This window comes from Strix aluco, chromosome 19, assembly GCF_031877795.1.
Source record: "Strix aluco isolate bStrAlu1 chromosome 19, bStrAlu1.hap1, whole genome shotgun sequence".
Taxonomy (NCBI): domain Eukaryota; kingdom Metazoa; phylum Chordata; class Aves; order Strigiformes; family Strigidae; genus Strix; species Strix aluco.
In genome coordinates this window covers 9,861,763-10,076,617 of record NC_133949.1, presented here as the reverse complement: position 1 = coordinate 10,076,617, position 214,855 = coordinate 9,861,763, and the positions used below count along the sequence as shown (strand labels likewise).

General features: G+C 44.2%; 15 protein-coding genes, 1 long non-coding RNA gene and 3 other non-coding genes across 34 annotated transcripts; 8 read left to right on the top strand and 11 right to left on the bottom strand.

Annotated features, from left to right (window-relative positions):
- Window positions 1–18,661: 18,661 nt before the first annotated feature.
- CRCP (CGRP receptor component) lies at window positions 18,662–52,282 on the bottom strand. 4 transcript variants are annotated; one of them, XM_074845236.1, is made up of 7 exons: window positions 52,115–52,279; window positions 51,093–51,325; window positions 48,097–48,129; window positions 44,645–44,743; window positions 41,285–41,379; window positions 28,352–28,409; window positions 18,662–19,967 (listed from the first exon to the last, which is right to left on the bottom strand). In XM_074845236.1, exons 4-7 carry the CDS (start codon window positions 44,651–44,653, stop codon window positions 19,830–19,832), a joined length of 300 nt encoding a protein of 99 aa, XP_074701337.1. In that variant the 5' UTR covers window positions 44,654–44,743; window positions 48,097–48,129; window positions 51,093–51,325; window positions 52,115–52,279; the 3' UTR covers window positions 18,662–19,829. The 4 variants fall into 4 exon arrangements, with proteins under 4 accessions (XP_074701337.1, XP_074701334.1, XP_074701338.1 ...); XM_074845233.1 differs by lacking the exon at window positions 51,093–51,325 and having other exon boundaries at window positions 48,097–48,133; window positions 52,115–52,282; XM_074845237.1 differs by lacking the exons at window positions 51,093–51,325; window positions 52,115–52,279 and adding an exon at window positions 49,239–49,520 and having other exon boundaries at window positions 48,097–48,133.
- A 92-nt stretch (window positions 52,283–52,374) lies between these two features.
- TRNAG-GCC (transfer RNA glycine (anticodon GCC)) lies at window positions 52,375–52,445 on the bottom strand. Its single transcript has one exon. It is a non-coding gene; the product is annotated as a tRNA-Gly (tRNA).
- Window positions 52,446–56,843: 4,398 nt separating this feature from the next.
- Window positions 56,844–64,834, top strand: LOC141931995 (argininosuccinate lyase). The gene is made up of 17 exons (XM_074844888.1): window positions 56,844–56,872; window positions 57,031–57,094; window positions 58,439–58,633; window positions 59,348–59,431; window positions 59,756–59,812; window positions 60,084–60,181; window positions 60,666–60,743; window positions 61,189–61,266; window positions 61,411–61,463; window positions 61,831–61,893; window positions 62,085–62,199; window positions 62,669–62,753; window positions 62,928–62,987; window positions 63,261–63,344; window positions 63,544–63,624; window positions 63,996–64,102; window positions 64,592–64,834. Exons 2-17 carry the CDS (start codon window positions 57,083–57,085, stop codon window positions 64,740–64,742), a joined length of 1,401 nt encoding a protein of 466 aa, XP_074700989.1. The 5' UTR covers window positions 56,844–56,872; window positions 57,031–57,082; the 3' UTR covers window positions 64,743–64,834.
- A 4,379-nt stretch (window positions 64,835–69,213) lies between these two features.
- Window positions 69,214–78,948, top strand: LOC141931978 (argininosuccinate lyase-like). The gene is made up of 17 exons (XM_074844851.1): window positions 69,214–69,269; window positions 69,402–69,464; window positions 71,499–71,693; window positions 72,660–72,743; window positions 73,068–73,124; window positions 73,698–73,795; window positions 74,447–74,524; window positions 74,970–75,047; window positions 75,480–75,532; window positions 75,965–76,027; window positions 76,243–76,357; window positions 76,838–76,922; window positions 77,097–77,156; window positions 77,430–77,513; window positions 77,782–77,862; window positions 78,109–78,215; window positions 78,705–78,948. The coding sequence occupies exons 2-17, from the start codon at window positions 69,441–69,443 to the stop codon at window positions 78,853–78,855; spliced, it is 1,413 nt and encodes a 470-aa protein (XP_074700952.1). The 5' UTR covers window positions 69,214–69,269; window positions 69,402–69,440; the 3' UTR covers window positions 78,856–78,948.
- A 1,604-nt stretch (window positions 78,949–80,552) lies between these two features.
- Window positions 80,553–92,452, top strand: GUSB (glucuronidase beta). Of its 2 annotated transcripts, XM_074845700.1 has the most exons (12): window positions 80,553–80,765; window positions 82,451–82,639; window positions 83,088–83,269; window positions 83,795–83,937; window positions 84,453–84,640; window positions 85,567–85,719; window positions 86,536–86,714; window positions 87,113–87,259; window positions 88,442–88,526; window positions 90,097–90,273; window positions 90,850–90,985; window positions 92,232–92,452. In XM_074845700.1, exons 1-12 carry the CDS (start codon window positions 80,553–80,555, stop codon window positions 92,387–92,389), a joined length of 1,950 nt encoding a protein of 649 aa, XP_074701801.1. In that variant the 3' UTR covers window positions 92,390–92,452. The 2 variants fall into 2 exon arrangements, with proteins under 2 accessions (XP_074701801.1, XP_074701802.1); XM_074845701.1 differs by lacking the exons at window positions 80,553–80,765; window positions 82,451–82,639; window positions 83,795–83,937 and having other exon boundaries at window positions 83,123–83,269.
- Window positions 92,453–94,720: 2,268 nt separating this feature from the next.
- Window positions 94,721–115,114, bottom strand: VKORC1L1 (vitamin K epoxide reductase complex subunit 1 like 1). The gene is made up of 3 exons (XM_074845702.1): window positions 114,896–115,114; window positions 101,168–101,277; window positions 94,721–100,463 (listed from the first exon to the last, which is right to left on the bottom strand). The coding sequence occupies exons 1-3, from the start codon at window positions 115,087–115,089 to the stop codon at window positions 100,237–100,239; spliced, it is 531 nt and encodes a 176-aa protein (XP_074701803.1). The 5' UTR covers window positions 115,090–115,114; the 3' UTR covers window positions 94,721–100,236.
- Window positions 115,115–118,597: 3,483 nt separating this feature from the next.
- On the top strand, window positions 118,598–121,096 carry CHCHD2 (coiled-coil-helix-coiled-coil-helix domain containing 2). The gene is made up of 4 exons (XM_074845584.1): window positions 118,598–118,786; window positions 119,321–119,567; window positions 120,149–120,305; window positions 120,779–121,096. Exons 1-4 carry the CDS (start codon window positions 118,737–118,739, stop codon window positions 120,787–120,789), a joined length of 465 nt encoding a protein of 154 aa, XP_074701685.1. The 5' UTR covers window positions 118,598–118,736; the 3' UTR covers window positions 120,790–121,096.
- A 1,330-nt stretch (window positions 121,097–122,426) lies between these two features.
- PHKG1 (phosphorylase kinase catalytic subunit gamma 1) lies at window positions 122,427–134,094 on the top strand. 5 transcript variants are annotated; one of them, XM_074845577.1, is made up of 11 exons: window positions 122,427–122,848; window positions 125,296–125,429; window positions 125,719–125,894; window positions 126,216–126,270; window positions 126,879–126,944; window positions 127,173–127,336; window positions 127,930–128,020; window positions 128,924–129,077; window positions 129,175–129,300; window positions 129,920–130,210; window positions 132,078–134,094. In XM_074845577.1, exons 2-10 carry the CDS (start codon window positions 125,347–125,349, stop codon window positions 130,169–130,171), a joined length of 1,167 nt encoding a protein of 388 aa, XP_074701678.1. In that variant the 5' UTR covers window positions 122,427–122,848; window positions 125,296–125,346; the 3' UTR covers window positions 130,172–130,210; window positions 132,078–134,094. The 5 variants fall into 5 exon arrangements, with proteins under 5 accessions (XP_074701678.1, XP_074701682.1, XP_074701681.1 ...); XM_074845581.1 differs by having other exon boundaries at window positions 132,075–134,094; XM_074845580.1 differs by lacking the exon at window positions 132,078–134,094 and adding an exon at window positions 130,659–130,872.
- On the bottom strand, window positions 131,008–136,792 carry SUMF2 (sulfatase modifying factor 2). Of its 2 annotated transcripts, none has more exons than XM_074845582.1 (9): window positions 136,181–136,792; window positions 135,650–135,806; window positions 134,438–134,552; window positions 133,787–133,831; window positions 133,425–133,575; window positions 132,817–132,872; window positions 132,295–132,379; window positions 131,599–131,764; window positions 131,008–131,231 (listed from the first exon to the last, which is right to left on the bottom strand). In XM_074845582.1, exons 1-9 carry the CDS (start codon window positions 136,236–136,238, stop codon window positions 131,126–131,128), a joined length of 939 nt encoding a protein of 312 aa, XP_074701683.1. In that variant the 5' UTR covers window positions 136,239–136,792; the 3' UTR covers window positions 131,008–131,125. The 2 variants fall into 2 exon arrangements, with proteins under 2 accessions (XP_074701683.1, XP_074701684.1); XM_074845583.1 differs by lacking the exon at window positions 136,181–136,792 and adding an exon at window positions 135,901–136,160.
- Window positions 136,793–137,611: 819 nt separating this feature from the next.
- CCT6A (chaperonin containing TCP1 subunit 6A) lies at window positions 137,612–144,806 on the bottom strand. The gene is made up of 14 exons (XM_074845165.1): window positions 144,609–144,806; window positions 144,240–144,303; window positions 142,620–142,754; window positions 141,826–141,999; window positions 141,568–141,671; window positions 140,945–141,055; window positions 140,454–140,613; window positions 140,108–140,190; window positions 139,599–139,695; window positions 139,034–139,181; window positions 138,581–138,714; window positions 138,364–138,466; window positions 138,140–138,212; window positions 137,612–137,968 (listed from the first exon to the last, which is right to left on the bottom strand). The coding sequence occupies exons 1-14, from the start codon at window positions 144,740–144,742 to the stop codon at window positions 137,896–137,898; spliced, it is 1,593 nt and encodes a 530-aa protein (XP_074701266.1). The 5' UTR covers window positions 144,743–144,806; the 3' UTR covers window positions 137,612–137,895.
- LOC141932357 (small nucleolar RNA SNORA15) lies at window positions 141,200–141,335 on the bottom strand. Its single transcript, XR_012625807.1, has one exon. It is a non-coding gene; the product is annotated as a small nucleolar RNA SNORA15 (small nucleolar RNA).
- LOC141932358 (small nucleolar RNA SNORA22) lies at window positions 142,132–142,263 on the bottom strand. The gene has a single exon (XR_012625808.1). It is a non-coding gene; the product is annotated as a small nucleolar RNA SNORA22 (small nucleolar RNA).
- A 10,219-nt stretch (window positions 144,807–155,025) lies between the features above and the next one.
- Window positions 155,026–160,114, top strand: PSPH (phosphoserine phosphatase). Its single transcript, XM_074845396.1, has 5 exons — window positions 155,026–155,185; window positions 155,867–156,001; window positions 157,528–157,673; window positions 158,451–158,599; window positions 159,928–160,114. Exons 1-5 carry the CDS (start codon window positions 155,046–155,048, stop codon window positions 160,036–160,038), a joined length of 681 nt encoding a protein of 226 aa, XP_074701497.1. The 5' UTR covers window positions 155,026–155,045; the 3' UTR covers window positions 160,039–160,114.
- A 3,696-nt stretch (window positions 160,115–163,810) lies between these two features.
- Window positions 163,811–179,166, bottom strand: NIPSNAP2 (nipsnap homolog 2). Its single transcript, XM_074845395.1, has 10 exons — window positions 179,038–179,166; window positions 174,544–174,683; window positions 174,420–174,465; window positions 171,524–171,618; window positions 169,485–169,555; window positions 168,942–169,082; window positions 168,486–168,517; window positions 167,128–167,222; window positions 166,203–166,286; window positions 163,811–165,404 (listed from the first exon to the last, which is right to left on the bottom strand). The coding sequence occupies exons 1-10, from the start codon at window positions 179,121–179,123 to the stop codon at window positions 165,340–165,342; spliced, it is 855 nt and encodes a 284-aa protein (XP_074701496.1). The 5' UTR covers window positions 179,124–179,166; the 3' UTR covers window positions 163,811–165,339.
- LOC141932212 (uncharacterized) lies at window positions 166,300–175,642 on the top strand. The gene is made up of 2 exons (XR_012625767.1): window positions 166,300–166,496; window positions 175,503–175,642. It is a non-coding gene; the product is annotated as an uncharacterized LOC141932212 (long non-coding RNA).
- A 165-nt stretch (window positions 179,167–179,331) lies between the features above and the next one.
- Window positions 179,332–184,872, bottom strand: MRPS17 (mitochondrial ribosomal protein S17). The gene is made up of 3 exons (XM_074845397.1): window positions 184,811–184,872; window positions 183,354–183,500; window positions 179,332–182,094 (listed from the first exon to the last, which is right to left on the bottom strand). Exons 2-3 carry the CDS (start codon window positions 183,474–183,476, stop codon window positions 181,804–181,806), a joined length of 414 nt encoding a protein of 137 aa, XP_074701498.1. The 5' UTR covers window positions 183,477–183,500; window positions 184,811–184,872; the 3' UTR covers window positions 179,332–181,803.
- Window positions 184,873–185,002: 130 nt separating this feature from the next.
- Window positions 185,003–209,795, top strand: LOC141931976 (merlin-like). Of its 7 annotated transcripts, none has more exons than XM_074844842.1 (20): window positions 185,003–185,339; window positions 186,290–186,397; window positions 189,433–189,636; window positions 191,138–191,255; window positions 192,941–193,066; window positions 193,394–193,516; window positions 197,196–197,279; window positions 198,080–198,148; window positions 198,360–198,442; window positions 199,654–199,729; window positions 200,167–200,304; window positions 202,031–202,105; window positions 202,888–203,001; window positions 203,448–203,570; window positions 204,138–204,361; window positions 205,259–205,361; window positions 206,086–206,213; window positions 206,813–206,963; window positions 207,655–207,864; window positions 208,878–209,795. In XM_074844842.1, the coding sequence occupies exons 3-20, from the start codon at window positions 189,629–189,631 to the stop codon at window positions 208,911–208,913; spliced, it is 1,989 nt and encodes a 662-aa protein (XP_074700943.1). In that variant the 5' UTR covers window positions 185,003–185,339; window positions 186,290–186,397; window positions 189,433–189,628; the 3' UTR covers window positions 208,914–209,795. The 7 variants fall into 7 exon arrangements, with proteins under 7 accessions (XP_074700943.1, XP_074700945.1, XP_074700941.1 ...); XM_074844844.1 differs by having other exon boundaries at window positions 189,391–189,636; window positions 204,138–204,355; XM_074844840.1 differs by having other exon boundaries at window positions 189,391–189,636.
- A 1,390-nt stretch (window positions 209,796–211,185) lies between these two features.
- LOC141932222 (C-C motif chemokine 13-like) lies at window positions 211,186–212,581 on the bottom strand. Its single transcript, XM_074845420.1, has 3 exons — window positions 212,464–212,581; window positions 211,852–211,969; window positions 211,186–211,449 (listed from the first exon to the last, which is right to left on the bottom strand). Exons 1-3 carry the CDS (start codon window positions 212,534–212,536, stop codon window positions 211,350–211,352), a joined length of 291 nt encoding a protein of 96 aa, XP_074701521.1. The 5' UTR covers window positions 212,537–212,581; the 3' UTR covers window positions 211,186–211,349.
- An 828-nt stretch (window positions 212,582–213,409) lies between these two features.
- LOC141932096 (C-C motif chemokine 4-like) lies at window positions 213,410–214,517 on the bottom strand. The gene is made up of 3 exons (XM_074845138.1): window positions 214,401–214,517; window positions 214,104–214,218; window positions 213,410–213,932 (listed from the first exon to the last, which is right to left on the bottom strand). Exons 1-3 carry the CDS (start codon window positions 214,477–214,479, stop codon window positions 213,827–213,829), a joined length of 300 nt encoding a protein of 99 aa, XP_074701239.1. The 5' UTR covers window positions 214,480–214,517; the 3' UTR covers window positions 213,410–213,826.
- Window positions 214,518–214,855: the final 338 nt, after the last annotated feature.

The following is a 214,855-nucleotide window of genomic DNA, read 5'->3' as shown; positions in this document are numbered from 1 at the left end:
AATGTGAGCCACAACATGAACCAAAGCTTTTCTCTGAATCACTGCTATGGCAGAGACCAGCTGGACATCATCGCCTGGAGGGACTGAGCCTGGTGGCTGCATCTGCCCTCCCTTCCTGCCAGCTCCAGCAGCAGTGACAGATTGTGCTGCCTTACACTCATACCAACGTCCACCCGGTGAGCAGCATCTTTCCTACCACATCATACAAGTTGCTGGGCCAGTGCATGAGTGAGCGAAGTCCCCAGCAGCACTGCCCTGACCTCTGCTAACTGGAGGCCTGGCACATTCAGAGACAAAACCACCCCTGAACTTTTAATGCAACGCTTTTCCTGACACCAACTCCACTCCAAAAGTAGTGCTGAATACAATTTGAGTGTCATGTTTAAAAGCAAGAGACAGTTTGCTAGTCCAGATATCCTGGCCCTCATCCAGGAGTATTTTACCTTAATTCCACCTTCTGAATCCTAAGAATGCAAAGAATTTCCCTCTGGCTCTGCCCAGCTCATTCCCCGGTCCAGAGCAAAGAGAGCTGAACTTGCTGGCTTAGACATGTTCTTGCCAGAACTGTTAAATATTATTCGTTTTCCTCGAATGCCTCAGCAGCAATTGCACAACCCGGCTTTTCGCTGGCTGTCTTGCACGGGGAGGATCTCTCCTTTGCTGAGAGGCAGATGGAGGAGCTTTGGTGCTTGTGGCTTTCATCCCCATGCTCGCTAAAGGCGGTTTTGAAAGCCAGGGGGGTGAGAGGCTCAGCTGTTGCTTCTGCCTCAAAAAAACCCAAATCTCCGTGTTACCTCTGTTATAGAAGGATATATATGGATAGATCCATTACAGAAGGAACTGAGGAAACAGAGGAATTTGGAGGAGGATCCTGATGCGATAAAGCACAAAGAAACTCGGTTGGATTTCAGCTTGTGCTATGCGTCTGGGAAATTCATTTGGCCTTTAGGTAGAAGTAATCCAGAAATCCCAAGCCCCACGTGTGCCTGTGCTGTCTCGAAGCCCAGAGCACAGCTGGGCATCCTTCCTCCCCCAAGCAACCTCGCTTAAGTGCTTAGTTGGCTCTGAGTCAAAGATGTGCTTAAGTCAATCCTGTTATCTCTGCCTTTATGAATATGAACAAACTGCCCTCTAACTAGAGGAAAAAGGATGGACTTAACACTTTACTGACAAAGTAAACTGCTGGCAGTTAAACCAGCACAGACTTCAAGCCCTCGGTGGGTGCCATGGCCAGGGGAGGACCATGGGGCAGCATCTCTCTCCACATCCTGGCCTCTGTAATGACCTAAATTTATCTTGGGCCGAGGGTTATTCTAGACCCCAGGAGCAAGGGCAGGGGACAGGAATACCCCGCTCCTGGCTGCACATCACAACAGGATGGGGAGCAACGGGGGCAGCTGGTCCCCAGGACCGCAGATGGATCCCAGCGGTGTCTGTAAGTGCAGACTGAGCCAAAAAAAACCCAGCCTGGATGTTCAGGGAAGACTTACAGTCCCCAGAGGAGGAGAACTTCCAAGGACTATGTTCACAAGCCTCTGAGTTTAGGGAAAACAGGCCCCACAAGACATGAAGCTGATGACATCCCTCTGCATCCCCTCACAGGAGAATGAGATGTTTCTGCTGAATAGATGTTTCTGCCCCCAGAATCACACCTTGCACTTAACGCAGTCTGTCTTACGAGCAGAGCAAACCTGTCAGCTGAGAACCCAGCGAGGATGCTGTTTAACTTGGAAGGACGTTAATGTCTCTCTCTACGTTTCCCAGAGGCATGCTCATTTTTATTGCTTTTCTCTGCTACCGATATTATTTTTCTGGCCCTGCTGCCTTGTGTATCGATCATGTTGCCAGTGCAAAGTTTGCCCTTGGCAGTGCAAAGTTGGCCCCAGGGGATGCTGGAGCAGATGTGGTGCGTGCACCGAGGGGCTGGGGCACCGCTGGGCATTTTCAGTAGCCATACAATTTGTGTTTCACAGCCAAAGCCAGCAAAACCAAGCCATGAGAATCACTGTGGGATCAGAAAGGTGCCATTCTCGGTGTTTACCTGCAAAAAGCCTCAGCTGCCAGCACAGGGATCTGCTTAACCTGCATACACAGCATCATCCTTGTGCATAACCTGAAAGCATCACTCCTCTACCTCCAGCTTTGCCCCAGGCTCACAGGCAGTGATCCCCAGCGGTCTTGCAGGGCACGGGCTCATCCTGCTCCTCAAACCCACTCTCACCCATCCCATGTTGCAGCTGCATCTACCTGCCAGGAAAGGTATCAGCCTGAAAAAATAAAAGCTCAGCTCGCTCCCCGCTGCCTGGTGTCCCATGAGAAGGCAAAGCGTGACACGTCGGATCTGGTTACACATCAAACACACTTTGCACTGGCTCAGACCACTGCTGGAGGTCCAGGCCAGGGGCCTGGGCACGTTTGCTGAGCCAGACCCTCCTGGTTCAAACCACGCAGTGCTGCAGCCCCAAGAAACCCACCTCCCTGCCAGCTCCAGCCCCAGCTTTAACCCCTTATTTCCCCAATCCCAGCAGAGCCACGCTCTATCACTAAGCAGAGATGGCTTTTCTGCTGCAAACACCATTTCAGGAGGATTTAAGCTGTGATTATTGAAGTCAGGAGAACATGGACTTTTCTTTAGGTAGCTGCAACCTGACCTTAACGCGTCTGCAGCTCAGAGAGGAACAAGGCGGTTTCTGCTCCGACCCCGTAAAGCAGCTCTTTGTGATAAATAGCTCTATATTCCCCCATCTCTGTCTGATCTCACGTCTGCTGCTTTATAAATGTGACAGCTGAGAATTGATCTTTCCACATGCCTGGAGAAATAATTATGGGGCTAGGAATATCTCTGTGAAGTCCTCATCCCTGTTCTCACAGGCAAGGCGTTTTAGGCATCAGATGTATTTATTTCATGGGGAGATTTTTTCCCCAGCTGTAGGAGCCTCTGGAGGTGCAGAGTCCTCGGGTTTTTCCAGCCGGTAGGCAGTCCTAGCCATCCAATAAATATAAAAGTAGCTGTTTTTCCATTCACAGTGCAGGAGTGAATACTCTCCTCTTTTACATTTATAGGCATCTTCCCATATTCTTGGCTTGCAGACAGCTGCCTATGTGGCACGATGGACGTGTGCAGGCGGAGCGCTCGTCTCCGGCACGGGAACAACTGAGAACAAACCATTGCCTAATTCCTTCCCCTTCTTTAGGTTTTCTTAAAAAAAGAATAAATTTAAAAATCCAGTATCACAGAGATTGCCTAAGCTGGAGCTCTTATAAAGTCTCGTATGACCACTACCACACTGCTGAAGGTATTTGCTTCGAGTAACGTGTGATGCTCTTGGCTGCTTTTGTCGAGCTGCCCTTCATGGCTGGTCATGGAGGCAGGGAGCAAAGCGCTGGACTTTCATCCACCAGCGAGGAGCGATGCTCCTCAGAGCCCCGTTGCACCCTCACAGCCTGTCCTCAGCACATTTGTTCCTCACATCTGTGGGTGTCTGTCTGGGAAAGCACTGGTAGCAGCACGCCAACCCTTAACAGAAGAGGAATAAGCTATTTCTTGCAGGACTTGTCCCATGAAGTTGAAATGGCTGAAAATGCCCAGTGGTTTGCAGGATTAAGTCCTAAGTTTGTAAAGTAGTAGCACATGTAGTGGCCACTTAATGAGCTAAATAGCCATAAGCTTATTTATAATGCCGGTGATGCAAGAAATTATCTCATCTGTGTCTAGAAAACAGCGCAAGGAGGTGAAAGAGCCGCTCACAAGCCCCAGCATCTAAAAAAACCCCAAACCCAAAAAACCCACTGCCAAAGACACAGACCTCTGCTTGCATCGGATCAAAGGCTTTCAAACCCTCTGGCTGGGATGGTGTCACTGAAATCACCTTGGCTGCACACACCGTGCCCGGGCAGTTGGCTACGGTCCGTGCAACGAGTTTCTCTGGAGCAGGATGGCCAGCTTGGCTGGTCTTGCAGGACTTGGCTCTTGCAACCACAGCAGTTCTGAAAACAAAAATATCCTGTCATCTAAACACGTTGGCATCTCTATCACGCACAAGGTGCAGGCATTTTGAAAGCAGTGACTGTACACCGAGTGCCCAGTGAGTCCGTCACTCGTCCCTTCGTTAGCTGGCCAGCTTGCAATAGAAGTGTAAACAATTTTAAAATTACATAAAGCTCTAAAGGAACACCATTAGCGCTGCTAATGAAATCATATATGGTGCAGCCCTTTTCTCTGAGTTTCTTACAAGGGGTGTTAAAATTCAAACTATTAAAGATGAGACAAGACAGAATTTAAATCCCACCCCCACCATGGTTTCTTGTTCCAGACTTACAGTATTTTCATCACCCCATACTTCCTTTATGGCTGAGCTTGATTTGACAGCTAAAAGAAACTGAATTAAACCCTAATTCTCCCTCCATGGGGGCTGCTGGGTGGCCCCGCTGCTCTCAGGCTCATCACCACCAAGCATCATTTCAGCAATTGGAGCTTGGCACCTTCCCCGGGGGGAGATGAGGAGGGTAATGTGAAGCCCTAAAAAAAATACTTAATAAAATCCCATTGCTTTTGGGGACAGGCTCATCTGCTGGATCCAGCACCCTACCCTGGCAGTGTTCCCTGTTTGCAGTGGCTGAACAGCTCAGCCCAGGATGTTGCTTGAAAAACCCTGGTTTAGACCCATTTTTTATTCCCAAGGCTGTATCTTCAGGTCTTGAGCGAGGCACGTTACGAAATGGGTGAAGCCAGAGCCCCCGGGCCAAAGTCTGGGAGAAGAGTCAATAGGGGAGGGAGGAGCGGTACCTTCTGCAGAGCTCCCTCCTTCTTGTTTGGTTTCCATCAATCATTTATTTTTATGGTGGCCTTTCAAAATGGGAATGTGGCATTTAATGTTTCTCAGGCAGCTGCTGGGTTTGCTACAGGGAGAGAAATAGCCCTAATTGAAAATAGAGGAGGCTCCTTCGTTAGAGAGGTGATGGGAGCGGTGAGACCCAAGCAGAGAACCTGAGGGTGTGAAGATGTTGGAAATCTGCACCCACCAAAAAAATGGCCTATATGAAACTATAAATCCATGTTAGACAAGCTACAAAATCCAGACCTCCTTTCTCCCCATCCCCAGCTCTATCCACCGGATAATATCCCCCTCAACTATAAAACAGATGTTAAATTAAAAAAGCAGTACAGAGAAGAATAAAATGCACCAAAGAAATCATCTACCAAAACTCTGCCCATTTATGCAAAAAACCTGAGGCACAAAAAGAAACAATCTCTTTCTTTTTCCTTAAGAAAACCAAAATTGCACCAGCAGAGGCAAATAATGAACCCATCTTCCTGCAATAGCACTTTTAAGTCAACAAAAGAGAGCAACCATCAATACGCCAGTTTTCCAGACTGTGATGGAGGGAGGGAGCAGAAATAGCAAAATCAGGACTCACTCAGCCCATCCTGCATCCAATCCCCCCCACATGGCTTCTCCGTTATTTCCAAACACACACACATAAATAGAACATTTACAGTGAATGCTAAATGCCATGTGACCTATTGCTGTAGGAACCTGCTGAATTCTGTCGGTGTATTCCCTAATATTAACTTCTGCACGTTCTCTCACATTCAATTCTGGAGGAATATTCTATTTCTTGTTTTCCTGAGGAAAAAACGAGACTTTCTCTGCCAGAAATGGAGCAGAAAGGGCCGAACTCCTCAGCCAACATGCTGCAGACGCTTATAAAACGAAATAAGAAACTTTCTTCACTCGTGTGGCCGGCGAGAAGGTTTTGCCCTTAGATCACGGCTTTCGATTCCAAATACTTTGGGTTCCTTAGGGCAGAAATCCCTGCCTTGCTCTGCTGACAGCCTCTGACTGACCCGAGATGGAGGGAAAGCAGTTGATTTTGTGTTTTTTATTTTTTTTTCCTGTGGACACCTTCACAGCTCATTGCACAGACTTGCTGAAAGACAGCAAGGATGACAGTAGCAAACCATCCAGGACCCAGATCTGCAACGTGCCACCTCAAATCAGCCGTGCCCGTATGAACAACCCCCCCGTGCCGGCCTCGGGTGCAAGGCAGCTCTCTCCTCCTTGCTGCCCGCGGCATGGCCGTCCCGGCAAAGCGCTGACCTGCAGCCGCCGGCAGCAGCAACACACAACCCCATTTATCTGCACGGAGTCCCAACGGCATCGGCATACCCTGTGCAAGGACGTGAGAAACTCATCCTGCTTTGCCTAAAACACATTTGTTTATATATATATAATGCACATACATACACTGGAATACTCCCAAGGGAAGTGGTGACAGCACCAAGCCTGTCAGAGCTCAAGGAGCATCTGAATGATGCTTTTTGTTGTATGTCTTAGTTTTAGGTAGTCCTGTGAGGAGCAGGGAGTTGGACTCAATGATCCTTACAGGTCCCTTCCAACTTGAGATATTCTATACACACACACACACAGAGATATATGAATTTCTGCCCCAGTCCGTAGTTTTGGTGGGGTGGCCAGGCACCCACGCAGCCGCTCTCTCGCTTCCCTCCTCAACACGATGGGGAAGAATACAAGCTTTTAAAAAGAAGCTCATGGGTCAAAATAAAGACAGGAGAAGCCTCACGGCCACCAAACCACCGTTCCGGCAGCTGGAGGAGCACCCAGCCACGGCACAGGGTGACACAGCCTCTCTGCCACCTGCATTGTCCCACAATTTGAATTTTCAAAATTGTCCAACAAGTGCCTTTTACCAGCACAGCATCGATGCAAACCAGCCAGGACACAAGCGAGGCAGCGCCGCTATTTCTCCTCCAGTGACTAAGAAAATGTGACTATGCGATCAACCCTCATGAATGCATTTGGGGAAGCCTGCCAGTGCCTGCATTTGATTTCTTGCCTAAACTCCAGCCAGCTTAACGCAACATCAGCTTGGAAGCCATAAAACACGAGACAAACAATGTAAATCAGCGCAACCAGCAAAATTTAACAGGAAACAGGCTGTGCTCTTTATTTTCTGGATCGGAGAGCAGCTGGCCAGCGCAGCCACGATTACCTCTGAAAGTCCTTACACCCATTTGCTTATTTGCAAGCAGGGAAAAGAGAGCTGAAAGCTGATTTCATGTAATGTGGAGTTTGGTATAAATCAGATGTATATGACTTAAAATTGGACGAAAGACAGAAAAATCACAAAAAGAGACAGATACACTATTAAACTAAAAGACTGGAGAAAAAGCAAGTAGCAGGATGAAACTAATGTCTGGAGTTGTTGGGATTTACTGCTTATCTAAGGGCTGGCAGCAAGGGCAGCGGTGTGCACTGTACTGTAGAGCTACAAATAACTGCACTTAACACTTCTTTGGGGTTATTTTAAGGCAGGCAACAAGGCTGGCAGAAAGCTCAGTGTCACTTCTCCCTCCAGCAGATACATTCTCACCCCAGTCATGGCCAATGCTAAGCTGGAGGGTCTCAGCTGCGCTCACCAACGGCGCTCAGCGCATTGGTCCCACGAGGCTGCAAATGATACCAGGGATAAGAAACACACTGGTGGGAAGGCTGGGAGCCAAGTGCTGAGCTCACAGGAGGCTGAGACTTGAGACTGCTGTCGGGGTCAGCTCATGAAGCACCCGGATGATATAATCCCTCTCACAGGCTGATCAAAGTCCACTAAAATCCATTTCCATTCATTCGCCCCCTACTCTATTTCCCTTATAGAGCTGCTGCAAAGCCCTGCCAGCGGTGCCTGCTCGGTGCTGCGTGTCCCACAGGATAACGCCGTGATAACGCTGCGAATACCATCACATCTCCAAAACTGCAAGCCCAAATGGGGCTTTCATCAAAACCAGCCACTGCCCCGAGTCCAACCCACCTCTTGGAAGAGCATCCCCCTCACCCCCGACCCAAGCGACGCAACCCCCAGCTCACAGCATTGCTGAATTTCACCTTTTTAGTCTTAAATAGGCGATTCTGGTCCCCATCAGCAGGGCCAAGTAGCAGTGAGTGCTGGCTCCAGGCAGACCCCGTCCGTCCCACCGCAGCCACTGACCGCTGAAAGGATCACCAGTATTTGAAGAAGGGCTCAGCTGGGAGCCGGAGCCTGATTTCAGGCAGATTGGGAGGATCTCCACGTGTCGAGAGGCGTCTCAGGACGCACATCGGGTCTTTGGTGATCTCTTCCCGCCAGCTGCTATTTCTTCCCCACCCGCTTTTATAGGAGCCTGATAGCTCCCATTGGCTTGAGGCACATTTATTATAGTGACTACTATGACCCATTTAAATTGCGTTAAATAATTTCTCAGTTCATTGTCCTACAGAGATTAGTTACATATAAGCATATTTTAATGATTAACTATTGGGCTCTGCTGAGGCCCCAGCAAAAATGCAGAATCCGCAGCCTCCCTCCGTCTCTCCCTCCCCTCCTGCCAGCTCCCTGCTTCACCACCAGTCTCACAATATTTATGGTTTTCCTCAGAGCCTCCGCTCCTGGCCTGATACAACCAGCTCAGCTGGCACTAGAGGGAAGGCTCCAGCTCCCGGAGCTGCAGAAAGGCTGGAAAAAGCTCAAAACCCAGAGTCCGAAGAGGAAGAAGCAACATTTGAAGGTTAAATCATGAAGAAGCAGCGTTTGTAGTGTCAATCACAGATTTTAGAATGAATTGCAGGCTTTCTCAGGGCGTTGGGCACTAGAAATGAGCTGGAGCCTGTGGTCAGACCTCGCTCTGCATTGCCCTGATGAAACACAGCGAAATGCTGCGGACGGTGAAGTTATTTGGGACAGAAGCCGAGGTTCGTGCACAACCGTCAGCGCCAGCCACGGTCCTTGCCCTTGGCGTTTCTTCTCACACACGGCTGCAGGGCCAGGGCTCCCACAGCAGGGCAATTCAGGGCTGGATTCACCTTTTGAGCCACTGCCAACATCCGTGCACAAGGAAAATACGTAAGAAAGCAGCAACTGCTCATCCTTACTTGCACAGACCCCCATCCAAGCAGCCCCTGCTTCTGCACCCACATCTGCAGAGCAAAGCCTCACCTGGGCAAAGCACATCAAGCCTGTGCAACAAGCCCAAACAGGATAAATCACATTTCACCAGAATAACATTGGACACTCGTATGCTGCTTACCCCATCTCATCCCACCAAACCTGGTGGATTCCAAAATGGAGAAGCAACGATCCCACTGCAGGCACCCAGCATGGATGAGACAACCCCAGCACCACACAGGGATGAGTTACACACAGATGCCCTCTACCAGCTTTCTGGAGCACCAGAAGCATTTTAGGGCCATTTCCAGTGCAACACCCACAGCGTTTGAGCCGCCTTCTCCTGTTGCTTCAACCACTGGGGTCTCACCCGAGGCGGTGACACACGGGCAGGGGGTCCTGTCCCACTCGGAGCAGCCCCACAGGTCTGGGAAAGAGGCAGCTTTCTGCTGAGCCCACGCCTGGGGGCAGGACATTGCACAGGAAAAGGGAAAATGTTTAAATTGGCCTGAAGCAGCCCGTTTCCACCCCCAGCCCGCTCACGGATGCTGCGGTGTGGGCAAGTGGGAATAGCAGCATTTGGGGGGTTTTATGGACTTTGTGGGGTGATGAAGGAGCAAACCTGCTGGGAGGAAGCTGGGTTGGATCCTGTTAGGTTTCGAGTGGGTGTTTTCTGCACTTCCTTTTCCCTCCCTCACAGCCACCCTCCTGCTGCTGCACGCTGAGGAAGTCTTCAGCGCTGCCTTGCCACAGCATTTTATAAGGAAGTCAATGAACAATACAAAAAGCAAAAAAACCCCTTTTGCAGATGAATTTGAAGAGTATAAAAAAAAGCAATCGTATCTTGAAATGATATGCAGAGGATTGAAATATCTGACAGTGTTAGGTTAATGGTTGGACTAGATGATCTTCAAGGTCTTTTCCAACCTGGATGATTCTGTGATTCTGTGAAATTTAATGCTGAAGCTGGTGAGGCTGGGAAGGGGCTGGTCCGGAGCCGGCCTGGGATGGGGGCACAGGGCTCAGCGAAGTGCCTGGGAGGCACGTTGTGGAGGCACCAACCACTTCCCCCATAGGACAAGGGCCACCAGGTGCCCAGCGCATCAGGATGGGGACTGGGATGCCATTTGCCGAGGCATCAAGGGGCTTGTCCTGCGCGTTTCCCCCAAACCCCACCTGCTTTCTGCCCACCCGTGACATTTCAGAGCTCACTGTGTATTGCTGTGTATTGCTGTTCCATCCTGGGGCAGTCAGATAACTGAACACATCTCATTAACAAAAAAAGAGCAACATGAATCAGGCAACGAGCCCTCTTGGCCCAGTGCAAGAGCAGATGCTTGAACCACAGCCACCGATAAAAAACCCCTGGGTTCATCTTGGCTGATGCCCTCCCTCCTTGACGGGCAGGCAGCACAGAGAGCAAAAAACTTGAAGGTCCTTTTAGACCTGGCAAAAATATCTCTAGTCCAAGTGAGCACATTTTTAAAGCCTTTAGCATGTCTCCAGGGGTTAACTTTCACTATATATATACACGCATATATAAAGTGCGGGAAGAGCTGGGAGAACACCCCCCCACATGCTCACTGCTGAGCTGGATCATTTCAACAGCTCAGACTTTCTATTTTTGGATGCCTTTTTCTCGACAGTGTCTGGTCTGTAACAAAAGGGATTTGCTCCCTGGAACGACATCCCATGATGGAGGAGCCCCAGGGACCGACGTGGGGTGAGACGCAAGGTCAGGGAGCTGGGCTGGCTCTGCCACCCCGAGGTAGCCACCAGTTTTGATGCAGATGAGTGAAGGGCAAGTGCTTGGGGTGAAGGGGTTCGTTTATCCTGGAGGAGTCTTGAGGGTGGCACAGGGGTTGTGGATGGGCAGAGCTCTCCTTGGCCAGAGCACAGCTCATCACTGGGGCAGCGGGTTTAATCTCAGGCTTAACGTGCCCTTCTCTGCCCCCGATGCCCTGCAGACCCCACAGCCCACCCCTGGGGGATATGTTGGGTTAATAGAGGCATCACCCACTCAGGGTATGGCTGACCCCGTCCAGCACCCTGACCCGTCATGGAAACCTCTGGGCTAGCAAATCTCTGGGGAAAGCAAGCCTTTATCCTTAATTTCACATAAGCAATGCAGGGGTCAGAGACTGAGGCCCAGCGAGAGACTGCTCCTCCCCTGGCTCCTCCACCCTGAGAGCACAGCAGAGCAAATGCTCCAGAGGAGATGCAAAAACACCCCGAGCTCCAGGAGCAGCAGCTGATGTGTATTTTAATTCTGTATCTTTAAAGAGGAAAAAGCCAGCCAGTGCATAAAGAGCAAACCTGGCAGGAAGAATCATCCTGCTGCAGAATCACAAAGATACCAGGTCCCCAATGTGCTGCAGCAACCCAACACCGAGCAAAGCAGTGGTGAAGATGCCCGGCTACTCATTTCCAGCTGGGACTGATGGTTTGAGCTCATACCTGTCCCCCCTGCGCTGATATCCCTGATTAAAGCCCCACTCCACGGCCTCACTGCTGCCCTGACTCATCACCATCCTGTGGCCGCGTGTGGCTGGGGCATCTGTGACTTTCTGTGGTGAGAGGTGGAGGGCTTTTCAAGAAAACAGATGGGTTTGGTGGGGTTTTTTCTTTTTTTTTTTTTTTCTTTAAAATGAACAATGAAGTTTCTGCCTGGCCCCATAAAAGAAAAGGGCCGGGTGATTCCTGCCAGCTTTTCTCTTGCAGCTCGGCAGGGCACCGAGCAGGAGCCTGATGGGGCCAAACACTAATTGCACACAGCGGGTTGGGTGGGGAAGCTGCCTCTTACAAGGCGGACAAGGAGTGGGATTCACAAACAAGGGCTTTAAACCACAGCAGCACAGTGAGCCCTCGCGCTCAGTGCTGAAGCTCATCTGAGGTGACCGAAGGCACCGGTGCCACCACCGCCACCCTCCTGCACCCAGGCACTGCCTCGCCCCGGGCCTCCACCGCTGGCTGGGTGCTCCCCTGAAGCATCACCCATCTGTCTCCAGAGGCTGGATGTGGCAGAGATGCTGCGAGAGCTGTTTGGAGGGTGCTCTTTAGTCCCCCATGTACCAGCCAGCACAGCTGCAACTCCTACCAGGCTATTTGCAGCATCCCCAGGCCCTCCCAGCAGCTCCTTTCCCAGCTTTGCTATTTGCATCAAGTCCTTCCTGATGATTTTTTGGCTTTCCCATCTTTTTTCAGATGTTCTCTCACCCTGTTTGGCTGGTTCTCAGGCTGGCTTTATTTTAATTATCTTTAAAGTTTAACAGCATCTCAGCTACCTTTGATGGTTGTTTTTATAAACATTAAAGTTAATAAAATAAAGATCCTTAATGCAGAGGGAAATTAATTTAAGCAACATGTGCAGGGACACTCTTGCTCGTGGCAAGCAAAGTTCTTGGGGCTTAACAAATGTTTCCTAAGTGCTCGCTGCACTTTAGTTGTGCTTTGGCCACAGCTCTGATTTTTTCAGCACAAGTTTTTGCTCAATAAAAACTTTGCAGCATGCTTTCTTTCTGTGGGAACAGAAAATATTTTCTCTGTCAACGTCTTCAGCAGCTCCAACCTAAACAACACTGCCATCGACTCCCTCCAGGACACTGGCCGGATCCCAAACTGCGCCTCCACAGCAGCCCTTTGGAAAGGGGGCTAACGTGACCTTCCTCTCTCTGGGAAGGTTATAAAATATCATTCATGGTTTTAAAAGGTACTTTGGCCTTCTTTAGAGAATTCTCTGGGCTCGTCTGGGGGTGTGTAAGGGGGGGTTGGATGCATGCAAGCTGCTGTTGAAATATTTTAAAGAGCTTTAATATCCCAAGGACCACCAGTTCCCTGTCTGCCTTGACCCAACCCCTCTCCCCTTTTACAGGATCTCACGGGGAACAGGGATCCCGGTCCCTGATCTCACATCGTGGTGTGGGGAGTGTTGGGTTACCAAGCTAACTAAGGAACCAGTGTCCTTAGGGCAGGATCTCACAGCCCAGATGAAGGTACCACTCTCACAGGCAAGGAAGAGGTACGATGCTCAGTTTGGTACTCACCACTCCTTCATCTCTTGGGGGCTTTCCAGCCGCCTGTTCCCTGCCCTGCTCTTCCATGTCCCTGCCCATATCCCCAACACCAGCTCTAATGTGGCATTCACTTTAAGATACAAATTAGGTCTTCCCTATCAACACCAACACCTCACCGATGCAGTGGCAAAGGCCAGTTTTGGTGTCCCCAAGTCACCCTTTGCAAATTCTCTTGCTGGGATAACTCCAAGCGCTGCCCTCTCCACGTTGTCCTTCAGTCACGGGGTGCTCCGACACGCGTTGCTGTCACACCACCGAGGTCAGGAGAGCAACGTCCATGTACGCCAGCTCAGGATCTGCTCCCACAATTGCGTTTTAAACACAAGAGGAACCTGTGTAGTTTAGGTTTCCTGCAAAAACATGATCCTCTGATTGCCATTAAATAAATTAAATGATCTGTGTCTCTGAAAAGCATGACTTTCCCCTGCTGAAGGGGACACGGCGTGGCAGCCCACCCACAAGGGAACGCTTTCCTTTGGCTTCATGGCTCAGCCCCATCCTCAGACTTGATCTTGTGCCTAATTCAAGAGCACAGATGTTTCCATTAGAAAGTCATTTCTTCACACAGTTCAGCTCCCCGTTACCTCTGCTACAAGCGACGGGAACAATGTGCAGCGCGTGCAGAACATGCCTTCGTGGTGGGGTAATTCCCAGGGGCGCAAGGCTGTGATACCTGGCAACTCCTTGCTCTATGAAATTCCTAACTCGACTCCCGGTAACGAACGACCTCCAAGCATTCACCGCAGATACAGAAGTACATGGTCCCGTCGGGACTGCGGCAGGAAGGGGACAGCCCCAGCTGGGAGCAGAGCCTGCAGGCACGGCGGGCACCCCTGTGTCCAGGAGGACGGGACCACGGTCACAGGTGGGTGCAGCTGCCCCGGCACCTCGTCATGGACACCCACGCAGTCTCAAAGCGCTGGGAAAGCAGAGGGCTGCAGCCTCTGCAGCTCCTAGATGTTAGTCCAAAAGGCTCCTTTATCTGTCAGGATGCACAAAAATGTTAAACAAACCCTTGGGCAGCACTCCTGGTGACAGCCCTGCCCCTGCCCTGGCTGATCGCTCACCTCAGGGTTCCTAAAATAACAGCCTTTGGCTGAAGAAGAAATCAAGGCAGAGAAAAGAGAAACAACTTCTCCAAGGCCACAGGCTGCTGGCAGAGCTGGGATTTGCTGACTGAGTTGGGCTCCAAAGGCACTATATAACTCTCCTCTCCTTTTGCTGGTTGGGTGGTGTTGGAGACCCAGTGGAGAGTCTCGAGGTGGCCGATGCCGACCCTGCGACACAGTCTGCTCTCCACCTGCACCTCGCTACCCCGTGCTGCTCCACGCACCCATCCACGGGCATCTCCCACTGCCAGGACAGCCACCACCCGTCCTGCCACGCCGGCTCCCCGCTCCACATCTTCCACCCCAGCACTGCTCATCTGCAGGAAAGAAAATAAATCTCTAAGGACAAAGAGCTGACCTCAGGGAACAGCAGGAGCTGAGTATTAGTGCCTGCCTAGTCCCTGTGTCATCCTAAATGGACAATAGTTGTCACTCAGATTTAAACGTAAGGTTTTATTTTTGTGGGTCAGAGCACGAAGAGGCAGCTACTGCTGCCTGCTGGGTGGTTAACTAGCGAGCATCTCCTGCCTGCGCTGGAGAGGAGTCAACTGAGATATTTCCATGAGCCCTTCTCAATTACCAGGGATATTTCATAACCACAGATGTTTTTATCAGTGAGGCAAAGCTCATGGGGCGAGACACTATCTGTTATTTAGACCAGCTGGCACAATAGCAAAAAACCAGGCAAGTTTTCAGGCACAAAAGATCTTCTTCATGCTCCTTCTGCAGTACCTCTTTTGAAACAGCCTGGCATCCTCTTTGCTGTGGGAGCTGGTACCAGGAACAGGCTGGAAAAGGGTGGTTATGGCTAGCAGATGGAAAATGAAGAAAGGAAAGTGGGAAAAGCCCCGTCTTGGCCAGGTCGAGGTGTACACAGGCTCCTCCGACTCCCCCCTGCCAAAGCCCAAAGCATTTCAGGAGTCACTTGAACAACAGTAGCTCCCACTTGAGACCAACGCTTTTGAAGCCTGTGTCTAAACTCAGGGAAGCAGATTTCATGCTTAGGAAGCAAACCGAAGCATTTTCTGGGATACAGAACGTGCTGTTCGCACACTGCCATGGCAAAGAGTTGCCACCCCAGGGAGGCAAAGGCAATAAAAAGTTTAGTCATAGAAAATACAATACAGAAGAACTTGTGCATTTCAAAATCGAGATCCAGACACAATAAAAAGTTTAGTCATAGAAAATGCAATACAGAAAAATTTGTGTGTTTCAAAACCAGGATCCAGAATAATCCCCGTTTGGGCTGGGTTAATTCACCCGTGGCTCGACTCGGAGGGGCTGACCACAGCCAGCATGAATGAGTGAATGGTTCTGTATTTCAGGCCAAACTTAAGGCAGTGGAGAGGCACTACAGATTAATTTGTCCCGTGGAGCAACATTAAGCAAAACCCAAGAGAAAACTTAAGTGGTTAAGATCACACTGAAACACCATCTTATCCCAGCAGCATCCTGGGACACATCCTTCATACCAGAGGAGTCTTTTTTGGAACAGACTCAACTCACCATCATAGCTGCAATGGGCAGGACACACTGATAATGCAGAGCAACTCCACGAACTCCAATTTCAGCCCCAAGCAACTGATGAAACTGCAAGCACAACACAAAATCCTGCTGTGATCCTTGCAAGACTGACCCCTTCTCTCTTTAACAGCATCCCAGAAATAAAGTATTTGCACTGTGCCAGAGCCCCAGGCACCCACCTGCAAAGGGGCCACGCTGCACCAGGGATGGATGGAAAGGGGAACAAGGGAGAACCCCCCAATCTGCTGCGTCTCAGCTCTTAATGAGAGCAGCCTTTGCCTCCGTGCTGAGCGAGCAAACAAAAACATCCCAAGTCCATAGCGGGAGGAAGGGAAAGCACACTGACAGAAACACTGAGGTTGGACGGGAGCTCTGGAGATCACCTAGTCCAACCCCCCTGACTCAGGCAGGGTCAACCAGGTCTTTCCCCTTCAACTATCAGTTGGGAGAAACACATATTTCCAATGGGACGAAAAGCAAAGTACAAATTACACAGCCGGCAGCTCACCCCGCTCCCTCCGAGCGCAGCCTCCAAGACAGCTCTGGGACCAGCAGGAATTTGCTCCAGGGCACATCCTGACTTCAGTCTGCAACAACTCTGCTGTGTTCTGGTTAAATTTCTTAACTTTATTTCTTCTAAGGTATGACAGTTTCAAAAATATGTCCAGTATAATTATTCTTCATGTTTCAGAGGGCTGCTAGGATTACAGCAGCTGCAGACATCCACCCCGACACCGTACCTTGATGTGACTGGTTAATTATTTTAGGGCATGACTCTCAAACGGCGTAAATCTGCCCGGTTTGGATGACTGAAAGCAATAGCCTGTCTACAACCAGTAGAGATTTTAGTAAGGAAAAAGTTATGTACAGAACTGTTTATGACAGGACCTTTTTATAAACATTTGTATAAACACTTTTAAACCTCAAGAAACTCTGTAGATGTTATTTAACCCTTCCAGCACACTGATGCATTAGGCTTGAATGCTATTTCCATGTACTACTTCAATGTTGTTTAAAGACATGTTTCGGAAGAAAACCAGAAGTCCAAACTTTTTGGGTTTGCTTTTTCTAATTCAGACTACACACCTTTATCTAGTAAATCCGCCACACAAATACAGACAAACAAAGTGCATTTTGCTCCCTGCAAGAAAAGGAGAGCTTGTCAAATTCTGCATCTCAGTGATGGGCAACAGCCTCATACACAGCCCTGCCACGGCGTGACCACCACTAAAGCTGCTCAGCTCATCGGGAGGGATTTCCTCTATCTTCTACAAAATTCCCTGCAGACGTCTGTTTCCAATGTACTTATTTCCCTTTCCCAGCACCAGAGCACAGCCAGGTAGGAGTCACAGCTCCTTCTCTTCCCATAAAACAAACCTTCTTGCTAATAAAACTTCTCCAGAGAGGACTGCCAAACAATCCTAAAGAGAGCTGTCATTCTTGGGCTTAAATTTATGAAAAGAAAAACCCCAGCACCTCACAAACAGCTTGAAACCTCAGGTAAATTCTGGCAGCTCATTCCCCATTTATCCCAGAGGGATGCTGACAGCACAAGAGCTGCCCTAAGCAGAGCTGTCAATCAGCTAAAGCCCCCCGATACAAAATAAAAGGGAGGAACATGCAAGAAATTAGAAAGCTAAAAAGAAGATGCACTTCTTAAATATTCAGAAAGGGCTGAGTCCTCTGCCCTTTTCTTCTCAAAATTACAGACCATGCTTTTAAATACTCAATATGCACGTGATGCATCAGAGTGCCACTCTCTTCCTGCCATCTTGTCCCCTTCAAAAGAACTAGCAGAGTACATTTATTGTGTTAGATAACCAAGTGGTTACGAAAACAAAAAGCAGCCCTGGGAGACAGGCACATCTTTTATGTAATACACAGGACACCGGAAAAATGGTATCACATAAGCAAGATGACATTTGCTTTCCATAAACCATTTCTGAGTCTCGGGTTTCCAAAGAACACACCCGAGAGTAAACAACACAATGTGAAACCTGCTCTCAGAGCCAGAGTAATTCCTCACCTGTGCTTACACAGCCAGAGCGCAGACAGTAGATTTAAAAGTGATTTCTTGATGTAATGCAGATGTCAAAATCCCAGATCTCTTCAAATGTTACTCAGTATTGCATTTTTAGGGAAATTATAGTTTACGTATCTTAACTGAGACTGAACAAGTTATTCATGCACTTGCACAAGTTTAAGATATGTATCCATCTGGAATCAATTTTGATAAAAAGGTTAAATATAATAGCAATTGAACGAGTTCTTGTACTTTGTACAATATGCATACAACAGAAGACAACATGGATGCTGGCAAAAATCCATTACGATAACAAATCAGCAATTCCCAAGATGGAACACCCAACTTCAGAGTTCTGTTAAAATATTCTTGCTGGCTAAAGACACTTGCGATCTGGTTCCATCTGCTTTTCCTAAGTTTAAAACATGCTTCAATAACTTAATTTTAGAAAGAGACAGATAAAAATGTAAACACTTGCAGCCCAAGGCCACAGCATGTCAAACAACACCCGTGACTGCTAAGAGTAAAAATGCTAATTTTAAAATTAACTGCATGTCATTCCATAATATGATCTACTTATCTCTCTTGTTTTGTTGCACATTTACAGAAAAAAAATATATATTGATGTATCACAAAAACCACCAAGGACTTTCCCCCTCTTAATATTACACTTACCCAGTCAAAACGTACCTTTAGCCTCCAGCCTTGAATGCATTTAGTAAGATAAATTATCTTTGCGAGGTAACAAATATATTTTCCAATCATTTCCTTTTCTCTTCAGACATCAAAGCAGCTTAAAATACCATGACAATGTGTATCGTAAATCCCCCAGACACTGGAACTTATCACTCCCTTTCATATATGGCACAACTAAAGCTTAGAAAGCCTAAATTCTTTGCATAAAAATGCAAAATAAAGCCATGACAGAAACAGGGGAAAAAAAAAAGTCAGATATTCTGATTCAAAGTCTGACACCTTGTCTATAAGCCTCAAAATTCCCAGGATATACTTCAAACTGTATTTCTATTTCCAGCACATTATAATTGTAAAAGAATGGTCTGCAGTCACAGTATAAAACCAGTGCCATGTGTAACTCATGCCTTTACATATATATATGTATATATACACAAATGATTCATTGTAATCATCAATGCTTTCAACATTAAATACTTGATCCTGAAATTTTTAATCAGACAAAAGCTCAGTACACAGAAAATTCTGCTTCAACCAGGACTGATTCTCATTCTTCTAAACCAGATTAGGACTTCACTTCAGTGTTGACTCATTCATTTATTCCACAGTCGACAGCATGTTCACAAGACTGACTTGACGATATATAAATACTGGAACAAACGTTCAACGGGAAAATACTGGAACAAACGTTCAAAGGGAAAATACGCACCTCATGCCTAAATGTTCTTCCATTTCTATTACTAAGAGCCTTAACATTTGAGTCTGGAGCCTCAACTGCTGTAAACTAGTCCAACTCAGCTAATTTCAGTGGCAATATGTTGATTTAGCTGATGATCTGGATCTCTCTTTTATCAAGTACGGACTGTCAGACACCCTTGAGAACACTTACCCTACCAACAGATCCTCTCATTTCCATGATGCCAACAGCCTACTTGAAATCATCTGGCCAGATTCCAAGCAGTTCTTGTACATTACTCTATGTTCTGATCACTGAAAACAGCCCTTTTCACAAACAGCTCCAAAAGTTGGCTTTGTATTGTAGACTGTATTCCGAAAACCAGTTGGGCAATTCAAAAGCATATGAAAGCAATTATAATTATAGTACTGCTGTGATAATTAAAACATTGCCAGCTATATATAAGCCTATTCAAATGTACAGCTGTTACATGGGTAATGGAAAAAATACAAAAGCTTCAGATTCTGTGCCCCATAATTTCTTGGACTGCTGCATTACAAACTCAGTTACTACCATCCCTGTTTATGACAAAATGCTGAAACAATAGTGTCCTTTTCCATGCTTTCTTGTAAACAATTGCTTCCCTCATCACCTCTGAGTAATAAAAATTGTAACATATTTTACAATGATGTCCAATACAAGATTAAACTGGTATCAAGTAAAAAACAGAAAAATATTAGCTGATTTTCTTCTGCTGACGTTGTTGCCAGCTTTGGTCTAGATGCCTCCTACGCTTAGTCACCTTTGTCTTCGGTTGCCATTGCCGAGTCTCTCTGCTGTTCTTCCGGATCCCCTGGAAGAATACTGGTGACTGTCTGGAGAAGTGACTCAATCTGCTCTTCTGTTAGCCTTTCCTCGCTTTCTTCTACCATCTGCAAGTCAAAAAACAATCTATTGTAATCATTAAATCCATACTTCCTTCCTCAGCTCCACACAGAAGGACTCAACTAACTGGGAAATACTATTCTCAGTGGATGCAAGACATAGTCAGCTCATTACAAAAGCATTTTACAAAGTGGAATTCTTGCAATATTTTAAAAAAGAAAGAAGAGCTCCATTGTTATCCACTACAATTGGCACTCCACAATGAGACCCTGCTTTCTTTACAACACACTCAGAACAGGCTTTCCTCCCTGCTTTCTCCTAACGCCTCTCAACCTACACACCAGTATCCTGAGCAAGGCTTTTCATTTAGCTCATGTGCAGACCTACCTTCCCGACCTATATTCCTAAATTCCTGTGCTTTCACGTGAGAACTGAAATGAGATGACCTGAGAGCAGTTACCTGAACCTTGGTATCTTACCCAGCACCTAGACTATAAGTAATCAGGCCATAAAAGAAGCCACCTAATCCTACAGCAGCTATACTTCATTGGAATTTGCTTGGATTGTGAGATTCCTGAATATAAAGGCATATAAAAGCTCTGTGCAACACAAAACATGCTGTCATGAATCAACAATAAAATTCCGTAAGGTTAATTAGGGACCTACTCTCACTGTGGAGCTGTGGGAACTCTTACATCACTGCTACCCCTAAAAACAACTGCCCTAATTTATAGGCAGCTGTTAAAAGGAAAAGCTTGTCAGAGGACTGGAAAAGCAAGCCAAAAGAACTCTTCAAACGCAAATGAAACCAATTAGGATTGCGGGGTTTGAGATTTTCTTTCTTATACAAAGTCCTTTAAAATGTCCTTTGAAGAGCAGTGATTTATATTAATTATGGTTCCAAGTCAACACAGGTTTAATCAGTTCTAGCTATAAATTGTCAGCTATTCAGATGAATCTTGCCTTCTAAAAAGCAGAGTGGTATATTCAATTAACTTTTTTTTCCTTCAATGTCCTATGAGCCCTCTTTGCACAATCTGATCATCTTTCATCAGCCATTATCCACAGACCCTTGACGAGAGGAAAGCGAGCACACTAGAATCCACTCATGTAGCAAAAGGCAGACAGCGAATGGCCATTTGCAAATGACTGTTTCTGGGGACATCCTGATCAAAGGATGCAATTCTCTGTGGAGTGGCTTTCCAAGTACAGTTAGTTCAAGAACTATTGTAGGACCCTGGCTTGAAAAACAGCCCTGGCTCTCATTACTGCCAGCTGCTATACTATACACTATGCATTAAAATATACTAAAAATCCTCCTAACGTTACCCTTCTGTGTAAGCAACTGCTGCAGCTACTGAAGTGGTGATAATAGCCTGCTAGGCTGCATTTCAGAGGAGATCATCTCAGCAGCTTGACTAGCACACCTCGGAGCATCAACATTATACAGTAAGGTATGTTACAGAGCGTACATACACTCTTTGTTGCCAATACTGCCGACAAAGCCATTACTCTACAGATGACCTATGCTATTAAATTTTGTAGCGGATTATCAGGCTGGTTTTTGGACTGGATTACATTGTTATTAATTACTGTTACATTGAATTTTAAAGGTGACAGGCCCATAGCAGCAGGAGCCATACAAAGAAAAAGCCCACATCCTTTGGACAGGCAATATCACTTCTGGCAGAATGATTTATCTCTCAGTGCTCAATGTCTCCCGCATTCATAATCTCACTGCTTTTCGATCAAATGGCACCTTGCCTAGTTTAATTTGATTTATTGAATCACATGAAGTCCATCCTTGTTCCCCATTTAAATTTTAAACCTTCCCTATATATCTCCTTTCCCTTTCCTCTCCAAACATTTTCTCCTTTAGGTGCCTGCTTCAGGTATCCAGAGTTATACACAAGGATTTGATCAGAACTTAAACAGGTAATAGAGAGTGATTTTTGCATCAAGCATCAACTCCTCTCGACTTCTGCATTTAAGGCAGAATATACTTATGTGAGTGACTAATCACTGCTTCTTACGTGCTCCTCAGTGCTGAATGAGGAATGTCCCAGCTCCCAGTACGAACAACCAGGCTGATGCCATTTGCACTGGCTGAACATGGAAGCCTGCAAGACTGACAAACTGCAGATACCACTTGGGACAGTGACAGATGAGCTCTGGTGATTGCTCTGGCAGTTTAAGAAATCACACTTTACCAGAAAGTTGATGAAAGAAAATAGTCTCTCATGTTTCAGATGCTTTGGTGCTGTAACTGATGTCTCATTAAACTGTTAAGAAAAGCATCTTTAAAGAAAGATGCCAGATACTGCACTGAGGAGTGGGTAATGTAGCTCCAAATTCCCTTCTGCTGACAGATCTGTAGTCTCTGCCAGAGGGAAGTGGTAATTCTGTAAACTACTGCAGCAAAACTCATCAAGGGCTCACCTCTCGGTGCCTCCAAGCCACACATCCATTGCCAGCTCCCACACCAGGAACTAGTGATAGACAAAAATCTACATTTGGTAGGATGGACAGGTTATTATTCAAGCTGATGCTTCAGCGCTATTTCACTGTGATACTATTCAAGAGTTCAAAGGATCAAAAGCATAAGCTATAAAAGTCAATTTTTTTCACCTTTCAGGAAAACAGCCTAAGCAGCAACTTATGAAAACATAAGCAATCAGGAAGCAGCAAAGCAGCATGCCAGAAGCAAAAATGCAAAAATGAAGCACAGAGAGCAATGAAACTGTCCTAAAGGAAAACAGATATCAAGGGAAACAGAAGGTCACTCAGAGGCTTATTCTAGATTCAACAGATGTTCACAGTCTTCTGATTTACAACTATGAGACAAAATACCTTTGCTACTGATAGTACTAGGAAATAATGTTATGATGCTCAGAGGAGAAATTATATGTAAGAAAAAGCCTCAGAGGCAAAAAGAAACAACTGTTATTCAAGTACCTACTTTTCCAGCAAGAATTTTACCAATACATGAAAAAAATATCTTATCAAAAAGCCTTGCTAACCTCTAACTCGCATTTGGCTGAAACTGCTCAAGCAAGAGATTCAAACCATAAGCAGTCAGGAATGCAAACTTTATACTAAGGAAAACAAAAACGCGAGTGTTTTTAATAAGTGTATGACATAAGATGTTTATGTTGGCAGTGCCACACACACCAAATGGAAATAGATTATCCTCACAGATGATGCCATGTGCAAAGTGTAGGGTATCATCAACCAAAGCTCTGCTGAACTGTGCATTTTCAATATTCAGGGATTTGTGCAAGTAACAGAATTGGACAATGTTATAGTAACACAATTTATAGATAAAAAGCACCCTGATGTGCAGCAAGACAAGCATGTCTCCTTCTTAGGGCTGAGAGCAAGGTTTTTCGTGAAACGAACACAAGAGAAAGGCAGTAAGCATGTCAGCTATGCTACTTCTTGTAATAAACAATTCCCAAGTTGCTACTGCTTTTCAGCATTCAAGTCTATACCGTCCCAAAATAAACTACAGTGGTTTTGTAGCCAATGTTATAGTGTATCAATGCAATTCCTACATATACACACTACATATTTCCTATGACATGCAACTATGTGGTCAAAATCGACTTAGTCAAGTCAGGCCTCAACAATATCTTCTATCTGACTCAAACCACTAACAGTTTAAAATTCTCATCACAATATATTCATACAGTAAGCAATTTTCACATTTCATTTCCCCCCAGGCTAATGCTCTAAATATAATCTACAAGCTGACCAAAGAAGGAATCAAGGAAGGAAGCAGGAAAACTGTATTTGGTAACTTAATTGGCATAAAATTCTTACAGCTTAAAAAAAAAAAAAAAAAAAAGAGGGAGGCATGTTCCCCCTGCAGCTACTATATATTTTTCAAGCCTGAGTACCTAGAGTTGTTTCTTAGTTTAGTGATAAATGTATTGACAAAAACAGCCAGATCTTCAGAACTGTGGAATATATACAAAATATTCAGAAGGCAGCTGAAGACACAGTACTGCTCACCTTTGAGAGCAATGCTACCTTTATTTACAAGTCTAATAACTAATTTTTCACCTGCTTAAGCACCTTGAACCTATAACTGTTAAGCCACAGCTTATGTTTTGACTTAATTCCAAGTACTCAAGAGGTCCAACTAGCTTAACTAGATTTTAAGCTTAAAATTAGGCAAACATTTACTAAATGGAGAATACATCAAAAAACGGATGCCAGTTCAGTTCTGCCTCTCCAGATACACCTTTGCATTGGCTTTCTAACACAGCAAAATGAAACATGCATCCAACATCCATCACTGAATCTTGCTACAAGAGAATGAAAAAGACAAATCGCTCGCCAACTGCAGAATTAAAACGCTGGCAGATGCCTTGCTCAGTAACATAACTGCTACTGGGAACCAGAGCTGTGCTTATTAAACAAATGTGCATGTGGAATATTTTACTACCATGCAGCCCTTCCCAGCTGCACATTTTAACAGTAGCTTTTTTAAACTGAGCACTACGTATGGATTTCTCAGAGGAACAAAACAACCACAATTACCAAATCAGAACATAATAACAGGATTACATTAAGCCGTAAGTCACATTAAAACCTGCTGATAAATTCTCATGGCAGAAAGTAATTTTCAGAAGCTTTTAAAGATTTTCTTTACCGAGAAGGTAAATCAGAAAATAACAGCTAGCCTGACTATCAAGATAATTTAAAAGATTAAAATGTTTATTCATAAAATAAATGTGCAAACCTGTATGTTCATAGTGCCATGTACACATGTAAGCACAAAATATGAACACAGACACAGGCATACTTGTCTAGATTTTTTTTTTTTTTACTTGGTGAAACAAGGACACAGTTTAGGAATGTGTTTTCCCTAATTATAACCATACCTTATCTTTTCTGCTTACCCAAGTAAAAGCAAAGTATAAGAGACTTCATCACCCTCACTGTCCTTCTTTTAAGCTTTCAGTGCTAATGTTTATTTCATTTAGCCTCCTAAGACACGACAACACACTGCAAATGTTGAAGAATAAATAAATCCACACTGAAGAACCCTAAAAAGTTCTGAAAGAACCGAGAAACTCTCTCAAGACTAAGTAATATTTGATGGGTAACAAACCTCAGCATCACAGAACAGAACAACCTGTGTGTTAAAAGCTGTTGTTTATTTGAATAATAAGCTAAGAATTCTATTTTAAAAATAGCCATTAAACTACATTAAAAAAGGAAATAGGGATTCTGATCACTTCCAAAGCTATCAAGCACATAATTTAACTTCAGTGTAGGAGGTACATATTTTATGAGAAAATGACTGCTATTTCCTCCTTTGAGCAGTAATTTGAAATTGTTCAGCACCAACATGCTAATAGAAAAAAGCACATAAAAAAGAAATAAAGACTGAATGATTGGATTAATGTCCCTCAGAGGTAATTAACCAAGTATGCAGAGTGGGAAGCAACCTATATTGTTGAGAAAATAAAATGTTTAAATCCTCCAACATCTTCCATTTTCCAGAAGAATACTTTACTTTATTATTTTCTATTCAACAACAAAAGAATCTGCCAGGCTGGTTATGCAGAGCACATGTCACGAGGTACGAAGCTGTCAGAGATGGAAATTTAGTTTTCAAAACCACAGAATTAAAATCTACTTTTCCATTCAGAGAGAAGAATGTGGAGCAATTTGTTCATTAGAAAAAAAGATGCTTAATCTTCAAACCCATCATGTTCAGCGTTAAGTAAAGCTGGGCCACTGTCATGGTTAGATCAACATCACTGTCTTTTTTTTCCTCCTTTGTGAATCACTGTGCCAGGAACAACATATGTTAAAGATTAAAACAGGAGGTCAAGATAACTGCAATGTGTACAGTGTTTTACCCTGTGGGATATGAATTAGAATTTCATGCTCCTTTTGTTGCTATTGCTGTTTGAAAATAAATCCTGGCACACAGTTCGGAAAAGACAAATATGAACAATTACAGCAATTTATGCATAAAGACTTAAAAAAGAATTTGAGATCAGAAGATCACAACATAAAATTGCTTTTTAGCTTAAATTTTATCAAAATTATTGTTTGCATACAACTAAAGACAAGGAATTTTATACAGGGAAAGTAAAAAAACAAAAAGCTGGAAAGGCAAAAAAGCAACGAGCAGTAGTAAATATAACTATCCTTTCACATCAGCTGTTAAAAGCCTACCAGGTAAATCTGACTCCACTCCACGGACAGGCAGCACTGAGTAAAAGTTGAGACATCAAAACTATTTGAGAAACCGAGAGACTGAGACATGGCTTGTTTGGCATTTTGTTTAAAGCTTTTTAAAAAATAAAATTGATTTGCCTACATTATATGAAGTGGTCAGAAGTTTTCATCATCATTTATATCTGATTCAATTCCAGGAGTGACCCAAAAGCTTTTGAGGGGCAGGGACAAGTGCAATGAAAGAGAACTGGGGCAATTTTAGACCTAGTATTCACCTCCCTATAGGTTGTCTCTCATCCATCGACTGCAGTGAATTGATCTGCTTGCATAAAATCTGTGTATGGGTAATCTTCTCCCTACCAACATCAACGAAGAAAATGCTGGCAGCCTCTGCTGCTCTGCATTATTTTATACTCAGAGATGCTCAGGGAAGACAGAGGTTTTTTGTGTTCAAAGATGCTGCACTGCTACAGTCTCTTTCCCCTGTCCTCACCAAAACCCAAAATGATTCAAGACAGTAATTGAACAGTAAAATCATTTCCTTGCTATGGCTTCTAGTCTCTGTATTTCACTAACAAAAACGGCCTGCAATTTCCTAGCAGCTACTGAGCTCAAAGACTTGATGTGCTTTGATGAAAGAATAAATGAACTTCAGTTTTAGGGAGGCTTAATTTAACACAGTGTTAACAATCCCGTCAACTTAGATTACTGTAATACTAGTTTTGGAGAAACCCCTCCTTGGAATTACAGGGGTATCACAATGGAACAGAAGTAACTCCATCCCCAATACTTTCATGACAATACAAATTCAGGCTAGTCCCCAAATGTATTATTATGTTTTTCACAAGTTGCTTTTGATCATAAGAGAAGGGTTACATAGCAATAATGGACCGACACTGAACTCAAATCTCGTATCTGTATTCTGTAAGTTTTAGCAATGAGTTTTCTCTAACTTTGACATTACAAACCTTGGAATATCTAAAGTATGACACTCTACAGAAACCTGACTTCTAACATAAAGGTGCAAATTTCTTACACTTGCCTCCTGGACTTCAAATATGACATAGGAGCAAAATTATTTTCAGTATTTTATGGATAGGTAAGATAATGAGGAACTGGGTAGGACAACAAGGGGAGGAGCGAAAAGACAGATAAAACCACACAGTCACCTGAAAGCAGCAGCAGATTACTGCATTTAAAGAAAAAAAGGGAAGAAAAAGACCTTCTGTGGTCTGTAGGGGAATACAGTAAATCTGTGTGTAAGACATGAAGCTAACAAAGATATGAGACAGGCTCTACATCATCGCCTGTGACTAAATTCCTAAGCAAAACTCATAAAGACTTTAATGCTTTTGGTTGGGTTGATGATTGACACTGATCTCTTCAATCACAAAACACAGTATTAATTCAGCTAGAAGCATTCTTTTACGAGACGCCTTCAGCACTGTAATGTCTACTCCTTGGCTACAAAGGAAAAATAGTCCTACTGGTACCTCTTTAACCAGTCTCTTTTTTGCAGCAAAATACAATCCTGTTACTACACAGTTTGGTTTCAGGATACGATTGTAAACAGATGTTCTTAATGTAAGAGATCTTTTTTAAAATAATATCCTTATTATAATAATCTCTATTACCACAGGATTTTGTATTCCTAAGGAGACACTTCAGAGAATATAACCATCTATTTAGTGACAATCCCTCTTTACATCAGAATTATGCTTAACAGATAGACAATGGCTACTTTCCATCAGAAAGTCTGTTTATATCCATTTCTCACTCTGCACCACTGCTCAAAATTCTGTATCAGTCATTACTCATTCCTTTTTAGCGTGTTTGGTTTCACTATAACCTAAAACCCTGCCATCAAAACAACCGTGTCATCACAGCTGTCAAAAAGTGAAGTACTTGATTACAGAGCAGCAGCAAAAAGACTCAGGTTAAATATATTCTTAGATGCAATAGTGTAACTAACCTTTAATGACTGCGTTGGACATTTTCAATATGTGACACTGAAGCAAACAGAGGTGGAGAATCTGTCTGAGAGAAAGATGGGCAAGTCTCTAAGGAGGTCTCAGAGAGGAAGCAGAGCCGATTTCAAACCATGAATGTAAAGATGTGCATAAAGGGATACATTCAATCACTGACCATGAGAAAGCAATTATTCAATTGATCTTCAAGGTTAAAGCTGGTTTCATTTAAGCTTCAAGCAGTCTGGAGTATTGTTACTTACCAGCTGTATTTCAACTGCCGTCACAGGCCTGTGGTTAAGCAACTGAAGCTTTTCTGCCCTGTTTAAAAGCAAAGCGTAAAACAATCCACATTACTATATAATCTGAGGATCACCTCAAATGACTGGTAAGATGCAAATACATTCCTGTTAACTTAGGGATGAAACACCACTGCCAAGAATAATTCTCACTGGGTTTGCAGCGGTGTCTAATCACCATGATAATTTGGGTATTTTAAATACAGTACTTTCTTGTGTGTTTAGACATACTGCTGTTGCCACCTCTACTCTAAGATGGCAAGGTAGAGACCCTTAGATCATTACTGTACAAGCATTAACTAACATGCACTGCTGCTTTGTTAAACGCCGTACAGAAATGCCAAACAACTCAAAGATCACAGACTCCTTTGCTATGAACACACAACCACAAGAATAATTATCATACCTAAGAAGTTACAATCCATCAGCCAAATAGCAATAACTTGTTTATTCTTTTAGTCCATTGCAAACGAGAAGTTAAAAAAAAAAAAAAAAAATCAGCTTGAAACCACTCATCACATGTACTGTCTGCAACCCACATGGTTCAAGCCAGTGCATTTTTTCATACATTATTAGAGTGAGCTGAGGCCATATTTTACACATATATCTTCGGGAAAAGATTCTATCTTCATCTCTGTTCCCATACAAATCTACCTTTCTGTTGTGTTTCTACAACTGTTGGGTACCATGCAGCAAACCAGGTGGGGGACTGAGCTGGGCTGTAAAGATAACCAACCTCTTTTCCTAGATTGTTTTTGACTTGATTCACTGCACAGTTCCACAAAGACTGGCATGACCATGAGCAGCAAGGTAGCAATAAATATAGAAAATGGCCAAAAACCCACCACTGCCCTCAATTTGTGCCTGAGTTGTAAAGGTATGGTCACTTATTGTGGTTTAAAAGACAAGTGGTAATTCATTAATTTGCAGTAATTCAAACACTTCTGATTGTCCACACTTTAAGGTAAGCAGAAAGCAAATCTATGCGTTCAGGTTTGGAGTCCTGTGCCCTCAAGCACAAAAGCACTTCAATCAATATTAGTGTCTCTTGTTTTGATTTTAGATATGAACAATGTCGCATCTGTATTGTTAATAGTTCAAATTCCGTTCTCCTCTGCCTACAAGGAGAAGTCAGTAAAACTTGTCTGATGTTGGTACTTAAACACAGAACACTTCACTATTCTGGGAGACAGTTTAGCACCACTGAAGCCAGTGGCAAAATCCCTGATACATTCAGAACCATCATTAAGCTCACCCAGCATCACTGCTTTGCTGGATTCATTTTAACCAAACACTATGAGCTCTACTTTTTCATCAAGAAATCACAAGATCTCACAAATATCCATTAAAACACTTGGATCATTAGAAAAGAAAGGGTATGAGGGAGAAAATTTCATTGACATTTAAAAATCTTTTTTTTTTTTTTTTGAAGATGTGATCAAACAAGTGTGTTCATTAAATTCAAACCACAACATGTAGGCAATAGCTCTGCAGCCAAAAATTATTAATTTTACACCCTACTTAAATACAAATCATTCTGAAAACAAAGTAAAAACCAGCTGTCATATGCCAGTAATGCATATTTCATTAATTTCAGAAGCTCAAAACATTAAATAGCAGCCTGGCTAATGATCCGAGCCAATCTTTGTGTTTTAGAACAGAAAAGCACAATAATACAACACTCCTAAAGATACAACAGATGTTTAAAAGGGCATATGAAACAGTAACAAATGCACTTTTATAAGAAAAGCATACAATTAAAGTATAACACATACAATGAGTAAAAGGAACTTGAATGTACATTTTTTGGGGAAAAAAAAAATCTTTAATGATTATTACTTGACACAACAGCCTCTCCTAGCAGCCATCTATGTCTATGCAGCACCTCTTATGCACATTAATGCATTGAAGTGACAGTTAACATACATCATCTTCCAGTTTATGATACAGTAGTGAACTACTATTTTGGAAGAACTAAAGCTTGGAATTTATTATTATTTAAAGGGCATCTTTAATGCATATTTAAACTAATTCTGAAGAGTTTCCCCCTGGTTTATTGGGCCTGTGGGTGGCTTTCAGGAGAACACAGATGCTGTAACTCACAGCCCCAGCTCTCCCATGCAGGCATTTCCAACCAACAGGTCAATGTCTGTGTGTCTGGAGATACTTCAGAGATACCGACTCATTTCAAACGGCCTCCCACACTGGCCACCCTTGAAATCTAACACCAGCTAACAGCTTATAACACTGTCAGGCACTTCAATTCTAAATCATTCATGTATGTGCACCGGTACACGGTCAAAGATCAAGGTGCTTATGCTCCTCAGGAGAAGCCTTTCTGGTGTGTACATGCACACACACATATACATGTCAAGAGACTGAATTTACTACTTAATGCAGCAGGCAGCTGACTCCCAAAGAGAATAAGGCTGTTCATTTATCCACCAAACGAGCAGCACTAGCATAAAATTTTCCTGGCTGATGTCTCCTGAAGGAAAAATCCTGTATTACCACAGATTGGATGATATAACAGACCCTCTTCAGCTAAAATGTCCATGATTGCAAGTGACTTAATGATGGGAACAGGACTACAGGAGACTGTGGCTCAGTGAAGACAACAGCTCTGCTGATACCAAACACTGAGCTTCATCATACCAGAGAGTTTTGTGATGTGTATTCACAGCCATAAAGAACAGAAAACAGCTTCAAAGAGATGACGCACTGACTGTTGGTTTTAGACCCAGCCTGCTGGTGACAAAACCAAAATGCAAAAAATGAAAAGTTTTTAATTGTTCCATCTAGACCCTGAGCCATTCTGCCATCATTTTTATACAATGCTGGAAAATAATTCTAATCATGACTTCCAACTTCAAAAGAAAAGCTTACACTTTTTAAATGCAGCATTTGTGAAATATTAACAATTCATAACAGAAAGCTCCAATAAATCCTCCTGTATATTCATTTACCATTAAAAAGCATACACAATTCAACATCTTGCATTTACATTACAAATGTACCCACTTCTTCCCTCTCTAAATTTCAAAATTGGAGAAGAGGATAAGGAACTAAAACTTTATAAAGGAGAAAAAAAGAAGAAAACTCCATTTTAATCAACCACAGAACCGTCTAAAATGTCTGTTTAAAAACCAAGTACAAACATTTTGAGTACCATCCTATCCTTTTAATCTTCTTTTCTACTTCTACAGAACTACATCAGATGATTTTTCTCAGTCTTCAGAAAAAGTTTGCAATAAAGTGACATTTGGCACCTGGATAAATGCCAACAAGTGTGGCAGACTTCACATCTATTTCAGATTTCACAGCTAAAATATTATTTTTACTGAAGAACAGGTAGATGTTCTACCTGCACATCAGCATCTGCCCCTCCAAGCAGGGCCATCAACTTACTCCTTAAAAAAGGTGCCTAAATACGTTCCAAAAGCAAATATTTTAACCATAGTTTCAAAGCATTTTCTAAGAAACACCAATTATCAAAGCACTTCCTTGAGCTTGCCCACACTTATTTGTGTGTCTTGTATGAAGTAGTAAGGATCACTATTCCCATTTTACAGACAGTAAGACTGAAAGGGAACAATTAAGCAGTGACTGCTTTAAAGGCATTGGGTTTTGGAGGTGTAAGAATGGGGAAGAGATGTGGCATGGGAGGAGAAAAGGAAAGGCCCTTGAGAGAGCACACTGCAGCAGATATTGCTATAGTCACTGACGGCTCCACTAAATAATGCTGAAAAGGACTGTGTGGTCATGACCCCTGGCCAGACTGCCTCTTTCCTCTTGGAGATTCTGTAGTGCCCTGAAGAGGATCTGTCCTTGTATTCATGAACTGTGAAGTGCATCCAGGCTGCAAAAATACAGGAGGATGCTGGGGAGAAGGTCCTTTGTATCAATTATAGTATAAAACTATTTAAAGGCAATTCCCACTGTAGTGACTATGTTCTCTCTTCCCTCCTGCAGAATACTGTTTACATTTTTCCTCCCTCTCCTGTTAACAACCCCTTGGCAGCACAGGGTTTGGTCTTAAATTCCAACTATTGTGATTTTACAGATGACACAAAGGCATCAGAATTAGTGTGGTTCCCCAGATTTATTAGATTGCTTTGGTTTTGGAGAATCAAGGATGAAAGCCAAATACGTCTCCGTTGGTTGGAAGCAGTGAATACACTTCCTTTGTTTTCCCATGCTAATCACTTATATCTACTTGTCAGCTTGATGTTTACAACATGAGACTATTAAGAGCATGGCTGAATTTAACACTGAACTGAGAGCACCACTGTTGGCTGCTTTATTGTCAAAAAGATAAGGTATTTATAACTGCTGCCCTTTACTACTGTCGTAAGTCATGAAAGGACAAATATAAAACCTTAATATTGATGGGAGACAAGTACTGAAATCCTTTAGACCAAAATTAAAATTGAGAGCAGTCATTTAAGGAATCAGTGAGAGAAAAAACCCACCCTTGTAAAACTGTAGCGAAAGACATGGCTTCCATGGAAGCAGAAGTCCTAACAGAGCTGGGTAAAGAATACTAAATAACACCGTCAGCATACAAAAATCTGGCCAATTCATCTGAACGTGTACAAAAGATTTAGCAGTTTTTCCTCAAGAGCTAGGAAACTGCCTGGTTCTGTGCCTGAGGCACTTGACCGAGGTGCAGAACCTGGCACTCTGGTCCTGGCTTTCAGTGTTATTTGCTTTACGGTCTCTGGCCAAGCATGTGTCAGTGCCTCAGTTTCCAGACATCTAGAACAGAGATACCATTTTCAGCTCTCACAGGACAGCTATGAGGAGATCTACTTGTAAAACACTTTCCTCTCCTCCCAAAGCCCTACTTACAAAGATAGATTTTACATTCACTGTTTAATGAATTCATACTTTATACAAGGTTCTCAGATCAGAGCCTTTTCCAACAAGCCTTTCTTCACTTTTGCAACAAGACATATCCCAATCCAATCCTACAGCTCTACCACATCTCCAGACAAAACATGTTATTTGACTTTTACAAAAGAATACATAAGCTAAATTTTTCTTACATTCCTGTTTTTCAAAGTAGTATTTTCGCAATTTGTTGCCAACAAAACTTCAGAGCCAAATAAAAAGGATCAAATAGCCAAAGCCATATCATGTCTGTGCTAAAGAATGCAAATCTTATTTATCCAGAGCTATTTTAAAACAGGTAGAGCTCCATCATGTTTATCACAGAAAGATTGCTGGCAGAGCCAGTAAAAACAGAACTAAATTAAAACCAATTACACATCGTGACTAAAACAATCAATTAGTGAAACTGTTCATGTTTCCTGAAGACTAGAAATACAGGACACAATAAAAAGTCACCTCTCAAAAGACTTTTTGCTTACAAGCCATTAACATAACTATACCTCATTAGGAAATAGATCAAAGTTTTACAGTCAGGACAAACAGATCTCAAAAGCATTATTTCAGCAAAGATGGTATCATTCAGAGTAGTTGCAGTTTTTAAAATGTGTACAGAAGAATGAGAGATAATTTGCAAGTAAGTCATTAAAGTGTGTTATCTGAAAAATTTCATGCCTGTTTTTGATCTGCAAAGCTCCCTACTGGAAAAATGACTCAGAACATCAAAAAGGAATTAGCAGCAGGAAACAAAACCCCCAAAAGCTACATAAATGACGTATTTCACCTGAAGGTGCTTGTGTACTGTTACAGCGTTTTAGAAATTATGAACATTAATTAACACTAAAAAATAATAAATCTTTAGACATGTTAACATTATATAATTATGATGATTTAAGCAATGCATTTGTTTTACTTACACTCAGATCGAATTCAAAGACCCAGAGAAATGCCCAACTATTCAGTAACTGTAATCTGAAAACTGGTACCCAGCCAGTTATTTGCTGATCAACCTAAACATCATTCTGGTAATGAAGATGTAGGTTATTTTATTTTGGCAAAATATTGCAAGATGGCAAAGGGATAACTGACTGTAATTGAAGACATTTGGACAAATATGTTAATACTAATGTGGGTACACCGGATACTACTATGGGTAGATATGCTCCTCCTGCAACAGAGAACAGTAACATTTTCTCTTTCTCTTCTGTTTAGTAAATATCCAGCTGCTAAGATTATTTAAGAAATACCAAGCATGCATGTGTTCAAGACATGAAGTTACCTCTGCTTACTCAAGAGGTCCACATTAGCAGCTCTTCCTCCTGTTTGTGCAGAACACAGACATGCACTCCAAAGCACATGATCTGAGATTTTTGATGTTTTGGTCCCCTGCGTGCAATTTCGGACCTTCCTACTCTTAACAAATAGACTGACCAGAAAGTTACTACTCTTGGCATCCCCTTGAAGCAAACACTCACAAAATGGCTCTGAAGTTCAACGTTGCAATAGAAAACTGGATTACTCAGCCCTCAACACTAGCAGTAAGCAGTGTATCACGGCGTGCTCAGTACCCACTGCACTGACTTCTTCTAACACTTGACACCAAAAATTGCCTGTTAGGATCAGAGTCTCCGTGTACCTCGGATTTATGGCCAGCATGTACACAAATTAGAAACTGAATACTCACAATTCCATCAGATATAAGCTTTAAGGAAGGCAAATGCTGCAAGCCTGAACATGCACCAGTATCAGTGCTGACTGCAGTATTCTGCAGGGGCACAGACATAAGCCTGAATTCAGTTCATGCTCCATTACATCAAAAAAATAAAATGAACTTTTTCCAACTCAAATGAACCCATCTTTACACTTTCTACAGCATGCATGTTTATATTCACACTCATTAAATAAAAAGGACAACTGTCCCATTCATCTAAACAGAAGGTGAAGAATATTTTCAGCTTAATTGCCCCAAAAAAGTCCGTCTTAGTATTTTCTCTGGACTGCCTGGATTTTAGTAACACTGTTTGGAACACGAAAGCTGCTTGTTCACGAGAAGAATACATACAAAAGATGAGTGATGGCTGAAAAGCATTTTCTCACATAAAAGCAAGATTCCACTAATCAGAGTTAATCGTCCGTTATGCAGACTCTTAACAGGACCTGCCTAGCGAGAAATCCCAAAATGGCAATTAGTGCTGTTAGGCTGAGCAGTGCCTCCCCACTTCTAGGCCACATCCAGCAGTAGCTGAGACTCAACTAGAGCCAAGATCAGCATTTCCAGCTGAGGGCAAAATGATGTGGAGTGGGCTTTGGAACATATGAAGCTCAGGCTGTGGGAGACAAAAATGTGGGCAGTTATGGGAGAAGGAAGTAGGTCTAAGGTCTGAGTTTGAGGGGAGGGTATATGTTGTAGGAGGCGAGGATGTAGGATTACAATAGTGTAATCCTTCACAATTGAAAAAAAAAAATGTTCTCCTAGAAGACAAAAAAAATCACTTGCCTTTTGTTAAAGACCACACTGCATATCTGGGTAGACAGAACAGACAGCATATTGCTACAGTGCATAATAAATTCACAGATTCTAAAAAATAATAAAAAGTTACATACTATTGTGCAAATTAAGACTAAAAGTATCATATTTTGTCAGCAGCGAGCCAAATATTTGCAGCACTTATATTTTAACCAAAACTTCATTTATGTGTCTTGGTATTGCCCATTTTTTAGCTACTGAACTGCTAGACTGTATCTAAATATACATGCACGCACATTTTGCTTTTCTAGTAAGAGATCTATAGGCATGGGTAAGAAAAAAACCAGTATTAGTGCCAAGATACAGCACACAGAGCTAAAAACCCCTAAAACATCTCTGGCTGTGCAAAGGCAAATTTATCCTCAGGAATGTATGTTTTTCAGTTGCTAAGAAAACCATAAAGTAACTGCAGTATACATTACCATGTACTTTATTACTAGCTGAAAATACTTAAGTGAGTCAAACCCTATGGTCTTGAGTCAACCACGGCAACTCACGTAGAATGTTGTCTGAATCAAGATCACAGGACCTGCCTTACAGATGAGCAGTCCCAGGCCAAGGTCTGTGAAATCACAGTACCAGTCTGCGCACGGTCTGTGCAACATACAGTGCTGTGTTCTCCTCAGGGGTTACCACTGGACTTCCATGTCAGTACATTTGTCCAGGATGAAATCTGAGGGCTGGCTGATAATGGTATCTGAATGCAAAAAAAATGAGCAACACTGCTGCAGATGAAAGGGTTAATGTCCAATCAATTCAGCAGGAAACACAATAGTCTTTTTAAAGACCATTAACTGATGCTGTTCTTAAACTAGCACCATTCTGACATTGGTGTTGAATATTCACTTTGAAAGCTCTGGAGGAGACAAAAATTACAAAGTAAATCATTCAGCCTTTAATATTGTAGAGGTTTACATTTGTTGTAATTTTTGGCAGTAATGAGGGAAAATACTTTCTAAAAGTACTGCTGATTTTCAGCTCAACGCTTCCTCGAATGTGTTGATTTAAAGACAAAAAGGCCAATGTTTATGTCCAATTTTAAAAAATTATAATAATAAGCAGTGATTGGAAATTTGATTATTCCAAAATTAGATCTAAGATAGGCTATCAGTAACAGGAAGAAGTACAAGTAGAGCCAATTTTCATTTAACTGTAATTACAGAGTGCAAGCTGAATAAATATTCTTTTCATGCAATGCCATTCTCACTACCTTACAAAATATGAAGCCATTCCAGGGACTAAAACTGGAAAATTAACTGCTAGTGGCATACTGTATTTCCAAGTACAACATGGCTTACTGTACTGTAGAGTTAGCCAAAGCTTGAGGCCTCAACAAGGTAATAATAAAATTCACTATAACGTCAGTTCAGAGATTTTAATTTAAAAAAAAAAAAAAATCTCAGTTCTACAGTTTCAATTTTACCAAAATAACTGATGACAAGGAAAAAACTGTGCTTTACCATACTTTACTGACCTCAGCAGTGAAATACATATTTAGATGTTTGAATTTTCTCCATTTACCAAGGCAGCTATCTGGAATGACTCTGAAAGGTTTAAGTTGTTTGTACAAGTTAGTATTCATTTTTAAGATATGCCTTTTAGGAAATCTAATATTTTTCTGCCTGTAACACTAATGAGAAAAATCCATCACAAAATAGATGGGTAACAGCAGAAGAGATATGTTGGTCTGTTAATCAGTAGTATTTGAGAAGCAAATATCAGCATGAACAAAGAAAAAACTTGAGGCAATTTTACAAGTACTGCACCATTTGCCAGCTCAATGCTAGCAGCTCTCTAACTGAAGCCAGAACATTTCAGAACATCACGTGTAGCCTGACAAGCAATGCATTCTGCATGGTAAGTACTGTAGGGTTGTGGAAGGAGGGCAGGAAAAATGAGAATTCACTTGACTAAAAGCCCTGTTCTTTAAATGAATATGCCTCAATTCTTGATGGTTCGCTGGATGGTGTCTGGTTTTTCTTCACTACCTTGTGATCTCACATGCACTAGCACAACCTAGTGCTTGAGTGCTGCAATAACATGCTGAGTGGGGAAAGTCAGCTCATCACACTACCTCCCTCCATCAGGTTTTTAGATATAGCTGCAAACCCTTCTTTTATTTAAAGCCCTGAAGTCTTTGTATCAGAAAAGAAGCTGCTGAACCTAATTAACAGCATAAACACACTGCTTAATTGTTTCCTCCTTGATTAAAGGCAGAGTCATAACAAGGAATTTAAACCACAGAGGAAGCAGTCTAAAATGACCAGGTGCTTCTGACCAGTTGTGCTTTTTAACCAGATCCTCTATTCTTTTTGCAACGAGAAAACAGAAAACGCTGCTGTGCCCTCATTGAGCACAGACACCAACTAACACACATCTTAAATCAAACCTTCAGAAAACTCTCACCAGCAGAGACAGCATATGACCAGCTAAGAGATTAAGGGAGAGAGAACATCTTTGAATGCCTTACCCAGAAAGGAAGTAGCAGACAGACTCTGGAGTTCATTACTCTTTGTGGGAGGAAAGGTCATTACAGTGAGATCACATAAGCAAGGTCCTGGAGAGCAAACATTGCAGGTTCTTTCCTCTCAAAGGGGAAGAAAGCTCTCTACCAGATAACTGGAACAAAATCACTAAGTGAAGTCTTTTATACAAATACCACCACCATCCCACAGAATGGAAATGATTAAAGCCTTTAGTTTTTCATTTATTTAACAACAAAGCAGTGCTGAAATGATCTTGGTTATGAACCAAAGGGTAGTACAAAATTTCCTTGGAGGCATTACTATTTTAAGTAGTTTAACATGAAGTGCATTATATAGTAATTGCACACCATATGCTTTCTGTGTTTTGGTGCGAAGAGGCTGACAGATGGGCTCTGATACTTCTAGCTTGAAGTGTCTGAAAGGAAAAGATTAGAAGAAAGAAGAAATGCCAAGATCACACTAAGCAATTCTGTTCCTTATATTGTAAAGTACATGGCAAATACAGAGCTGGCAAGTACTTTACCAGATGACAAAGATATTAACAAAGCAAAAATTGTACAGGATGCTCAAGAAACTAAGGTATCACACAGTCCAATCTGAGTTCTGGTAAGACATAAATGTGGTAAATTTCTAACCTAAACTAGTGGTTGGCTCTCCACTCTCATCCTTCTGCCATTATGCAGAAGGAAATTACTTGGGAATAATTCTCTTGCTTAACTTAGACTGATTCAGAGAAAATGGAGAAAGAGGATGGTACCTAAAACCAAAGGTACCTCCTAGCATCCATAAAAAAAATAAAATAGTCAAAAAGATCATTTGAAACTTGTAACTATTTCAACCTTTGCAGCAGTGCTATGTTCAAGCTCACAGAACAAGCAGGCGTGGGAAGGTGAGCATTTGGGTAGATCCTCTACAGAACAGCTAGGTGCTACGGGAGACTGAGAGATTCTGTAGCTACAATTTTCTGTGTTACGACCCAACGTCGTTTAGTACTTCACTCCTGGAGACCCCATACAGGGGAGCAGATGCAGTCAAGATATCTAACGTGGTAACAGAGCTCCCCAGCAAGTTTGTAAGAGTTAACCCTGAGGTCCTGGTCAAATTCCACCTGAAAGAAATTTAGAAATGACCTTTAAAACAATAAGAACTCTTTGACTTTTAATGGGACTCTTATATCTAACTCATTCAGTTACTTCTGAAAAATCCTATGCTGCCTTTTTAACTGCCGCTGGCTTTTTGTTGTGATACAGCATTCTTCTGGAGCTTCCCTAAACTGTTGCTCTGTACAGACTGAACAAACTTATTTCACTCCAAACAGGATGACTATTTCACATTACCAGAAATGAAGGATGCTCACTACTTAAGAAATAGTTTGCTGACAATTTGAAGATACTCTCCTTCATTTCCATACTGTCAGCTCTTTACAGTAAACAGAGCATCTTCTCCATCCTTCAACACCTCCATGTCAGAAAATAATTATGATACCTTGCCCACTACATAGATTAGTATCCTGCTATATAAAATGAGCTATGGGAGGACTAAACACTGACATACTGACCTGGCAAATTTAGTTCTACAAAAGAAAGCACTACAAGCCAAGTTACAATACCCATGACAAAGCTTCCAAGCACCCCTGTGTCTGCAATGACAGCAATACTGTGATCCGAGCTGCTGATATACTGGATGTGAGCATAATTGTTTGTAGAGAGGGGGCACTGGAAGTCTACAAAATAGCCGACAATCTGCTTTCTACTCAACTTACTATACTTTGGACAGGGTAAAAACTTGCCTTGTAGCACTGCACTCTCCAGATGTTCTCACTTTGCATTTCTTTACGTGACACAACCAAATCATTAGTAAGAGTCTCCTTCCCAGAGCATGAACTTCTTGGGAGTCCTTCCAACAGGGAAGAAAAATGCAGTCGATGCCTATACCACATAAACTACTCCTTCATGGTGAAGGAGTCATTTAGAAGAAACTAAATCTTTGTTCTTTCTGCTTTAAAATTCAGATGACCGATTAGAGCTATCCAAGCAAGTAGATAACTGATTCAATTTCTTTTGGGTCTGACTATTTATGACAGGCTTCACTCACACTCTGTAGAGAGGTTTGAGAGGATTATGCATTTCAAGCACTGAGAACAGGCATTCACATCACTGCCAAAGAGGAAAAATGCCCTTTGAATCTTCCTGTAATCGTGAAGGAAATCTTTTATTTTCTATGCAGGACTTCCCAAAATAAGAAGAATAAACTGTATTTTCAGCTTTACTAGAAACTGCAGGGGACAGGAGAAGGTTGACTGACACAATGCTTAGGTAACTGAAATGCACACCTCAGAAATCCTAGTGGATGTATCAGTGGACAAACAGCACAAAAAGAGAAGATGATCGTCTTAGTTTGCTAAATGCCAACCAGAAAGCATAACCCCGAGAGATTATCTCTAGCAGCTGGGGTTCACAGATTCACATAAAACTTAACTTCAGAATAATATTTGTTCCCATACATCTATACCAGAATCTTATTTACTCACTACCTCCCTGCAATACAGCCACCTTTTTTGCTTCTTAGGAATGAATGTATTTTTGCTTAAGGAAGTTCATAAAAATAAGACTGATAATAAACCGTGGTTGGGTTGGGGGTTTTTTGCAGTTCTCTTACTGTGTTCAAAACCCATTTAAATGTCTTCCTCAGAAGACATTTTATGAACTGTACTTTGCACTTGAGACCACGTGAAACCATGCTAAAAAACAACATACTGACAAGAATCTGTTTGAGAAATACATTGGTAAACACAGGCCCACTTAAGGAAATACTCATCCATGTAGGCGTTAACGAGTGCAGGAAAAGATGTTTGGATGAGTATTTAAATAACGGCAGAAAATAATTAAAACACATCGATCAAATCCAGACAGATTATCATACTGTGTACATGGGGATCAGTTTTTCAGCATTGCCACGAGTTTATGCTTTTATCAAAGGCACATGTCTACTTACTTGGTTAGCTTATGGCCTTTCATCGCTATGAGGAAATCTCTCACAGTCTCAGGACTCTGGTATCTACAAGGTGTTTTTGAAATGTACTTCAGTGTCTGCAACAGATAGAAAGTATACATTATTTCACAGTTACTATTTGCTTTACCAGTTGTGTATGAAACTGATTTTGAAAAGTCTCCTCAGTACTACTCATAAAAACTGGAAAAGTCAATTCAGGTTTTAGAGTTTGGCTTTTTACTTTTTTTTTTTTTTTCTCCTTAGCAGTGGGAAGTGCTGTCACAGATGACAGATCACCCACATTTTTCAGACTTCAGTAGGACTACACTGGTATTTGCTGAGGGAGTAAGAAACAGGCAATATGTAACTACAACTTTATGTGAAGGAAATTACATTAGTACTTATCCAGAAAGCCCCAGTGAATTCATTCTGTGAGGACATGATCCAGCCAGCTCATTACACATCCAGGTGAGAATTACAGCTTTGACTAGTCCCTCTGTGGCTCTGGATGGCCATTTATCTGATCTGTTCAAAGCCCAAAGTCCTATGTTGAAGAGTACAGGAAAGGAGTGAGTTTTAGCTCTATCTGCTAAAAAAGCACCTGATGTTTATGAAAGACATTTGCTTTCTTGATTTGAAATAATCTCAGGTGATGCTAAGACTGTGATCAAGACATACTTACAGCTATGCTGAACAGTAACACTCATTTACTTTTCCTTGTAAAACCAACATACATTTACAGATTGAAAGATAGTTTAAAAAGATAGGTACCAAGATATGAGGGTTGGGGCGGGGTGTGTGTGTGTGTTTAATTTTTGTTGGTTTATTTTTTGTTTTTTAAAAGCAGTAACACTTCAGAAAAGTTGAATACTATTCATCCTTAAAACCATGTTACCTTCTGCCAAGTTTTCATGTGCTCAGTGCCAGGGATACTCTCACTGCCAACCCATAAATAACTCATTAAGCTCTCCAGTCTATGGTTGTTTTCATCCTTTATATGCATATTTGGCAATGCTTTCTTAAAGTTCATAGAAGCAGGTTAGGTGGGTTGTCATGAAAATCTACAACAATACTGTAGTATTAGAAATGTTTTTCTGACTTGAGATAATTTATCTGTACTCCATTTTTTTACATGTAACACCTACTAACCTCAACTAAATATTGCAGGTGTTACATCCGCTTGCTTTTTTTAACATACCACGACACCTAGCAGACAGATAATACATAATGTAACTTGACCTGAGTTTAAAAAAAAATGTGGATAAAAACCCACACAAATTGCTGTCTTTTCACTGGAAGTAGCTTAAAATCTTCCTGAAAGTTGCTTTTTGCTTTGATTAGACCCCAAAATGAAGAGTGGAAATAATGAGCATCAATGGAAAAGTCAAGGAAATCCTTGCATTGTCTGCATTGTGTGCATCAGCAACTGAAGGATTTAAGAGTATTGTCAGTGCTTGTTCTGAATTAAGGAAGAAAATCTTCATCTGTTGATACTGCATAGCTATACATAAAGCTTAAAAGAATCAATACAACTGACTCATGATGCACTAACTGGATTGCAAATACAGAGATGTGTGGTAGGATATCACATGCACAGATTATCTGTAATAATAATAAAATACCATAAAATTCTATATGATACTCTATATTAGTTTCTTTCTAAGAAAATCTTTAAAATCAGAATTTGTATTTGGAAAGTCAGAAACCAAAAAAGCTGAATCAGTATTCACAGAGCAGAAAACAACAGGTACTGGGAAAAAAAGAGCTGCAAGATCAGTATGGCAAATAAAAACATATGCAAATGTATTTCCAGGGTATTTCCATTAAAATCTGTTATCATTTTTAAATGATAGGTAAAGGAAAACAGATTTCAACAACACAGGATAATTCATCCTACTTAACAGATAGAGTGTTGATGAAATATGAATCACTGGTACTCTTAAGCACTAGTTTCATTGGACTACTGAGAAATATACTTAAAAAGCCCAATAAGGTGTTAGATAACCATCCTTTTTGTTAAGCCCTGTCTGATGTTTTCAGATAAAATGAAGTTGTTATTCACCACTAATGACTGAAATGAAATCATCATATTGTCATGTAATAAAATTATTTAATAGGAGTAACTTCTTTTCCAGTTTAGTCTTTTTTCTGGCAATTTTAAATCAATTAAAACACCAGACATACAGCAAAACATAGCTCCAGTTTAGCAAGCTTCACCTAGTTATTTCAGTAGTAACGGATACAAGCCTGCACAGAGCTCATGAAGACATACTCAGCATGATCAAAGACAATCCCATAAGATCAAATTCAGGTTTTCTTTCAAATATAGAGAAAATACACCTAGAGCTTACACCAGCTTCACTCCATGCACAAAAACAAGCATCCTATAGGTATTTAACATATAGCACTATAACAAGAGAATTAAAGCTTTAAGGTGCACTCTGACAAAATATACTTACAGGATCTTTCTCAGCTGTTTCAAAGAGGTACAGGAAGACTGTTAGTCTCCGTGCAGATTTGAATTAGATATTTTGTAAGCCCCTATTTTGTTGAATATGGGGCTTAGGAATTACAACTCTATACCTTTTCAAACAAAGCCAGAACTAAAACAAAAACAAAGCCTAGGCCAAATCTTATTCACATGAGTAGTTCCACTGCTCAACGGGATTACTCATGCAAGCAAGGCAAGCTGCTTTCAACTTGCTGCCAATCGTGGTGCTACTCATGCAGTTCTCCGACACAGACACAACAGGTCATACTGCGAGTCTGTTCTGAAATTGCTAATTTGAGGTATTTCAAATGTTAATATTTGTATTTTACAATTTTAAAAGTTCTTCCTAGCAATAGATTAAACATTTATTACCAATCTGACATCCAACTGATGTTGCTATCTGTACATGTGATTTTGTTCTTTTGACAAAAAAAAAAACCACTCTATTTTAGTTGGAAATTATCAGTTTAATTCTGTTAATAAAAAAATATCATGTGATCCGTGCCTCAGCTTTGAAATCATGATTACATGGTATCATCAATTCATCAGATGATAGCAAGTTCTGCCCTAGGTTTTAAAAGGATAGAATATTTGGAATAAAAAAATCCCCACAAAACAAAACAGTTAGAAACCAGGGGTTTTTTTTTATTCTTTTTGCGACAGATTTTAATAAGAGCAGCTGCACACCTCTCCCCTGACAGCACAGTTAGACTACAACCTGAATAAACTAACAACAGAGAAGTGGCAAATAAAATATTTTACTGTGTTTTTTAATAGGGGAAATTTGATACAAAATTATTAATACACAGATCTAAGGATGCAAATACTCCAGTTTAGGGTAATTTGCAAAGGAATTTCACAGTGCTACTCACTTCATACATGATTGTGTTCAGATTCTGCTGACCCGAGCTCTGCTTGTTTTTTCCACTCTCTTTGCGCTGCTGCTTAAGATCAGTAAGTAACTGGAACACCTGGGGGGGAAAAATAAAGTGTTTGAGACCATATGACAGTATTTTACCTAAAAATATTACAGCAGGAAAACATAAATGAACAATACAAAATCCTAGCAACCAAGCAACAACAACAAAAAAGCGTGGCTTCTTTGGTGACTGCACCAGCAATTGAAATGAAAAATGTTTTGGCACCAGAATGATGAATAGGTATGTAAATTGTTTTTAAAAACTTGTGACTATTTTAAACAGATTTTCAGCACTTGTTAAATGTTATCCAAGAGCCCCAAAGGAGAAGCTGCCAGGATGAATCTATCCTACTTGTATATCTTATCTCATGTCCTGAACAGAGTTGGGTCATACCCTGCTGTACTGGCACGGGGCTCCCACTTAAATATGAGTGATGCTTGAAGCAAGATGTCACAGAAGTTTATGGCCCTACTGGATTTGTTATGACAGATGTACCTATAATATTAAAATGGATATATATTCTGTCTCACAGAAATGCAATTTTACATTATCTGGAAAAAAAAAAGTGAACTCTACACCTGTCACACTGCCATGAACTAAATAAAGGTTTGACCTACAGATGCTCCTAAGATTAGTGATCCTATTGTAAACTCCAGTGAAGTTATTCATAATAGTAAACATTACAGTGACCAGCATGGTGTTATGGTATGTTAAGACAGAAAGATTAAATTAGCTCCCTATTTCATCACAACAGCGTAATACAAGCAGACATTCCTGAAAAGAATGTAATAAAGTTGTCTTCACATTTATGATGTAGTGAATATTAATGTAGGAGAGAGATTCAGAGGGTAAGTCTGAAGGCAAGGAAGACATTTCGATTTTTGCAACTGTGCTTTATCAAATCTGTTGCAACACAACATCTTTATTCATCATAGCTAGATAGGCAGCAAAATGTTAAGACAGCATCACAATTACTCTTTTATTATCATATTAAATTACATTAGATTGAAATTTCTTCAGATGTTTTGCTTCAGGCTTTATAGTATATCCAGAGCCCATAACCACAGCAAAGTAACAGACCACTTCTAACTGTTTATTCCCTGATTTTTAGCTAGCTTCGTTCAAGATCCAGATCCAATGGCATTATAAACTGACCACTCCATAGAAATAAAATACAAACATTTCTAGACAGTGAGAAATAAAAGCATTACCAGCTACAAATCCTGCAATTACTCTACACTGCATCTTCTATGAAAAAGGAACACCTTGGCTATCAACCACCAGTAGTAAATCCTCACCTGAAGCAAAAACAGAAGCTATGAATTTTTAGCTAATAAATATTTGAAGAAAATACAGCCAGTGACAACGAGATACAAAATGACAACTCCAAACTCACAGAATAAATGTAGGCATAGGACATACAACATGTCAGTCCTGAATACTCCTTTCAAACACCACTTTTGGTGCAAAATATTACCTTGAGAAAGAGAATGTTAGCTATGCCAGTCAAATTGCAACTGGAAAGCGGAGCAAATAGAAAGGGATCAGTAGTTTTGGGGGAATCAGTACTTTGAAGGGCAGTGAAAAGCCATGCCCCAGAAGCCTATAGCTGCAGACACTGCAAATCCCTTCCTGCAAAGAATCTAAAAGCTGCATGCGTGACAACCGTGCTGTGAAAGGGAAATGAGAAATAAGCACTCGCATCAGTAACTTCATTTTCCACTTCCTTTTGCTCTTTTTCAACACATTGTTGGTACATTCACCAACAAAAACACTCAGCTGAATAAAGTTCTGACTGAAGAGCATGAAGAATGGATCCTGCAATTCTCCCTACTCTGGACCATACCTTTAGGACACCTACAGATTTTACATAATGTGACTGACACCACTACTTGAACCTAGATTCCAACAAATATCCCAGCAAACGAAGAAGGAAGCAGAGATGATTTTGCAATAACTAATCTCTGAAATACTTGCTATTTTCTGTACTGCAATAGTACACGCTCTTAACAAACAGACACTTAATACTAGTTTGGCTGACACAGTATCATCTATTTCTTAGGCAAGACAGTTCTTTCCAAGTACCTCATTAAAGCTCTGCTAAGAGTCACCAGATGGTTGCTCTGCTGTATGCACAGATGCAGCTCAAGAGAAAATATTTCAAGATTTCAGAATAGGATGAAACAGCTGTGCAACTTTCAAGCTTCAGCAATAAAACAATATAAACAAAGCTCAAAACAAAACATTATTAAGACAGCTAAAAAAGTTACATTCATAAACAAAGCGCTGAAATCTTTCCATTACCTGGCTGAAGTTAAACCAACAAGAACACTACATATCTTTTTACCGCTCTAAAAAAATCCCTTTGCTCAGGACAGAGTAAAATGATTCAGAACTTATCTATACCAGAAAATAAGATTATTTTTTTGTTTGTTATTTGTATGCCAATATTCATCATTTGTTATGACAGGGCACTGCAGCTTCCCCATGACACCAGATCAAGGTATATCACTGGCCTCCAGACTGTTTATCCTGAGTAACACACCTCAGATCAGCAAACTGCCTCATGCTTACTATAACCTAACCTGCTTTGGAAACACCTCGAGATCTTTAAAAAAATACTGTTAAGCATTCACAGGTGGAAGACTGCATTTCCAGCAGCACTGGCTTTAATAAAACCATGCATTAATGAGTTATAGGTTCTCAGATGATACTGCACATCACAAGGTTAAAGTTAAATACGAAACATTGATTCTAGCAGCAGCCATCTGTGAAAAACGTTTTAATTTTTCTGCAAGAATTTTTATTTGCAGTATTAAAGAGACTCCAGGAATCAGTGTGTCACATAACCATAAGATAAGACTTAAAAAAAAGGTATTTTGGACATTGCTGCCCTGTTAGAGGTGTCAACGTTCCTGATTTGGAATTTGATGCACCATACATCACACAAAGCACCAGTAAATCCAGTGCACTTGCCCAAATACACAAGTGTTTAAAGATGTGGAGAATCAAATCCTAAATAACAAACCACCATACACAAGAGGATTCAAGAAACTAACCACACAGCCACAGCGTAAATGTGACAAGGCTGAAGTTAAAGTTACTGACATTCTAAGGATCCACTCCTCATCTATTTGAAAAACATATTTATATCAGTTTTTATAGATTCTGGACCAACCAAATAGTAATACAGTACCCATTACTAGTGAAAACTAAGCATTTTCTAGAAAACTAGCTTTTCTTTAAAAAGCTTTTTTCTTAACAACAAATCAAATGGAAGGGGTGGAAATCACATACAGGTCTTACTGATTGCTGCTGGCAATTTTCAGCTTCCAAAGGAGTATACAAGTGACTGATTACAGCTTTAAACTGCTGGTTTAAAACCAGGAAGCAGATAAACTTACCTCAAAGTTACTCAGCAATGCTGCATTTGCATCCTTTCTAAAATAAAAAATGAAAACAATTAATTTATGCTCCAAATGAAACTGTCTAAAATGTTTCTTTGCAGAGTCACACAGACTCTAAAAGAACAGACACTACTTTCATAAAGTTTAAAAAAAAAAATCATCACAAAATCTATTTTTGGTGATTCTACAACTACCAAGTTGTTGCCGCTTCTGGAAAATATTTTTCCATATTGTTAGTAGAATCATTGCATAAATATACAGTATATTTTACACAATTTGCCCCATAAATCATAATACAGTATACTTTGCACAATTTGCCCCATAAATCATAACACACTTATACAACATAATCTTTTTACTCAGCCACGCTATCTCATTCACTCACCCAATTTTACAAACTGAAACCAAACTGCCTTGCCTCTTCCTTACAAATATGGGCCTCCAGCTTTATTTGAATAAAGACTGGCAGGAAAAATTCAGATTATACACACTATTTATTTATTAGTCAATACTACGGAAAAAGAAAATACAATTACTGGTTTTAGTATAACGTATGTACGTGTGTACAGATACAGCGCTGTATTTACACATACTGTACTGAGTTAAAAAAAAACTTACTGCATTTCCTCTTTATTTATTCTCTGAATCTTTATGTGGCTACTCCTTTATTAGCAGGGCAAGGCTGAGTTTCCCATCTTCCACCAGCAAACACTTCCCCACTAATTCTGTACCAATTAATCAAGAATGGTTATCCACTGCTGGTAGACTAAATGCACTGAGTCGAGTGCATATTTAGACTAATCCTGCCTCTACTACTACCGAATATTGTAATTTTATATTTTTAAGTTTAAAAAGGGGAGAAAAACTGACGCAGAACATCCTATATTCCCCGAACAACACATTCTGCTGAGCAGTCAGTAGCCACAACAACAGAAAGTTTCCATACAAAAGGAAAAAAAAGGCCTTTCTCAGGTCTCTGCAACAGCTTATAAAAAAAAAAAAAAAAAGAAAAAAGGTACAATGTATTGTTGAGCACCATCAACTGTTTGAATAGAACTGTCACGTTCATCACTTTCAAATGATTTAAATGCGTCCACAAACTTCCACAGGTTCTATCATTGTTTTTAAATGAAAAGGACCTTCTAAAATACGCTGAGATGAACTTCAACTTCCATTTCGCTGACTCGAGTGAAACTTCAGCAAGTGAGCTCACACATGCATTAGTTTTCATTCATGTTTTACAAACCATATAGCTTTTGTTGTTAGGTAAATGCAATTCTTCAGAATGTTTGCATTCAAGCTATTGCTACAGAAATCCCTATGGATCAAGGACATTCTTTGTTAGAAATAATAATGCTATAGAAGAATTATACTGGGAATTATTCTGTTAAATAAGTGAAAGGGTCATATAGAGTAAATACATTACTATGTAAATGAGTCTGAGAAACCTATCTGAAGTCACGTTATTTAAGACAATTGCTTCTTTTTTAATTCAAAACCACTCTGCCATTCAGAAAAATATTTTTTTTCTTCTAACAATGGATAGCAAACAAGTCAGTCTCAACTCTTCAACAATTTTTGTTGTGCTGAAACACCAGAAGTATAAACTGATAAACAAGACCAGTTTCAAAAACTGTTGCAGATTTATAAAGCAGAGTACAATTTTCTTCAGTCCTAACTCTCATGAATCAATGATCAATTTTACATTCAGAAAACAAGAAGCTATAAATAATGAATTCTAATATATATTTTTAAATTGTCAACTAAACAGTATGTTTAATTTTTATGAGATTAGGACTTAAACAGAAAAGGAAAAATAGTCACGTTAACACCAATGTATAAACACTTTTTAGAATCTTTAGATAGGTAATATTTGCCCAAATTTTAGACCAGACCAAAATATTATTGAGGTCTTCTGCATCAAAAACTACCTCAGTGTATGGCATCACACCTCTGCAAGTATCACTGACACTTCATGTTTTTAAATCTTCTGCTTAAAATACGTTGCATATTTGAACCACAACGTTTTCTGGAGGGTTCTTTTCTCTAGTAACAGATACTCCTGACGTGGTAAGAACTTATAAGAGATTTTCCTAGTTGCAGAGCTTCCCTCTATGAAGGCCATCAGGCAGGAGGTACAAGATTAGGAAGATTAAATTCCAACAGCAATTCAAGTGCAAAATGGACTAAGTTGTTCCACTCCAATGCAAGGGACATCCATCCGTACCTCAGGACTTCAGCCTCCAGGTCTCTACCTCTGATGCACCTTCCTATTGGTACTACAACAGGTAGCACCAGCAAAAGAAGTTGGGCTACTCAAGGTATTAAAAACCAAGTGGATGTATAAGCAGCATCACAGACTTACTAGTCATGGTATCAAAAGCATCTTTCTCAGCAGGGCAAATCCTATCCTTCCTCACAGTCAACAGCAACTTTGAGCCTGTGTATGTGTTTCACAGCGTTTTTCAGTATATAACAGCAAGAACAGCTCATTTCCCTGCAGGCTGCTACTCATGTTAAGGGTGACGTAACACAAACCCATATTGCAGTGGATGCTTCTTATTTGTTACCTGCTTTTGAATTTTACAAATAGAAGACTTAATGATACTATATACATACAACATTATAGAAGATTTAAGGATAATAAAGCATCCATGGATAACATGGACTGCAGTAGCTCAGCTGACCTGGGTGGGTGCTGACAAATGTCCCTCGGGACTGGCATCCTCCATGCCCCCATGCACTAGAAATCAGCGCCACGTACACATACATAACCACACAACGTAAGGGGCTCCACAGAACTCAGGAGAATGAGTTTCAAAGCTTCAAAACAGGTAAAATCCTACTGGTTTGTGCCCAGGTAATGCTTACAAGACAGAAACACGCATAGCGCCGTCAGTGTAGGAAGGCAACAAAACTTGCTGCCTGGGACAGCAGCCTGGGGACTAGCTCATGTTAACTGCCCCAAATTATCAGCTAGCCAAAATTTTGACTTGCCTCTTGTGTTTGCAATTGCTGGTGCACACCCATTAAGTTTTCTCCTTCTTCAGCATATTCAGGTGCTACAATGAGTCATCTACCTGATGCTCACAGGAATAACTCTCCCAGAAGCCACAGCAGAGGATTCATGTTTCACCTCTCCCAGGGAAGAGGGAAGGGAGCACAAGGAGACAGGAGAGCAGGTGAGATGGGGAGGGAAGCTGGGATTCAAGCTGAGCCACGACACCTTTTGTCCAAACAAACACATGCTTCAGCAAGATTTTTAAAGCACACCAACCCCCCCTCAGTTTCTCATCTGAATGCCTGAACACACTGCTGGTTATAGGGATGTTAAAGGTCCAGTATACCCCCCATACAGATATACCCCCACATGGCAGGCAGGTCCATATATACCCCACACACACACTGCAGGTAGGTCCATAGACATATACCCCCCACACACGTACCACAAGTAGGCCCATACAGATATACCCCCCCCAGACACACACCACAAGTAGGCCCATATAGATATACCCCCCCCACAGACACACACAAGTAGGCCCACACAGATATACCCTCCCCACACACACCACAAGTAGGCCCATACAGATATACCCCCACACACAGACACACACAAGTAGGCCCATATAGATATACCCCCCCACACAGACACACACCACAAGTAGGCCCATATAGATATACCCCCCCAGACACACACCACCAGTAGGCCCACACAGATATACCCCCCCCCAGACACACACCACAAGTAGGCCCATATAGATATACCCCCCCCCCCCCCCCCCCAGACACACACCACAGGTAGGCCCACACAGATATACTCCCCCCACAGACACACACCACAAGTAGGCCCACACAGATGCACCCTACACACACACACACACTGCAGCCAGGCCCATATAGATACACTCCCCACACACCCCCCAGCCCCGGAGCCCCCGCTGCCGCCACAGAAGGGTCGCAGCCGGGGGAGAAGCGGCAGCGGCCCGTTCCCACACCCTCCCTCCCCGCTCCTTACACCTCCATCTTGCTCGCCCTGGGCGCAGCCGCGCGCTGGAGCCGCCCCTGACCGCCGCCTCGCCGAGGAACTGCGCTTTGTAGTCAGGAGGCAGCCCGGCGAGGGGAGTGCGGGCGAGGCCGGGCTTGAGCTGAAGGAGGTTTTGGCGGCCGGGACGGAAGCGGAAAAGGAAGGAGAAATAAATAAATAAATAATTTTTTATAAAAAAGAACAAAAATAATCAACTGCGTTGGCGGGGAAAGAAAGGAAAAAGAACCAGTTGCATTGGCCGGGAATCGAACCCGGGCCTCCCGCGTGGCAGGCGAGAATTCTACCACTGAACCACCAATGCCGGTGATGGAAAGTGCGTGCCGCCCCCCGGGCTGTAACTACTGGGGACAGAGCCCATCTGAGTCACCCGCCTGCCAGCCCTGCTGGGCACGGCAAGGGGGAAACAGCCTCGCAGAGCTCCTTCCCCTCAAACCTCTAGTCCTGTGCAAACGGAACACGGTGAGGCTGAACTACCTGTGTAACACTCCTGGCGCCTTTTAAAGCACCCTGTACGTACAGGCTCATCACCATCACAGGTCTTTTCCTACCATCGCTGTGATTCTTTCCCATTTAATCTATGTGCTATTAAATTTTGCAAGAGCCCTTTTTATTCTCGAGAAAACTTGAAGGCACTTCAGTGAGTGCAAACAGCTGAAAATCCTATTGGCTACAGCAAGGAAAACTGGCTCCGAGACTGAGAGCCAGGAAAACATTAATTATTTTGCCATTATCTCTCGGGAAAAATTTATATGCAAACACAACAATGCTCACTCCCCAAGGAGTCACATACACATACACTTGCTTGTTTGCAGCAGGGCTGTAAGAGCAATCTAGGGAACCAAATGTGTTAGACTTCTTGTGCCCACAATCTCCAGCTCACAATACTAGCACAAAATCCACCAGCCACTCTTCTCTGCAGAAGCAAGCCAGAAGAAAGTCCACTCTCACTTTGGGACATGAATTCTCCTTGGAGTGTTGCAAATCCTCAAACAATTCTGAATAACATGACCAAACTGCAGTGCTTCAGGAGCAGTCTTCAGTGCCAGGACAGTGGGCAACAAACAGCCCCGGCCCTAGGAACTATCACCATCAGATACCCAAATGCTGGGCAAAGTTTAAAAGCCTACTGCAAAGCTTTTTTGGCCCTTTTCAGTTGAAGACCCCTAAAAAAGTTTCAGTGGATTTGTGGACCCCATCACACACAGATTGTACTACAGATAGAAATTAATTTATATGCCAGAATCATTTGTCATTGAGTCCTATGGAAAAAGAGCCAGGGGAAAGGTCTTCAAACTGCGGACTGAAAGCCGCTGGTCTGACTCAGTGACAGGATGTAATGGATGCTGTCCTTTTTCATGTCAGGATTAACTGACCTTGTAAGTTGGCCAAAACCGGCACAGCAAATGCTCTGTAACATCTCTGCCATGTTTCAAACCCTGCACATGAAACTGCCAGTACACCAGTTCCCAGGCAGGCTAAAGGGAAGAAGAGAAGGGAAGGAATGTCAGCTTTCATCTGAAAACATGGTATTTCCAGACTATCAAATTTCAAAGTTTTGTTCCAGAAATCTACTAATTCTTGCCTGCCTCTCATCACTCTCTTTAGATACACGTTCAGAATCTTCAGCATATTCATTTTATTTCTCCTTTGCATCTCCTCTTTATATCTCTCCCCCAGCACCAATTTATCATATTAATTTTCACTGTTTCTCCAGAAGTTTCATTCCAGACCTTTGCTGATATACTTTTTTACAATCCATGATGACGATGCCTGATCCCAGCAGATGGGATGAATGAACATAATACAAATGCCTCTCTCAACAGCTTTTTTTTTCCCAATATTCTTCCTAAATATTTTCCAATGAAGACATATAGCCTGTTAGAGTATGAATACATAAATGGACCAGGTACAGGTCCACTAACATCATGGAAGGGGAAGGGGAATATCTAGGAGAGAACTCTCTACCTTTACATACAACTTTTCAGGAGATGAGGTGATTAGCTCAATTCATTTTGTTTTTAATTGCTGCACTTTAGGTGTTAGACGGTTATGCTACACCATCCATAGGGAATGCAGACATAGGTTTTTCTAAATGTGCTTAGCATGTCAACATTTTAAGCATTGGTTTGTGATTGTTACCACTAAGGCTTGAAGAGAGAGGGGCCTCGGTATTAACTATTGAAAGCAGGGGGCCTAGTAATTGCTATTGAAAGCAGATCTGCAGGGTATTTGTATTCTTTGTCATGAAAGATGTTTACTGTATTCAGCATTTCGCTGATCACCCTATAGTGTCTTTTTTTCTTTTACATTCAAAATTCATTAAACAAAGTTGGGGTTTTTTTTAACAAAAAATGTCAGCACTGCTTCACATCAGTCTAGCTGACAGTGCGTTTGACTAGCACTTTCAGTCCATAAAGCTTTTTTTTTTCTTTTTCTAAACCAAAATGACAGTTAAAAAAGAATGTTTTTAAAGAAGGTGCACGGTAGCAGTTTAGGCCATCCTTTTTCTTCACCGGACTTAGTTATGAAAATCAGTTCTGTTATGAAAAGTGTATTTTTAGAAACCACTAAAGCACTCCTTCAGAGCTCCACTCCCCAAATATTGCACTCTTCCAACAATAAATGCACTCCGAAAGAAATAGTAACGCTGTGACTGATTACAAAAGCAAGTACAGATAAAGTTCAAACCTTTGAGGACATTAAAATATATTTAATTAAACTTTTCCATGCTGCAAAAAGGGGAACTTCCTCACTAGTATTACCTAATTGTACATCAGCTTGGAAAAAGGTGTAGCTGGGAATATTAACATATGAAGTGCCCCATTTGCTGTGCCAGAAGGGAAAATAAGTGGAAGAGCTTTCTCTCAGACCTTCCTTGGTATTTAACTGTGGGGTGGGGATTTGAGGGCTTAATCTTTCTATTTCACTAAGCAAATAAAATACTGAAAGAAGATGATGGGAAGTGGAGAGCCATCCAAACCAGAACAAATAGAGAAGGTAGTAATAAGAATATGTTTGTGTGCATTAGAAAACCTATTTTGCAATTCTATTTCACTCTTTTCTCCTCAAAAAAGTTCAACTCTTGAGCTCCAAGCATCTTTAAGAAATCCTATTTCTTCAATGTCCTTTTTTATGATAATGACTTCTGCTCGGATTTACAGTTTCACTTCCATTTTTTATTATAAAAATATCGCTCTATAGTCTACATTACTTATTATACAGAAAGGATAGTTATTTCCTGTTTCATCTAAAAAATAGGGAAAGAGAGAATTAATAATCTCCTAGATACAAACAGGGACACAATTTAATCAGCATACTACAAGTAAACTAATCCCTATGAAGTTTGCTAAACACACAGTGATACTGCTGACAGATCCAATGTGAAAGCACACGTCCTTGCCACATGTAATATCAGACACAGATTAATAAAATCTTATTGACATAAATTCACTTTGGTTGTAAATTCAGTGCTTACGATTCTCCCAACACATCATCAGCCTCCTCTCAAAGCCCAGAGTAAGGACAAGGACACTCCTAAAGGGTGAACAAGACAAGAAAAGTGGTAAAAATGAGGGATTTCAGAGTAGGGTGGAACATGGTCACAAAATATCAAGGACTGTTTCCTGGTGTAAATGTCCTAGTGTAAAAAAGAAAAGGAGGTGAGGTGAGGAACTGAGAGAACAGTAGAAAAGGACAAGAGGGTTAGTTAAAGGGAAGAAAACAACCCAACAACATGTGGATGACAAAGCTGGAATATGTTTCCTGAGCACTGTGAAAGGTTTGGACCATGCAAATGGGAAAATATTATACTGTAGCAGCACACTCAGTAAGGGAAACCAGCAAGTGTTCAGCTTTCTGTGGAGTGGCTGCAGAAAAGTGCTCAGTGTCTGAGGAGTTCCTGAGAAAGCGGTGCTGAGCTGTAGCTTTGTGAGTTGCTGCTCCCAAAGCTCGCTTGAGTTTTAAATCAGTTCTTTACTTCCATGATGTTTAGGGTTTGATGAGTTTAAGACACAGGCTATTTGCCAAGGCACAGAGCACAGCCTCACACCCTCACGCCCCACAGCCACAGTCTGAGTCTCACAGGAGCCTCCTTGGCAAGAGTGACCCCATGCTACTGGGGACAGCAGGGAAGCCCCAAAGCTGAAGGTGCAGCATCCTTACAGGTGAGGTGGAAAGTCTCATCCACACAGAAACGGGGAAAAACACCTAGCTCCCATCTATTTTATTCTGTGTGTTTGCTGGGGTGGCAATGGGGACAGAGCAGCGATGATGATCCAGCCATCATATATCAATTACATTCATATCAAAGACTACTCATTAGAGGGGTATGACACGGAGTGATGTGATTCCTTCTGTACAAGAATATCCCAGAAAAGGGGCTGCCTGTCCACACACAAGACCCTCTGGCACTGCAGGAGCACCAACACCTTCGCTACCAGGCAACATGAAAGCATCTCTCCCAACCCTCCTCCTTGCAGCGACCCTCCCTCCAAAGAAACTTCTCGCCCTGACTTGCTAATCATGCGCTGGTCGAGCAGGGGCTGGAGGCAGGAGAGGGGTGGGAAGAGCGAAGGGGGCTGAGGTGGGGGCCGGGAGCGGGGCCGGCCCCGGGGACACTCCGCCCCGCCGGGGCGGGACGAGCCGCCAGCCCCGCTCCGAGGCGTGTAAAAGCGGGACGGCGGGGCCGGGGAGCAGCGAGCGACCGGCCGGGGCTGCCCTACGGAGCAGGTGAGCGGGGCCGCGGCTCCCGGAGGGGCCGGGCGGGCAGCGGGGACCCCGGCGGGCAGCGGGGACCCCCGTCCTGCTCCGGGGCCGGCGGTAGAGCCGAGCATCAACTCACCTCCCCTCACCTCCCCTCCCTCACCCCTCCCCTCGCTGTCCCACAGGTTGCACCAGTTGCCGGGATCGCGGCACCAACCAGCAAAAACGTCGTCCGAAATGGCAGCCGAGGTGAGGATGAACTTTTGTTCTCCGGCGTGCTTGGGGTGCTCTGGTAGACACGAGCTTGTCTGCGCGATACCCCCAGCCCTGCAGCCTGCCCTGCTCCTTTGGGTGCTTCTCTCTAATATATTTGTTTTACCGGTGTTTAAATGAAGAAGGGGACAGCAAACCTATTTGCTGCAGTTATTTCTGCCAACCCAACTCTGATTTCGGTGAAAACTCACGGTAGCGGAGATAGATAACTCGAAGTTATACTTTGGTACCTCTTCCCCATCCGAACACTCGGCTCCCAGCACTGGCCTTTCACTCCCCATCCCCTCCACCACTCACCTCAGGGGACTGGTTTCCCAGTGAGAAGCTGCAAAACTTTGCTTTTTTCAACTCCTATTTCCCCGCCGAACTCCCTGCCGCTCCTCCTGACAAACCTGCTTCAAAAAGAGATCTCCAGCACCCACCCCGTGCCTACACCCTGAGCTCCGCAGGCTCTCCCCTGCTCTCCTCTCAGGCACCCTGGGTCACAGAGTCCCTGGGGAAAGGGCTGCTCGGGGCCCCGGCGCTGGCCACCGCCCGCTGTCCATGGTAGCCCGGGGAGTGGCCCGGTAGCCCCGCGCCGCGCTGATCCACAGACCTTCCGCGGGGTGGTTTGGGGTCGTGGGGTTTTCTTTCTTTTCTTTTTCCAGTGAATGTCTGTAATACTGAAAGGTACCCAGCCCTTCCTTTCTGGGGTCTGCACATTAACCAGTTTTATGCTAATTTTATGCCAAAGCTTGCAAGAACATCAGGGACTCCGGAGATGCTTCAAACGGTAAATTCATAGTCACAGGAGTGTTTTAGGGGATGTGGCTTGTGCTGGCTCACAGCTCTTTGTCAACCGAATATTTTCTTATAATCTCCCTAAAAGAATTGATTTTTTAAAAATTATTATTTCGAGTAACAGTAGATAGCTTTCACTATATCCCTGATTCCCTTTTTTTTCCTGTCAGGAGACTAACAAAGGGTCAGTGATCAGCAGCTGCCTTAAAAGACAGATCCATGCTGGTCTTGCACTAGATGCCCTGATATTCGTTTTCATGGACAGGACATAGTCTCTCCAGAGTAAAGTACCTGGAGGATTCCCAAGCCAGACCTGACACCACTAGGGCTAAATTCTAGTGACAATGACACTCCACCTCTTCAGCTACTTGACAAAGGTCTTAAAGTCCAGAGATTTGCTGGTCAATGACACAGCAGTGAATAACCATTATTGAGTGTGTCCTCAGTTTTACTTGGATAAGGAGTGGGATGGACATTAACTGATTTTTAGAGGATTTATTGGTCAGACTTTTGAACATGCCTCAACTTCATTACTTGCAGGGGGATAAAATGATGGGAGGAAGGTTTGTTGGAAGTACGGATCCAGTCATGGAGATGCTCAGCTCTTCCATTACCTATGATCAGAGACTGTCTGAAGTTGATATCCAGGGGAGCATGGCTTATGCCAAAGCCTTAGAGAAAGCCGGTATCCTATCTAAAGCTGAGCTGGAGAAGATCCTGAGTGGCCTGGAAAAGGTATTTATTTTCTTCATATATGTCCTGTGTGCTGGAACAAATATCTACTTTTCTGACAGCATCTGCAGTAGCCTCCCTGAGTTGCCCTTGGAGACATCCTGGGCAGGGGATGGATGCTCAGATTGCATCCCGCTGAAGGCACCAAAGCCCAACAGTAGGATGTGAACCAGCTGACAAGCCCCCAGGGAGACCTGAAGCCCTGATGAGCACACTCTCAATGCTCATTACGGCAGCCCCGGGGCCTCGGCGAGGTGTGCTCGGTGTGACCTGCCTGCCCATCCTCTTCAGGCTGAACATTCACCAGGAATTGTTTCAGTATGAATTAGGAATATTCTTTTTCTGCTGGCACTTGGGATCCTTTTGAGTCTGGCTGCCCGAGTAAGTAGGAAGCAATGCATAGCATTGTATAGGGGTGAAGAGAAGTCAGCAGCTAAGCGCTTTTTTAAAATATCCATTGTTGTTGCTCACCCACCATGGACAATGGTGACTCTATACAATATTTGTATAGGAAGATCTTTGTGGACAATGCTAAAGCAATCACTGACATGTCAGCTCGCTCTTTCATTGCAATGCTTAAATCCTCCTATAGCCATAACTTCACACGTTGATTTCCACTGGGATGGCAGAAGCTGGTATTTGCTGGGGACACTTACAGCCCCCCCGCGCAGCAGGGTAACCGTGGTGGCTGACTCGTGTTTCTGCTGGTGTTTGTAGATCTCTGAGGAATGGTCTAAAGGAATCTTTGTGGTGACCCAAACTGATGAGGACATCCACACTGCCAACGAACGCAGACTAAAGGTCTGGATCCTCTCACCTCTTGTTCCCATTCCAGCTAGATCTGCCTGACGTTAAGTGCATGTGCCTCTGTCCCTCTCTGAAATTCCTCTGGACCTTGTGGCACTGAAACCTCAGGTGCACAAACAAGTGTCTCCAAGACCCCTTTTGTGGAAGAGGCACTGTACAAGCATAGCTCCCAAACTTCTCCTTTTTCCCAGAGGAGATCCCATGGCTACTCACAGATTGCTTGAGCTGAGTCCCTCCCAGGCAGGGGGGAGGTCTGCTCATGTGGAATCTTCTGCTTAGAATATGAGATGCTGACAGAAATCCTCCTCTTGTCCTCAGGAGTTGATTGGAGACATAGCAGGAAAGCTGCACACTGGAAGAAGCAGGAATGATCAGGTATATACAGAGCTTTTTTTTTTTCTCCTTTGTATTCCTCCCCAGCCTCACTTCAGGAGACCTCAGACCAGAATGGCTTTTGGCTCTCTTCCTGGACAGCAAGATATAGTGACATTACCACATCAAAATGACCAAATTATGAGAGGAAGATGTTACTTCCCATCACAAAGATCAAAGAGGGGATAACACTGCCAAGCCTTTCTGGGGAACAGTATTTGGTCACTAAGTATGTCACATTCTGCTTTGTCTGACGGTGGCCAATCTCATACAGGTTGTGACCGACTTGAAGCTGTTCATGAAGAATTCCCTCTCTGTCATCTCCACTCACCTCCTGCAGCTCATTAAGACCCTGGTGGAACGTGCTGCCATGTAAGTCCTTTTCCATATCCATCGCCTTGGCCTTGCAGGGCCAAGAGACTTCTAGGTTTGGTCTTTGACTGGCACCACTCAGGGCAGCAGCAGGGCCTTCTGTGGAGGACACTACAGACAGGGTGTGTGGTAGCACAGGGAAAGGCAACAGTCCCCCTTTCTCCACAGTTCACATCACAGAGGCCTTCCTCTTCCCCCCAGCGTGTCCTAGCAAAGGAGTTGAGATGGGAGGTCCACACAAGACTTCAGAAGGCACCAAATCCATCTGAAGGAGTGGGGAACTTGAACATGTTTCATGTTGTTCTGTAGGAGAAAAGCTGAGCTGTGGTAACTCCCTGTCTAACTCTCCTCCTCACAAACCAGCTTCAGCACAACACAGGCTAAAGATGTTCTCTTTGTGACCTTGGCAGAAAACCCTGGGGTGTGCCTGCCACTGCCTTCTATCCTGACAGCTGCTCACCTCTTTCTCTCCTTTCACATGCAGAGAAATTGATGTTATCTTGCCTGGCTACACCCACCTGCAGAAAGCTCAGCCCATCAGATGGAGCCAGTTCTTGCTCAGGTAACCACCTTTCACACTTGACTGCAGGAAGCCTTCTCCACCCTTGGGGCCCTGCTCAGCTGGAGCCTGGAAGTGCATCATCCTCTGAGGGGGCAGCTGGGGGTGGTGACAAACCAGAGCTAACCCTGCCAACTGGAACAGCAACTCCTCGTGTTCCTGTGGGGCTCTGACCAAGATGGCACCCAAGCACGGAGTGGGCAGTGCAGGCTGACACCCTGTACGCTCCATCCTGTGGGCACAGTTACACCTTAACTAATGGGGTAACATGGAGAATCTTGTATGGCTTCTAGCTGTTCCACTTCAAAGAGCCTTAGTGCCTAGGCTCCATTTCAAGCCTCTTCTGTTTGAGAGGGCATCCCAGGCTCCAGGCATGGCAGCATACTTCCTGAGGAGGAACGTGACATTTTCTGACTTCAGGTATTTCATCTCTCGTGTCCTTTCCTAGCCATGCTGTTGCTCTGACCCGTGATTCTGAGCGCTTGGGAGAGATAAAGAAGAGGATCAATGTCTTACCTTTGGGAAGGTAAGGTCTATTGTTTGTGTAATCATTTGGCCTTGATTTGCTCTGCAAAGTCTTCAGAGGTGCCTTTTCTGCTTCTTAGAGCTCAGTTTTGGTTGGAGTACACAGGATATCATGCATGACTTCTGTTTCTTTCTCCCCTGGCAGCGGTGCTCTGGCTGGCAACCCACTGGAAATTGATAGAGAGCTTCTGCGTAGTGGTAAATGTCTCCCTGTGACTGAGAGGCACAGGACTACTTGTAATACCTTGGAGGGAGGGAAGCATTGATACATGGCTCCAAATGGCACAGTAATGCACTGTCCTGGAGCCAAAGCCTTTCTTTTATAAGGCTTTTTACAGCAATGAGACAGGGAACGTGTATGAGGTTGCAGCAGGAAGAGCCACCTCTGCTGCACATTGGCTGCCTGGGGCTAATAACAAAGACCCCAGTCAGTGTAACACTTAAGCATGGTTGTTTTCCGGGACTACTCAAGGGCTCACAATCACATGCATGCTGGGGTAACCTGCTGCATTCAAGCTCCAGACACGCCAGGCCTGAGCTACTCTGTCCATCACCTTCCTTGCAGAGCTGGACTTCGCCTCCATCAGCCTGAACAGCATGGATGCCGTTAGCGAGAGAGACTTTGTGGGTAAGCACAACCCAATCACATCTTCCCACCGCTATTTTAGAAGCAGACTTCTGAGACCTTCCCAGCTGACCTCCTTTAAGGGGACTGAAATCCCTCACTAGGAAGTAATTCCAAAGCTCCAGTCAGAGCTCCCTGGGTTGTCAAGCAAACAAGCACCTTTTTCACCTCGTGATTTCCTGCCTTCTCTGCAGTGGAATTCCTCTCTGTTGCCACCCTGCTGATGATCCACCTTAGCAAGATGGCTGAAGATCTCATCATCTACAGTACCAGCGAGTTTGGCTTTCTGACACTCTCCGATACCTACTGGTAGGTTTCCGGTCTCTGGGGAATAATTTTCCTCAGCTATTCCCCCCTGAGAGAACGAGCCAGTGGTTGGGGTCTCCCTGCTGCACAAGGCTGTCACAGCATTAAGATTTTGGCAGAAAGGCAGCCTTAGGGTGAATATTCCTCAGTAACAATCACTTATTTCTGATTCTGGTAACTCAACCAAGTCTGCATTCAGCAGACACTCCTCCCCAGCAGCTGCTGGCAGAGAGAACTTCCTCCTCTGCTGGGAATGCCTGCCAAAGCCCGCCCTTGACTAGCCAGGGCTGCAGTCCTGACAGATTTCCTGTCTCTCAGGGAGGCACAGCCACAGCCCCCCCTCTCTGAGGTCACAGCAGCGGTCCAAAAGCAACACATCAGTTTTGGAGGGCTGGCTCAGTCTGCTGCATGACCTGTGTCTGTGTGGACTGGGGTCTTGCTCACCGTTACACTCCACACACCTTTCTTCCAGCACTGGCAGCAGCCTGATGCCTCAGAAGAAGAATCCTGATAGCCTGGAACTGATCCGCAGCAAAGCTGGACGAGTGTTTGGACGGGTGAGCCCGCAAAAGAAAGAAGCGGGATGGGGAAGCTGCTCCTACCGGGGCTGAAGAATGTTCCTCCTTCTTGCCTCTGTGGAAAGCAGCGTGCCCAGCCCAGGCTCTTAACCTCTGCCAGGGCAGTGTGCTTCTCTTCCTGTAACTAACTGCCTCACCTGTTTCTCTCTGCAGCTGGCTGCTATTCTCATGGTTCTCAAGGGACTTCCAAGCACCTACAACAAGGATCTGCAGGTAAAACAGGTCTCAGTTTTCACACCATCCCTCTGAGCAGACACCGCCGTCTTCTGCTCTTGGGCAGTCTTGGAACCACCTTGACCTGCACAGACCCTGCTTGTGTGCAGGATGCAGAGAAGGGGCTGAGGCACAGCGTGCTGCCATTGACACCCCAGCCGAAGCAGGAGCCCCTGGATGATGCCTGCTCTGCTGGCTGGGCTGCTCAAGTCAGTGGCCTTTTGGGATGCATCAGGTTGTCTTACGGCAATTTCCATCCCTGTTCTAATGCAGGAGGACAAGGAGGCCGTCTTTGATGTTGTGGACACCCTGAATGCTGTGCTCCAGGTTGCCACTGGAGTGATTTCTACCCTCCAGGTAAGGCTTCAGCCTCTCACTGTTGAACACGGTTGGGGTGCACGTTCTGTGAGTAACACAGGTAAAAGATCTCTAGACTGGTCCTCAGATGAAGACCCTTCAGTGGCTCACCCATGCTTCTCATTATGGCCCCCAATGTCAGCTAATGTGTCCCCAAGGTGGAGCTGATGATGTCTCCCTCTGACCCTCCTTTCTACAGATCAACAAGGAGAACATGGAGAAGGCACTGAGCCCTGAGATCCTGTCATCTGACCTGGCTCTCTATTTGGTTCATAAAGGAGTAAGTATCAGAAGGGAACTTGGAGCTGTGATTCCTCCAGATGCCAAATACTGCTCAGCGAGGGCCTGAGATGAGGCCTTCTGTTCTGTCCCCAGGTGACGGTCAGTCTGGGTCAAAATACATGAAAGCTGGAAACCCATTCTTTACATGTATCCCAAGTAGTGGAACTGCTAGCGGGTGGACTTGATAGTAATTTACAGGTGGAGTTTTACCTCCTAACGCCTCCCCTCTTCACACCCCAGAAAACCCGGATTCAGATTTCATTGCCCTAAGTGAAAACAAGCCAACCAAAAAGACAGCACATCATTTTTTCCTTTGAAAAACACCCCAGTTGCCTGGTCACTGACTGCGGCCTCTGCTTCTCACTGCAGATGCCATTCAGACAAGCCCACGTTGCCTCTGGGAAGGCCGTCCACCTCGCCGAGTCTAAAGGCGTCACCATCAATAATCTCAGCCTGGAGGACCTGAAGAGCATCAGGTTTGTATCACTATTATTGTGCCATCACTTCCCGCAACAGGCAGGTATCGGCCTCCCTTCGTATGGGGCTCCTTATGGTGCCCTTCCCCAAAATGCCTGGGCCAGACAGCACCCCAAAATCCTCCTGGCCTGAATATCAATGCTGCTACTGCTGGGCCTGAAAGCACTAAAGGGGGACAACATCACTACCATCAGCTCCAGCTCTTGGGAGAGACTGGAAGAAACTCACGCCCTGACCTGGAGGCACCAGCCTTCCAGAGTGAGTTGGGCTCCAAACTTCCTCAAGTTTCCCTTGGAGCTGACTCTTTGGTTGGCCACAAGCAGCTACTGTCAGGCACCAGAAGTGCAGAAGCAGGGCTGCAGGAGGCTTTTCCCCTTGGAAAAAGGCTCCGTCTCCACTCCCTCCCCATCTCTGCAGGCAGTGAGCATGTAAAACCAGCCAACAGCACCCAGCACTCTCACTGACACCTCCTCTCTTTGCCTCCCCAGCCCCCTGATCGGCAGCGACGTCTCCCAGGTCTTCAATGTTGTCAACAGCGTGGAGCAGTACACGGCCATGGGCGGTACCGCCAAGAGCAGCGTGACTGCCCAGATCGAGCAGCTCAGGGAGCTGCTGAAGAAGCTGAAGGAACAAGCCTAGAGTGTGGGGAGATATCCCGTGGATGCAGCGTTTTGTGCCTATCACACTAATCTGAAGTTAATAAACACTGGGGTGTATGTAGTTCACTGAAACTCCTGGTTTGTGTATTTCTTCATAGGGGCAAGATTGAGCTGGGCTTCCTCTGCCCTTGTGAGGCTTGAGGAAATGTTCACTGATGTGTGAAAGAACAGGGTCTTTCTCCTCACTGTCAGTGGAGCTGGGTTATGGGGTGTTCAAGCTCTTGGGGGTTGGTAGGTAGAGAGCAGCATGAGTGTCTTTGTTCAAGAGACCTGAAAAGGTGTCTCTTGGAGGGGAGGGTGTTGGACTAGGAAAGTGATCATCCCTTTGTACTCAGCACTGATGAAACCACAGCTCAAATACTCTGTTCAGTTTTGGGCCCCTCACTACAAGACAGACACTGAGGTGTTGGAGCATGTCCAAAGAAGAACAACGAAGCTGGTGCAGGGTCTGGAGCACATGTCTTGTGAGGAGCAGCTGAGGCAACTGGGGCTGTTTAGTCTGGAGAAAAGGAGGCTCAGGGATGATGTTATCGCTCTCTACAACTACCTGAAAGGAGGTTATAGTGACGTGGGTGCTGGTCTATTCTCCCACATAACAAGTGCTAGGATGAGAGGAAACATCCTCAAATTGTCCCAGGTGAGGTTTAGATTGGATATTAGGAAAAATGTCTTCACCAAAAGGGTTATCAAGCATTGGAACAGGCTGCCCAGGGAAGTGGCTGAGTCACCATCCCTGGAGGCATTTAAAAGATGGGTAGATGTGGCACTTAGGGACATGGTTTAGCGGTGGACTTGGCAGTCTGGGTTAAGGGTTGGACTCAATGATCTTAAGGGTCTTTTCCAACCTAAATGATTCTGTGATTCTATGCAGCACCAGGCTGGATCCAGCAGCACCAGAGCAGACTATGCAATGTGCTGAGGGAGGCTTGTGGGTGTGCACAAAGTGCACCTAGTACTGCATCTGCAACACATGCCACATCTCCAGCTATCACTGCCCTCCTCCTCATAGGAGGACACTTGCCTGCCTGCCTTCTGGCAGAGGGGATTAAGTGGCCAAAAGAAGGCTCCTCACCCTCTGGCACTGGAACTTGCATAGTCTTAGGCAGAATTTGACCAGCAGGTCAACCCACAGGTCATACCAGCCCATCATAGAACCACCTTTGGCTCTGGTTCCCTCCAAAGGACAGGGGCTGTACAGCTGCAGGTCAAGCTTTTTCCTCTGTGTGACCCAGGATAAGCTAGCAGGGCAGAATGCTTGAAAAGAGACTGGCATGGCTGGCTGCCTCTTACAAATCTTATACTGTCTTCCTTCTGTCCTTACAAATATATAATCAGAACAAAGACCAGGAAAAAGCCTTACTTGAGGAATGAGAACGCAGCAACCTTGTGTCTTTCATAGGGTGAAAATACTTAATTAAACAAATACTTGAAACATTATTCCCCACTACTGTTCTGCAGTGATTTCTGGATGGAATGTGCCTGCTACTTGATTCAAAAGGTAGAGAAAGAACAGTTGTCTACAGGGAAGGTAGGGCGATTCTCCTTAAACCAGCTTGAACCTGGAACCCACAGCACAGTAGCGCTGGTTTTGTCATGGACACAATGTCACAGCTTCTAAAGCTGGCGTTTTGCTCAGCACCCTGCCCTCCGCGCTGATGCAGCAACACGTTAGTGACTCGGTACTGCTCGACTTTGTAACGCACATAGGTAATGGCAGTAACACAAGTGTTGCCTCACCGTGTTTAGGTTAAGGGCTGCAGCACAGACAGTACAAACTACCATAAGCTAAATCTCCTGTCATTAAGGAAGTACCCCAGGAGACACAAAGCACTTTCACCCCACCTTTGTAGCATTTGTGCTTTAAGCATGTGGGAGAAGAACCAGCAACAGAAAACTTCCCTTTTTTCAACACTTCCCCCCACCCTCAGCCTGTCCTTATTCTGGCCCTAAACCTGATCTATTCTCCTGGCATTTAAAGAACAGCACGTTTCAACCACCAGTCCATAAATCACCTTTGTGTTTGCTCTGTTATTTGCTGCTGTGGAAATAACAGAAGTTTTGGCACTTGTGACTTGTCTCCAGATAGGTTAGCTGTGGCCAGAAAATCACTTATGCATACTTAGCTGATAGGGGAAAGGAGCAAGAGAGAGCTGACCCCAATACCCAACACCTACAGTCAGAAGAAGGGATACCTCCTCATCTCCACCTCACAGTTCTTTTTCCTCCCATAAACTTTCTTGATCTGTGCCACTCCCCTTTTTTTCCTTATTTGTGTCTTCTAGCTCCTGCTCAGTACCTTCAGAGGCCTCAGCTGAATAGATTTTCTCTCGCTTCCAGCAGCAAATGTCTGGCATTGTTCCTTGTGGCCAATGTTGAGTGACACAGGGCTCTGCCAAACTGAAAGGAAAAGGAAAGTCTTAGGAGATTATCACATCTCAGTCTCCTACTTAAATGAGTACTTCATAATCACTGGCACTTCCCACCCACCCACCCTTTTCTTAAAATTGTGAAATAATTTAGATTGGGAGGGACCTGTGGAGGTCTCTGAAGCTCCACAGACATTACAGGAGTGCATGGTCCACAGTATCTTCAGACTTTCACCATCACCCTACTATGATTCATTGTGATTTGGGTTTTTAAAGCCCTGTCCCTTACCACAGGAAGATCTGTATAGACAGAAGAATCAGTGTCTTGGACACTACTTTGGATTTGGTCTTAAATCCCTGCTCCATTACAGACCGACCACAGGAAGGGACTTAAGCTAAGAATTCATTCAGGCTGATCATGAACTACTGAAACTCTCAGCAGATGGCTATGTAACTCTGATCTGACACCCAAGCTGATAACAAACCTACAAAAGGGCTCTTGAAACATGACAAAAAGTAGCAAACTCTTCTCTGGGTACCCCTAAGGAAAAGACCTCTAACCTGCTTTTACACCCTGGAAAAATCCTGCTGAATATTTTGTCTCCTAAATAAATTGCTGTGCCTGGTCTTTTTATCCCCTAGCTCTCTATTGAAGAAGCTGAGCTAATAACATTTCTCTGCCACCACAAGAGAGTTGTGAGAACAGATGCACTGCATGACAGCAACGTCCCCTGCAGGCACCATGGATGAATTTGAGACAGCAATATCCAAACGTGTCCATCTAGACTGGACTCCTCTTTGCCAGGGGCAACACAAACCAAATTCATTGTGATTCTTCAACCATTTGTACTCCTCACGTTACAGAGAGATGCACATACAGACAAATGGAAAAAATTACAAAAAGGCCTGGAACTAATGGAACAGAAACTGGAGCTTTCACTGGTATATTTAACCATGTAACTGTTTAAATACAGGTAATATTTAGAAATCAAAGCTGTCATGTATTGCACATACATAGGGTTAATGATGTGAAAACACAAATAGCAAAGTAGGTACAGGGCAACTCTGAATGTGCCACAGAGATCCCATCTTCCTTTTTCTAGCCCTGTGGGTCACAACTGGTCTCTGAGGGAGACCAGTCTCTGAATGGTTGTGCATGTTCCACATGGCCAATCTTGAGCCTGTATCACAAACACCATGAGGTAAAGCCTCTCCCTGTATATGATTCATCCTGGATGTAAATCTAGTGCTTACTCTTTTCCCAAATCCTCAGCAACCTCCTGTCAAAGCCCAGAATAAGGACATTCATAAAAGATTAACATGACAAGAGAAGCATTAAAAATGAGGGACTTCAGAAGAGGAAGGAACCCAGCAACAGAATGGTTCAAAGAGTGTAGACAGCATGATGCTCTGTGCATCTGCAAGCCTGGAAGTCTGAAAGGGAACAGAGACATCACCCCAGAAAAAAATTATCATATGGGGAAATGTTTGAGAAGCAGTAAATTAATAGCTGGCTGTGAATCCAGATACCGAGTTTGAGCCTTGTTCTGGGCTGATACTGAAGGCAGCACACTGGAAACTCCAGCTGCAAAAGGTACTTTGCTCTTTCAGGCTGGGTAGCCAGCGGCTGCCTGATGCTAGCCATGTCACTCGGCCGGTGTCCTCTCTGCTACAGAACGCAGCAAGCCCTAATCCTGCGATCCCATTGTGCCCTGGACTTCATCTTCAACTCAGAAAGGGGATGAATAGTAGGACAGAGAAGAATATAGGAAAGACAGCTGGACTAGGTCCCTTCCTACCTGAATTATCCTACGGTCCTGTGACAACAGGGCTGGTTAAAGGGCAGAAAAAGCCGAAAGGGAACAAGAAAACTGGGATGCACTTTCCGCACTCCCTCAAGAGCCTCCGACAGCACACCGAGAAAAACCCACGCCGGAGTAGCACCCTCCCTCCGGCAAAGCAGAAACCCCCAGTGCCGCGGGGCGGGGCGAGGCGGGGGGGCCCGGGAGCGGGGCCGGCCCCGGGGACACTCCGCCCCGCCGGGGCGGGACGAGCCGCCAGCCCCGCTCCGAGGCGTGTAAAAGCGGGACGGCGGGGCCGGGGAGCAGCGAGCGACCGGCCGGGGCTGCCCTACGGAGCAGGTGAGCGGGGTCGCGGCTCCCGGAGGGGCCGGGCGGGCAGCGGGGACCCCGGCGGGCAGCGGGGACCCCCGTCCTGCTCCGGGGCCGGCGGCAGAGCTGAGCATCAACCCTCCTCCCCTCGCTGTCCCACAGGTTGCACCAGTTGCCGGGATCGCGGCACCAACCAGCAAGATGTCGTCCGAAATGGCAGCCGAGGTGAGGATGAACTTTGTTTCTCCGGCGGGTGGTCTCGGGGTGCTCTGGCAGACGCCAGCTCAGCTGAGTTAAACTTTAAGCCCCGGCTGAGCAGCCTGCCGTTGCCTTCAGGTTCTTCCCTCTACCTGGAAGAGACTAATAATCGATGCGGTTCATTCCTCATGACTTGTGTTTAGGCAGGAGACACTTTACAGCAGCTTGTGTAAACACTTCTCCATACAAAAGCTGCATTTTCAGTTTCTGAGGTGAGACGTGACTAGTCATCTTAGTGAGTCACGCTTTCTGCCTTCCAAATGGCTACTACAGCCCTGGCCTCTGCTCTGGGCTACAGACGAGCGTCCATCAGCTGCCAGACTGTACTAGCCACTTCTCCAACCAGAGTCCTGGAGTCAGCTAAAGTTAATCTTTCAGTTTTGATTTCCTGGTTGCAAATGGACGTGTTGCCGTGTTTCTGCTGACCTACTTTGATGGAAACCCATAATACTGAAGTTATACCTAGATATACCTGTTCCCCATTCGAGCGCTTAGCCTCTGGTACTGGCCTCTAATTTAGCATCCCCTATGCCATGCTCCTGTGGGGACCAGATACACGCTGAGGACCTCTAATGCTTTTCTTTTTCAGTTCTGATTCCCACTTCTGCCTTCCCTCAGCTTTCTGACAAAGCTGCCTTAAAGATCTCAAAAAGCACATGCTTATACTCTTACATCTGTAAGCTCCCTCCTGCTGTCCTCTCGGGCACGTTGTTTCAGCAGGGATCGGCAGAGCTGTGGAGACGGTCACTAGGCAAAAAATTTCTAAGGTTACTCAACAGTGTTTTGTGTGACTGATAAAGCCCTGGCACAGATTAGCTGGCAACTGTCCTGTCAGCTTCCTGCTGTCCATGGTAGTTATGGTGTACAGCATCAGAAGAGACTTGATACGGGTGTGTTAAAAAATTAGTAATTATTATCTGCTCTGCAATAGCAGTTGTATTTAGGTTCTTCCTTGAAATGTCCTCAGATTTCTTTTTTGTGCCTGCTAGCACTGGGGAGTTGCTTTTGAAATCTTGGATAAGTTGTAAGGTCTCTGCACAAGTAAAATTCCTACCCATTTCGGTGCAAGTTTGCCAGAGTTAGGGCTTCAGGGGATGTCCTGCCTGTGGTCAAGTGACATACATGGCTCTTAGCAACTTCCTGGATTCACTACCTGAATCACTGGTGAAAAAGGTTTACATGCACCCTGCTGTGAAGCATAGCTGGAATTGTGTACCTGTCTTTGGTCGCCCAGTGAAGTAGTTATGTCCATGACACATTCCAGTGTGTGAGGTCACTATATGAATCTTAGTTTGGGTGGAAAAACAATTTTTGTTTCCATGTGTCTTAAAACCTTTTTGTTGATTTATTTTTCTGAACATTCCTGATGTTGAAAGGTACCCAGACCTCCCTTTCTGCAGACTCTACCTTAACCAGTTTTAGGCTAATTTTATGCTAAAGCTTGCAAGCACATCATGGACTCTGGAGATGCTTCAAACAGTAACTTCAAACACTTCATAATGTGGCTTGTGCTGGCCCACAGCTCTCTGTCAGTCAAAGAAAAATCTCTCTGTTGGCAGCACAAAAAGGACTTAGAGGATACTGGCTTTTGTTATATTCCTCGCTGACTGCTTTACTTTTTTTTTCCCCCTTTAAAAGGCTGTCAAAGGGTTGTTGACCTGCAGCTGCCTCAAAAGAGAAATCCATGCTGGTCTTGCACCATATGCCCTAAAATTAATTTCGAGGACTCCCTGTAGAGGTAAAATATCTTGGAGGATTCCTGAGCCAGACCTCACAGCTCAAGGGCTAAACACAAGTGACAGTGATATGTTCTCCACCTCTTCAGCTACTTGCCAAAGATCTTAAAGCCCAGGGGCTTTTCTGGTTATTGCTACCTCACTGAAGGGACATAGCGAGCATGGCCTCTATACTGGATAAACAGATCATTGGAAGTTACATAGTGCATAGGAACTTAACTGAAGTTATTAGGCCTCTTTTAATTTGCTTCTTCCTCTGTTTCAGGGAGATAAACTTTGGGGAGGAAGATTCAGTGGAAGTACAGATCCAGTTATGGAGATGCTCAATGCTTCCATTACCTATGATCAGAGGCTGTCTGAAGTTGATATCCAGGGGAGCATGGCTTATGCCAAAGCCTTAGAGAAAGCCGGTATCCTATCTAAAGCTGAGCTGGAGAAGATCCTGAGTGGCCTGGAAAAGGTATTTATTTTCTTCACAAACTGTCATGTGTGCTGGAATAAATGGCTCCTTATCAGACAGCATCTGTAGTAGCCTCCCTGAGTTGCTGTTCTAAAACACATCTTTAAATGTGCTTATGTCCTATTCCTTAGAGCTAGGCATGTGCTGAAGTGCTTTCCTGAAACAGAATGCTGTTCTAAGCCATATACATGACAGGCCCGTGCATATTGCCTTCTGTATGCTTGGAGACATCCTGGGCAGGGGATGGATGCTCAGATTGCATCCCGCTGAAGGCACCAAAGCCCAACAGTAGGATGTGAACCAGCTGACAAGCCCCCAGGGAGACCTGAAGCCCTGATGAGCACACTCTCAATGCTCATTACGGCAGCCCCAGGCCCTCGGTGAGGTGTGCTCGGTGTGACCTGCCTGCCCATCCTCTTCAGGCTGAACATTCACCAGGAATTGTTTCAGTATGAATTAGGAATATTCTTTTTCTGCTGGCACTTGGGATCCTTTTGAGTCTGGCTGCCCGAGTAAGTAGGAAGCAATGCATAGCATTGTATAGGGGTGAAGAGAAGTCAGCAGCTAAGCGCTTTTTTAAAATATCCATTGTTGTTGCTCACCCACCATGGACAATGGTGACTCTATACAATATTTGTATAGGAAGATCTTTGTGGACAATGCTAAAGCAATCACTGACATGTCAGCTCGCTCTTTCATTGCAATGCTTAAATCCTCCTATAGCCATACGCTGCGGGATGGTCACGGGTAGAGAGATGAATCCCACCAGGTGCAGTATAGAATATCAGGATATAGCAAGCAGCCAGACTTGGCCTGAAAGAACAGGAATGCCAGAGCTCGCGTGAGACTTCACACTTTGATTTCCACTGGGATGGCAGAAGCTGGTATTTGCTGGGGACACTTACAGCCCCCCCGCGCAGCAGGGTAACCGTGGTGGCTGACTCATGTTTCTGCTGGTGTTTGTAGATCTCTGAGGAATGGTCTAAAGGAATCTTTGTCGTGGCCCAAACTGATGAGGACATCCACACTGCCAACGAACGCAGACTAAAGGTCTGGATCCTCTCACCTCTTGTTCCCATTCCAGCTAGATCTGCCTGACGTTAAGTGCATGTGCCTCTGTCCCTCTCTGAAATTCCTCTGGACCTTGTGGCACTGAAACCCCAGGTGCACAAACAAGTGTCTCCAAGACCCCTTTTGTGGAAGAGGCACTGTACAAGCATAGCTCCCAAACTTCTCCTTTTTCCCGGAGGAGATCCCATGGCTACTCGCAGGTTGCTAGAGCTGAGTCCCTCCCAGGCAGGGTGGAGGTCTGCTCATGTGGAATCTCCTGCTTAGAATATGAGATGCTGACAGAAATCCTCCTCTTGTCTTTAGCAGCTGATTGGAGACCTAGCGGGAAAGCTGCACACTGGAAGAAGCAGGAATGATCAGGTATGTACAGAACTGGTTGTTTTTCTGTCTTCTGTATTCCTTCTCCATCTCAGTTCCTTAATCAAATTTCTTTATGCCATCTTTCACGTACCATGACACTCTCCAGCATGAAGTCCCTAGGGCTTTAAACTAGTGATGCTGCAGTGTCTCATCTGCACAGGGGAATAGGCTCCACAGGACTGGTTCCTGGCGGTAAAAGGCCAAACTTCCATGGACATTGCATTGAAAGTCTACTGAAACCATGACTTTACTGGCTGGGTGCCATGCATCTTTCAGGATCAGTCCTTCTAATGATGATCGACTTGTGTCGGTTGGGAATTTTCTGATCCAAAGTTGACAAAATCTGAGAAGTCCACTGAAAACAATGGGCTTTGGTTCTGTTCATGGAAATCAAGATACAGCAGCTTTCACAAATCAGTGACTAGGGTAAGGGACATCTGGTAAGAGGAAGATGTCCCTACCCATCACAAAGATCAAAGAGGGGATAACACTGCCAAGCCTTTCTGGGGAACAGTATTTGGTCACTAAGTATGTCACATTCTGCTTTGTCTGACGGTGGCCAATCTCATACAGGTTGTGACCGACTTGAAGCTGTTCATGAAGAATTCCCTCTCTGTCATCTCCACTCACCTCCTGCAGCTCATTAAGACCCTGGTGGAACGTGCTGCCATGTAAGTCCTTTTCCATATCCATCGCCTTGGCCTTGCAGGGCCAAGAGACTTCTAGGTTTGGTCTTTGACTGGCACCACTCAGGGCAGCAGCAGGGCCTTCTGTGGAGGACACTACAGACCGGGTGTGTGGTAGCACAGGGAAAGGCAACAGTCCCCCTTTCTCCACAGTTCACATCACAGAGGCCTTCCTCTTCCCCCCAGCGTGTCCTAGCAAAGGAGTTGAGATGGGAGGTCCACACAAGACTTCAGAAGGCACCAAATCCATCTGAAGGAGTGGGGAACTTGAACATGTTTCATGTTGTTCTGTAGGAGAAAAGCTGAGCTGTGGTAACTCCCTGCCTAACTCTCCTCCTCACAAACCACACTCCAAACTGGTGGTGGACTGGGGAATCTGCCTACCACAGAGGGATTACCATGTCAGGCAATTTTCCAGGGCAGCCTAGGGCAGACACACCACACCTGAAGATCAGGAGATGTGAATCCAACTTAGGTTGAAAGGTGAAGAGGTGAGGAAGAGACAGACCAGCTTCAGCACAAACAACACAGGCTAAAGATGTTCTCTTTGTGACCTTGGCAGAAAACCCTGGGGTGTGCCTGCCACTGCCTTCTATCCTGACAGCTGCTCACCTCTTTCTCTCCTTTCACATGCAGAGAAATTGATGTTATCTTGCCTGGCTACACCCACCTGCAGAAAGCTCAGCCCATCAGATGGAGCCAGTTCTTGCTCAGGTAACCACCTTTCACACTTGACTGCAGGAAGCCTTCTCCACCCTTGGGGCCCTGCTCAGCTGGAGCCTGGAAGTGCATCATCCTCTGAGGGGGCAGCTGGGGGTGGTGACAAACCAGAGCTAACCCTGCCAACTGGAACAGCAACTCCTCGTGTTCCTGTGGAGCTCTGACCAAGATGGCACCCAAGCACGGAGTGGGCAGTGCAGGCTGACACCCTGTACGCTCCATCCTGTGGGCACAGTTACACCTTAACTAATGGGGTAACATGGAGAATCTTGTATGGCTTCTAGCTGTTCCACTTCAAAGAGCCTTAGTGCCTAGGCTCCATTTCAAGCCTCTTCTGTTTGAGAGGGCATCCCAGGCTCCAGGCATGGCAGCATACTTCCTGAGGAGGAACGTGACATTTTCTGACTTCAGGTATTTCATCTCTCGTGTCCTTTCCTAGCCATGCTGTTGCTCTGACCCGTGATTCTGAGCGCCTGGGAGAGGTGAAGAGGAGGATCAACGTCTTACCTTTGGGAAGGTAGAGTTTACTTTCTGTGTAATCCTTGGGCTTCACATGGCTCTGCAAAATGGCCAAGACCCAGATCTTTACATCCCCTGAACCACTGGCATTTGTATACCATATGCACTGCAGAGCTGCAAGGGCACAGGACTTGCTTCTCTCACTAAAGAGAAGAGTTCCAAGGAAAGATTCTCACCACAGAGATACTGTTCTCCTCCCTCCTTGAAATGAAGAGCTACATGACTTTCATCAAGCAAATCCTCTTCTTTGGAAGAGCACTGATTTACTCCAGAGTTCGCTTTGCTGAGTCTCAGGCCACACTGTGTGATGCCAAAATGAACTGGGGGAGGGAAATCTTTAGAGAGGTGTCATCACTGCATGCTGGAGCTCAGTTTTGGTTGGAGTACACAGGATATCATGCATGACTTCTGTTTCTTTCTCCCCTGGCAGCGGTGCTCTGGCTGGCAACCCACTGGAAATTGATAGAGAGCTTCTGCGTAGTGGTAAATGTCTCCCTGTGACTGAGAGGCACAGGACTAATCATAACATATGGGAGTTGGGGACACATTGACACATTATCCTGATTTTATTTTGGATGTGTTACTGCAACTTAAATGGGGGTGGAGGGTAATAAATAAATAAATAAAAATATGATCTGATGCTCAGTGACACAGGTGGGGGCAGCTCCTAATGACTCGGTAAGCCAGAAAGCTTTTTGCTGCAGTGAGACAGCAGGTGCCTGTAAGGTGGCAGCACAAACAGAACCACCTTTGCTGCACACTGGCTGCCTCGGCTAATAATAAAGATCCTGCAAAGCATGTTTGTTTTCCTGGGAAAACAAGGGCTCACAATCACGTGCATGCTGGGGTAACCTGCTGCATTCAAGCTCCAGACATGCCAGGCCTGACCTACTCTGTCCATCACCTTCCTTGCAGAGCTGGACTTCGCCTCCATCAGCCTGAACAGCATGGATGCCGTTAGCGAGAGAGACTTTGTGGGTAAGCACAACCCAATCACATCTTCCCACCGCTATTTTAGAAGCAGACTTCTGAGACCTTCCCAGCTGACCTCCTTTAAGGGGACTGAAATCCCTCACTAGGAAGTAATTATATAGAATCTGGTTTTAATCATGTTTAAACTCCAGTCAGAGCTCCCTGGGTTGTCAAGCAAACAAGCACCTTTTTCACCTCGTGATTTCCTGCCTTCTCTGCAGTGGAATTCCTCTCTGTTGCCACCCTGCTGATGATCCACCTTAGCAAGATGGCTGAAGATCTCATCATCTACAGTACCAGCGAGTTTGGCTTTCTGACACTCTCTGATGCTTTTAGGTTGGTGTCTGGGCAGTGAACCCATCCCTCAGCCTCTCCTCCTCAGCTATCCCCTCCTGAGAGAACGAGCCAGTGGTTGGGGTCTCCCTGCTGCACAAGGCTGTCACAGCATTAAGATTTTGGCAGAAAGGCAGCCTTAGGGTGAATATTCCTCAGTAACAATCACTTATTTCTGATTCTGGTAACTCAACCAAGTCTGCATTCAGCAGACACTCCTCCCCAGCAGCTGCTGGCAGAGAGAACTTCCTCCTCTGCTGGGAATGCCTGCCAAAGCCCGCCCTTGACTAGCCAGGGCTGCAGTCCTGACAGATTTCCTGTCTCTCAGGGAGGCACAGCCACAGCCCCCCCCTCTCTGAGGTCACAGCAGCGGTCCAAAAGCAACACATCAGTTTTGGAGGGCTGGCTCAGTCTGCTGCATGACCTGTGTCTGTGTGGACTGGGGTCTTGCTCACCGTTACACTCCACACACCTTTCTTCCAGCACTGGCAGCAGCCTGATGCCTCAGAAGAAGAATCCTGATAGCCTGGAACTGATCCGCAGCAAAGCTGGACGAGTGTTTGGACGGGTGAGCCCGCAAAAGAAAGAAGCGGGATGGGGAAGCTGCTCCTACCGGGGCTGAAGAATGTTCCTCCTTCTTGCCTCTGTGGAAAGCAGCGTGCCCAGCCCAGGCTCTTAACCTCTGCCAGGGCAGTGTGCTTCTCTTCCTGTAACTAACTGCCTCACCTGTTTCTCTCTGCAGCTGGCTGCTATTCTCATGGTTCTCAAGGGACTTCCAAGCACCTACAACAAGGATCTGCAGGTAAAACAGGTCTCAGTTTTCACACCATCCCTCTGAGCAGACACCGCCGTCCTCTGCTCTTGAGCAGTCTTGGAACCACCTTGACCTGCACAGACCCTGCTTGTGTGCAGGATGCAGAGAAGGGGCTGAGGCACAGCGTGCTGCCGTTGACACCCCAGCCGAAGCAGGAGCCCCTGGATGATGCCTGCTCTGCTGGCTGGGCTGCTCAAGTCAGTGGGCTTTTGGGATGCATCAGGTTGTCTTACGGCAATTTCCATCCCTGTTCTAATGCAGGAGGACAAGGAGGCCGTCTTTGATGTTGTGGACACCCTGAATGCTGTGCTCCAGGTTGCCACTGGAGTGATTTCTACCCTCCAGGTAAGGCTTCAGCCTCTCACTGTTGAACATGGTTGGGGTGCACGTTCTGTGAGTAACACAGGTAAAAGTTCTAGACTGGTCCTCAGATGAAGATTCTTCAGTGGCTCACCCATGCTTCTCATTATGGCCCCCAATGTGCGCTGTTCAGGGTGTCAGAGTGTCCTTTTAGAGGCAGTTCCCTTCCAGATGAAGCCCCCTCACTGTGACCACTAACATGTCCCCAAGGAGAAGCTGATGATAACGTCTCCCCCTGACCCTCCTTCTGCAGATCAACAAGGAGAACATGGAGAAGGCACTGAGCCCTGAGATGCTGTCTACTGACCTGGCTCTCTACTTGGTTCGTAAAGGAGTAAGTATCAGAGGGACATTTGGAGCTGTGATTCCTTTGGATGCAGAATACTGCTCAGCGAGGGCCTGAGATGAGGCCTTCTGTTCTGTCCCCAGGTGATGATCAGTCTGGGTCAACAAACCTGGATACACATGACATTGCCCTAAGTGAAAACAAGCCAACCAAAAAGACAGCACATCCATTTTTTCCTTTGAAAAACACCCCAGTTGCCTGGTCACTGACTGCGGCCTCTGCTTCTCACTGCAGATGCCATTCAGACAAGCCCACGTTGCCTCTGGGAAGGCCGTCCACCTCGCCGAGTCTAAAGGCGTCACCATCAATAATCTCAGCCTGGAGGACCTGAAGAGCATCAGGTTTGTATCACTATTATTGTGCCATCACTTCCCGCAACAGGCAGGTATCGGCCTCCCTTCGTATGGGGCTCCTTATGGTGCCCTTCCCCAAAATGCCTGGGCCAGACAGCACCCCAAAATCCTCCTGGCCTGAATATCAATGCTGCTACTGCTGGGCCTGAAAGCACTAAAGGGGGACAACATCACTACCATCAGCTCCAGCTCTTGGGAGAGACTGGAAGAAACTCACGCCCTGACCTGGAGGCACCAGCCTTCCAGAGTGAGTTGGGCTCCAAACTTCCTCAAGTTTCCCTTGGAGCTGACTCTTTGGTTGGCCACAAGCAGCTACTGTCAGGCACCAGAAGTGCAGAAGCAGGGCTGCAGGAGGCTTTTCCCCTTGGAAAAAGGCTCCGTCTCCACTCCCTCCCCGTCTCTGCAGGCAGTGAGCATGTAAAACCAGCCAACAGCACCCAGCACTCTCACTGACACCTCATCTCTTTGCCTCCCCAGCCCCCTGATCGGCAGCGACGTCTCCCAGGTCTTCAATGTTGTCAACAGCGTGGAGCAGTACACGGCCATGGGCGGTACCGCCAAGAGCAGCGTGACTGCCCAGATCGAGCAGCTCAGGGAGCTGCTGAAGAGGCTGAAGGAACAAGCCTAGAAAGGAGGGGGGATAGCCCATGGATGCAACACTGCATGCCTTTCACACTAATCTGAAGTTAATAAACACTGGGGTGTATGTAGTTCACTGAAACTCCTGGTTTGTGTATTTCTTCATAGGGGCAAGATCGAGCTGGGCTTCCTCAGCCCTTGTGATGTGATGTCAAGTGGTAGGGGCCTAGCAGTTAGAGAGCAGCACGTGTGTCAGTGCATGTGCTGATGGAGGCTTGTGTGTGTCCACAGAGAGACACCCCGTGTAACACACACCACATCCCCGCTCCCACTACCCTTCTCCTAGGCCTATGTTTCCCTGCCTGTCCTCTGACAGGAAAAAAAAGTCTCCTCTCCACCTGGCACTGGAAGTTGCATAGCTTTAGGCAGGACTTGGCCTGCAGGTCAACCCACAGGTCATCCCCACCCATCACAAAACCACCTTTGTCTCTGGTTTATGGTGAAGCACAGGGTTGCATGTCCCAGGTCGAGCTCTTTCCTCTGTGTGACAGATGCTCTGATTTGCCTCCAAGCTAGCTGGGACAGAATACTTTAAAAAAAATAATCCCTCTCTTTGTATTGCTGTTGCCTCTTACAAAAATCGTGTACAATCTTCCCTTCTGTCCTTATAGACGTAAAATCAGAACAAAGAGCAAGAAAAATCTTACTTGAGCAATGAAGTATCAGGAACTTCATCTTTCTCTGGTTTAGTACATTTGTCTCAGCTTCCAGCTCAGTTAGCTGGGCAGGGAAATCAATTATGTACGCTTAATTGAGGTGGAGATGTGACAGCAACAGCATGCACCAACAGATGCAGAAGAAAGTATTATCTCCTCCTCCCCAGTTCATGGTTCTTTTTTTCCCTCACATAAGCTTTTTTCCTATTTTCTCATTCCTGTCAGTACCTTCACATGGCTCAGCTGACCAGACTTTCACTGTTCAGCATCTTGGGGCTCAGTGCTGTGTAACGTGGAGGCCTGCTGACTGAAAAGCAGATTGTCACGTCTCAATCTCTCACTGAAATAAATAGTTCATAGTCACTGGGACTCTCCATTTGACCATCGACCTTTCTGATGTGTGTCACCAAGCCTTTCACTGATCTGCAACGAACTAAGCTGTTATTTCTGTAGTTGAATCAGATACAGGAGGACTGACAGCAGCTGATTGTGCATGGAGGTGCATGTTCTCATCCAGGAAACAAACACAGGCTACAAATAAATATACTATAAAATTAAGATCAATCTGATGGCATTTCCTTCCTCCCTTGCCGCTGTGACAGTTTTCTCTGTCCTGCTTTATTCCTAACGAAGTCTGAGGGACGTGGTTTGAATAGGAAATGTTATTATGCTTCACAGAGGAGTCCAGGGGCGGTTTTCTAACGCAGAGATCGTTATCAGCGCTCTTTGCCATTTCCAAAGATTTCTTGCCCTCCCGCTTCAACAAGTGACTCTGAAAATAAATAAAAGTGAGCAAATGGATGAATGAATGAATGAATGAATAAATAAACAAACAAACAAACAAACGCCTCAGCCCCGGAAATCCAGCGGTGCCCGGCACAGCCCAGCTCCTGCCAGTGTTTTCCCGGCTCTGAGCACCCGGACCCATCCCGGGCTCTGCTCGGTCCCTCCCGTCGCGGCGGGACCTGCCCCCGCCCGCCCCCCCCCCCCGGCGGGACCGCCCCGCGGCCGGGCACTGCCCACAACCAAGATGGCGGCGGGAGCGTCGGGCGGCGGCATGGCGGGGGGCTGCCGCCTGCTCCTGCTGCTGGCGGCGGGCGCGGCGGGCGGCATGCTCTACCCCCGGGAGAGCCCCTCCCGGGAGCGGAAGGAGCTCGGCGGCCTCTGGAGCTTCCGCGCCGATTTCTCGCCGGCCAGGGACGCCGGCTTCGTGCAGCGCTGGTACCGCCAGCCGCTCCGGCAGGTACCGCGGGCCGGGAGGGGGCGCGGGCGGGGGCTGCCGCTTCCCCGGGGCAGGGCGGTGCGGCAGCGGGGGGCTCTCCCCCGGGAAGGGCTCTCCTGCCAGCCCGGCCTCCCTCCTGTCCCGGGAGCACCGTTTCCCCCTTCCCCCCCCGCCCCAGGCTTGCGGGGCGGCTGCTCTTTGCCCCCCCGGCCCGCGCGAAGCGGCTTCCCGCGATGCAGAGGTTTTTCTTCGGAGGCTTCTAATTACCGCGCGGTCTCTGATGATGCCGCTTCTGCCCCAAAGCCCGACAGCGTTCGGATGAGCCGCAGCCGCCTTCAGCTGCGGTGGAAACCCCGGTGCGGCAGAAGCCAGGCTGGCTTTGCACAGCCTTTCCCCACGGCCAGCAGCACGGGAGAAACAAAAACGTGCCTGCAAAGGGCGCTCTTCAGTTAGTTATTCCAAAGTAGCTGAGTGCAGTTAAACAAGTTGTAGCGTAACTGAAATCCCTTAGGAAATTAACACCGTTACCTAAAAGGAAGAAGTTATGTATTCTGTGCATAAAATGTTTGTGCTCTTCATCGTTTCTATTTTAGCCCTTTGGCCATTTTTTTGCCAAATTATGGAAGAAGAGCTGCAAGGCACTATGCTGCTAGAAGTTTTGCAAAAAGAGACAGCCAGAGCAGAGGAATCCTGCACTATGCCCCCCGCAAAGGGAGACTTAGATGTGTACGTTCAACCTACTTTAGACAGAGAATCCCTCTGAAGGAGACGCACGTTATGGCCATCCCAGTCAAAGGTTATCCTGTATCAGAAACTAGAAAATCCACTTCACCATCCAAAGATTTTCCTGCTAGGGTTTTCTGATGTCTAATAAGGGTGCTGAGTTTCTCTGCAGTGCGGGTACGGTTCAGTGCTGAGTCAGCCGCGCGCATGATGCTCACCCCTGGGTGACCAGACCTTCCTCGTGCCGCTCTCCGTGGAAAGGCTTCCCTAGGAAAGGGGAAGCTGCTGCAGCACTGGTCTGTGCAACATCACGAGCACAGGAGGTGCTAAAAATGAACAGCTCTGTTTTGCAACATCGTCCGGTTACCTCAGTGTTAAATGAATTACAACGCTGCTGGCCTCTATTCCTTATATTAAAAATAAGCAAGTGAACTGACTCTACTGTAATCCAAAGGAATCTGTGTTGCTTTCAGGGAGTGGGAAAGGCTGGACTCATCCCAGACAGTCTCCACGGACCTGCCCTGGGGGATCTGGCCCAAAATGTCCGTGACTCTTGCCACCCTTCTACTACAGCTCCGACACCACAACACCAAACAGCTAGAGCCGTGCAGGAAAAACTACAGTTTGTGGGAAGTCCCAAGCTGAAACACAACGACCTGGGCATTTAGTTTTTCCCCCCTCACTTTTCTGATTCTGCTATATCAGAGCCATTAATAAAATCAGGAGGGGAAAAAGATATGAGCAGCTTCTTCAGGTAGGAACAGGCAGGTTCCTGGGCCTGGTCTTAAGCAGGACTTGTATAGGACCTGTGACAGACCACACCAGTTTCTAAACAGGTTTTTCCAAGTATTTCCGCTTGGCAAAGGGATTGTAGGACTGTCAGTGGAAGGGGACACCTCCAGCAGTACAGGTTGGACAGCCAAGACGTAAAATTGCTTTTTTTAAATGATCTGTTCCCTCCCTTTCTGTGCAATTCCTGCCAGACCGGTCCTGTGATTGACATGCCAGTGCCTGCCAGCTTCAACGATATCACTCAAGACCCCAGCTTGGAGAACTACATCGGCTGGGTTTGGTATGAGAAGGAGGTGCTGCTTCCTCTCCGCTGGCTTCAGGATGACCTCAACACCAGAGTGGTGCTCCGGTTTGGTAGTGCCCATTACTACTCCATTGTGGTATGTCCATGTCTTTCCAAAATCATGCTGCACTAAAATCTGTCCCGTGACTTCTTCAGCAAACACATCTCTGCCTAGATGTTATATCCGGTTGCTATTTTCTTAACGCTTGGCTGGTTTCCTCCAGTCAAGAACTTGGCCATGCTTCCCAAGCCTCTCTTCTCTGAGCCTCCAGTATCAGGACTAGTAACTAAAACATGTCCTTGCTACAGGATCTGCCCAAAACAATGTCTCTCAGTGACACTTGCTTCTATGTGACCCACACCTAGCTCCCAGCAACAGAAGGGCTGCTAGGTTGATCCCTCAAGGAGTAAGAGCCCAGAAGAAGGTTCAGTATTACTGGGAATCCTGACTGCCCTTTGCTGGGCTCCTTCCCTTCTCCCTGCTCTGCTTGCTACAAAAACCAAGTAACTCTGCTGCTTGGCCTCACGGGTGTCTTCTCTTGCAGTGGGTCAACGGAGTGCAAGTCATGGAGCATGAAGGGGGTCACCTCCCTTTTGAAGCAGATATAAGCAGTGTCATCCAGGGCAGCCCAGGGATCCCCTGCCGCATCACTGTCGCGCTCAACAACACTCTGACACCCCATACTCTGCCTCCGGGGTCAATTCAGTACATGAATGACAAAACAAGGTGAGTTGCTAAAGCGCTGGGCTGCTGAGCTTATCCCAGGGATGAGAGAATGGGAATTTATTCAGCTGCTGGTTCATAAGACCCTCCAAGCAACTTCCAAAAGCATGGGATTGTATTTATGGTGAAACTCATCAGCTGAGCAGGGAGGAGTTCAAGCTTTGGTGTCATGAGGAATCTGCACGGAGTCATTGCGTCTGTTTTATACACAGGACGCTGAGGTTAAGTGATTCGCCAAGTTGAATCAAGGGCAGATTTGAGAAGCTTGAATTCAGCTGGAAACTGCAAGTACCAGCTCTCCTAAAGGACCAAACCTCTTCAGGCACTAGATATTTGTCAAGTGGTAGTCCCCTTCAGTGTGGCAGCAGTAGCACTACTGAAAGATAGATCTGTCCTTTTATAAAGACTATTTTACCAGCTGGCATCTATTATTACATGACTATTTTACATTGCTAGCATCCATATGCTGCCGTTAGTCCTTGTGTAATGAAACATAATGCAGCCATTTCTCCTGTCTTGCTCACTCAGGTATCCCAAGAACTATTTTGTACAGAACATCAGGTTTGATTTCTTTAATTATGCTGGAATCCATCGCCCGGTTGTGCTTTACACCACTCCTTCTGTCTACATAGATGATATTACTGTGACAACTACTTCATCAGAGAGTGTTGGTAGGTCCAGAACAATTACAGCAGCTACCTCAGGCCCCAAATGGAAATGACAAGGGCAGCAGCAAAAATACCCTGCAAAAGTTTGATTGAATTTGTTTCGTAGTGGCTTTCTCTTCAACCTGAGCTGTTCTGTTGCACAGGTCAGCAGCTGCAAGAATATGGTAAAGAGTTCAGAAGCAATAAGAAAAAAAGTGCTTGCAGGAGACTGCTGTTAAGGTGAAAGGATGATCAGGTGTTTCTCAAAGTAGAATTTCTCAGTAAGGGCAATCTTCCTGCCACTTAAAGCAGGATTATCTCTAAGAAACAGAGTTGTGTGATACACAAATCTTTCTGGAAACTTCTGGACCTCAAGACAGACAGGTCGTGCTTCTTACATTCAATTCATGCCACTCTGTTGTTGTTCTACATCTCCCTCAATTTTTAATGCTGCTGTATGTGAAAACCCTTCAACGTTTCTTGCATATATTTTTCCTTTCGCAGCAGTCTCTGATTGTCTTTTGTTTCCTTTGAACCAGCAATGGTGCAATACCAGGTGTCGGTTGTTGGCAGCACACTCTATTCCTTGTCCCTGAGTTTACGTGACCAAGAGGGGAAGGTGGTTGCTACAGGCGATGGGCCAGCTGGAGAGCTAAAAGTCCTGAACCCACATCTTTGGTGGCCTTATCTGATGCACGAGAACCCTGGATACCGCTATTCCTTAGAGGTAACAGTGACATTTCTTCCTTTCTGTGTGCATTCCCTCTGATGGTCTAATAGAGTTAAGGAACTGCCATATGGCCCATCTTCCCTACTCATCTTCTCCCACGGATCCTGTTCAGGCAACCAGAGTGGCATTGCTAATCATGCAGTAATCAAATCAAGCTTTGCCAGCTTCCTGGGTGCTGAACTGAAAGGTCTGTCAGCGAGAAGAAAGGCATGCCTGGAGCACGTGCATGCACACCGAGATGCTTGCCCTTCACATTTAGGGTCAATTCATGCCCTGCAAAAGGACTGTTGAGACAATACAGGGGAGGAGGTATCGTGAAAGCTGAGAGTAGAGTCTCTGAGGATCAGGCTGCTGACCTTCCACATGCTTTGCTACGCAATGAGCTTTCTTCCTACTCTGCAAGACAAGAATTCAGCTTCAATAGCACAAGCCTGGAAGACACTGTGTGAGTTAAGGATGAGTAGTGATGTTTAGGTGCAGAAATTAGAGCAGATGAGCTGCTGTGAGTTTCCAGGGGCTCAGGTTCATATCTCTTGTGAGCAGATGACATTTCAGTCATTGCCTGGTATCAAGGTGCAGGGCAGGAGACGTGTACTACTGTCTTGCCTAGGGGGATGAAATGGCATGAATGAATAATGGGAAAAGACACTGAAGCTCTTAGGGTGAACAAGCCCCAGAAGGGTCATCCAGGGTTCATTTCCCATCCTTCAACCTCCCCAGCTTGGATTTCTATTTTCTGTTAAGTCAGACCTTGCTCCTTTCCTGAGGACCACAAGAGGTGGCTGGAGGAGCGGGCTGTGTGCCGAGGCAGGGCTAGGAAATGGATAGGAGGTCAAGGTAGCCCTTACAGACAAGGGGGAGGGAGGACCGGGCATCCTTGCAAAGCCCATCATGTCACTTGTGTCTCCCCCTTGGAAATTCAGGTGAAAATGCAGACACAGGCAAACGGGGCATTGCTGGAGGATGTGTACACGCTCCCGGTCGGCATCCGCACCGTCCATGTCACCAGCACCCAGTTCCTCATCAACGGCAGGCCCTTCTACTTCCATGGCGTCAACAAGCACGAAGACGCGGATGTAAGTGTGTGGCACCTGCAGTGGGGGCACCTAATGGCACCTTGGTTCATGCTGCTGAGGCAGCACCCACTCTTGACTTCCCTCTCCACTCCACGGGGCCATTTCCTCACACCCTTCTCCCAAGCTGGGAGCTGTTGGGGGGAGCTGGGGTGAACTTCTGTCAGCATTAAAGGGGCACCATGCCCAGCCTTGCCGTTGTCGTAACATCCCTCTCAGGGCTCACAGGCAAGCCCGTGTTTGCTGGCAGAGGATCTAAAATGACCCTCCGGCCATGGCTTCCAGTCAGAAATAGCAGCTCTCAGGTTCCCCACCCTGGAAAATGCCGGGAACAAAGTCTGTGGCGGGGGGGTCTGAGTGGTGGCGGAGCTGCAGGGCTGAGCCGCTCTGTCCCTGCCCACACTGCCTGCCAAGCCACTCACCTCAGGAGCGGCGGGCACGGGCTCTCCTCACGGGCAGAGTCCTGCAGGTCGGGGATCCTCCTTCACCCTGTCCTCCCCAGCCCGCCTCATGGGTAACACCAGAGGGAGGGAGAGGGAAGTACCTCCCCGAAATGTCAGGCAGCAGCAGTGCCGGCAGCTTGACTGCAACCTCCATCCCCTCTGCTTCTCCAGACAGCCAGGGTCTGAGTGTGCCTGTGGCAGTGCCCCTCAGAAAGGCAGACACTGCTCGGGGAGGTGGAGCAGTCAGCTAGGAAGGGTACCTGAGGCTGGAAACGCTCTGGGAGTGAGCAGGGAAGCGGTGGTGCCCTGCTAACGGGTGAGGAGAAGCCTCAGCCTGGCAGTGTGACAGGGTGCCGTGTCTCTCTCTCCCCCCCAGATCCGTGGCAAAGGCTTCGACTGGCCCCTGGTCGTGAAGGACTTCAACCTGCTCCGCTGGCTCGGGGCGAACTCTTTCCGCACCAGCCACTACCCCTACGCTGAGGAGATCATGGACCTGTGCGATGCCTACGGCATCGTGGTGATCGACGAGTGCCCAGGAGTGGGCATTAAAATGTCGTAAGCAATTGCTCGAAGGACCCTTCCCCTTCTCTTTATGTTCATCCCTGCCACACAATCCCCCTCCCGTCCCACAGCGCCTGTTGTCCTGATAATGGAAGTACTTTGCTCTTATTTGGAAATCAGCCTGTTGCGCCACGTGTGCCTGGTGAGGTTGGGCAACCGGAGGGCGTTTTGCCACGTGGCCATCACGTCATTCAGTCTGGCTCAATTAATGAGCCCAAACCACAGCCCTGAACTGTGCAGCAGGCTTTGGGGTAGTAGGGCAGAAGCCATATTCAGTGTCAAGGCTCAGCTGTGGTTATACACCCCAGAGGCTTGAGTTTTCACAGGGAAAGACAAAGGGGATGGATTTTATACCCTCACCTCACCCGGTCTTGCTTCCTTGTGTCTTTAAGCGAGAGCTTTGGGAACAAGTCCTTGCAGCATCATCTTGTTGTGATGGAGGAGCTGATCCGCAGGGATAAGAACAGGCCATCAGTTGTGATGTGGTCAGTAGCCAACGAGCCGGCATCGGAGCTGCCCCCAGCAGGTTACTACTTCAAGTAAGTGCATCTGCTTTTACAGAGAGCTGAGGCTTGAATCTTGACAAATGATGCATCTTCTTCCTTTGGGATGGCACAGAGAAGTAGTGAAGAGAGGGCAAGCATTTTTTTGGGAACCCTGAAACAGTACCCACAGATACAAACTAAAAGTGTAACTGCTGCATGCGTTGAACTGATGCTCAGAACCACACAACACTCTCAACTTGTTTCTGAACCAGTAAGGCTCTGCAAAATTACCATGAGTCCACTTGGTCTGAGCATCTCTTCTTGACCTAAGTAAGGGTCAAGCAAAAGCAGACCTGATGGGAACAGGATATTCCTTGTTACCAGTGGAAGATGAGTGCTAAATTCTTTGAAAATTGCAGCAAAGCTGTAAAATAATTGGCCTTTAATTCTGAAGATGAGGTTCTTCAGTTAGTGCTAGTTATTTGGTTGGCAGGGGATTGTGACACCTCACTTCAAAGCCACTGCTTCGAGTCCCCACAGACTCCTTGGTTTTATTTTTAAGAGATTTAAGCTTTGGATAGCCAAGAGTCATCTCTCTAATGGGGTAGCAGACTGACACTAGCAGCTGTAGGTGCATTAAGATGTAACTGTAAATTTTCATTCTTCAGAATGATCCATCACCCTCCTGCAATGTCAAGGTAGCAGCAGAGCTTGACCTTCCCATTCTCTCTTATCACTCTAATTTGGAGTTTCCTCAAAAGCAGCCAACCTGTGACTGCTCTGCCTGCTGTGGTGCAGGGCTGGGGCCTCATGCTTTTGCAGGAACACAGCTCAAGAGTTATTCAGAAACCTCCCATTACCTTTCTTACTCTTTTGTCTTCAAAGTCCCTGTCCCTTTTCCAACATCTAAGCTGCTGGCACCAGCAGACAAATTAACATGTCCCTGTTTGGAATGCTTCCACTCTGGTCCTTTTTCAGGTGGGATAGCAATCAACTTTGTGGCAGATAGTCTCCTTGACAAGATACTTATACTCCTACAGAACTGGCTAGAATTGCTGGCACTTTATAGCAGATGATCACTAAGCATCCTGCAGTATTTAATTAAAAATGTCTGCTAAATCAAAAGCAGTTCCAACTGTTGGGAGGGGGGGGGGGTGGAAGGACAGAGAGATTGGGGAAATGGGGCTGTGCTTCTCCAGAGTGGTGTTGAACTCTTGCTTTACTGTTTGCAAACAGGACAGTGATAGCTCACACTAAAGCCCTCGATCCCTCCAGACCAGTAACCTTTGTGACAGATGCCAATTACGCTCTTGATCATGGTGTAAGTTTACTTTATTTTCTAGCTTTTTTTAAAATCCATACATCAAATTTCTTCTTGTCATTTGTTTTACAGTCCTTTTCCCCCCGCCTCCCCAAGTTTACTGGAGGTATTTAACAGGGAGAGGCAGAAGAAAACTTACATTTTTGTTTCTAGTATAAAGCACCTTGTCCTGTAGTTGTAGTCCAGCTGAAAAAAAACCACCTGTAAGAGAGAACACTGCTTTGTCTTGCATGAAGTATGCAGGATCAGACCCCTGGATTCCATTAACATTGTCATACTTTGCTATTCCATTGGTTGTGTTTACTGATGCTCAGGATTCTCACTTGCAATTAAACCAAAGCTTAAACCTCTTTAAAAATGCTAATGTCCCTTCTGGAAGTCTAAATGAAGGAAGCTTTGCTTTAATTCCTGCTTTAAACTGCTCTAGATCTTATTTGGCAGATGTCTGTTAACACTGAATAATCTAAAAGCTCTTCCAGCTTCATAATTAAAGTCCTAGAGCTGCATAAATAGCCAACATGCACTTTTCTTGCATGTCTGTGCCTTAAGCTGGCCACAGCATGAACCAAGGATCTTTAACACGCATACATTTGTTTTTGGAGTAGTTCCTATGCAATTTCTAATTTTTTTAAGGTGGCTTTACAAGATTTGTCACTACTGTACAACACTTCTAGCAGGCGAGTGTGTAGGTACATGATACCACCCCATCCCTCTTACAGGTTAATTCTTTGTATTTCTTTCAAGCTGTCCTACCCTTGGCAGAAATGGCCTTCTGTAACTGAGAGGTCTGTTCCTCGCCACCCCAGGAAAATAAAACTGCTGGCCTTAGTTTTGAAGGAGCCCAGCAGGGATCTGCTCTTGGATATCACTGTTTCATCAGGCGCACACACACACACACACACAGACTCTGACATCCCATCCCCACGAGCGTGTTCTGACTAGCTTGAGGAGACACAGGAAAACAAAACCAAAGAACAGATCTCATACGCTGCTGTGATATTAGAACTTTTTTCTTTTATTACAAAACATGTTAAGAGAACATTGAACAAGTTACATACAACATCACTTTATCTTTAGTGGGCTTTGTGCCCTTTTATCATACTGTCCATGTGGTAGAAATGGCATAGAACTTGCAGAATGCTTAGTCTTAGTATTGCACCATCGATGCACAAATTTAGTTGCTAGTCAAAATATTTGACCACTAACTTGGTAATCACATTCCAATACTCAAAAAGTACATCTAAAATGCACCAGCAAGCCAGAGACATCTTGGAAACTCAAAAGCTTCTAATAAACCTGAGGATGAAATGGGTTGATCTTGTCTCTTTGCTGTGACTTCCTAAGTCTGTAAGAAAAACGCCAAATTAATATGCTATTAGCTTATTAAATTTATCCTGCTTTCTTTGTGGGAAAGATGTCATGTTGGGAGGGCCTGACTGATTGGGGGAAAAGACTTTATTCTATGCGTAATAAAACTGGATTCCATGAAGTGAACCAAAAGGAGGATTTAGCTTTATGAGTGAGTTGTCTACTTTGAGCTCTGTGACAAAACACTTTCACCTTTTTGTAGGCTCCTTATGTGGATGTAATTTGTGTAAATAGCTACTTCTCCTGGTATCACGACCCAGGCCACCTGGAGGTTATTCCACTACAACTCACAACACAGTTTGAGAACTGGTATAAAACCTACCAAAAACCCATTATCCAGAGTGAATATGGAGCAGACTCGGTTCCTGGACTTCACAGTGTAAGTGTTATAGATGCCCTAGATGGAAAAAAAGCACTGCTCTTCTTACAGAGTCAGCAAAATTTAACTAGAAAGAGATGGGTACCATTAAGCCTGACTTGTGAGTGGCAAAAGACTCCAGAATTGTAATCCTGCTCCACTGAAATCCACTGAAACCTTTGACTAAAAGCACTGAGCCCTCTAAAATCTGTCCCTTGGCATTTATAGAAAATGCTTAATTGGAAGAGAGGACACTGGAGACTAGACATTCATTTCATGATGCTACCCTGCACAGAAGGGGGTGGCACTCCTGTACCTGTAGTGACAAAACACCACTACCAAGCCAAACCACAGATTCCCCCCCAGGGGTATCTGGCATTGTGTTCGTATTTTATGTGCGTTTCCCCTTGTAATTTCAGTAGTTGCTAATTGTCACTAAATAGCCATTCTTAATGAAGCAGCAATGAAAAGACCCAAGCAACTGTAAAGCTTGTCTTCAGGAAGCAGGTCCCCAGTAAATAGGAAGTTAACATATGGAGCCTTTGCTGAGATTAACTGTCACCTTCATTCAAGGCCACCTCTTCTTTCTGGCTGCAGGATCCACCTCTTATGTTCAGCGAGGAGTATCAGAAAGCTATGCTAAGAGAGTACCATTCTGTTTTTGACAAAAAGAGGAAAGAGTATGTGATTGGGGAGCTTATATGGAATTTTGCTGACTTCATGACTAATCAAGGTAAGCGTATATTCTAAACAACTCTCCATCCTTCTTGCATGGTTTATGACACACAAAGAATACTGTGCTGTAGGGTGGGACAAAAGGGCCCTCTGCTTACCAAGACAGAGCATAGCTGGTTTCTGTGACAAAGTCCAGCATGACCAGAGCCAAGAGGGAATGTCCTGCCTGCACTTAATGCATCCTCTCTCTCCCACTTGAGCTCCTAGATGTCCCACTAGGACATGAGACAATGTGCCAGGGCAGAATGCAAGGGAAGCTTGTGAGCAAACCCAGATTATTTCTATTTCTTGGCCATCCTCAATTCAGTCAGCTGTTAGGGATGTGTCTCACTTGCTTCATATTTCATCTACAACTGCCCTTAGTAACAAAGCACCTTAAATAATGTATTACTAACTTGGTATAGAGGTTTAGCAATAGAGGACCAGATGCCACACTGGTAGACAACAGTCTATGATGACACTCCATCCACAATTAATAAATCAGTGCATTTGCAAAGTATGGGGCATTACTTAATTTACAGTGCAGACAGTCACACAGAAATTAGATGATTACAACTCAGAAGGAGACCTAGTAAGGAACCGGTTATGCATATGCCACCTGCAGTGAGTTAGGGTGGTGAACAGTCAGTGTTCATTTCAGGCAGAGAAACACCATTCAGAATAATCTGGAGAGCACCAATATAAGCATTAGAAAGCTAAGTCATCGCAGAGAAGCAGTCAGAAAAATAATACCGTTTTCAAATAGGAGGATGGAGAAAATGTAGTAGACAAGTTCATATACACGTATGCTGTTCCATGTCTCTGCATGTTGCAATCATCTCTTCTAGTTTCCTACGAAAACTAAAACAGGCAAAAAGGCTGTAGACACCACTAAAGGACAGTACAGTCAAATAGCTAGCAATCAACATTTTCACCATCAAATTTCAAGGTGGAAGTAATGGCAGAAGGAATATCTGCTCTAAATATAATACTGATCAAGTTAACGGGCACACCTGAAACAACTGTCAACTTACCAGTTGTGAATACAATGAATTGCAGCTATATTGCTCAGTTACATCAATTAATCTTGCCAAGATGACACAAGTTACATCTGCCACGTTCCCCACTGTACCTGACTATGTGTAGAAGAAAGTGCATAGGTCTCTTCCTCCTAACCTGATTTAGTACATACATTGTAACAGTTCACAGTAGAGGATATAAGAGCATTTTACATATACTTGCTTTATTTTATAACTTCTCTACAGGGACCACACGTGTTTTGGGGAACAAGAAAGGAATATTTACCCGCCAACGACAGCCTAAATCAGCTGCATTTGTCCTTAGAGAAAGGTACTGGAAGATTGCAAATGAATCAAGCTGTCTTCCTCCTATAATAAAATCACATGCCCTCTTTCTGAAATGAAATCAAGAGGTGTAATGGCTGGGTACTACGCTGAACTTGTTCATTAAATTTGTTTAAATAATATTTATGTCTGACTCAAGTCTTGCAAGTCTAATGCAATTTCTAGTCCACCTGAAGTAGTTACCATGATACAAAGCAGATCAGAAACGCTAGTTTCCTATGCTTAGCCATGTCTGTAGGCTTCCTGTCTCCAGGTAGTAAAATGAATATTCAGAGTTTCAGGGAGCTGAAGTTAGAGATCCTGACTGAGGTATCTTTTTATGGCAAAAAAATAAAAATATTACATGATACAAATCAATGCTGAAGACTTAAAAAATCCAACTTACTCTAAATAAACATCACATCCCTCCAATGCAATTGAGGTTTTCCAGTTATACTCCCCTAACAGTTACACTACTCAGATCACAGCAAATTGTCCACAGGATTACCAAACAGCACAATTTTAATAGCTTCTCACGCTGGAGAAGAATGTATGTGGCTGGCTGAGAAATTCTGAGAGCTCACAGCATTCAGGAGGTCTATGAACCACTGCTTCTGTGAGGATACCCAACATACTCCAGTACAGTATGGAATTCATACTACAGCAGCAAGGTGGAATATGTTAGATAGGTAGGTACTACATCAATTTAACTTTGTTTAAAACTATTTATTTTACTCACAGTACCAGAACTGCCGCTATTACATGCGGTTTTACCTTCCAGGATGGAAGGGCTTCCTTCATATTAAATTGTCACTATGCACTACAGTAATAGTAGTCTAGAGGGTTTGTTCTAAACTTTTTTGATATTGGCCTGAAGCATTCAGGGGTAGGGCAATGTGTAAATTAACGTGCACGCAGTACTTTAGACAGTAATGTAGTGTAGTAACGTCCCTTTCAGGCTGCACACCAGTCTTAAAAGGACACTAAAGGCCAGGCTTTAGCCTGTAATACTCACAGAAGAGTTCAGAACACTTCGTTTGCAAACTTCTTATTGCAACATCCATGGGTTGTCCCAAGAGCAGCGTCACCTGTGGCAGAACCACAAAACTGGAGGCTGCCTACTGAATTTTGGAAGTTGGCACAATTATGTAGCTTCATTATTCGGATTCACAGATACTGTGTGAAACTGTTATGTCTATTTTTTCTGCAACTCACTCTTCTGCTAGTATCTCAAGTGACCAAAACATCTGCCAATAGAAAGAAAATATTTGCTTTTATGTTGTGTGGTGGCCAAATTCTCTTTTCTTTAGATGTGGTTTATTACAAGCCAACAACACCTTCCACACTGCCACATGTAGAATAAGGACATACATGTTTACTGCAGACTTCAAAACAATTTTTGAGTTTTTAAGGGAAAGAAGAAACATACTCTCAACATTCCTTACCCTATGTTAGGTCTACAGATTTTCTATGTAACTAAAACCCCAGAATATGAAAGTCTATCCACAGTGAAAAGACACTTGCTCAAATGTACCATGGTAGAAGAGCAAATACCATATTTAAGCCCACTACCAGTGTTTGAAAGTCATTTCAACTTCTCGATCTAGACATAGTTTTTTAAAAAATAATTTTCTTCCCCATTTCAACAGACATGACATACCAACAGCTGCCACATCAAAATACAGATAAAGATCTGACACTGATAACTCATTAAGAACTGGGCTCAGATCCCTGTGATAACACACAGGGCTTGTGGTTGCAGAAGAGAAAGCCATTGCTTTCATTCAGTCCAACAAAACAGATGCAAAGTTTAATATCCACATGTATGGTAAGCATGCATTTCAGCATCTTAGTTCCTGCTTGTTCTTAACAGCTCAGTGCAATTGGAAACCCAAGCCGCCTATCCAACCCCTCCACAAAAGCTCCCTCCTTTCCCCCCAATCCAGGAAAACATACAGCAGTTTCCAGACACTTTGTCATCTTGTTGGAGTTAAAGCAGACCTACAGAACCAAGGAAAGCAGGAAGTGATAAAAATAACATACTTAACAGGGGGTTTTTGCATGTTGCTTAAAGAACTGTAAACAGTTAAAGCCTCAAGTCAATGCTGCTCAACCTTTACACACCCATGTGCACACAACATTCAGCAAGACACAATGAAGCTGCAGAAACTCTATAAACTGGTATCTCCGAGGACCCAAGTGCTTTAACCCTTCTACTGCTAACACACAATGTCTTTGAAAAAAAAAATAATCACAACTTAATACATTTCTAGAAACAGAATTACAGTACTGACTTTAAAAACAGTTTCTAAGGCTCAGACTGAGTCCAAAAAGGCCTCTGATTGGGTTCATTCAAGCTCTTATGTTTGGACTGCACGAATGCAGCATAAGAATGATTGCAGCAAGACATCCACAGGTAATTTCTACATTTATTTTTTATACCAAAAAGTTATGTGCAACAAATAGAATTCGTACATATTTACATTGTTTTACCTGTTAGCAAAATTGTATCCTAAACCTCCAATAGAGAATCTCTCAACTTATATTGATAAAAGGAACATCTGCCCAGTGACTCCATTTAAATGGATGTTTAATTTGGAGTTTAAAGCACTAGTAATAAATAGTTGATGGAACATACTATACAGAACAAACACCTAATATTTAGGCCATGCTTAATACAGTTTTATGGTAACAGAATACTTCATCTTTTCTGGACCAGTTTTGTCTAGATCACATTTAAACAACATTGGCAGAACCAAAGCTATTAGATCTCTCTTTGACTTTAGCCCATATAAATTAGGAGCATCAAGTGCTGCCTGAAGCACCTCACCCATCATTTTGAACAATCGAGAGACTCTGTACAGCAGAAGACAAACACGTACTACAGTATCGTGTTGGGTTTGTGTGGCGGGGTTTTAGGTAATGGGAGAGGGGCTACAGCAGTGGCCACCTGTGAGAAGCTTCTCAAAGCTTCCTCAGCTCCAAGTCAGACCCACCTCTGGCCAAGGCCGAGCCAATTGGTGATGGTGGCTGCACCTCTGTGATAATGTATTTAAGAAGGGGAACCTGGGAGGAGAGTTTGTGAGGGAAATACCTCTGCAAACACCGAGGTCAGTTGAAGAAAGGGGGTGGTGCGCTGGAGCACAGACTCCCCTCAGCCCATGGGGAGAGGGCAGGCTGTCCCCTGCGCCCATGGAGGTCGCCGGGGGGAGCAGATGCCCTCCTGCAGCCCATGGGGGACCCCACGCCAGAGCAGGGGCTGCGCTGGAGGAAGGCTGGGACTGTGAGGGCAACCTGTGCTGGGGTTGTCTGTTCCTGGGAGGGCTGCACCCCACGGCAGGGACCCGTTCAGGAAGAGCTGCAGCCCATGGGAAGGACCCATGTCACAGAATTTCACGGAGGACTGTCTCCCGTGGGATGGAGCCCACACCAGAGCAGGGGAAGATGGTGAGGAGGGAGCAGCAGAAACAATGGGTGACAAACTTGACTGCAACGCCCATCTGGGGAGGAGGTAGAGCAACTGGGAGCAAAGCTGAGCCTGGGAAGAAGGGAGGGGTGGGAGTAAGATGTTTTCAAAACGTGGTTGTACTTCCCACTGTTCTACTCTGTTTTGATTGATAAATTAGTAGTGGTGGTGGTGTTCAAATTAAATTGATGGATATTTTCCCCATATTGAGTCTGTCTTTTGCCCATGACCATAACTGGCGAGTGATCCCTCCCTGTCCTTGTCTCAACTCCCGAGCCTCTTCTCCTCCCAATCCCACCGGGGCAGAGGAGCAAGCGGCCACATGGCACTTTGTTGCCCGCTGGGCCTAAACCACGACAGTCCTTTTTTACACCCAGCGTTGGGGCCTGAGGAATTTGAGATAGGGACAATAATTGGAAGAGGTAACGGGCAAAACATGGACTGAACAGTGTTAGCAGAATAATCAGTTCTGCAGGTTCCCCTTCTTAAATACTTCATCACAGAGGTGCTACAACCATCACCAATTGGCCTCGGCCAGAGGCGGGGCCGACTTGGAGCCAGGGAGCTTCAAGCAGCTTCTTACAGGAGCCCCCCCTGTAGCCCCTCTCCTGCTATCAAAAGCCTGCCACACAAATCCAACACAGGTATGCACAAATCTCCTAATAAGAGATTTGTTGTCACTTTAGATATCAAAAGTGGTAGGGAATGTTTAATTGGCCTTAGCATTGCAAACACTTTACAGTAAGAAACTTCCAAGAACATTCATTTCCTAAACGAGACTCGAATTCTTCGTTTGGCGTTAAGAGTAGCAAGTACCTTACAGTAAGAGGATTTCAGGAATGTTTAATTCCTAAGCAGATTTTGGATGAGGATCTTTTGCCTTTCCTATTGGCCCCTCCTGCAGAACTTCTGAGAGCCAAAGAGGGGGAAGGAGGAGCTCAAATTCAGAACCACTGTTTGTATATTATGAATTTTTTTCCCCTCCATTCTCATGGGTGTTGAAGCCACAACCAGAATCTGTGTAATGCCCCCCTGTCCCTCTGCCAGGCCAGGTATCATTTACTAGCTTCTTATCCATACTCTTGTATCCTCAGATTTCTCAGAATTTGCCTTCAGATTTGTAAGGGTCAAATTAATGTCAACCACACATTTGCCATGACATTTGTTTTGGCTGGGGGCAGGCAGGGGGGCAGTTGCATGAAGGACTCCTCTGATTTCCATCACATCACTAATTGTAACCTGAGCCATTTTACTGGAAGAAATATGCTGTTTCTATCATTGGGATCAATGAGGAAAGAGTCAAAGAACTGGAAGCAAAAAGGTCCAAATTTCTACTGCTAATATTATTTTGCCCTTTATTCAGGCCAACTGCCTTTCTGAAGCACAAGAGAGAAAGTAGAAGAATTAGGGCCATTTCTAGCAAATCACTTCCAGTAAAAAGTAACCGCAAGAAAAGCACACAAGACAAGAAAGTTCACAATTAAGGATCAGATTTGCAAGTCTGTGCACAAAGTGTAGCTGCAAATTCTTCCAGAGACCAAACTCAATTTCCATTTGATCCCTATGTGCACACAAACAAGGACTGCAGACACAACTGCTGAAAATCTGGCCCTAAACAATTTTACTAAACAAACTGAATTAACAGACTATGCCCACACAGACAAGCACAAGACACAGTGAAGTTAGTCAACACCTATACTTTCAGCTGATGGGGCTTTTTTCCTCTTTTTTTGGTGTGTACTACACCCAAAAATTGGACCAAGTAATCATTGATTATACTTGTCTCCATTGCTGCTTGTTCTGAGATATTAGCACTGCGACTAACCATTTCAGGCAGCACGTGTTCACCTCTTCCTTGGATGAAAAAGATGCCTTAGTGTAGATCACAGGAATGCATCAAAATAAATCTGTACAACATATTAAACAGCGATACTGCTTCAAGGCTTGTAAGAGAACAAAGTAAAGCCTTGAGGGACCAGTTTAACATCATTCACCCCCCTCATATCAAAGTTCAAGGCATTTGAGAGACAGAACTAACCATCAAGACAAGCTTTAACTATACTCTGGTCAATACAAAATGCATTTAATGAATTGTTGTCTAAAACTGTTAGACAAGAGGGACAAGTAATTTAGTGTTACATGCAACAGATGTTACTCATACCACAGAACTCTACATAAAAGCAGTTTCCACCTACATCCTTGATACAAAGCAGAAAATTTTTCAGTAGTAATTTAAATACTATTTTGTGAATTCAATCTAAAAATTCTATTTTCTCTACGGAACACTGCATGTTTCACAGTCAAGTTTATCCTCAGCAACTTAGTGTTTATAATCCACAAGTGTGTCTCTGACATTCATGTTGAAGAAAAAAATCCTAAAATTAGTTAAACTAATTCTTTAAATGGGCAGGGACACCTTCCACTAGGTCAGGTTGCTCAAAGTCCCATCCAACTTGGTCTTGAACACTTCCACAACTTCTCTGGGCAACCTGTCCCAGTCTCTCACAACCCTCACAGTAAAGAATTTCTTCCTTACATCTCATCTAAATCTCTCCTCTTTCAGTTTAAAACTGTTACCCCTTGTCCTTTCCCTACACCCCCTGATAAAGAGTCCCTCCCCTTCTTTCCTGTAGCTCCCTTTATGTACTAGAAGGCCACTCTAAGGTCTCCCTGGAACCTTCTTTTCTCCAGGCTGAACACCCCTAACTCTCTCAGCCTGTCCTCACAGGGGAGGTGCTCCAGTCCCCTGAGCATCTTTGTGGCCTCCTCTGGACCCTCTCGAGCAGGTCCGTGTCCTTCTTATGTTGGGGGCCCCAGAGCATAAGTACCATAAATGAGTACACAGTTGGAATTCTTCACCTTTAGAAGCTGACAAGGGCAAAAAGCAGCACAGCACCAATTACAGGAAGTAGCTGAACCTATACATTTTGGTGTCACAGAGTCTTGAAACACAAGTATTTTACTTTTCCGAATCACATCATCAATCTTCTATTGCATTGATTTAAGTTAACTGAAACAATATTGCTACCACGTCTCAGTCTAAAAACTAAGATAGATCTCTTAATACTCTATCCCCAGCAAGTTTGCTGGGAATTTTGTTTGTTTGTTCATTTTTAAAGCAAGGACACTTCTGCCTGCCAAGTTCAACACAAAGTATTTGGTTTAAGATTTTAAGACAGAAGGCACTTCCAACATTCAGCCTTAGAATACTGAGTGCAGAAACAACAGTTACAATTTTGTTCCTTTGTTTAAATCTGCAGTTTAATTTTTTTTTCCAATTAGTTATTAGAAAGAGCAATGATAGCATTATATCACATTTCATTTTCAGGAGCACATTTACTTACTTATCCCACTAAGCAGATTGCCCTTCCAAGGGATCTTATACATGTCAGGCCTAAAGTTCATTTCCCAATATAGCACAAACCAAAGATCCTGACGAAGATCAATTAAGTAACTGCTTCTTCAGTGCACTACTTGGTTATCCCACTCAGTCAGTGGTTTTCACTGCAAATTGCAATTCTATACTGCAGCATTCATATAACATCAAACATTAGTAACACTGGCTGTCTGACCGCAGTTTAAAAATGAAACAGCTCTGCATGGAAATTAAGTCCTTTCACAGAACACTCTGATACACCAACCCCCAATCTGCATATAACATCCCAGTGGCAGCTTTCTTTTGACCACATTAAGCTATTTTCATTCTGTACAGAAATTAATGAAGTTGTGGTTTAATGAACATATTTCAGGTTTCAGCTTTAATTCCATTTTCATTACTGGAGACAAAAAAAAAATTATATAAAAATGGAACAAAACCCAACCGTCATTCTTGTGAAAGCACTAGCAGTGAGTGCAGCAACACGGTGTTCTCTATAGAGGTCACTTCTTCCATCATGTCAGTCGACTATTAGCTGAACACTCTGACAGCTCTTAGGCTAACAAAACTGATTGCACAGTGAGTTCTCCAGGGATGAAACCAATATTTCTAATTTTATTTACAGTATAAGTCCTAGTCAAATCTAAGTCCATCAGCTAAAAAAAAATACATATACTGTAAACATGGCAACATTAAATATGGTAATGCTAGTCTAGAATATTTAATGTCATGACCACATCTTGTTATACCTGAATTTATATACAGGATATTTTATAGCAAGTGTTACCCACTTCACAAGTGGAGGGGGAAGAGAGAGAGTCTGTTTTGCTGTGGCTAAGACTCCTTCAAAGTAAAGTTAAAGCTTGTCTTTGATTGTATTAGAGCTTTCTTTCATAACCACATTTAAATTGAAGATTAGCACAAAAAAAAAAATTATCTAGGGCCCCTTCAAATTTATAATTTAAAATTCAGTTATGATTCTTGGGGAAAGTGTCTGATATGGAGAATAAAAAATTACTGCAAAATAAACTTAATGGAAGTTTATTTTGGGTCTTCAGACTGTCAGTCAAAAGTTCAAACAGGCATTATTCCTGTTTGGGTTGGAGTTGCTGTTTCCAGGCCTCGTTCAAATAAACTAGTCGTTTGTAGTTGATGATAAAGAGAATGAAGTTCAGCAAATATGTGATGACGCAGACAATGCAAAATTCCTTCAGCACGAAGTACAGAATGTATGCCAAGTACAATGACCCTACTACAGACACTATGGAGGATGTCATGAGGATTAGAGCTGCTACTGCACTTGCTGTCATACCTGCAACAAGAGAGAGAAAGTTACTACCGCTGCTCTTGTTCCCCCCTTCCACACAAAGCAAAAAGTCTAAGCACTCTAATTCAAACTGAAGGCTACTCAGCAAGTTTGTATTACATAAAAGTCTGTTTAAAATACCATGAGTTCAAGATGGCTGACAAATCGCTATTTGGAGGGGAGCTTCTAGGTTCTGTACGACAGTCCTTTGATAAGAAGTATGTGTAGTATTTACCATCTTCCGTATTCCTGAGTTATGGGAAAGTTACAGGTTGGTCAAGTTATGTCTATCAATATTAACAGCTTTATAGCAGACCATATAGTTACAAAGAAATATGCATACATTACAATTCATGCACTTTTTTTGCCTGCTATCTCTATTACTCCTGCAAAACTTGTAAATTCCATTTTTATTTCCTCTTTTCTATTGTGCAATCCAATGCTAAATATATTTAAGTGAAAATACCGGTTCAGCAACTGTCCTTACACTTATACTATTAACAGCATAGCAGGAGAAAATGCAATTCTCTTGTTATCAGCTGGGTTTTAAGCCCTTTGGACAGATGTATCATTAGACTGGTACTAAAAAAAAAGGATAAAAATCACATGTGTTTATCTGATCTCTTGCAGATTACTCTATGTATAATGCACTCCTCTTATCACCACTGATCTGTTATATACTTCAGGCTCTAAACTGAATTAATACTTACCAAGTAGCATTTGTAGTATATAAAACACGAGTCCAAAAACACTGTTTGACTGATTTAGTGCACTGTCCTTTCCAAAGATGGAACCCAACAGACCGAATCCTCGACCCCATCTGTAAAACAGTGAAACTAATTAACTTGTATTTGGGCACCTATTGCTTTACGTCAGTATTTTCAATTCATCACTGTTGGGGGAAAAAAAACCCAAACCCACACATATATTCTGACATGACCAGTGCAGTCCTATATGAAGTTCACGGTTATCTTGGAAAACCAAGCAGCTTGTGACAGCGGGTGCACTAGGTATAACTTTATCCCACACATTGCTGATTAAAGTTATTTGACATACCAGAAACTACGAAGTTCACAGTTGCAACCTCACCAAACACCAAGTCTGCTTCTTAGGGTTGTAGTTTAAAGCTCTTTTGTCAAATAAATACTTCCTTCCTCCAACGATAGCTTTAGCAGTTCTCTCCACCACAGTAAACTGGACACACGCTCGCTATAAAATGGTACAACTTGGTAACTAGTTGGTACCAGCACTGCCAGCACTTACCTCGCTGGCATCAGAGCAATCAAATCAGAACATATGTTTACACTTCAGCTGCTCCTGATCAGTCTAACACCTTCAGAGGAACCCAAATCTGTCAAGCAGACAAGCTGGGGATGGTACCATAATAAGAGTCCCAGACCTCATTGTGACATTTGGAACTAGCACCTCAACCACAAAATGACTTTCAACTTTGTAGTGACAAGGTAGAAAGCAGCACAAGCCCTACAAAACTGCTGCTGCAATAAGGGGGATAAAAGATTAAATTAGCAAATGTAATTGTGCTAGAAACCATTAATTTGATGCCCTAAGGCAGACCATGCCATTATTTGTAACAGCAAAGCAAGGACCATATTTATTAGTGTCACTTGAAAATAGGAAGAGAAGTTAACACTACTTCAACATGTAACTTAATTCACTTACAAGAGAACATTAGAATATCTGCCAGCACATCCTTGGAGCATCAAGTCAAGCACTACATAAATGTAAGGAGAGGTTCACGTTATCAGGTTAACTGTCACATAACTATGTAAAAGCAGCACAAATCCTCGCTGCTGTTGCAGGAAATGCCAGCCTGCTACATTTATGCCAACAGAAGTGCAGTTTCTGAACAGTTTGTTGTGCTAGAGGCAATGGTTCTACTAAACCAACACACAGCATAGGTTTGCTCTTTGCACACTACAGGAACCTTGCTGATAAACTTCATGCATCTGAGAGCAGTGAAAGGCTACCACCACCTTACAAGCAGTTTCCTCACAGAAGAAAGGCACCACAATAAGTACAATTTAATACCATCTCCAAAATACTTCATAATCTCACAGCAATATTTTCAAAACCTATTTGGACTAATCATTTTAATTCGAACTTAGTAACTGTCTGCAATTAACTATTATACCCAAGCCTTGTGCTCTTCTCCCCAGATAGCAGAGAATTAGGTACCAATTCCCAGAAAGCATGTTTACTACATAAACAGTAAAAAAAACATACTTCCAACTAGTTTGGTCTCAAATCTTGTAAGTGACTGAAGTGAAACTTAAGTGCAAATATAAAGCTTCAAACCAGCATAGAAAAGGCTGACACTTGCTTTACCATGGGGACAACGTCTGGCATCCCAGAGCTGTGAAGGGTCAGAAAGACACAAAGTTAATCGCTGGGAGGAGCAGTGCAATACTGCCTGGGTCCCTGCAGGGCAAGTTTGGGGCCATGCAAACTGCGGGGGCCGAGGCTGGTGACACGCTCCCTGCGGCACATGAAGGCAAACAGTCCCTGTGAGCGTACGGCAGCTTGTGGGCTGAGCAGCCTCAAGGATGGGTACCAAAGATCTGGAAAAGCAGCTGTAGAGAGGCGAGTGCAGCACTTCACAGCTAAGGGAGCCACGCTTCCAAGAGGGAGGGATTTTAAAAATCACCAGACACCGTGCATAAGCAAACATTATAAAGTTCCAAAGAATCTCAGTTATGACAAAGTTTTCCTCACACACATTTAACGTTACCTGCATTTTAAGTGAGAACTGTTTATTTTTTAGTCTTACTTTGATAAGATGGCCACAGCACATGTAATAATTGTCTCATGTTGTCCAGCTACCAAATGCAGTATTAAAGAGCCAGAAAAATATATTAAAGGTATCATAATTTTGCATTTAATAGGCTATTTTTATTTTTCTCTGTTACCACATTTATAGATGCTTCAGCTTACTATCCACAGGCACAATTTATTGTTCTAGTCTCCAAGTGAGAATTCTTTGTTGGGTGACACTAAACTTTATTTGAAGACACTCAGGCTTTCCTTACCAAGAAACTAAACAGCATAACTCAAACTCTGCCTAAGTCTGTGTTTCTACATTAGCCTGGCTCAGAGTAACTGTGGGATGCTAATTCCTACCCTCTCCCTGTGCTAGCTGTATGCTCTCACTTGTTCTGATGCTCACAAGATCCTGTTGTGTTTGAGAGGGAACTGAAGCTTAAAACATCAGAAACTTTAGACTACAGAATCTGACCCTACAGTTATTCTGCAAGTGAATAAAATGTTGCTAATGGAAAGGTAACGAGTTCAAGCCCTTCCTGACAGTCAGTGTCCTCAAGTAACTTGTTCATAGCTGCAAGGTCAGAGCACGGTGAAAGCTTTTTCCACATGCAACAGTTCATTAAGTATCTTGTTGGCCTTGTAGCAGCTTTAAGTAAATCAAGTATTAAATTTCAGTCTATGCAGCACAGCTCTAGTCTCACATCTTATCCCACACCCTTCAAGACAGCTAAGAAGCCTGTGATTTAAGACAAAGCACTTTTTCCAGCCTTATAAGGTTTGAAGCATGAGGAAGATTTCTGCATCAAACTGAAAAGCAAATTATTTAGACTTTGTGTATTTCTATTTCCACCTGATTTCTCTGAGGAAGCTAAATCATCTAATTCTAACAAGGAGGTCCCAAAATGCACTAAAATGCACAACAAACCAAGTAGTTTTGTAAGCAACTGGAGGTGTTGTCCCTCAAACAGGGTGTGTTAGAGGGTGTGCAACAGCCAATCTCACACCCAGAGCCGAGACACCAGTTTATACCATAGTTGCACCAAGAAGGGTGCTGAGGGTAATTCCACAAAGCTGGCAGGCTACACAAAAGAACTTCAAAGTATTTATGCACTCCAAACTACACGATTACACATTTGCTATAATGACCATTGGTTAGTTACTTACCACTTCTATCCCTCATTGGTCAGTAACACACTTTGATTTAAAGCTACAGTGGGTTTTTAATTTTCTGAGCAAGCTCAAAAGGTGCATCTTTATTCAGGCAGGGGTCTTTGAAGCAGTGAGTGTGGTTTTTACTACTACAATGAGGGTAGTTCTTCCAAAGGACACTCTAATCTCTAAACTGATTTACATTAAACAATTTTAAGGAGCTTCCATGTTCCAGGATGTTTCTCTTCTTCAAGGACGGTAGCTCCTGATTAGAAGTTCCTTACTAATTATTGTTGATGGTTTGAAGAACAGACTGACCCAGCTGATGTGTCTAATCTATCCTTGTATTTGACAAGAAACGTTTGTACGGACAGTAATATGTACTATATATCCTTGGGTGTGATAAGAACCATTTGTGCTGCCTGCAATGTGCGATGAGAAACAGTTGTGCAGCCTACAGAGGAAGGAGGAAGACTGACTATGATAACCTTCCTTTTCGCACCAAAAGCATCCAAATCACACCTGGGTTATAACAACTTTGAAAGTCTAGAAACATATCGCAAACAAATAGCAGGAAGAAAGATTGTAGTCCTAACAATAGCGTCGAAAGTTAAATTTTTAGAACAATGTAGCAATATTATGCTTCGGTCAAGAAAGATGTTCTTTGTCTATGTTCAAGCCAAAGGCATCCCCAATCAGAACAAGTCGATAGTCACCTTTAAGCAAGGACAGCCTGGAGCAATTAGACCTTGAAGAGGGTTCATCACCAACTTGGCAAGCAAACTCAAGGTCCATGTATCCTTCACTGAATTACCCTCCTTATAATCCTAAAAATCACACCTATAGATCAAGAAGACTCTTGCTCAGGTGGAGACCCTTCCCCTGAGCATGTGTAGTAGTAGAAGTATTGTGTCAACAGTATTATAATTGTATGTAAATTACTAACCAATCATCCTAGAGAAGATGGACTTGGAAAATTGCTACCTCTGCAAGTTTTGTGTATAAATGGAAAGTCCCATTGGTGTGCTTGATTTGTGAGAAACTGCTGAGCACCTAGGCTTGTGCAACCCTAAAATAAATAAGCAATATCTGTCCTGAGTGTGTGATTATTGACCTATTGCGCACCGGGAGGCGAATACGCTTTTCGGACAATAGAATAAATTCCAAGTAATAAAACATCAGTGAAAAGGACTATAAACTGCTCAGAAGTTCTTCACGGAACTTGCCTTTCTTATAAAGAATATAATTTACAAGAACTATTGTTAACTCAGATTAATTTTTTTGATACAGAACACTAAGTAAAATGAACTACATTAAGTAAAGAGTTGTTTGCACAGTGAGATAAAAGCATAATCCAACATCACCAACTTCTTCCTAGCGACTCGTGGCTCCCCATCCATGAAGCAGTCAAATGTTCTGTTGTGAAAATCATGCTGAAATCACCCTGCGTGATTCAGAGCACTATGACAAACACATGTGGCAAGCCCACTTTTGCCACACCCAAGTTTCACTCCTATAAAAAAAAAAAGCAATCTGAACTAACTTCAAGGAAGTTTTAAAATAAATCTTTAAGACATCTTCCTGTATGTTTCAAGTAACTCAAATTCCCTCTGTTCAAGATGACAGCCTGTTTCACTTCTCATTTGCAGGTACAACTTTGAATGTTCTTTGAAAAAGTTTTCAGAATAGTGATTCAAGAAATCCAAGACAAAGTGTTTAGAACTGTTCATGTAGTTTCCTAACATCTAAAAATTAATACTACAGTGGCTTGTAGTCCAGTGTGCACTTCCTTTTATCAAAAGGAGGTCTTGAAAATTATTACCCACCCTCTAAACAGCGTCCCTCTTGGTTTGTGATATTTAACAAAGCTCAGAAGTGTTACATTTTTAGAAATTTAAAGCAGTTTAAAGCATGCACTTGACACTTGTTAACAGGAAGACAAGAAGAACTGAGGTCATTTTGATCCACAAGTGACATATCTCCCATAAAATCTTATACTGTCAAATTATTACCTCTTTTGCACAATTATGAACATCCTCTTATGTTCCAGAAGAGCGTATTATGGGAGTACACTTTAACTCTAAACACTTCACCATCATTTAGCAGAGACAATACCATTGGCAGAAAGGCAACCAAGAGAACCTCATGCAGGACATTTTAAAGGGCAATGTCGTGGTTTGAGCCCAAGAGGGCAACTGAGCACCAGGCAGCCATTCACTCACCCCTTCCCCCCAGTGCTGGGAAGGAAAAAAAAAAAATAATCAAAAGGCTCAGGAATGGAGATAAGGACAGGGAGGGGTCCCTCACTCATTTAACACAGGCAAAAGTCTGGCTTGTTAGGGGAAGAAAATAAGACCATCACTTTAATTCAAACACTAACAAAACCAACGCTTAACAGACAGAACAGGACAGTGAGAAGCTATCTTAAAACACCTCCCCCACTTCTCCCTTCTTCCTGGGCCCAGTTTTGTTCCCGATATCTCTACCTCCTCCCCCAGCAGCACAGGGGCAGGGGATGGTGGTGCAGTCAGTCCACAGCTTCTTCTTCCAAAGAGGCAGGGAGCACTCTTCTGCATTCTTCCCCCTGTTCCATGTGGGGTCCCTCTCACAGGAGACAGTCCTCCCCAAACTCTCTCTGCCGTGAGTCCTCCCCACAGGATGCATTCTTCTCGAGATGCTCCAGTGTGGGTCACCTCCACAGGCTGGAGTCCTCCCAGCCCCAAACTACAACAGTGGGGTCATCTTCTTCCCTCAGGGCCTTGCCCTTCTTTGTGTGCAGCTGCCTGCTCTGGTGTGGGGTCCTTCACAGGCAGGTCTCTGCTCCTCCAGTGACCCCCATGGGTGCAGGGGGGTGGCCCTGCTGTCCCACCATGGGATATAGGGGGGCTCTCTGTTCCAGCACAACTCTCCTCCTTCCTCCCACTGACCTCGGTGTTCACAGAGGTGTCCTCGTAACTTGTGCTCAAAGTGCCCCCCTCCCAGGTTCCCCTTCTTAAATACATTATCGCAGAGGTGCAGCCACCATCGCTAATTGGTTTGGCCTTGGCTAGAGGTGGGTCCGACTTGGGAGTCAGGGGAGTTTCAAGAAGCTTCTCACAGGGGAACACTGCTGTAGCCCCCTCCCATACTACCAAAAACCCCACCACACAAACCCAGCACAGACAAGTAAACAACCTCCATGTTTAACAAGTTAAAAGTTGTAAGAGTTACCAGTATCAGCTCAAAAAGCAATGTAATTCTAAGGCTGCTAAACACAGCAAGTCAAACAAACAAACAAGTAGTATGTATTTAGGCAGGAGTCAGATTATCTCATCCACCCTCTGTAAGAAATGTGACACTTTTCTCTAGCCAAGCACTCCAATTCTGACAGTTACCTGCAGATGTTTTTAAGAGCTTTTACAAAGAGATCATTCCACAAGATGCTCTCCTTGACCTTAATTATCATTAAGAATCAGTTTAAGAAACTTCTGAACTGGGGTATTACCCTCATCAACATGCTCAGTAGCCTACCTCAAAGCCTTCCTGAACGTACCTAGATGCTTTCTGAACACATACTTTTGACCTCCACAACATCCTCTGGCGATGATGAATGCCAGAATCACATCACCTCAACTTCACTTGGCAATCCTTAGGTCTCATGTCAAGAAAAGAACTAGTTACTGTATATTCATTTTAACACAAAGATAACCATACTAGATCAGGTTAAGTTCAGCTAGCTTCAGTCCCATGTCCCTGACATCAGCAAATAGCAGATGCCTTGAACAAAGCACACACACTTCCCAGTTCACATTCTAGTCTCCTAAATGTCTAGTTGAAAGTGCTCTCAACTCCTTCAGGAGACCAGATTATTATTAAATGGCATGTATGATTCAAAATCTGAGAACACTCTGTATTTGTGCAGCAGCAGGTTTTCCAATACATTTCTCTCAACTTTTAGGTTTGCTGCAATAAAAAGGGCAAACAACAATAATAAAACAGATTATATTTTCAGAGAACTGTAAGTAAAGAACTCAGATTTTGTCTTCCAAGTAGTAGTAGATTAAAACCCCTCATTTCAGTATTGTTTTTCATCCCATAAGCATTATTTTGTTATCAACAGCAAGCACCATTTACCACTTTGTAACCCTGAGGAAACAATAAATATAATTTTCTAAGAAAAGCTTACACTTAAGGAGAAGTGCACATCACTTGTCAAGTGTCATCTGACTTCTGAGATAAATTAGGGTAGAGAATGAAAGTTCTCAGGAGGGAAGTACAGCTGGTCTATGCTCACACATCGCCTCCAGTGAAAAGCTCATACAAAGGCCAAAGGATCTGGAGCATTTCGTTGCAACTTCTTTACAGCTTCACTAGAAGAATTTAGATTAAGCTTAGTTCATGGTTACAATGTTGCTTAGGCCACTTAAACAGTTTTAATAAATTAAGTAAAAGCCTTCAGTTAGAAGCCATGAGAAAGACGAGACTAAAAATTTCCATTTGTAAACTTGCTCAAAAATACTGATACATTTAATTTCATGTTTAAATCTATTAGCAGTATTTACCATAAACAAATGAGATTTTGTTCTATATAGCCTTCAGCTCTACCTCAGAAACAGTCCAAAAAAATCTCATTGTCTAGATCAGCAGTCTCAAGCAGACAGTGGTTAATTATTTTATAGCAGCCTTTACAGAAGCACTGATTATCCAAGCCAACAGCATTGTATTCCTTCTACATAATCTACATAATTGTATTCCTTCTACATAATCTCTTCTATTAAACCATCATAAATGAAGCCCAAATTTGAACTACAGGCACTTTGTTAAATTTACTTTGTATCAGGAAAAATAACTCTCAGCCCTACTGCAAATTCCAGTCAAGCTAAAAATTATATATTTATGAAAAGCAAAACCACACATTTGTGTATACACTGTAAGGTTGAAAAAACCAAAAAGACTCATGTAGCTAGGGTACTGCTGTATTTTATGAAAGATGTGCCTCAGCCACTACATATGATATCAGTCTGAAGTATTAAGTCATGAATTTTCTGTTAAAAAGACGAGGAAAAAAAAAAAAAAAAAATCACTTGAACTATCAGCTTCTGCTGCTTTGGGAACAACTTGCTTTAGAACTAATGAAGCTGGTTTTCTACAAATGTTCCCAAAACACCTTCCTTCCCCAGCACATGGAATAACCTCCAGCTCCCTCGCAGCCCACACCCTCTAGCTCTGCACCCTGTCTCTCCAGTCAAGTCCATTATTTATCAGTCCTGTCTGAGTCCTGTTTGCACATGTGCTGCCTGCCTGCCTGGCAGACCAAACGGGACCAATAACCTTAGCTCACACGGCAGGTTTTTTTCCCTTCAGCACAGGTATTACTCTGAGTCACTCTCCCCTCCCATTTGGCACTGAATCTGTTTCTATAAAACTTTAGTAACCTGTATCCTTTGTTAAAATTTGCCATTAAAAAAATTGAAAAATTATATGTTGTTACACACAAAGGCAAAATCTTCTCCAGAAACAAGGCTAAAAAGCAGAATAATACAACTTTTCTTGGCCTCAAGTTGTTTGTGCTTTTTTGGCCCAGTACCCTTAGCTGTAAAACTTGTATCATACTCATCTATCTACAGCTATGTCAGTTCACCATCATCTTGAACCCCCAGCACTCCAAATCCTGCCGAAGCAAAGTGCTTGATGTACTAGATGGATTCTGTCTACACTGATTTCCCCCTGCCCAATCAACCTTCAAACCTTCCCTCAGCAAAAACAATGAACCCTTGCTACAGAATAACCGAAGCAGCACCCTTACATCTGCTATCTAACAATTTGCAGTCCTCAGAAATGAACAACCACTGATTTTAAATTATAGGACAGATTATAGCTGAGTCTCTGGAGGCAACATTTTCATGTAAACTATTTTGGTAGCCTAAGAACCACAAATACAATTCCTGTTGAATGACCACCAGCTGCTCCACATACAGCAGTTTAATCAAACCCTTTCTACCTTTTTCTATACAGAATCAAAGATGCCTAACAAAAACAATTAACTTGCCTCAGGTTAAAGATGTTACTGACTAGAAAAGAGCAGAGACTTGCAAAACTAGTAAAATTTTTAAAAAAGCACATGGGCCTCATTTGTATGCACTGGTTCACAAGAAGAGACTAGACAAGCTTTTCCCACTACCTGCATAAAGCTACTTTTACCATCTCCCACCTCACATCAGTCACTAACAATTGCAGCCATCAACCTCAAACATATCTGAATGCTTGCTTGCAGGTACAGCAATTAAAAAAAATGCTGGGACATCAGGAACTTACCATTAATATGAAAGATAACTGCTATATAATGTTCTTAACCTGGAATCAAGCAAACTTGACAGACATCAAGTTTACAGGAACTGCCCCACAACAGAACTGAATGGGAACCTGCAACATAAACATCAGGTTAGGGAGGAGGTCAGAGAAGTTTTCTTCTATGTCCCATTTCCTTAGATAATGGGGTTGTTCTTGTCAACTTGATCTCTGTTACCGTCTGCACTCTATAAAGATGCACCAGAACAACAGTTCTAGCAAGGTGTGCTTCACTGGAAAACCAGCACTGGTCGAAGTTTCAACTGCAGTATCTTATAGCATAATTGCACGCCCACTCTGCAGAGGAATAAGTTCTACACCAGCGTAATTATACTCACACAACATAGCACTGAAGTACTATGTCACAAGACTAAGCAATTCCAACATCACCTTTACACAGGTTTGAATTCACTGCTTAAAACGATTTATGAAGGTGAGCAGAACAATACAATAATGCTACAGTTGTCACAGGCCACGCTTGGCAAATCCAGTAAAACAACTGCATGTCTGCACAGATCTGCCCACACCACACGCAAAATTTTACAGATGTACATTTTCAAGAACTAGCAGATGATTATTTTGGTGCATCCACTAGAAGGCATAAGGCAGACACGCATATTAGACTTTCTCAGAACAGGCATTTCAGAGTGGCTCAAAGAGAAGATGACAATCCAAGACCTTGCACGTTAGCATAAGGTTCAGAACAGGGAATCCCTAAAATATGTCATCTATCAAATTATATCCAGATGAACACAGATTCTTAAAATCCTATTTTGACTCTAGAACTTCTTCAGTAAGTCAGCTAAAGATGTTAACCTAAATCAATATTGACTATTTCCAAACCTCTTCACTTACGCAGCTGCAAATATTGCTAAAGATATACAGTGACATGTGCCCTTTGGTCGTTCATGACAGCTATCTTAAGTCTGTATTAAAGCTGTTACAGCATTAGCACATGCCAAGCTACAAAACTTTCTTCAAGAAGAGCCATCCAATAATCTGCTCTGCAGGAACCTTAAATTAATCAAGATAGAAAGCAGAAACATATCAGACAACCTGGAATTCTCCCAGAGCACACAAAAGAACAATGTAAAAAGCTCAGGGTCTCTGCATTATTACTCATTTCAAGCCATACCACTATCCATATTACTTGAAACTTGTCTATTAGTTTAATTCCCTCTGTGAAACTATTGTAACAGCAAAAATAAAAGGATTTTTCAGGAACTGCTATTAGCAAGTTTCATTATAAATAAAGCCATTCCTGCCACTTAATTATTCTCAAATATAAGAGAACAATTCACTTAAAACATCTACAGCAATTACCAAATGAAAATGTTAGGCATTTCTCTAATATCTTCCCATATTATACAGGCCTTAGCTGTTTTTCTTTTTCAAATATTTCATGAACTTTCCCCGTGATAAAAGCTTGAAATATGCTGACCATTAATATTTTGAGTAACGGATACTAGGAAGCTATCTTTCCAACATAATCTTCTGGATGAGTCAGTCTCTGATATAAGATTTTCCATGCTCCTCCCTATGCATGCTTTACAACATTTCTCTTCTCACTGCTGTGCTCTAGAAGCCAGTAAAAGCCAGGAAGTACAAGTCTGTCACCCAGTTAACTCTGCTAACCAGCTAATCAAATAATTTGTGATTGCCAGTAGCTTAATGAGAAAAGAAACGTGAAAGTTAAATCTGCATTACATGTGTAAACACTGAAACACAATATTTGAATCCCAGTGAAATCTAAATTGTAGTTAAAAGTTCCTTTTAGAAGCCAATTTTCAGAGAAACTTTGGTAGTAATAGCAAGGAATATTCAATTGGAGAGAGGGAAAGAGAATGACCGATGGATAGGGAGCTGTGGCAACATGGAAAATAAGATTAATTTCTTCCAGTGTTATTCTTTCTTCAAAGTTTAATAGCTTGCCCTCTTGTCTTAGTTCTAATGCAATACTCCTTTTTTGTCTGTGTCCTGTACAGCATTGAAAGCACATTCTTCTCCAAATATGGTTTGACTGAACAGAACTCACACACTCCTTTTCCACAAACTCTTTTTACCACCTGCTCTAATTATCATGAGCTATCCTGACATTTGCAATACTTCAGTCTTTAGGCATGATTCTCCCAGCAACTACTAGTGAGACTTTAGTTCACTTTATCCCTAACTGTTCATATTATTATATAGAATTCCTGCAGAAAAGTATCTACAGGTCTTACCATGGTATACTCAACGTTTCAGCTGCAGCATTACTAACAAACACTACAATTATCAAGCATTAGTCCATAATTAGAAATATCTAAAGACATAATTGGAATTATTTCACTTCAAAACATTCAATAAACATGCATTAAAACTATTACTTCAAATTTCCTGTCTCAATAGCAGCATTTGCAGTTGTAATAAAAAGCTAATGAAGGACCAATTCTATGCAAGAACAGACTACTACAGAGCCTACTTAGGTACTTAAATCGCTGTTATTCTCTTTTTACCTCTAGAGCTGTGGTAAGATTTAGATTACTGACAATACTCACATGGTTTAATCTCAGTAGCCTATGCATAATTTTAATTTATAAATTTAAGTTATCTGGCAAGCTTATTGAAGTCTTCCTGTTCAGACTGAAATTTCTCATTCCAGGACACTTCTCAAATAGAGAAAGTTTATCTGATGACAGACAGAAAAGCAGAGTTAAAGCCCTCATTCAATCACAAGAGCCTCCTTTCAGACATGAGTAGATACACATCTCTTTGTAACATAACACAATCCCACTTCTGTCACTACAGAAGTGGTTTTAAGAATAAGAGTTGCCTGTATGTTTTGCCTAAACAATTTAACCAGCTTCCACCTTGACAGAATATGGGCATATTCTCCCCCACTGACTTGTCATGATAATACAGCAAGTACCTTTATAAAAACTGAGACAGCTTTTATGCAGGTTACACTGAGAGGGAAAAAAAAGTCTCAAGTACTCATTCAGCTGAAGGCACTAACAATAAAAACAAAAATCCCTTTTTTTTTTTTTAAAAGAGGAAGAATTTAATACATACATTTGCTGAAGAACCAAAATCCTCCCCTTCCCAGCTCTTTACTTGTGGATATCTTTGCATATATCTTTATGTGCCTAAATATACACATACACACACATATATATATGCCCAGAGCAGTTTTGAGATTTCTGCACAAATCATCTTATTTCTTTAGTTGAAATATGCTTTTAGGCAAGTTTCTTGGCCAAATTACAGCTGAAAGTATTTCCCGTACCATGTTTATACTGGTACCTATACAGCAGGTTAAGTTAGCACTTGTAACTATGCAGCAGGTTAAGTCTTTTCATTATTGTGATTCGATCAACTAGTTACTCGACAACAAGTCAAGCTAGCAGATTATTAAAATTTATACACTGACTCTCCTAACAGAAATAATAGCCATTGGCCTTTAGAAAACAACTGCTAAAGTAATTACTGACAGGAAGCCTGTAAAATAAATCAGGATTTGGACTGGGCTTTTGCAGCTGAGGCATACAAATCTCTCTTGAATTAAGCACTTCCTCTGTATCACAAAAGCAATCTTCTGTGCTGCCAGGTGACATAATGAAAACGCAATTCAGATACTCCAATTAAAACAAGCTAAAGCCATTCATCTACAATTGTACACATTTATGTTGGCCTCAATCACTAGTCACACCTACAGCATTTTACTCTAACACGCACTTGCCACTAAAACGCCTATCGCTCTAGTTAACTGCCATTGATTACAACACAGAAATTGCGGGTGCCTCACCCTCCAGCCCGCAGCGATCCCAAAAAAAAGCCGTTCCCACACCAGCGCTCCAGCGAAGGGGCTGCCTAAACCGGGAGCCCTGACAGCCCCCTCCTCGGCCTGCGCACCCTGTGGCCCCCAGCACAGGCCCAGCTGCCCGGCCCGCTCTGCGCCCCAGGCAAGCCCTCCCCGAACGAGCCCCGGCCCACAGCCGCAGGCTCCTGCCGCCCGCACGCTCGGCCAAGCCCTCCCACCGCCCCCCTCAGAGAGCCGGCCCGGACCCTCAGCAGCCCCCGCCGCAGCCCCCAAGACACCGGAATCAGCGCTCCGGGACCCGGTCCCGCCGCTCCCCGAGCCCCCGGCCCCTTCTCCCCGCGGCGGCCTGAGGCGGCGGCGGCGGGTCCCATCCCCGCCTCACCTGGAGGTGATGGCGGCGGAGCAGCGGACCCGCTCACTGAGGTCGCAGAGGGCCTGGTAGTGGAGGTCGCGGCCCTTCTCCCGCTCCAGGTGGCAGGCGTAGAGGGAGAGCAGGATGCCGGCCGCGCACACCGCGAAGCGGGCCACCCGCTCCCAGCGCGGCACCGACACTCGCAGCAGGACGGGCGCCGCCATCTTACTCCCTCCCTCCGCCTCAGCCCGCGACGCGCGCCCGGCGCCAACAACGGCGCACGCGCGCCCACACCCCATTGGCTCGCTGCGCGGGCGCGCCCCCCACGCCCCGCCCCACCGACGGCGCCGGACGTGGCGCTCCGCGACGACGTCACCAGGCCGGAGCGGGGGAGGGGGGCGTGGCTCGGCGGGCTGTGATGGCGCCGCCTGGCGGCCATCTGGGCTGAACTGCAGAGCGCCCCGCCCCCGGCCCGAGCTGCCCCACCCGCCCCCCCCCAATTTCAGCAGGAAAATTAGTTTTTCCCCCTTTTTCCTCAGATCTGGGCCGCGAGGGGCGGGATCTGGGCTGCTCCGGGGAGCGCTACGCCACCCGGCACGGCTGACGTGACCCTCAGGGCTGATGTGCCCCTTCACTATGGCTACGGCGATGTGTGTCTCAGGTACTCCGGTGAGTTCTCCAGGTTTTTTCCATGATTTTGCAGAGAACGAGCCAAACTGCCGCAGCCTGCAGACACACAAAGCCTATCTGGTGCCTCCTTGTGCAGAGGGACCTTGCTGAGGGCCTGTTACGTTCCCAAAGTTTACCCTGAGCCTTTCTGGGATGCATACTTTGGACAAGTGATGTAAAAAGCGCTTTAAAAGTTTTGTTTTTTCTAGCTCACACCATAGCCTCGTGCTTCGCCAGTGGACTCCCCCAAGCCTCGCTCAGCCTCATCTTTGGAAGAATACACTTTGCACTTGAGCAACGGGATTTCATCATCTGTTTCCCAGATCTAGGATCACATTCGTATCACACCTCTAAATATAGCTGGCAGACCTGTGAGTCAACAGCGCTAGTCGGAATTAGACGGACACAACCAAAGGCAATCAGGGCTGGATCGTCTTTCTTTCATATGTCTCCAGTTTCTATCAAAAGAAGCATCGATACCTGTCGGGCAATGGTTTAAGGAACCAGCTATGTCTACCAACACAAAAGTCACCTAGCAGCTGAAGGTAAAATAATCTTTGCTTACTGTAAACACCTACCATAACCACCATTAGTGCTTTATTTTGAGGATGGCCACTGGCTACTTTTTGTTCTTCCCTTCCCCATTTCCTTGCACGCACATTATTGCTGGGCATTAGCAGATGGAAGAGTGAGTCAGTACAAAACGAAGCTCTGCAAGTTTTCCCAAGGAAGGCAGGAGGACAAAACACAATGGCAGCATTCATACCGCCAGTTATGCCATCCGTGCCTTCATTGTTCTGCAGAACAAAACAAATTCAAAGAGAGACGTGTTGCAAAATGACTTCAGCAACCAGAAAGAATCCCTCTGCCAGCAAAAAAGGGAAATTGAAAACTATTAATTAAAAAGAGTTGAAAAAAACATTAATTAAGAAATTAGGTTTTTGAACTCTACCTAGCATATAAGCTAAATTAAAAATCTCCTGCTCTCTGCACTGTGCCTTCTGCTATCAGTGGGAACAAGAGAAGAGGGACAATGGGAAAGGAGCGAAAATGCCCAAGATAGAAGGGGCAACTGAAAAAAATAACAGATTTTAATAACAGCTGCAGGAAAAGAAACCACCCTATCTCATATGTTTATAGCTTGGCCCTTAAGTAAGATGAGGTCACGTCAAAGCTTTTCCCTTTTGTCAACCAAATGGATGGACACCATGGGATGTTTGGCCCTGGAAGCATCACCCAGGCTCTGCCCTGCCCTGCCCTGCCTGGCTCTGAGCAGTCCTGTCTTACTCCAGGAGCTATCTGTGGGTATCCTGGGCCAACCACAGGAGAGAAAGCGCCAAATCTGAAGTGAATTACTTACTGTCTGTCTGGAGCGCAAAACTCATAATGCTTTACAGACATTTGACAAAACCCCAAACACAGAGCTGCCGAGGAAGCAGCCAAAATGGAGAGAGGCCAAGAGTAAAAAAAAACAGAGAGAAGATGCATGCAGAGACAAACTCCTACAGTAACACCAGCAGTCTGAACTTACATGGATGCTGCTGTTCTGAATATGATATACTGTTTATCTCCTAATAATTTTGACATTAACAGCAATGGCTTTTCTGACTGAAGTTGTGCTTTTGGATTACCATTTCCACAATATCCACACTTCCTTCATCAGACAATGGTTACATCCCCTTACACACAAGATGTTGAAATGCCTGGTTTTATGCAGTTACCTCCTTAGAACTGAAGAGTTGTAAACAACCAATTTTTTTGTCACAATAATGGCTTTACAATAAAATTATAACGTTGCAGGGCAGCAATCACATTTTGGGGATGAATGTGTGAAGATGTACTCTATAGGATAAGAAGGGAGCTGCTTGCTTATAATGGAAAATGGAGTTGTTTGAAATTTCACTGTGTGTTGAGCCCAATTTGAGAGTTTATTAACTCATTAGGTCTAATCCTATGTATGTTAGTTATCTGGACTCTTTTTCATTATTTCCAATGGGGTTTTAGATCGAGGAAAAAACCAAACAACTCATGTGCTGTATTAACTGAGTAAACAGGGATCAGATTTTAGCAGCACATTTTTACCTCTGGTATATCTGGACTTACGTAGTAAACTCTAGGGACTATATTGTAATTATATTCCAAGTTATATGACAGAACATGCATCTTTCTCCTTATCCTTATTGAATGATTCATTCTTTTGTAAGATTCTGCTAAGGTTAATAACTCATGGCAGGTTCCAGAAATCATTTGTTTTGCCTAAAGAACTCCCTCTGTAAAGTGCAGTAAGGGCACTTTATTATACACTCTGGATTTAGTATCGTAACTGCACAGTAGAAGACCTGACTTTTATTTATTCTCTTTCATTTGCTGCTTTTATTGTGTTCCCCTCCCTAGGCTATGTGATACATCTTTTCAAACTGTCTTTCACACTCTGTCTCCAAACTTCCCAGTCTTTTTTTTTTTTTTTTCCCCCCCAAAAAAGCAGCCACCTTCCAAACCCTGATTCAGGGGTGCAGAACCCTGGGGACAGCTGAGACAGGGTCAAGCCTTGCTGGAGCGACCAGTGACCATGGCACTGTTAATATGTATCCTGTGTTACAACTGCTGTGTATAAAGATAGTAACCTAATTAATACACTAATAAATTAAAAAGCCATTCCTCAAAATACACACAGTGTCTCAAAACAATCCCGATGTGCACATGCCAGTCCGTGCAGATGATCTTGTGCATGGGGCTGAGGGGGCAGGAGGAGCCTTGGCTCCTTTTTGGGGTGGATGGCGGTGAACCCCAGCCTTTTGGGTGAAATTCAGCAATTCCGCGGACAGCTGAAGGGCTTTTGGAGGCTCCCTCACGGTGTCTCGCGCGCCGCCTTTGCGCTCCTCCGGAGAGCGCGATTCCCACGGGGCGGACGCACGTTTAAGCGCGGCTGAGGGGTTGTTTGTCACGGAGGGACCCGCCGCCATCGCGCCCTCACGCCACCATCGCGCCCTCACGCCGCCGTTTCCCGCTCCGGGTCAGCGGCTCGAGGCGGGCGGGGCGGGGCCGCCTCAAGCCCCGCCTCCCCGCGCGGCGTGACGGCAGTGACGCAGGGCGCGCGCAGCGGCTGGTGGGTGACCTTCAGAGGCGGCGGTGGACGGCGCCAGGCCGGGCCTTCTCCCTCCTCACCTCACTTCACCTCAGCAGCGCCTGCCTGCCCGCCGCGATGCCGAGGGGCGGCCGGAGCCGCACGTCCCGCGTGGCGCCCCCCGCCAGGTGAGGGCCGCTGGGCCCCTTCTTCCCTACCGCCGTATAGGCCGCAGGCGGCAGAGGCCTGTCCGCCATTCCGAGGTTGGGTGACGCGCCGGGGTGGGGGTAACGGACATGGCGGGCGGGGGGGTGCCCGGCTCAAAGCCCCGCTGCTTTGAGCTCGGTTAGCTTAGCGGGGTTAGGCGCGTTGCGGGGATGGAAGTGGATCTCCTCAGCGCTCGCTGAGCGGCGGGGCCCGGCCATTCAGTGCCGGAGGGTTAAGGCCCTATTTAATCAGCCCCTTTTAAGTTAGATCTCATTTCCCGCAAAACAGCGCAGTTCTTTGGGGGTGGGGGTGCTGTTAGTCTTTAGCCAAAAAAGCAGCCTGTAAACCTGACCTTGTTGTGCAGAAATCACTCGCCAGTCTATTGAATTTACCATTGTGTCTTTGCCATCAATGTGCAGGATGTAACAATAAATGCTCATCCCCTACAACCAGGTGGCCTCTGCCCAGTGTGAGTTTGGAGTGATGATGAGAGGTTTCTCTTTATGTCCTTGCAGTCGGGCACCACAAATGAGAGCTGCATCACCGGCACCTGCTGCTCGGGCACCTGTCCCAGCAGCGGCACCAGCTTCTGCGGTGGCTGCTCCTGCACCGAAGCAGCCTGGTCTGATGGCACAGATGGCTACAACTGCCGCTGGAGTTGCTGTAGGCTCTGCTGTAGGCCATACCATAGGTCATGCGCTTACAGGAGGGTTTGGTGGAGGAAGCAGCTCTGAAGCTGCGAGGCCTGATATTACTTATCAGGTAAGAGAAAGCATAACTGGATGCCACTTAATGAGGTGTAATTAACCTGGGACATAATTTATATATAGGCTGAGGTAATGGCTGTAGATGTAGAGACCACACAAATCATGCCTGGGAAAGCTGGGGTAACTTAGCGACTCAGTCTCCAAGGTAACTACTACAATCACCATGAGGATCTTAAAAGTAGTTCAGAGAGATGCATGAGTGACACGTGTTTGTGGTAGGGTATTAGTGGTGTTTTCTGCTGTAGTGCCCCTCTGATTCAGACAGGACTTCTGTGTTCCAGGTCTGATGATGGTAAGGTCTATTGCAAGATCTTTCTGCTCAAACATTAAAATAATGCTGTTACCTTGCCAGAGTTACCCAAGTGTTTGTAACTTACAAAACTGTTCAGAATGTGCTGTGCCACTGCTGGAAACTTATTTTTTACTTCAGCCCATTATTTGTTTTCCATTTAAAAAGTAACACAACATTCTGACTAAAACACAGGGAGGAAATACACAGCGAGCAGTCCTGGGGTGGTGTGGCTCCATAGGCTGGAGCTGCGGAAAGGGCACTTAGGGAGGTGTCTGCCGTTTCAGGAGCCCCAGGCAGCTCAGCCTGCCTACCAGCAGCAGTCGCAGTTTGCTCCTTGCCAGTATGAAATGAAGCAATTCCTGGAGTGCGCGCAGAACCAGACTGACCTCAAGCTGTGCGAGGGCTTCAGTGAGGTACTGAAGCAGTGCAGGTTTGCTAATGGTAAGTGGACACTACTAAATGAGCTAAGTGGTAAAATTATCATGGGAATTTCCTGCTTTTTTTCAATCCATCCAGCAAAGAATGGGGATTGATACAGAGCACTTATACTGGAGTCAGTTAAAACAAGTTGCTGTTTTGTTGGGCTTCCTGTTTTGGTCCTGTACTGTAGCTGGAGGTGACGGGGGTGGAGAGAGCATGAATTGCTGCAGCTCTTGTGCTGGTGCATGGGCTGAAGCCAAGTAGGAGAGGGGTGGCAGCGTGCTTGGAGCATCAGCATGGCATTGCTGGCCTGGAGCAAGCGCCTCTTTGGCTCCTGCCCTGGGAGAAAGGGCTGCGGAACACCGGTGTTGGGGCAGACTGCTGGAGTCTGCAGCTCCGCACATCCCGGCAAACCGATGAGGGGAGGAATAGCACCTGCCAGTTAGGGATCCAGACCTTAGTGCAATTAACTGTGATAACTTCTTACCTCACAGGTTTAGCCTAAGCCTGCACAGAGCAAGGTTGCTGAAGACCATCTTACAAGAACTGACCGATGAATGAAAAAAAGCTTCAGTAATAAAGTCTAAATCTGTCTGATGTCTTGTTAGTTCATATATTCACACTCTTGTCCTTGTGGCTTGATTCCTGCCATCGCCGCTACAGATGTGATACAACTTACAGCAGCAAATTCACTTAGCACAAAATGAAAGAATGACCAATAAAGGAGAACGAGCTAATTTGGGTTGACTGGTTTGCTGATTGTTGTGTTGAATGTAAGTGATAATGGTGTATCAATAAACTCTCTAGAAGTACCTTGCTTTAGTGGACTTTGGAGTTAAGCCTGAAGGGCGAGCAGGGGGGTGCTGCTTTTGGCAGGCTGGTGCCTGAAGGGCTGGAGCGGCAGGAGTTCGACAGGAGTTGGGGAGCGCTCGGGGCTCAGTGGTTACCTCCGCTCGCCAGCCATCTCCTGCTGGAGCAGTTGAACCCCACGGGCAACTTCTGCCGGCTCAAGTCCGCCAGGGAAGGCTGGGCCTGGCTCCACGCCATTCTGCGTGCAGCAGGGCTCAGTTCCCCAAGGGCATCCTGTCGTACTTTTGAAAACAAGCTCTATATTTGGATTCAAGAGATTCTGAGAAATTCCTTCCCTCTGCTCAGAGGATCTGCCATTACCTGAACAAACCTACGCACCATCAAGCAGCTGGGTGCTTCTAAGATAATACAATCTATAAGACTTGCAGTTCCTGGTAACACAAGCCAAGACTGTAGGTTTTTTTCTTCCTCCATCTTATGATAGATGTTGTGGACTGAAACAGGAGGAGGTGGCCCGGCTGCCTGTGGGTGGTGTGGCCTTTTCCTCCTCGCACCTGTGTTAGGTGAGTGACAAACCTGCTGCTGCCACACGAATTAAATAAAAAAAACCCCGCCATTTAAAATTTACTGATGCCAAGTGCAAACCTTCCTCTTTTCCATCAGAGGGAGCAGCCAGCTCATGCCCTGCAGAGCGAGCAGCCTCCTGCCTTGTAAACCCGTGCTGCCAAGTGCTTGGGGGTGTCGGGGAGGTGTGTTCACGGGTGGGGGGGTGCTGGGGGATAACCTCACACCCAAACGTGCAATTCCTGTTAAATTTCATAGCATGACCTGGTTTTTCTGAACTGCTTTTGTGCTGTTGGGTATTCTGCCCGTTCCCAATAGCTTTCATCTCTGATCTCCAGTTCCTGGAAGTGAAAAGATAAAATCAGTATTGAAAACGGGGAAGGGTTGCCACAGACGTGGGGGGATGAGGTAACAACTACCTTTCCTGGTGACACGAGAAGCTTTGCTTCTGCTGATCAAGGCTCCAGGGGTTTCACCGTCCTGGAGGAAAAAAAAAAATAAAACCAATTTGGGCCAGAAACAGCCGTTCTGCAGAGTTTGCAGCCGACATGCCCATGAACGCTGAGCAGGGCGATGCGCTGAGGCTTTGGGGGAAGCACAACGCGGCCGGTAAAACAATTTGCAACTCGCAGTGGTTGCAAAGCAACAACCCACGCAGGAAAGCCGGGGGGAGGAGGAGGAGGAGGAGGGACGCGGCCCAGCGGGGGCCCAGGGCCGCCCCCCCCCGCCCCTCCACGGTCAGCATCGCCGCTTCGGACCCGGATCGAACCGAGCCGGCCCCGCGCAGCGCGGGGGGGGGGGATGCGGGGGCGTCCCCGCTCCTCCGCGGCTCTTCCGCTCCCCGCCGCGGCCAGCGCGGCAGCCGCCTTCCCCGAGGGGGGGTGAGGTGTTTGGGGCTCCCCCCCATCACCCACAGCCGCATTACCGCTCCCTTCCAGCCCCGGCCCTACATGCCCGCCCGCCCAGCGGCTCGGCGGGTTATTTTCGGCTCGGGAGCGGCGGGGCCGGGCAGCCCCAGCGAGCGGCCGCTCCCCCGCGCCCAGGCCCGGCCCAGCCCGCCCCGGGCCCCGCCGAGGGTTCGCGGTGCTGCAGCGAGGGGAGGCCGGCGGCCAGCCCGGCCCTGCCGCAACCCGCCGGGGAAGAAACTGCCTTCAGGAGACGGTGCTTTACGGATTTCGGAGCCGGCGGGGGTTTGTAGCGCCGCCGGGAAGCTTGCTTTCAGCATTATTTTAAGCATGATTTTGTTCTGTTTTGTTTATTTCTTATTCGCGAAGCACGCCGGGGCTGCTTCCCCGGGAGCTGCGGTGGCTCCTTCCTCGCTTTTGCTCGCCCAAGCGGGAGGTTTCGGTGCCGGAACACCCTCCCGAGAGGTGGGGGGGGTCTTGCCGGGGGTGCTGCTGCTGCGGGGCTGGCGGCCGGGACCCGGCGGGGGTTTGGGGAGGGCGGCGGGGGGGGGGGGGGGGAAGCACTCCCGTGCTGGCCTAAAAACTGACTTTAGCTTGGGCTTTCCAGTTTTATCTCCATAAATATTTGCATGTTATTGAATATTTAGGAAGGCAAACCTTTAAACCCCTGTTTCCCAGCAGCGGGCCGGGCACACGCGATGTCCAGCGCCGGCTCCGTTTGCTTTCCTCCATCTCTGCCTCAAGACAGAAACTTTCCCCCCCCCAACTCCCCCGACCCCCTTCCCCCTCCCCCGCACCCCCCCGCCGTCCTATGGAGCTCGTACAGCTCTGATAATAAAACCGCTTTATCCTGTTAGTGCTCTGTACCAGCTACTTACATAAAATCAGGATATTTCAAACAAACTCCTGGGCTCTTTCCTCCCAGGAGGCAGCACACAGACCCCGGGCTTCTCCTGGCGGGGCTCTGCAGATGCTCCCCAGCCCTTCCCTACAACACCAACCCCCAGGACTTTGATTTCAGTTTCAAAAAAATCAAGAGTTGTTGGTTCTCCACCACCTTGGGGATATTTTCTTTTCGCTGCTCCCTCTTCTGCCTCTCATTTATAATTTCAGCCCTGACTTGGTTTGGCATTGCTCGCAATATTTCCGACAGCTAAAATTTTATAAATTAAATCAAACTTACAGCTGTTTAGAAATGCTCCAGCCCTCATTAGACATCCCTCCCAGCAGCAGCGACAGACAGACACCTAAAACACAGCATCAGTCCTTATAACCAGGTCAGGACAGATACACTTTGATAATAAGATTTAAATGTACTTAAAGATGCAAACCTGCCTGGGAGCATCCTGGCAGAGTTATTGCCACCTTGGAGAGAAGGGCAAAGGAAAACCCCTGGTACTGGGGCTCTCCTGCCCACCTGCTATCCCTCCCCCAGCAAGAAACTGTTGTCCCAAAGTGACAGTTTTGCTGCCCAAGCTTCCAAGAGCTGCTTTCCACACTGACTGTTTGGTCTCCGTGTACTTTTGTGGACCAGCTGGACCCAAACAATTGGGGTTTCAGCAATGCCAGGTGCAGGAACAAGCTGAGGACATCCAGTTCCCAGGGCTTAAAGGGAAATGCTGGCGAATATTAGGGATCAGGACTACTGATTATTTTTCCCCTCTCTATCACAATATTGTCATACTGCTCCTCCTCCAGCAATGGCAGCACATACCAAAAAGACACCCCAAAACCAAAACACCCAAAAAAAGGAAAAAAGAAATGGGAGAAAAGCCTTTTGGGAGTTCTGGAGGCTGCTGGCAGATGCATGTGTGTGGCCGAGGAAGCTCGCTCACCCTCTGTCCTCAGGCTGGCTTGGCCCTGGCTGACCCCACACAGGGCTGGCTGTCCCCAGACACCCGATTCCAGGCCTGCACCCTGACCCACTGAGCTCCCCACGCCACTTCACCGACCCTTCCCACCCAATTTCCCTTCTTACTCCATTTCCATTCAGTTTAAACAGTTTTTTTCTCTCCTTGTTCTCAGCCAAACCGTTCCGGACAACTTTGTCATCTTAAAAATAATCAGGAAAAAAAAGGAGGAAAAAAAAAAAGGCAAGACAGATTTCAGGGCTTTGCAGGGGTCTTTGGGTGTTGTCAGCATGGGGTGACACTTCTGGAGGCTGCTGTTGCTGCTGGGGACCTTTGTACCTGCTGTGCCAGCACCACCTTGCTACTGCACACTTTTGGTGCTTCCCCTGCCAGCGCTCTCCCTGGGCTCTCCTGCACAGCCTCAGCAGGAGACTCAAAAAAATTAGTTAAATTGCTTTCCCAGGTGGGAGGAACTGGGAGAAGTTTGTGTAGCCTTAGCACGTGGTAGGGGCAGGAGGACGATGCCCTGCGAGCTGGGTGCAGGTGCTCTGCAGGAAGGGATGAAGTTTTGAGGTGCTGCAGCACTTCCCAAACGCTGGGCCCCAGCCAGGCTGCTTCTGCCCCCGGGGACAGCCAGGCTATGGGGGATCCAGAGGGATTTCTCCTGTTGTCAGTGGGATCTCCACTGCATCCCGAGTGCAAAGCTTTGCTTTTCCAACCAGTGAAATACCCTCTTTGGTCTGTGGTCCAGGATCATCCTCCTTTGCCTCCTCCCTTCTCCAGCTCAATGTTTTCCCCTCTGGGGGCGATCGGGGACGGGGCAGGTCCCTGCTCCTGCCCTGGGTGCAGCAAGCACCCATCCTTGCTCTTCTCTCCTTGCAGCCCCTTTCCGCCGGCAGACGAGCCTAAAGTGCAGCCAGACAGGAGCCAGAGATGACCAAGGAAGAAGACCTACCAGACTGGAACTCATCCAAGGAGTTTTATGAAAAATATGAGCCAAAGGAGGTTTTGGGCAGGTAAAGCTTGGTTTTGGCAAACTGCGGTTTCATGGACTCCAGTACTCGATAGCAACAGTGTCCTCTGGGAATCTGATATGAACAGGTCCCATAACAGCATGGGGTTAAAAATAGCATGAAGTAGCACTTTCCATCAGCTCAAAATCTGTCCCACCAAGACAGGGTCACAGAGTGAGACCCGCTCATGTGTGAAAATACCAACCAGCCCAGGTGCCGATGGCACGGCTGCGAAGTCAGGCTGGACGGGGAGTAATGGAAACCCCCATCTTGTCTGTGTTGTCCCTGGCAGGGGGGTGAGCAGCGTCGTCCGTCGGTGCATTCACAAAACCACCCAGCAAGAGTATGCAGTGAAGATTATCGACATCACGGCAGGTAACATATCCCCTAAGGAGGTGCAGGAACTGCGAGAAGCCACCACTAAAGAGATCGACATTCTCCGGAAAGTCTCAGGCCACCCCAACATCAGTAAGTGAGGCTCTGAGCATCAGGGCAAGGGGATTTTGTGCCCCATTTATTCTTCAAGGTGTCCCTGGGGGGGGGGGTTGGGGTGAAAACCCTGGAGGGTCAGACCTCCTAACGCAATGCAGGGCACCTGCTTATAGCATTGTTTTCTCTACGTTGGCACTCGCACCAGCAGTGCCCATGCTGCCCAGGTTGTCTCACAACCAAAACGCTAGTGAAGATCAACTCATTAATTCAGTTAGCAATTAGATAAGCAATTTTTAGTCCATTAATGGACAGGAACATGCTATACGCTGTGCTCACAGCCCCTCTGTTTTATTGCAGTCCAGCTGAAGGACAGCTATGAATCCAGCACCTTCTTCTTCTTGGTGTTTGACCTGTAAGTACCAGCTTGCCTGTCACCATCTCCCCAAGCCCATTCCCGCTCTGCAGGTGGCCACCAGCCAACACTTGCCCCAGCTTTTTATGGTCCAAACAGGGCAAAGCAGGGGGACAACCAGCTCTTGCTTAAGGTAGAAACGAGCCTTGATCGCTGTGAGCGAGCTCATTACAGCCTCACCACCCGCAGTGTTTCCGTCAGCGGCTCAGCACTGCTCAGGTTTCCCCGTAACCTTTGGTGGGAGCCGTCAGGCATCCCTGCGGGTTATTTATATGCCCGGTGGGACCAGGGTGCGCGTGACGCCGCAACTCCTGATGCCCAGGCAGCACGATGGATGTCAGCGGAGGGGGATGGCGTCGGGAGAGCCCTGTCCCATCCAAAACCTGCCCTCTCCAGGGATAGATTTTCCTCCTTCCACCTGATGTTTTGCAGCAAGACAGAGGCATTTTCACCCCTTTTTATTAACAAGCTGGCTTGTCATTTTGTGCAGTGGCTGCCCTGGGCTGTTAAGTGACAGAAACTCCCAAGTGATCCACCGCAGGGGCTCGGGGCCAGTTTGCCATCGCAGCTCAGCCGCTGCCTGCCTCTGTTTTCTGTCCCATGTGCAGGATGAAGAGAGGGGAGCTCTTTGACTACCTCACCGAGAAAGTCACCTTGAGCGAGAAGGAAACCAGGTAAGACCAGCTGCAGATGGCTGAAAATCATGCTGCAAAAGCAGAGCATGGGTTCAGAGGACAACCATGCAGCCAGCACGGCACCCACGGGCAAAACAGCACCCCGGGCTGTGCCCCTGTGCTCAGACGTAGGGGCTGAGCTGCGTGGGCCCCATCCTTGTCCCCATCCCCGGGAGCACGGTGCTGGTGGGTGTTTGGGCTAGGAGAGATGCTGTCACCCATCCCCAGGAAGATCATGCGTGCGCTGCTGGAAGTGATCCAGTACCTCCACTCCATCAACATCGTCCACCGGGACCTGAAGCCAGAGAACATCCTCCTGGATGACAACATGAACATTAAGCTGACAGACTTTGGCTTCTCCTGCCAGCTGCACGAGAATGAGAAGCTCAAAGGTAGGAAGATGCTGAGGTGGGGGCGTTGCCGGGCTGGCCCATGGCCACCCCATTGGTGCAGTGTCCACAGCAAGTCGGTGGAGTCTTTCCAGCCCCGTTGGCTCCTTGGGGCCAGTGTCGCTGCTGTGGGTGCAAACTGGTGCCTGTCGGCTTGGGGTGTCCTCCTGCTTGCACATGAGCCCAGCTCTGCCTGTGCACAGCCTCCACACCGCACTGCTTGCCATGAAGAAGTTGCTGCCCCTTAGGAAAACCATTCTATTCTTTCCACTTCTTTTTTCTTCCAGTTGATCCTCATTACCCCATCCATTTACTGCCCAACATTAAGGTTTTATCCTAACTCCTGCCTTGCAGAGAGCCACATATCCAGCAACAGGCATCCCCATCGCTCTCTCCACTCACTTTTTAGCCACTATAATTCACCAAGAAAAGCCACCAGCAAGATGCATATGAGTTGCAGTTCCTCCCTGTGAGCACCATCCCTTCAAAAATCCCACCTGGGATCCAGGCCCCCTTCACGGACGGCTCAGGGGTGGGTGGGGATGGCACAAACCCTCCTGGGTGGCTCAGGGGGATGCTCTGCCCTGTCTTCGCAGAGATCTGCGGCACGCCTGGCTACCTGGCCCCCGAGATCCTGCAGTGCTCCATGGATGATGAGCACCAAGGCTACGGGAAGGAGGTTGATATGTGAGTGAGACACCCGCCTTCCCGCCTCACCCCTCGGGCTGCTCCCAGAACGCGTGTGGTTTGAGGCACAGTGAGAGTTGTGCAGATGGGGACTTGTTTTGAGTGTTTAGAAAGAATTAAATGGTGCACTGAAAGACAAGCTCTGGGGCTGCAAGGGGCTGTCTGGGTGACCAGGGGGCTCTGGCACAGAGCTGGGGGAGAAGAAGCCTGGGGACGAGCCCATCTCCCTTCTTTGCCCTGTCAGGGAGGAGGGAAAGCAAGACGTGAACCCAAGGCAGCCCCTGAGAGAGCAGCTAGCTCAGGAAAGTCCCCTGCAGGGACTTTGCCACCATCTCTGGTGGCTTCAGGCTCAGATCTGCAGCGGTCAGAGCTGTGACCAACAACTTGAAACACACCAGAGCATTTCAGCACCTTTTCAGTTTAAATATACCTCTGTTAACTCCTGTGCCAGGACACTTTGCATGCCACAGCCTTAGCCGAGACAGCCCAGAGCATCCAGCCTTGCTGGCCCACCGTGTCCCACCATCTCCCTCCCCTAAAGAAACCCAAGAAAAACCAAGAAAGGCAAATATCTCCAACTCACAGCTTCCTCCTGCAGCATCCAGGGGAGCAGCTCCACATCAGCTCAACCCAAAAACCCCAACCCCCCCGCCCCAGCAGCAGCGGGGCAGCCCCTGCTCCTTATTCCCCATCAGGGCTAACAAGCCCCAGCAGCGAGCTCAGTGTCTCCTCATCAGACACCACGCAGGGCAGATTCCTCCTGGTTTTCCAGGGAGGCAAAGCCACATGTAGCCCAGCATTTCCTGGTTGGGGGGAGGCACTGAGCCATCCTTGGGGCGTGGGTCTGGCCGGGTGCCCCCGGGGTGCTGCTGGGGGCTGGAGGGTCTGGCTGGGTGCCTGCAGGTGGAGCACCGGGGTGATCATGTACACCTTGCTGGCCGGCTCGCCTCCCTTCTGGCACCGCAAGCAGATGCTGATGCTGCGGATGATCATGAACGGGGACTACCAGTTCAGCTCCCCAGAGTGGGACGACTGCTCGGACACTGTCAAGGACCTGGTAAGTGCTTGAGGATGGGAAAACCTGGGGTAGGGGGGGCAGGGGTGGGTTTGCAGACATCAAGGATACCCCAGGTCGATCATGTGCCCTCCTGCAGATCTCCCGGTTCCTGGTGGTGGACCCGCAGCAGCGGTACACGGCCGGCGAGGCGCTGGCCCACCCCTTCTTCCAGCAGTACGACGTGGAGGAGGTCCGGCACTTCAGCCCCTTCCGGAAATTCAAGGTGAGGTTGGGTATGGGGGTGACTCAGCGCCCCAACCTGGAGGCCAGGAGCTGCAGGAGCAGTGGGCTGGGCTTCCCAGCTGAGCCAGGAGAAACTGCGAGTTCAAGAAGGCTGGTGGACCTGGGCTTCGGCAGGATGCGGCAGCCTGGGTGGAGACCCTTCTCCCAGCACTATTTTGCTTACTTTCTGGTACTTCCTAAGGGCTTTTCCACAGAAGATGATTCAATAAGAAAAGCCTGCCTTCCCTGCAAAGCATTAAAAAAAAAAAAATCATCACTTCTAAGGGGAGGTCCATGAGCCTGACACCACATGGGCGCATCAAATGATGCGGAAGTTGATAAAACACAGCAAACCTTTCCTTTCCTTATAGCCAGCCATTAGGGCAGCTCAGAGGTACCCGCAGCAGTATTAGGTGACACATTTTAGGCTTGACCTGCAGTTTTGATGTTAGGGGCACTTTGAAAAAGCCTGTACTGTCTACATGGGACTCAATACCTGTGCCAAAAACTGGGCTCTCTCCCGACTCCACACAGCAGCCATGTGGGATGCACTGGGGCCGACCCAGTCCTTTGTAGGACTGGCCATGAATTAATTCCAGCCCGTTTCCCCCGTGCTGCAGGTGATCTGCCTGACCGTCCTGGCATCGGTCCGTATTTACTACCAGTACCGGCTGGTCAAGTCAGTCACCAGGGAGCTGGTGGTGCGGGACCCATACGCCCTGAAGCCCATCCGCAAGCTGATCGACGCCTGCGCCTTCAGGACCTACCGGCACTGGGTGAAGAAGGGGGAGGCACAGAACAGAGCTGCCCTCTTCGAGAACACCTGCAAGGCCATTTTGCTGACCCTGGCAGCCGAGGAAGGGCTGTTTTGATTGCTGCTGCGTAAACCGATGAGCTTGCTCAGAATTAAGGCAAGTAAAATCTTTGAAAACCAACTGGTGATTTTTTTTTTTTGCTTTTTCTCAGAGATACGGGTGGCCTCAGGTCAGGTGCAAATGCAAATCCAGCAGATGGCTATGATTCTTCCCTGGGCTATGTCGTTCTGTAAGGGATGGGTTTGGAGAAGCTGCCTCTGGACAGCTCACCGGACACTGGAGTGGGACCCTTTTGGGGGAGTTGCAGGTGGAAGAGGGTGAGCAGGGCCCAGAGGGGGTGGTGTCACCCACCCATGTGCTCAGGGCTGCTGGTCCCATCCAGTTTGGTGGCAGAGCTTGTGCACAGCTGTTTTGTAGCCTTTATGCTGGTTATAACCTGGGAGAGGTGGGTTACTGGGTTGTGTTATCTATGCACTTAGAAATGAGCACACTCATCATTTTGCCAGTGCTCAAGGGTCAATAAAGGTGCCTTGTTTTACTTCAGAGAAGGCTCAGCAGATGGTACGAAGCTGGGACTTCCCAAGGAGATGGGGACAGACGTGCAAGTCCCCCTTCCAGGAACGTGCCCCATCGCTCCCCACCAGCAGCCGCCCCTCGTGGCAGCCCCATGCCGGTGGTCATGGGGGGGCTGCTGGTGTTTGCTCGCTCTGGCTGGGGCTGGAGGTCAGAGCAGCTCTGGCCTGGTCCCACACACATGCACATCTCTGCTTATTTCAAATGGACACCAGAAGGAGGGCAGGAATACCTACCACACCAAAAGGACATTAAAGACAAACCCCCCTGCCTGCCATTCCCAGTCACTGCTCATGCCCAGACATCTCAGCGCAGAAAGGAGTTTTAGCTGAAAGTATTTAATTTTTAAAACTGTCTGAGTTTAATGAAAGTGACTGCTGGGGGTTACTGTTCATCTCCACAGGAGAAAGTGCCTTCAGGTCTTCCCGAGTGACCTCCTCAGAGCTCAGGTTTAGTCCGGCTCTTCTCAGCCAGGACAGGCAGAACGTCGGCAGCGCAGCGGAAGCTGAGGTTGTCAGAGGCAGAGTCTGGTGTGTTCCCCATTCTCATGCGGGGGGGAAAAAAAAAAAAAAAAGAGACCCAAAATTAGGGATCCTTCCTAATTAACACTTGTATCATTTAATGTGATCCTTTGTAACAGACTAGAAACATCTTCCACTGCCCTTGAGTAACTTCAAGAAAAGCATTTAATTCTAAACACTTGATGGAAAATACACAGGGTTTGAGAAGCAATTAAGAATGTATTTATAGCGGTAAAATTTTTACCAGTATTTGCAATATGTTTTCCTAACTGCTTCTCAGAAAAACTGAGTAGGAAGAGACAAATGTCTTTTACAATAAAACCTGCTCCTTCTACAACCAAGCTAGGAGAAATCGCTGCGAAACAGCGCCTGGGCATTGCCCAGACCTACCTGGTAGTAACACGAGCTTTGTGGTTTGCAGACCCATCTGCAGTGTCGATCCACGAGGCACCTCTCAGGACCTGCATGTTCTGAGCGCGCTGCCTCGATGACAGCCCCGGGGTCCGGTACTCGGACGCGGTCCACTCCCAGGTGTTTCCCAGCAGGTCATAGAGCCCTGACACACGGATGGTTTTGCATCAGGATTAGGAGAGCACATGTGCAAGGACTGCAGAAGCACTTTGGTGTATGGGAGGGGGGTGCAACATTCAAAGCGTCACTGCAAGAGCGTGGTTTAATGGTGAGACTGGGAACCAGGAACTCTTTACTGTATTTCAAACTGGCCCCAGTTTACAACTGGACCTTTAAAGCATCCTGTTGTTTCCCATCTGCATGAGGGCATGGCATCTGCCGCTCTCAAAACCATGTGCTCAGGATTTTCAGGTAAATCACACTGAAGTGCAAAATAACTAACTTCTAATTAAAAGCAGGGGCTGGTTTGATGCATTGAAGAGCACCAGGTGCACATCGGCCAACTTCAGTAACAACCATCAATGCTTTTTGCTGGGCCCAGTTATTCTGTCAAGATGCTGATGTCATCCCACATCATATCTGAAAGTCTGCCACAACTGCCGGATTTTATAATTAGTGTTAATTTAGGAAGCAGATGCCATCCCCAAAACCAGGGTGGGGATGCTCACTCCATACCGTAGTTGTTCTGAGGAGGGAACGCTGCCACTGGCGAGACGCCGTGATAACCATCTTCAGCCGTGTCAACCCTTGGGAAATCGCCCTGTGGGAAGAAAGGTCACTCTGAGCAAAGACCCACCGTGGAGACAACACAAAGTCCTGCTCTTCACAGGACCACGTTACACTTAAATAATGGAAATAACTCCCTCTTGTAAATTTAACTTTACGCAGCATTTCTGGCTGCGAGAGGAGATCAACCATCTAAAGTTCTCCCAAGACAACCTCCTTTTCAGACGAACTTATGTATGACTTTTTGGAAGCACTGAAAGCCCAGTTTCCCAGGGAAGCTAGGCTGAGTCTGCTCCCTCTGAGGATATTTTGGATAACCCACCCGGAGCTGAATTTCATACCCTGCAGGTACATCTGCGTTGCTTCCCAGGACCACCCAGCCTGCTCAGGCAACCACGCACACTCTGCGGTCGAGTCAAACACCACCCTCAGAAGAGCTCCGTGTAGATGGGATGATTTTTAGGATCTTACCTGCCACAGATTTGTACGGTTCGGCTGAAACTTGTTTCCCCAGGGATACACCCTTTCTGCCAGAGAGGAAGAGACACTCATCACCCCTGTGTCAGTCCAGCCTCTCCATTTGCCTATTTTTAACCAAGCTTTTATGATCATCCTTTTCTGCTCAGCTCAGGACACCGAGAGGGGTTATATGAACAGGACTAGTCAGTCTAATCCCTCCAGACTCTGCCAAGGAGGCGAGGAGAGACAGGAATCAGCAACAGCTTCCCATTTACAAACCATCACTTGTGCCAGAGAGTCCCATGGTCCCCCCAGTGATCCCAGTGACTGCTTTATGCCACCATCAATGGGTGAGGGCAGGTGGATCACTCCTTGCCCCAAACCCAAGAAATGGTATTTTTAGCTAGCAGAAGTGCTTTGTTTAGGAAGATACATTGAGACCATAGATAAGCCACTTCTTCCTATGTTGTTATTATTAATTTGGCTCCTAGGCCAAAAAAGGTGGTTCAAGCTCCCCAGATTAACCTCTGAAAACATCCCTGGATGGAGGTTTAGATCTGGTAGAACTAATGTTACTCAGTGCCTTGGTTTGGCAAAAGGTCAGAGCTGGTGGTACATACGCTCCAGTCCTCCCCTGGCAGCAAATTCCCACTCCTCCTCTGCCAGGAGCCTCTTCCCTTTCCAGGCACAGAACGCCCGCGCGTCATTCCAGCTCACGTGCAGCACCGGGTAATCCAGCCTGTCCTTTATGCTGGAGCCAGGACCTGAGGGCTGGGAGGAATTGCATCAAGCAGATTTTAATTGATTTTATAAACTTTTCAATTAAAAAGGGAAAAAAGGACTGAACAGGCCAAGGCAGGGAACGTGCAGCAACCAGAAATGCTATTTTTTTTCCCTATTTTCAGTCAATAAGGTTCAGCCCACACCGACACATGCACGCTCCCAGCACACAGAGGACTCGCCGCACCTGATTTTTACTCACCTGTCGCCAAAAAGCCTTCTCGATGGGCAGCCACCAAGGGGCAGACTGGGAAAAGAAGCGACACCAGATTAAAGCTGAACTGGCGACACCCACCCGACACCATCCTACAGCAGTGTGCATAAAGAAGAGCGCTCGTTAGTCTGGAAATGGTGAAATGCTGTAGTTTGAGCTGGGTTATTGTAGGCATTTTGATAGTGCTTTCCAACAGAGTAGAGGCGTCTGCTTTTAAAAGTGAAAATAGATCAAGAGATCCATGCTGTTCAGTTTTTCTATTTCAAGGTTTGATTAATAAAGTACTTTGAAATGCGCTTTGCTCTCTCCCAGCTCACTGGAGCATTCCATGAGTCCATTCTGATAGTGTCTGGAGAGGATGTAAATCAACCCAGGCTCAACCCTGCTGTTAGTTTCAAAAGCAAAACAACCCCAGACTAAAGAAAAAACACTGAGAATGGCCAGGCTCTATGCTGAGAGGTAACTGCTACTCAGTGGAAAAGCAATATCAGCAAGGATCTCCCCTCCTGTTTTGTTTTTGTTTTTGTTTTTTGTTTTTTTTTTTCTTCACTTAAAACAGAGAGGTCAGACAGGGATGTGATCACAAATACCATCTCCATCATCATCACTGAAACTCATTGCCATGGGATTTAAATTTACCTCCAGTTTTTGGGTGACTTTTTTTTTCAGCTCTTCAGATACGAAATCCTCAAAGACAAAGCTCCAGCCAAATGCTTCTGCTTCTGTTTTGTATTTCTTTTCTCTAACAAACTCCCTGGCATAAATACAACATGCTCAGGCATCTGGTTAAGAGTTCTTCAAGAGTTTCACCACCACATACAGCAATCTGCACACACAACAAGTTCAGAGCAAGGCAAAATGTACACGACCTACAGACACCCTACATCTGCAGAGAGTCCCAGCTCCTCCTTGACACAGCTCCGGTTGGTTTGATATAGATTTAACAGATAAAACAGTCCTGTTTGCATCTGTACAGAGATCTGATAGTTTTTATGTCACCTATGCAGGTAAACTCACCCTGCACTCTGGTCTTCCATAACATGAAAAATTGCACAGATCAAAAATCCCTTAAAAGCCACTAAAACCTATGGCTGCTGTTAGTTAAATGTCCCCAAAATGCAAAAGAATGTCACATACTGCTGAATAATCTCACCCTGCTTCTGTCCCAGTTGTTTTCCAATTACCTAACTTCCCATTACTGGGTGTTTCTCGGCAGTTACTGCTGTGTGGAAGTGTTGGCTCCTTTTAACCTACTAGGGCTCAACCAGGCAAACAAAGGCATTTCCATTTCCCCCAGTGCATTTATTAGCACCTGTACAAGGGCTTCTATAAAATACATGGAGTGGCCTGGGGTTTACAAATGGAAATCCAACCTATAGGAACCTGAAATCTGAAGTAGTACAGCCCTGTTAGTAAGAAAAAGACACACACACACAAAAAAGCCTGTTTGCATGGAAGAGAGAAGAAAAGGAGGGGAGGGGGAAGAAAAGGAGGGGAGGGGGAAGAAAAGGAGGGGAGGGGGAAGAAAAGGAGGGGAGGGGGAAGAAAAGGAGGGGAGGGGGAAAAAAAGGAAGGGAGGGGGAAAAAAAGGAAGGCAGGGGGAAGAAAAGGAGGGGAGGGGGAAGCATGTCTGCAAGCTACACTGGTAAGATGCTTCAACTTGCACCCATAGTGGTGGTTTATTACTGACAGACACATTTTTTTCTAATGAACGTCCTGGGCACATCCAAGCATTGGCTTTCAGACTCAGAACCAGCCCCAAATACCCGGCACCAACACCCCCATCCTCCCTGTGCCTGCCCAAGCTACCGAGACCCCACGGGCCAAGGGGGCCCAAACCTTCGCTCTTACCTGAAATCCCTGTTTGTGACGGGGTATTTGTCGACAGCAAAGGGCTTCACCGTCACCTCCCTGACGGGCCCCTCTTCATTCGTCTTCTCCGGGGAACTGAATCCCATCTGAAACGTCCCACCAGCCAGCTGCACCATACTTTCATCCTTTCCAAATGCTAAAAGTGAAGCAATTCAGTATGAGAACTTTCAGTTTTAAACACGACCGCACAGAACAGCGTGCATTATTTGCCAGAAAGTCATTTTATGTACCGGAGGTAGGGTGCAACATAGTCAGCGACTATGATTAGCATTTGTATAGGTCTGCATGTTTCTGATAACAAGCTTTAAATATTTTAAAAAGTCCCATTTTCAGTGTCTCTCTTGGGAAAAGAAGGGCTCCAGTCAGGTGAAATCAGTAAGGCAGCTCCTTTAAATTAACGGTTTGCTGCAATTAGAAGAAAGGGAACCTATGCAGGGAAAAACCGAGTGATTTTTAAGGCCTCCCTGCAACAAGCCAAGGCAGAAGGACCGGCAAAAAGCAGCAGCTCACCCCGCAGGGCGTGGGTGCTGCCCAGCACCCAGCAGCAGGCCAGGACAGCCAGCGCCATGCTCCGGCAGCAGCAGGGGAAGCACCGGCGGACCCGCAGGGCTTTGACCCAGAAGAGCTGCGGGCTCGGGGAAGTGTTTCCGGGCCCTTCGCCCCACGCCCCGCCCGCCCCCACGCGTGGGTGTTCCAGGATTGCGGAGCTCCCGGGTCGGTATTTAGGGACGGGGATGCTGCCGCCACTACCCGTAAAGGTTGAAAAGCATTTCGCCTCCGCACCTGAGGAGCCTCCTGCTACCGGGGCAAACCCCTCCCTTGAGGCAGTTCAGCGTTTCACATGTAAAAGTGTTTTTTTTGGTTTATTTTGTTGTTTTTTTTTTAAAGCTCCTTGTCATCCAGCAAGCCTCCTGGTGTTGAAGGTTAAAACTTTTAGAACGTTGCAATATTACGCTTAGGTCAAGAAAGATGTTCTTTATGTTCAAGCCAAAGGCATCCCCAATCAGAACAAGTCGATAGTCACCTTTAAGCAAGGACAGCCTGGAGCAATTAGACCTTGAAGAGGGTTCATCACCAACTTGGTAAGCAAACTCAAGGGCCATGTATCCTTCACTGAATTACCCTCCTTATAATCCTAAAAATCACACCTATGGATCAAGGAGACCCTTGCCCAGGTGAAGACCCTTCCCCTGAGCATGCGCAGAAGTATCAGAAGTATTATATGTAAATTACTAACCAATCATCCTAGAGAGGATGGACTTGGAAAATTACTATAAATAAAGCCCCACTGGTGTGTTTGATTGGTGGGAAACCGCCAAGCACCCAGGCTTGAGCAACCCTAAAATAAATAATACCTGTCCTGAGTGTGTGATTATTGACCTATTGCACACCAGGAGGCGAATCCACTCTTTGGACAACACTGGGACTAGGGAAGGACGCTCCTGGCTCTTAACAAAACCCAGCTGGGATTAGGGAACATGATCTAAGACTGCAGGAGTCTGTTCCCCTCCCATAAACCCAACCACCTCTTGGCAGGATGCTTGAGCTAAAGACGCAGTTCTGCCTAAATCTGGTACAGCACCAGTTGTCCATGAATCCTTTAAAACAGCAGGAACAGTGTTAAAAAGCTCCCAGGGGGTTACCAACACGCACCCAGTCTTTCACCACTTCATTCTGCAGTAAGTTAACTCGTTTTATTTGTAAGCAAGTACAAAACGATGAAGCGCTAAGCTTAATCTGGCTTTGTGATGAAGAAATTCCAGGTCTGAGCCCACACCACTCCAGCAGCAGAGCCTGGAGCAGTGTTTTCAGAGCCCTGGCAAGTATTGGAATCGGGAACAAAGTCCAGCAGGCAGAGCTGGGAGCCAGAAAGGGCAACTGGAGGCCTGTCGGCCAGCCCTGGTCCCACAGGAACGGTGTTTTAAATAACTGACACACATAAAGCACAGAACTTAACAGTTTATTGGGTAAAAAGGAAAGCAAATTCAGTTGTACGCATCAGTGAAATTAAAAATAAATAACTGATTTTTAGAGCCAAATATCCGATTAAGCTGCAAATGTTTTGAGTGGCCATGTTTACCGAAGAGGGGCTGCTCGTTACACCAAAGTAACTTGTGTTGCTGGGAAAATCCACCCCAGCTGAGAAAAGAGCACCTGGGGGGATTTCTTCGACATTCCCTGGGGCACTACCAGAGCCAACCACAGTGGACAACAGCAGATCCAACTCAGCCTTTAAGAGAGGACATCCCAGCTCGCATAATTTCATCCACCAAGAGAATGTTGCTAGCGATCACCGTGCTAGAAATGTTAAATAAATATTGTTAGAATATCCATTTTGACATAGGTCATAGATGACTCGGCTTCATTTCTGCCTTTCAAGACAGCTTCTTCTACGTGGGATCCCTCAATTCCACACTATCATCAACAATCAAACACCCATCGCTAAAGTGAAAATAGTGTAACATTTACCATGAATGAAGCAGCTGCTTTTTGACATTGTAATTATCCCAGACTCCAGCTGCTGCAGCTACCATTGGTTCACCTACAAAACAAGTAAAATAGTCTTTAAAGTAACACCTGCCAAGGCATTCTGCATAGCTTTTTATGAAAACAGGTACAGCTTTCTGCATTCAGAGCCGAGCCACAACAGTTTCCTACTAGAGCATCATCCCGTTATTTTAGAAAGCTCTTACCAGTGTTCAGATCAACTCCGGTGAGCTGTCCCGATTCCGCGTGTTCCGCCTGAACCTTCACCAGAGCTTCCTGGGGATCGTAACCAGAGTTCTGAGCCAGAACCTTGGAGAGAACAGAGACATTGTTTCACGTTGATTAATTGAAGAGACCTCCAGCAGAAAAAACCATGGGTCTTAGCATGCTTTAAAGCCACTTTTATTCAGGGTCTCCTTATACCTTAGGTATGATAAGCAGAGCGTCAGCAAAAGCTTGAACTCCAAGTTGGGCTCTTCCTTTTACGTTAGGTTTATGCTTAACAAGCGCATTAGCTACTGCCACTTCTAGTGCACCTGCTCCTGGAACCACACACCCTGCAAGGGAAAACTTGATATTGAGACTTCACAATAAGCACCTATTCCCATTTAAACAGTTAATTTTTAATGTAGTTTCATCTCTTCTCTCATCCTTAAAAAGACAGCTTGTATCTGATCAGGTAAGTACTTACACAGTTACCAACTACTTGTAAAATACAAGGTCTAACAACAGTAACTAAAAGCACTTCACACTCAAATATGCTTAGCTGGGTGCCTGACTGCACTGGATATCAAGGAAGCCAATACAAAATTCACTAATTTTGAGAGGAATTTCACCAGAAGATCCTTAACACCACTAAACAGAGCGGAGACTTACCATCCTCAATAGCGTTTTTAACAGCACGCAGACCATCTCTTACTGCATCCTTGATTTGTGTGAGCGTATGCTTATTGGGTCCCCTGATCAACAGGGTAACAGAGCGGGGGTTGTTGCATTTCTCAATAAAGGTGTATTTCTCTTCACCCTGTAAAGAACAGGGTTATGTATTCGTGTCACACATTTGCTTAATCAATGTATGCACATAATAAAAAAAAAAGAAATTGAAGAGACACTTTCAGATTCAGTTCTGCACCAACAGTGCTTCAAGAAGTGATGATAAGCAGGAGAACCTCATTTCCATTTTCTCAGTTTTACAGATATTAAGAGCACAATATGGAAACAACCGGAAAATACACTATGACAAGAGCAAATATCCAGGTAGCTGTTCACATACATGAGGACACTGGGATGTGAAATGCCACCAGCCTTTATTCATGCTCCAGTATAGCTCTTAAAACACTTAAAAGAAAAATCCCTGCACAGACACATCAAGACAAATGAAAAGCTGGCACCAAGTGAGGCGTATTTAACCTGCCTTCAGCTGGAAGTTGGTTGTACTCACCAGCGTGTACTCGTAGACAAGCCCTGCGTGTCCCAGACAGTCAGGAGTGAGATCCTCCACCGAGTTCATGGCAGTACCACCACATGCAAGGGTCAGTCTGAGAGAGAACACACCCAGCTTAGAACCTGCTTTACAGTAAGTAAAACGTGAAGTCACTAACATAACAACAGTATTTCAGCATGCAGAACACCACACTTCCTAGGCTTGGAACAGTTTGCTTCTGTTCATGAAAGAGCTCTTCATAAAAATAAACCTGTAGAATTAAGTCTCCTCTATAGGTGTCTACATTTGGAGCACACTGACAGATCAAACTCCTGCACCACCCAGTACACTGAACAGACATTTCTATGCTTTGTACAAACTGCCCTAAGTTACCCCAGGAAGAGCTGGATAGGTTGAAATGGACTTTTTAGTGTGCATCCTTAAAGGTGGATTCAAGCCAGACTTGACTCACTATTCGAGTTTGGAAGAGCAAGTTATTTTACCCTCTCCTCTCCCCAGGAACTGACCTTTCCATGTTCCTCCTTTTAGCTCTCCGCAAAGCAACTATTCCCTCTTTTGCAAGCGCATCCAAGGAAAACGGGTCAATTCCCTAGAAACAAAGAAAGTGACCATCAGGATAAAGAAAAGGCTAAAAACACCCTCTCTCAGTCTGACACTAACGAGTAAGTTCTTCCTCTGGGCTCAGAGAAGATCTCAAGTAAGAACTGTATGCATATATTTAAAAGTACATCAGCCTAAATTTAGCTATTTCTGTCTGAAGAACTGTACAAAGTGACTCAAACAGTAGATGGCTTGCCAAGAAAGCCAGCATTTCAAATTAGTTTTTCTAGTTAGTTATCCCCTTCATCTCACCTTCTGGTTGATCACAATAAATCCTTTATCTGAATCGCCACAGACTCTTCTTTTCAAGTCTATGATTTTGTTCACTCTGTCTTCAGTGAACTTTCTTTCTGCTTTCACTAGCTTCTCTCTCTCTTCAGCACTTTTATAGAAGAATCCAGAGCTCACCTCTCTGAAGGAGAGAAATAAATGAAAAAGCAGTAAGACAACTATCCTCTGTGCATAGAAATAAATGGAGGACTTCCAGCCTTCCTTCAATGAAACAACAAAGTAAAAACTACTATGAGAAGCTCTGCCTCTCAAAGACATTTTCTCAGCCCCCAGCTCCCCTTTTCCAAAAAAGGATTGCAGAACGAGCATCACCTCTTCCATTCCACCTTCCACACTACCCACCTCACTCTGGAAGTCTACACAGTCTTCTGGTTCTTATTTAAGGACACCTTAAATAAAAGGCTTTAAGACAGGAGCATTTTCTGCTCCTCACCTTGTTGCTGAGTACTTACGTTTTCTCATATTCTAGAGATACATTGCAAGTAAGAACATAAGCATCTTCCACTCTTTTCTTCATGTCAGGATGACGAGCACCATGATCCAAAACCAGCCCTCTAATCAGCCTGAAAGATGAAAAAGCATTTTGTGTGTGAACGTACACATACAGAAGATACACATTTCACAGAAGTGCAGACTAGTCAAGAGAACTGACAGTGCAACTGGTCCAACACGAACTGCCTGTGCACTTGTGTTGGGAGTAAACAACGATATGTATCCCACTTCCAAGGGCATGCCCGTTCTCACAGAAAGAGCATACCGATCAGCATGAAAAAGGAATTTATTCTGGCATAGTGTCTGACTGCATTAGCTACTGAGGAAAGCTAGTGCAGAATTCATCCATGCCACTGAGGTAAATATAAAGCCTATGGAATATCCAACTACACGACTACAATCCAGTTTCCATTTACCAAATGCCATTCTGCACTTGCTGAAATCTGTACTTCTGCCTTATAACTTTTCTAGTGGTAGCTTTAGGACACCCACCCAAGTTCTTCTAAGAAGAGAAGAAAAACCCACAGACTACGCAAATGTCAGGGCACCATTAAACTGAAGCTCCAGGATACTCATTACTTACATTGTGTCCGTTTCTGATTTGTGCTTCATCTCCATGATCTCTACCATGTGGAGGTCAATAGGCTCATCTGGTTTTCTGACTGTCAGAACAGAATCTACTACAGCCTGGAAGAGAGGGGAGGGGAAAAAAGCCCCAAAACAACCATTAGGCTATCACAGTGCAAGTTTACTTGAGTGAGGGGTGGGTGGAAAGATGTGATCACAGCACTTTAAAACCTGGACCTCTTCACACAAGGACAGAAGAGACACATACGCTTACCTCTGTTAGGATGTCAGCCAGCTCAGTATGAACTTTAGTACGGAGGGATGTTCTGGCAACATCTATAAGGGTCTCCCTGTCCATTTCCTTGGTTACTTTGACCTGCTCCAAAACTTCAAGAGCTTTTTCCTTTGCAATCTCAAATCCTTCTGCTACTATCCTAGGGTGCAAGCCCTAATGCAAGGGAAGAAGAGAAGTCATTACACAATAGCAGACAAAATGGTACTTTGTCACAAATAGAACCTGAGGTTTCAACATTCCATGTAAAGTCAAAACATAGGGAATATGCATCCTACAAAGACAAGAAAATGTACTGTCCTTCTGAATACATATAAAAGGAGTGCAAATCCTTCCAATGCAGAGGAAAAGTACAGATTATTCTAGCACAGAATTGAAACCAAGGGAACTACAAAGCACACTTGGCTGTTCACTGTGCAGTATGAATGCCTCTTCTGTAACTTATCCAAAACACCTATCAGGGAGAATCTCCCTGTTAACATGCAAGTAGGAGCAGCGTTTTAACTCACACAAAACAGGTAGCAGCAGGTATCAGACAAAACCTTATTAAAAGCTAAGGTAGCCACAATAAATGGTTTTGATTTTGAACAAGTCTTAAGTGCTCCTCTCCAGCTTTTCCCCATTCTGCAAGTTCTGTGATGCACTCATGTTAAGCAGAAATATATATTCATGTTCATGTTTGACTTATGAGTATTAAGCATTAAACAAAATGAGTTGAATGGCCTCAGATGAAGCTTTTGACTTGTTCACCTACAAAAGAAATACTGCATACATACCTCAGAAATATAGAGGTCTGCCTGCTTTAGGAGTTCTCCAATGATCAAGACATTTGAAGTGGTACCATCTCCAGTGATGTCATCTTGTGCTGTTGCTACTTTTGCTATCAAGGAGGCTGTGGGGTGTTGTATTTGCTAAACAAAAAGAAGCAGCTGAGCAGTAAGTCTTACTGCACTGGTACAGGAAGCAAGCAATCTAAAATCAGCTAAACAAAGTATTTAAGGACTAGTTGATGTTTTCATGATTCATGTCAATGCTGTTGTTTATTGAAACCTACTGAAATCAACAACAATCACTTTGACAATAATTGAATTAATCCATACACTACTATTCCCCTGCCCCTCAGATTATGCATCTATACACAACAACGTTGAGTGCTAAGAGTCAAACTAGTCCTCTACTTATCATGAGCTTGACAGAGTCCTTTTCTCTTTTAGGCAAAGGATGCACCATCACAACTAGACTGCTGCTGGCACTAAAACCAGCATGTTTAAAGCTAATTTAGGAACCTCTGCATGATCAGTGCTGCACATACCCTAATTGGCTTGCTAGTCCTTTGGCAATTTATTACACTAATTCTTATGAAACTAAAGAACATTAAATCAGTTTGTTTCTTGGCAGTTCCTCTGCTAAGAGCATTTGGTGTTCCAGCTTTGAGCATCAGGCCTGTCTGGCCAAACTTCACAACCACCACACAACCTCAGGTTACTTACAGAAGACAGCCTTTTAATAGAAGGAACACACACATCACTTAGCATCTCCAATGGCTGCCTGAAGAGTATTTTAACATAGGTTGAAGCCTATGAACCTACAGAACAGTATCCACATTTGAAAAGGCTGGTGTTTAGTAACTGTACTAGAGCGAGATGAAATCCAGTGGGACCATTTATACCGTTGTTCAGCTTTTTATGATTATTTTAAGTACTCCTTCTAGTGTGAAAGAACCGATTTAATGATTTTTTTTCCCTGTCTGCCAGATCACTGTGTATATTAACTTCAATACTTGATCTGAATTACAACAGACAGCTAGTGGGGTGTAACACTCCACAAGCACTAACAGGCCATGCTCAGCCCCGGGGATCCCCAAGCACGGGAGAGCCCATGGGGAGAGCAGTGGGACGGCACCACCCCTCGTATAATCTTCACCCCTAAAGTGGGGAAACTGTGATACAACCCCAGACTCGAAGGGAAAGCGATACAAGCTGCATCCATCACCCAGATTTAAACACTTTCCAGGCCGCGCACCCATGTTGAACGCTGCTGTCTTAGGCCTGCTCAAGTACAAAAAAGCACGCTTTCCGTAAACAAAATAGAAGGCGACGGAATGGCCAGTATCATTATTTCAACAGTTCATGTTTCCTTTTAAATAGCAAAGTCAGCACACAAACTTCATTCAGCATCTTCCAAGCTGCGCTTACTTCTTTACCTTCCTCCCAAGGGACATTTTGCCCTGAATGCACAGGGGTAAATACCACAGAAATGCGGGCTGGGGGCAGCAGGGGACGTGGTCCCCCCTCAGCCACAGACACTCAAAGGCAATACCAGCAGGCTCCTGCCTCCCTAAGACCCCCCACGACTCCCCAAGCTTCCCACCGCCGCGAAGCCTAGAACCAGCTCACCATTTCCTGCAGCAGCACGTTGCCATCTTTGGTCAGCTTGATGTCTCCAGCTCCCGACACCAGCCTGCGGGCGACACAAGGCGGGTGAGCAGCTTCCCCCCGGCCCCGCCACACGTGGCCGGCCGAAGGACCGCACCGCTCCCTCTCCATTCATTCAGCCCCACCCGACCGGGCGGCCTCCGCCTTTGTTCCCCGCCGCATGGCGGCAGCGGGAAAGCCGTCCCGGCCTCACAGGAGGTCCCCCCCCCGCCCTTCTCCTCACGCTTTCCCTCAGGCCCTAACGGCCGCCTGCGCGCTAAGGCGCCTGCCTACACCCCCCCCCCCCCGCCTTCCCCCAACCCCGACGGGTGCTGCGGGGGGTTCCCTCACATCTTCATGGTGCCCTTGGGGCCCAGGTTGGTCCTCAGCACCTCCTGGAGCCCGCGGGCCGCGCTGATGTTCACCGCCAGCGCGGCCTGGGCACGGGCCACCTCCGCCTTGGGGTTGAGCGCCTTCACCGCCATGGCCGCCGCTCCGCTCCGCGCTGGGCCCGGCCGCGCGCCGGGGCGGGGACGGGGCAGGCCACGCCTCCCCGCCCGCCCCTTCTAGAACACTCCGGGGTACGCGCGCGCCCATTGGCCCACGGCAGTGCTATCCGCATTTCTATTGGCTGCGGCGCCTGTCGCTCCGCCGGCCCGCTCCCGCCCGCCGCCGAGGCGCCGTAGGGGCGCGCCGCCGCGGGGGTTAAGCGGGAGCGCGGCCGCCTGAGGGGGAGCGGCCGCCTGAGAGGGCCCGGCGGTGCTGTGTGAACGGGGCCTTTGAACGGGCAGGGTCGCTCGGTCGTTAATCCCAGCTACTCATGTGACGGACACCCCCCCGGCAGGTTCGCAGAACCGTGAGAATAAATAATTAAACCCGGTGATTTAACATTAGATCGATAGAATTAATAGTTAAGTGGACCGGATTAATAATCAAAATGATTCTTGGTAAAAATTCAGAGTCGAGGTTAATCAAAACTTGTCTTCTCTTAATACAGAAGCTGCTGCGTGGGCTGCTGGGGCCTGCTTAGCCACCGCAGCACAGCCCTGCACACCCAGGCCTTTCCTGGGCCTGAACCCTTCACAAGGCTTTGAAAGCACAGGGAATTATTTATCCCAAGGCCACACAGAGGTTTCCTGTGAGGCCTGTGGAAGAAAACCAGAAGTATGGTTGAAGTCAAGGCAACCTTGATGGGTGCTGGAAGCGTTTGGCCTACATGGTCTGTAAGGCCCCAGTCCCTGAGGCTGTGAAACATCTGCATCTTACTGGCTTTGGGCTCTGAAATGGAGGACAAGTGACAGTCTCCCTTGAGAGGAGCTTGAGAAGAGAGCTCCTGCCATGGTTTCTTACACACACTGCAGGCGCAGATCGCATCAGGTTTGGCTCCCACGTTGCCCCATCTGGGCTTGTACCCCCAAACACCCATCTGCTACATCTGAGCAACTGTTGGTATCAGGTGTGACACAACTCTTGTTATTTCATGTTATTTCATAAAGGTGCCTGCCCTCAGAATAATCATGGCCTGTGGCTGCAGAGGTGTGCCAGGGAGATCCAGGACAAGCAGTTTTCGGTGTGCCAGCAGCCTGTCTTCTCTGGAGGGTGCTAACCCCAGCAAACAGGGACAACTGGCCCCGAAGCCAGGATTTTGTCAGTATCTGATACAGAGAAGAAAGACAGCCTCCCCCAACGCTCATCCACTGGGTGTGAGGATGGCACAGGGTAAATCTGCCCCATTCCAATCCCACTCTTTGCAGCAGGGAGCCCTGGGTGCAGCGCTGGACACTGGGCTTCAGCAACCCACTGTAGTGGTGCTGAGCAGCACTGCAATGGGCCCTGCATGGCATCACGCCACTTCGTAAAGTCTAAGCCTGCTGTTTGGTACAATTTTGTTGCACAAGCCTTTTGGGGGAGCTTGACTGAAACAGTGAGTGTCAAGTGTCAGGGCAGACTCACCAGCCTCGCCGGTTTTGGCAGTAGGCTATGGCACCTGCTGGGAATCTGCTCTGCTGCTTTGGGTGAGGATCTCAGGTTTCCGGGCAAAACGCCATGCTGTGCAGAAGGACTCCCATGCATGGCCTGTCAGTCTGACTTGGCAGGTCCGGAGAGGACAGCTGCTAATATGCTTGGGTTTCTGTTTTTTTAAATGCTTTAGATGGAGGTGGTGTTTGAACATAATACAACACAAGTTTGGCGCCCCTTTGTTTAGCTGAGCAGTGCATATGTCTTGTGAAATATTATAATGCTGACTCTTTAGTATAGTGGCTGGGCTTTCTGTTCTGTTACTGTAATCATTAGAAATAAACATTAAACATTGCAAAATGCAGGAAATTACACTTGGCATTTCATAATTGGCTCGGAAACTCTCCTGTTAATGTTTAGTCTTCATTTTTGTTGGGATGCTACTGGCCTGCTGAAACCATAACAAAACACACCAACCCTGCCCTGAGAGGCTGCAGTGCTTCCATGCAGTGCCTGGTTAAAATACCTGAATCCCCAGCTCTGCCCTGGATTCTGTAGCCAACGGGTCACACACAAATATTTTTCCATTCTTGCTTCTCAGGTTTGTAATTTTTTTGCCTCAATCCTCTCTCAGGGCTGTTCTCAGCAGAGGGCGGCCTTGTCAAACCCATACGCGTACCAGCGGGCCCATTGTATTTTATGTTTTCCTTGCTGCTGTTCTGTGATCCGTGTGGGTGATGTCCCATGGAAATGCAGGAATTACCTGTCCTAAACACCTGCGACGCGTGGGGCTGGCTGCTGACAGTGATATGGCCATTCCCCAAGCAGGTTCAGGTTTGTGAGGGGAATTATTACTGCAGGAAAACAAAGCGGTCATTCTGGGAAAATTTAGTTTGGAAAAAAAAAAAAAGAAAACCATTTTCAAAGATATTCTAGTCCTTCATGTAGGTGGTCTCTGCTTTTTGTACAAATCAAGAGGGTTTGTAGTCACATACAAGAGTTTGGTGCTGTGCTTGTATCGATAGTTACACACGAGCTGTGCTTTTCACTCCTGAACATCCTCTTAAAGCTTCCAGGCAGACCTCTCTGTGTTTCTTTGCTGGATCACGTGTCTGAGGATAGTTATTTTATAGTATAGTAACATTTCTCATTAGCATTTTCACATTAAATCTCTATTTTGCAGCATTTTTCAGACATCAGGACAAGCTTTTCCTCATTTTTCAGTCTTAGCTGTAGTTGTTGAACTGTTGTGCATATTTGTTTTTAATGCGTAATAAAAATACAGGGCAGATGCTTACTAGGCCTTTGAAATCAATGGATTTACAACAACTTACACCAGATTAGAATCAAAATATTTAACTGAATTAAACCAACATGTCTGTTAAACTAAGCCAAATAAAGGGACTATCATGAAATATTCAGCAGTAATTCTCTTAGTCAAATCATGCACTGCTTATCTTGGCAAAAACACCTCTGAGATTCTCAGTAAAAGCCCTTTTCTTTCATCTTTATCGAGATCTGTTTTCTTTTAACCTTATTCACAGAAATGATTTCTAAATCTGTTTTAAAAACATACTGTCCTGCCACGACAAAACTAACAAACAGGACCAGACTGAATGCTGAACCATGTCACCAGTTTTGCAGCAAAGTGGCTCGGTACCAGCTTTTCCTGACACAAGAAGTTACTAATAGATGCTCATGTTGACAAATGGTCAGGTACTGAGAACTTCTGAAAAAGGAAGAGATGGGAGCGGCATACAAGGCTATTGATTTTAATTAATGCATGTAATTTTGAGGGGTATTACTGCCAGAATGGCAAAAGAGATCATGCACAGAATGTGACTGGTGCATCCAGTGGTGCAGAACAGTCTTTCAAGCTGGGCAGCAGTCATAAGACTCCTATCACAAGTGAATGAAAGAAGCTAAATCAGCTAAATCAGGTTTTCTTGACCTTGAACCAAGCAACCAGCTTCACAGTTCTGGATTGGCAGTCTCCCGTTTCCTAACCAATGTCCACAGTAATGTCCGAGGGAGCCTCTTCTGGGGGATGCCAAAACACAAGTACGGACAGGTTTTGCAATTTTTCTGTTGCTTTTAACAACACTGCATTTGGGGAAACAAAAGAGAGCCTTCTTGTGAGCAGAAGTTTTAATTTTGCCTTCAAAGCTTTTGATGAATGTTGATTTTTTGTGTCTGTAACACTGCACACTCTGATGCACCGAGTAACGGCTTCAGCCAAAATGCACTATTGCCATCTTGACTCACAAACCCCTTCATCTCATCCACAGTGAAAGAAAAGTGTCCCTGCCTCACCTCTGATTTCACGCCAAGAGAAACTCCTGACTGCTGCTTGTCAGAGCCCCTCCTCGGCTCTCGTCCCTCGCCCTCCCACGCTGGCGCTCGGCGTGGAGCAAGGCGAGTTTGCCAAGCCCCGTCTTGCTCTCCACGCCTGTGGCACAGGCTGGCGGACGGGCAAGCGAGCTCCCCATCATCTTGTGCGGGGTCTGCTCCCTGCCAAGCCGTGCCTACCCAAGCTGGGAGCGCCCCAAACTGGGCCCGAGCGGCTCCTCCCCCGACGTAGGCAAGGTTACACCTCTCCTCCCTACGCCTGTCAGCGAACAGCTGGACTTCTCTGGTTACATGTGTGCAACCATTTAAAAAAAACATCCAGGCTGGCTTACTCAGCAGATTATAAAAGAGTGATTTACAAAATGCGGCTTTCTTCCAGATCAGCCCGTGCCGTTGTATTTATGTGACTGAAGGTCTCAGCTGATCCCTTCTTTTCTTGTGCAGCCAAGAGGTTTGCAGCAGCAGCAACAGCCACGGCCAGTACAATACTGTAAGTCACCGGGAATGTTTTTTTCTCTCAGTTTGGAAGGGGTTGGCGTTTGGTGTATCAGATCCGTAACACTTTTTCTAGCATAGAAAATGAAGAGTATCTTCTGCTGGGGCTGTGACTGGGCTGCCCTGTAACATGCAGCAGCATGTGGTGCCTCTTTTATAAGAGCAGCATGAATGAATGATGCAATCATGCAGGGGGGAAGCATCATCATTTTGTCAGGACAGGCAAGAGGGGATTGGAGAGTTGGGAGGTGTGTATGTCAACATTCATCAGGTTCCTTCTACTCCTATACAACTACTTTTTAAAAGGTGCTTAAATTCACTGTTAGGCACTGCTGTTCAGATACTAGTGTATAGCTCCAAACAATTTCTCTCTTGACTTGCATACAGGTTTGTATTACTACCTTTAAAAACTGAACAGAAAACCAGGAAGTGTGAAGAAGCTTAGTAAGGTTAAGGACTGAATCTTTCTATTCTCACACTGAAAACCGTAGTTTTCACAGTTATGTGTGGATGGGTTGAACTTTTCAAGGGTAGTACTTGCACAGATATAAACAACAGTCACAATTTGCTTAAATATAACTAATCTGCCTAAATGTATCCCCTTTCCTCTAAAGCTTTCAAAATATATTGCTAATACTGAGAATTAAACCTCAGCATAGAAAAATGGTATCACTCTATTATTCCCATTTTACAGACATAGGACTAGAAACAATGAGGATTAAGTGTTTGTTTAAACTAATACCCTGAAAACACTCCTGTGAACATTTTTGCAAGCAGGACCACTCCTGTAGTGGGAACAGGTCCTGAGAAAAATTTCAAGAACTACTTTCCCCAAATTCCTTAATCTAATCAGCAGTTTCCTTTCAATGCAACAGAAACAATTTAATGTGGTTGCATTTCTGTTAATCTCAGTCCACGTTTAATGCAATGTTATTCTGCTGTCAGGATGTATCTTGGAGTGTGTCTCAGTGAAGTGCTCACTCTCACCTTGCTAAATGGGAAAGTGAATCCGAGTCAGAAACATCAGAAACTCTTTGCAAGCTAGGAGTGATCCGTTTAAAAAGATATTTTAGGTAATATTTCATTAAGGTTCACTTAATCTTCATTTTTTCACAGCAATAAATGTGAACATAATGCAAAGTAGCAACACGGCAGCACTTCTGAAAGCTGAAATATGATAACAAGTGAAGTCTAGTCACAATGAGGATTTTGACATCTCGTCAAGATCTCATCAAAATCTACCAGCTCCAGAGCACCTGGAGTTCCTAGTACCATTTACTTGTTCCTTTTGCATTATATGTAGCAGACACTGCGGATGTTTCAGTTTTTCACAGTGTGGCAAGTGCCCTTCTTTGAAGGGTCAGCAAACAGAAAAGATTTCAGTTGTTTTCCTTTGACATGTGGTCTTACATAATTCCTGTGCTTGCTTCTGTGACTCCACCCTCTCTGTTACAAAACAGAACTATTTCTTGTGGAAATGCCATTTTTTTCCCAAATTGCCTAATGAAGTACTTCATAGTCTGGAGGCAAGGACATCTCATGGGAATTCAGTTTTCCCTGATTTCCTTTTTCTCCATCTTTATCTCAAGTTTCACCTTACCTCTCTCCCTCTATCACTCTTATGTCTTCACGAGTCACTTCTTTGCCCATTGTTTCTTCTCTTTCCCATTTTCTTCTTTTCAGCATTTCCCCACAACGTTTTATTATCATACCTGTTGAAATGTTTGCTGCTTGGATGCTTTTCCAGCACGTAAATAATAGGATAGGAATAGATTACCTATCTGAAATTCAATGGCAGAAAGATCAGAGATTTTCCACCTGTGTTTTTCATATGGAGACAGAACTCATTATTTGGGAGAATTTCTTTTTTCTTACCATCTAACATTGACGCATTTAAGCAATCAGATGCCCCCTATTTCAGAGTAATTAATCTCTGCCAACTGTAGAGGCCTGTACAACTCTGGAATAAAAAATGGCTGTTCTCTTACTAAAGCTGTTAGAGATTTTCCCATAGAAAGGTTTTTACACAGCTTCAATTCTTTGTGTTCATGTTTCCAAGTACCACCTACCTGTGGACAAACTACTGTGTCTGTCCTTATTTCCTACACCACTTACCCAGAGGTGAATTCCAGGCAGCTTCCTGGTGGATGACATACCAGGATGGCCCAGTGAAAATTCTGAAAATAAGGGAAGGAACAGAACCTCTCCTGCTTGTATTTTCCCCACTGCTGTTGCCCATTACTCAATCACTAATAGCCTTGCCTCACACTCTCATCAACATTTAGTGCTGGGAAAAAAAATTCAAAAGTTACTGAAACTGGCATGTTACCCTTTGGAATGGCATTTGCCAGCCTCTGGAGCTGATGGTGACCCCTGGAGCTCTGCCAACAAGGGCAGAAGAACCTTTTTTCACTTCAAGTGAACCATATTTAACTCCCAAAATTTGCTTTTCCCACCAGCAAGACTCCCTGCAATAGCTGAAGCTTCCTTCATAGGTTCTCCTCTTTGCTCCTGTATGAGCTTCCCTACCTTACAGTTCATCACAAGTTCTCCAACATGTGTGATGATGATACATTAGCCAAAACCAGGTCTGTGTTTTCCAGGACTCAAGTGCCCAGCTACAGCAGAAAGTGGAAAGATTTTAGCAGGTCATAGGCCAGGGGAGATGAGGAACTGCTGATGGTTTCTGCATTTCAAACCACAATTTTTCCCTTCCAACTTGTCATTTTTAGGCACTATAAATCACACCTTGAAACTCTTTTCAGAGTTATTGCATGGAACAGAGGACAGGGTTAATTCCAACCATGGCTCCACATCTGGTATCTGTAATTCTTCCCTAACTTGTCTATTTGTCCATCAAAGTGCAAAGTTCACCACAGCGGTGGCCTCATCTTTGTAAGGAGCATCCAGAAGGGAAAGGAGTATGGGAAATGTGGATACCAGAGAGAAGGAAAAGTTAGTATCTCTTCCTTCTTGCTCCCAATGTGTGTTTCTAGCGATAACATTTTTCTCAGAGAGATTGAAACTTTGAAGACGTGTATCCAGAAATGTATTTCAGGTTCTCACCAAGAAATCACATCACGGTGTGGTGTCCCCACACAGTGACATTGCATCACAATGTGGTAATGTTGCAGCCTCAGGTTAGCATGAGGCAATGGGATGGCTTTGCATAATGAGTCCGTGCTGGAACACCATGACGCAAATGTAACGCCACAGTGATGCAACAAGTTTGTCCAGTAGAGCAAATCTTCAAAATTGGCACCAAATCCACAGCTGAATTTTCGGTGGACTTTATAATTTCCAGTAGGCTGGAAAAAATCAACACCCTGCCATTTAAAAAATGTTAGTGGATGTTTTTTTTTTTTTTTAATTCCACTGCACAAATATATCTAGCCAATGGCTGTCAAAGCCTGCCCTAAAGTCAAAGCCCTCCTGCTCAGAAAATCAAAATCTTCCACTGAAAATACAAACACAGTGCTGTGGAGCCAATGTCAAGTCAAGGCTAATGCAAAGTAAACTTGGAATTCACGTGTCACCTGTCCACCCACTGCTGAGTCTTAACTCAGAACCAGTCTCTGTCAGAGGGAAGTTTTTATGTCTGTGGCCTCTTAAAAGAGAGAGGTTTCTCTCTCAGCTGTGGTGATGGCATCTATTTCTTACATGTACAGTGCAGTCTTTATAGAAAAATATTAAAAAAACATGTGCTGTCTGCAGCCAGTAATTCTTCAGTGAATCTTCTAAGGCTGGAGCAGAGTTTTACAACATGTCCATGCCAGGACAGCTCTGATGTCCCAAGAGCAGAGACCTGCCCAACTATGGTTCAGTCCTTGTTTCTGCCCTTCCCAGCAGTGGAGTTTGTAAAAGCCCTTCTCTGGAATATCTCCTCTTTACTGCGCACCCTCTCACCTTTGCTTTCAGGCACGCTGGGGAGGTTGAGCCCAGGCTCTGTCCTACCTTCCCACACCTAAACCGAATGCGCAGGGGGGACGTATGGGCTGGGTGATACGTGCTCTGAAATTCTCAAGCACCTGTGAGGCAGAAGAGCCCCGAGGAAGCTACTGTGTCACCTTCCTGGCCTTGTGCAAAAGCCATGAACCCACTCTGATTACTGTAGTAGTGTGTTCACACCAAAAAACTGAAGAATAGCTAGAAAGACCTTCTCAAACAGTACTGTTTCGTGGCTGCCTGTGGATAGCTTTGCCTTTAATGTGACTTGCTCTCTCTGTTTCTTGCTATTCCATAGCTACCTGTTTGTTAAACAGAGATCATCTCTTACAAATACAGCTCTTAGCTGTTCACAACAGGTTTCACCACTTAGGTTTGGTGGCTTCATTTATACAGACTTTTACCTTTCAATGAATGACAATTCTCTTTTATTCTATATACATGAACAGATAAAAGATGAGTGTGTGTGTTCTATACATTTTTTCAGTGATTATGGTAATTTTTCATAAAGCCTTTTCTATCCCAATATACACCATATGGTTACTAGTCGTGGGAATAAAACCAAAGGTTCCCTTTTCTGCTTTGACTATTAACTGTTTAGCTGGGATCTCTTGGTGAGCACACAGAAGTCACCTCAGGAAACAGCACTGGCGCTTACCATGTGTGATCCCTGGATCACTCCTGTCTGGCAGTGAGCTACATCGGTACTGATCAGCTCCTGTAGTTTTCCACAGCAAGGTACATAGCGATCATCATCTCCATCTTCACTGGATGCCTTTTGTATCTGGGGGTGCAAAGTTTATCCAAAAAGGGTGAAAAATAAATGTTTTGTGGGCATCTGTGTGTGTAAGACCTCTCACCATCAAAATTCACATGATACATAGGAGAAAAATAAGTTACCTCAGTGAGAGGAAAACAAAAGATGAAGGTATATAACACAATTAATTATATAACATGCTGTTTGACAGTATTTTTTCCTCTATCCCAGAAAAAGAGAGAACCTGCTACCCAGATCAGTTACACAAGACATGTCCTGAGGGACATCTAAGAGATTAGAAGAGACAACCAAACACCTTTACAAAAATCTGGGAAGTGAGATAGATAGAAAGCTGTTATTTCTGTCTAAATGTACAGATTGGTAAATAGTAAAGTCCACACTGAATTCCCTTATGAAAGGGTGAAGCACAAGATGAGTAAGGTAGAGTAAGAAAATACTTGATTGACACCTCGTGCTTCTGATCTGCCTAAGTACTCAACATATTTAGGTGGACAGATATAAAAGGGAAGAAAATAAACACTCGTCAGGCACTGTTACAGAAAAAGTTGTGTCATGACGTGGTATCTTAAGGGGTTGAGTGAAGTTCTCAAAGCCCAAGACTTTAATGAATTTTATACAAGAATAATTCCCAATGCTAACAGCCAAATCTTCTATGCATTATGAGAATATTTAGTTTATACTAATCAGGACACAGGAAAGGATTTAAACCTTCATGATTTAGGGACAACCACTCACTGATAGGTTTAAGATAGTTATGTCTACTGCAATCAAGGAAATCCTTAAGGGCTGGGTGTCTTTTACCATCTCCTGGAGCAACTTAATTTGACACACTAGACTGGGTCTGATGCGAAATCAAGATCCTTTTGAGCAGTGAGGGCAAGACGAGACAGAGAACTGCAAGTCCCACACAGCAGTTGGCAGTCTGATGGTTCAGCAAATGCCAAGTATTACAACCTTGAACCCCATGTGAACATCAATGGGCCGAGCCTGCAGAGAGCAAATCAGCAACTAACCAAAGCTCCACGGCCCACCTGTAACGTAAATTGGACATCAGTAGGCAGCAACGGCAGAGAGCAAATCAGCAGCCGAGCCAGACCTCCACCACCACTCACACTCTTTGATAAAAGCTGGCTACCAGGCTGTGCTCGTCCCTACTTGCAAGAACCAGATCAGCTGCGCCAATGGCTCAAGACGGAGTGCAGTACTGTCACTCAGACAAAGACTTTATCTTGTCTCCTCACAGTAAGAAGGTTCCTAAAAGGATGGCGTCCCTCTTGGAGATGAAAGAAATCTTCCGCAATGCTGATGCAGTATGCTTTGATGTGGACAGTACAGTTATCAGGGAAGAAGGCATCGATGAACTTGCGAAGTTCTGTGGAGTAGGAGATGCCGTGGCAGAGATGTACGTATACTTCATAAGAATAGTAGTAAAATATAAGCATGGATAAGGTTAATCTGTGACAATGAATTTACAATAAGGATTGATTCAACTCTGTCATAGATTACTGCAGTTTAAAAAGGATTTTAGGAATAGTAAGTGGAATTAATGCATAATGAAGTAACTTCTTTTGGAATTGTGAAGCCACTCAGCAAAACTATACTGACAGAAGTTCTCTAATGTTAAGTTTCTTCGATAGACTAAGATCAGACCTCATCATTAAACTTGGCTAAGCACTAGCAAACCTTACTGAGATGGAGGAGAGGGGTCAACTCTCTAACACTTCTCTGAGGCTGATGTTTCCATTGAAGCTTGTAGCAAGTTCTGTTAATTGCAGAGAACGGCACCTGAGCTGCCCTTTAGGAGTACTGGTCCCAGTGGCTCAGATGCACTCACAGAGGGAATGAAGCCATTTTGCTTTGCCTCACTGGTTCTCACAAGAGCTCTGATCTGCGGAGATCTACCAGTGATTGCTACCAATCTTTTCAGTGTACCATTCTTTGCCTTTACCACGTAGATATGGTATAACCTGCAATCTATGGTCTTTTACCTTGGTCCTTGTCATTCTTCTTTAACTAACTCTTTTCGGGAGAAGCCTCAACTTGCTAAGTGTCACTGATTTGCTTTCTTTGGATCACCATTTAGGACGCGCAGAGCTATGGGTGGCACTGTGACATTCAAAGCAGCTTTAACAGCACGACTAGGGCTCATACGTCCATCCTATGAGCAAGTGCAGAAATTAATATCCGACAACCCACCTCAGCTAACACCAGGAATACGGTAAGAATTTCAAATGATCTAACAAAAAATGTCATCCAAAAGCACATGGCATAAATCAACAAAACTCTGTGACATCAGTGAGGCTGTAAGACCATAGAGCTGGTTCCGATTGCCTTCCTACTCCATTTCCATGTTATTTGTGTGCAAAGCTTGTACGAGGATCTTATAATGGCCTGAGTCCACGTCAAGTGGCTAAGCATCCAGATAAAAAGAAAACAGTCTTAGGTATTAACTGGTGTTTTGGCTGGCAAGCTCAAATTCTGGCTCGAGGATTAAAGGGGCATGGAAAATAATCTATTCAAATCACATGTGGTTTTTGACGGGTGTTGGAACTGAGAGGAGATTTAATATGCAGTATAAACTACTGGCTTGATCTATTCTGCAATTATATCACCTCCCTCTTACACTTCTGTGTGCAGTCACACCCCTGGACATACATATGTGTGCATTCATTCATCCTCGGGTTTGGAATAAACATTAAACATTTAAACTGAAAAGATGGGGTTTTTTTCCTATTCAAATTGTTTCAAACAATTGAAAAGAACTTCTACTAAAAACTTTCCACTACAAAATCTGGCCATAGTTCCAAGCCTAAAATATTTTTAGCACATGCAGTAGTTTAAGATGATACTGTGCTTGTATTTTCTTCTCGAAATGAAGCACATGCTCAGCTTTTGCTGTAGAAGGCAAAGCTAGATGTAACTACAAAGAGAACATTGTTTCCTTGTTAGAATCACATGATTTTCCTTTTCATTCCTTCCCTTTCTTCCTCCTTTTCTGTGTAGCCTGCTTTAAGCCTCCACTTTGCTCTTTAGTATTTAGCATTTCTGCTGTTACTGCTACCACTTCTACTGCTCAGCACTGCTGCATGCTGATCTTTCTGCTTCTAAAGCCAAATCCCATAAAACTTTTAGCTGCCTTCAAGCCCTGTTGACAATAACCGGGTCCAAAAACTTCTACTCTTTTTGAATCCTTTTCTGTAGCTAGTCCCCTCTTCTAAAGATGGCAGCGTCTGGGGAACCAACTCCAAGTTAGAAAATGTTTGCACTTTGCACGCTTTTCAGCCTACTTTCACAGTCTGGTGCAGTGGCTTTCTCTCTCCCACATTCCCTACTTTTTTTCTGCATTATAGATTAATTTTCTTGCTGTTGTTTTACTTCATATCAGAAAAAAATCTGAACTGGATCTGCTCTCATTTCTTCAAGGAACTAATGTGAACATTATGGAGTGTAAAGAAAACATTTCTGGGGAGCGCTTAATTTTGAACAACTAAATACCTGTTTGTCTCTAGATGTGATGGTTTTGTTCAGCTCTTTTCAAGCAAGGTGTATGCACAAACTTGCAAGGGAAAGAAGGAAAAGCTTTGGGCAGCAGAGGTGGATGGAGCTGGAAAGCAGCACACGTCCTAACTAAGCTAGAGTAGCACAAAGTATGCGCGACCTTGTTTAGGAAAGATGTATTTTAACTTTCCTGTTATCTTAGATGCTGCCAGACACTCACACTTGGTGACTGCTCTTTCTTCTCAGGGAGCTGGTAAGCAGGCTTCATCAGCGAGGGGTCCAGGTCTTTTTGGTCTCTGGAGGGTTTCAGAGCATCGTGGAGCACGTGGCCTCGCAGCTGAACATTCCAACAGCAAATGTCTTTGCCAACAGGCTGAAGTTTTACTTTAATGGTGAGATTCCCTTAAAGTCTCTTTTCTTTCACAATTTTTGGTTCAAACTGTCAAATGTTGGGCTACTGATACTGTCCAGCCTACAAGACCTCATTACCAATCCAGCTAGCTCCAAGTAGGAAAACTGCAAGACCTTACCAAAAACATGAGTTCAGGTCATTTTCCAGGCATGAGAAATAGAGCTCTAGCTACTTTAATTGCAAGTTGTGCCAAAGGTAAAACATGTTACAGTTGCTGACAGCAGAGTTTCATTTTCTCTTGCTCCTTCAAGTTAAAAGAGTTTATTACACTTACCTGCTTTCAGAGGCAAACTTCACTTTCAGTGACTTTAAGGTATGTATGGAGACCGATGTACTTTAGTAGAGCTGCTCTGGACTTTAAGCTAGTGTAATCAAGCAGAACTGTAGTTAGTGAGGTTGTTTCTTACTCAGTGTTTCATACACTGTCTATGCATCATATTGGATGCTGCTTTTGAACTGTTTACACCAGAATGACTGGCCCAGAGTGACTGGGAATGGATTTATAATGCTACCCATACAGGGTTTCTACTTTTGTCTTAGCATTTCAGCTCTTTGCAAATATCCCCACTGAAGACTGGGGTAAAATTCTAGTTTTTATGCTTACCTTGTAATTACTTTTTTGGGATGCTGATACTGTGAGGCTTACAGGACTGCATGTAATTAGCTGTTTTATGAAGTAAAGATCATAGACATTTATCTCTCTTCATTTACAAGAAAATATGCTGTGTGTCTAACTTGTCCTTCCACGGTGCTCTAGGAGAATACGCAGGATTTGATGAAACACAACCAACAGCTGAATCAGGGGGGAAAGGAAAGGTTATTACTCATCTGAAGGAACAGTTCCACTTTAAGAAAGTAGTTATGATTGGAGATGGAGCTACAGACATGGAAGCCTGTCCCCCTGCTGTAAGTATTAAAGAACTGGAATTCTAAACTCCTTTTGAGCAAATGCTTTGGGAGGAAAAAAAAAAAAAATGTGGTTTGAATTCTTTATAGGACTTCAGGGAAGATCTGTAGCACTTCCCACAGCCTGAAAGAGATCTGTGTATGTGTGTAGGTAGTTTTCCTCTAGAAAGCCTGCATCATGCAATGGTTGATGCCTCTCAGTAAGGATGTCACCTCTAAGCCAGGATGCTGGCTGAGGCTAGCAGGACTGTGTGACAGTCTAGCCGTCTGCCTCAATCAAGCTGCTATTATCACCCCTGCTTTTCCCCTCTATGTCCCCACAGTAAGTGCTTGCTTCTGTGCAGAGGTCTTACCCTGGCCAAGATCCTGGTTCTGAACACTGATTAATGGTGCTCAGCATGAAGGTCTGGCACAGATCTGGTGCACATTTACCCGACACTGACCTAGCAAGAGGGTTCATCTCACTGTACAGTGGTAATACCTTTGAAGAATCAGCCCTGACAGAGTGAAGTAATAAAAAAAATGAATAGACAACTTTTATAAATGGTCATTTCACAGAGGAGAGATCTTAATTCTGTCTCCCCTTTAGCACTTTTCTCTCTATAAAAGTACCCCAATACCCCTTCTTTGCCAATGCAGAGAGACAGATATCCCGGTGCGTGGAACTGCACAGGAACAAACGCCGAGAGCTACTGCTGATGCGAGTTATGACAGCTGGCCCCTTACTGTTAAATATGTGCATGACCACAGCCACTGAGTATCTGCTTAATGCTTTCTACCTAAAGGCAAAAAAGAAGCAGTGGAAATTTTAAACCCTGCACTTTCACTGCAGATGGTTTTCTAGGATGTAGAAATGGTGATTGTTCCCGGTTAATGATTGAAGACATGGTTAATGTTTACTTTTGGTATCTATCAAATGAGGTAAACAGAGTTAAGATAAACAGTATAGGGATAATTGTGAGATGCTGCATGCACGTTCAAACATTAACTCATTCTTGAATAGGAAGGCCTTATGTTACCTCACGTTTACATCAGATTTTCAGTAAAATCTCAGATCTGAACAATCTTGAAGTTACGAGACGCTGAGACACAACTGTCCCAGTGGGAACAAAACTCTGATAACCAAAGTGGTGCAAAATTAAATTAGTGAAGTTCCTGTTAATAAATATGAAAAATGAACACACAAAGTAAAATAGGGGAAGAGGCACGGAGGAATACCGTAATTTTAAAATGCACTCTTAAAAAAAAAAAACCCTTAATTGCTGAGAAGCTCCATTCCTTACATGGGACTGCAAGATTACATGTGCCCATTCTTTCTGTTTTGCCAGGACTGCTTCATTGGATTTGGAGGAAATGTTATCAGAAAGCAAGTGAAGGAGAAAGCTAAATGGTACATTACTCACTTTGACGAACTGCTAAAGGAACTGGAAGAACGATAAATTATACAGTAAAATAATATATTTAACAACTATAAATCCATTATACAATGCAATTAAACATATATTTGTTTGCAAAGTTGTGTTCTGGATTTCTTAATGATTCTGGGTGTTGGGTGCCCTCACCTCTGGCCTGAAACTTGTGTTGCAAATGGCACTATTCCACTCAAATATTTTTTTAATGAAAATGGTAAGATTTTTTAAACATCTTTTCCAAGGTGGAAGAAGTCAGTTGATTATTCACTCACAAGTGAAGACCAAAGGTAGAAAATTATTAATAAGTTAAAAACACCTTAAAGGATTGGTCCCTGGTCAATATTGCATATCTATTGTTTCAGAATCATTAAAGCTAATACCTCTACTTATTTTGGGTGGCAAAAGAAGAAGGGGGCCACAAATGAGAAGTTTGTCTAAATAATAACATAGTCTAAAAGGTAAATAGTATGGTAAGTACTTTCCATCCCAAAGAATCTCAGAACTAGGTTAAACACTGAACAGATAGATAGAAGACATTACTAAGTATCTCTGATTTCATTAAAATATAGTTACAGGAGAACCTAGGATGTCATCTGTTACTCAACATCACTGTTACTCAACCTGTAGTCTGAAAGACATGAGATACGTGCAAATCTGAGATATATGCAATATTCATCAGTGTCCATCCAAGCAGCATATTTTTAAGGTGAGCGATATAGTGGTTCCCATACTTCATTAAAATAAACTCCAAAATGGCAATTTTGTAAAATAGTCACACTGTTTACTTAACTGTTTTATTTATTTAACAATCCACCCCCGTCAACCTATAACTAGATGGAAGCTAATTCATCAACCTTTAAAAAAAATGGTCTACTTATTAAGAAAATACTAAGAAACTTATCTAGCCTCCTCCTCTGCCTCAAGGGTAGATCAACCACCCTTAAACTGTTTGTGCTAGAAATAAGTCTAACCTGTTTTAAGTAAGTACTTCTCTGAGCTTCACCTAACGAATCCTAGTTTCTTAAGGATTTGTCTTTTGTGGCTCCAGTGTCTCATCCAAGAGGGTCCTTATACACAACACACTTAATAAATGCTGCCTTTTTGTCAGCAAGCTCCTGACAGCTCTTCTGAGTATGTCTTTTTAACCAGCTTTGCTGACACATCATGGTACTTTTATTTCCCTGACTTATAAAGAATCTCACATCTGATAATGTGAAAAGCTTTGCTGATGTTAAAATCTATGTCACATCTTCCACTTCCTTCCATCCACATAATACCATCACAAGAGAAAGGTGGGTGGATATGACATTTGTCCTGGAAAAAAATCTCTGCAGGCTTTTATCTTCTGGGTGCTTACAAACACTCCCAGTATTTTTCTGGAAACTGAAGGTTGAGCTGAGTGCACTAATTCTCTTTCATCCCACCACATATTTCCTAGATGGGAAGAGAAACAAGTGATGTGCCTACCTTCCAAAATCTCACACTGTCTCCACAAGATAATCACAGCTTCTCACAACTTGCACTAGATTTCCTTAATTTAATAAGATTAAATCAAGGTGCAGTGAAACAGCTCCTGTCCAATTGTTTAAGCATCACCAACGATTAAAAAAAAATACCGGTTCTGTCCATTCTGTGACATCATCAGAAAGGATACAGGGGAAAGAGGCATTAACAAAGCCCCAGAGTGATGAACAGCATCTCTCAGTGATGCCATCTAATGTTGTCGGCAAAAAAACCTGAGGCAACAATTGCCTGAAGTTACAACAGCATTTAAATACTAGAGATGTAGAAGGGTTGAAAGAAAAAAAATCCAGAAACAAACTTCTGATGGCTTTTTAGAGAAAGGCAGACATATAAAACAGCTATACTGAATATCTGTACACAGAGTTAAAAAAACTTCACAAAAGCCAAGACAGACAACAGTTGGCAGGCTGCTCACCAGAAATCTTCTGAGAGCATTAAAGATGATCTCTTTTAAATTCTTCCTGAGAAAAATCTCAGCCAGCTCCAAGGCCAGCTCATGTACAATCATGCTTTTGTTCAGTCAAGACTGCATGAGTAGAACAAGTATAAACTCCTGCTCTCATTCAGTGTGTTCCCCTGCAATTCTACAGTTATGAAGCAGAAGTGTTTGTTTGCTGGTTTTCTATTAATTAAAAGGCTACTAAAAAAAAGAAAAAAATAACCTAATATCCAGCTAATCAGCTATAGCTACAGGCCCGGATCCTACAAACACTGTGACATGTGTCACTTCAAGTATATGTAATTTCACTAATGCCACAGTCAGAAGGCGGTGCAGGAGGCTCTGTGCCACAGAGATGTTAACATTCACAGCAGTATCTTCTGTCAGTCTGTGCGCTATGGAAACAAGGCGTCGTGCCAATGATTTCACAACAGCTCTTTAGGTCTGACTGGTTTGAAAAAAAATACCACCCCCCTTCCCCTGGGCAAATATTAAGCCTGACCTCTAGTCCAGAAGGTACCAAAAGGGTTATTTAGCTCAGTGAGTGGCTAAGCTCTTCTGTCTGTAAAATACTGCGAAAAAATACGAGGGAAATAAAGCAGCGTGAGGGAAGTTTCAATGTTACAATCAAGCTAACGATTTACCTGAACATATCCCATCGCAGTAGAGCAAGGTCTGGAGAGTAGCACACATCAGGCAAGTAATACCTGGTCTTCAGGTGGGTCTCCTGACTCAGAGGATGGGGAGGCACACCGCTTCACAGAAAGCTTTGTATTTTAATGGGATTATTTAGTGAGGTAGAATTGCTTTAAGTTATATATTCAATTTGCATGAGGGGGCTTCTTTGCAGTTTTTTTTAGGAAGACTACAGGACAACTAAACTTGAGTTTTAATTGTGTCTTCAATACAGTGGAACAAGAGACCCTTCCAGACATTGTTCCCCACTTTCCAACCATTGGAAAGTGACTTCAGTTCTGAACTCTAGAAATTCTGCTCTAAGAAATGTTGAAGTATTGCTAGTCAAAGGAAGAAGGCAGACTTGGCCATGAAATTAAGAGGAAAAAAATCACAACAGTGTTCACAACAAGGCAAAACCAACTTCAGAAAGGGCTCAGGCAAAGGGAAGCAAGAAAAGATTGGCACTGCTTATTTACCTTCTGTGTTATGTTCGGCGAGTTTACATAGTTATCTGTAACTAAAATAACAGGAACCAATCTCTGATGACAGCCAGAGCACGAGTTTGAAGCTTAGAACGACAGGAGGCACATTCATAATACACCACTAGTGGGAATTCATCTTAGGTAGCATTTAAAGACTAAAGAGACTTGTGCCCCACGATGTCACCCTGCAGAACATCCATTTATTCCTTAGATTTCTTCTTCATGCAAAACTTCACGGTCCTTAAACAACGCAACCTCTGCCTGACTGAACTTAATTCCTAGTGATTCTGGCTGGAGGTAAGAAACATGGACTGCATCAGGACCCACAACATCCCATAACTCCAAAAAAGTCTGGCTATGAGGGATAAGTTACAAGGACAATTAAGAACAAGAACTATGGGAGGATACTGGGAGAATTAACAAGGACTGCAAGCTGATATTATGATCCTTTTTTTCCTTTTGCAGCTGAACAGTAGCCCCAAAAGGCTGGAAAAATGACAGCCCCAGATGATAGTACTGCTCGTGACTGATTTACAAGAAGGAACAGCTGAAATTATTTACTTGGTCCACTGAGTAAGCCCACCTGAGAACTTTAAGCTAATATAGTACAGAATTTTCCTCAGTAAATTCCCATAATCAGTTGGCAACAGGGGGAAAATATGAAAACAGACAAGAATCAGATCAAATATTGACTTTGTTCAAGACGAAATTCAAGCAAAGGCAAGAGTGCAGTGTATTTCACATGGGAAGAAAGGAAGAAATCAGACCTGAAAAATCAAGCATAATTTGTGGAGAAAAATCAAAAGGAAAAATATTTTGTATTTATCACAATAGTTATGACCTCTAGAACACTCAGCAAAATGGGATGTAATGGAGATATTGTAAATTCATTTTGGGGAAGGAGAGCAGAATACTGGGGAATGCTGCCCCTGACACAGAGAAGTGATATTGGCTAACTAAGCTGAAATATTCTATGCAATTATTCAAATTTTCCATAATAAACACTTCAAGATGAGAGAAAACACAGGTGGTGCAATACATATAAGGTGCCAGTAAAACGTGAAAATTAAAAGGATTTTACTGACTGGTATGTTCTTCCTGGAACTCGTTGAAATGTACAAACTGGACATTCAGTAACTGATTTGTACACTCAGTATGTTCACACTGATTCTTGTAGCCACTTTAAAGAGAGAATATTATTTTCACATACAGGATGTTCACATAATTGCAGACACCAAAAGTGTTGATACATTCTAGTCTAAGAGTGAAACCAAAATAGAACTGGACATAACAGTACAGCGCTTTCTGCCAATCCTACTGACTCAACATGCACCAGTTTCACACATTGATTTGTAAGCACCTACTGTACAGTTAGTGAAACACCCAACCAAGCATATGTCTGAAGTCATGATTGCTTACTAAATTAAACCCCTTTTCCTAGACTTCCAAGTTGTTTATAGAGATAAATGTATTTAACTGAACTTCATTCCCTGCAGAATGTTCAGACAACCAAGTCTTGTCAGTGTCTCTTCAAAAACTGTATGTCGTACTTCACAGAATTAATTTCAGGTGTAGGTATCTACACAAATGTGTGATTAGTTTCAATGGGCTTCAGAGTCTTTGCAAAACAGAATGCCTTATTCTCCGACTATAAGCTATCACCTGACAAACAGTATTATCCTCAATTAATGACTGCCTATTTGTAAATTAAGAGCTACTTACTGATTTCAGGCCTGCTAGAACAGCTAGGTGTATTTCAGTGCAATCTGAGGGCTTCAGAACTTCTAATTTCAGAACTCCCACATTTGTTTTTAAAAATCTGCAGTCATAATGCTACACAAAGCCCACAGCAACTGTAACGCTCCATTCTGTTGCTGTTACTGAACACTGGGCATTGTCTATGGAGCAGAAGATATTAAATACTGTAGGCCGTACTTAACCTGAGGGGCTGTCTCACAGAGGAACTCATGTGTCTTTGTACTCGTTTTCAATTAACCCACCTTTTATTTACAGCCCTGTATTCCTTTTTTCTCTGGTACAATCCTAAGAGCAAAGGGTCATTAGATTCTGAAGAAAAGAGGTCTCTTTTATAAGCTCAATACAGTACTTTTATATTTCAGACTATGATATACAACGTATACCATATATTAATTTAAGACAAATACTTGTCACTGTATCTATGTAGGCACAAGTAAATAAGTGATTTTACTGAAGCGGAGAAATCTTCAATGGTATCATGATTCTGGACTCCATTTCCTGAATAAGGGGCACTGAAAAAAATGGAGACAGGGTTTAATTTCACTAACAGAGATCATTAGCAGTTCTGCACAGTCAGTTTGAACAGATTATTATTGTCTTCAAATTACTCTCCTAGCTAGTGCACGCCAAGTCATCAGTAACTACCAACATTCCTGTAAGTGAAGCACACTAGTTTTGAGAACAAGTGATTTTTTTAATATAATCTGTCTGCTCCTTTGAAGACAAATATTTCTGTTCCTTTTCACCATAATGAAAGTTATCTTACATTTTTCTGGTATACCTCCTTTGAAATGTACCCTATGGAACCAAAATCTGATGTGCTTTGCATACTTTTGTGAGTTTTGTTATGAAAGCTATCTCTGATCTCAAAGATCTCCCAGCTTCTAGTTCCAAAGTCTAAACTCCCTTTTCAAAGGAATGCATTTAACAAGGCTCCTGTATTTCATGAAATATTAGAGGCAATAATTTTAATATAAATTTCACTATTGGCTCGCTAAATTTTTGGTCACAAACTTAAGCATTTACACAAATCTGTTCTTCTACAGGAGAGATGCTTGTATAAAACTTTACTATTAATATAGCACCTTTTCAGCAATTAAACAACCTTCCCAAGTTTGTACGATCAATTGCAAAATTCACTTTTCAGCTTAGTGAAATGTCCCTCCTTTCCCTTACAGTAGCAAAACTGACATGCAGGCACACACACCAGAGATGCAGAACTTTTTATCATTGTGAAATGTACTGAAGAACAAAAATGATGGCATGCACAAGTGTCTACCTCCAGCATTCCAATGAAGTTAATAGGTTACCTGTGTAATAGACTAGTTCATCCCAGCCAGGTTTATGCCATGCAGCGTTCCTTATATCTTCTCTGGTTTGGAGATCTTTGTAAGCTGGTGAGGGAAAACAACAAGCACAAAGCTTAGAAGTAACTCCTTTTCCTTTTACACATGAATAGCTCCCTTAAAAGTATTCTAGTGTGTAATTAGGAGGCTGAAAACACTGGGAAGGAAAAAAAGTCAGAAGTTCTTCTCCACAAAAAGGAAAAGCTCCCAAACCAACGCAAACAGAAGGAACTGGGGAAGAAAATGTCTTAGACACAGGTAAGACATATAATGCAACAGAGTGCAGTTCTACGTGAGTGGTGTCAGATTTCTAATGCTTGAGTATAATATTCTGAATTGTCGAGATATGAAGATAATGCTGTGTATTTTCTAAAATAAGTATTAGACAATGAGTTTCTTCAAGCTGAAACAATCTTTACATGTGAAAAGCAGCTAAGCATTTGTGGAGTCTAACACACAGAGAAAGCCAAAACACCGTGATGCAATAACATAAATAAATGCTTGACTTTCCTTTTGTAGGTGTGATATATGTGATGCTTGAAACTAATCTGTAAAAACCTGACTTCAGCACGAATGGGGATGGAGAAAAGAGACAGCAGGATATGGCTTGTCATGTTTATGTTATTGAAAGCAAACAAGTAGTCCCTAATAAGAAAGGGCCATGAGAAATTGTTGATGGAAACAGAACAAAACAGGAATGTTCACTGCTGCTTCTTTGAAGAATAAAGTTACCTACACAAAAAATTAAGAAAATCAACACTGCTGATAAAAACAAAAACACCCTTTTAAGACATTCCTTTGCCTTTTGTAAAAACCTTGTCTCCTGGGCAAAGTCAACAGTCTGTTGGGGGCTGATTCAGTGAAAAAAAAGCAGAGAACACAAATTTACCCCAAAGGTGATGAACCATATACAGCTGTCCAATTTGTGAGAAAAATCCTCCAACTGCTTCATTATTATCCTGTCGGAAACGAATTGCACGAGCCCTGCAGAAGAGCAAAGCAGCCATTAAAACCAGCAGATCTGGGTAGGAAATAAGGGATAATTGAAAGGAAAACATAGCTGAAAGGAAGCTGAAATGTTAAACAGTATTTGCATAACACTTCAGCAATTAAGAAAAAAACCTGCAACACACTGATTTTCAGCACTAAGTAATTAAAATATACCTATATATCTTGTTAGAATGAGTTAAAATTGGAGGCCTACAGTTTCACTAGGCTGTGCATTAATCATTCCTCAATGTTAGATTCAGTATAAAGATAATTGCTGGAACAGTGTAAAGTGGCAAGCTATTTTTATAGCAGGGTCTCCTAAAACTCCCTGAGTTTCACTCTTATTGTCTCTGCCACACTCATTTACCACAGATTTTGTGGTAGTACATGTGGAATACAACTTTTTTATTCACACAGAATAACTATGCAGCTGTCCTATGCAATGCTCCATGATTTGTTGTGCAAAGAAGGTCAATATTTCTCTTAACTATAAATCTGTTATGTCTTCTAAAACAGACTGGCTATAGATATGCCTATTTTATAAAAATTCTAAATCCATTTTACTTTATTCAAATTACTGTAATTGAATAAATTATATCAATGACAATGACGTGCCTAAACAACCAAGTCCTCGCCTTTGTCAAAATAATGGAAAAGACTCAAAATTTTTTAACTATCAACCATTACAATCGCAAGGACAGTGAATGTAAATTGAAAGAAACTTACACTGGTTTTAAATAAGACAAAATCAGAAGCATATACTCAACAGAAGACTGTCTCAAATGCTTTTAACCTATATAATAAAACACAGATGTGCTGCTCGATAGCTTTTCAAGAAGCAACTTGACTTTTAAACATTAAAAGAGCCCAAATTTAGCCCATTTGAACTAAAAGTAAGTCAGCTTCTAGTAGCCTTGAGAAAGATCAACATAGTCTCAAGGAGTTAACCACCACCCTTCACTAAGCAATGCTTTCTGCTGAAAAGAAATGGTTTCTGATATATTACAGCAAAATAAAGGGTTATGTGAAGGAAAGCCAAACCAGAGCCTGCCATGTTGTTTGCACACAGAATTCCTCTTTCTTTCCTCAAAGGATAAATTAAGGGTCAAAGAACTATCTTACAACTTGTATAAGTACAGAAGCAGGCCATTAACTGGCTGACTGAAATGCTTTGGTACCATTCTGCCACTTCCACTTCATGATTTTTACACATACATCTCTCAAATAGGAGAACACAAGTGCTAAAGCAACACTTACCAGTAATTTCCCCACTCAATCATTGTTCCAGGCTATGAAAACAAAACAGACTGTTAAAACTGTAGTTTAAAGAAAGTTAGAATACTTGGGACAGTTTTCACAACATTTACATATGGAAAACACTATGTATTAACAAAATCATTTCCTTCAAGTGATAAGCATACAATAATCATCTCTAATTACTGTTTGCTTACTGGATTGCTTCTTAGTCATTTGCCTGAAGTTTCCTTCAAATGAAAACACAAGGTTTTCAGCCCTGCAGGTATTAGTATCTCGTTGGAGCTTGCCTTTACTTTGGACCCCACACTTTGAGAGCAACAATGACTCAGACATCAGCTTTGATAAGAACCAGATTTTTAAGATGAGGCCTGTTTTCCATCTACATTGTATAAACACGCCTTGAACATTTTATGACAGCATAGAGCTTAAAAAATAAAAAGAAAAATTTAAACTTACTCTAAGTTGATAGGATCTCAGTTCATAAATATTAGGCCCCTCTCTGGGAACAGGTTCATTCCAGAAACTAAACTCCAACAGTAACTGGTTCTTGCGTGAGAGAAGCATGTTACCTCTTTCTTTGCGAAACTCTGTGAATTCCTAAAAAACAATGTGATTGCTGTCAAACTGTGTATTATGCTTCAACAACAAAAAGCAGTAAAACATACGGTGGCTTAGATTTTTTTTAATGCTATCTTGGGGTTTTGGGACACTGACATCCTTTAAACTGTAAAGGCATCTGAACTCCCCTGGCATATTTGAAAATTTCAAGTGGCATGTTTACACAGCACTAAGTGTAAGTGTTTCACAAAGTATTCGGGTATTGAAGCCTGGGTTTTCTGAGTATGAGAATAAACCCTTTTCCAAAGAGGTTTCTAAGTTTATACAGAGAGTGATGAGATACTGAAGTAAAAGCAGGTATCCAAATGTGCAGTTTTTTTGTCTATTCTTCGTTCTCTTCTGAGTAAAATAAGCAATTCTAACAAAATCAATGCATTTTACCTTATTTTGACGGAGTTTACTCATGACCTCATTGAGAGCTGGATAGCCTCCCTCATATCTCCACAGATGAACTGAAACAGAAAAAAGGAAGCTTTTTCAGGAATGTCACAGCCCAGTACTAAATCTTACGGAATATCACAGTATAAAATGCCCTTCATACTACAGAATTAGACAAAAATAGAAATCAGATAACAGGTTTAAAAATAGATTTTCATTAAAGAAAGCACTACACATTTGAACATTTTAAGAATAATGGAATCATCTGCTTTCTGAAAAGTGTTCTCAGAAAATTTTGCAATCTACTCTGAAGATAACAGGGACATTTCTGAAAGGACTTTTTGTTGCCATGCTAGTAAGAGATGATGACTTTACATGACTGTAGTTGAAATTGAGATTCAATTTCAGAGGATGACTTAACTCCAAAAATGTGTTTTATACCAATTTCATCTAAGAACAATAGAGGTGTAGGCTTTTTAGTTCAGTAAATTATTCAAGCACAAAGAGCAACACAATTTCTGCAGGATATGAAAAATGATGCAAATGTTATTTTTGATGTAAACATTACATTAAAAAAACCAGAAGATATCTGAACATGCTACAGTTGTTACATTTGCTAGGATTTTCCCCATAAAAACAATTTCAGAACAGGTATCTACATTTGATTTTTTTCAAAGCACTCTCTCTTTAATAAATCATAATAAATCCCTTCAATAAATCATAACAAGATTTATTTACAGGCACTTAATATAGCAAGGCAACAATATTTCACCTCAGAGTCACAAAAGCTACTTTCTCTCCTCTAAAGCAGTCCTGTGCCTTTTCCAGGAGAGCGAAGTGGAGACTAACGTAAAGCACTTCACTATGATAGCAGATTCATCCAGTGCGCCTGCTTCTGCTGTCTTATCCCCAGGGCAAATTTGATATATCCACCTAATATTAACACAGCCTGGGCACAAGTACTGAACAAGTCAAAACCCCCATAATCTGCTTTATTGCACTGACAGAACTGTTGCAATAACATTTTCAAGGCAGGCTATGGATGCAATTACAGATACGGTCTGTGTTAATACTTTACAAAAGCAATGAATGAGACTTGGCTAAGATGTGGTCACTTCAATTGTCTTCATTCCCCAATTTCCCTTCAACTTTCAGAATTGTTTCTCAGACATTGTTTAGTTTATCTACTGTTATTTCTTCGCATTTGTTCAGTGCCAATATTGCAATATGCTGTGAATGCAGGAAAACTTGTGTTTGCATTTTTCAGTAACAAAGCAATGACACCGCTACTAGCACAGCTGTAACAATGGAGCTGCGTCACAAACTACATAACAAATATCAGTACACCACTCTGTATTCGTGGCTTCCCATTCCTTCAATTTCCCAGGGCCTAGGAAATGTTCCAGGTTTTCTCTCTACACTACACTCTTTGTAGTTACCTCTCTAGCAGCTCTTCAGTAATTTCTAGTTCCAATATATTTTCAATCTGCATAGTTAGGTAGTATCCTTACATGAACAGAAATATTTTTACTTTCCTCCAGTAAAGGCCTAGCTTACTGTTGAGTTTACAATGCATCATTTTTTCAGATGGCGTGAATGATTTACATTTCATTATCATACAGCAATTACAGTATGAAAGTCTGAATAAAGCTTTTATACGGGCCAATGCAAGACAAATTCTGTCTTTGTAAGTCTTTGCCTTTACCCTAAATATTCAGGAACATGATCTGTGCCCGCAAAGTATTACAGGACCACATTTTACAAGCATTTCCTAAAACTGTTAATCTACCACCTGGAAAACATGAAACTGTATTAACAATATGACAGATTTTAGGAATGAATGCTTTACTGTCAAACTCAACAAGACAAAGAGCAAGCACTGTAAATGTTAATATGGCTACTGATAATTTTATGCACACACACCCTCACTGTATACATTGCTAAAGGTTTACTGTCAACAGAGATGATTTAAAGAGAAGAAACCTGCCAAGCACACGTTTCACTTGTATGGTTTTACATTCTGTTGTACTTCTATCTCCTACCAGCCTGATCTTGCTCTCCGTACCACGTGTTCCAAGTCCCCACCAGTGCACATGGGTAGTGTTTTTCTTCATGAATCTTTGGCAGCACCTCTTGACTTGAAAACAAGGAATACAGACACTATTTTGCATTTCCTTCAGGGAGGCTACAGTTGATATGTATAACAAATCACCACACGTTTATCATTATGGTATGAAAATTCACAAGCTCTACTTTTCAGAAGAGAAAGCTGAAATACAAAGATCTCCTACACAGGGGAAAGATAGCTACAACACTGAAAAATTAAGATAAGTGTTACCATTTCTTAGACTGTATGACAAATACACAGCATGGTAGAATTCTTTTGATGGAATACATTATGTCTATCACCCAGAAGGTTACCCAACACATTAGGAAAATAAGTATCAGGATGCCTCACTTACAGAAAATGCAGCCTAACTACATGGGTGATTTGCTTTAGGAAAAGCTTTTCTTTATCAAGGGAGGTATAATACACAAAAAATAGGAAAGGACAGTCTTCTGTACCAATTATAATGCTATTAATTCTGTTGAGCTGAATGAATAAAACCAAGTATTTTCGTAGTATGCGGCAATACTGCTTTCTACAATTTCAGAAAGTGGTCTTAGTTTGAGGCAACTTACCCATTAAAGCACACAGTTAAACTGCCTTAAAAAAACCTCCACCACAAAGTTTCTGTTGACTATTTCCAGTATTTCTAACATTTTTTCATACTTTGAAGTGGCCTAAATTAGCATTAGGAAATTAAGTTTTACCAATTGCTGACTCAGTTAAGACAGCTTTCATTGCACTGTACTTTGATGAACAAGTTAATTAGTCTGGTTGAACTTTGCATTTTAATATTTTTCCCTGAATAACTACCCCTCTTACTCAGTTTGGCTCATGCGCAGTGAGTCTCTGCACAATATTAAATCATAGGAAGTAGGCTGGTCTTGGGCTGAGAGATATGAGTTTTCCTCTTGATTCTGCCACTGACTTTCTAGACAGCCTTGAGCAAATCTCAGTACCAATTTGCACCTCAAGACTTCTCACTACATAGTGTAAATAATATGACAGACTGACTCTCCAAAGATATTTCACCATCAGTTCATTTTTGCAAAGCATAATGAGATCCTAGACAAGCAGCTTTAAACAGGAATGTTAAATTATTACAATAACCCTAAAATATATTTTGTTGCAAATTATAGAAAAAAAACACCCACAGAATACCTTATAAACACCACCTTTTCCTTTTTTAAAAGTAACTGTTCCTAATTCTTCAGAAGAATTAGAACTTCTTAACCACAGTGATTCATGAAGTACTCTCATAATTGTCTTAATTACCTTATTTCTTTATTAACACATGATGACTAATCATTATTCTGATTTGATACAGAGTAAGGAATTAACCTGTTCATCTTTAATTTAGGGAGAGGAAGGAGGGAAGTTCAGAGATGCTTAGTTTTTTTAATTGCTTCATTCTTAAATTTTCTCCTTTCCTGAAATACTTAAATTTGCTTTGGTGTGGAAAGAATAGATCTAACTACACATACTTCATCTGATTGCTGTCAGCAGTTTCTTTCTTTGCTATTTTCTCTTTCCTTGAAAAGCCTCTGCTTTCACTCCACATTTAGGTAGCTCATGAGATAACATAGAGAAGTGGTTCCCTATCCTGTATAATTGGACATGTTTATATTAAGCTTTTAAACAGCAAGCTGGCTGAATGCCAATTGTCCTTCTCTGTGTATTATTTTTTTAAACAAAAAAGCTAAAAATACCTCATGATTGAATGTTATTCTAGTGGATTTCTATGTTTGTAAAGCAGGGAAAACTGTTTTGGGTTATCTAGCCCCATTTCAAAGATGAACACATGAAGGTATAGACATGTTAGATGACCTATTCATGGCTGCACAGCCAGCCAGTAACAGAGTTGAGGCCATTAACTGGGAGTTGTGAACTTCTTCCCCACCCTTCAGCCCAGCTGGTATTCTCACCAATACACCACACTTAAAAAATTGGTTGCAGTAGGGTATCTGTATGCTAAGAATGTTTTATTTAACTGACAAGATGATCACTGTCAGTGAGAAAGCACTGCTGTTTCGAAACGTGTGAGGCTCACTACGTTTCCAAATTTAAGCATACAGTTCTTGAAAAGGCAGTTGTTCTGGCTTCAGAGGAGTGTTTATGTAGGCAGAATAGGTCTAATATTTCTGCAATTTTGTCCTTAAAGTAGTAAATTTTAAGTGTTACTAATTCATACATTTTATAAAGCTGTAACTTTTTGGAAAACCTGTAACAGTATTGCTCCCTTTGGAGGATATCACCCCAATGCAAAGATCCTATCCAAGGATTTGCACAGCTCTTTAAGGGTAGATTTCAGTAACATTACTTTTGTAGAAGGATATAGATGAGCTGAGAGAAAATCAACCCCCGGGGTTTTAAAATCTCTTCAGAGTTATGCTTCAATTTAATACTGGCATGTAGTTTTACTTACCAGTGCTCTCTCCCTTTCCTGTATGCAGGAAAATAACCACTACATGGCAGCTGGAGTGGGACATGCTAGCATACCAATCTACCCACACAGACCAGCAATTGTAAGACAACTAGGGGAAGGGGGAGAGCTGTTCCAACAAACATCTCCCATGTTTTCACAAAAGGCATCATCCTACATTGCAGCTTAGGAAAATGACACCTCCATGAGGGAAGGCAGGGGGTGAATTGAGCAAAGTATCTTTTGCCATCTCTCTCCAAGAATAGTGTGATCTATACAACACCATACCCTGAAAGCAAAAGCAGAATTTTTCCACCTCCCCTCTAAATAATTATATTTGTCAATTTTCAGAACAGCTTTGGATCAAATCAACATGTCTAAAATGTGAAAACATAATACGCACACTTACCAAAGCTTGTTGTAGGCCTCTAGACATTCTGGTTTTACATTGTGAACTGAAACAACAACATTATGTGAGAAATGCAGGAACAAAATAAAGAAATGGTAATGTTAAATATAAAAATATGACTCACTCTGTAGTTTATACAGACTGCTGGTCTCTCTTTTGGCTAGAAGGTTGGAGTGAGCATCTTTCCTTGGATCGACTTTGCGAACAAACAGCGATTTTAACCAACTGTCTTCACGAGGTCTGCTAGCTGAAGATACCAGCCCCCTACATATTAACAAGTACATTATACTGTCACTGAGCATGTCTTGAAAATGCCCACAACACAGGGGAGATAGGCACAATCAAGTTTAATGCAAACAGTATCATAACACACAGTTACGTACACATCTGTTACTAAACCTTTCCACTGAGACACTTCCTAGCAAGGCAAAGTTCTTTCCCCGCTGAGATTTACCCCCTCACAAACCGTTTTACTAGAGACAGAGCTGAGCAGTTAACTATACACTATCCACTTTTATTCTTTATGCACGTGGCAGGGAATAGGTGGATGGCTGCTTTTGCTGCCTATTTATCTTCTTTTTAATCAAGCTCAAGAAGACTGGGTCTGTCCTGACGTACACAGACAAGAGTGAAAAAGAGCAAAAAGACTATGCATAAGGAAAACTTCGTACAGTGTAAACAGGAAAGTAACTCCCATATGTTCCTATGTTGTTTAAATATAGCTCTAAAAAAGGAAAAGTTAAATAGCACATCTTTCAAGAGAAAAAATATAATGCAAGTCTGACTTGGGAAAAATTACGAGTGATGGGAAACAAACAGCATGCAAGTATTTCAATTCCAAATTCTGGCAACTGTACTACGTAGGGGTATAGATCCACATTCTTTGTTCAACATTCACAATTTCCCTTTCTTTGAAACAGAACAACTTCACCATCTCTTTTTAACTAATCTTTATGCAGTTTCTGCAACTACACTTCCAAAATCATACCACTTCCCTTCACACCAGAGAGTACACAAAACATTACAACTGATAACTGTGCTTTTCAAAAATGACGTTAAAGGAATTATTCTTCTCTTTTCCAGCTGACAGAAGACCCCTCAATCACCACAAACTGTGCAGAAGGACAAGAAAGCTGATGTATTTAACTGATTCTCTACAATGTATGACAGGGGACCCCAAGCTCAAATGTTTCTTCTTGTTTCTCTTAAGAAGCAATTCCTTCAGTTTGCTTCTTTTTGATATGGGATTTCTGCTGAAATACTAAAATATTTATCTGACATACTAAAAACACAGCACTATGGTTGGAAATTTAAACCTTTTCCTGCCCAGAAGTCAACTTTTCACCCTTAATTACCGATTAGGAGATCCAAAAGATAGCTATCAATCTTCAGCTATAAAACTGTCTTCCAGATCTCAAAAATTTGTGACAATCATTCAAGGAAAAAAAATAGAGAAAGAAAATACCAACTTCCTTTGGGAAAAATATCTTCATGAACATGGCTGTCTGCATTACACAAAAGTAGTTCACGCTAGCAGTGTTTTTCAACAATCAACCTTTTAGTCCCAATGTCTGAAAATAACATAATGAACTGGTTCACCCTGTGGAAGCAGGATGGAGGAAAGGAAAAGTATTTCATAGCAGAAAAACAGTAACAACCACAAAAGCAACTGCAACTAAAATGACCTTCAAAGTTAAGAAGTAATTGGTAAATACCTTATTGGTGTATTTATGGAAAATGGTGCCTTCTTTGGCCCTAGGCAAACACAGAAACATGTTACTGTGCTGAAAGCTAAGCAGCTATTCCTAAGTACAAGCATCTAAAAGGGCATTCCACGATAAGGCTGTTGCTAGAGCAGAGGGTACACAGCTGTCTGGAGTAGACGATCTCTGATCTCAGCTGGGGGAGGCCTGATACTGGTGACTGCAGTTGTGTTGTCACATCTACATGAGGTGCCACCAAAACTCAAGCTGTCCCAGATGATAGGGGGTAAACCCCACCTAATAAATCCAAGTTGTTTTAAAAAGTTCCCTTAAAGCAAGCACTAATGCTCACCGGATAGCAAATGGGGCTCTAGGAGACAGAACTCAACCCCAGTACTGCAGTGCTCATTTTTTCAATACAGATCTGTAAGCTATTGCCATTTCCTCCCCTTCATTAAACAGAATTAGCAAACTAATATTCAGAACACTCTTCTAGGAGGATTATTGTTTGCAGCAAATTTTGAAGATGAAAGAGACAAATAATCATGTTGCTTTTTTTTTGTGAACCAGCTTTATGAGCAGCAAGAGCAGACTGGAGTTATGGGGATAACACTGACAAGCAAATTCCTTTGCTATTAGGAGAGTCTCGTGACTTGAATGTTAGACTGCACCTAAAACTGGAGGTATATTTAATTTTCAATACAATGAAATGAGTAATACGTTATATTTATGTAAAATCTTTTACCCAGCAATTGTAAAGCTCCTCACAAACAATGACTAACAAATCATGACTATCCATCTAAACAGACACTTTATTTATACTAAAGAATGGTAACAGCTGAAGTTTATTAAAACAGATAGTCAGCACACCCAATCTGAGATGCTAGGGTCTTCTTTTCAATCCATATCCTTAGAGAAGTCCTACACTACTGGTGTCATTGTAGACACCCACCAATCAAGAAGCCCTGAACTGAGTACTGGTTCACTTGTGTGGGCAATATGTACCCAAGATCAGCTCTGGAGGAGCAGGGACTAAATTCATGTCTTTGGACTGCCAGTTGTGAGCATCAACCATGAATTAGTTCAAAACTAATCCATCATCCAAAAGATCTACTTTTAAGTAGCTTAACATTACGTCCCACAATATTACAATACCTGCTCCAAGTAAAACAGATATTGGATCCAAATTGTTCCAAACCCCGAACACCACTAATGAAAAGGTGAATATACACATAGAATGAATGTAGATATGCCATATGGAATTACCATCACACACTTCACAATTTTTTAATTTCTGGGAACAATATTTATTAAAGAGAGTCTTCATGCAATCTTTTAGGACACTGGTTGACTTTGCTAGCAAGTTCTTATCCTACAAGCGTTACCTATGGGCTTAGCTTTCTTGCTACAAAGATTGGGCTGTGAACACGAAATGACAACACTGAATAGCTTGCTTAGATTAAGAATGATGGTGAAAACACTTCTATCCCACTTAGCTTCTGCTTTAGCACAAAATATAAACTGGGTGGGAGATACCAGGTCAAGTATTTAGACTTTGTAGAAACCCATGTCTGCCTGGAAAAGAAAGAAAAACAACTTGTCTATAACTGACAGTTTTTGATCTGTGGTCTAAACAGATGTCAAAGTTTATTTGAAATTAAAAAAACCCACCAAAACATGCACATAAAATCTCACATTTCCTCTACGCAACTCTACCCATTCCTGTTTTAAACAGCAGCTTGCAGTGATGCCTTTAGTCTTGCACAGGGGCCGCTGCCCATTCTGAGGCTTGAGACAGCAGCTCTCCCCATTTCAAAGAAAGGGAGGAAAAAATGTGTGTAGACCCATCCCAGCTTGGCTGCTTCTGTGTCTCTAACACCCAGGGAGCGTGTGTGTCTGCTTCCTACACCCAAGACACACGTGTGCACACCTGTGCCCCAAGAGCTGTGTGTGTGTGTGTGTGCACCCCTGCCACCCAGGAGCTGTGCATGTGTCTGACCTTTCACACATCAGACACGTGAGCATGCAAACGCCTGCACCCCAAAACCCAACGGATGTGTTTGTGCATGTGCCCGGACACCTGGGGGTTGCAGGCACCTGCGCACACGTCCCAGCTGCTACGGGCAGTATAAATACAGGTGCCCTGACACCCCGGGGGTGCACAGACGTGCTGGGGTCCATGGTAGCTCTGCATCGTGAAGGCAGAAAGATGCTGGTGTACGCAGCCATGCACCCTGACCCTGGGGGGGAAACCCGGCTGTTGGGCAGGGGGGCACCCAGACGCTGCGAGTGTGGAGTGGCTGCACGTCCTGACAGCGAGGGGGGCGTTGTGTGTGCAGCCACGCACCCCAACACCGGAGGCCACGAGATGCAGGGTGGCCACGCACCCTGTTGCTTGGTGGAGTTGGGATGCGGAGTAGCTGCACGCCCCGATCCTGGAGGGATAGCTGGGTGCTGAGCATCCATATAGCGCAACAGCAGGAACACACGTGTGCGGGGTAACCGTGAACCCCGAAACTCGGCGATGCGTGGCCGTGGGGTGCCTGTGCACCCTGCTGTGTCCGTGCGGCCTAGGCCCGGGGGACAGGCGGCAGAGGGCACCCGGCGCGGCGGGGCAGCGGCGCGGCCGCCATCCCCACGCAGGGGCGGACTTGGGGGAGGGAGGGGAAGGGGCTGGCCTTGGGGCCCATGACCTTGAAGGACATCCCGAGCGGGTCGCGCTCCCCGCCCCACAGGAGGGCCGCGGGCCCGGCCCGTCAGCTGCCCCAGCGAGCGGGGCGCCATTTCCAGTCAGGAGAGGGGTGGGGAGGGGGAAATCTACGCGAAGGAAGGCGCGGGGCGGGTGGGGGCGTCGGCTTCGTCTCCAGCCTCGCTCGGCGGCCCTCTCCCGCCCGCCTCACCCCCTCAGGGCTCACCTGAGGGCCAGGCCGCCGCCGGGCGGGAGACGCGGCACGGCGCTGGCTCCCGCCAGGCTCCGCCGCAGCAACACTCGCGCCGCCATCTTGCTCGGGCCGCCGGGGCCGGGGGGGGAATGGGGCGGTGGTCCCGCAGCCACGCCCCCCGCGAGGACGCGGCCTCAGGGGCGCATGCGCGGACTGCCCCGGCCCAGGACCCCCCGTCCCTCCCGCGGCTGCCCAGCGTCTGGGGGGGACCCCGGCCCTGCTTTAGGGTCTCGCCTGCGAAACACTAAGAAAGAGCGGAAGCATGTGTTGAATCATGTGCAAAAACTTGTTTCTTCTAATAAATTTTTCACGCACGCATAGCTGAAATGTTTTCTTCACACTGTTCCGGCTACAGTAGTCTTTAATTTGGCTACACTGGTGCTGCGTGCTAGCATCAAATCCTTAAATAACTTTAAATTAATACCAAACTTATAATTAGGTCGAGTTACAGGGCAGTTCTAAAAGCAACTAGCCAATAAACATAGAAAACAAGTTAATGAGCAAATCTTGTCTTTCTACATCACACATACAAAGTTTGCATTATCTCACTACGCAGTTTCCATTGCCATTTTATGATTTTTATATCAGCACTCTGCAAGAGTAAATCAGAGGCTAGCACATGCATTGTGCTTTAACATCAGTACTTTGTGGTGCCTCTTTAAAAAACACTTTAACCTATAATTGTCACCCTTTTAAAAACAAGTTATACTTCAGACTACGTATATTTAATCACATTTTGATCTGAGAGCATGTTGAGTTCTCGAGCAACTCTCCAAGAGCCTACCTGTGAACTGAAAAAAACCTGACAACCTTCTGTGATGAATCAACCCTAGAAAAAATAAGACATTTTCACAGCTACTCAAGAAAAATCACAGGAAATAGAGGGAAAGATTTACTTCCACTGTCAGATGTAGAAGCAACACATTACCCAAACAGGAAACTCTTTCTATATCTTATAAACGTTTTATGTCTAGTTATTAGAACACTCATATCCCAAGTACTGAGGGTCAAGTTCCTTTATTGCCTGCCCAGATACAAGGCAGGATACAATACATTCCTACAGCCCTGGGTCTGATTTCTCTTAATCTCTGCTAGGGATGAAGTTTCACATTTTACATTCACTCGAGCAGGAGTCGGAGCCCAGGTTTCCTTTCCTTCCACTTTGAGGAGGTCCTTATCAGCCAGCTACAGTTACTAAGTAATTTACATAAACCTAAACCACTTCAACAAACATATCAACAAGAATAACTTACAGCCATATATTTAAGACACTTCCTCAAAGTCAGAGACCATGGTGACATTATTGATTTACAGAGAGACATCTGAATCAAGCTGTCTTGACACCTCAGCTTATTGATCTGACACACAGGACAATGCTTGAGGCCTAGCATTCAGAGCAGTATTTTTCAGTTTGAAACACTGAAGAAAATTTTACGTTTTTCATTCTTCCTGGACCAAATAATTTGCTGAGCTCAACTGGACTTTGTTAGGAGTTTGCAGGCAGCTGAAACTGATTTTGTGCAGGTGAAGGAAGTTAAAGGGCACGATTTACACCACTCTGACAATGGAAGGGAATACAACTGATAGCTTACTACTGTAAGCTGGCTCAGTTTCTAAAAGTAAGATATTTTAGGTCAGAGGACCTTTCAGACACACCTCTTTCAGATTCTGATCTTGAACAAAGACCAATGACATAGGTAGACACTTCAAAAAGGAGTTCTCATGACTTTAATATACCACTCTCTCCTCCATATAGGGCCAGGGAATGCTGTCCCCACAAATTCTGGGTTTTGAGGCAGATGCCCCTTTAGAGCTGAGTGAAAAGTCAGCAACCCAAGGCTGCTGTAACAGCTGCACACTGAGTTTGCTTGATGTTCTGAAGACAGGACACAAGTTCCCCAGAGCTGCAGCAGGATAAAGTAATCTTTAATCATTAACTGCTATGGCCTTCTAGTTTCATAGTAAAGTATGCAGCAAATCAGTACCTGTATCTCTCCCATAACATGTTGGTTTTAGCTTTTCTGATGAGTCTAAATCTAACCATCTTTACTTCTACCTTTTTGGCTTTGTATTCTCATCAGCTTCTATTTCCTGCTGGCAGGTCAAAGAGATCCATCTCTCCTAGAACTAAATAGTTCCTTTGGACAGGTTACAAAGGCAACCATGTTAAGCTACCCAAAGTTTTTATTCTCACCTTACTGCCACTATAAATGCAAGTGGCTATGTTTTTATTAGAGATTCTGGAAGTCAGAAGATATTGCAATGTGGTAGGACCAAGACTGTAAGAGGAAATAAGGACACATGCAGGTAGCTGGTTTTAAAATTCTACACTTCCTTTCAAAAAGTTTAATAGCATTAACTTAAGTAATCCTACAAACCACAAAAGACTGTCTGAAATACAGATCAAATAATATAAAGATGCTCCCACCAAACTTAAAGATTATAGTTATATACTTGTCCTTCTCAATACAGAAATCATTCTAACAGCTGGCTTTTGAAACTGTCAAGGTTTGGGGTAAAACTACATGCAACAAGATGAAGTGTTCACACTAAACTCACATTTTCTCTAATTTAAAGATTGGAGGTGCCTATTAATCTGTAACATCTGTTCTTATAAGCAACTATATTTACTATTTATTTTGACTACAAATTTCACTGAAACATTTAACATACAACAGCAGGGCCAAACATCCCTGACAGAGACAAGCTGAAAAGCCCTCTGTTTAAATATTTTCCCTGCTATTTGTCTGTTGAACAAACTTTAAGTTCCTGAAGTTTTTCACTTAGATAGGTAGTATCTGCCTCGGTCAGATTTTCTGAATCTGGCAGATTTTCAAGGAATCTGGTTCCTGCACAGGGCTTTCCTGTTATTGGATCTATGACATTTCCAACCTTGAAAACAATTTCAGCCAGTTCGTGTTTCACATGTTTGCTCCTTCGCTCAGGCAAAGCTTTCAGAAGAACAATGTCTCCAACAACACACTGCTGCAATGGATCATGGGCAAAATAGGTTTTTCGTTTGTTAAAGAACTGTAGAAGGAAAAAAGGAAATCTTGGTGTTAGATTTCAAAATTAAACAATTGGCAAATATATAGTTACTATAAAACAAACTAAATTTCACTAAGCAGAAGTTAAGTCTTATATTTTTTTCTAAATGAGATTTGGTTTGGATCATGAAGAGAAATGCAAGTGTGCACTCTACTGTTTTTCCAAAGAAAGCACAGCACTACACTTCCCTGACAGTCTCTGGTCAGGGTGTTGTTGCCAACTGAGCCTGTAGAAAAGGAGGTGAGGAAGAAAAAGCCAAGTACAAAAAGCTGTTCATAGTGAACATGTGGATACAGGTAACAATAAACTCTTCACTTAACATAGGTCACCCTTCCTAGCATCACCACTTTCCACTGGCAGAAAGCTGCAGCCAGTGCCACCTTCAAGACAGCTGCCTTGGCTCTTCCAAGTTGAATGACTTTCCTGTGCAGTCCACAGTTTGAGAACTGATATTAATTCTTATTCATCCTAATACATCTAAAGTTCATAAGCCCTGAAATCAGCGTTTTGTAGTTTGTCATTTGAGAGTTTTCTTGCTCAATTCATTTTCTTTCATATAAAAATTCAATATTTATTCTTATGTGAACAGTAGAATTCAGAATCTTTCTTTTAAGAAATAAGTTAACCAGTTCTTCTACTGCATAAATTATTGGACTGGGATTCACAAGACCCATTATCTAATCCTGACTCTATCCTTAACCTTCTGGTCACCAAAGGCAAGTTATTCCACCTACATGTACCATGGTTCCCCTGTCTAAAAATGGAGAAAATACTAATTTTAACCTCCCTGTTTGAAATGTATTGACAAGAAGTGATAAATACAAAGCTCGTATAGCACAACACAGAATCAAATACTAAGTATGCTTACAGTTATGCATACAGAAAAACTGCTACAAAATTTATCGTCAAGTTTCCAAAACAAAGCATACTCCAAATCAACATGAAAAAATAAATCTAAGGGTGAAACAGCAAGAACTTACCTTCTCAACTGAGATCAAATGAAGTGCATTAACAAAGCACTTCAAAGAAATACATTTAGCAGATAATTTGTAATGAAGTGTCCTCACAACACACTGCTTTGCATCCTTTGTAGTCATCCCCACAGCCAAATCATTATGCAAGTTCCTTAAGGAGTTTGCATTGTAAAGAGCTATCAAAAAGTCTAAGAGTCAAATCAATAAAACATTCCTCCACAAAGTACAAAAATCACCATGCAGGACAAGATGTTAATCAGCTTTTACCTTTAGTAAGTAAGGATCTAGCACAAGCCTTGTCACTCTCACTTTGGCAGTTTTCTGCATTTTGGTTCCTATTACTTTCCCTACTATCCATTTTGCATGGACAGCTCCACGTGGTACAGACATTGTTTAGTTATGGTCATCCAGTGCCTGGCAACAAGCAAGCAGACATGTTATTTTCACAAAAAAAACATAACCAGTTTCTGATCAATACCAAAATATGATTTCCTTTTCAGACTAACAGCTTAATGAGGTCATTTTGTTGGAAAAACAGGGCAGATAGGAGCAGTTCAAGACTCCATTTATTGCACTACCTCAACCTTGGTTTACAATATAAGAAGGGATATGAACATGGTCCCATTACCAGGGAAATGTAATTCAGGAGGGCAGTGAGGATGAGACCTTTGGCCACAAAGTCCACGAAGTTCCTCTGAGTCATACCAACTGTCACATATACAATAAGAAATGTGTAGCTGTGGAAGTTATTATGAATTTAACTCATACTCCAGCAGCTGTTTCTGCTGGAGAACTGTTAATCAGTTCTGTTTATGACCAGAGCTAGCCCAAACAGGGAGCAGGCTGTAACTTTTATTCAGAAAGTCATTTGCTTCTGTGTATCTCATTATTAGCTGAGCTGATGAAACTTAAGTAAGGCAATAAGCTTCTCAAAGCGCAAATGACATATCAAAGATTTGTCTGACCTACAGTAAGCATAATCACTTTTGAGTTAGTTCTTTCCTGTAAGTAATTATACTCCCTTATTTGTTTAATTAGGGAAAGGTTTCCATACCACTCTTACAAGAGTCATGGGCAAAATAGATAGCCAAACATTAGAAGACTTGAACCAATATTAAAACTGATGAAGACCAATAACCTTTTCCTCTCCCACCCAGCTATGTATTGTTAAGCACAACTGACACTTGTTGAATTCTCCACCTATCCATTTTGTAAGATTAAATGACAGTTGCTTTAACGTTGCAACACCTTAAAAGAAAAATTTAGGGATACAGAGGCACATCCATAGGGTGAAATGCTTCAAGCAGCAATGCTTAGGGTTGCTTTTACCATCCCTGACTCAGCTGTATGAGCCGCAGGGCTGCAGGAGGGAGTCAGTGTGAGGCCCTCTTGTAAAACAGGGCTAACCACCACCAACTACACAGTGACCAGGTCGGGGAGAGGCAAACGTGTACAAAATAAGCACAAGAGAGCTACCAGGAAGACAGGAGGCAGACAGCTAGGCTGGGTGTCTCTCACAGCAAAGAGGAAGCTCAGAGAGATTAGAAGCCTTCCGCCCGCCCCACCCGGGTCTCCACAGCCCTCCACGCCAGGTCCAGCCTCGGCAACCACCCCGCCAGCAGGGCCGAAGGGGAAGGCCCTATCTCGCAAGCACCAGGCCTCAGCCCAGCACCTCAGCCACAAGTGCCCCCGGCCCCACCGCGGCCACCCCCGGCCCCTCTCACCAGCAACGCCGCTGCCGCCGCCGCGCCTCAGGGGCCTTAAGGAAACGGAGCCGGAAGGGGCGGGGCCGAGGCCGGAAGAGCCGCGCGGCAGCGGGGCGGGGCCGGCTGCGGGGGGAGGAGCCTGGGGGGTTTTAAAGGCGCAGGCAGCCGCCCTCGCGCCTTTAGAAGCGGGTGAGGGAGGGTCGCAGGCGGGTGGTGGCTGAGGCCGCTTCAGCGTGCAGGAAGAGACCAAACCCTGTGGGAATGAGGCTTTTTTCCTTGCTCAGGAGACAGGGGGTCCTACCTGGGCCTGCAACTAGGGAAGACTGGAGAGTGGATGCTGGCTGTGAGCCTGGGCCGTGTTTCCTTAGGAAGGCACCATCTGAGGGGAGACTTGTGCTATCTCTGGTGCCTGAGGGCTCACATAGCCAAATTCACCCTGATTTTTGGTATAAGTAACTGATTAGGTGGTGCTGTGTTCAGCAGCAAGATGTGCTGTGGGGCTGGACACAATCTGTAGCAGGCCTCAGTCTGGCAGTGCTGGAAGAAGGTGAGGCAGAGGTGTGAGAGCTGAGGGACTGTTTTATGCCCTGAATTCCAGGGGATGAAGCTGACTGTCAGCACAGTCTTTGGCTGTGGGGTGTTGTGAAATGTGCTCTTCCACCTGCTGTTACATAAATGAGTCAAATCTTGAAGGATTTCCATGTAAATTTTAAATAATTATAACCTGTGTGAAGTGAGAGCTGGCCTGTTGCATTTTCTTGTCTATACTCTGGTAGAAATTCAGTTTCTGTAAATATGTTTCTAAAATGGAGTGTTGAAAAAAACCTTACAAACTGAATAATGTCAAAAAAAGTCTTGACTTTGCTGTTGCTTTTGAGGTACACTGGGTAGAAGAACTCAGATTTTGGGACAGCACTGGCAGCTCATGGAGCTTGTGGTTTCTGTTCCTGTGACTTCAGGCTGAGGCCATCCCTGTCTCATTTAAAGGTGTTCATTTATCTTCTGCTGGCATGTATTTTGGCAGCTGCCCACTTTTCAGGCTTGTTCTCTAGGCATTATTGTCCCATCATCTTTCACCACAGGAAGAAGGCAGGTATGGAATTGTATTTACTTAATAGGACAACACTGTGCAGCTTTCCCTTTTTAAGGTGGCTGGGTATGGTGAGAACAAGCTATTCTTTGTGTGGCTGGAGAACTGCTGAAATAGTTTGATCAAATGCTATCAGAGAAGTTATTTGGAAGTTCATTATCAGGTCTTACAGACATCCAAGTCAAGATTCATGGGTTTCTCTTTATGTTAGTGCCTTATTGCTTGAATTACAGTGGAGAGAAGTTGGGAGGAGTCTTGCTGGCACAGGCAGGAAATGGTTAAGAGCCTTTCATATCACCTGGGAAAGCAATTCTTTGATTTTTCAGAGGGCGCTAACATGCTGCAGTTCATAGGAAACAAAGGAAAGGGGATCAAGTATAAAAGTTGTTCTTGAATTTTGTTTTCAGTGGCAGAACTTATGAAGGCTGGATATTGATGTCAGCTGAAAAATATGGATTTTTGGATTAAAAATAATTTTTTCTCTTCTTATCTTCATCCAGAAAATGATCTGTGAGGTAAGTCTTGATACCAACTAGTGACTTTAGATAACTTCTTTTTAGATTGAGAGGTAAGAAAAACCTTTGTATTGCTGACCCATTTTAAAGCTGTGAATTCTTTGCTTAAATTGTTACTTGGGCAGGGAGTACAGGCAGAAGTGTGAGTCAACAACTGTAAAAAGCCCACAACGCTTTCCTGTATTGTCTGCATTCAAATTGCTTGCATTAATTTCTGAGCTGAAGTATAAAAATTCAAGAGCCAGGAGAAAGATAATGAATCAAGGGAATTTGCAATTAAGAGTTGCAGTAAATACTTCAGCAATGACAGGAGACTTTCAAATTGTAGTAGTGTCTATGTTAATATACTTTTGCAGTTGATGCTTCAAGCATCTTCTATTGGTGGCTCTTAAAGTACTTCCCAAACCTTGTTTCTTTAAACCGTGCTGCATTCCCAGGGGTTTTATGTTTCCAGCTTGTGTAAGGACTTTGCTAGTAGATGGTACAGTTGCTGATCCTTAAAGGCAGACTGCTTTTGGGGGGGTGTAAGAGAGGGGTCTCACCTTAAAATGTGCTGCTGGCTTTTTGTGTGTGTGAAAACAGATGCTTTTTCACGTGGGTGTGATTAGATGGTAATAGCTCACACACAGTTGTCACTGAGAGCAAGTGCCATGTGAAGGGAAATCTTTATATCCTATGGAGAGCCCTGCAAACCATCTATTCACCTCGGAAACGCTAAACTGAAAGTAAATTGTACTCTCACTCCTGGGAAGGTTAATTGCAGCTTGTTCATTTATGTATTTCTGTGCCTGTCTTGATGTACTGGATTCTGGTGGATTTATTGAGTTTTTGGGGGGAATGCTGATTTTATTTTCTTTGGCTTTGTACTTTTCAGTTGATACAGTAAGTGGTATCTGAGGTGTGAGTATATCCCATTTCAATAGTGTGCAGCGCAGTGGTGTAACGCGACTGCCCATCTAGTGCTGTGGTACAGATAAGCATCAGTCCTTGCAAGAGTCACCTTGCCAGTTCTTCTTGCTATTGCCTGTTGTTCCCAGTTTCCCTTGCACCCCCATGTTTTGCTCAGGCACTAATTTCTCGTTGTCAAGAAGGGAGAGGACTATAATCCAGTCAGAGCTGGTGGATGTCAGTTCTTTCGTCTTGGACATGAACACCCTAAAAGGCAGAGTCAGGACCATTTAGTTCTTGCAAATTATATTCCTCATCCCTGCATTTCTGTTCCCCTCATCAAGCAAAGCTTTTGTCACCTTTCTGTTGGTTTTCCTAAGGTGCAGGAGAAGCTGTGGACATTCACAGCTTCTGCACTACCTGTTCCCAGATTCGGGCTGGATGGGAATCTTTTATCACCCCACCCTATTTTGGATTAATGTGTTATTTGGTAAGGTTATGACATGCTCTGATCTATTGCATTTTGCCGCTTCTGAGTCTTGAGCTTACATCCCTGTGGCAACTGCAGAAATAAATCACTGGAGCTCAGTGACAGAAACTCTATCTCGAAACACGTTGCACATGATTCACAGTTAAATGTTGTTATTAGGGATCTAGAGAGTGGATTGCTTTTGCATTTAAACAAAAGATTGCAAACCCAGATTGTCTTATTCTGTAAGATTTCTCTTATTTGGAAAAGTTATTTTTCTAAAAACTTGACTGTTAAGTGCTTTTGCTTATGTTGTCAGTATCTGATATTCATTTAAGCTATTCAGTGTGAAAACCTCTTCTATTTCTTTACCAGTGCTATTGATTAAAATGCAGTTTACATTTCTTGGGAAAATTCGATATTCAAAAATGTCTTTTCACTGTGAGTCAGAATGTACTTTTCCATGGAATAAAAATTCTGGAAAGGAAAAAAAAATGCTATTGGAAATGTTGAACAAATTATATTGTCATTTCAAGCAGGTTATACAAGAAAAAAGAAAGCACTTCAAAGTCAAAATGAAGGGCTCTGGTGTTTTTGACATATTTTGAGAAAATTAGTACATTCTTCTGCAGTTGTTCAATTTTATCTGTTCAGCGTTTTCCATATGAAACTCTTTGAGAATGTTCTGTACTGGCCTTAACTCCAAGTTCCTGTTTAATTCAATTGGCTGTTTCAAATTACATATTAGAAATGAATTATGAAGCTTTTTTCTCCTTTGTCTTCAGCCATTGGTGTTTCTTCTAGAACTAATAGAAGTGGTTGTTTCCAGAATTTTATAGCAGTTTGCAGTTCTCATGCTTTAACTGCTGTATCCAGTGGTACAATTATTTACAGTAAATCTCTGGTTTTGAAGAAAACCGGACAGGAAAGACCTTTGGAATGTAACAGGTTAAAATATAATTTTGCTGTTAGCTGTGTTGCAGCTTGCAGATTAGAAATCAAAACATTACTGGAATAATTACTGCTGTGGTCATTTTTTGGTTTTAAATATTCCTTTCCCCTTAATTGAAAACACTTTTCTATGCTAAATAGAAAGGACCTGAGCTCTCCTCAGCAGTGTGCACTGAGGTGTTGCCTAAATTATAGAGAAAACACACTTTGTGGCAAGATCTGTTTTTTCACTTCTCTAAAACAATAATCCCTGAGGACAAGGGGGTGTGCTGGGGGTGATGGGACTTGGGCTCTGGACATGCCTATCCCTGAAGCACCCTGGCTGACACTGATTCTCGGTAGTGCGGACTGGCCTCTCCTAGGACTGGTGGCAGGTACCAACAGAAGGACCAGCTTGGGGAGAGAGTGTTGAGGGCATGTGGTTCCCTCCAGTCTTGAGGAGGGAGGAGATACTGTTACCCTGTTTGGGGTAGAAGTTCAGAAAGATAGAAATTTCATACTATGCTTTTCCAGCTTCATAATGTTCTTATTGTTAGTGAATTTTTCTCAGTGTGCAACCTGTTTGCAGTTTAATTAAGCCTATTATTCCTTGTCCTAACCATTGTGGTCACGAAGAGCAGATGTTATAATGTCTCATCACACTTGTCACTTCTCTGTACTAACCAGTACTTTGATTTTACCACAGATGATTTTCTAACCCTTGGACATCTCTTTGGATTCTCTCCAGTTAGCCCATTATCTTTCCTGAAGTGTGTTGCCCCAAACCGAACAAGACTTCAGCAGAAGCTTTACCAGAGCCAACTGGAGGGAGAGGGCTCCTCAGCTGGTCTGTGGTGTCAGAAAGATGAATTTCCTCCTGAGCTGTTCTTCCCCACTCTGAGTTGTCTCAAGTACTTGTTCTCAACTCTGCTGCTGATGTCCATATGATTTGGTATATAACTCATATGTTCTCTGCTTCAACTTCCCTACAATTTGAAAAGAAAAATTTCCATATACATGCTACCTCTTATTTAGCTAGCTTGAAATTTTTGGATGAGGGGCATATACAAAGTAAGTGGAAAATAATCAGTATGTTTGCAAGCCAATTTAGAGCTCAGCAGAAGCAAAGAAGGGGACAAGATACTTTATAAAATCCTGGAAGGTTCAGACAAATGGAACTTTTCAGTTGAAACTAGAACTTTATTTTGGAATTCCTTAAGGAGAGATTGGAAGTCTGCCACACTGTAATAGTTTTATATTGTAGGAAACCGAGAACGCCTCAGTCTCTTGTTGACCTATATAGTTCACAGATACTAACTAGATTGTGCAAGTCTGAGCTGTTCATTTTATAAAGAAAAAGAAGAAGAAAAATTTACAGGCTGATTTTCTGTGTTCAGGAATAAACATCTGAGAACTGCATAATGCAGATTCACACTATCATTTAACCCCAACTTTCAACGTTTGGTTTGAATGGTATCCACAAAACCCTTGTGGCTGTGGAAACAGCATGTCTTATCGGTTTTCTTGGTGGCATTCAGTTGATTACATTTAGAACAGAAGATCTGTAAAGGAATTTTCTGTAGGCTTCTGTAAAATTAAATTCAATTCACAAGAACGCTTCTGGGAAAATTTCTGTTCTAAATAACATTCATCATTGTGAATTAGTATGCTGAAGAGAACATGGTAAATCCAACTTAATTTCATTGCGTATGCTTTTGTCATTTGTATTGGTTCAGGGAGGTAAGATCTCCTGTAAAGAAACTCAATAGGTTAGTTGCCCAAGGAGCCATAACTGATGGAGGAGGATTGAGCTGGATTTGGTACTGTAAAGTGTTGCTCTGCGTGATGTAGTGCTCTACTGTGCATTTTACAAGTGGGGCTTCCACTGATGCATTTGGTGTTGGTGCATGCCACAGAGACCTTTGAGAAAGGAAATTTTGCTTGGATCTGTCAAAGGGATGAGGAATGTCATATTTCTGCTGGCATTATTCAAAAGCCAGGTATTACTTCTATGAAACTGTAAAGATTCATCCGTTGCAGAGTTTTGCTGCAAGAGACTGCTGAATTGCGGGGGCATGGGTGATTGTGTGGAGCATGAGGGCTGGGTTGGAGCTTCCCTAGGTGTCCTCAGCTGTAGTGACAGGCAGGCCCCTGGATCTTGCAGTACAAGGTCTGGATGATGTTCCTTCTAGTGCTGTAGGAACCCAGTGTTTGCCGAGGTCCGAGGAAAGACAGGAATGACATCTTCCGGCAATTTATTTTAAGGAGCAAACTAAATTTAAAGGTTAAACTAATTTTTTTTGTTTCAACATCCTTTCTTATTGTCTTGGACACAAAAATGTATATTTAAAGGCAACTTTATTCTGCAAGTTTGGACTCATCCTACTTTGGAATCTAGCCAAGAAAATGTTACTAAATTTCCAGCCTTAAATGTAACACGTATTCAATTTCAGGTGTGGCTATCCCCATAAACTAAAAAATATGTCCATCAGAGGCCTGAAGAAGAAACAACCGAAGACTTTTAAAGTCAAAATTATAACAGTGGATGCTGAAATGGAGTTCAGCTGTGAGGTAAGTCCTCAGCAGAATGCTAGAAAGATGGGGACTGACCTTTGTATTAGAAAGATATAAATTTTGAAAGTTCAGATTATCAGTTCATGGGTGGTCTTAAAACTGATCTATTATTTTTATAAACATTGGATTACTTACTCTCAGATAACCATCCAGAATTTAAAGCTGTTTCTGTGAAATCCATTTGACTGACACAGCTAAATTAACAATAGGCCTACTTTCTTCATAAGAATTCCAGCACATGATGCAGGGCTTGTTTGTAAGTATACCTACTTCTTAACAAAATTATTTTTTCAGAAGTGACACAACTCTTTAAGACACTGCTAGCTTGGATAAAGAAGCCTGGTCAGAGCTGGTCCTAAGATGTTGCTTATAAAATAATTTCTAAAATGATGCTTTTCTGCTCAGTTGATCTGGGACATTCTCTTCAAATTTGCCATTTGTAAACTCCAGTTTATTTCTTTACTACAATGGCTGGTTTTTATCTCTGGACAGAAAAGATAAATTGGGTAGAAAAATCATGACTGCAGAAAAATATGGAAGAAAACAAAAATAGCAAGTGATCAATTGCTAAATGAATTGGGCTGCACTACTGAGGAGACAGAACTGTGCCTGATTAATTCCTAATCATCCAGCAAAAGCAAAAAAAGACAGTTACTTTGGGAAGAGGAGTTAGAAAACCAAAGTGCCAGTGGGACTGGCAATTCTAATGAGAGACTTGACTGTCCTGTGGGGCATTTATTACTTCATTTATTAGGTCCCTTAGACAGAATAGATTAGTCACAAGCAGTGCTCTTCTGTGACTTACTGATCTAAAGTACTTACAGGCAGAGCTGTGAAAATAAAGAATTTAGAAAAAATGATTTAGCGATCAGAGTCCTTGTTAACAAATTCAGCTTAATGTGTTCCTTCCTTTGCTCTCTCCCTTCTCACCAAATATTGCTCTCTTGCTGGGATGATTATTGCCTAGAAGTTTTTTTTTTCCTGCCATTAAGTTTTTAGTGGCTGACCCAAGCAATTAGACAAAATCATCTTTTTAACATGTAGCTAAATAGAAGAAACAGATGTGCAGCCACTTCAGTGAAAAAATGAGGCAAGATATGTGTGAATTTCAGGACCTTTAATCAAAGTTTGCTCTCTGTGGAGCCAGGCTACTAAATGATTCTAGAAGACAGGCTCCTGTTCGTTTAAATCAGAGTAGCATAAAAGCTTCACTTGGTGCCACTGAAATAGCTGAGGTATGTGAAAGATGGATTTGCTTTCATTGTTTGGCATTTCTACACTGTGCCCTGACACTCCTTTTATTTCCCCTGTCCTTCTCTGTCTCTCTAATTGTATAAGCTATTGAATAAGTTTTTTACAAGTATTAATAAAGCCTTGCCCTGTTCTGGGAAATCAATAGTACAGTCATCATTCCCTGTGCTCATAAAGTGCTTGATGCTGTGCTTAAATGACTACAGCTGCTCTGTGAGTGTTCCCCCAGAGGAGAGGAAGAGGAGGTAGAGCATTGTCACTATTGCACCTTTGCTGTAGACAGCAGTAGACATATTTCATTGAAAAGCTAAAGGTGAAATAAGAGTTCATAGGGGAGAGAAAGGCAAATGGTAGCCTAGTTTGCTTGACTGAAATGTAGCAAATTCATTCAAGACATACCTGTTTTTCTTAATTTTCTCTTTCCCCTTTAGATGAAGTGGAAGGGGAAGGACTTGTTTGACCTGGTGTGCCGAGCACTTGGTTTAAGGGAGACTTGGTTCTTTGGCTTGCAGTACACAATAAAAGGAATGTGCACCTGGTTGAAGATGGACAAAAAGGTATAGGAAACAAAAAATAAGTGTGGCAGTTTTCCACTTAAGGAAAGATTTACTTTTAGCACAGGAGCTAAAGGAATGTTGCATGACAACTCATAATTTTAGATGGTATAATTTTTTTAACACTAAAGTTCGTTGTGTTATTTGCTTCTATCACGTTTGGCCTGAAGTATCACACACCAATTGCCACTATATGCACGGATTGCTATTAGATTAAAGCTCAGGATTGTCCTTCCTTCTAAAAGGCTGGTTTCTGATTTTCCTCTAGAATATTATTTTGAGATACTTATGTACTATTTTTGCTGCTGATTTTATTTTATCTGTAAACAGGTTTTAGATCAAGAAATCCCCAAAGAAGATCCCATTAGCTTTCATTTTTTGGCTAAATTCTACCCAGAGAAGGTAGAAGAGGAACTATTACAGGAAATTACCCAGCATTTATTCTTCCTTCAGGTCAGGAACAGTTTTTAACCATGAATTCCTTCTGTATTTACCCCAGTCCTTTTGTGTTGTCTTTGATCTTGTTGGCAGCTGTTAGTCTCAGAACAATTCTGCTGGCTTCAGTTGTATCAGTGTCTCTGTAAAGATCTCATTTTTATGAAATACAAACTTCTCTCCTGACTGCTGTGGTTTTGTGTACTAGTAAGCTGAATGTTGTTTGCTTTCTGCATGTTTTTGTTCTCTTGATGACTTCTCTTACTGCTTGTGCTAGGAAAGGGAGTTAAATTGCTGAGACCTGTAGTTTCATGTAAAATGACTTTTACACCTAGCAGTTTGGGTGATAATTCCATATCTGGGTATTCCAGACTTGTTTTGCTCCTATAGTATGTGTTAAAAAATAAAAAAATCCATGCAAGGCTGTCACTGCCTGAAGAACTGTGAGGCTTTTGCCCTAACTGGTCAGTGCTGGGAAGGATGAAGTGAAGCCATCATTTTTATCAGCTTCAGAAGCTATCTTGAGGACTGTGTCATCTGGTCTGCTCTGGCTGCAGCTAAATTGGATGAAGAGAGTCTCAACAGCTGCTTGTCATCGTTGTCTTAGACCTGCTGGTGTAACCTCTTGTGTAACCATTCCCTAACCTAGTTCTTTCAAAATGAGCAGAATTAGAAGAGACCTGTTATTAGATGTACGCGCTGTGCATGGGAGTGACTACGCAAGCAATTATGGTTGCAGTTGTGAAGGTGGAGAAGAGGGAAGGAATGGTGATAAGCAGTTGGGGACAATAAGCTTTTTCACCCGTATCAGCTGCAGATGGAACAAGACCTGTGACTACGGCCTATCCCTGAAACTAAAACTTGCAAGTTCCTAAAAATAGTCCGGGTGGTTACTGGGAGATCTTGTTGTGTATGACTGTAGAAGGCACAGTCACTAGAAAACAAGAATTCCCTAACCTGTCCTTAAATCTTCATTTTGGATTGTAGGGAAAAAAGATCATAGAATTTGATAGCCATTCTGAAATACAGGCTTGTTCATCTAGCGAGTTTCAAAAGGAGTGGAGCAGCATGCACAGCTATGACTCAGACAGAAGACTCACCACAATGTGTGATTCTTTTAAAGACAAAGTCTGGAGGCATCATCATGTTGTCTGATAGGCCCTGGATGAGAAGTGCTGTTCTCTTGGTGTGGTGATGGTAGTCTTCTGAAATGTCCAGACTTGTGCATACTGACTTCTGCCAGTCAAATTAGCCAGTTTGAGTTCTCTTCCCTACCCCATTGAACTGGGTGCCTGCTTCTCATGCTAGCAGAATAAATTCCCAGCCCTGACAAATCCTCGTTACAGATAACAGAACCCATTTCAGCTCTGCCATAGGAGCTGCAGGACAGCAGTACTATGCTCAAGAGCACAGTTGTTAGCTGAGTGAACACAGATTGGTCTGTACACCATGGTGGTTCTTACAAATTTACAAGTTTCCATGAGATGGAAGCCAGTAAAAGAAATAAAGTTAACTCCACACATGCATGTTCTAGTAGCTTTGCAGAGGTAGCTTTCTTATTTGCCACTTGTTTTTCTTTTGTCCCAGAAATTGTTAGGGTTCTCTTAGCCCCATTTAAAATGTAGATAAAGGAGCAGATTCTTGGAGTACAGTGTTTCTTAATCAAAATAAAGATGTGTCAATCAGGAATAGCCATGCTGTGGCTCCATAGCTGCAGCAACAGGCTGTAGCTGTAGTAAAAGGTACAGAAGCATTGAGTTTTGGATGGTCACTTGTTGGTCAGCTCTTTGTTCCAATGTCTGTGACATCCAGCTTTTCTTCAGAGTTTCTGTGGAGTGCTCTGCAAGTTACAGCCTTCTGGTGTGTTGCTTTATCCTGGTAGCTTTCAGCAGTATGTGTCTGTGCAAGTAGGTTGGATGTATGAAATAAATTCATTCTGCATCTGTAAACAAACACAGTAAATACACTTGTTCTCTGAGGAGGATGTGTTAATGAAGTAATGGGAAAATGCTGTTGTTCCAAGGGTTAATATACTAACTAGAACTTCATCCAGAACCCTTAACCACTTGGCAGTTTGATTTGTAAGCTAATTTTGGAAAGGAATGAGAGGGACTCTTTTCCTAGTCTTTTAATCCTGATTTTTTTCACTTTTCTCCTTGTACCTGCCTTGACTAGCAGATACGCAATTAGCAAATTCTTCTCATTCCAAAGTAGAAAACCAAGACTGAAACAAATTTGAACTTGCAAAGTTTCCTGACTATAAGAACTTAAGATCACACCTGGATGCTAATAGGAAAAACATGTACGGACATCTGGATGCCTACAGATTTCAGCTCTACTGACTGTTCAGACCTTCACAAACTAATGTGACATAACAGCTTTTTGAAAAATGTGTGAATAAATGTAAATGACTAAAGCTTAATGTTGTCCGTTTAAAGATTAGGTAATTTGCTCCTTCACAAAGAAGTATAACCAAATGTCCTTGTGAGAACTGATCAGAAAAAAAACCCTAGACACTTATGGGGGATTTATCTTAAGTTGTTCTAAATTCCGAAACACATGATTTGCACCATGGAGTATGAAAGCTGGAGCTTTCCAATTTGGAAGTCTTGTCTTTTCATTCTTTCCATTTTATCAGCTTAGAAAGAATTTTCCCTGTACTATAACTCAGGTTCATATATCGTACTCACCAGAGACTAAATTTAAAAGAAAAACTTTCTTGATGGTTCATTTCAGTTCAGAGTACCTACAGTGCCAAAGTGTATTTGTAAAGATAGCTCAGTGCTATCTCAACTAATTTTTTTTTGGAAATGTTTAAGACTGTGCATTATGCAAAACTTTTGTCTTGTGCTTGTTAGTAGGCTAAACACATTACACCTGAGAGGAGGATTTGTGAAGATTAATTTCCCCTTCCCTCTTTAGGTTTTCAAGTAAAAATTATGCAAATGATTTAAAATCAAGCAACATTTTACAGATTATTACACCTCTGATCTTGGTAGCACCATGAGTGTTAAAAGAATCTTTACCAATTATACTAGGCTTTTATTTTTAATAAGCCCCTGTGTTTTTGTTTTGTTTAGAGCACTGTAACTGAATAAATTAAGTGCTCTATTAGTCAGCTTTCCTTTGTGGGGTCTCCTTTATTCTCTCATTCTGGAAAGTTTAAGAACATACTGTTATGGTTTTCAGTATGTCTCTGTCTTTGGCAATATCAGTCAGCTGGATAGACCTGAGCAATCAGGTCTAATTGGACCTGCTTTGACTAGATAACCTCTAGAGGTCCCTTCCAACCTAAAATTCGGTGTTTTAAAGCTAACCTTTCCAAAGCAAGAAGAAAAAGAAGAATTGTTAAAAGGAATGAAGTACAGACAATAAAAATCATGTTTTATAACACATTCTTTTTCAGGACTTCTTATATAAATGTGTGGAGACAGCTGACTGGCATTTCTATGAACTTAGAATTAAGACACTTTAACTTTCAAAAGTTGGTTTGTTGTCTCTTTTTTTTCCATTAAATGTAATGCTAAGTAAAGGCTTCCTGTGTTTCTGAATGCCATTTTATTGTTGATGTTATTCATTCATAATGATGATGTTTGGTGCCAAGTTATAGTCTGGGCATGTCTAGTTTCATTTCAAGCCTGACATAAGCCCTGATTTTTGAGCTTCTTTAACTTGCTACCTTTTTCTCTTGATTTAGGTTAAGAAACAAATACTGAATGAGGAAATCTATTGTTCTCCAGAAGCAACAGTTTTACTGGCTTCTTATGCTGTTCAGGCCAAGGTTTGTGCATAGAAGTACTCCTTTTTATTTATTTTTCTTTTTTAACCAACATACATGGTGATGTGTAAAACAGCAGTGTTAAAATTTGCTATTAAAGTAGGTCATCCTGGGAGGTACAGGCACAGCTAGAAAAATAATCATTAGATGCCACTACAAGGATTTTGGTATTCTATGCTTTTGCAGCTTAGGGGATTTTTTTTGACCTAACATTTTAATGTAATCTTTTTCCCAGCTAGAATTATTTCCTGTTGTTTTAAAAAATGTCCATGGATACAGCAGGTGCTGATACCAGAGCTCACAATGGAAGGGACCTCATGTTTTTTAGTATCTCTCAGAACATAGTTCACTTCATGCCACTGAGAGCCAAACTTATACACTGGCAGGAGGTGAACACAAGTTCTTAGCAGGGCTGGCCCTCTGCAGCAGCCCAGCCTATGTGCAGTAGGCTATAGGAGTAGGGGAGCTTACACTCCTGAACGTAGCCTGTGATTCAGAGGAGGGTATGAAGTCGTGGGAGATTGCTTCAGATCTGCTGCTACTGAGAACTGCAGGCTAGGACTGGAGTCTAAGGTTATAGGCCACCTTAGTGGCTGTATTGGAGCCGCACGCATAGCACAAAGGCTGGACGTAACTTCCATGGACAGTTCAGATGGGGAGAACCTGTTTATTATGTGTTACCCTGTATATGAGAGAACCAAAGCAAAATCTGTCTCAAGCAATCGTATCAAACCACGTAAGCAACAAGTTCTTCAGCGTCCTGCATCTAACAAACTGAAGTATCTTTTCTTTTCTTGGGACAGTATGGTGACTACGACCCAAATTTTCATGAGCCGGGCTTTCTAGCCCATGATGAACTTTTACCCAAAAGGGTAAGTCTTTATTCTGTATAAAACCAAATCTTTGAATCTACTCTTTGCAACACAGATACTGCTGTGGGATTAACGAGAGCATTAGATATTGTTGCTTCTACCCTGAACTTGGCAAAATGACTGAGCTGTGAACTGCATTCACATTGTTTGGGAGAAGCAGCACATGTATTTGTATCTTCAAAGGAAACCAAACTCCATCCTTTCTCTGTAGGTCCTCAGGCAGTACCAGCTGACAGCAGAGATGTGGGAAGAAAAGATTACTGCTTGGTATGCTGAACACAGGGGTATCGCCAGGTATTGAAATAATTTAATTCTTTGGAAATCTCATACATTTCAGTAACTGGTTATTCACTGTCTTCAGTGAAATTTGGTTTTTGTAGGGTGAGCAAAAAAATACTGGTTTGCAAGATGTGATGTTAATAGATTAATTTATAACTAAGAATACAAACATGCACTCCTCTGGGGTAAAAAGTGTCTTGAGTAGGGCTCCAAGTGCTTGTAAACTGGACTTGCTTTGAAGTGAACAGAAAAGCTGAGGGCTCTTGCAGAGCTTCATGACCTAACATATCTAAACCAGAAGTCCTGTCTCATCAGATGCCAGCAGAGAGAAGTTCCTGTAGAAAGTCTGAGTTGTGTTGAATTTGCAGTTAGTCCTGAGAGTTCAGCCTTTTAATTTAAGGCTGTTAGCTACCTGGGAGTTACTGGCATGTCTGACCTGTGGAGCAGCTGCCTTTCTGGAGCCATACCACACCAGTCTCCCCCTAGAATAAAATGAATGAATCTGATATATTTTATACCTTGTGAAAATCATGGCACAAAAGGGTGTCAGCGTACCTAGCAAGGGACCAAACCAGTAAAGATATGCCATCATAGTTCCAGGACTGACTTTTGGTGCTAGTCCATGTGGACATTCAGCATGTATGGAAATGCAATTAAACAAGAAGTAGGAGCTGTTGGCACCCAGAGGCAGCCTTTCCTAATATTTCAGTTCAATTTCTCTTTGGCTGTTCTAGATGCTTTTTAGCACTATTTTTACTGAATATTTTCCTCAGGACTTTTATGCCTCACCTTGAAGGGAGAAGAACAGTGGGTGGAGATTCTCATCCTTCTTTGGCCTCTGCCCAAAGCTCTGTTTAGAATTTGTTCAGGACTCATTTCTCAACAAACTCTATTTCCTGAAAGAAATATCCTCAAGTCATGGAAAACAATGGTAGGGTAGGTCTCCAAGACATAATATGATGGAGTGGTAAAACTAACACAAGGATAAGACTGGACTTGAATTTTAATAAAGATTACACTATACATGATTCAAAATAGGTACAGCTTTACTGTCTTTATTCTGTAGAGATGCTGTTTTTATTACCCTTTTTCTATTGTTGAGAGTAAGACGGCAAAATTAAGATACAAGGGACCAGATAGTCTGTTCTAAGTGGGAAATGTAGAGTCAGCTAGGAGAGAAAGGTTGGAAAGGAATCTCCAAGTATAACCATGGCTTTATTCTCTAGGGATGAAGCTGAGATGAACTACCTGAAAATTGCCCAAGACTTGGAAATGTATGGTGTCAACTATTTCCCAATTGCTGTAAGTCCTGTATTTTAGCAGTTTTCAATTGCAGTAGATGATGGTACTGTCCTGTTAAAATCCTCCAGGGAGTTTGGAACTGGGACTCCTGACTGCTGCTTTTCTCTGCTGCTGGTGGGCTGTGGACTGATTGTCCTGACTTTTACTTGCCTGCTAAATAACTAGGTGAATAAAACAGTTAATCTTAATGTTTGACCATCTGACAAAGGTCTTGAGTAGCTCTGGGTATGTAATAGGAAGAAAGAAAAATAGTCTAAGTTTGAGCTGCTATAGTCAACCTAGAGGACTGGGTTTATTAGCTAGCAGTGACAACATTCATAGTATTTTGCGGAAACATCAATTTCCTAAAAATACAGAAAAATATCAATGTGTTAGAATTGTGTGTGGTTGTTTAATGTCACCATAAATGGCATTTACTGATATCTATTGTTTTTTAGCAAAATAAAAACCATACAGATCTCCTACTTGGAGTTGATGCCAAGGGTATTCATGTCTACAGCATTAATAACAGGTTCTCTCCGAATAAGTCGTTTGAGTGGAGTGCTATCAGAAACATTTCCTATAGCGAGAAAGAGGTATGATGGCTTTGATATGTTGTTATTTTTATATGGGCATGGGTGTGGACTGGGATTCTTGGAACAGGCTGAAAGCTGTCTCTGTTTAAATAATTTGGGGGTGAAGGGGAAAATCATAGGGAGCTTTGTTACAAAAAATAAAAATAACAGACCTGCCTTTCAGATGCGCTGCATAACCTCAGTTCCTCTAGGAGCCAGAGGCTCCTCTGAGCTCTCTATAAACTTTTGGAGCCCTCTATTCTGGTTACTTCCCTGCTGCTTGTCCTTTGCAAAACAAGTGTGTTGATCTCTGAAAAACATAGATATTATGAATACCACCGTGACTAGCTTCTTCAGTTATCTCAGCAGGAATTAGATGACCCATAAACACTTAATGCCATTTTCACATGCAGAAACAGTCCTTGTAGCTGAGGTTTGAAGCACAGTGGCAAGGGGAGACATGGAGGAGACATACATGTTTTTCTGCCTAAATTCTGCCAGTTTGTCAGTGCATGATTTCAGTCTTCAGCACAACCCTATCACTGCAATTTCACTTGTGATTTCAGAGCCCATCTTTTAATTGCAGAAAACACTGTGGGGAGTGGATGAAATTTAGTCTTATTACAAATCATGTGGCTACATGGAAAACTATAATCAGAAGAACAAACCCAGAAAAACTACATTGGTACTGGAATACGTGGAATTTGTCAGCCAAAGGACAGCACAGCCTGTTCCATTTTCTGTGGGCCTTTTGAAAAACATTGAGGATGAGATTTGATGTCTGGAGGTAGATGTGCATACATTAAATCAGGCAGGGCAGCCTACAGGAGTTCTTTGCATGTCTTTGCATGACATTAAACTTCCCCTCTGGTCTGTGAATAAACTGCTTTAACTCCCTGTTAGTGGGAAATTGGGCAGCCCTATATTAAAGCTCCACTGTATTGTGACACATTCACAGCCCTGCTCCTCACAAGGCAATGCATTCAACCAGTTGTTACCTACGGGGTGAAATGAGCTGTAGGACATTATGCTCTTGGTGACTCAGATGGCCCGAAATTATACATTACATCGCAAATGAATTATAGGAATAGTGTTAGCTAACCCATGAGTCATGGAAAACAGGATCTTAAAGAATGGAGCTGTATTTTGTTATACAGCCAAACTGAGCACAACATTTGAAGTGAAACAGTGTGTACTGACCTGGCAGCATCAAAGCCCTTCGTGTCCTCTGGAAAGAAATCAGGAGCTCCAGGACTGTTATCTGCTGGTCAGAAGAACAAGTCCTTCAGGTCCTTGATACATTTTGGTTGCACCTCCAATGATTGGTATTCAGAGAGGTGTTTGACATCTCCCTGACTTTAAGAATATGACTTCTGAGGATTAGTAAGGTATTCTGTTTTCTGGATAACCAGTACTTGTTTCAGTCTTCTTAGTATAGTGTGCAATGCACAGGTGGTATTGTTACAGAAACCACCATCCAAACTGGCACCAGGGTGGGTCTGTGGGAGGCTTTATCTCCTAACGTAGCCTGCTACGGGAGCAGATGAGGAACTTGTGTAACAGCAGCCCTGATTCTGATTCTTTTGAGCAAAACATTTTTACATCACTCTGCCCACATTTGTGGCCTAAATCACTGCTTCCCTGGAGAGAAATGGAGATAGGCTAAAGTTTGCATTAGCATTAATAGTTTCAGCTTTGTTTTTGTCTTTCTCACTGTTTCCTTTCTTTTTTTCTTTTGCCTGTATAGTTAACTATTAAACCTCTTGACAAAAAAGCAGAAGTCTTCAAGTTCTTTTCCTCTCAACTCAAAGTGAACAAATTGGTAAGTGTCCTGCTTTCCTTTTTTAAAACTGAGCCTGGTAATACTGGTATCTGACTAAAAAATATTGTTTGTAAAACCTATGGAGAGGCCAGGGAACATTGAGTTTCTGCATGTGTTTTCCTGAGGATTGCTCTGCCTGGGAAGTCAGAGTGCATATGTTTGTCTTCTCTGGAAAGGGGAGATGATGGGTGGAAAGCCAGATGTGAAAGACAGCCCAAATCACAAATGGAAATCCAGGTGCTGGGAGGGGAGGATGTAGCGTATGGGAAGGTGCAAAGCCACTGCAGCATCTGTCTGTCTGGCTACTGTGGGTTCTCAATCAGCTACTATCTCTCCTCTTCTTGGAGAAGCAACAAGGAAGGGACCTAATCAGCTGGCTAATTGTATCATCATTGATTGCTTCCTAACACAACCACCACAGGGGTTGGGTCACTTCTCAATAAGCTTGTGGAAGGGCTATCACAGGTAACCGTTCCCACAGCTACATCTTGTGTACTCTTGGCCTAGATCTATTGCCTGTTCTTATTCAGGAAAATGGAACCAGAGGGGGATAAAGGACAGAAGGAACCACTCATTCTATTATGAATTTTTCTAAACTATTATGTACGTGGGTATGAGCCTGTCCTGGGTGCTGATTTTCTCAGAAGAGAAGCAACTGCCAGCACTTGTGCTGAAGTCAGGATTGTCAGTGTCTCTCCTGTGAGGCCAGTGTGGGGTTCTTTGTTCCTCTGGCTGGGGCACAAGTACATCAAAATCACATTTGCTTTGCTATTCCTATCCAGATTTTGCAGTTGTGCATTGGAAACCATGACCTATTTATGAGGAGAAGAAAAGTGGACTCAATAGAGATCCAGCAAATGAAAGCACAAGCCAAGGAAGAAAAAGCTAGAAAAAAGGTAGATTCTTTCTGCTCGTCTGTTGTTGGAAACACAGATTATTATTCCAGCTGGTGCCCTTGCTGTCCATGCATTGCATCAATATGCATGTGTGGGAGGTGAGAAAGTGCAGCAGGATGGAATGTGGGAACAGCTCTAGTGTGTATGCAGCATTGGAGGATGTAAGTGATGTTTGTGAAACTGAATAGGTGATTGCAAAGATTTGGGGTACATAACAGATCAATCCAACTGCTCTCCCAGCAGTGTGAAATAACCAGTATTAACTGTTAGAGGAGTGCAGAGCTGCAAAGTGCAAGCAGCTTCAGCACTGCATCTCTGGTAAATAGCAGTCCACCAGCTAGAGAGCAGTCCATTCTTCATTAGATTCATTTGTGGCGCTGCCCAGGCCCAGATGAGATTCTGCTGCAAACTGACAAATAGAATGATATTGCTCATTCTATTTCCAGATGGAGAATCAAAGGCTGGCCAGGGAGAAGCAGCTCCGAGAAGAAGCTGAGCGAGCCAAAGAAGAGCTGGAAAGGCGTCTTTTCCAGCTGGAAGATGAAGCCAGGCAGGCCAACGAGGCCCTGGTGAGTAGCGTGTTAGTCTGAATGTTCTTGTGCTTGATGGGCTTTCTTGGTTTAGAAGCTTTTATTTTTTTCTTATGGCTCCTGTGAGACATGAATTATGACTCAGACAAGGCTGAAGAGTTTCTGACCACTGGTGGAGAGGGCATGCGGGAATACCTGTGAAAACTCCCATCTGCCATAGCCTTCATTTGCTGTGATCCATTTGCTCCCTGTATTTGGTTTACAGTAATTTCTTCAGGCAAAGAGGGAAGAAAGGAAGCAACCTTGGAGCTGAAATTGGGAGAAAGGGGCATGGTGCACTGGCAACTGAAGGGGCCAGCTTCAATTTTTGGTTGATGTCTTTGTCCAACTCTAACCAAATGAGTTTCCTTGCTTTGTAGAGGTGAGAGACAGGAAGTTAGGGAATTTGAAGCAGAGGAGGAACACCAGATCCTGCAATTGTTTACTATACTTTTTATTTTAAGGAATAATATTTTATCATTTGATCTTTTGAGGAAGGATTTCCTCTTCCTGACTGTCTGCAGGGGTGATTTTGCAGGGTAATTAAGGAAAATTGTTTCCTCTTAGCTCCGATCCCAGGAAGCAGCTGAGTTGCTGGCTGAGAAAGCTCAGATTGCAGAGGAAGAGGCAAAATTGTTGGCCCAGAATGCTGCAGAAGCTGAGCAAGAACGACAGAGGCTGGAGATCACAGCTCTGAAAACCAAGGAGGAGAAACGCCTGATGGAGCAGAAGATGCGGGAGGCAGAGCTGATAGCGGTGAAGCTGGTGAAGGAGTCTGACCGGAGGTTAGAGTTGCTTGAGTGGGGTTGTATGGTCCCTAGTGGGATGCCTGGGTGGAGAGTGCTGCTTTTCTCAGAGCTAAGCCCATGAGGGAGGGATTGTTCCCAAAGCAACACTTCAGAGTGACTAAGCCTTCTTGTGTCTTGTTTGTTCCACCTGGTACCAGTGGTTATGATGCAGGTCAAGAATTTTACAGAGGATCAGATGCAAGGCTTTAGAGATGTTTAGTGTTAAAGATCCAGAATACAGAAGCAGTTTCTATTTAGTGTTATCAGAAGAGCACTGGCTACCTAGCTATCTAAATTTACCCATCTGTATATCCTGTGAGTTGGGAGGCTGTTTTCATTCATCAATGCCAAGTGATGGTCTCTTTTGTCCCTTTCAGTTTTTTGAGAAGTGTAAACCAGGTAAGCTCATGTGGAATATAAACCACTCTAAGTGTTTGCATGTTCCATAACACTGTGCTGTCTGAAGATGCAGAGCAGACCAGACCAGTGTTAACAAAGGATGTTTAACCTTGCTATTAAGGGCCTTCTGCTTGTTTTAGGCTACTGCCAAAAAGCTTGTCAAAATAAAGAGCAGTTATGTTCCACCTCTCCCTACCTCAGGGAGGATCTCTGACAGCCTGGAGAATCTGTATCAGCAGGTCGTAACTGAGCCCATGGAAATTAGGAGTAGGAAAAACATGTTAATTCAGCCAGTTTGTGCAGGATTTCTTTGAAAGCATGTGTCATGCTCTGTCCAGTTAGTTCTCTATGTGACCATCCTACCATGAGTGTCTTTGGGTAAAGGAATCACAGTAAGGGATCTTGTTCTCTGGAAGCTAATGAAGTGCATAGCTTTGAAATCCACGTGTTGCTTTATACTGGAAATCATCAACCATTCATGTCAGGTTATTTGTCTTACAGAGCCAAGGAAGCAGAGCATCTGAAACAAGATCTGCATGAAGCCAGAGAGGCTGAACGGAAAGCAAAGCAGAAACTCTTAGACATAACCAGGCTTAATTATCCTGTAAGTTTCTACTCTGCTGGGCACCACTTCATCTTCAGAGATAGTCAGATGTTGATTGCATTTTTGAGGTCCCCATCAAGCTGAGTAGTGGCATGTCTGCATCCAGCTGGGGGACAAACACCTATGGAACCAACTGGTGCCTGAACACAGTGTAGCTAGGGTGGAAGCTGTATTTGTTTGGAGCAGTGAGTCAGGATCTTAAGAAAGGCAAAACAAAAGTTAAAAACAGGACTGGTGTTGGGACTTAGGGAGCAGAGATTCTTTCCTGCATTCATGCCTAATACTGACTCTGTGCTGTCTCAGGCGGTACTTTGTGGAGGTGGCTGTGCTGAGCCAGCTGTGTTGTCCTGGCATGTGAATTGTCCCTGAGTGTCTTTAAGGCAAAGCAGATGAAGCTGTCTCCAGCAAGAAGGCAGAGCTAAAGCTGTGTGCCCCAACTCCCTCTTCTGCTCCAGTCTTGCTGAGAATGGATTTCCATTCTCTGTTGAAATAGGAACATTGCAGCCAGGATACTACTCTACCTTTGGATATGTGGGATGTGGACTTCAGCAGTTCATCTGGGGCCACTCGGGTAGAGGGGAAGGGCTGCAGGAGCATCTGTGTGTTTCAGAATCCATGGGTAACTTATGAAATGCTCAGTATGGCATTCTTGCGGAAGCTGGGGAGATAAACCCAAATTCAAATGATCAGATTTTTCTGACAGTGCTTGTGTTGTCTCTTTCAGCACATGGTCAAGTACCCACAATATTCGCCAGCTGACACCAGAGATGCCAACTTTGACAAAGGATCCATAAAACTGGATTTGAAGGACATTGACCTAAAGAGACTGTCCTTTGAGATAGAGAGAGAGAGGTATCAGTATTCTTGTGGTGTAAATAAATGAAAATGTGAATAATGGAAAGTACAGAAAGGGAAAAAATCTCTAGGAATCACAGTTCATCCTTTTAACAACTCAGGATGACTTCCTACTTGTACATACGGCTGGAGACCTTTTACTGAGCTGGTGTGGATTATGTCTGTGTAAAACTAGCTATTCACAGAGGAGGAGTGTTCTGGTGGCATCAAGCCGTGACAAGTCCGGAACCCTTCTGTCTTGAAGAGCATTATGTCAGGGGCAAAGTACCTTGCCGGAGTAGCAGCATGTTAGAGGACAGAAGCTTCCCTCTAGTGTTGAAGTATGGTATTGCTTTGATCTAATACATTAGAGGGTTTTCCTCTCGGTCTGGAAGGAAATGCTTGGTAAAATGTTAGTAAGTGTGTGAATGCTGAAGGGTGGCAGTGAACCCCCTTCTCAGTGGGCCAGGGGAGTCAGGCCGACGTGTGCCAGACTTCATTTTCCCTATCAAAAAACTAAAATGAAGCAAAGAATTCCTCTCTCGTCCCTCCACGCACACCTGTTCTTGAGCTATGTCATGCCTGTAAGTTTTTTGTCTCCAATGTGTGGACTACAGGCTAGACTACTTAGAAAAGAGCAGAAAATTCGAAGATCGACTGAAAGAACTGAAGTCTGAAATTCATGCTTTGAAACTAGAAGAAAAACAGTCTGGGCTTTACTCTCATTGGAATGAAGTCCTGGGATCCTTGGATCGCTCTTTAGGAAATGTATGTACCCTAAACACCTGCCTGACACACTTTTCAGCATGAACCATAAAAAAGAATAATGTGGATGTGCCAAAGGTAGTCGCTGTATTTCAGTTCAAGGCATGTGCTTTAGTACACTTGATAGTAAAATATTAAAAGTGTGAACATAGACAACGAAAATTCATGTCAAAGCAAAATCTAAGAAGTCTTTCCTGGGTGGGATACTGGTATCATAAGCAAAAAATAATCATCTTATTTTACAGGTTATGATATCACAGTAAGGGTTTAAGGTTTTGGAGCAAACTAAATTGTTGTAACTTAATAATACATTTAAATGTATTTCCTCATAGTTTGCATCACATTCTCATTCACATGCTTAGTGGTTGCTAAAAATCATAAAAGTCTTGGTGTATTTTTTTTAAGGCATTGAGGAGCTAAACCCAGATTTTCATCATAAGTTTCTTGTTATGTATATAAACACTCCAGCTTCTTCCTGAACCAGTGGAAGAATAGGGCTGGTTTTGTCTTTCCAGGTTGTTCCACATGCAAAAATGGCTCTGAGTCAACAGTTTTGGAGAGCGAAGGGAGGCTTGGAAGAATTATGAGGGAGGATGGCCTTTATTTTCAGACTATGCATCTGATGTTCTTTTTGGCTTAATGAGTGTTGATATAGAGAGGGCATTAAACTTCCATGTGTTCTTTTCTTTTGAAGACCCCATCATGGATGAAAACCTTTGAAACTGGAGATTCATTGGATATAAATCTTCAAAGACCTTTCACTGCTTACTCGTTAAATACTGCAAGCAGCTGGCCTTGTACCAACAAAATTCAACACACAGTGCCAGTGGAAAAGTCATCTTTTCAAGCAAATTCCTTGGTTGCTAACAGTGTGGGCACAGGAACCAGAAAACTGATTATAAAGGTAATCAGATTTGTAAGTAAATTCCCAAATGTTGACTAAAAGTTGAGAGGTAAGGAATGTCTGGCTTTAGGGACCTGTTTTGTCTGGCTCTGTCACAGCCTCTCAGATGAGGAGACAATGCATGGCTGTTGCATGAGTTTGAGGACTAGGCATTGGCACACCCTTTGGGACTGTTTATAACTCGGTTACCTGTTTTTTCTCACTTATGATCTAAGCTGGAATGCAAAGCTGTAAGCCTTAGTAAATGAAACAGATGCCTGCACACAGTAGGAAGATCTGTGTTACATTTTATTTGTATCAGCCAGGCTTGGAAATAAGAATGTGGTCCCATGTGTAGAGAGCTTAAAACATACTGTACCTGTCTCCTGGTTTTAAGGGGCAGGGAGTAAGATACCAATAAGTGCCTAGACTTCCAACAGTTCAGTTCTCTTCTAGTGTGTTCCCTGTCAGAGTCCCAAAGAGCTAATGAGCTGGGTCTTATGAAAAAACAACCTGCTTTTAAATACCACTAGAATGGAGAATCTAATACGCATTCAAGAAAAACTGTAAGGGCATGGCGGTCTTGAACAGTGGGAAGGAAATCAGCTTTCTCTTGGTGATGCTAATTGTGCAAGGTATTGGAAGTAAAGGAAGCTTGATGTATTTGCTGCTGGTTTATATGAAGAAAACCGAGGGTTTTTAGGATCAATTAGAGGCTCTGGTATATAACATTGAAGACTTGAATCTTCAGGGGTTTGTGCTTAGAACTAGAAGGAACACAACTGAGTGTAACAACAGATGAGGAAGCAGCTCTTTCTAATGCAAGTAACAAGCAACTTTTATGACTAACTTAATCCAAATAGCAGGGGTGAAGCAAATATGCTTGTTTTAAGAAGAAAGAAAAAGCTATTGCAGAGAATCTTGCAAAAGGCTATGGAGTCAGAGGTAAAGGAAGAACTGGACCAAAGGGAGTTACTTTGCTTTAAGTAGGAGTTCAGGGCAAAACTGATTTTTCCCATTTGATTTACCTGTAGGTTCAGCAGCATGACTCGGATGTGATCTACATTTGAAGCGTCTCATTTCCTTACCAGACTGGTAGAACCTGCTGGCCATCTTTTTGGCTGCTGCAAAATGCACCTATACGAGGACGCTTGTGCAGCTCTGTCTGACGGGCATCGGCATAAGAGACATGGTACTATAGTCAGAGCAGTGCTGTTCAGCTTCTGAGCAGCTAACGTAAGCTGGGAGCACTAAAACTGCCAGTCTCAAATGGCTGGTGTCTTTGGGTACAATGGTAAACATACAAACCCAGAGGAGTGTTGTTTACTACTTATGCACTTTTGAGGAAACACTTTATACTTTGCTAAACCTTCCTCCCTCAGGTGTTTTTACACACTGACTTATCAATATGGTACTCTACTTTTATAGAAAGAATGCTAGGCAGCAAGTGTCCAGGAGGTGTTTGGGATGAGAAAGAAACTGTAAGTGATCTTGGTGTTTACCTACACGATAGACTAATTATGGTTTTGGTTTGGTCCATGGGACATGACTCCCACAGAGCTGCTCAACATTTTAGTGTTTGCCTGCCAAATATTTTCCTTTTCCTCACCAAACATTTCTTGGTTTAATTGATTTGCATTTCTCTGTGAGAAATCTCAGTTTTTAATTCCAGATGTAGAAGTGGACATCTTGAAATACCTCCTCATTCCTGGGGGAATCCTTTGTTTGGAAAAGCTTCTGTTCTCTCTACAGTTTCTGACTAGATCAAGCGCTTTTGCCACTCCAGCAAACTTTGCATACGTTAACTTGTTTCCCAGTCCTGTGTTATACAGCTTCCAAATTAGAAAAAGACAAAAGATGCTTTTGGTGTCTGCTAAAGTTGGACTTCTCATGGAGAGGTGCATGCAGCAAAATGCCTGCCTCATTAGTAAAACCTACTTGCATTTTCTGGTTTTGTGTGTGTTTGTGTCTGTTTCACCATAAATCTTCAGTCTGAGGACTTCTGGGGAAGCAGCCAATGTGCAGCTGTAGCTAAAGTAGTAGCAGAGTTGAGTGTGTGACGTGATACAAAAATGAATGTTAATGTTAAATATCTTGTTCTAAAGGCTAAGATTAAGAAAAATACATTTGATAAAAAGCTTCGATTTCCACTTGCTAGTAACTGCTTTGAACTGAATCCTATGTCAATATGACAACATTAACAAGACAAGTTCTAAGGACAAACACCCACATCTCCTCTGTACCCAGCTGCAAGAGCCAGAGCCCGGTGGGGCAGCATCTGTGGCCAGCTCTGCGCTCAGACCTCCACCAGTCGTGACAGTTACAGGGCAAAATGCATGTAACAACGACTGGCAGAGCTGTCTCAGCCTTGAGAGCAGTTGCTGCCTCTGCTGTGCAGAGGGAGGGGAGGGTGTTAATTCTCTTCACACCTCATGTGTAGGGAAAACCCTCCCACAGCTTTTAGAGCCCACCCACCCACTGTGGCAATGGGGATGGGGAAAAAGGCAATGGGACCACAACAGGCCTGTTACTTCTGTGAAGTTTCTTGAAAATGAGAAGTAATTGAAAAGCCAAATGCTTTTGGGCAGGTTTGAGCAGCCTTCATCCACCTGGTTGCCATCAAGGCTCAATCTGTCTCAGGGCCAGCTCTCCCTGTCTGAGGCCCATCTTGCCTTGCACTGGTGCTTGGGGTTCCTCAGGAAACAGCCCCGGGGAGCACGCGGTGATGCCGGACTCGCCGAGATGGGCCTTGGACAGGGAGATGCTGGCCCTGAGACAGACTGGGTTTTCAATTTCTTCTCATCTTATAAGAAAATAAACTTGACATGGGTGACAGGCCTGCTCCGCTCCCATTGCCTTCCTTTGCCATCCTCATTGCTGCTGTGGTGGGGGGATGGGCTCTAGGGGCTGTGGGAGGGTTTGCCCCACGACATGAGGTGTTTCCTGGCACAAGCAGGGTCACTCCCCTGGGTGCCATTTCTCTGGGGTGTGGGTGGGGCTGTTAAATGTCCCAGCACCTCTCCTCCTGCAGCCAGTCCCTTGATCTCTCTGGGAAAATGCCAAATCAAACCCCCCCAGACCCAACCGAGCTCCCGCTGCCAGCCTGCGCCTGCTTTATCCCTCCTCCATCCATCCCCCCTGGCGGGCAGCTGCCCAGGGCATCCTTCAACCCCAGGCCTGGGCTGCTGCCTCTTGGGGAGGAGCTGGGGGCATCAGCCTTGGCCCTTCAGGTTTCCCTGCTCTCCCAGGGACTCCTGGGCCATTCCTGGGTCCCCACGGGGAGGCTGAGCTCTGAGGTGACCCTGCTTCTCTCCCCCGGGATTTACATAATCTCACTCCAGATGGAGGTCAGGACAGGGTGTTTTATTAAACCTGCTGAGGGATGTACAGTAGTGGACGGAGGGGGTAGCAGGGGGGGGGATGGAGCCAGCTCCATAACTTAACAACATGAGAACATACAGATAATTATGGGATGGGAACAAATAGAGCTGATGTGGAAGGCAGATTCACGTAGAGGTGCCATTCAACTCCTTCCGCTGGAGGTAGTCCTGGAACCATTTCTTCTTCGGGTCCACGCAGAACTTCTGCCCCTTCAGCGTCTCCACGCTGCGGAGGAGAGGGGCTGTGTTAGCTGGGGGGATGTGGGGTCCAGCCATACCCTGGGGGTCCCCCGCCAGCCAGGGGATGCCTGCAGGAGCTGCCCCCCCACGTCCCTCCAAAGTGCTGACTTTTAGTAATCTCTGAAACCTTGGCTTCCTTCCTGTTTTTCTGGCTGGCAGCTGAAATGAGGGATTTTGGGGCTATTTGGGATAAAGCAGTGAGGAGGGATGTGCGTGTGAAGAGGCAGTGCAGGGCACCCCCAGGCACGGTGCCCTTTGCTGGGGTGCGGGGGCTTGTTTGGAGGAAATCCCCAAAGGCAGAACAACCTGCAGGGACGGTGGGCGAGCGAGGGCAAGGAGCGGAGTGCTGAGGAGGGAGGAAGGCTGGCTGGGGGCTGGGGGTACTCACCGCACAGCCCTGTAGGAGCAGTGGGAAGGTGTCTCCTGGTAGCTCTTGATGCGGTTGTCCGGGATTTTGTTCTCCAAGAACATCTTCTTGTAGCAGCAGGTGCCATAGAGGCTGCGGACTGGGAGGAGGGGAGAGGGGTTGGTTCTCTCCCACACCTGGCGTGAAGGGGGGTGGGTGATGCCCCGAGGGGGGTGGCTGCTCCCTTGGGGACTTTCCTACTCCCTCCCACTACAAGGGGTCCCCTCTCGGGGGGATGCTCCCTGCTTTATCCGAAATAGCCCCAATATTTAAGGGAGGCTCCTCCATCCCCTCTCACATCCCTGGTGGTGCTGCTGAGCCCCACGCTCCCCTGCCTGCAGGAGTTATTGCTCAGCTCCCCAGCCAGGGTGCAGGGACCAAAGCATTCCCCAGGACAATTTTTGCTCATTTTGAGCAAGACTAGGGCAGCCTCATGCTCAGGCAGCCGGCGATGCCCCTCAGCCCCCCCAAACCCATGGCAGGAGCAGGAATCGAAGCTCTTGCCCCCCTCCCCACCCCCCCAAACCCTGTCAGTGCAGGAGCTGAGGACAGTGCTGGGGCAGCTGTGGGGAAGGGTTCAGAGTTGGTACTCACAGGAGGCGCCCCAGCTCTCTGTCCAGAGAGCTGCCAGCAGCAGGGTGAGCAGGGCCAAGGTGGAGACCTTCATGTCTGTCCCAGGGCTCGGTCAAGGTCAGCAGCTCTTGCTGACCCAAGGTCACCGAGAGCTATCTGCCTCTCCTGCCTGCACCTTGGTGTGATATACCCCACCCAGCCACGCTTTCCATGACGGCTCCGGACTCCCCCCAGGAAAGAACTGCCTGGAGACATTGATAAAGGGCAACCAGTGAATGGAAATTCCTTCTCCGAGCTCCTTCAGCCCCTGCAGTACCCTGGGGCTGCTGGAAAGTGTGGCGAGCAGCTCCACGTCGCTGGTGATGCGCTGGGGCCGGCAGTCTATTTTGGGTTTGGTTGCTGCCGCTGGCAAACCACACAGGATGATGCTCGCGCTTGCAAAGCCTTGGGCGAGTTTATTTTCAACAAATACTCATCAGCTCAGCTGCGATGCATCTCTTGCAATTTTGCAGCAGGATGAGTGGCTCAGCAGTGGCCAGGCTTGCCCCAGCCCACCCTGAGACCCACTGTGGTGGCGGTGCCTGTCACTGCAGCAGCAGTGCCCATCATGTCTCCTTGTGGCATCCCAGGAGCGCGGGCTGCCAGTGAGGCCTGACCAGGTACCCCCAAGGGGCAGCTCTGATTGAACTTGGGCTGGGGGTCTCCACTCGCTGGGGTGGCTGATGGGAAGCCCCCTCCTCAGAGGCTGTGCCTGCCTCCTGCTCCTCTCACTGGTGGCTTCCCTAAAGTCCACATGGACACGGTTTGGCCCCATGCACCCTCCAAGCCCCCTCGCAGAGACATCGTTGGGGCTTTGGCTCTTCCCAGCCCCTTACTGACCCCGGCACGTTCAGATGTTGTTGAACACCTGGGTAGGAAAGCCGGCGGCAGGATCTGCTCACTCCCAAGACACTTGCACAGCCAGATGTTTGCATGCATGAGAGCACGTTTAATTCTGTTCAGTGTGTTGTACAAAAATAATTGTAGAGGAGCTGCCCCTTAACCCCTCTGCTGCTGCCAGGCTGGCCAGGGCAGACTGCGAAGGGTACAGGCATCTGCCTGCGTGCAAAGCAGGGCTGAGAGCATGGGGACTGGCAGGGGGTCTGGACCTCAGCACCCCATGGAGTGGGGACACCCCATCCCGGGTGGGTGCTGGGGACGGCAAAGGCCCTTGGCCTGCAGGGGGGTGGTGAGGGTCATTGCAGCGTGATGGGGAGGATGTTCCCGGTGAGCTGCCGTATCCCGATGAGGTGTCCCCACAGCTGCCTCTGCAAAGGGGTCACCATCATGGTGTGTGTGTCCCCCGCTGTGGAGGGGACTCCCCACGCTGCCTCTGACTGCCCGGCTAGCTGGGGAGGGAGAAGGAGCTGACTTGGAAGCTCTGCTGGTACTTCTTCACCCAGGCCCTGGTCGCCTGGGTGCAGATCTCCTTCCCGTTCTTCAACCTGAAGCTGGGGCAGAGAAGAGACGGGGTTAGCAGGGTGCTGGTATGGGATCCCTCTGCTGAGCTTCCGAAGGGCTTGGTGGCACAGAGGATCAGGATTGGGCCCACTGAAACAAGACACAGAGTCCATCAGGGTCTAGAGGGGCTTTACCCCCATGGCTGGGTTTGGGGTACTCACATCACAGCCTGGTGCGGGCACTCGGGGCTGGTGAGGTAGCAGGTGATGATGTTGTCCCTCTTGATCTTTCTCACCCGGAAGCTGAAGCAACACTTGTCTGGCACAGCTGGGGCTCCTGGGGGAGCAGCACAAGCTCGGCTTAGCCTGGAGACCCCCACCTCCCACCTCAGCCCTCCTGCCGTGGGCACAGCTGCTCTTTGAGGGGAGCTCCCCTGCACCCCATGCACAAAGCAACCCCATCCCCGTGGGGGACGCCCCGCTGGGGGCTGTCCCTGACCCCTCAGCCATGGTACTCACTCTGGGCCAGGCTCAGGCAGCACAGTGCAACGAGGAGGAAGAGGAGGAGGATGCAGACCACCCCAGCTGCTTTCGCCATGCCGGGCTGCGGGAGGGCTGTTCAGTGTTGTGAGACAGAGCTGCTGTCTGCAGGGTCAGGGCCGCGGGGCTGCTTTTATGGGGGAGCAGCGGGGCTGCCTTCCCCCAGGGTCATCAGTTGCGTGGGCCGGAGGAGGACCTGGTCCCCCATCACCTCCCAAAGCACAGAGGTTGAGTAATACTCATCCTCTCTCAGCACAGCCCTGGAAAGGGAAAAACCTGCTCCTGGGCCACGCCTTTGGACCCCAGGGGGCTTAGGATTTTTCCCGAGCTTCTGCCTCCAGCATTAGGGCTGGTGGCTGGGTCGCTCCCAAAGCTTGGCTCTGCATCCCTGTCCCTCCAGCAGGCCACGTGCCCCATGGTGGGAGCCCCAGGGC

Excerpts from the sequence above, each read along its gene's own strand:
- CRCP (XM_074845237.1), bottom strand. The coding sequence starts at position 49,330 with ATGAAAACTAATGCATGTGTGAGCTCACTTGCTGAAGTTTCACTCGAG. Across the intron at positions 41,380-44,644 it reads TGAACACAATCATGTATGAA|ACACTGAAGTACATTTCAAA; the intron begins GTGAGTAGCACT and ends TATCTGTTGCAG. Across the intron at positions 19,968-28,351 it reads CGGCAGTTGAAATACAGCTG|ATGGTAGAAGAAAGCGAGGA; the intron begins GTAAGTAACAAT and ends TTTGACTTGCAG.
- LOC141931995 (XM_074844888.1), top strand. Across the intron at positions 58,634-59,347 it reads TCCTGAGTGGCCTGGAAAAG|ATCTCTGAGGAATGGTCTAA; the intron begins GTATTTATTTTC and ends TGGTGTTTGTAG. Across the intron at positions 60,182-60,665 it reads CTGGTGGAACGTGCTGCCAT|AGAAATTGATGTTATCTTGC; the intron begins GTAAGTCCTTTT and ends TTTCACATGCAG.
- LOC141931978 (XM_074844851.1), top strand. The coding sequence starts at position 69,441 with ATGTCGTCCGAAATGGCAGCCGAG. Across the intron at positions 76,358-76,837 it reads ACACTCTCTGATGCTTTTAG|CACTGGCAGCAGCCTGATGC; the intron begins GTTGGTGTCTGG and ends CCTTTCTTCCAG. Across the intron at positions 77,157-77,429 it reads CCTACAACAAGGATCTGCAG|GAGGACAAGGAGGCCGTCTT; the intron begins GTAAAACAGGTC and ends GTTCTAATGCAG.
- GUSB (XM_074845700.1), top strand. The coding sequence starts at position 80,553 with ATGGCGGCGGGAGCGTCGGGCGGCGGCATGGCGGGGGGCTGCCGCCTG. Across the intron at positions 80,766-82,450 it reads ACCGCCAGCCGCTCCGGCAG|ACCGGTCCTGTGATTGACAT; the intron begins GTACCGCGGGCC and ends AATTCCTGCCAG. Across the intron at positions 88,527-90,096 it reads ATTACGCTCTTGATCATGGT|GCTCCTTATGTGGATGTAAT; the intron begins GTAAGTTTACTT and ends ACCTTTTTGTAG.
- VKORC1L1 (XM_074845702.1), bottom strand. The coding sequence starts at position 115,089 with ATGGCGGCGCCCGTCCTGCTGCGAGTGTCGGTGCCGCGCTGGGAGCGG. Across the intron at positions 101,278-114,895 it reads TCCGCCGCCATCACCTCCAG|ATGGGGTCGAGGATTCGGTC; the intron begins GTGAGGCGGGGA and ends ACTGTTTTACAG. Across the intron at positions 100,464-101,167 it reads TATACTACAAATGCTACTTG|GTATGACAGCAAGTGCAGTA; the intron begins GTAAGTATTAAT and ends CTCTTGTTGCAG.
- CHCHD2 (XM_074845584.1), top strand. The coding sequence starts at position 118,737 with ATGCCGAGGGGCGGCCGGAGCCGCACGTCCCGCGTGGCGCCCCCCGCC. Across the intron at positions 118,787-119,320 it reads CGCGTGGCGCCCCCCGCCAG|TCGGGCACCACAAATGAGAG; the intron begins GTGAGGGCCGCT and ends ATGTCCTTGCAG. Across the intron at positions 119,568-120,148 it reads GGCCTGATATTACTTATCAG|GAGCCCCAGGCAGCTCAGCC; the intron begins GTAAGAGAAAGC and ends CTGCCGTTTCAG.
- PHKG1 (XM_074845577.1), top strand. The coding sequence starts at position 125,347 with ATGACCAAGGAAGAAGACCTACCAGACTGGAACTCATCCAAGGAGTTT. Across the intron at positions 127,337-127,929 it reads CGAGAATGAGAAGCTCAAAG|AGATCTGCGGCACGCCTGGC; the intron begins GTAGGAAGATGC and ends CTGTCTTCGCAG. Across the intron at positions 129,078-129,174 it reads CGGACACTGTCAAGGACCTG|ATCTCCCGGTTCCTGGTGGT; the intron begins GTAAGTGCTTGA and ends GCCCTCCTGCAG.
- SUMF2 (XM_074845582.1), bottom strand. The coding sequence starts at position 136,238 with ATGGCGCTGGCTGTCCTGGCCTGCTGCTGGGTGCTGGGCAGCACCCAC. Across the intron at positions 135,807-136,180 it reads CAGCACCCACGCCCTGCGGG|CATTTGGAAAGGATGAAAGT; the intron begins GTGAGCTGCTGC and ends CTTCACTTTTAG. Across the intron at positions 131,765-132,294 it reads CCCTCCTCAGAACAACTACG|GGCTCTATGACCTGCTGGGA; the intron begins GTATGGAGTGAG and ends TCCGTGTGTCAG.
- CCT6A (XM_074845165.1), bottom strand. The coding sequence starts at position 144,742 with ATGGCGGTGAAGGCGCTCAACCCCAAGGCGGAGGTGGCCCGTGCCCAG. Across the intron at positions 139,696-140,107 it reads AAAAGGAGGAACATGGAAAG|ACTGACCCTTGCATGTGGTG; the intron begins GTCAGTTCCTGG and ends GTTCTCTCTCAG. Across the intron at positions 138,715-139,033 it reads TAAAAACGCTATTGAGGATG|GGTGTGTGGTTCCAGGAGCA; the intron begins GTAAGTCTCCGC and ends TTTCCCTTGCAG.
- PSPH (XM_074845396.1), top strand. The coding sequence starts at position 155,046 with ATGGCGTCCCTCTTGGAGATGAAAGAAATCTTCCGCAATGCTGATGCA. Across the intron at positions 156,002-157,527 it reads CAGCTAACACCAGGAATACG|GGAGCTGGTAAGCAGGCTTC; the intron begins GTAAGAATTTCA and ends CTTTCTTCTCAG. Across the intron at positions 158,600-159,927 it reads TGGAAGCCTGTCCCCCTGCT|GACTGCTTCATTGGATTTGG; the intron begins GTAAGTATTAAA and ends CTGTTTTGCCAG.
- NIPSNAP2 (XM_074845395.1), bottom strand. The coding sequence starts at position 179,123 with ATGGCGGCGCGAGTGTTGCTGCGGCGGAGCCTGGCGGGAGCCAGCGCC. Across the intron at positions 174,684-179,037 it reads GGCGGCGGCCTGGCCCTCAG|GGGGCTGGTATCTTCAGCTA; the intron begins GTGAGCCCTGAG and ends GTTAATATGTAG. Across the intron at positions 167,223-168,485 it reads ATTGAGTGGGGAAATTACTG|GGCTCGTGCAATTCGTTTCC; the intron begins GTAAGTGTTGCT and ends GCTCTTCTGCAG.
- MRPS17 (XM_074845397.1), bottom strand. The coding sequence starts at position 183,476 with ATGTCTGTACCACGTGGAGCTGTCCATGCAAAATGGATAGTAGGGAAA. Across the intron at positions 182,095-183,353 it reads TAGATCCTTACTTACTAAAG|TTCTTTAACAAACGAAAAAC; the intron begins GTAAAAGCTGAT and ends TTCCTTCTACAG.
- LOC141931976 (XM_074844842.1), top strand. Across the intron at positions 198,443-199,653 it reads GAACACAGGGGTATCGCCAG|GGATGAAGCTGAGATGAACT; the intron begins GTATTGAAATAA and ends TTTATTCTCTAG. Across the intron at positions 206,964-207,654 it reads TGGATCGCTCTTTAGGAAAT|ACCCCATCATGGATGAAAAC; the intron begins GTATGTACCCTA and ends TTTCTTTTGAAG.
- LOC141932222 (XM_074845420.1), bottom strand. The coding sequence starts at position 212,536 with ATGAAGGTCTCCACCTTGGCCCTGCTCACCCTGCTGCTGGCAGCTCTC. Across the intron at positions 211,970-212,463 it reads AGAGAGCTGGGGCGCCTCCT|TCCGCAGCCTCTATGGCACC; the intron begins GTGAGTACCAAC and ends CCCTCCTCCCAG. Across the intron at positions 211,450-211,851 it reads TGCTCCTACAGGGCTGTGCG|CGTGGAGACGCTGAAGGGGC; the intron begins GTGAGTACCCCC and ends TCTCCTCCGCAG.
- LOC141932096 (XM_074845138.1), bottom strand. The coding sequence starts at position 214,479 with ATGGCGAAAGCAGCTGGGGTGGTCTGCATCCTCCTCCTCTTCCTCCTC. Across the intron at positions 214,219-214,400 it reads CTGCCTGAGCCTGGCCCAGA|GAGCCCCAGCTGTGCCAGAC; the intron begins GTGAGTACCATG and ends CTGCTCCCCCAG. Across the intron at positions 213,933-214,103 it reads TGCCCGCACCAGGCTGTGAT|CTTCAGGTTGAAGAACGGGA; the intron begins GTGAGTACCCCA and ends TCTCTGCCCCAG.